Source organism: Schistosoma haematobium, chromosome ZW (assembly GCF_000699445.3).
Source record: "Schistosoma haematobium chromosome ZW, whole genome shotgun sequence".
Classification (NCBI taxonomy): domain Eukaryota; kingdom Metazoa; phylum Platyhelminthes; class Trematoda; order Strigeidida; family Schistosomatidae; genus Schistosoma; species Schistosoma haematobium.
The window spans coordinates 43560852-43830787 of NC_067195.1; the positions used below are offsets into that span (position 1 = coordinate 43560852).

Genomic DNA, 269936 nt, shown 5'->3' on the forward strand with positions numbered 1-269936 from the left:
CTATGTTGACTACTTGTAGTTGGTTTTTTATCTTTTAGTTTACGGCCGGAATGAGGTTTCTTGCTTGACAAGAACGTTTTATTTCATTAACCAGTAGGTAGTGTCATATTCTTTGACGATTTAGTCACCTAATGTCTCTCAGCTTATTTGTCTACAACCGTTCACCTACTGCTGATTGAATAAACTAATAAAATTCTAATCATACAATCCATGATTTTAGTTGATTTCCGGCCGTGAAGAACAATGCATAATCGATTTCCAGACAACATGATACCTTTGTAGCGGTAAATAAATCCCCAGAATGAATAGCTCTGTAAGTTTTCAACATTGGATGCTGACCATATGTTTTAGTGGACTCATCTAGCTGAAGGCGCTCAATCATGCATCCGCACCAGATCACGTGTGGTAACGCTGCGCTCAACATCTACCGCAATCGCTAGCCAGATTAGATCAGAGAATTCCGATATATTGGTAATCGCCAAATACACTCTTCCGATCTCCTCGACTCTGTCTTTTGATTTCTCTTGGTGGGTACGAAATATATTAGGTGTTACTGGTAAAAGCGTTGTCAAACACTGGATACCTGTGCCATCTTCACCTTTGAATAGGTGTTGCTTTTGAAAATCTGTTGTTTTAACAGATGATTGAAATATTAACTTTCAACAAAATTGGATTATTTGGGCTATCTTTGGTGACGTGACCTTGATTTCAAATCTTGTCAGCGTTGCTTAACACCTTTGAAGATTTGTAATCAAATATGAACAGGCATATGACTTCATTCACCTTTCACATCTTATCTAAGTTGATGTTTATCCAAAATAATAGAAATCTGATGGTTACTGCTTAAAGATGACGCAAGTATTTTGGATCTGTTTTTAATTTTCAGTCAGTCAACTGCAACATAGGACCAGGCACACATATATATCGATGCTACTAAAATCATTATCCTACTACTGTAGTGTCTCCGAATTTCGCGTGGTGCTGTTAAATTGTAGAAATGTAACTCTGTTATAACAATCAAATTGACATTCATTTTTCAAGAAAACCGCTAATACTTGGTTTCTTTCATCTCATTTGAGTTGCAGTCAAGATATTATTAGGCATCAAATTTTCAAATATACTTGACAGCATTTGGAGTAGTTCATTACCTATTCTATGTGCCACTAAAAAAGCGTGAATACTGTCGATTACCTTCATCTCTACGACTGAAATCCCAAATACAAGAACTTTTAGAATATTTTTACAGTTTTAACAAGTACTTTCTTTCGAACCATCTAGTGTGGTATTCCAACGTATTTCAAATCATCAATCACTGATGCTCAAGATAACTACTGGTTGGTGGTGTTTCGTACGTAATTGGATGCACCGTACCACGTTTAGCATTTTGCAGAGAAAATGAGTTCATTTTGTATAAATAAAGTATATGTCTTGTTGCTAACACATTAACCCTGAACATAATTCAAACATGGCTACATCCGATTTAGGAATGATTGACTAGTTGACTACAAGGTGGGTAGCTCCCAAACCTTGGCAATTAAATTTCTGTATTTTCTACCATTCTTTCGACAAGCAATACATAAAAACTTTATAAGTAGCTTTCAGCGTTTTGAAACAACAGTTTTGGTAAACTTTAAAGCACCACTTTTCTTCATACCTGGTGGATTGATAAATAGATATCTTTAACGAACAGTGAATCTGGATTCTTAGCTCTACTTTCAACGAAATATGAATATTATTTTAATCCGGAAGTCATAATCAAATAACTGGGAAACAAAAAACTTTAAACCCAAATGGCTAAGTTTCATTAGCATATTTAGAACCCACCAAATATTTTTCTGCATAACATTATTCATAATAATAAATTTAATAACAAACCTTATTCCACTAAGACAAGAAGCAACAAGTCAGGATTTCGAACTTACATCAATAATGTTTTCCAAAGAATCACTTGTCGACAGACTCTAGTCTGCCGTTCAAAAAGTGATTTTAAGACCTTAAATATTTTCTTCTGAGTAGTTGCTACGTTTAACTCTTATTCATTCGGTAAAAACGAGAAATCTTTTTTAGGTTTGTTATACGTTTTGTTCAGATCACGTTCATTACTTTGTTATTTGTGGGTGAAGAAGTGGGGAACTTAACTAGGTTCTAGTAACTGGAACTGAAAGAAAGCTAAAAGTGCATGAATTAAGATTGTTACATATTGCTGATGTATAACTACTGAATGGAATAACGCCAAATGCAGTAAACTCACTAACAGAAACGGATAAGCCAGAAGAATTTTAACACACAGTCACTTGAATTTTGATAACATAAATTTAACTATATATGTTCAGATGCTTTATAAATCGCTCTGACATCATACAGTCCATAGTGTTGTAGGTCACCAACGTAGACGATCTATGTCGAATGTTTGGGTACCTACCCGAGTCACACCTCACGGTTATTAACTAACGTGGATCACCTTTTTGTCGTATTCAGGTACTATGAATGCTTTGACAACCGTACAAAAAAATGATGTTATTACAGAAATATTTTAGTAAGATTTGGTACAGGGAACATAGTGTGACCACTGATGCACAAACCAGTCCATAGCGTGCAATTAACTGATGCGTGTTGGTTTTCTTTGACCTTGATGAGGGCTGGTGAACTGTTCGACATTCAGTGGCCCGGCTGACGGATGATTTGTCTAAGACCCTGTGATATCTCACTGGCCCTACAATGTCGTTTGAAAACCTAAAAGATGTATGGTTAGATCAACATTAGTTCGTATTAACAATCTTTGCTACACCACATCCACACATTTTCATATTGCCTGAAGTATCCCGATAATAAACATTGTAGTAATGTAATAATACCAAACTATCGTCATCTAAAATCATTTGACTGAAATCTTTGAATCATACTTACACCATAACTATGGCACATTTTTAGACTTTGTAGAAACTGAAGATAATCCACTCTGCCCATTAGTAATCGGCATTTAGGAGTAAGACTTTCAGTAACGGTTATCTAATCTACACTGGTTCGTTTTCATCCACATGGTTAGTCACAGAAATATATCCGACTGTATTCTATTCCACTTTGTATAGCAATAGGTTGCACTGTTTTATCTGAGTACTTGGATGGCTCTATGGTTTATTTACGTAATGTGCTACATTAAGCAAGTTTTTGAAGTATTCCGATAGTAAGAAAAATAACGGAGGCACCAACATGTGTGAACATGATTTACTTGAAATGGTTACTTTCTAGAGATTGTTTTTGAGGTATACTCGACTTTCTTACTGTTCTGTACGAACACATCATTGGAGCTAATGACAATCTGAGTACTGCCTAAACTTTATTTGACTCTTTAGAATTGGATTGTGTGTTACCCAGCTTACAGGCTCAAGAATAAGAAATACATATACTATGCAAGGAGCGTTTGCCATTGTAAATTACTGTAGGACATATAAACCAGGTTTTTCCTTATTTAAGAATATCGTACTCTGTGAATTAACTATAACAAAATTGAAGCTATAGCCGACTTCCAAGACAATATTTTAAAGTTTTGGTTTGCATCAGAATAACGAACACAGTTTAATCAATTTTCGTGACTACGAGCATGGGTTATCTTCTGTAAAAATTATTCTAGACCAAACTAGGGGTGTGAAATTTGAAAATGTATAAAACTTAGTTAACCACATTCGTTTGCGATAGTAGGTTACAACTTCCGAAGTAGTAAAAAACTGATTAAGCAACTTATGAAATATCTTCTATGACATTAATTAGTGTTCTACGTCGCACTTAAAAGTAGATTGTTTTGAGTGATGGTAATTATCCAACAGACTCCTTTATTTTAGATTTCCAGGAGTAAAAATTGCAAACTAATGATTATCATAAATATGAAAATGAATCAAAATAAAATATTATGGAACGGATCTGAGACAAATGAATCACTGAATCTTATGATTGCTCTTATGTTTTTTTTAAGTAGTGGATAGCCTTTATATTGTTATTCTTTGGTTTGTTTAGAACAGTATTCCCAATCACAGTCTTCAAAGAATAGTGATTCAATTTATTGCATGCACATTTGTTTTCTTTTGAACATAATCTACAAACAGAGTTAAAGTTACCCTTCAAAGACAATTAAGAATATAAATCAACTTGAAACTTACTGTACATTAAAATGACTATTTGACTTGCATTTTGTATTCTATTTCATTTGTTGAAATAAATTTAGGTTGTAGAAAATGTGATATATTTTACTTAATCAATAAATTTCTTGTTGTTATTGAGTCAGTAATAAGTAAATTAGTGATAAACTAGATTACGTGATTGAATTCGTATGCAGACACATGCCATTTTACCAGAATTTGTTACTAAATGTATACATCATGGTCCATAAACTAAATAAACGAACACCTCATAACGAAATTAGTATCTCGTGACATTCATTTGTACATTTTAATATGGATACTACATGAAGCATTAATAATCCTTTCTGAAAACCATTTAAGAACTCGATAAAAGTCAGTAAAATAAATTCAGAAACAACAGATGAATAAGTAATGTTTATTTACTATCAAAGTAAAATAATTATTTAGGGAAATGATGTAACAATAATATATGAATATGTCAAACATAACTGGAATTTCGTAATAAAGAAGTACTTTTGTCACTCTTTCAAAACACCTAATCGCCATTGAATAGTAATTTTAGGCGAAACATATAATACCAAATCTGCATTGTGTTTGCCTCAAAATAATTTCTTGGAATTAATATCCTTGGAGACGCACAGCTGATGGATAATATGTTCTTTCAGGTATACACCCAAATTGATTCAAATGAATAGTTTCTGTTTTTAATTCGATTTCTTTTTCAAGTGCCATTTGTGTATCATGTAGATCTTTAAGCTTGTTCTCCACTGTTGAATATTGATGTAGTAATTCGTCTAAAGATTGACCTAATACATTAACTTCTTCAACTAAGCTACAAAAAGGTAGTCGGAAAAGTAAAGAATAGAGAAAAATTAATAAACGAAGTTCAAAAGTCACTTCATCCAAAAAATATTCCTTTAATTTCATTTAGTTGAGAAATTAGAATGATACTTAAACGTAATTACACATTTACACGTCGTTTTTCCAGTTTATTTCAATAATCTTCTTTTGTTGATAATGGATTTCATGAGACAGATAGTTTAATCACTAAATTTTCATAATCTTTCTTGTAATAAAAGTGAAAATTTTAGAATAGTTATATTTTTGTCGAATCACTCCGATCTAGAGAACACATTTTTAATTAATTGTCCTGAAAGGTTTGCCTATTTTATCGAGTTAATCTCTAACCAACGGACTGACTAACTTGGCCACACGAGTTGTCTCCCTGTATTTAAATCGACTTTTCTGTTGAATGTAGAGTGATCTGAATACCATGCTATTATAAATGTTTCAGAGCTTGTGGAATATGATTAAAACAGATTTTAAACATTCAAGTCTTTTTCGATGATAAATCATCTAGTTTAACAAAAAATCAACGTTTCGTATATGTAACTGAAGATTATGCTTAGTTGCTCCATTGTACTTCCTATTGAAGTTGTCTAAATTTATTATACGGAACCCTTCACATTTGTTTAAGTTGTTATTACATCGTTCAGTTTTCTGAAGACGGGACAAAGCAAAGTTTCATAAAAATTATTATCTATAAGTGTTTTGAAGCTCTTCTCATGATCTAATAAACATTTAAAACACATTGTAACGTTTCCAAGGGTGATTAACTGAATTTACAGTACCTACAGGATTGAAATCCAGATCTCCCAACAGTCGGCAGCATTACCAATAAGCTATACGAATAGCATGTAAAACTTTTGTTGTTGATCGTGTTTTGTTAATTGTCAGGCAGAAAACCTAGTTAAAATTGTTCATATAAATTTCTGCAACTGTCAAACATGGTGCGTTTTAGTGTGAATTCACTTGGACTAGTAACCACATTCCAACTTGTTAAGTATATTTGACCAGTAGTTATTAGTTACAAATAAAATCATATCTGCATATAAATGTTTATCAACGTCAATATAGTCTCCTGTCAGGTTTCATACTATAAAAGAAGGATGAACAACGACTATAGGTTAGTCAGCAGTTGCCAACGGTTTCGGAGTCATATATCAGTCAGTCAGTAACAACGTAGAACTACGTATGTACGTACATTAGTTCGAGTTGCAATGCCACATTAGCACAGAGATGCAGTTGTCGACTCAAATTCCGTAGTGGTAGAGGTAGTAAGAGTATAAGCAGTAATCGGAAACATTGGGGCTTGAAGATGTTATTTAAGGAGTATAATACAGTGAAATAAATTTGGAAAGAGAAAAAAGGGGCATGAAGAATTCAGAAGATTAGAATTTGGGAGAACACAAAGAGTGGATGCACCTGCGCCATCGCAAACGATTTTGAGCCATGTCGTTCAGGGTCTCTAACCATCGGTTGCTATCATCTCGCGGTCCCCAACCAGGTAGTCTACACCTACCAACATGGTTCGGCTCACTTGTCAGTGACTTCATGGATTTGTGCCATATTTTGATCTGGCCACCCCTAGCTTTCTTCCAACCTACTCCTATACCACTGAACATAGCACGTCGAGGTAGTCGGTCGTTGGGCATACGTAACACGTGTCCCAGCCATCTCAACTGATGAAGTTTCGCTACTTCATCAATTGATTTGCCATCCTTACCTAGTACCCGTTTCCTAACAACTGCGTTATTTACTCGATGGTCCCAGGATATACGAGCAATATTTCGAAGACACCTATGATCAAATACTAGTAACCTACGAATATCCTCTACTCTTACCGGCCATGTTTCACTGCCATAAAGTAGGACGGGACGAACTGCTGCGCAGTAAACACGTCCCTTGGTTGATAGACGGATATCTCGCCTACGCCATAAGTGGCGCAAGTTGGCAAAGCTGGTCGAGCCTTCTGTATCCGTGCTGAGATATCGTCACATACCAGACCTCAAGGGCTGATGAGACTTCCATGATAAGTGAAGCGGTCGACACTCTCAACTACTTCACTCCCTATCATTAGTTTAGGTGTCAATGCTACCCAATCCTAAAGCAACATTTCGCATTTCGAGGGGAGAATCGCATCCCGAACATGCTTGCATTGTTGCTTAGAGTGGTCAGAAGACTCTGAATTTCGTCAGCGTCTTCACCAAATAGAACTATGTCATCGGCATATTCTAAGTCAACAAGTGCACCTCCCGGTAGAAGTTCAACTCCTGGAAATCTAGACGAGGAGAGTGTTATCTCTAAAAGCACGTCAACGACAAAGTTAAACAAGAATGGAGAGTGGACAGCCCTGACGAACGCCACTTGAGGTAATCAATTCTGATGACAGTTCACTATAAGCTCTCACTCGACCAGTTGTGTTCGAGTAGAGAGCCTTTACAAGGCTAATGTACTTCTTTGGTACTCCTTTCAATGACGAACACTTCCATAGAACCTCACGATCAACAGAGTCGAATGCCACCTTAAGGTCGAGAAATACTACGATTGTGGGGCGTCTGAATGTGTGTTTGTGTTCTAGAACCTGACGTAGTGTGAATATTTGATCTGATTGTTTCGCTAACAGTCGGGTTCCTAATACCGGTTTCCTTAACGAGTCTGAACAATTGTCTGCTATTACCTATTGCCGCTGCCTTTCCCATCTCTCTTGCTTTCGCTACCCATCACTGTTCATGATCACTTCGTAGACTTTTTATCAGCATGCGCTTAAGTTGACTCCGCTCTTCATCATGTTCAAAGCCAAATGGGATGGTTTTTCGAGCATCTATCAGTGCGGTAGATGCTGCTGAGAACCAGTGATGCTCCATAACCTTCTGGTTTACCGTACTAGCAGATATCACTGCTGTTTCCACAGCTTTTCAGATGTCATTCCATGCTGCCTCGGGGTGGGCATCACATACATGGCTGCCTAACTGTTTTCCCAGTTGTTCCTGAAATATGCTCTTAGCTTGACTATCACTGGGTAGGACCCTAAGAGGTTTCCTTGCAGCGTCTTTCCTACGTCTAGTAAGACACAGACAGATACGCGCTCGCACTAGAGCATGATCTGAATCCAAGCATGTGCTCTAGAATGAGCGACAGTCTTCTATCGAGCCCCTTCATCCGTGGCTGATAGCGATGTGATCTATTTGAGTCCAACTTTGGGACGAATTAGGGGGTCGCCATGATAAAGGATATTTTTGCTTATGCTTAAAGTTAGTATTTGCAAGAAACAGGCGGTTATTTGAGCATAGCTGCAACAGACGGTAGCTATTATCTGTTCTTTGAGCCACGACACCATAAGATCCACCTAGGTGTCTTTCCCTATCGCTTAGTTTACCTACTTGAGCATTAAAGTCACTTGCCACTATTACTACATCAGAGCGCCTAGCTTTTCGGAGAAGGTCGGAGAGCTTTCTGTAAAATTCTTCATTTACATTATACAAGCTGCGGTCAGTCGGGGAGTAGGGAGAGGCGACGACGAATGTCCCTATCTTCCCGAGTCTTTACTGTTCCGTTTAGTCGGACAGCGCACAAACGACTGTCTACTGGGGTCCATTCTAAGAGAGCTCATATGATCACATTGTAAAATCATTTTTGGACTTTAGATGGTCAACAGTTATCTGATCAAATTTGGAATGTAGGATTCAAGGAGTAAGCCTTTATTTTAAATGTAAAGCAGATCTGCTAGTAAAGGCAGTTTCACTGCTAATAGTTTCAAGATAGAGATACATACAGCGAACTTTAGTATAATAGAAACAATGGTTTATATGTATGTGTAAGTCTTTAAATATAATCAAGTAATCAAATTCTTAAAATAGAAGAGTGAAACTGTTATTCCAAACACCAAGGTTCCCACCTTTTAAGCAAGTTAAATGATATGATAGTCGGTCAGCTACAACGTAGGACCAGGCATATACATACATCGGTCCAAGTTGCCGTACCTCATTAGCACAACAAGATGAACACTAAATTCATAGAAGTACTTACTTCAATGGTAGTAATGTATAAAAGAAAGATTGTGTATAAGGATATAATACAGAAAGAAATAATTAGTTAGTAGAAAGAAAGATATCTCACAATTTAAGGGAAGACATTGATTGTATACACCGACGCCATTGTGATCGATTCTGGGCCATGTCATACAGTCTCCAACCATTGGCCACGATAGTCGCGCGAACCCCAACCAAGTAGTCTGTGTCTACCAACATGACTCAGACCAGAAGTTAGTGACTTTAAGGACTAATGCCATGTTTTCGTTTGACCACTCCTAACTTTCTTCAAACCGTCTCTAACACTAGTCAGTATTGCGCGCTGTCGTAATCGGTGTTCATTCATACGTAACACGTGGCTCAGTCGATGAAGATTCACATTCTCATCAACTGATTTGCCATAATTCCTTAATACCCTGCGTCTAACCTCACTATTACTTACCCGATGATCCCAGTAGATGCGAGTAGTATTTCTAAGACATCTATGATCAAATACTGGTAGCTTACGAATGTCTTCTACTCTTAGTGGCCACGTTTCGCAGCCGTAAAGTAGAATAGAATGAACTGCTGCACAATATTATATTAGAGGAATAATCAATGCAATTTGTTCTCAGTCAACAAAGTTAAAAAAGTAATTTTGAATGCATGTAAGAACAAATTATTATATTCTAAAAATTTCACTATTCTTTTGAAACTTTTGATCAGAATAATAGGTTGTTTTAATCTAGACATACCTTACAGATGCTGGATCCTTGCATAGTTCCATATTAGGTCTAAATGTACGTAGATGCAATCTTGTTTGTGCATTCATCAAAGGATCATCTTTAGCTCGGATAGCCTCTTTTAATTCATTCAAATTATGCTCCAACATTGAAATTTTATGTAATACCTACCAAAATTAGTACAAAATATTTTGGAAGAAATAAAGTTGCTGATGAATATACAGTCAATCATTCAAAAGGAAGGTTTCTTTTTAAATAATACTCGTAAATGTATAGACCATCTGTAAATATCTAAGCTTATATTGGATGACTTTTGTATCAAATGAGTTTTGGAATGTAATGAATAGTTACTAAAATAAACCTGAACATCATCCAATATATGTGGATTTTGTACATGCTCATGTTGTTCGTTCATGGACACAAGTTCAGTTCGGTGATAATTTTACTAACACGGTAAAATAAACTAAGGAACTGTTAAGAACCAATACTTAGTGAAGAATGCTTAGGTTATATATTCAAAATCTAATCATTGAAGTTTGGATTGTGTTGCAAGGCCAAGATGCTTTGATCATTGAATCAGAATCAAACGGTTCATATTTCCATCATTAATCGATTTGCGAAATAGTCTAACGATTATCTAACACCACCAAAGATGACTGTTACACTCCTGATATGGCTGACCTTTAAAAATGAGTGTTTCAAACTCAATTCTGTTTAGGAATTATTCGGTTACTAATCCATGGATTTCAAGTAAATTCTAATGGTTCTGATAAGCAATTGTGACTAATGGCTCCAAATTATATGGATATTTAGACAATAATAATAAATGCCATTGGACAATAGTCATGTTAGACAGAAAGTATTTGGAAATACGAGCCACTGGATTCCAACTGATTAAATTTTGAGGCAAGCAAGAAACGCTGTTACTAAAGGTCCTTAGCGTCATATCAGTGTACTGTTAAGAAACTTCCAACTATAATGTGAGAATTGTCTACTGCGTCTTGAATTCTAATAGTCCTTTAGTTTATGTTGTTATGTGATGTAAACTATCCCTAAACTTGATTGCTTGGTTAATAAAGACTAGGAACCAGAAATGGTATTCTTATGATAAGTTGAGTGTTACACATTAGAGCTGATACATTGCTCCAAGTGGGTCTTGTTAAATAAAGTGGATGGACAAAATTTCAAAATATAGATCATATGATTAGATGAACACCAGATATTTTGTTTCAATGCACTGCTGTTTTCCTAACAATGTTAGCAATAGAAGATTTATAAATCCATAATTCAAACAGTCAACGATTCGATTCCTGCTTAATAAAATTCTGTACTTGTATTGTGAGTATAGATCAATCTAGCGAATGACTAGTTTTTTTCATTACAACAAACGAACAACAAAGCGGATACACTGATTCGCACCTTTGGACAATTAAATTTAATTAGCAAGAAACCTAATTTCGATTGAATAATAAAGTAACTCTTTTGAGCTAATAAAACCGTTGACTGACAATAAATACAGTGCAACATTTCCGTCAACGTATCAGTTACAATACTCATTTAACTTGGATGTGACATCATAATCAAGAAAAATTACTGCAAAATATTAAACATATAGGTAATCAGTGAAAACTGATCAAGATTAGCATTTTAGAAAAGAGACCTACATTTTTCAAGTTTTCCTCCAAAGTTGCTTTAGCTGCCATTAGTTGATTTAAGTTATCTTGGAAAGCAGCATTAACACGATCAAACTGTTGTCTCATGTCACGTGACGTATCAACAATTAAATTAGATATCAAGGAACGCAAATCAATACTAGCTAGACGTTCTGATTCTGCACGTGTAATCACTTCATTTGCATCCTTTGCCCAACTTTCAACAGTCGACATATTTTCCTGAAATAACGAAACATGTGACTCTAGAAGAATCATTTGGTAACCTTTGCAATTAATCTAAATATTTATACGCTGATGAAATAGATTTACAGAAGTTCATTCATGTATATGTCTCCGCAAAGTTATTTTTAACTTACCTGATATAATGCAACTCCAGCATAAAACTGTTTATTTGTTGAACAATTTTTCAAATTTCCCGCTTTAGAATCAATTTCTTCAGCTTCTTTCTTATCACTCCAATTGAGTTCTAATGCTTCTTTGACTGTACGATTCTGACTAGAAGCATGTGCATGAAAATGAAATTACAAAAACCCTCGTTAACTTAGAGTTTTGTACAGAACTATCCGAGTTATTCATAATTATGTAATAACCAGTCAATTTTCTTTCTGAAAATGTAAATCAGTTGAGCTTTTACATGAATTCAAAACAAACTTAAGTTAACATATATTAATTTGTATTGAGTGAATTATATGACAACAACTTAGAGTTCTTTTAGGTAACTGAATTTTAAGATGTATCTGTTTTGCACATTACTTAACTAACAGTTTCCCAACCAATACATTTTTAATATGTTTACTTCACTGTTACTGCTCATAGTTTATTTTACAAGAATAACTCACTAATACTAAGGCTTTTAAATCAACAAATTTATCATTGGCAAGTCTTCAGCATAGATACTAGGTGGAAATTTCAAACAAAATTCACATTAAGAACAAAAATATGCTTAAATCGAATTCTTGATAACTGAACCAAAAATTTCCACCTCGCGAAATTTATTTTTCGATTGATTTAAAACACAAATGGGTTAAAATTTTAGGGATAATTATGCCCAATTATTTAAGTAACGTGGTAATGTTTTACTTATATGCATTTGTGTTGCTTCACTTTTTATGTCTATAAACTGGATTACTTAATAGAGCGATTTTAAAAGAATGGTTTCAACTTATCACGAAATTGATTACTATTCACCTCATGATAGGATAGATAAACGGCCGGATTGTCTTTACAATCCTTTATTATCAGATGGAAAGCGATGCAACTACATTAAAATGTATGTATATGACGCAGTTTGTAAATATTCTACAATACTTCATGTAGCGTAAGTATTATGCAATTAAAAATTCCTGAAGTCCAAAACTATTTGGAAGGATTAAGAATGGAGATAACTATGTAATCATTATTGTAAAAAATTCATCTGGTATTCTGTTTAAATTTTCAAAAAAGTAACTAGTTGGAACATCTGACGATTTATTTCGAAAATTCCTTAGATCTAACGGCAAATATAACAATCAAGACAGGTAAATAACTTTCCAAAATATAAAACTTAACAGGCATTCACAGTTGTTACTAATATTATTAGTTCAAACACACCATGAATTTAAGGATTTCGGCAAAGCACAGTGTCTATATTTTCATACAACTTTAGCAAGACATTTTGGATATGAATAGTTAGTTTAGGAGTTTCACACTCGTCTAAGTTTAAATAAATTGTTTGATAAGCTTCTTGCTTGTTTGTATTTTGTGTAAATTGTTGGCAAGAGATTCGAGACAGGATCCTTAGACTTTGTCGTATCAAGAAGTTTGGAGAAAATTGTTAATCAACGTAAGTAAAACGACAGACAAATGATAGTTTAGTTGATTATCAGAATTTAAAACCACAGTGTGGACAAAAAAAGTGCTATTAGATCTGTGTTTCGGATCGATACCTCATCAAATTGTAAGATCTAATTCTAATCTGATTAAATCCATCACTTGATTGTCAGCCGGTCTGTAGTCTGAAGTCGATGCATTAAGTTTTGTAATTTTGTATTTCAGCAGGAAGCAACATACATGGTCGGAAATTATCGCTGCGATTCAATTTGTGTCATAAGATATTTAAGATAATTCAAATAAAAAGAAACGATGTGACTTTCACTCGACCCAAAATGAAATCTCTTACAATTAAAACTTAAATGCGTAATTTTTACGACATCGGGCTTACCAAATCTGTTTATCAGCTTGTTCAACAGCATTTTTAATCAATTTTTGGATGTTTTGTATGAGTTCCACTTCCTTCAAGGCATCCCATAGTTTTGTTACGCCAAACAGTTTATAGAAGAGACGGAAACATTCAGCCGCGGCATCGTCGTTCAACAAAAAACACAAAACAGTTCAACGAGGCTATACGGAACAGTAAAAATTACCTACATCTGATAGATAATATAACTTAAATGAGACGTTAAAAGCCACAAAAGAAATTATTAGGGAAATAGTAATTCATCGAACGAAACTAAACGGCGCGGGCTTGAGTTATATATGAACTATCACCAGTTACCCAAGGCATCCCGAATACATCCGATGGATTACGTGAAATAACGGAATTGAACAAACTGAACAGTAACTTTGTACCAAGTATGCGTAACTGTGAAAAACCGGATGTGTAGTAGCGATGGACTCTTATTAGACCTCATATATGATTTAAACGTTATACTCTACAACTCCAAATAATATATATAAAGACATCTCCTATTACAATTTCATGGCTACAAAACGTCTGAGTATTTTTCAAAACCATAGATAGCCTAAATCTTGTACTGTGTAATAAACGAACAAGTGATGTTTAAAAGTTTGGTTTTCATATCCTACAACTTAAGATGGTACATTTTACTTTAAAGTTGATCTCGTAAAGACTAATCAATAAAATGCCAGCACCCACGAACGGACGTTATTTTTAAATAGAATAGCGACTATTCAAAAAGAAGTGAACAGCTGGAAGCCTTTCACAAATAAACAAATGGTTTCAAAGATTAGTCAAAAATAGTGTAAAAGTCAAGATTTGGAGTTTGTGTATGTGACTATCCACAAAAATACGGGTGAAAACTGTTTTAAATGATTTTGCTAGATGCACAATTCACTACAAGGGAAGATAAGGGTATCAACCTTGGTCCCTTTAAAAAGAGCCTCTACTTACTTTCGAATCAATATCACTGAATGATTCTGTTAAACACGCTTTTCTAGGCACATTCCACCAAAAAATCATGCATTGTTTATGTTTTCTGAAGAACCGACGAAGAAGTATGCAAGGCTGCGCACATAGAAGTCACGTAACATGCCAATTTTAAAAAGCATTGTTCATTATCTATGTAATAAAACTTCAAATTTTTGAAAAGAACTCTTTTGAGTGTTACAAAACACTTAAAAAGATGTTTACGTTTGTCGGGCGGTATTTTGCACGAATGGATAAGTAATTTACAATTTTGACAAGAAATGTGGAGAAGCTTACAATATATAACTCCGATTCGACAGGGTCAGCAACTTTATCTATCCCTCTCCTACGTTCTCGTGTATTCAGGTTCTCAGTTGCTATTTGCAGCGGAAGATCCGTTTCCAAGAGAACGTTCTGCAGCCTATCTTTTTCTTTGATCAAAAATGTGGTTTCCTGGATGATGTCATTTATTTCTCTTTCTAGTTCCTGCTTCCAAAAAATGGTATCATGAAGTCTTTCTTTCAGCCGCTTCGTCGAATCAGCCTGTAGCTTCCTCGTTATGGCATCAGTGCTTTTGATAATCTGAACATAAACTAAAAAATATAAAAGAGTAATTTACCGATTTAGTCAAGTCATTCACATGCTCTGTTTGTTCGCAGTCACTAGTTGCTCGAATATACTTTTCGTTTTGATATGAGATCCATTCCTCTGGTGTGCATTTCAACGACCTGAATCCAATGGTTGACGTGTTACTGTATATTTTTCCTGTTTGTTGGGGTAAATTATTTTGAACCACTACATCCCCCATCTTCACACTTTAAAAAAGGTCTCTTTGCTCTACTATGACAACAGTCGTCCAGTGTGTACTGATAGAATTAAACAAAAATACGATATTCCATAATAAGAATCCAAACACGAGATATCGTTGAGGCATTTTGAATAAATTTGTGTCTTTTGGTTTTGTAGCAGAAAAAAATTCTACAAGTCATTGATATTAATGTTAACTTCATTAGTTTTATTGAACTACTGAAATCAGTATCACCATCAAAGACTTACAGGACTTCATTTCGTGATGTTCAGAGGTCTTAAATTTCTGTGCTCCTATGTTGATGACTTCCTCATCGCAAGTTTGGACAAAGAACCCCATCTAGAACTTGTTTTCTTGTAGATTAAAAGACATTGCTGTAAACAGTCAGAAATAACCTAACCTACTCCCTCGACTTTCTCGACCATACCGTTGACATCCAAAACATTCGCCTCCTAAAAGTAAATTGTTGAGCGCTCTATATTATCCAGTGTCGACGACAAACAAGCGACTGCGCAGATTCAGCGAACTGGTATGTTTCTATCAAAGCCTAAAACAACGTGCTTCAGATTAATTTTGAGATTTCTAAGACGCTCGAATGACTGCTGTGTAGGATTATCATGGTATCGGCTCTCAAACACACAACTCTTAAAACCGGACATACGATGGGCGACACTGACATTCAACACATAAGACTTAAAGAAGGCCGGGAACGATGGTCGTGGGAACACCTAATCAGTACTGTATGGCTTGGCCGTATAAGCGTGATCACTCTGTGTATCTCGTTCATTATTCTTTCTCTATTCCATCCTCAGCCAAAACGTGTTCTTCAGAAGTCCAGAACAGCATATTCCCAGCTGTCAGAATGGGACAAGTCATTAAATACAGTAACGTGACTTTCATGTGTAGTCTTATAAAAATTCGGTCACATGGTGGCAAACCGACAATTTTGAGATTGTCTATCAATTTAATTACAAAGATAAGCGCGCGAAATACCTATTACGACATCAATACTACACGAACTTATTTCTTTTTATCTCACTTTCCATGTCCTTAAGATAACTGTTAGTATCTTCAACTTTCACCGTGCATCCCGTGACTTCCTGAAGCATAAAAGCGACGACCGTATGATGCTGGACGTAATAAGGTATCAGAATTGTGTTTACTAAGGTTAGGTCCCTTGAATCTAAGCTTCTGTTTGGCTATTTTCAAAAGTCACCACCACTTCACTAGGAAGGGAGTGAGCTGTAACGTTAAAGAGATATCCAAAACAAACAGTTCTATGTCTTCGTATTTGACGCTAAACTCATTCGTACTACTGGATACACCTTAGTCCAAGGCGTTCGGCTATCAGTCTGCTCCAGATCACGATCAAGTACGCCATGTTAAACATCTCTAACAACAATCAGTCAGTTTGAGACATATACTGATCGTCATATCGACTGTCTTTCAAATATGTCAATGAACTCTTCTTTTCTGGATTTTCTCTTTGATTTTGATGTTTCCCGACGAGAATAGTGAATGGTAACTGCTGGAATCCATTTATAGATTATTCTTATACATATATTTTTATTGTTAATTAACTAGACTATGCATATTTCTGTTCCACGTATTATAAGCTTTATTTTGACAGGTAGACTATAATTATACGGTTTACCGTTCTTGAGTTATGGCCCGTCTATTGATTGCCGTCCCCCAAATCCACAGTCACTTTTGGATAAATCTTTTACGAATGCTATTTTCTATTTTATAGTTGATGTGGATACTCAGTTTCGATAAATCAGAATTTCTTTTTTAAAATACCAACGACATCACTATGAGTGGCTTTTCCGCAACATTCTTAATTAACTAAACCACAACTTCTTACCGATATCTGCTGGTCATGTCGCGTGTTTCTAGCATTGGAGAAGTGTATAAGGTTGGCGTCAGTGTATGAAGTTGGCGAATCACACCCTATGAAGACATATGTACCATTTCGTAAAGATTGTATTGTCAAACATGCTGGTTGATCGGGTGCTAGTTATATTTGGACTCTGGAAATACTTTTTATGTATCAGAACGCTGATATAGAAATTTTTACAAGGACAAAAAAATATTTGATGTCTGTCAAAGCATAATTGTTGTACAATATATGATTGTGATAATCAGAAGTAATCAGATCAATGCACTGACTAAGAACTACCAGAATATTTGATTGACAACAGACAGGAGTAGATGAGCACAATTAAAAGTAATATATTTGAAATACAAATAGACCGCGGAGTCAAGTCAAAATAAACCATACGAAGTCTAGGGCAAGGTAAAAACGGTAATCCCTTTCAAACCTGTCCGCCGTTTCGTTTCAACGACCTTGAACGCGCTGACTGGAAGCGGGCATTCCGTATTTCAATCGCCGTGTGTGTGTTGGGTCCTATGAGTATTAAATGTTTCCATATATAAGTCATCTTTTGATGCACAATAAACACTAAATAACTGCTAAGAGCATTAACTGAGTATTTTCTGTTTTGTAGTGCACACTTTAGCTCTGTTATTCCTTCGAAACTTGATCTGTGGTCCTAAGTGCTGTAGTGAAAGTCAACAGCTATATATAATTTGTTGATAAGGTTCAGAAAACAACGTAAGAAAGATAAAATAACGTAAAAGGTTATAGATGCGCATAGTTTTTGTGAGTTAAGACGAAATGTCAACTGAAGGGTAAGTCCTAAATATTTGTTGTTCTTCCTTCAGTTAATTTTTTTCAAGGAATAACCTTTTTTAATAACTATTGTATGTTGTCTCTAGTGCTTCATGCTCAAGTGAAATTTCAGTGAACGTAAGCGACGCGTTCCAACGTATTATGCTGAATAAGAGATTCAGAAGCTGGATTGAATTAGATAATGCGCTAAAGGATTTCCATAAAGTATGATGGGATAAATCTATGTTTTCTCAGATGACCCATACACACTATGTTCACGCAGAAAGTAGATTGTTGAAGGATGTGAGATATAAATACTTGTTCGTAGTGTTTCGTTGCACGTTTGGTCGTAAACGTAAATCAGAAGGTCCGGAAAAAGGTACACCAATGGTTGGTTACATAAAATTTCTTTTAGACAAATGATAAAATACTAAAAACCTACTTGACTCGACTGGTAACCTCAGAAACGGTCGGAAGGTAATTTTTTAATGTATTTATTCACTAGATTTAATCAATATTACAGAATAATAAACCGCAGAGACAGAGTGATAGGCCAGTACCTATCACGTTTCTGGATGCCACGTAAAACAATGTGGGCGCGTGCCTTTTACGGCAGTGTATTAACTTTGGGTAACAACACGAATAATCGTGTTGAGTCATTAAATAGGCAGATAAAAAGATATGTACGCAAAAGCGACAGCTTGCACAAATGCATGTACAAGGCTTTTAAGTGGAGTTCAATGACATTCTCTAGAAAAAGCATTGAAGACCAAATAATCAGTGGACGAACATACAATTATGATGCTCCACAGCGTCTTATACCCTTGCTGAATATGTTGACCCCATTCGCAAGATCCAAAGTGTTATACGAACTTAAAAAAATGCGTTTCGTTAACTTAGAATATGAAAGCGGCGAGTGGTTGTTTATGCTTGACCGCGGACAACATTACGAAGTAGATGTAAGTATTTGTGAATGCAATTGTAGCACGTTTAATATGTGTCGATATCCGTGCCGCCATCTCCTGCTGACATATATTAAAAGACGAAATCTAACAGGTAAGCTATTTAAATTATAAAATATAAACTGCATAGTTCATCAACTTCTTAGGTGTTGCTGCAGATGGAAATTAGACAATACGCACAATTTACAAAACAACACAGGAATTTCATTACGGAGACGGAGTAAAGAATATATACAACTTCAACGGCTCCAAAGAATGTGCAAACAACAAATTGTTGAGAAATATGGTGAACGCTTCGCGAATCAGGTGGAGAGAAAAGTCTACAATTTTTACTTAAGAATTATAAACAGCTAGACAGCAGGTTTACGACTAACAGTTCTTTGTGGCTTTATTTTATACCACTATTTATACAACTTGTAAACTTATCTTTCCACTTTAGTAGTCATGAAAAATCAATAAACTTTTTCTCATTTTTTATTTTCGTCTTCTTCATACTTTCATGGGGAGGTTTACCAATCGCTTTAACGAATAATTGTGTGTGAAAATTAAGAATTTGTACTACTGTATTAGTTACGAACTGTCGTTAGAACTTAGCGTTATATCGTTGTTCATTGTGAGGAATCAACGAGTCAAATAAAACAATAATGCGACTTCCACGTAAAACCTTACAGATTAAACAACCGCCTTACATATTTTCCGTTGTCAGATTACGTCCATTATCAAGTTAGTATTAGTATGGAACTAGACAATTTCATGCAGCTAGTTCCTTGATAAGATGGATTACGTAATCCTTAGACCACCCTTCCACTCACACTTCTTTGCTAAATTATGTTAACTCTTCAGATTGTCTTCACTTATCTTATTAGTTCTTAATTCACTGATTTATTCATTACATCTAGAATTATCACACAATTTATCTTATATGCTTCTGAGCTTCACTCGACTATTACACCACCCATCCTTTATGTTCCCTTAAGTCTAACACCAAATGACCTTTGACCTGTTCAAGCATATACATATGTATAGTTATTATTGATAACCTAGGTCATTCCAATTCTTTGCTTTCTATTATCTTTCATACTATTTCCTCCCTCAATCTTAAATTATAATGCATATTCAGTTGTATGCAACTTGTGAGAAACCACGAAATGTAATGCAGTCACATGATTCTGCGTCAATATTTGTTTTGGCTTTATTTAGACCATAATTATACAAACTTACAGGATTTATAATGTAAGACACTGCGTATGGTTGTTATATTTATATTTAAATAATTCATTAGATGAATGAGCATAGCAGTAGGCAATATAAAACAGTTATCGTAAACTTGTAAACCGGTTTTCCACACGATCTTCCGTAATCCTAAATTCCATAAGCTTCATACTATTCTGAAAAACAACAAATCCGTTTTGAGACAAACAATTAAAGTTTGTTCTCAGTATCATATTCAATAAGTTATTCAAATAGCAAGTAACAGACTGTGCCTATAAGTCTTTTATTAACAAGTAGTGACATTCATTCATAACTTCCTAAGTAACACAACTGTATTACCGAAACGGAGTGAAGAGTATATAATAACTCATTTGTGAACCCTATAACAGACACGTCACAAATCAGTATTAACTAAAAAACATGGTTGTGTCATCATTCTCACAAGAAACACCGATCGTTTTATTCATGAAGATTTTGTTCCTACTTGATGTGGTGTTATACACTATTACTGCAGACGTTCAGAAAGCCGCTGGACAACACTATAAACGTCAATTGTTACTCACATATTTTTTTTCTCAGATACGTTACATAATTATGTCACTTCAGTACAAAACAATGGTACCTCTGATGGATATAACTTTTTATGGCTAAATACAAACAAGTTATATAATATTCACAATTAGGTTAACGCTTGATTGCTTCTACTTACATTTTATAAACAACTACCGACATCCATGCTCACCGTCACCACAATCAAGGTGAACCATATGTAAAAGATTTTACGGTTCATTTTCATGAAAACTCAATCTGTGATGTATTTTTTGACTAGAAACACGGTGAACTTTACTTGCTTGAGTTTGTATTGTTACAAATAACTATATTAAGCTAACTTCAGATTTACTTACGTGGTGAGCAAGAAATACGTCAAACTGCCAATAAATTGGAATAAAAACTATGTTACAAGCACTAGCAATACAGAAATTGATGTGTCATGCAAAAAAGCCTGTTAATAGCTGATAAATAACGACACAAAAAATCCACGACAATATGTAACGTGTGCGCGAAAATCCGTGGCTTATCCGCCAGTCCGTGCCGAAGTCTAGGTACCCCTTATTTCAAAATTCGAGCATCCAAATTCAGACGTACGTGTACTTTGAATGGTAGAGTTAAACAAATGGTTGAATTAGTTTTTAATAACTGTCCATCATTAGTTTGACGAATCAATCACTATACAGAAACCAAGTCTCCAGAACACTGTACCCTGATTTTACGCACACACCTAACACGATGTTGCTTAAAAATGGAATAGTATATATGTTCTTTTTTAAATGTAAACAGTATAGATATTAATTAAATATTTAGTGAGAATTTGGAAAAGTTTCCTAGATAGTGTATATGTTTATTTTGACCCAGCTCAGTTCATTAACCGAAAGGAAATAAAAGTCCAATACTCCACATTATATCGAGATTCATATGCTTTGACAGAGGCTTGGTGAGATAAATCCGGGTTTATCCGCTGATAATTAATATTTGTAAACTGCTCAATCAAAGACTTTTGACTTGTTTTACAAAATGCAAGTTGAAGTGTTATATAGCTTAAATTGACTGATGGTGACCACAATCACCTCTCCTTTGCATTATTTCTTTTAAAATATACACACAATGTAGATCCAGAACAACACATACAAGCGAACAATATTCAGAGGATCTAATTGAAAACAATACTGTTCGCCAATGTATGTTGTTCTGAAATTATTTCTTTTGTATATTCGCATGAGTGTATGTGGAAATTCCACCCCTATGCACTATATGCATCATAATTGCCACACTTACTTACTTAAGCCTGTTACTCCCAATGGAGCATATGCCGCTGACAAGCATTCTCCAACCCACTCTGTCCTGGGCCTTCTTTTCTAGTTCCACCCAATTCTTGTTCATTTTTTTCATCTCTTTCCATTTCTCGGCGTAATGTGTTCTTTGGTCTTCCTCTTTTCCTTTGACCTTGAGGATTCCATGTGAGGGCTTGTCTTGCGACGTAGTTGGGTGCTTTCCTCAATGTGTGTCCTATCCACTTCCAGCGTTTCTTCCTAATTTCTTCCTCCACTGGGATCTGGTTTGTTCTCTCCCACAGTACGTTGTTGCTAATAGTGTCCGGCCAATGGATCTGAAGTATTTTGCGTAGACAACTGTTAATAAACACCTGTATTTTCTGGATGATGGCTTTTGTAGTTTTCCAGGTTTCTGCCCCATACAGTAGAACTGTCTTGGCATTTGTATTGAAAATCCTGACCTTGGTGTTGGTTGACAGTTGCTTTGAGTTCCAGATGTTCCTCAGTTGTATATATCCTGCTCCTGCTTTGTTGATCCGCGCTTTCACATCTGCATCAGATCCACCGTGTTCATCAATGATGCTTCCCAAATATGTAAAGGTTCCTACAACTTCCAAATCTTCTCCGTCAATTGTGATTGGATTGGTGCATGCTGTGTTGTATCGGAGAATCTTGCTTTTCCCTTTGTGTATATTGAGACCTACTGCTGCTGAGGCTGCTGCCACACTGTTTGTCTTCTCCTGCATTTGTTGTTGCATTTGGGATAGAAGGGCCAGATCATCTGCGAAGTCTGGATCGTCTATTTGCATCCTAGATGTCCATTGTATCCCGTGTTTCCCTTCAGATGTTGACGCCTTCATGATACAGTCAATCACCAGGAGGAAGAGAAAGAGAAAGGGTGAGAGTGAGCAACCTTGCCTGACACCGGTCTTTATCTTAGACGAGTCTGTCAATTGTTCTCCATGCACAATTTTGCAGTTTGATCCACCATAGAAATTCTGTATGATATTGACTATCTTCTGAGGCACGCCGTAGTATCGAAGAAGCTTCCATAGTGTTGTTCTGTCCACGCTATCAAATGCTTTTTTGTAGTCAATGAAGTATCATAACTGCCATACTTACCCAAAATGTAAATTTAATACCTGAAGTTCATTTGTACTATGTATCATGTTAACGTATTAGGACGGACACTAAGTCATTTATTTTCTGAAAAACAGTAATATCACCTCTATTTTATAATATTCTACATACTATATGTATTTATCGGGAGCGTCAAGTAGTATTTTATTATTTCCCAACTTCATAACTATATGCTAATTTATAGATCTGATGCTCCAAGAAATTGACTGCATACTGAGCTAGATAAACTCGTAGAAATCCAGCGTGTTTTCTTACTTACACGTGCATCTATGCAGAAGGAGCAACAAAATCAACTCCGAATATAAATCTTCTAGTGATCATGGCAGTCATAAGCTCTGAAAAAGAAGGAGAGTGGACCAGGAAATCAGCGTACAAACCCCGTAGAAAATAGTATTGCTAAGAATACGCTACCCAGCATAAACAAATTAAACTATACAAACCTTTCCCTGAGAGTTGAACGATTTTGATTAAGAAGAATTATGACGCCTCATGGTGAAAGCCGATATTCTTAGGAAGTTACGAGGCCCATGCTCCTCCCAGCAACCAGAGCAACAATTAATATAGGTACATGGAATGTTCGGACCATGTGCGACACCAGAATGAACAATCAAATAGCTACGGAAATCAAGAGATACAACTTGATGGTTCTCTGGATCAGTGAAACGCATTGGACCCAAACTGAACAGAAAAGATCTTCATAAACTGAAATATTTTTTACAAAAATATGAAGATAAAGGCTAAACAGATGACATAAAAAGTTTTTTTCTGTTTGAGCAATTTCGGTTTTGAACTTTTTACCTTTAATTTTGCTATACTGTTTTCTTAGCGATTATAAAAATATGCGGTACTAATTTTACTAATAATAATGGCATCAACCTATACAGTACTTTACAATCTTCAAGTACACCCAGATTATGTTCACATTTAAAGCACAATGGAATTAAAGAATTAGGTAGTATATATATTTCCTTGCTCTCACATGTCTATGACATGCGTTTTCAAGTCATTAAACAATCGCAAGGTTGTGTACTTATTTATTTATCTGAGCACATAAATATTGGTACAAAGGGGCACCAGATACATATGCGCCACACTAAAATGGATGTGAGTTGCCTGAATTTTAATTGCAGCACGAACAGTATTTCCAGTCATTATTGTCATTTCATTTTATTTGTGTGTGGGCTATGATACTGCTCGGGTGCCCAGACTGGAGCAGGTAGTTTCTTTGGAGGATCACACCCGGAGCGTTTGACCTAAAGGTCTGACCCACAAGACAGTGGAGCAAGGTACGGAGATGCAGTCCCATGGTAACTGGTGACCAACAATTGGTTCATACGCCATTTGTTTCCTTAGGATCCTGGAGCTCATGTGCACCATTGGTTTGGAATCAGGGTTTTCCAACTCCCCAGGGTGGATCCTTCATATCCATCAGCCCGGTTTAAACGCTGAACATTCACTTTTGTCCTCTCGATTTCGTAAACAACACCCCCGCCGCAAGAAGGCAGTGAGTAGTTCTCTGACAGTGGCTGTATACGCGTGACCGTGTGAGAGCATTTAGTGAAGGAAAGCTGACTCTCCCCACCCTCGACCGTACCAGGGCATTTGGGGCCGGTTGTGTATTTAATCTACAGCACTGACTTTTGTGAAAGGCTAGTAATACTAATCATTTGTCTAAACTAAAGTAAGTATCGCAGAATCTGAACTTGCAACCTAGTAGATGAAAGTCAAATGCTTTAATCAATAGGCGACCAACTCATTAAGCGAACTAATCTCATACAATGCAAATCAGTTTTTGCTTTAAATAATCACCTGAATTAAATACCAATTCGTTGGAATATATGTTCACAACTTTGTGACTAAGAGCATTCAAAAATTGGAAGGATTATCCTTTCTATTAGAGACTATTAATAATACACGTACCGTAAAAATGCCTTTTATTATACGGATAATTTCGACTATTCGTTTCACTAAGAAATTAAATATGCTGCCGCATATATATACAACATTTTTCGGAAAATATATAAGGCACATATTAATCAACCATAATAATAACAAATGATAACTAGTACATTTAAGAAAATGTAAGATGATGGGTCAACTCCGCCTGTAGTACTTCTAGGGTTACTGTCGGTGCCAAGCTCGAGTAAAGAAGGGTTGATAATGTGGTCAGTAACCTCTATCATAAAGACAACAAACTTGCTAAAAACGCTAACCAGAATAAACAAATTAAACTATTCAAACTTTTCCCTGAGAGTTGAACGATTTTGATTAAGAAGAATTATGACGCCTCATGGTGAAAGCCGATATTCTTAGGAAGTTACGAGGCCCATGCTCCTCCCAGCAACCAGAGCAACAATTAATATAGGTACATGGAATGTTCGGACCATGTGCGACACCAGAATGAACAATCAAATAGTTACGGAAATCAAGAGATACAACTTGATGGTTCTCTGGATCAGTGAAACGCATTGGACCCAAACTGAACAGAAAAGATTAACTTGCAGAGAGATGCTGCTGTACTCTGGTCACGAAGAAAAAATGCTCCGCACAATCAGAGAGTTGCTCTGACGCTGTCCAAAGAAGCACGCAAAGCACTTGTAGGATGGGTGTCTCTCATGGACCCACGATCATCAAAGCACCCTTCAAAACAAACAAGTAAGGAATCACACAGAATGTTATGCACCCACCAATGAGAGCAACTACGACAATAAAATCAGTTCTATGAGAGGCTACAATCGATCATAGAGAAGTGATCAGGAAAGGACCTGACCATCATGATGGGAGACTGGAACGGCAAATTTGGGATGGACAACACCGAATATGAAGATATCACGAGACCATATGGACTGGGAGAGAGAGACGAGAATTGTGACCGATTTTTGCAAATTTATGTGCATTCACACTACAGAGAACCAGACCGATCATAAATGCTTAAATGAAAGATTCAGAAGGACAATGGAAGACGTGAGGACCGGGAGACGAGCTAACATAGCTTCACATCACCACCTGATTGTGGCTAAGACGAAACTGAAGCTAAAAAAAACACTGGGTAACTGAGGAAACATCATTATAAATGTTCGATACAGCCCTACTTCATGATATTAACAAACTCAACCAATTCAAGATAACTCTCAACAACAGGTTCCAAGTCTAACGAGATCTACTCACAGAAGAATAAACTATTATACAAGACGTTCGGAAAGGGATCAAAGAAGCACTATCTTCAACGTGTCAGGAAGTGCTGGGTGGCAACAAGCATCATCATAAGGAACAGATCTCTATCGAAACCCTGTATAAGATTCAATAAAGAAAGAACAAGAAGATAGCGATTAACAACAGTCGAACAAGAATAGATAAAGTCAGGGCACACGCCAAATGCACAAAAACAAACAAGCAAGTGAAGAGGAGCATTTGAGCTGACAAGCAGAAATACGTAGAAGACCTAGCAACGACAGTGGAAAAAGCTGCAAGAGAAGGAAATATGAAACAACTATGTGACACAACAAAGAGACTAGCAGGGAAATACAGTAAACGAGAAATACCGGTCGAGGATAAACAAGGCAAGACAATCACGGAGATTCAAGAACAGAGGAACAGATGGGTAGAGAACTTTGAGGAACTCTTGAATAGACCAGCTTCATTAAATCCACCCGATATCGAAGCAACACACACAGACCTTCCTATAGATGTCACTCTACCAACGATCGAGGAAGTCAGAATGGCCATCAGACAAATCAACAATGGGAAAGCAGTGGCACCTGACAACATACCACCTGAAGCACTGAAGTACGCCTGAGAAAATTGTCAGCATCATCCGGAATTCTTACTATGGACTACACTTCAAAACCATACATGGAGGCAAGTTAATAAATGCATTCCAAGTGAAGACCAGTGTCAGACAAGGTCTGATGCATATATAGAGGCAAGAATTGGCAAAGTAAGGGCAGCACTCCTACAGTTGAAGAACATATGGAACTCAAAACAAATGTCAGCCAACACTAAAGTCAGAATCTCCCATACGAACGTCGAGACAGTTCTAGTGCACGGAGCCGAAGCTTCGAGAACTACCGCAACCCTCATTAAGAAAGTACAAGTATATTTAAACAATTACCTACGCAAGATACGCAATGTCGACCGGTCGGATACTATCGGCATCAGCCTACTGTGGGAAAGAACAAACCAACTTCCAGTTGAGGAGGAAATTAGGAATATTTGATGGAGGTAGATGAGACATTCATTGTGAACATCATCAAACTGCATCACGACGTAATCGCTAACTTGGAAGCCCGACGGGATATGGTAAAGAGGAAAACCAAGGAACACATTGAGTCGGGAATTGGAGGCGGATATCAAAAGAGTGAAACGCAATTTGAAAGGATTTCCCAGGATAGAGTTAGTTGGAGAACCCTAGTGGGCGGCCTACATTCCTCCATGAGGGGTTATATGCATAAGGAAGTAAGCAGCAACATCATCACCGGGCAACTATATTTAGATTTTTTCGCGTTACTGACTAATTTGCAGGTTATCAAAAATATCACTCCTGGCTTTCAGATATTTGAAGTTGAAGTTTTTATATATTTATTTTGGTATAAATCCCATCTAGCCAAAATTTCGTACTTTCTGTTGTAGTAGAATACTGTTAACGTTAGTAGGGTAATTAGGAACCTACGTTATCTGTGTGTAATCTGTTTGGACAATATATGTGCAATTCACTAAACACACGTGATTCGTATTATTTTTAGGACTAAGGTTACGTTTTCTTTATCCTAGTCTTTATGCACCAAATAACTTTTTTCATTCGTCCTATAAACATTTACTGGCCGATTTTTAACGACAAAAGTGTTAACACCAATCACTCATTGCTGATATTCTATTATAGACAGAAATCAGTCTTCCATTCCATTTACTCATTATTTATCTGTCGAATAGGCAGAAGAAAGAGATCTTTATTAAAAGTTGTTCTAACATACAAAAAAAACTACCAACTGTCTCCAAAGTAGAATTTCACATATTTCTATGAAATACTTTCAGCTGTAAATCTTTTCCCAAAATTAAGCTAAGTCATCTCTGTTAGAACATAATGAAACTAATTTGAATAAATCTCCTGACGTCATTTATATACATAGCAGAGTAAATATTACGGTCTTATTCTTAAAATTTATAAATCGGTAACGACCTATTGACAGCTAAGCATAATGTGTTAATAAATACAATTTATGCTTCCGATCAAGTGAAATAAATCTGTTACTGAAATAGGTTCTCTAATTGTTTAAGTATCCGTGTTCGCTAACAAATGTTCAATCTAATATAACGTTTTTTTGTTGTTGTACAGTTATTGGGGTGTTGTTTTAGGTGGTTACAATGCCAGATTCAAATTCCAGTTTGGTTTATGAGGTCAACTAGGTTTAACATGAGAAAAACATATACTTATTTAAGACATTCGATGATAAGATCCTGATATTATGACATAAATTAATTAAACAAAACCTAACTATTGGATTACTACAACATAATGACACAACAAAAACAAGCAAACTGAAAAAACTAAAGGTTCGGATTTTAGAACATTTACAAGATGATTCTTATGTAAAACTGATAAGCACTGCATGGTTCATCACCTTTTAGATAATAATTGTTAAAAAGAACCAATTAGAAACATTAAAACAAAAAATAACAATAGATGTAAAATAAAAAAACTTGTATTTGTTTTACGAAGATTTTACATCATTCATATCAACTTTTAACAAACTGGGCATATGATTTATTTAATTACTGAGTTTCTGTGTACAGTCAAAAAATGAAGGAACTGTTCAATGTGTAGTGACAATTTTGTTATTTTTACCATTACCAGTTTTTGCTAAAGAGAAAACTACTAGAACTAATAAAACTGTGATTAGTTTTATTGTGATTACAACCAGCTTTGTTATTTAATAATTTTAAAAAAAAGATGAATGTAAAGCAAGACTGCCACTATTACTATTCTAACCATATATATATATATATATATATATATATATATATATATGTATATATATATATAGTTTATTTGTAAACCACTTAATTTATTCATAGCAATGGAACAAAGTAGTATTAAACAATGAGTAATATATTAGATTAATATTTCCAGTATACTAATAAATAGTACGTTTGTTTTAGTCATTTATCTTAACAATTAACAATAATTCAACGGCATTTGAATTATTTGGTTACGTTTATTAATGTGTGATTGTAGCAAAGAGAGTTATAAAGACAGAACTCAATGTTCAAAAGTTGTTGACTAAAGCTGAATGTTTTCCTACCTATTATTCTTTTTCACATCTTATACTTTATGCAAATAAATTTATAAATTAGTGAGTCGGATAAAAAGTTGTGGAGAAGTTACAAGTGTATCGTTTATCACTTTGTAAGATACTGATACTTATAGTAATATTTCCTACACTTAACATGAAACCTTCTTAAGTTGTACATCATGCTGACTACCGGTATGTGTTTTTCCAGGTCCTGACCAGTTATCTGATGTTCTTGATTCTTGTTCTGCTGAACCAGTTTGAATTTTTGCGTGTCCAAGGCGAGGAACTACATTTGGTGATGCACTTGCTAATATTGGAGCTGGACCAATACGCCATTCTTCTGTAACTGGTTCTCTGTCAAATGAATCAATTTGTTCGCTTAAATGAGAAGAATGTAAAATATGTTGACGTTGAGGATATTCCGAATCATCAGGACCAAAATAAGGAATATGCGTCCGGTCACGTTGAGGCTGAACCATTACATCATGGCTTGTGTCAATGTTATCCAGAGTATTCTGTTCTACAAGACGCGAATCGGAGTAGACTTTGGGAAACTCTATAGTTTCTAAAAAATAAGGAACAAAATATAGTTTGTATAGTGATGAAAATAATGGTCCCAATTAGATAAATAGATTAGAATATGTAACCCTGGAAATATAACTTGAACTGCCAAAAGGCATTCCTAGCATACTTTATAAACTACAATCCGATTCGGATACTGTGTTTATTCTTAAACTCTTGATCGGCCCAGTTGAGTGCATGGAGAAGATACAGACTATATAGGAATTTGTGTTGCACATGACCAAACAAACCACCTCCAACTCATACTTTGTTACAGGTAGGTAGATTGATCATGACATGACCATGTATGTAATAACTTTGTTTGGGTGCATTATCCACTTACTCATAATAGTTAAGCTAGGTCTAGATATAACATGAAATACAACTGTGAGACAACCGGGAACATGACTTGTTTAATCTGTTTATCCCAAAAATGACCAGCTTACTATTTGCAAAGTATTATCTTGTAAACTGAATAACTTATTGTATTGAAATTAAGTTATTCTGTTTCACTGGAAGTAACTTCACTGATTTATCTTCGAAACATAGGTATTATATTTGTAAAATCTCAGCAATTCTTCCTACTTAATGTATTACATTACCTTGGCACTTAAATACTGTGAAAATATTCATTCATATTTAGACGAAGGTTCTTACATACTAATTGTTAAGTTCATTAAAACTACTAAAATGGTTGTATTAGTCAGAATATATTATTATCTTTGTTTGTATTCGCGTTAATTAGAAGAAATTTCAACAAAAAAAAACTATAGCATATATACAAAACATCTCTGAGGATCGCTTTGTCGATTATAGTTTTAAAAAAGATTTTGAGGTATAGTGCCTGTTATTTAAACATAATCTGACTGAATAATTAACATACTCTAAGTATAAAATAAAATACCTTGAAGATTCAGAATTTGCAATATGCACTGAAACACCTAGAAGTAATCAGGATGAGATTAGGCATCGTCAATAATTAGATTCTAGGATCCGTTTTTGTTCTGTACAAAATATTCATTGATAGATTTTCTATGTTCACAACTGTATTCATAATGAGGACCGGATCGAACACCTTTATACAAACTTTAGGCATATAAAGTCTCCTGTTTCCCACAAATTAAACTTTAGGTTTAAACTCTGAGTAACACTAACATGTATTTAACTAGCACTCAAATAACAGAAGTGGTAATTATCCATAAATACATAAAAACAAACTTTAATTAAAGATAAATTTGAAAGTAATTTCCAACAGGATAGTAAATCGATCAGAAAACTAGGAATAAACTGAAACGTGTTCAAATCTTATTTGAATTTTCCATTACATCAAACTCGGAAAGTTTAGATTTCCCTCAAGTAAAACACCAAGCAACCAATGGTTGGTATCATGCCAGATATATTGCCGTGAGCGACACTGAGGATTTTCAAGATAACATGAAATGGTTATTCCGTGCTTCATAGTTCTCAATGTTTTTCGAAAACATTCCAGTTTATGATAATAAGTAACTCATAAACCAATAAAAGAAATTAACCACTTTATCTAAGTGGAATTAAAAACAATAAGCACGTACGACCATTATAATCCTGTGTTCGCGTATATGACATAGATGGTGTGGCTTTCTTTTCACTATCACCCACCACTGGAGTATGCTTAGACTCTGTTAACATTCCTCGAGATGACAGTGACTGATTTAATGACTGTAAAACATCTTTATCTATGTGGTTTTCATTCATTACAGGCACTGAAACTGGAGCTGGTAAACAAGGTGCATACGCTAATGAAGCTGAAAATGATTGTTTCTGTTCACCTTCACCACTGGACAAACAATTGAGTGACGGTGGTGGTGGTAGTCGCATTGCATCCTCAGCTGCTTGACTACGTACACTAGAACACGCCATTGAAAAGCGGAAATCTCGAGCGATTTCTTCATGTAAACTATGCTGTTTAACATTGAAAGAATGTAAGAACACATGCAGAATAAATAAACACAGAACAAAGTGAATATTAAAAATTAGACCAAAAATAGAATAATTTAGTGAGAGAAATGATTGTGTTAAAATTATCAGCACACAGCCGTAGAGCACTGTTGGCAGCAGTGCTTTCATGACTTAGTATGACTACAATGAATTGCAGCTACTAAAGCGATGAAGACTAATATGATGAGGAAAGATTAAACCTTAAAGTCATATATTATTCTACTGACCAATGAGTGACCACAGAAACTGATATCCTCCAATAGTTTATTATATGTTATCACTTTCTTTGTCTTAATATTTTATGTGTGAGCACGTTATTTTATTAGAGTATAAAAACGTCTTTTGGCTAACGATCTGGTCCTTGTATATCAGTTCACGGGAATGATGCATATATATAACTCATTTTCAATGAACTAGAAATAATACCTGGCTGTCTCGAAATGATCATAAACTGAAGATGAATTCGACGAAAAATAAATAGAGAAAGCCTATATAAACTTGATACTGTTGCGTTTAAAATAGCTCCTGTGGATTACGGCCTATGCATTCAACTTTGTACATAGATAAATTGCATGTAGAAAGGCATCAAATATTAACCAGAAGACAAAACGATCAAATACATTTTTAACAACCAACCTTTTTGGTAGCTACACGACGATATGCATTACATACAAATTCCAATAACCCAACTAGCAATGAAACGACCATACCGATAAGTAACATAACAAAACAGCCACCGACTTTTTCAACACCTAATGAATTTGCATCAGAACTTTTTGTTGGAGATGTATCACATGGTTTTTCAATATCATGTTTTCTCCACCAATAAAACTTCAATTGTTCTAATACTTGTGATTTTTGTAATTTTAATATAGTTTCAGAGATGGGATCTCTGTATTTCGATCCTGTTAAATTGAAAAGGAAAAACAAAAACGTAGAAGACTGATAAAGAGAATCACCATGTAACATATAAAAAAACACAAAGAATAATTAGACGACATATTATCAATAATAAGTGAAGGTAGACTACCAGTTTTTATACAGATATATTTATATATATTAAAGAGGAAAAATGTTTTTGTAATATCTTAGTGAACGAATTTGAAGTGATTCCAACATTTCGCCTGGCAATCCGGTCAAGCATCAAAATTGTCGAATATAAATAGTTAAATGGTTCTCTGGTGCACCGTATACTAACATTCCTTGAAAAGCTTGAACCAGATTGTCAAACGAAACGCTGAATTTACCACAAATTCATTCGCTGAGATTTTACAAATACATTCTTCCTCTTTAATGTCTCACATCGACGCGACGCCCAAATACTGTGGAACTATTCGATCAAATTTAGACCAAAGGTCTCATATATATATTGAATCGACTGAAAAATTCACAGGTATAACTCAATCAAGAATGTGACCTTCATATTGTCAATAACTTTATATTTTTTTATTAGGGATTGAATGATAAATAAACCAACTGACGAGTACAGCAGAGAATATGTAAATACACAGCGATAATTAATCATAAAGACATGCAATAACAGTACATTTGAATTGGACTAATCCTGAGTTGTTTTTTTTTTATTACGAGATATACAACAACAGTGTCAAAAGGAATTTCTTTATTTTGATGTAACTTTCATACTGGACCTAATGATAAACTACGTTTATTGTGATAAATAGATATATTCTTTAAATATTCAGATTAACCGACTAAACTAATAAAATAATTTACCCGTAGTAAATGAAACAAAGTAGTCAACTGTGAATGTAATAAAAGGTATATTTAGGTGCAAATTTGTATGGGGAAAACGGTGTGAAAATTTTACATTGGTCACTGAAGTAAACGAGAAGAACATATCATTCATCCTTGAATAGTTTCAGATTTAAAATATATTGATATTATGATTTATTCAGTGATATTACATCAGTTCCACTTCGATGGATATCAAACTTCAATATTATGATATTTTAGTGAAATACGTAACCAAAATAATGGTGATTCTCACGTAAGACACTACCAAAAAGCGAGACATTGTAGGTAAACAAATGCCAAGTATAATATCTTTGAATCAATAAACCATATTCTAATGATAACCTGGTTACTTAATAAGCACAAATTTGTTACTTAAATAATCAATTTATAGAGACTCCTCTAATCCACGAGAAAATATTCATTTGATGAGTTGATACCACTGGTAAAAGCCTTTGCGTACTTAATACTAAGTGGCAGTCACTTAAGAATGAATTGAGTGTACTATTCGTACTGTTCAGCTAATTATCAACAGTGTATATCTACAAGATTAAAGTGCATTTGATACTACTAGTTATTTTTAATCCATTATTTTTAAAGTCATTCCAATGAATCTTTTTGAACAAGTTGTATGAATTTTAAGAATACTGATTTAAGTCACGTAACAATTCACAGATCAAACTAACTTTACCTTAATGAGTAAAAAATCTACAAGTCAGTTATCTGTTTTGTCGTTGAAATTACAACTACCCATAGTATTATTAAAAACTTTGAATAATGTATGAATAACCGTAGGGAACTTTTTAATAAATTATGTTTTCATGAAAAAATGTAGACGTTGTCAAAAAAAAATAATGTATACGTTCATATATAATGACTGTCTGGATCTTCCCATTGATGTTTAGGACTGAAATCGATCAGTCTCTTAAGACATACGTGCGGATTTCCTTGAGTCTGCCAGAGAGTCACAAGCATTTTAAGCAGAGATGGATGGTGGCTAGCAGTGGAATTCAGGACGCACCAAATAAGATTAATCATACACAGTCCTAAACATGAATGGAAAGATCCAACCAATCTGCATATGTGAGTTAAAATTCACCGTAATGCATAAGCATGTGGCTATCCAGACTCAGTAGCTAAATGGATAGCGCGATGGCGCTTGAAAAGAACAGTAATGGGTTCGAGTCCTTTAGTGAATACCAACTCCGAGATGCAGGTAGATCTAGGTGACAAGTCCCAAAAAGAACGGAATGAGTGTTCTGAATTCCATTACTAGCCATTATCGGTCTCTGTTTAACATTAATTTATGTAGTTTGCACTAGTATTCACCTGTTGAGCACTATTCTGATTATGACCCATTTAGGTAGCTAGAAATAAAAAAAATTACATTCTTCCTTGAAACTTGGTGAATCATAATGAAAGTAATCTGATCTTTTAATTGTTAATATGTATGGAATAATTTACTAATAATTTGGTTAAAATACGTTCGTTATTTTATTATACTGTGTGAGTTCTGTCAAATAATATATAACGTAATATGAATTTTAATTTAAAATCTCGATGCTCGATTTATTATACTGTACAGAATGATTTAGTTAAGTTATATTTCGGGATCAAACCTTTCTCAACACTGATATTGGTTTATTGAAATAGGTTTTTCATTTAATATTATAGATTTGGACGTAGATACTCAACTTTATAAACGATGACAGAAAAATCATATAATCTTCTCACCTTCTGGTAAACCAATACCATAACCTTTGGAATCTAGGAGTCCACCAACCTGCATTAATTCACAGTCACGTTGAGTATAATATTCATTCATTGTTGATTCAAGTAAGAAAGCGTATTCTTCTCGTTTGACACGTTTGATTGCCTCCACTGTATTATTCATTAATAAACCTTTCTGTGAACTCATAAATTGCCACATACGTTTATAAGTGGAAAAATTTGACTCCTATCAATTGAAATACATGAAATACTTCATAAATAGAGAAAGATAATTTGTACATTAAAAAGAAAACAGTCTACTCACAGTTTATAAAAAATGGAAATAGGTGAAGCAGTTTGTACAGTTCATGGAATATGCTCATAATGATTCATCGCCACTTTCACGACAAATCTCATCAACCGATGAAACACAGAAATAAGAATGAAATTTTAATCTTCTTACTGTAAAAATGAATTAAATATTTTCAAATTTTGTTACAACCCATTTTATACGTTAAACAACTAAATTACTCTCAAATATTCAGCCAGTATATAGTAATTTTTGAATAAGTTTATATGCTCTTAAAGTAGAGATTAGCAAATTTTCATAAAGCCAAAATTAAACTTTTAGGTTTGTAGCTTTCGCTCCTTTTTACAACTGGTGTTTTTATAACCCTAGACATACTTTATTTACATAAACTACGGAATCGTGATTGTTAGCTTATTTTTATGAATATACAGTTATTTTTCTATGAAATTCTGCTTTTGGGTGATATATTAGATTTTGATGATAGATAGTTGTCAAGTGCTTACTACATGCATCAAAGAGCCGATTTAGTCCCTCAGAATGCTAAACGAAAACAAAAAATACATTTTTAAGGTCATGAATGAGTTATGTTATTAAATTTATTCTTAAAATATAATCTTATTCGGAAATTCTCTTGAGATTTGTCCTTAAAAAGTGACTTTTCCGAACAATACAGTGATGTAATGGAGAAGATATGAAGCTCAAGTAAATGCTTTTGAATTTAATGAATTCTCTCAGATAGTTTACTTGAGGAGTTTTGACTGTCGTTCTGAACAACATCAATTCTTAGTTCATGTAAAAGTGAGCTTCATAATTGTTACACGAGCGTTAAACCAGTTCATTTTAGTAGGCATTTTAATTTACGTTATCTCTATTCACCCTTGAATATAATGTTACCAAGAACGAGAATGAAAGTTAAATATGACTATAGGATATATAATATTAAATATCAGGATGCATGTTTTGCACACTAGTTCACTGGATAGATACCTTAATTTTACTTCTATTTGCACACTAATAGGTTTCAAATTAAAAAAACACGTATCCTACATTTTAATTATATGAAGTAGATCATATTTGTAACAACGTTTCCAGGACTTATCTTGTTTTCTGAAATGAAAAAACATTATTTTACATTTGTATATGCTATCAACATTCAATTATACAAATTTATCTCCACAAAATATGCAATCTTGAAATTTTCTATTCAGTTGACTTTACTAGAGAAAATAATAATAATAATAATAATAATAATAATACCGTCGACAAACCTCAAAAAACGCTGTTGTTGAACCACCTTGTATTGAACCATATTTAATTTTTGTCTGTTTCGCTAAATCTTCAGCATTTTCAATTGGAGCAACCATACGTGCAACTGTTAGAAAAGCAGCTAAATTAGCTGTATATGATGAGATGACAATAAGTGTAAAAAACCACCAAAAGCCAGCAATAATACGAGTAGATGTAGCATGAGGTAAAATATCTGAGCCTTTAAATTTATAAAAAGAAGAAAATGGGGAATTTTCAAATCATCTCAATAATTTGGTAACTTTGTAAAACAGAACGTGGTTTTCATACATTATTTTCAAGTCATTTCTTCTTCACATATTAATGCTCGATGGCTGAATGAAGAATCCCAATATTTAAGTAAATCAATCACACGAAAGTGTGAGGGGAGGTCATTTTTCACGGATAACGATATTGAGGTAAATGGAGAGGGGTTTGAACCTTCAATCCCGTGCATAAGATTTTAGTCCTTTAATCACTAAGTTATTAATTGGTGATAATCAACACATATACTGCAAATTATAATGTGACTTAAATGACCTTGGTCCTATTCGAGCATTATCCATAGTCATACATGTAATTGCTTATGAAACCAAGCCGTTATAAAATCAGTCAACTAACGTTAAATATGGTTTCAGCAGGAAAGTAACACTAAATAAAAGTTGAATAAGAATGACAGTGCTGGTTACTTCATAAAATGCAAATACGCTAGTAAAAATGTCTCTGGAATATACTCCATTCAGAATCTTGTAAAAGCACAGCGACTAACTGTTTATTTGGCTTAAATGATTGACTATTATGTCGACGTACTACATAAAAATTAGCTTCAAATGTTGACATTTCCCTCCAGCACTTTATATAAAAAAAGTCATATTTCCATCAAAACAATAACAAAAAATCCTGTGTACATTACAAACTTTCCCACTTTGAGGGATTGATCAGGTGAGTCATATATATATATATATATATATATATATATATATATATATATATAATTCAAAAATTCTTCACAGAAACCTCATATATATATCCATAGTAGTTGTCAAATTAATTGAATCAATAAACGCTTTTATAAACTAGGATGATTACTATCTATAAACGTTGATCTTTTCCCGTTGTTTACACTCAATAATTTACTTTACATTAATGTCTATTGACGATAATATTATCTATCTTATGACTATAGGCAAAATTATGTCATTTACCCATGGTGCACCTAATCTAGAATTATAATAGTGGGATTATTTTTAGAAAGTTATAGCGGCTCATTTTATTATTTATGCTAGTTATGATAAAAGTGTAAACTAACTACGGAAATAGTGTTATTGCTCTTTAGGTTAGGGTATTTGATAGACAATAAATAGTCTGAAGGTCACTATCTTTCACAGTTACAACATAGTGAAACTGTCTTTATTGGGATGATATCAAAAATATGTATTTAAGGAAAACCATGGTGAAAGTATAAATTTGGATTGAGGAGTGTGGGGGAAAAGTCACTTACGTTGATAATGATACTACAAATATATCCACAAATCGAACCACTTTACCGAAGATTTATGTATTGTATAATACAAATCGTTTACTTAATCATGTCTTTATTGATTATGATGGTACTTAATATAAAAATGAATGAAAAGATGATTCAATATGAATCAAATTTACTGAAATTTCGAGGAAGGATATACTTCTTAGATTTCAGCTGTCCGACAACTGATTAGTACGGAAATGGATATAAATAGTACGACTGCTTGAAAATTACAAGTGATTTATAAATGTTTACCGGCATCTACTAGCAAAACTCATGATTTCTCAATGTTTTTTCTTTGTATTGTGATTGAAAACCGTCGTATTAAAAGTTTATTTAAGGGTATGTATGAATGAATACAAGGACTGAAAAGCTCGAGTTAAATAAAGAATGAATGCACCCACACCACAACGAGCTGTTCTGAGATATGTCACCCAACATTCCGAACTAATGAGTATGGTTATCATGCCGATCCTAAACAGGCAGTGTATGTTCAATTAATCAGTTAGCTACTCAAATAATAAGAATTAATTCAATTAATTAGTTTTAGGGTTCTTTTTACGTGTAAATACTGATGAAAACAACTATCTAAATAAATTGAAGTAGATATAACTAGGTTGGAACTTTGGACTCTGTGCTGAAAAATATGAATCTTCACACATGCTCAACTTTTAATCAAAACTGGTTCTCAAAGAGAGTAAAATATTTGACACGACACTATGTATCCCTTTTTCAACAGTTCGTCTCTCATTTCTTATTGATCGATTCAGAAAACAGTCAATGTTATTGCGGAAAGCTGTAACCATTAGAAGTGTAAATGAGAAATCAAATTGGTTGGATGATTATTAATGAAAAAATAGAACTGAAAAAGTTTTTTGAGTAAGTACTATTCATATACATATTATTTATTCTTCTTATAAATATCTACTTAACTAAGTTATATTAGAGTTTTATTCAATGTTTCTTTGAAAATAATGTAGAATTATTCATATATTCACAGGAAAGTGAAAATCGAATCGCATTTTACAAATTAAAACAAAAATGGCATTTTTATCATGGAATACATTAACAATATCACTAACCTTTTTGCATTAATGAACCAAATGTAAACCAAAGACTATTGGATACGTTGAAATTATTTTCGACAACATCAGAATCCACAATACACGGATGTTTTACTTTCCATTCATATGGACTAAATCTGGCCACAACAAATAACACTAAACTAACCATGATAAGTGCAGCTAAAATATAACCCCATACCTAGTTCAAATTATTAAATACAATGCAAAATTAAGATTGTATTCACTAGAACAGTCTTGTTTTATATGTAAAGATAAATAGATGTTTGAATATCAACGATTCATTTCCAACAGTACGAAATCGGTCCTCTTCAGGTACATAGATTAGATAGAAAACTATTGATAATCATCAGTATGGTGATTTGGAGACTGTAGCATTTTCATAGTTGAATTCACGAGTCAATCTAAGCTACATCATCATTGTAGACTTGGAAGCACTGGATGGCTATTGAATAGCTGCTTCATTATAGTTTGAGACTATCTAACAAGACTATCTGGCAATTTAAGCTAAAGATTTTAGATTTGTTAATAGGCACCATGATCACAATTATTGAATCACATAATTTTGGGAATTTGAAATAAACTACAACCATTTATAAAATGACATCATTGAATACTTATCTTTATTTATGTGACACGTGAAAGTCAACAGACGGTATTGTATTGTGTTATATAAATTTGACATTAAAAATAGCTTATAAGTCCCAAAACCTTATAGAATATCCTTCTTTAAATGGTTCAGACTATTTAAATGTTCTTTATTTTCCAGCAGTAATTTACCTATGACAAAACTTATTTTCTTAGTAATGTAATGATTCTTCTATAACTTACATAAACAGCTAATATGTATTACTTCCAAACATATCGAGAATAAGTTTAACTAAATGATCAATTAGTCGTAAAAGAACACATTTGAATTATATAAGGCAAAAAGCAAATCTTTAAACCTGGTATTTTTTTAAAAAGACTTTCAGCTAAAACTTACTGGTGGCGACAAGGGTGTTAAGAAAGAAAATAAATGTGACTCTTTATCTTCGGGACGTTTATAAATAATACTAATTCCCAAGTACATAAATGGTGTTGTAAAATCAATAACACGTTCACGGTCATATGTAATTGTAAATGATCCAACAGCTAAATCTGCACGCTAAACGAAAACATTAATGATTACAAATAATGTAGTTATGACAATACGGTAAAAAAACAAAACAATTTTACATAAATTACCTGGTTAATTGATGAAAATATATATGATATTAAGTAATTCAAGACTATCCACAGGAAGTCCTCAACTTAATTTTATGCCATTTAGCTCTAAACAATACTTGTAAATTTTACGAAGCAAATATTTAATAAGGTATTCGTTAAACCGCTTCTCTCACTGGAATAGTCAAAGACGTTATCACTAAATATTTTGGAATGCGTTCAACAATAAGTACAGTGATGTTGAAACACTAAACTCAGTGCTCATTATATATCATGACCTTTTGAATTTCACTGGAATTAAGAATCAGAAAACAAGTTATTGGTTTCTACCAAGTAACTAAGTTTTGTATGATATACTTGAAGTCATAGCTAACATTTTATAGAGTGTCATATTTCACAAGTAGCAACAAAAACGCGAACCACAAAGTTCGGTAACTCCCAATTGGACTGTTAGGTGGAGTATGTAATACTCCTCTAAAGGTGTTTATAAGTACTCTGACGAATAAAAATGACCAACGGATTGTTTTGATGAACATATAAATTGGGTTGTTTGGTGCTATCAAACATAACGTGCGAAATAATGAGATTGTCAATTGGTTTAAAATTAAATTATTATTAAACAACACTGATTTCGAGATGGACAGAAAGTTTTAGTCCAAGAATATATCCTTTTTAATCTTTAATAAGTAGTTATGAGGTGTAAGTTGTCAAATCGATATGTTTCATACCTGACCTTCAACTCAGATTAAAGCAAGACAAACTTGAAAAATTAAATGTTCACTGACCATCTAATAATGAGATGACTATTTCAAAGTTTAAATACATGCACAATATGTATTCATATGCATATTTATTAAAGTCTTACACGAGTTCGTAACTCTTGTACCATTCCATCCCATGTTTCTACTCCATCTACAATTTTCATATTGCCATATGTTGAATCTGGTACTAAATTAATTGTATAGGTGAATTGTAAATCTTCACTGATGTAATTTAATAAACTGATACAAAATCCTTCCCAGTCCTTAGGATCTGTTGATTTCGGCTGGCCAGGTAGTGTTTTGCCTTTGTACATCATATAAGGTTTTTCCTATTATAATAAAACAAATTCATATCGATCAGTAACAACAACAGAATTGAGTAGTGAAACAATGAAAATAGGTTACACTAAATGAAAATTATCTTTAATCTACTTTTTAATATACAAGTAAAACTATCGAAATTTTTATGAAAAGACATTTGGTTTTGTGACAAAGTAGAACTAGCTGGAGAGCAACTGAAAATCTAGGATGCCTGGTCAGCTATTCGGTCCTGGTTTCGGACGGGTTAAGAGAGAACAAATAAGCCTGAATGAAATCAAGCCGAGAATCCTCTGATCTGTTAATCAGTATGATACTTTTAATCTTGTTGGTCTGTAAACAGGATTCAGCTTACTACATGTTCATTCATTTTACTGGTTTTTGAGTGCATATTCGTTTGTTGTAAATATTCGAGACTAAATTGATTAGTGGTTTTTGGCTTAGATATCCCTTACGCGAACAGTACACTATTGCTCATTTGACAAGTTTATCATGTATATCAATAATAGCTAACTGTGAAGTTAAAAGCCTGATGTTCATCAAATTTGTGTTTCAACAATTGGAGCACCAATACTTGGATTCAAATACATTCGTCGATGCAATTCAAAAAAATATATATGCTGTAGATTCAATTACTAACCATCATTTAAAATATATTATTATGACTACGGAAAAACTAGCTGATCAGGTGATAAACAACTGTTTTCATAAAAAATATAAATTTTAAAAATAAACTTACTTCTTGAGTAGTTATTCGTAAAACCTTTCCTTTCAATTCTGATTGATATTCTTGTTTAGTCAGGCTGAAATTTTTCGTAACCACCAATCCCTTGTCCATGTTCCAATAGCCGTACTGTTTAGCATACAAAATAAATTGAATAAGTGCATAACAGACATTATACATAATACAGAGAATCACTGAAAACTGTGGTTAGTTTAAAGATACGTTTGCTTACATCATATAAATAAAAGCATGCTGCACAATGTGAAACAAGAACTGCGAATTGATAATTTCACTTTTTCTAACCAAGTTTTTGAGATTACTTAGTGAAACTTGACAGTTTTACAAGTTACACTAAACGTTGTTATGTTTATCAGTAGTGTTTTTGATGTTTACAGATCATATTGTATTATAAACTTACCAGATTGTTTTAAATTTACGTTTACGCACTACTAACTGAAGCCTATTACTTTCATTTTTAAACGCAAGCATACATCCTGTTTAATTACTGAGTCTCTCCAGCGAATTCCCACACTTTCATCAAACTTAGTATTACTACAACGACAACAGCAACAACACATCTTCAGACTAAACACAAACATATCCATAGTTCGACGTTGTTAAAACTTCTAAACATGATTTGAATTTCATACTTATCACATTCATCTCAACAAGCATGATGTTAGTAGTAAGGGTTTAACGACTCAATTTAAGACTTGGGGTTTTGGAGCAAAAGTTATCGTTTTTTCTAAAATAAACCGAAAGACCACTTTATCTTTAAGTAGGGACATACAAACCTTCACATTCTCTGTATTATATTAATTTTATACAACCATATTCCGTATAGAAAAGTCTTCAAGTTATGATATTAAAAACAATCATTCTCATTTCCAAGGAGCATGAGCTTATTTGCCGTTTGGGGTGAAGCATCGTAATATTTTATTCATTTTGAAATCGAATACTTATAAAGTACATGTATAATGTGTTCATTAACTTTATTTCTTTTGAAGATTTCACTTTAAAAAATCGAGAGTATTTGAAATAAATCCGAATTGTTCCAAAATCAGTTCTGTATATGTGTGTAGATCCACACAGCTGATATGATTCAAACTAGTAAAAGACAGATGTTGATTGTCTCTTGATTTACGAAAATTCTTAAACTTATATCAGTTCGCATATATACGACACATCCCTATTCAACATAAGCCTTGACTATAGGAAAACTAAACAATCAAATATCAATGAGGTTCGCATACTGCAACAATGAAATTATGAATTCTAATTACTATTGCTATTAAGTCCATACATGAAATTACAAAATCACGCCTCATTTGCTTCATTTCACATGATCATTAAAACACTTTATATAGTCAAACTAGACAAAAATTTATGAACTTATCATTCAATTCTATAATTCGTTTCAAAAAGCTTATATCCTAAGACATATGAAGCTGATCATATTAACTTGTCACCATAAAAATATTAAAACAATCATATTTCATTATTTTCAAATGGCCTCAGAACCACAGTAAGTCACGCACATTTAAAAATAAAACACATATTAGTAATATGGATATCGATAATATCTTTCTGTTCACTAATACTACTTACTTCCTTACGCATGTTACCTCTCGTGGAGGAGCATACGCCGCCCACCGGCATTCTCACTAATACTATGCTTATTTTCTATTAGGATAACTGCAAACAAATAAGCTGATTGATGAATCTGTCAAAGTTAGTTAAAGATTATAAACGCCAATCAAACAGGATTATATATAAATGGGAGTGTTTGCTTTTTGTAGGAATATTCGCACTGACGTTTTAAAGAGATTAAAGCATAAATTTTACTTATCTTAACATTTATGTTTATGTCAGGTTACGTGAATAATCAACAATTTACTGCTTAGAAAATCACACTGATTTTTGTTGTTATTCTTTTCCGTAAGTTACACATAATTTTATCGACTAATTCCTGATACAGTAATTTCTTTATATAGTCAACAATTTTTATCGCCGACGTCGTACATAAACTTAAACAGCAGAAATTTCTTTTAAGCATTGTCATGTAAAGTGTTTTCTGGTGTATAATTAAACATTACCATTAAAATCATCAAGGACATTCGCATTATCTACAAATCAGGTATTAAAGCGACTTATTGATATTTCCATATTTCCTGTCTTATATATGTAGTGGAAAATAATCTACACTGTAATACTTATTTCACACATCGAATTCACTAGCAATTATGAATAGGCAGTAAAAGAATTGATTCCCATACCTCTTGAAAACCATTTCGACTTAATTCCAAAATAATCAAATGAGCATTAGAACGCCATCCATGTCCATCGAATTGAAATGGTCCAGTAAGGCCACGAAAACTAGTTGGATGAACCTTGATTGATTTTATATTAGAGAAATGAGACAAAGAGCATTAATCAAATAGTATTTTTATTAAGTGTTTAAGATGAATATTTGCTGAGACTTTAAAAATCAGTAAACACAATTAGTTTTAAAGGGGTTTTTACATGAAATTAATCTAATCCAGTCTACATTTAGTGACACAAGTAATTAGTAATCTTACGATCAATAAAAACTGAACTCTGTTACAAATATACATTAGAAATAGATGAATTTCTGGAGTAATTTCTAGTACGCAGTTATACGTAATGTAAAAGGGAGAAATAATATTGTCTAGGATATAAAATATTTGTTTAACAAAAAACGTTATCGACCAAACTTTGTATATTTTATCACTAATTCATCTGGAACAAATGAACTATTTTGCAGTCAACAGACAGTGATGTAAAATTTGCCATACAATTATTCATTTACTGATTACTGAATCATCAACATCACGACTCCACACAACCATAGAATATTTACGCATTTTTGGTGGTTTGATCAAGATCAATAAAAAAATCCGAATAATTAGGCGTTTCAAATACGGTAGATCCTAGATATTTTAGAAAAACAGTGAAACTAGTTTGACTTCTAGCCTGAAACCAAAGTAGGAATGAGCCCGGAAGTTTTGAATGGAGCTAAACATGACTGAATTTCTTAAACAAACAATAACCTTGCGATTAACATTATTTGAGACATGCTATGATCACTAGTAATTTAGATAATATTTTAATCTTTAAAATTTTCTAGAAAATATTTGCTGAAAGGGTTTCACATAGTGGCCTAATTCTGTTAACATTTCAATTAATTTTGCGCTCGTTATAGTGCATCAAATAAACCTTGGTAGTTTATATGAGACGCGGCTATTTTAAGTACAGAGTAAACTAACAAATAAATGGTTTCATGTGGTTGTTTAACAATATAATCCAGGATCAGGGTTTAATCCTATGGAAGATTCATCAGGTGAATGTATCTGGATCCTAATATTATTCTTAACATTGGCAATCAACTCAAAATTCAGTCCTAACAATCAAAAACGCAACAACACATATCCTTACTAATAATGATATAAACGAACAAATGGTTTCTTCCAATTGATAATTTTGGTCATTTAAAATATGGTAGTTTGAACTGACATTTATATCAGTACCGGTTGATGACTGACAGTATCTTGTAGTTTGAAGTCTGAATTTACCCATATGTCAGTAGTTTTTATAACCTTGATTATTTCGTGGTGTCTTTTTTCTATAATCAAACGACTACGCATCCTCATTATTTGACTTTAAGGCTGCAACAAATTGATCTCTACGAGACAACCATGAAACGCAATAGCAGTATAAAAAAAACATGGTATTCTCGTAACTGACACAAAGCTATAGTATGCAGTATGATGAAAACTAAGAACTATTTGACCTAGATTTTGAGTCAACAAAAGCAAAATAAACCCACATAAAAGCGTATCATATATCAAAGACTTTTAAAATTCATTAATCATTTTTGTTAAATGTACATCTATGCTGAGGAACAGCAAGCAATGTTTTCAATCCACTTGTATAATTGATTTTTCCCTACGTCAAAACTTGTTGATTCAATTAAACTGATCAACAATGTGTTTCGATATTCTTGAGGCAACTAAACAATGTAACATTATATCCCATGGGATAGTTATGTCCTCAACTATAAGAAAACAGACTAATCATAATTAGTAATCTCTAGAGTGTTGTTTTCCCTCTTTCATTTGTTATTAAAAACTATTTGACCGAAAAAATCATAGTTGCATATTTGTAAGAATATATGTGTGTTATTCTTTAAAGTCTTCTATTCATCGCATTCATAAAAATAGGTCTTTTTATGCTATACATTTTTATTACCAAGTTTTCACAGAATTAACATAAATATCGCTTTTAAAAGAGTAATACTTCAGTGATCATTCGAATTCCTACTTTTCAATTGTTCAGATTTAATGGCCGAATTCTTTCATTAGGTTAGTTATGAACTACATGATAGAGAAAACTGTATTACAGAATTGTGGGTCACTGTTTTATTAACTTTCTATATAGTTTTTTTTAAATATAGTATGCACACTATGAAGGATGAAGGCTCTGAGTTTAATTACAGATAGAATCGTTATGTTTTGTTGTAGATTTTACTTAAAGGATAAACCATAACACAACACTTCTTAGTCTCTGTTGATCTTCAATTATTGTTAATTCATGATAAAATCTGACATCACACTGAATGACGTGCTCGAACCTGTATTTCTAATTAACGGATTACAAGTTACTGTTTTCTCAACAACAAAAAGGCTCGTGAAATTAATGTACAGTATTAAAGTATGGTAATAAAGTTCTTTAATAGTATTTATGTTACTATTATTTAAATAAACGCAAAAGGAGTATTGATCATGAAACACCTACGTACAGCTTTTATATCATTGATCAATGTTAATCCTGGATTCCACACTCGATTAACGGAACATGAGAGACCAGCTGGTGGTAGAATATTTGTTGACCGGGAGGATGACAAAACACCCATTGCTAATAAACTTAAACCATCATACAAAAGTGCAGAATGTGTCTATAAAGACAATAGTTAAGAATCTTTTTAGTTATATTGTTATTATACCTAAAAATATAATATTATGAGATATTAATGACAAGAACAAATTCCCTTATTTACAATCTTTAAAAACCTGTCATAAAGCCCCAAGATGTTTAGGTAACGTTTCGATCAACAATTCAATTATGAAAATACATTTGGAGTTTAAACTCATTAAATTTTAACTTACCTCTATATGCAAAGAAACTTCATAGACATCAAATAAGCTGTGGTAATATAAATTACATTCTCTTGATAAAGATGAAGCAATTGTACCTTTTACCTTAGTGTGTAGTGTTTGACCATCCACAGGATAGTAATTGATGTTCAGTACCATTTCATATTTGATTGTCACTTTATTCATCATGTTTGTACTTGAATAAGGTCGACTAGATCACCTATCTTGTTATAATAAATGAATAAGCTTTTTAATCCTAACGAAAATCAAGTGTTATGAAACACACATTTATATGATTTCCATAATTTTCGTCTAAAATTTATTATTAAACTAGTTGTTTTTAAGGATTTTTCATCATTTTCGTGTGCGTGTCAACGTTTCAAAGGAAGTTTACGATTCTTTAAAAAAATATGGATGTTAGTCATTCAACATGATAGTTGTTTAACATCACTAAAACCTGTAACACTAATTGACTGACTACTTCACAAAAGTTGAAATTTACAAACTTTTTAAATGGATGCATATTTCTCTAGTAGTTATCCAAATGTAATAGGACTAAGTACTTAGGAAAATAGATCATATGAGATATATGAATTTAAAATGTTTGGTTTATTTTATTCACTAGGCTTACAGAACTTTTAAAAAAAAAACTTAGAATGACAGCTTATGAGTCAGTGTGAACTTCCATTTGTGTATTTTTAGAAATGTCAATTTAACGACCACACTTCACGTCTACATGCTATCGACTTGATTGTACGAAGTGTGTGACATTTAACCATACAATTCAAGGAATCCATACCAACAAATTAGGAACAAATTCAATCTTGATGTTATTCGTGAACCAAGTTTATCCATGTTTCTACGCAGACATATAGTAGTACGGTCTTTATTAAAATCCTGAAGAATGAATTATGACCGTATGGATTTCTTATTGTGTTGCTGATATTCTCGACCGTATTTGATCTGTCGTTGTTCTAAAAATATAGGCTCCATGAGGGAATTCAACGATACTGATAGTAATTACAGGTTGATTATATATTGGACAACAGCAGTTATTGATATCCAGGACACGCGTTACAAGTTATTTAGTATCTGTTGACCGGATGTACCGGGATTCCGGTGTTGACGCTCACATCGAGTCTCGAACCCAGGACTTCATATACTGAGTCTCCACTTCCTGGATGACACTTCTAGCATCTATCGAAAATATCATTAGCAAATTGTGACAACTTTTGTATCGATTTATGCACATTGCTCTCAATCTCACGTAAAACATTAAACAAAGTTTATACCCAAATCACCTATAATTAACGCGACTAAACCCAAAATATTTTTCTTACAAAATACGAATAAACTGATACTTTGAAAGGATTCAATCGGTTGTCTTTGCTAAAAAGAAAAATCAAAATAAAATGATCACTCCTATAATCTATAACTTCGCTTAGTTCATATTTGAATTACGTGTACGACAATAATTTTCTCATTGCGAAACCTACAATTTTCATCCAAGGAAAAATATGAAACGAAACGAAAAATATTATATGTACTCCACAGTGTTTTGATTTCTAATCTAGTTTACTTAATACTCAATGTAACCCATTAAGTGTATGTTTAACGCAAACTTCTGGATTTTCAAAACATAATAAAAAGTAAACAGCTTATGAGTTAGAATAATTTGATGAATTAAAACAAACACATTATAACTTACAGGACTTATACGTCGTGATGTTGAACTACGTGTAAAACGTTTATCTTGTAAAGCGGTTACACGTATATCATCAATTAAAGCAGCAACACCGTAACCAGAATCTTCATTCATAGGATGCAAAATAGTGAATGTTGTAATATTAGCTCCTTGAACGGATTCAAAAGCCTTTGGATCAACCAGTTGAACATCCTTAAGAAAAAATAAAATACGAACTTGGTAGACCTTTGAAATTGATAATAATCGAAATATTTATAAAGAGTAAGCTTGAAATGTCTTCTATCTTTATGATAACGACTTTGCTAGTTGTAAATATAAATAACTATATATCAGAATTTTTTTTTTGAATTTTGATCTATGTCTTTCAGTGACGTAATCGAAATTGTTATGGCCAAGCTATTATAACAATCTTACATTTTTTGTATAGTGAACACAATGTTTGTTAAACATAACTATCATTACATAATTAATAATAAGTTAATTTATTTTCCCATAAATAATCATATTCTATTTGACAAGAATTAAGAGCCTATCAGTGAACATTGTGACATGATATTGGATTTTTCATCGGTAGTACGTGTAAAAATAGTTATCCACTACACTGGAAATTCAGCTGAATTTAATGAAGGTTCGGTTCAGCAAAACTTTGGTCTATAGATGTTTACACATGTTTATGAGGACAGTAAAATACCATATCAGTCTCAGCGTCAATGAGATAGAAAAAGAAAATGAAATTCTTACCCAATCAGTAAATACATAACTGTAATATTGTGACGTCATATTGTATGCATTTGCCTTTAAAAGGAATAATTGGTAAAAAATTGGTTCAATTAACAAATTCAGAAAATGGAAACAAATTAAATTTTCTTGACAATATGACATCAACTGAAAAATCATTGAAAATCACGGAGTAATAAACATATATTGAATTCTAATTCTGTAGTCTTTAACAGTGAATGACTACAACTTGTTCAGAATCTAGCTCCAGTTCTGAGTTGTATAAAGATCAAGAAACTAATGTATCGTTAAGTTGGAAATTTATGGTCACCAGATTAAGCTTGAAATTTCGGAAAAACGTTTTTGAATTCCTAAGAAGCTACTAATTTTATAATTATACTACAACAATGCTACTCCAGAGACACAAACTGGTCAAAATGGGTTGTGTTTGTAATAAGATATAGAGTGTCTTCAGTTAATTCTGTCAAAGAAATGAAAAAGTACCACTCAAGTCCGTCAGCTCCCCCAATTTTATAACTGACATCAGTTAATAATGAAATTTATTTTTATAGTATAAACAGGCTTTCTACAATCAGATAAACATAAAATCCCCTTGCCTAAAATTCCTGTTTACATTAAAACAGAAGAACTTAAATAAAGTGATACTTTTTGGAAAAAATTTCGAACTATACAAGTTAAATGATTTGAAAAATATCATGATAAAAGAAACATTAACTGAAATCTTAAGAATATGCTTGTGTAATTTCAAACTTTCCAGACTTCAATTTCATGAACTTAGACAATCTTTGAATAACAAGAAACACTGGACCAGTATTTCTTCCTATCAGGAAACAGTTAAGTAGCGTATATTTACGATAACATTAAAAATTAAACCCACGACCTTTAGTCCTCTCAAATTATTGAGTTAGCACCTAACAGTTTATATTGCTCACTTCGGTCAACCAGAGAATACAGTTCGTTATTTACCTCAGTGAGTAGACTTTTGTGAGATAACCTCTTGACTAGATTTATAAGGGTTAGGCTGAGTAGAAAGTTCAAGCTCTGCCACTATTACTATGATTATTTTATACCGGAATATCACCTCTAAAATCCTTCATATTGGTAACAACTTTTCGTCGTTAACTGAAAACATAAAGTGATAGAAATCACGTCAATCTATTATACTCCCAATCAAAATATAAATAGATACCACACCTTTCCACAAATGATCATTTCATCTACCGACTTTATTTAACTGCACACTTAAATAGTAACTCACGTTAGTTTGTGGTAAACGTTAATTTTTATAGAATCGGTTTGTTTTAAAAAATTAAATGAGAACAACATGAATTGTAGATAACACAATTAAATAATTTTATGTCAATAAACTTTTCGTGTGATAAAAATTACTTGAATGAATAGTATACATAGAATCCAAGATACAAATTATCCTTTAGAGAACAGTAATTAGTATGAAAGACAAAATCATTGCTTTTGAATTTACTAATATCCTTGAAGAGAAAAGTGAATGGAATATGGAAATAAAATTTTGGAAGTGGAAGAGTGATGTTATGGATTATGTAATACTTCTAAAATGTGACTTACCAAGTAAAGCCCTTGATAAGATGCAAGATATAAGAGATCATAAAAAAAGTAAACCGATGAACACTTGGAACTGAGGTGATCCAAAGCAAAGCATAATTGACGACTGACTTTATGGAACTTTAAATTCTGTTTAGATCTTCTTATAACAGTAGATTTAACCAAGCGTAATAAATTCGAACTCCTTTGTTTATTACTAATCTTGAAAGACATTAAAATGCTAATATCAAACCTACTGGAACTTAAATGACGAGTACTTTCAATGCTGAAAAAAGTACTGTTCTTTTAGCCTCAACTTTTGTGGAATATACGCAAAGAAACGGACACCAACATTTCTCTGTGTTCCTACAGAATACGTACTTTGGCACCAACATATATATTGGTAGATACAAATGGAGGTAGCAAGTGACTTGGAATAAGAAATTTGTTTGGTATTGAGAAATTAGCTTAGGGGCTGGTGTTATATCCTAGTGAAGATTAAATTACGGGTAACTTCCGAAGACTATTAATGGACTAATATTCTGTAAATATTCTTACTTTATAACTATTCAATAATTAGATTATGTATATTTATATTCCTATTATTATAAGCTTCATTTTGATCCATAATTTATTATTATACGATTTACTGTCCCTAAATTATGCTCAGTTTATTAACTACTATCTCACACGTTTACAGCCACGTTTTGGCTTTATTGTGTAAAAATGTTATTTCCCATTTTAATGGTTTGCTGCTGTCTGTTTGTTTGATATATAAACCCAGTATGTTTGAAATATATGATTCGCATAGTGGAAGCTGGTATTCGTGTTTTGGACTCAATTGGACGGGTAGACGAGCATAGGACCAATAAGGACGCTAGGCTGCTCATACCAGTCAAACGTCAGTGGTTCGGCACCGTGCTAAGATTGTATAAGTCGTATTTCGATTGGCGGTTAAATTACATGATAAAAAGTCGGACATAAAGACACAGCAGCCGGATAAGTTCTTCTTAATGTGGTCTTTAATCTAAAATCAACTTTTCCAGCTACTTCATCATCCTTGACACTAAATCTTAGAAAGACAAACTTTTTATCAGCCTTTAAATACTCCACTTCCTTTATACTAGTCTTCGACACGTAGCTACGAATTTTCGCAGACGACTATTACCAAGTTAGCAACGTGTGGATGTAATTAATTCCTTCTAAATCTTATCATCTGAACTATTGGATAGAAGTCATTGACGTCAATACTGAAAAGGATCTCTTAAATGTCTAGTAATAGTTCGGAAATAGAGAAAATAATTTCACTAGACAATATAACGACAATCGTTCAAACATAAAGGAGGACAGAAATGTATAGTGGAACTTAGTGGGTTCTAATCGCAGTTAGAAAGTGGTAGAGAATAAATTTTTTCACATGATTTACTCAGCTGTTAGTTCAAAAGTGACTCTTTTTGAATAAATCTTAATCTCCTTATTTTCATGATTTTGCAAATTTCAATAGTGGACACAACTTCCTGTTTGGTGAATACAAAAAGTGTGACTTATGAAGTCGGACGTGACATATTATAACGAGCTCTATTTGTGTGATATCAACTATTAAGTTGAGCTTTTAGTGTTTGGTTAATTTCATCAGCCTTGAACAGTCTGATCAATGAAGCTTCTTTCCTCAATTTTCTTTACTGTGAAATTTATACAAAATTCATCAATATATTTGTTTACATACAACTAAGGATAGTTATTTTCTCGAATATATTTCTCTATCGTTCCACATCCAAATTCAAACTTCCTAGTGAAGTTAGTTTCCTATCTATATGTCCGAGTTTGAATCTCAAATATAACAGAAGTTTTAAAATTTCTAATTAGTTAAACTTGTTTGTTGGTGTTTTATTGACAAAAAGAGAGACCAAATACTATCAGTTCATTGTATTACCTTCAAATCATGTCGTTTTTTGTGTTGTTGAGATGCAGAATAATATTATTTCATTAGTAAATTATAATTATATTTAAGAAAGCAAAATGAAATTTAACAGTCACTTACAAGTGCTAAAAATTCTTGAATCTCCCAAAACGGTATATCCACAATAAAACGAAAATGTGTTTGAGTAATTTTAAACTGTTTAATTACATATTTTTGGTTATCATTAGATACATCCCATTTACGAAGCATCAATGGTTGATCGAATGTTCTCAATAGATAATCGAATTTCAATAAACCTAAAAGCACATTATTAAAGCATAATTACTTTGAAAGAATCAGTGAAACGATGTAATAACGTTATACCTATATCTTTCATGGACTATAATTTGAAATTCGGAATCGCTGTATTTTGATCCAGTGTTTACACGGTAATGTACTCACCATAAGACAGATCTGAATGCAAATTAGCATGGGATTGAGGGTGATATAAGTCTGGAATGCTTTGTGATTTTTGTGATGAAATGTTTGTAGAATTTTCTGAATCTGACAATTTACATCATAAACCAACTTTGGTAAAACTGTAAATGAAAACCAGAAAGCACGAGACATCTGTTTCTTCCTATCATAAAAATCCTTGTCAAAAAATGAACCTTGAACGCCATCAAAGATTTGATACCCAATGATTTAGCAGCTAATATCAGTCAATGATAAGGTCATCTTAAAATTATCGAGATTGCCATGGAATATTTCAACCAGTGAGGTAGTAGATGTAATGACATTTAAAAATACTGTCAAAGGTCACTATGAGCTAATTCCAATAATGAATTTGTTGTTCATCCTAGTACGTCATGGACATGTTCTTAAATTGTTTTCAAAGAATAATAGATGATAGATCATTGAGAAAAACTTCTAACCAATAAACTGTTTGACTTTCATTACGTCTTTTGAACGAATATCCTGGTATTCAGAAGAAACTGTTTTTTATGGACCGATCGTGTTGGTCGATTTCTTATTACCATTAAGGAATATTGACATATAGATTTGACAGAAAATTAACCTAACTCATGATATTTCAAAAATGTCGAGAACTTTAACACAGAAATTAATGCACTTAAAGTATGAACCCAGAGTAATAGGACCTTAAGTGAAACATGATTTTTGATTTACATGTATACGAACTGCACTATGCACCACATAACTAACTGTAGTCAATTAAGGCTGAAAAAATAAATTCTTTTTAGTTTTAGAAATATTTCAAACCGTAGAATGACACAGTTGGAAGCAGACTGATGATACTGTATTCAAAGTTTGCTTCGATACTGAGCAATTATTAAGTGTTGTTCTTGAAGAGGAATTTAGCCGACTACATGTTTATAATGAATAAAGCTCTCAAAGTTAATAAGCACACTTACTTTCTTCTCTAGAATAAATCACAGCAACTGTATCCCAATATTCCGCCTTCTGTACATAATCATATAAAGCTTGCCCAAATGCTAAATAATGTGGATGTACATTTAATGCATAACCGCGAGACGTTTGATGGTAACCCCAGTCAATTTGTAGGTGTGGTATACCGAACTGATTGCATAGAGCTTGTACAGCCGACGATGCGTGCGGTGTAGATGGCCCATAAATTGCGATAACTTGACGTTCAATTAACTGACAGGCTGTAATGTATTTGAAAAGAAGAGCCAAAATTATTACTTAAAGTTTGAATGTCCAAATAACTATATCAGTGAGTGAAGTTACTTTTCTATAATCTTTCTCATACAGTCGATTAAAACAGTGAATTAAACTTAAATCAAATGTTCTTGAATGGTAATAGCAGAGACATTAACGGCTATGTTAGTGGACTATAAGCATCTACTTGTAATTTATTAGTGACCTCATTTTCAAGCTTATTTCTCAATATTTGAGGCTTTTCATCTGGTTCACTAACACTGGCACTGTTACTACAACTAATAATAAGAATAATAATAATACCACTAACCAGTCTTCAACTATTTCAAGAGTACGGTTGACCTAAAGTTAAATCCTTGTATTAATAAAATTTAATATGAAAAGAGAAAAATTATAAATGAAATCAACAGCTGAAAATCTTGTTTATTTTTAGTAAAAGTAGAAAAAAAATCCCTTTGTAACTATATATCATGTTCTTAAAAAGAAAAACTGTAAAGATGAAATTCAAAGAAATTATCCTAATTTTCTAGCTTTATTATTCAAGTTTAAAGCAAAGAATTAACCTTTTGCCATTCAAAAAACCTAGTCACCATTACAAGAGTGAAGAATACAAGAAATCGCAATTACGAAGTTTCCTTTCTGAAATCAGGAAATAAGCAACTAGATACTTATGTATGAACATCTCATCTCCTCTTCTGTATAAAACAGCTATTTATGTCTACGAGTTGAAAAAATCTCAAAACATTTTTATAAGACAGAAAAGACTAAAATAATACGTACTTAAGTCTTTTTTCCGTACTAGTTATATCCATACATGTTGACAATAACTTAAACTTTACAGATAGCTGAGAGAATCTATTACATTCATAAAGGAGGTTGCTAAAGTCAAACGACTGCTAAAAAAAGAGATCAGTCACATTGCTAATAACTTAAATATATTTCCTCTCCTCCTTCCCTATTATTACTTTACTGATGTAACAGATTTGCATTGAAGTCCGATCATAAATAATTAATGATCAAGTACATTATAACATAAAAGATACTTTGGCTCAGTTAAAATTATTTTATATTTCTCCACAAAATACATAAATTAGGAATTTCCTTAGGAATGTTATGTGATTACTACTTCGGTGGAGCAAAATATTCAAGGTAAAGTGAAAAATATTCGACTATTTTGCTGTATATTTTGACTCCTCGTTTGACTAGATCACAGTATTTTTACTCTTTCCTGTAAACATATCTGTTAATTGAGAGTTAAACTCGCGTCTAACAATCCAAATTCCTACAATATCCTTAGTGGTGTATTGATAGTATGAGTCGTCCCTTCTCATCCCAACTCTAAACCATTTAGCAGTCATCGATGAGTAAACAAAGAGCTCACTATTCAAAATCTCTGCTGTTTTCAAGGTATAACTTATTCTATATCGATCGATGATTAAAACAATCTTAAATGACAGTTATACTTTACGATCTATACGGGACTTCATTTACGCCAGCACTTATCGACCATGTAGTTTGTGAATAGTCAATAAATATCAGTGTGATTTATATTAATAAACGTTGTGGTCAATCGACCAATAATAACAATTATTGTCCTAACATTCCGAGTTATTACTACTGGCAAAAAGTAGACATGAATCTATAGATACACTTAAAGATGAATTTTCTCATATCCGACGACAAAAATGGATAAAAACATTACCAGGCAATAATAAATGTTTTTATCAGAATGAGGATTTGTGAAGATTGTAGTAATTTTAATAGTTGAATTCATGAGTCGATCTAAGTTAGACCACCATTAGAAACCTGGAAGTACTGGACGGCCGTTTCATCCTCAGTAGTGCCCATCCACAATCCTGCATGAGGGACTCGAACTGTTGGTGAGTCACATGTACGACGAGACGGCCGTCCAGTGCTTCCAGGTTTTTACTGGCGGCCTAGCTTAGATAGATTCATGAATTAAATTATTAAAACTCATAGAGATCTACAAAATTTCAATTAGCAACTTACATAAAAAATTCTCATTTATGTTCGGTACACTTTTCAAGCTTGTGGTATATATTTTGCATTATTCCAGAAACCGTGTTTGTAAACTACAGTTTGTAAGATAAGTAAATTGTATGCTTAGCCTATATGAGATTGACATCACTTTACAACTCATTCTAAACAGTATAAATGATCACTATAAACAAATGATGGTTGGACATGAAGTTGAATGTGTCACAAAACTGTTCATTCGATCAGTTGCTAATCCACTGATCTATTTAAACGCAGTTTAGTATCATTCTAACATTTTAAAAATTATGAGTAATCTTAGTAAAATACCAAAGTATGGATACTTAACAAAGATAAAAAAATACTTTCAAACTGATCATATAACTGCTAATCTCATGGTTTGTGACAATTAATCGGTGTGTATCTAATAACCGAAATGAATAACAGGATACAGCAATATATATTTCTAATTCTATCTTTGATATAGATATAGAAACATGTTAAAGTATAATCATGAATAACTAGCTAATGTATGGTAGTCCATCAAAGATTACATTTGAAACAAAAATTATATATATATATATATATATATATATATATATATATATATATATATATATATATATATATAGCAGATTATAAAACCTTTTCGCGTTGCTTCGAAACTGTCATCTCCATCAATTGTTTCTATTATTGGTATTAATTGAAACCGGTGATTCGTTGAATCGTGCTGCTGTAATAGTTTGTTTGCTGCTTGTATACTTTTCTTGAAACATATTTCTTGAGCTACATCATCTTTTTTAATCAAAGCACCTATGAATAAAGAAAAATAAGATAGGAGAATAGAAAACAGAAGGGTTAATGTTTTTCTTTTGTATTCAGATTGATGAAAAAGAAAATTGATACTCATAATAAAGTCGGTGGTTCTAATTACTTAAAGCTTGCTGAGTGACCCAATAAACCTAGGCCTGTGAATACATACTGCTGAGGAGTTCAATAATAAGCCAAAATAATTGTTCAGTGCTCCTTTGATTTCAATGGTACCCCAAGTTTGACCAATCAATAGCAAATACCTCCTACGGACTAAATCATCCTAATAAAATCATTTTATTTAAAAGATATTTTTAAGTCAGTAGTTCTACATCAAAATCACTTATCGTCTCAATATATAAGAGAGGGTTAAAATCATCTTGTGACAACCATAGAAGAATTAGTTTAACTAATATAGTATCTAAAATACTAGCCTCAATAAGTATCGGACGCCTAACTGAGACTCGTGAACTGCAAACACGAGAGAATCAAGCTGGCTTCAGACCTGGTCGTGGCTGCATCGACCACATATTCACCATTCGTCAGGTTCTAGAACACAGGCATACTTATAGGCGTCCGACAGTGGTGGTCTTTCTTGACTTAAAAGCAGCATTCGACTCTACAGAACGAGAGGTTCTGTGGCAGTGTCTGTCATTGAAAGGCATACCTCAGAAGTACATAAACCTTGTAAAGGCTCTTTACTCGAACACTACTAGTCGAGTCAGAGCTTATGGCGAACTGTCATCTGCTTTTGCAACCTCAAGTGGTGTCTGTCAAGGCTGTCCACTTTACCCATTTTTGTTCAACTTCATCATAGACATATTGATGGGAATCAGGTTCTCGTAGAATGAATTTTCGGGAATCGATCTCCTTCCAGGATGTCCACTTATCGACTTAGAATACGCAGATGATATAGTCCTGTTTGGTGAAGACGCTGACAAAATGCAGAGTATTTTGATAGCACTGAGCAACAATGCCTGGATGTTTGGCATGCGTTCCTCTCCCTCCAGATACAAGTTGTTGCTTCAGGACTGGCCTCGTCAACACCTGAACTAAGCATAGGGAGTGAAGTAGTCGAACGCGTCGATAACTTCACATATCTTGGGATTCTGATCAGCCCTAATGGGTTGGTGTCTGACGAAATCTCAACACGAATTCGAAAAGCTAGTTTGGCTTTTGCCAATTTACGTCATCTATGGCGAAGGTGATATATCCGTCTATCAATTAAAGGACGAGTATACTGAGCGGCAGTCCGTTCTGTTTTAATTTACGGCAGCGAAACATGGCCATTAATAGTAGAAGATACTCGTAAGCTACTAGTATATGACCACAGATAACTTAGAAATATCGCTGGCGTCTTCTGGGATCATCGGGTAAGTAATTGTGAGGTTAGACGCAGGGTATTGGGGGATGATGGTAAATCAGTTGATGAGGTTGTGAATCTTCATCGACTGAGATGGTTGGGCCACGTGTTACATATGAATGAACACCAACTACCACGACGTGCAACGCTATCCGGTATTGGAAATGGTTGGAAGAAAGTTAGGGGCGGCCAAACCAAAACGTGGCATCAGTGCTTGAAGTCACTAACTTCTAGTCTGAGCCATGTTGGTAGATGCAGACTACTTGGTTGGGGTCCGCGCGACTATCGTAACCAATGGTTGGAGACTTGGTGACATGGCTCAGAATCGATCACAATGGCGTCGGTGTATACACTCCCTGTCTTCCCTTAAACTAAGAGGTTAAAATCACTTCATATCTTTCTTTCTACGAACTAATTCTTTCTTCCTGTACTATGTCCTTATATGCAATCTTTCTTTTATAAATTACCACCTCTGAATTAACTACTTTTATGAATCCGGTGTTCATCTTGTTGTGTTAATAAGGTATGGCAACTTGGACCGATGCATATATGTGCCTCGTCCTTCAGGTAAGACAAAATATTTTACAATAAAGAACAACTCTAAAATATATTTATGTTAAGTATTGGCTCAGTGCTGACTTTTCATGTAAGTTCTGAATTTCATTGTTCCAGACACTACAATAACTGATACTGAATTCTAGTTAAATCATATTTACTTCTAAAATTATAATTATTTAACTATATTGAATGACCACAAAATATCAGTCCTATACCACTGTACATTTACATATTGGATAAAAACTACAGTCATATTTGATAATGTTAAAATTAACTTCATTAGATGACACACGAAAATGTAACAACCTGCCTAGTTTATTGAAATTCGAACCTTATTTAATTATACATTTAGTTTACCACAATTTTAACTCTGATAAAAACAAAGTCAACAAATAATTTCACATCCTTTTTTGTTCATTTTACTGTTCATGTTAAAATATGGATTCGTGTTAAATTTCTATACCTTAGATTCAGATCTGATTATTTCTGAAACATACACGAAAACCGCATCTTCGTGCAGACAATTAAATTAACTTAATTGGAAATTGTTTCTCGTTAAATAAATTATTTATTTATAGAACATAGCTACAAGTGTTTGACAAACCCATCATTGTAAACTATAAAATATCATTTAATTCAGTGGCTTGTTGATATTCCATTCAGTTTGAAGACAGCGGTTGCCAATTGGTTAAGTACCGAAAGTAAGTAAGGAAAACCTTTCTCCTCATTTTAAATTGTTTAACAGGCTATACAGCATATGACCATATATTTGGTTCAGCTTCGGGCTGATTTCTCTATCTCTGGTGAAAGCTAACATAGAATTTTTCTTTAAATTCTGAAAAAAATAAGTCAATTCAGATGCTTGTGCATACTGATAACAATGGCAGAAATCCCAGTCTTTTTCTACCACTTTAAATTTGATCAAGAAAAAAATTAGTAATTTGACGCAAATACTATTCAAAGTTGATTACAATGGTTAGTTGTTCATTTTGAAAAATGGAATTAGCTAAATGTTAAATAAACCTAGAGTTTATTAATGTACATTTGTATATGGATTGTTGAGGCCATCTCTAAATAGAGGCTAAAGATATCTAGTGTATTTAGATGACTTAAAATGGACATCTACAAAATATATCAAAGAAAAACAATGATTAGTAAGATTGCTGGTATTTTGTTTTTTCATTTTACCGGTAATCCACCAACACCCACGCTTTTTATTTTCCATCAGCCGTTTGTTACGATTGATTTTCGATACGGCATAAGAGTTAAACATAATGACTAGGCTCTGATTACATTAGGTGATGAATAACTGACCAAAACTCCTACCTAAATGTTCTCTAAAAACACTTTGTGTTATGTATTTAACATTTAAGTGTGTTATTTTATTGGCATGATATAAGTTTTTGTGTATTCAAAAACAGTTTTTTCTCACCTTAAACCTACCCTGGTAATATTGACTTAATATCCAGAGTGATTAGGTTTCAAATTATGTTCACATTATTATTATTACTCTTATTATTATCCTTGTCTCCTCTTGCCCCATTTCGAGTCTAGTTGACCTTTTATTTTTTTATATATAAATGTTCTTAACAAGTATATTTGTGATCAGATTGTTCGAAATATATTGCGCTAATATATCACATAGTTCCGATAATCTTCGTCTTCTTATTACATTATCGAAATAAGTTTTTGTGTTAAATTTATATTTTAAGTCAAATTCTCAATTAGATCATTTGAATGATCCACAACCTAATAAATCTTTAGATGGTCTACCAAATACTAAAACAGGTCATTGTCTGTATCCTATGTTCTATATCGTTGTCTAATACATGCAGTTTATTAAATTTTAAACGAAATTGTTCATAACAATTATGAAAAATAAAATAAATCGTAAATAAAACTTTCTATGACCTTGTAAATAACCCAGAAAGAAAATTATTCCCATCTAATTGAATGAGTATCTGTAGACCAATTCCACGAATATTAAGATTGGGAAACTGATAATAGATCATAGTCTTTGTAAAACCTTTGTAACCATTTAAACTTTGTCATTATTCTCATGAGATATTTTTATATGTACATATTGTTTATCCATTGACTATAAAAAGATAACTTAATAAACACCATGGTCACTTATAGAGTCGTTGGAAATTGACTTTATAATATAGTTTAATCGTTTTTGTAAATTATTTGTCATCTTATATCTGTTTATTTGGAGGCTTTAAATGAGTTTGTTTGTTTGTTTTGTTAATAATTATCGCTTGATCATAACTCACATAAATGTATACTGATTAACATACAGTGCGTATAAAAGCTACAATATATTTGGAAATTTACGAATTCAGTATGTGACTAAACTTTAATCTATAATTTCAGATATCAAACAGAAGAAAATTTCCAGAAAGGAGTCATGTCGTCTCTTAGGTGTAACTGAAAAAGATTACTGATGGCACTTTTTAACTGATTTAAATGAAATGATCAATCTAGAGTATCTAACTGTTAGTTTCGATGTTAGAGAGTAGTTAGTAGCTTACAAGCGGCCAACGATATTGCATAGTTTATTGATACTATACTGTGCTTTAGACTGGTCATCTTGATATTTTTTTCAACTTACATAGGTTATCTAAGACAAAAAAGAGAAACAGTCATACTCATAAGAGAACTTTATGCCTTAACCTTGTTAGCCGACTTAAATCTGAAACCATATTTAGTTATCCACCCTATCTACCTATAACTCTACAATTTCGACTTAAACATTTCTCACCCTACACCTCCACAAGCACGCTATACTACATCAATATTGAAATAGTTCCATACATATAACTTCTATATAGGTTAATAAATAATATACTGGAACTTAAATGAAGCAACATATATTGAACACCTTATTACCATCCCTTTTTCAAGTTGCATTTCAGTGATATTAAGCAACAAATTTATGGAATTTTTGAAATAACCAATTAAACCAGAACAATGTGCATACTATATTTCTGTTAGCTGCAGTCTTAATTCCATCAATGCTGAGTGTATTCTTTACAATAGACACGACATTTCATAGTTAACCGACTAGTTATCAAGAATAATTTTGAGTGCCGAGGGCATTATTCCCATCACAGAGCTATCAATGTACATTTAATCTTAATTTCATTTCAACTGTCACAAGAAAAATGAACAGTTATGTTATCATGTTAAAGTATTCATTGAATTATGACAAATAAATCTGTAAACATTCATTAAACCTTTGAAACACAGAAAATAAACAATAATATATTGTTCAAAACAAAACGTAAACAATAATAACAATAATAATAACCATGATCGCTTACCTATTATCAGCTGAGTAGATTCATAAGTTTGTGAATAAATACAAGATAATTGAATGAAAATGATTGAAGTTGTATAAAATATCATGTGTGTATCCAAGTATCCTACATATATGAATGTATATATTATTTATGTGCGGGTGTATAGGGATTAGAGTGAACAGCTTTTAAAACAAAATCAACTTTTCGCTTGAATAACCGATTAATGAATCAATAAATCTGAAAAACAAATAAAATAAATTGTTCTAGATTATGTACATCTGAAATTATCAGAAATAATTTCAGAAATAATAAACTTTATTAACTGGTTATTATTTAAAAGGGTTCTTTCGAAGATTCATTTAATTTTTGTAAATTGTACTTGTCACAGAATGATCTTAGTTGGAGTATTGTTGAAGACGAAGCTGAACTGAACAGGTGATTTACTTCAATGTAAAACGCCTCAGAATTTTACACTTATGACTGTATTGTGCTTATTCACATATATTCAGAGAAATTGTGTTGAAGTGAGCTGAGTTCTGATAATTTTAATTGGAGTTAAATGGAACCTTATTGGAAAAAAAAACAAGCAGTGTTACATAGCTAAATTGTTTTATTCTGGAAGTGATCAAAAACGAAGAGAGGCGGCAGTTGAAGTTGACTGAGAATAGCTACTAGAATTTTGCAAAATAAACACGAAGTTGATATTCAATTTAATCTGACTTTTGTAAATGGTAGTTTCGGATAAATGTAAATTTAACTGAATGTAGCTAATTACTAGATAAAATTAAAATTAGATATATTGTTCAAACTTTAAGAAGTATCCAGGATGATTTGATTATGTAAAGCACTAGAACCCATTATGCATATTCCTTATTTATAACTTGTCAAGTGGATGTGAATATATTCAATGTTTATATTCACACAGAGACTAGAACTCAGTACCTATCATTCCAAATCTCAACAAGTTCTCCACTAAGATACTTAGTCCAAATAGTTATATGTAAGAGCTTGAATCTTATCCGTTGTTGGCATTAAGGACTACAATAGTTGGTAAAAAAAAAAGGAAATGAAAACTATATTTGAAAATGTGCATCTTGGATGGAAATGAAACTTCATAGTGTACATATTTCTTATCAATTGAAGACGACAGACATACTCATGAGAACAATCGTATAAATACAAAATGAAGTTTTTTCGAAGAATGTTTCCTTACTTGTCATTCATACATAAAGTTACTGAAATTCCATAAAATGATTTAATTTTTTCTTTCGACTGAAAAATTTGTTGCAGAGTTTTTTTGCGTTAATTCTTTATTTCAAGAACTCAAAGCAAACCGACCAAACCAATTTTTCAAAAATACACGAAAATCCTTATGCTTATTCATTATTTATTTATTTGAACACATAAATATTGGTACAAGAGGGCACTAAATATATATGAGCCAAACAAAACAATCAGAATTCGAAGAGAAAAAAGAAAAAAAAGGTAAGGAGCGTATAAAAAAAGAACAATAACGAACAGATTAGTGTAAGGCAGTGTAATAATAATAATAATAATAATAATAATAATAATAATAATAATGAGGGAAACGGAAAGGTACAACCAGAAACAATCCTTTCAGTTAGGGAAGATACAACCACTTTTTATGAAGAAAGTAAAAGAAGGTTACAGCAGGATCGCCACTGGCTTCTATTCTGAGCCATATCTGATAACGTCTCTAGCCACTGTGTTGTACCATCTCTCTGATCCCAGCTAGGGAGTCGTGAAGGACCAACACAAGTCAGCCCTTTGCAACTTTCTTTCATACCACGACACCATGTCATACACTGACCACCTCTCCGCTTTTTCCAACCAGTCCCAGAGTCGGCAAATAATGCACGACGTGGAATTCTCCGGGACAACATTCGTAGAACATGTCCAAGCCACTGAAGTCGTTGTTTCAAGATGGTGACACCAATTGCATTATTATCTCTGTGCCCGAACACACGATGCAGAACCTCTGCATTACTAACATGGTGTTGCCACTAGATGTCAGCAATCCTTCGGAGACAACGATGATCGAACACAGAGAGTCGTCTAACATCCTCAACTCAAAGAGGCCAGGTTTCACAAGTATAGAGCAAAACCGCTCTCACCGACGCGTTGTAGATCCGACCTTTTACGGCCAGACTGACATCACGAAGGCGCCAAAGATGGCCCAGATTGGCATAAACCGCTCTGGCTTTCACTATACGTGCATTGACCTCATCACTCACGCCACCACCAGCACTTATGCAGCTACCTAGATACACGGACTTCTCGACTACTTCTATCTGCTCATCATCCAGGGTGAGTACAGGATTAGGATCCTGCCAGTCTTGTAGAAGTACTTTGTACTTCGAAGGTGCAAAGCACATACCATACTTACGGACACTGATTAAGTGCGGATTGCATGGCTTGGGCATTGTCGCACAGTAAGACAATATCATCCGCATACCCAAGGTCGAGAAGTCTTTCTCCAGGCAACAGATACACACTGCCATTACTTACATCCATCAAAGCTGTTTCCAGAATGTCATCGATGGCAAAGTTGAAGAGGAATGGTGAGATTGGGCAACCCTCCCTAACCCCACTTCTCGAATGGAACAATGGAGAGAGGTGGTTGTATGCTCTCACTCTGCCTGAGGTGCTTAAAAGGAGCTAATGGAATTTTTGCTATTGTCTTAATGTAGATAAATATTGGTGTGATGATGGGCAGAATAGTACAAATAATGATTATTACCGAACTTCAAATAATCTTCGTACGGAAGAGAAATTGCTAGAAAGAAATCCTAAATAGTGAGGAACTCAACTCTCAAGTAATAAGTTATCGCTATGCACGATGAAAAAATAGCATAAATGTGCCTAAAGAAGTGTTATTTATTGAGCGAGGTTTATTAGCATATTCAGAGATCGATTTTCACCTCCAAAGATATCTGAATGGTTTAAAAGTTTGATATATTAACACTGTATCTTTTTGTCTGTTTTAAGGTTTCATTTTCACTTTATCTCTGCGAAACTCAGATTTGTGATGAGATCAATTAAGGAACTCTAACCTAGCAAGTGGAAATCGGTTCTCAATATGCAGTAATTCTAAGCCTCAGAAATAGTATTCTGGAAACTCATGTAACTCTGGACACAACATTATACGCAGCCCCCAAATTATTATAAAAAGTCTCGAATTACTATTCGTAAAAATCGTTAACTGGATTTATGGTGTAACGTGTTAAGTGGCAAATAAACGGTGCATTCGTGCTTTCAATAAAGGCAGTTGGTTAAAACTACACAATATATCGATAGAGTTCGGATACAAAATGTATCCATAAGGTAAACAGATATGTTAAAAGGGAATTGAAATCTATTGGCTAAACATCCATCCATTATCAAAGCAAATAAAACTTTGTAGGAGATGACATTAGGTGTTTGGCTATCTTGATCATTAATATTCCTCCTACTACTTCCTTCTTTGGGTCTGTCTGTGTGTTAAACTAGCGTTTACCTTCAGGAAATAACAAGTGTATCACAATTGATTGATCACTGGGTGGTGATCAATCTCATGCTTGTCTAGTCCCTATTAGTGCAGATAGAATGCTATCGATCATGTTGCAATGTGGCCACCAGTCTAGGTGACTCGACACTGCGGGCACTATGTATTGAGATTAGATGGTGGTTGGAGGTAGTCAACTACCTCCAACCACCATCTAATCTCAATAACAAGTGTATACTATGGCGTTCAAACGCTATGCACCTAATATTAGGTCTGATATTCACTTCATTCGTTAACTGTTATTGACAGAATCTTATTCGCTTCTTCCTAACGGTGACCAAATATAGTTAGTGACAAATTACTAAATTAATTATCAGTTGCATTATCTGAATCCTTTATCAAAGATGAATTATATGCCATTATTTATTTAGTGTGCTATCAAAGTGTCTATTGAAACTAATTTAGTTTCGTGAAAAATTCAAAACAAATACTCTACAAGTCGGCAGATAGTTTACGAGAATAGAATGTATTGTGAACTGTGCATGTTAAGTTTAACTGTGACTCAGATAACATGACCGCCTTGTGTTTTAAATAATTCTGCTATGACTAGAAAAAAATTACCAAAGCATTATTTTTCGAAAACAATTGATGCACAATTAGGTATATGATCGTAGTCATAGTTATATATTCCCGGCTTCAAGGATAGATGTATTTATTTTATTAATGTTCCATAAGAACATTTGGCTCATAGCTCATTGAGATGGCAGATGAATATAATAATTCACATACTAGTCTAGTAACCACTTTTACCGCTCCAAACATTTTTATTAGTTTTTGTATCACTAATAACAATAAATAGATTTTCATACGATTTTCCCGATTGGAAAACTTGAATAACGAAAAAACAACCTAGAGACAATAATATTATTTAAGAAGGAAGCGGTGTACCTACCTTATATCATAATAACAGAAAATTTCTTATCACCAAAGTTTAGTAAAAACATAGTAGTAAATATGAAATAAGAGATTTTTATATGGCTGAATATTTATATTTTTAATAGTTGAATTATTGCGTCGATTTATGCTAGACCACCATTGAAGACCTGAAAGCACTGGACGGCCGTTTCGTCCTAGTATGGGACACCTCAGCAGTGCGCACCCACAATACCGTATGCGGGACTCGAACTCAATACCACTGCTTTCAGGTTTTTGATGGTGGTCTAGCATAGATAGACTCATGAATTCGACCACTAAAAATTACAGCGATCTCCACAAACCCCCATTCTAAGAATATTTATGTATCAAATAATGTGAATATTCTGGAAATTTTTTTCAAAAACCGAATGTGGATAAGTTATCGAAAGAATTTAAATGCTAAAGTTTATGGAATAACAATAAAATAGATTGATTATAGGATTAAAATATATAATGGTTAGGTGGAACCCAAAAAAAGTCTAGGAAAATGAGCTTATGGTTGAGAACACAAAATGCAACTTTACTCAACCAAATGTTGGAAGCTGAATTCATCAGAATGTTTTAAGATCGATAACAGAATCCTTTAAAGCACAGATATCTAGTTTTGGTCTTTTGATACCAATGTCCCCAGTTAAAACAAACAAGTCCGATGTGGGTTGCTTATTAGTAATTTTGAATAATTTTTAGATGTCAATGTCATCTCCATTATCAAGTAGATGTCGGGTGATCGCAGTTGTGAAAACATATTTACCTCTTAGTCCCAACTTCTGAATAATGTTTTTGGAGATACAAACATTGACTTACTTTTCAGTTCTTCCAAAGTATGGCCTTTGGGATGTACATGTAAACTGGTAAACACAACTGAAGGTTACGTTAGATGATTATCTGATTACTTTCCAATGTCTCAGCCATCAATTTGTCAGATAAAGCGAGACCCGTTTAGCGGCTAGATATGTCCATTTTAACACAACCTTTGATCTAGAATCGGTCTTCCAGGGCATTTTATCACCTTCAAAACAAAATAGTGTATCGTATTTTTCCTCTACATACAATGCTATTAACACATACCGTATCATATCTCAATTATTCTAATGAACATTACTGTGCTTAAATTAGTGATAAGAATGTAAATACATTGAATAATAAGATCTTGAGCATTACTGACAATTAAATTGTTAATTTTGAGAAGTATACTTGCCCTAGTCTGTATATGTATAATTTTTGTTAAACTCATTATCTCCTAAGCACAAAGTACAGTTTCTTTTTTTCATTTTGAACAGTAATGTATAATTCCACATTCAGAAATTAAGCTTTTCTTATTAAACATAAAGTCTAACATGTACATTAATAAACAGTATTTTTATTCCACAAAAAATCGGCCAACATTATCATTATCATTCGTAAAGATTATTATTAACTTATGATTACATTAGGTGATTTCACAGTTAGATGTTTAAAACAGCCAACGATTAACAGAAAAATAATAAACACTTTTTACGAAACGCATCACTTCATTATGATAATAATGACAATAATGGTATCAACACTTCAAGCATATCATTTTAACCAAGATCAATCTTAGTGCATACATGCAGTATATAGTAATTAGTTTTAATGATAATAATAATTATTCTTATTCTTAATAATAGTTAAACCACTCCATATTTAAATATGAATTCTTGTTTTCAGTATTTTCCTGCATACCTTACGTAAGGGTTAATGAATTTACCCTTCAAACCATCAAAACGTAGATGGAATTCATTTAGAAGCTGCCGATCAGTGACTGAATTATCGAAAGCTATAAGCATTTAGCTACGATTACACTTTTACAATTATTAAATAATCATAGACTGGTTTGCTTACACACTTTAGGTGTGATTAACATAAGGCAGCTAAAACTGAACAATGTAAAGTGGTGATTAAGCTTACAGTCAAATGATTGATAGTCAAGTTATTCACCCATCTAGTCTTTGCTGTACAAATAACTGTCTTTCAGAACAAAACTAATATCAAACATAGAAAATCTAGTCGGAAGACGAGAGTTCTTTTAGAAGTAAAAAGGTTTTTACTTAAGAGCATAAAGCTTAAAACACATTCATGAATCTGCTTACGTTAGCAAGTATAATTTGCATCTTACAGATCGGGGTGAGCATAACAATACAAGAAATATATTGAAATTAGAAGTTAAATGATGACTTTAGCAAGCGAGAAATAACTACTTCCTATTTATCTTTGTTCAATAATCACTACTAAGGTAATATTCACAATCTAAAAATCTAAACAAATTGTACTCAACTCTGAATTAAAAGACTCTGATTTTAAGTCACTTGAAATATCATTAACATTAACAGAGGAAAGATTGTATTTGAAACAGAAACATTTAGTATTTACTGATGTCACATTGTCATACAAGTGCTAGTTTTGTTACGAAAACTTACTTATCCACAAGGGTGTCAGTTGTAGTAGTTTGATGTTATGCAATCGAAAACATCGCTAAGAGCCTCAAAACCTACGTTTTGTGGCACTCTTACTCGTAGGATGAAATGCCTGATAGCATGGGCCTCGAAAACGTACGCATTTTGTACGCTTGGTTACGCCAGACAAAATTCAGTGAATGTTGTATACAAACGAAAAGAAATCATACTATTTAATGCTCTGATTACAACCCTTAAAACTATTGCTCATCGACTTGTAACAGTCTCTAAGAAAGAAGCATTTTATAAAACTTTAATTCATTTCTTCCACGAGATTTTTTTATTTTGATGATTTATGAACTTAAGTTACTAGTAATTATCTAGTAGCATAACTGAAATGTCGAAGTTATCAAATTCGAAATCAGTTTATAATAAGGAGTGATATAAACTCAAGAACCTATGAAAATGGAAGAGCAGTTAACAGCTTTTCCGTTCTAACTGGGGACTTCTCCGTAATAACCATCTGTAACTACGTATGCGACGAGACCCTAGACTTTCACATTCATATTGAGGCTAACAATTAGTGAGTACACGATTTGTATCAAGATTAGTAGTTTATGAAGTGTTCAAATTCCACTAAACAGAATCTAATATTCAGTAATTTTTTAAACTAAGTACAATCACACTTTTGAAAATGAAATAATTTCAATAAAAATCTGGTGAATAAAGATGTAGCATTTCAATGTCAAAAGTAGAAACTGACGAAATAAAAATAAGCATACAAACATTAAACGTCTATCACTACCCTCTATAACATCTGTATTAAGTGGAAAAGCATTGGATAAAGAAAGGAATCTTGTTTTAATTGTAAAGAACACAAGAAAATCTAAATGCTGAATAAATTATAATAAGTCTCATAAGAGAAGGAGTTCTCAAAACTAAATGATCTCCATTTTACCTCACCATTGAGCTCTGAAAGCTGAAATCTCAATTAAAAATAGAGCTTAGTTCTTTAGAAAATCAGAGTTCATCTCTGAAATTACATACTTTTTTTTATGGCTAACAACTAGTAGAGAAGATGATGTCAAAGGTTTCACTTCACTGCCATTAATAATCTAGTAAAAACAAATACATTCCATAATGACATCTATTCGACTGTTTAAAATATTATTGTAGTTTAGAAAGACGAAAACGTAGCTGGTAGACAAGTTCAGAAGAACAACTAACTATCTTTAGCATTAATAATATGAAGCAAACTGTGAAAACTATTATTTCCTCATTAAAAGTTAGAGTTATTTCCAACTCCTTTTAAAGAAAAGCAAGAAAATCTATCATTTGAAGTGGAAATTCTGACTGAGATAGTAAGTTCGAACACCTTATCAGGATATATCAAAAAACAGTTATAATCGATAATCATAAGAAAAAACAGACTGACACTATGCCACCAACTTTTAATCAATGTTTTAATGTGTATACTTTACTGTAATTAGTAAGATATAATCAAATAGACTGGTACAATAACCAGTACAGATTGTGCAGCATAAAAATATGACTGTTACTCCCTTCTCATTAAATTACCTTGCGTTAAGACAACACAACATGAGCAGATAACAAATGGTTTGTCACTTGTAATCAAATGATAACTATCATTGAAAAGTGATAGGATGATTTACATTTATTAGTCCAGAAACAAAATAAAATATCTGATAAAATTATTCAAACCTATTTAGTAAAACGAATCAAAATCTAAAGAAGAGAAACTGCTAACTCAACTGACATCCAAGTGTTATTCGGCATAAGTGAAGTCCATTACCTCTAGCGTAACAGTCCAAGCTAACAGATTTCGCTACTAATCAAGTTTAAATTAATTGTTATGAAGAAATATGAAGTCGTTCTTCACTAGGTACTGGCACCAGTTTTAAGGAAGTTAATAACCAATGAGTATTGAATAGTTATACTGACTCACACTGATATCCTTCAGTGGTGTATACCTGGGTCCCAACAGGAGATCGCTTAAAGTATATTTAAGTCTTATGATGAATATAATACTACCAGACCATTGAGTCGGCATTCAACAGTTCACAATTTCAAAACCTTCCGGATGGTATTATATGATGGAAATCACTTTCAACTGATAGAAAATCTTCATAAAAAATATATGAGTGTAAAACACTCTTCTTTAAATGTATAGAGATTTATTCAATGCCAGAAATGTTTTCATTTACCAACTAATTCTTTCTTCCTGTACTATATCCTTATATGCAATCTTTCTTTTAGATATTATCACCAGTGAATTAACTACTTTATGAATCCGGTGTTCATCTTGCTGTGCTAATGAGGTATGGCAACTTGGACCGATGTGCCTGGTCCTACGTTCTAGCTGACTGACTGAATCAGGTTTATGGAAGTGTCCCAAACAATAATACATGAAGTGAATGGAACACTGCCTCTGACACCCTGATTAGGCAAAATAAAGTCTGAAATCGAACAGCGTCAATTGGAACTTTGTAAACTAATCCTTCCTTTTACAATTTATAGACCAGATACTAACATATAAATAAACCTCTTTTATAAGATACTGAGGTTTACATATAAGATAAAATTACGAACAGAGTTACGGTATGCAGAAAACAGGAATATCTGCCTGCATTCCAAGTTATAACGCTTAGTGGAGCGAGGATCTTCGTAAAAAACAGATCAGAGGTCGTAATCGACTACCAGTTCACTATAAGCATCTATTATTATTCTTTCAACAATGACATAAATTCAGACTACCTATGAATCTGTTATCAACCTCTATCATAACCTGCTACTACATTTAGTAAAGTCCTGCATTACGTTTTAGACGTCGGAAGACATGATATCTAATCAAGACACTAGTGTTGTTGAATTGAACCAGATCCCTAATTCCCTTTAAACCTAAGTCGTTAGTATTTCTAGTTAGTATGATCCCACTTAAAATCGTTTACTTCATAAAAGGTTATTATACAAATATGATGGAAATTTTTCTGTGTACTTACATTTTTCCTTCGCCATAGGAAATTTGTGATTTAAGCTTGAATCATCAAATCCCAAAAAGTCTAATTATCGATATGTAGAAGTTGTGCCTTTTTTATTTGTATAGTAATTCTATTAATATTCATAAGTTTTACTCTGTCAAAGCAAGAAAATCAAACAGTCGAAACAATTTGCCATATTGTTCATGAACAGTATTATCCATTTCCTGATCGATTATAGGGTGATCGAATTTCGTCCGAAGTCAAATATTACGTCAATCCACCAATCAGATCATGATCGTGGGATAGACTGAACCACCAATATCTCTGCCATGTGTTATCCTGTTTGGTTAGGATTAGTAGAATGGCATAGATTCACCCTGGGGGTGGGGGTTTTCGTCTATTTGTTTTAGGAAAATTCATTTGTACGTATGCGAACAACCTTGTGCATAAAGAAGTTTTTGCATACACGTGATCGAAATTAGCCTGTGTTAGTTAAATAAGCTTGGATAGATGAATAATAGCATGATGACAAATAAAAGTTAAGTCCACATATGAATGGCATGACGTACATATGAATCTAAACAACTCAGCTAAAATCAAGAATACAAAAAATAGCAAACAAGTTAGCTTCATCAAACTAGGGAAAAAGAAAAGAGGATTAGAGAAGGACATACACAAAACTAAATTTTCGCTTCTCTAAATGAAATCAGTGAGATTTTGATACAAAAACAATACAAAGCTAGCTGACAAGGATCTCAAAGATTAAATCTGTTTAAATAAGTATCAGGAAATCGCTATAAAAAAATTTTATAAGCAAGAGTTAAGTAATTAACAGAATTATAAAATTAAAACCGATTTAATTAATTAAAGGGGGGATTGTGGCGATTGTTGGATTAGTAGTGGGAAAGACTGAACAACTGCTCTTTTCTCAACATTTAGAGCACCCGCAACCCTACTAGGTGTTATACCAAGTAAAAGCTTATTCTATTGGAGTGCGAACGACATATGAAATTGATTTTTTTTTTCAGTTGTGTTTGACGTGTATCCACATCTTGAGAAAGATTATATATGTTTAATTGTATAATGTTGTAAATATATGTTCATGAAGTAATTGATTGAATTCTTATTGTTAAATACAACTTAGTTCAGTTTATACAAATATGACTGTTAATCTAACTGCAAAACGATCATACAAAACGCAGTGTATTCTTTTATCATTTTAATTTATTTTAGGAGTCGAATAAGTCTTTATGACCAGTCTTTGCTTTTACACTTCTTCTGCGGTTGTTAGTAGTGGCCAGGAAATTCAATCGAGAGTTCATTCAGCAGACTTATCACTAGTGTCCAAACCAAGGACCTTTAATCTTGTGGCATGTATATAACCTTCAGGCCCCTGACTTGATATTCAATACTTTCTTCTTCTAGCTATAATATATTTGTATCAGAAGGGGTTTTGTAGAAATTATAGTAATTTCAATAGTTGAGATCATGAGTCAATTGAAGCTAGATCACCATACAAAACCTGGAAGCACTAGACGGCCGTTTTGTCCTATTGTGGGACTCCTCAGCAGTGCGCGTTCACGACCCTGCCCTCGGGGTTCGAACCTAGGATCTATCATCCTCGCGCGCGAGCGCTTAACCAACTAGACCACTGAGCTGGCATCCGACGGTGTTATTGTCTAACTTCAACTAATCCACGAAATTGAGCGGCACATCCACCATTGTCATCAATGAGTTACTATTCCACAACAGACCCGGCTGAACTCCACTGTTCACTGGTCCTAGGTTCGATGGATGCGCACTGCTGAGGAGTCCCACAATAGGACGGAACGGCCGTCCAGTGCTTCCAGGTTTTGCATGGTGGTCTAGCTTTAATTGACTCATGATCTCAACTATTGATATTATTATTATATATTTGCAATACTGAGCTGCAATCATCGATTGAGATTGGTGACATTTATCTCAACCCGATTCGTATAGTAGAGATTGTCGGCCTGCTGAATCACAGACTGACTTTCTATTTTTTAATGGCTGTCTAACTATCATTTAAGCATAATATAAAAGTACTAATGTTAGTAGGTTTGAATCTACTCAGCCTGTTCAATACATACATTAACTGAGATCATAAAACATGATCTTAGAAATTCATGGTACATGAGTTTTATATTCTTCAGAAAACTTTGTTTATAAGGCAGTACACACTGTTTGAAACATCCTTGAAAATCGTTCGGATGTCTCACCTTTGTTCTCAATTTCAATTAAGCTAGTAGAATCGTGTATACAGGTTGTGGATCACGCATGATCGATATCTGCATCAACAAGAGTGGTCAACACTCACCTACTTCTTTATGGTTTTCAAAGCCCTATGTAAGAAGCTTGAAAAGAGCTGTTTTCTTCATTACTTTATTTGCATAAGCATCCCTCAAAATTTTGTGAATTTCTCGAGAGTTTTTCCAAGTTTCATCAGAATTCAGTGTAGAACATTTCTCTTATTTACTGTACAAACCATATATATTCAGTTCCTTCACTCAGAGCTCTCTGTTTTTATATGCCCTCACACGTATTGACATGTGGCCTGGCCATTTGAAGGCTACTGCACTAAGTACCAATAAGAATTTTCAAGTTCTACTCATTTTACATTTCATCAACTGGATATTTCTTACTAAAAATTCTGATCGAATTATATAACATTTATCCAGTCATGCGTGACATGCAGAACCTTAAAAACACTACATATAAGTACAAAAACTTGAATTCTACCCTTTTTAGTAAATTTTTTCTCGAACCTAATTGTTATAATTTCATATAAGCAAGATCACAAGAATGTTGCAAGCAGACAACCCTAAAAACAGTTGTTCAGTAGTTCTTATGTTTTCCACCTGCTATAATAGGATAAAGGTCAATGTATCTGAAGAAATTCTTAATACATAATAAGTCACACCGACCTGACAATAGTTAGTAGAGTAGATTGGTTGGGGGTAATCTACAGGAATATCCAAACCTCAGTTTTATGTCTGTCAAAACTTACTAAGAAATGTCACACATCGTTTTGGATTGTAGTTTGGATGGTTATTGATCATTTTCTTAAACCTCATCTTAATTACTTAACAGCTAGATCGTTTTCTTAGCTGAATTTAGCTCATATTCGTGATTGTGGTATGAAAAACGCTGGAATGTTTGTTGATAGACTAGTTAAAAACGGAGATCAGTTGTATTTACATGAAATCGACCTATGATTATTATTTCATATTTTAAACATGCATAAGAGTATTTATTAATTAAAGTGAATATTTACTCCGGGAAAGTAAGTGAAATAAATTGAAACTCTTTATCCGAATATAGACAGAAACAATTATAGTCGAAAATTGTTAGGTAAATTATTGATTAAGAGTTCCCTTGAAATCATGAACTTATCAAAGTTAGACAATCATTGAAAACCTGGAAGCAACGGATGGCTTTTTGGTCCTATTATTGGACTACTCAGCAATGCGCATTTACATTCATAAATGGCGGACTCGAACCCACTGGTTTCGCGCGCGAACGCTTAACTACCAGACCACTGAGCCGGGATCCAACCTCAATCAATCCAAAACATTGCGCAACTACCTTCTATTGTGTCATGGTAGGTAACTACCTCACACCTGACTTACGTTAGCGCACTATTGAGGAGTCCCGTATTAGTATGAAGTGGCTGTCCAGTGCTTCCAGGTTTTCAGTAGTGGCTTAATTTAAATCTGTTCATGATTTCAACGAAATTCGACAATCTACCCAAACCTATACTGAAAAATAACTCAGTTCTGTCACATTTGAATAAATGTCTCATTATTTTAATCGCTGAAAAATTCCCACTATATTAAAACATAATTGTATGAACAAAGAATATTCTTTCCAATAATTTCTCATCAGGTTCTACAATTATAAATCCAAATTAATAATCCATAAAATTGGCCAGATTTAAGGCATCCTTTGGAAATTGTAATATGTGAATTAAGAATTGTTGTTTGTTATCAAATCAGATCGTCAATGTTGGGGCTGATTAATATGAAGTTATTAACTTGAATCAGTTTATAAGTGAAGTGAAATTGTGCGATGAATGATCAGAATAAATATGGTCAACATAGGGTGAGAGAGAAAATAATGGAATAAAAATCGGTAATTACGGAATAATTAGGTCAGATATGGTAGATTTAGGGGTGGATATTGAATAAATTCTTCAGAAAGGTTATCAAGTGTAACGATGATAATAATAACAATGATAAAGATGATAATTACAGTGGTAAAGATAATAATAATAATAATAATAATAATAATAATAATAACAATAATAATATAAAGATGGATAGTGGCTAGTAGTGGAATCCAGGACGCACGTTTCGTCCTATTTGGGACTCGTCATCTGGGTGTACCTGCATCTCAGAGTTGATGTTCACTCTGGGACTCGAACTCAGTACCGTCCGCTCCAAACGCCATCGCGTTATCCACTTAGCTACTGAGTCCTGATAGCCACTTGCTTGTGCAATGGGTTGAAGTTTAATTCACTTGATATTGTTTTACTTGAATCTTCCCATTGATGTTTTTGGACTGAAATTGATCAGTACGGTACTGAGTTCGAGTCCCAGAGTGAACATCAACTCTGAGATGCAGGTACATCCGGCTGACGAGTCCCAAACAGGACGAAACGCGCGTCCTGGATTCCACTGCTAGCCACTATCCATCTTTGCTTATAACGCTTGTAAATTAAGGCAATATCGAGGCATACGCACAGTATGCACATATGCCAATAAGAGACTGATCAATTTCAGTCCAAAAACATCAATGGGAAGATTCAAGTAAAACAATATCAAGTGAATAATAATATAAGTTTGGGACATAAAATGAGTACTGATCAAATTACGTCACCATATTATAAAATTGATTACTAACTAGTTGGCCCCAAAGTTGGCCAGGGTAAAAGGAGTAGCTGAACATATTTCTTTTGGATGCAAGGCTCTGGCTTTTTGATCCGAATAACAATTGCTTCAGCCGTCTGTAGGATTCGTAGTCTAACGGAATTAGGTAGACTGCTGTTAACACAATAGATTATTGCAAAATATTGCTCCATGTTGGCTGTATGTCCTGTCTGAACTAGATAGTCTAAAATGGAGCTGTTAACCGTTTTGACCACAACTTTGCTTAACCACACGGGGAGGTGCTCACGAGCCCGAATGTACAAATTCCCAGAACATCTGCCAATATAACTTGCTCCACAGGAGCAGTTGTATTGATAGGTACAGAAACAGGTGGCTAGTCCAGGTAAATTATCTTTCAACCTCGGAGTGATTATCGGTCGTGTGGAGAACATTAGTTGTAGTTTACCTGCATTAAAAGTCCTTTGAATTGATTTGCTTAAATTAAGTCTTAGCATTTCACTCGGTGTATCGCCTCTGAATTGTAAGCGTATATACAGAGGCTTTTTATTTACAGTTGGGCACTCTCTATGCTGTCTTTTATTGGCTATGTTTTTATTTATAAATTTCTCGGGATATCCATTTTCCTTCAGGGTTGTATATAATGCTTTTGTTTCGTCTTCGATCGTATCCACAGAGCATATAGTCTTGATTCTATGATGCAGTGTCTTAATAAGGTTCCTTTTGTATTGTAGAGGAACAAAACAAAGAAAGCTTGTATACTGACCCGTCCAGGTAATTTTCCTGTTTATGTTTCTTTTTAGCGACCCGTCCTTCCTCCTTGTAAGTAGAACATCTAGAAAGGCTATTTTACCCCCATTTTCTTTCTCTCATGTGAATTTTATGGACGGGTGAACTGTATTGAAACGCCCGAGTGTTTCTAGGAAGTCCGTCTGGTTGTTACAAAGAATAAATGTATCATCCATATATCGGCAGTAAAATGAAAACTTATCGATCTCTTGTGCTAGTGGGCCGTTTTCTAGTTTAGAGAGGAAAATGTCTGACAATATGGGAACCCAGTGGTGAACCCATCGCGACACCATCTATTTGTCTGTAGATTTCACCATTGAATTTGAAACATACATTCATAGTATATTTTATTTCAGACATACTGGGTTTATATACCAAACAAACAGACGGCAGCGCAGCATAAAATAGGAAATAACATTTTTACACAATAAAGCCGAAAAGTGACTGTCAACGTGGGAGACAGTAGTTAATAAACTGAGCATAATTTAGAGACACTAAATCGTACAATAATAATAATATATAGGTCAAAATAAAGCTTATAACAAGGGGAATATAGATATACATTATCTAGTTACTAAATATTTATACCATAAGAATATATAAATAATGTTAGTCCATTAATAGGTTTCAGGCGTTACTCGTAATGTAATCTTCAATAGGATATAACAATGATTTATCCGGATTAGTTTGTAGTGACTTACTTTTAGCACGAGAACACGATTGGTTTAATAAAAACAATTATTATTATAACCAACTGTACCAGTGCTTGTTTTAATGTGCTTTTGTTTAACTGTGCTAATTACATCCATTTTGTGCTTCCATTACCTTCCATCATTGTTCCGCGGTTTTTGGTACTGTTCGCACGTACTCCGTTCTCCTGCTTTCGCTTGTACCATTTCTTGGCACGATCTTGGTATTCATTCGATACCACGAGATCGCCAATTGAATAAACTTGATTCCAATCCGCCTTCTGATTTATTTGGCACGTGTTTCTTGGTAGCGCTGCTTATAGTCGACGGGGACTCGACGCCACGCTACAAGTTTAACAACAGAATAAACTATCTGTTAAATTTATTCACACCACTTAGTAAGATGAATCAAAACGTTTCAACACATTCCTTTATTTATTAGTTAAAGGAAAGCATGGAATGTTCTATGAATTTATCTTTGGATATGTTGCGGGAACATTTTTCAAAGCGACTGAATTACCCTATTTTTTAAAAATGATATTAACAAACATTTCATTGTTTCAGTGAATTACTAAGTCAGATAACGTGCATGCCAATTTGGTAAATGCTGATAAATAGTGATCACTCGGTTTTGTAGCTCACCTATGAATCGTTTAGTTTTAACAATTTTGATAGATAACAACATCACTTAGTATAGTTGGAGATAATATGGACATTCTAGAATATTTCATAAAAATACTGCAATAAGTGTAAATCCCCAGCAATTAGAACTTGATTTAGGACATGTATATTGAATTTATTTGTATTCCAGGGTTAATGATCACACTGAGACTCGAACATAGAATATATATCGCTTCAAACATCAACGAGTTATACACTTAGCTAGTGAGTTTGGGTAGCCACTAACTTGTATAATGTGTGATATTTTATTCATCCAAATGAACTGAAAACTTGTAATCAAAGACACAATCCATGCAGTCCGCTTAGTGTGCATATATCCCGATAGAGATTAATTAATTACAGTCAATAATATCAACAAAGGAAACATTCAAACCGGTACATATATTATGTAGTGAAATGTGAAAAGAACATATTCGTTATTCATCTTCGAAAGTTTCTACTTTTTAAGAAATACTCCATACCTTATAACTGGGTTTAGTGTTTCAGGCATTTATTTATAACTTTAGAAGAAATTGTCTCACCTTCATTAAGCATGATGAAATGAAAGGCATGAAACCCTGACTTGATACGACCATACCATATAAATTTACAATACATATTCACGTGTGAAAGATAAACAATAATGATTTGTTACGGTCATTGGACATATGATTATATATATAATTATTTATACTTTATTGAACATTCATAATGAGTTTAAAAGCAATCATGTGTTGAAGATACACTCAACCAAATAGCATGCGATTACGTAAACGTTTTATTCATGAAATAAAAATGAAGAGTTTTGTAGTTGGGATTTATTGACTAATTTTGTCGACTTAAAAAACAGTTTATTTGAATGAATAGACTTTAAAATAAATGAAAACCAATAGTTAATGGTCACTTTATTTTCTACATATTTAATATTAAAATTATTTGTCTGCCGTAGTTGTGTAAGTTGATTTCCAGATGACTTCAAAATTTTACAGAATGGAACTAGTGATATTTATTAGCAAAGGACTATCTGCAGCTTACTTCTATGTTTTGATTTACATGAATAAAGTTTTAAAATGTTATTGTGAACAAGCAATAGTATCCAGTGAGCTACAACTTTGACAAGACGTAGATAAGAATTCAAGTTTTTAGTACACTGAATGGTATTGTATTGCACTATTATTTAAAATTAAAACACATAAAATAAAATATTTAGTTATACAGCAATTCTATTAGACAGTCATCACATGTAACACACATTGATTATCTCTCTGTGTCTATTAATGTATCTTTGGTCTACGTGCGATTCTTTAAAATCTTTTGGAATATTTAGAATCCTGATTTTCACTCTCTTATCTGGAATTCCGAATTATCTAGAGAAACATCATCAATAAGAGAATCATCAGAATCAAAACTTGAACTATTTGACGTTCAGAATTATCTATAAGATCGACATCAGTTGAAAAATGATCAGAATTAAGATTAGAGTCATCTGCTTCATTATTATTCATTTAATTCACACATCTAATCATTTAAACAATGAACGTTTGTCATCTCACTACTCATTCTCTGAATAATAATTCCCGTAGATGGTCGATATTCATTTCCTCAGTAAATTGTAGTGATGCGATTCTGTTTAGCATATAAGTATACAAGGTTTGAAGAGTATCAGGGCCTTGGTAAATACTTTGCTTTATTATAGTAAGGAATTGTCGATGGGTTTCTCTATTCCTTCAAATTACTTGAATTCACTAATGTAATAGCACACTTTAAGATCGGAACAAAATTTCCGGGGAGACCATCAAACTTGAAAATAGGTGACAGCATTCAGTATCGGATTTAGGAATACTCTTGCTCATTCTTATATTGTCGTATAAAAGCAAAAATCAAGCTTCCAATTCAGCTCTAGGACTTTATCTATTCTAGTGGAGATGAATTTGTAGTGAATATGAACATTTCAGATGGTGATGATGGTTTAATTAAAGTTTCGCTGCAAAATTTCTCCTAGATTATCCCTTAATCGTTGTTACAATACGCTTGTAGTGACCTACTTTTACCAAGAGAACGCGATTGGTTTGATGGAAACAATTATTATTATAACCAACTGTACCAGTGATTGTTTTACTGTGCTCATTTGTTTAACTGTACTGAAGACATCCATTACTCCTCCTTTATTCTTCCGTTGACTGTGGCCTTGTACGCTCACACGTTTGCCCATTGATTCCGCTTGTATTTCCTTTGGCACGATCTCAGTATACTTTCAGTACTACGAGATCGCCAACGAATAAACCATGTTACAACCTTCATCTGCCATCTGATTTTCTGGTACGCGCTCTTCTTGTAGTGGTGTTCATAGTCACCCGCGTCTCGACTCCACGCTACAACTGGTGAGCCAAATCTTGGAACATGTCCCAACCTCTGATCAAATCTTCCAAAGAAGTCAATTTCGGTGAGTCTATCGTTTATCTATCCACGTTTGTCGTATATTTTCATGTTATCATTTTTCAATATATAATATACTCAACATGACCGATAGCGATAAGAATAGTATTAATGTAATGGACTCAGACGTACAGGTTATCTATTTTCGACCTGTATCTTTCATTCCCCACGACCCAGAGGTTTGGTTTGCCGCATTAGAGTCTCAATTCGAGACCCGCCGCATCACGAGCCAAAGGCAAAAATATGCCTACGCTCTCGAATCACTACCCGGGGATCATATAGTGGCTGTCCGTGAGGTTGTCCTCAACCCCAATGTACCTAATGTTTATGATCGTCTCAAAGAGGCGATTCTCAGACATTTCCTCCCATCGAGGGAGGAACGATTGAGGACATTATTAGCACGCGTGATGCTAAGCCGAGCCACCACCTCACGCGTCTGCGATCTCTTGCAGGATCCACGGCAGCCGACTCCGAAGTTGTTAAAGACCTGTGGCTCGAGTCATTACCAGCACACATCCAACCTACAGTTACGGCCCTGCTCAAGGACGAACCGCTTAACCAGGTAGCCCTCATAACAGATAAAATTCTAGCGAGGACTAATAACCGAGACAACTATATAGTTGCCTCAACGGCACGTTCGAACGTAGACATGGACGCCAGTCACTCCTCGGCTCAAGGTGATAGGGGCGGGTGTGTTCACACACGTCTTAGTTTTCGAGATTATTGTAACGTACCCGAACCCTACGTCCCCCGAGCCCGTTCACGCTCCTGAAAAGCCGTCACCACTCGCCCAACGAGGGCATCTTCCAAGCCACGCCAAAAGGCGACTTCGGAAGCGAGTGGAGGTTGGTGTTGGTTCCACTGATCCTTCGGGTCTGTTGCCCGCCGTTGTCGAGCCCCATGCTCATACAAGGCGGGAAACTCCAAGGCCGGTGAGTAAAAGCCGCCGTGCTCGCCGGCCCTTCACCCCAGGTTGGCCGTCTGTTCTATGTGCACGATTATTGCACAAACGCTAGGTACCTAGTGGACACTGGGGCCTAAGTTTCTGTTGTACCCCTTGGTAACAGCAAGTTACAAGCTACAATGTTTCGACTACGCGCTGCGAATGGCTCAGCCATTCCTACCTACGGTACACGACAACTCGCGGTCAACCTGGGCAATCGACGACGGTATCTGTGGACGTTCGTCATTACCGATGTTCCCACAGCCATACTAGGTATTGATTTCCTACAGCACTACGAATTGGTAGTCGATTCACGTAGACTGCAGCTAATCGATACTTCGTCGAACAGCAAATTCATGGGTTGCAAAGCTCACACAAACGCGTACCAAATCCTAGGCATTTATTATTCACGTGACGATAAATTCCACGCTTCATTCGAGAAATTCCCCGGATTAACTAAACAACTCGAGGAGATTTCAGCGGTGACCAATCATATGGGACACCACATAGTCACCCGCGGACCCCCAGTTAAGCCAAGACCACGCCGACTGGCACCGGACAAATTAGCTTTCGCTAAACGTGAGTTTGACAATTTACTAGCTACTGGTATTATTCGTCCTTCTCACAGTCCATGGGTCTCTCCTCTCCACATGGTGCGCAAAAAAGATGGGGTTAGTTGGAGACCATGCGGCGACTACTGAGCTCTAAACATAGTTACGCGCTTTGATAGATACCCCATCCCCCACATACACGACATCACGGCATCGCTCAAGGGCACGACTATCTTTTCTAAGATCGATCTGGTACGAGCATATCATCAAATCCCAGTCGCTCTTGAAGATATCGAAAAAACTGCTATCACGACTCCTTTCGGTTTGTTTGAGTTCCTACGAATGCCATTTGGATTACGGAATGCTGCTCAAACTTTTCAAAGGTTTATCGATAGCATTGTACGAGACCTAGATTTTGTTCACGTCTATATTGATGACCTGCTAATCGCATCATCAAACGTAGATGAACATTAACAACATCTTACGCTATTATTCCAACGCCTTTCGGATAATGGAATAGCAGTTAACCCAGAAAAATGCGAGTTGGGTAAACGAGAAATAATATTTCTGGGTCACGTTATCAAGCAAGAGGGTATTCTACTTTGCGAGGACAAAGTGCAGACAATAAAGGAGTACAACGTGCCGTCCTCACTCAAGGAACTGGAGGCATTTCTTGGTTTGGTTATCTTCTACCGACGTTTTATCCCACACGCGGCAGAACGGTTACGACCATCAACCGACTTACTTCGCGGTAATCCACACAAGTTAGAATTGAACGATGCCGCACGTACTGCATTTTCAGAGATCAAAACGGCTCTGGCTCAAGTTACATTCCTCGCTCATCTTGACCCATCAGCCACGCTTAGTATAGCGGTTGATGCATCCGATGTTGCTATAGGAGCAGTCATGCAACGAAACATCTCCGGTAGTTGGCAACCCCTCGAGTTTTTCTCACGACGCCTTACTCCCACGGAGACGAGATATAGTGCTTTTGTTCGAGAGCTGCTAGCAGCCTACTGTGCCATCAAACATTTCCGACACGCAGTAGAAGGACGTCAATTCATCTTATTTACCGACCATAAGCCCTTAATGTATACTTTGCATACCAAGTCTGACCACTACTCACCACGAGAGTGCAGACATTTGGACTATATCTCCCAGTTCACGACAGACCTTCGTCACATCAAAGGCAAGTCGAACTGTGTTGCCGATGCTCTATCACGAATCCAAACGAATGCAGTTACTCTGCCGGTGCTCGATCTTCCTGCTATGGCCTCTGCCCAAGCAAACGATCCCAGTTGTACAAAATCACCACGCTCTACGTCCCTTCAGTATCAGGAAGTACCTCTAGCCACGACTTCTGGCACCATCCTACGCGATACTTCTACCGGTCTTCCTCGACCCATCGTACCCTCTGCTTATCACCGTCTCGTATTCGATGCCCTGCATGGATTCTCTCATCCAGGTATCGCCGCTACATTACGCCTTACCGCTGCACGATACGTCTGGCCGTCCATGAATAAAGATGTCCGTATGTGGGTAAAGCGATGCTTACAATGTCAACGATCAAAAGTGCACGGGCACGTAGCTGCCCCCATTGGCACGTTCACTACGCCTAATGCTTGCTTCGATCACGTTCATATAGAGATTGTGGGACCACTGCCACCATCGCACGGGTGTGGTCACATACTCACGTGCATCGACCGTTTTACAAGATGGCCCGAAGCTATACCCATCACGTCTATCACGGCGGAGACAGTTGCTCACTGCTTCGTAGAACGATGGATAGCTCTATACGGTTGTCCCGCGACTGTCACGACTGACCGAGGACAACAATTCGAGTCCGCATTATTCTCCTCACCTACTCGGCTGCTTGGTACGGAACGCATACGCACTACCGCCTACCAACCAGCTTCAAATGGTTTAGTTGGAAGGTTTCACCGTCAACTTAAAAGTGCTCTTCGAGCACACGAAAATGACAACTGGTACGAAACCTTACCGCTCGTTATCTTAGGCATCAGAACGAGTTTGAAGGCAGATATCCAATGTTCCGCCGCTGAACTTGTGTACGGCACGACACTGCGTCTGCCCGGGGAATTCATCACACTACGGAGCAGACCTAATTTCGGTAAATCAGACTGTCTGCATTTATGCGAACGCTATCTCCGGTATCAACTCGAATACAACATCGACAGGTCGCTCTCCCTCGAAAGTTATCTACCTGTTCACATGTTTTCATACGAGTAGATTCGGTACGCAAACCTTTGCAACAACCTTACGAAGGCCCTTTTCGCGTGATCGCTCGTCACGAAAAGACCTTCAGGGTTGATCGACATGGCCGCGTCGAGATCGTCAGCATTGATCGTCTCAAACCAGCACACGTCGATGACAGTGCGCTACCCGATAATTTGAGACCCAATGCTAGACCTATTAAACATACTAGCGGGATTCTTACGCCTACTTCAGGTCCTACGGTAGATACATCAGAGGTTTCATTCTCACGTCCCAGTCAACAGCACGCGTCATCTGCACCGTCTACGGACGAGACGACAGTCTCACGTCCAGATCAGCAGACCACGCCGCCCCTGACTTCGGATGAGGTTGCAGGCTCACGCGACGCAAACGAGACTGCTGTCTCACGTTTCGGTCGCCGAGTACGGTTACCCGTACGCTTCCGCGAATAGTCGCACAGTCAACAACCGATACGGTGTAGGATTATTCCTATACTACACGCATGCTACACTCTTCTCTTTTTTGATTTGCTTTTTGTTTCCTGAGCCCACGCCTTCGACCATCTCCGTTTGGTTCCGTCGACTTCAGTCAACTTTGGCGAAAGCTGGATTGGCCACCCACGCTCTTGTCAACGCACTCAGTCGATATATTGGTTTCGAATGCTTGGCATACGCTTGGTCTCGAGCTTGTTCGTTACGGTCGCTTCTGGTCTTTTGGCTCAACGTGATTTCGTCTTACGTCTGCAGCTTTTATGGTCCGCATTCCCTACGAACGCAATCTTCAGATTCAGGATACAAACCACCCTGGTGTGGCATGCCAACTCAAGCAACAAATACAGCACATCGCTCCTGGTACCGTTCTCCGAAAAAGACCTTCGTTGGCAACTCGACGATCAACGATCGCTTTCCTGTTTTGCCAATACTTCCGTCCTACAGTCGCTCGTCAGCCGATCAGTCTCACGATTTAAACCGCTACTTATCGAAAGTGTAAACCCTTTCTAGCGGGGGGCTCCTGTAGTGACTCACGTTTATCACGAGGACACGATTGGTTTAATGAAAACAATTATTATTATAACCAACTGTACCAGTGCTTGTTTTAATGTGCTTTTGTTTAACTGTGTTAATTATAGCCATTTTGTGTTTCCATTACCTTCCATCCTTGTTCCGCGGTTTTTGGTACTGTTCGCACGTACTCCGTTCTCCTGCTTTCGCTTGTACCATTTCTTGGCACGATCTCGGTATCCGTTCGATACCACGAGATCGCCAGCAAATATTTCTCGACTTGGCCCATTAACTGCCTTCTGATATTTGGCTTCCGGGTGATCTTTTGGAGTCGTTTGGCACGTGTTTCTTGGTAGCGGTGTTCATAGTCAATTTCGACTCGACTCCACGCCACAGATGTACAAATATCGAATAATTGGTGGACAGTGGTGGCAGCAGTTACACTAATCGTAGGTTTTTAATTAATATTATCATAAAAAAATAACAATGGTATGAAATTCTCTGAGCTAGTAGGAAACGTCTGCATTAAGTGTGGGTATTGCTCATGGAGGTAGTACATGACAAAAAATCCATTTTCCTTTCCAAACCAGTTGGTTGCAAACCATATTCCCTCAATTTTTTACTGGTGAACGACCTGGGACGCCTATAGACGTTTTAGATATGTCCAGTCTTCTCATATTTACGGCAACTTGAGTGATGAAACCAACATGAGCTGCAGAGGTGCAATTCACTGCATCCTTATTAGATCACCTCATATTCCTCTTGTAGCGCAACGAGAATAATTCCAGGTGATGGAGTCTGGTAGCATAAGATTTATGTTTTAGACCTATCAGCCACTTAGTTGCCCGTCTCCTTACTTGACTTAAGTGGCTTATATTTCTTCTCCAGAGAGGATAGCAGCAACATTGTGGACTTCGAGGTGGGTGTGTATATTTTAGACAGTATTAGGAGCAACTTTCAGGTGATTCTTCCAAGTCTTCTCCCAATAAAGTGAAGAGTTTTGCTTACCTCGGCTGCATCACACCTGTAATGCTTAAGCTTATGGTCTTAGTCGGTCTTTCAGATGTCCCATGCCATGAGGAGATTGGATGCACATGAAATGCCCTACCTGAACCTGTTTTAGGCTTTATGGAAGATGTTTTTATCCATGTATTCTCCAGTTTGTTCGTTGACAAGTCGTTTCATTATCTCCAAAAGCATCGGCAGTAGTGTGACTAATCTATATGAGACTGGATCCTTTCTATCGCTTTCTTTAAAGCTTGAGGAAAGAGCGGTTTGTTACCATTTTAGTGCGTGCTTGAACCGACCTTACTGGCGTGGTAATGTCTTTCATGCGCTGTTTCAGTATAATAAGTCAGATGCTCTCACTTCCTGGTGGCTGTCCTGAAAACAAGGATTTTAATCTCTTCAATGCTAACCCGAGAGTTAGTTGGATATCTTAAAGACCCTCAACTAGAACCAGAGTTGAGAAGTATTTTGCACTTACAGACTCTTGGTCTATGAATTCGGCATCAAAGAACTCTGCCATCTCTAAGTTAGTAAGGTCTTTTCCAGTTGAGCACCTAAGAGCACGAATTTCCTAGCTCGTAAACTTTCTCCTAGTCATGAATCTGTTGTGATATTTAGCTTCAGCTTGCATTTTGACTGCTAGTGTCAAGTAACAGCTATGGTAAGAGTCCATCAGGCGAACTTTCCACTTCTGCCAGGGTCTCCGTTTGACCTGTAGCCAGCGTTGTTTCTATCGCTTTGCCTGAGGTAAATGGTGTGACTAAGGTATGTAACATTTGTGGACATGTTAAACATAACTGTACCACGGTCGCTACTTCTTGTTAGTGTGTTGACGTGGAAATCCTTAACTCGAAGCTGATAAATTGTCAGTAAATAATGCATGTTCGAGTGTTTCCCGTCTTTATCCCATCTCCTGGTGCCATTCACGTGTTCAGTCTGCTCCTAACTTCTAATGGCTATGACAAGGCACTTATGGAACTGTAGTTGTATTGGCCCTAACCACACAATCTTCAAAGCTGAACACGAGATAACTGGGAAAATGTATATCCAACAATTAACATGAAGAAAAGGCCAACAATGGTGAACGCTGGAGTATTCATTCAACAAATCGGATGGCATAACTCAGCCTCGCAGACGTGGTCATTCTGTATAACTTTTATTTATCCACTCTAAATATGTTATTCTGCCTTTAGCCTAAATGTGTTCTTCAGGAGCACTAAGTATCGTAGTGCTAATTCTCACGATACGATGAGTCAATGTAGACAACAATGCATTTTCCACGTAAGATCTTATAGATTAGGTAGTTATGTGATGACATATCTACAACTTTAGGTCTATTATTAGAGTGGTACTAATAACGAACTTAGATCATTATTTTACGGAATCACACTGTAGGGGTTGTCACTACCGTGCTGAGATTTAGTGACAGTGTTGAAATTTTCAGCTAATAATGTTTTATCAAACCCCAGGTTTGGTTGCTTTGGTATCGCCAGTATTATCTCACCCTTATGGGTGATAGAACCTGTATGGAGCAGGTATTAATCGTTCTCATTAAAGCAACATCAACATGATTGTTTAGCCGGTTAAATTGGTAATAAGTGATGTTTTGACCTTAGAGTGACTGTTAATATGTGTTGCGACTCCACCTATTGTTTTCTGTACCCTATCGTATCCAAAAAGCTTTGTAACTTCATGAGTGATAGTCATGTTTCGGTTAGGACTATGATCTTCGGACCTTATTAAAAGCACATGTTTCTGATTTCCCCCGGTTTACCTCCTAGCCCTCTTATGTTGTTATTGAGGCGATTTATTGCTTGTCTCACCATCTGATGCTCCTTCACGGAAGCATTTGTCTTCTAGTTCTCCAACAAACTATCGTTTGGTGTGTATTAGCCAGTTTCGTGCGGATTGGCCTCTTGAGGTTATTGCATGTATAGCGTGTCTCACTAGCGTGACCGTGGTCTCTGTGTTCGGCACCGTGGTGATAGTGGTCAGCCAAATCAACGTGTTTTATTATGTTTACTGACATTGTCCTATAGAGCCAAGTATGTTTCCACAACATTCGATGTGACTGGAGAGGTCATTTTCTGAGTTGCATCACACGTGAACGGCCCCAGTTAGGCCTTCTTAGTTTCGGAACCTTACAGTCATCAGGTGCGGAGGCGTAATGGCTGTGAAATGTAGCGGATGAGGTTGCCTGGGAATGCTAATTATCGCGGAAGCGTGAAGGCCTGTAGTACGTGGTAGTTAACGCCACTGTTGCATAGAGCGTTTGTGAAATTCATCCCTATTACCACCTACTAGCTCAGGCTAACGTCTGATGTAATTGTCACTCATTTTAAAGTTTTCGAGCGCTGTAGCCGTTTTCCTTCTCAGCTCTCACCTGTTGCCCCTTACTACTAATGAGTACTTGGATATTGACAACAGCTGGCAACCTGTTTGATGTATGAGCTCAGGTTGTAGCTCTTATGCCGATGTTATTGGTTAAGCCTGTGCTTTAAGGTATGGATATACTGGCGTGAACTGATCCAGTTGATTCTACTGGCGTATTTTACTTCCCTTTTTTTATATCCGTTGTTACTGCCGTATTACAGCGACAGTGAACTCAACAACTGCAGAAATTACATTCAAATCCTGAGTTACTGTTTTTGGTGAGCAACTAGCATGTGATACAATTGTCGTTTTCCTACTATTTCCCCCAGTAGGCTGCGTCACGGGCAGTTCAGAACACTCTTTACTGCTATTTAACTTCTGCTTACCATTCTTATTATAAGCAGAACCCTCGATATTAGTCTGATCTTACCTCCTTAGTCGGATACTAAATTTTACTGTTTAGGTCAAATGATCCACACTGTACATATCACTTTAAAGTTGTTTGTTCGGTATCTTATCGGGCTTTCCTAAAATTTTGTTTCTCAAAACAGAGACTTTAAAATTATGATGAACTCTTGAACAAGTTCGACAACATGCAATAGAATATTAGGCAACATAAGGGAATTCTTTAGTCAAAATCACATAATAAAAGCTCAGACGAGAAAGACTGAAGAACATAAAGTGTGGTCAAAAGAGATCTTAATAAAAGTTAAAATACACGACAGGGAGAAGGAACAAGTAAATGACAGTACTATCAAACAAAATTCTGTGGAGGGATTTTCAGCGTTCTCTTTCCGTTACATTGGCCCCCAAAATCCCTCCAGCTACGCAAAGACACCTTAGAATACATTCCTGTCATGGCTCTCCTTACTAACTCCTCTATATCAATGGGAAGTACAGGACTTACAACAGTACGCCTGTACATCCATAAACCTAACCTACAGTCCGTTCCTTTTTGGCCCCCTCCATAAATCAAAGCAGCCTCCTTATATGTTCTCTTATCACTATGACTAGTAACTTACTATCAAGCAAAACGTTGTCCGGAGGTTTGCACTTGAGTATATTCCACGAGTAGACAAAGTAACTGCAACCTGTCTCAGTCAGGATCTTCATCATTAAGTCGATAAGATCTCTACCACCAAGGCCCAGGCGCAAAATAACATAATACAACGCATAAATCCGAACTGTGTGGGTCACACCTTCACCTGAGTCCAACACTTTAACAGTTGTACGATCAGATGCATATTGTAACAACACTGCTTGAATAGTAACATACATAGCTGCAGTATAAAACGTCCCAAACATGATCTGTGTCATCTCACGGTTTGCTTTCGAGTTCGATGAAGCTTCTATCAACAACACAGGATGTTCCTCTCGATCCACTCGCAATTCGTTGTAAAATGTATGGTATCATATCTTCTCTATATCACTCCACTTAGTCACAATACCACGTTCAGTTTGGTACTTCAGTGTCAGGATACCAAGTTTTGGTTGAGCATTGTCTCCCGCACAACTGTCCTTTTGATCCATTCCCACCATCACTTCTTGATGTCTAGGTCTTCCACCAACGGAGGGGATACGGCTCTGTGAGCATCATCTCCGGAGAAGCCAGCTTTACACCTACCAGACCCATTGCCGGTAACAGGGACAGCAATGTCTTCCTCAGCCACTCCTCTAGGTGGAGGAACAATTTTATAACATTCATGAAGGTAAGCGTCCCGCTCTACTATGCTACTTACGTTTGAATCATTCAGAGATTATGATTTGTCAGGGGAATAATCGTAAGAAAAAATAATTGTTATGCCCCACAGGGACATCAGTTTGAGAAATATGATTTTCAATCCTTTCCCCATGTTTGTTGTGGCCTGCTGGTCCAAAAAGAGCTCATCCTGGCAGTGTTCTGACAGCATAAGGTCCCTTTCTTTCACCTAACCTTTGGTCCAGTACCCAATGCACTTCAGGCACGTCACAACCGATAAGCAATATAACTTCTCTACCCACTAATTCTGTCCAAGGTAAATCCATAAGATGGGACCATTTCTTAGCACTGTCCTTCACAGGTATTCTTAGTCTGTGCACCGGAAAATCATCTGCTACAACAGTCTGTTCAATACATATACATTCGTTTCCGTTTAATGAGTAGGCTTCAAAAGCTTTGGTCGTCGACCTGACCAACGTATCTTCGTTTACTGTTTTGGTGTTAATCGACGTACTCTCTGACGATAAACCTGAAAGTTGTGTGGTACTTGACTTGATTGCAGTTGCATCTGAGCCATTGTCTGGAAAGGCATATCCGCAAACTTCCTCATCCCCAGCTCTAAGGCGTACAGGGATTGAACCAAGAAACACATCTTTTATAGACTCTGTGTACTCACAATGACTTTCTTTCAACCACTCACTCAAACCACCCTGAACTTGAATGTGTTTATGCAGCAGCATGTGGTACCGATCCCGGCAACCTTCGACAGAGCATACAACACGATCTTTGCAATCCACCGATCTGTGGCCCCTTCTAAGACAACAAAAACACAAATAATTTTCTCTTGCTTTCGCCCACTTATCGTTGACTGCTAATGTGGAGAACTGAGAACATTTATCAATCCTATGATTTTCTCTGCATATAACACAAGGTAACTTGCTAACAATTTTACCGAACGACAACCATTGTGTAGAACAGGCTACCTTGCTTACAACCCGTTCACTAGCTGTTGCAATCTGCCCGAATCTGCTCAGTAGAATTTCTACTCTAGATGGTACAAATTCTGTTAACTCGACAAAAGTAGGCTTTCTTCCATTTGCTGTTTTCTTTCCGACTGTTTCAGCCCATTTCATCTGTAACGCCGTGAGCAACCTCTTTACTAGGCTTCTATAGTTCTTACAGAGTTGATATCCGCCTAATAATCCATTTGTTCTAAGGCTACAGAACAATTTTCCATCTTTATTGCTAACCTAGACAGACTTTCTCCATCATTGTGCTTTATATTGGAACCTTCAGTCAAATTGTTTAGCAAATCCCGGCTTACACACGTTTCAGTGTATTAAATCCTCTACGATAACCCGATGGCGGTGGAAGCATTATGCATTCTTCTATGGCCTCTCGAGCTTTTCCTGTACAATAATGTAACGAAAATAAGAGCCGTTGACCATCATCTTTAACCTTGGATACCACATATAACTCGAACTGTCGGGTAAATTTCCAGTACTTTGCTGGTCGCCCATCAAAACTACTTAGTTCTACCCTTAGAAGCTCAAGACCCACACTAAGGGATGACATGGTCACTTCCCACTTTTTCGGATAGTCTAAAAGTTTTGACTTTTCTGGGGACTCGATCCTAAGGTCATGCGAACGGCTTACGAAACTGTGAACATATCCTTGTCCTCTGTCATCACAATTGGAGGTAGAAGATACTCTACTACATACGTTCTCTTTCAACCTTATGGACCCGAACTCTCTCTGAAGGCACAGTAGTCGTTTCCTCTGTCTCTCTTTCAATTCTCTAATTTCTAATAATTGCATTTCCCTCAACTGTCTTTCTTTTAACTCTGCTACGGTGGTACTAGAGCAAATTTTGCTATGTTTAGTTAATAAACTAACATTAGAGCCATGACATGAAAATGCATCTGAAGGGAATTGCCGTACATCTGAAGGTACACCCGATTGCATTTCTTCGTGGCCTAACAATGGATTTTCGTTTATCTTATTGCGCTTGCCAGGCATTTTCAGCGTTCTCTTTCCGTTACACTACTTAATAGGCTAAAAGTAAAATGTAGGGCAATATAGATAAGCAGTTCGCGAGATGAATGTTTAGGAGGTGAAAACCAATAGAAATAAGCGAAAATATACTACGCCATAAAAGAATCTGGAAGATACTTAAAATTGCAATGTCACCTTCTACCGTCCTAGAAAGCAACTTCACGTGGGTCCGGTAAATTTCCCACAAGCTCTATGATAACAAGTAAATGAATATCAGTTTAAACAAACAGGAAGAAAGGAGTTAATTGAGACAGTTAGAACTACTACGCAATTGTACGACCTTGGTATCATTATGGTTGCCAGATTTGTTATTGGTGTCGTCTACTAGCAAGAGAAGACACAGATCGTACGCTTGAAAGTGTCTGAACATTTCAGTCTGGTAAAGAAAATTAGATATCTCCGTTTATTGGTGAGGAGTCAACGAGATCATGCCGGACGAATTATTAGTTTTTAATGTGTTCACTTAACTGAATAAACCTAAACTGTTTCTATCAAAAACAAATTCGAGGTTTCTTAAGTGTGATAAATCTACTTACATTCGATAACATATCAAGTTGTATCATTGTAGTGTCAGGAGAGTCACTATTAGTACCTTCCTATGTAAAGCAGAATGATTTGATTATCTGAGGGACCAAAAACGACTTTTCATCAGTTACCTGTTCAGTTTACAATGATTTATACTCAGAATTAGGTCACAGGGCTTCATACGTTGTATCTTACGAAATTATACTTAGAAGACTACATCTGAATTTGTGGTATAAAATCTTTTATCGTTTGATTCGGAGACAAAACGTATTTGTTAAAGTATGCTATTTCACATGTTTCAAACGATGTCATGAAAATTTTCTGTCACAAATCCTCTTAGTTTGTATAACGAAAGTAAGATACATTTTCCACTATATGTAAGACTGTTCGACGAAATTCAGGCTCCTCTACCAAAAGAAATATTGAAAGGAACCCAAACATTATTTACATAAGTCATGCTGCGAAATTATGGCCTTTTATTTTCATTCTGTTAGACGACAATGGTATAATTCCGTCTGTGCGCAGTTCTGAAAAATTGAAAAGTCTACGTTTAAGTATCAATCTATTGGTCACCGTGAATTATTTCAAGTGTTTGGACTTATTGACTTACCGATAGGTATTTCCAGAAGTAATACGAAGAATATTGATCAATTTAGATACCCGGGCGAACCTATAGTGATAATTCCAGACAGAAAAAAATTCTGATCGGCAAATCTATCAGCTTCACCCTCTGTGTTATCACAGACGTGGTGACTGCTTGACAACTCATGCATAAGATTAGGAAGTTCCAAAGTTCCAAGGGATTATTTCAAATGTAATAGGAGCAATACACGAGGAATAAGATGTCACAGTAATCCTGTTTTTTTGATTCAGGTTTCCGGATTGCACTACGACCATATCATTGTCAAAAAACAACTCACTGCAGAGATTATAAAAATGCTTTCATCAACTTACTGATGATCTTCATCCTGGTATACGGAGACCTTGCAACGTCGTAAAGTGAGTGGTGGACCAAACGGATCGAAAATCGAAGGGTTCACTACAGAGATTCGGTGAAAGGATGTACAAATAGATGGCACAAAATGGAAGAGTTCATGACACTGGTTATAAAAAAGTATAAGAACTGATCGAAATTAGGTTATTTAGGCAGGGTAGCATACAATTATATTTTTCGCATAAACTCTTGCTGGAGCGCGTTGCAAAGCATACACTTGTAAAAAGATTGTGATTTACTATAGTTAACCGGTTAATATGTTGTTGGCATTACCCCGTTAAATTAGGTTGTTCATATGAGTTTCAGTATTTTAGATGCCTTTACTGAAAAACAAAACAACTCACAGTCGTCAATATATTTAAAGACTTTCAAAGGTATGATACGGGAGGATGAAAATCACGGAAGTGAGAAAGTCACGTTGTGGCAATCAGAATTCTTCCAAACGAAAATGGCATTTTATTGAATAGGAGGTGGTTTCGTTTTTCAAAAAGTGGATATGTATTCATATATACAAACTTCTGATTATGAATGTGAACCATTTAAACCCAACAAACTTCTCTATACGCTTTTAATCTTCCCATTAAGTCGCTATTTGGAGTCCTGAGTATCGAAGTTTGCTTATCAGCATCAGTTTCGGACACCGAGTGTCATAAATTCGAAGTTCATCAATTTCAAAGCCTTAAAATCATAGTCAACAGAGGAAAGTTATTCTACACCTTGCGTGAATGAAACTTAAAATAATGTACATCTAATCAATAAGAAACTGGAAGAATCGTAAATTAACAATACCATCTATCTCCATCTAATATATTGACGCTGTAACTTTCGTTGATAGATTGGACGCGTAGTGCAGTGCTTCAAGATAAAACAGCTGCTCGATATATATATATATATATATTCTACGATCACAATTAGCAAAAGTTCTCATAAGTATAGTTACTCCACACCCTAAATTTTAAGTACCAATGTGGTGTTGAAAATAGTGAAACTTATGAGCAAAATGACAAAATGTGTGCTGTATACACTATTTTCATGATATCTGTGATCCATGGTTGATGATAAGTGTGACTGAATCCCTAGCTTCTTTCATGTTTATGACCCGTTAGTGTGCAAATTTCTCAATAATTATTCACACTTTATGGCGCTGATATATGACCTTTGTCACGTGGGTCATTTCTCTGTTAGTTTTTCCATGGTAAGAGGTTGCATATTCTCGGAAGTTTAATTTTAGCCCGTTGCCATGAGAAACGTTCCAGATTTCTCATACTCCTGTAAAGTTTCGAAATAACTAATTGATGTTTGAACTCTAAGTCCTAATTATAGTTGTTTGAGAAACTAGATAAGTTCACGTTCAGATAGGGTGCTCCTCAGTTTGACTACTGACAGATATCTGTTCACCTTGAACAACCAGATCAGCACTACAACCCACTTTTTACACAATCGTCAAGAGGAATAATGAAGACAAATTTCACATGTTTTGTGTTACAAGATAGCTATAAGGGCAAGTTGGTACAAACAATTTGTGAGTTTTAACAAAAATTATAGTGCTCTGTATGTATATTGTCTGTAATAGAGGTTTAAGAGCTACTTGGTGACTATGAATGCCAACACTAATTAGATTTCACAACCAAACCTTGTCTTTATCTACTGGCTTATTAATGGTATTTCCTACTCTTTGGTATCCACCCCTTCATACTCTATGATATCATCCCACAATCTACGCAATAAGGAAAATATTCTGGCGATTCCAAGAACCCACACAAACTTACGTCAGAATTTTTTCCTTATTCGCTACTCAACGATGTGGAACAGACTGCCAGTGAACCTCCGTTGCAGTGAAACTACAACCCGGTTCAGAAGTCTTCTTGATGGTTTTCTTTCCGAAAGTGGATTGTGTCACCTATTTAACATCACTGTGCTTAATAATAATTTATATAAACAAGGTTTGTCATCCATCTAATTGGCTGAAATTCAAAATGTAACCTTTGAAGCTTTTCACGTCTACTTTATTTCTATTCATCCTAATATATGAAGTCTGCTTATGTTCGTACCTATAATTAGTACTGTTATTAATATAATCATTGGTCCCCCGACACAATAGGTAATCTTTTCATCTCTTCTTATCTTTCTAACCATATATTTTTCCTAAACATCCAAAGTCTATAACTAAAAACAAAAAATTATCCTATGTTACACTCACATAAATTAACTTCTTAAATTCATCTTTACCGTATATACATAACACAGAAATTTGTATATGATTATCCTTTGCAGTTAATTGTGACTTTCATAGCATCATTCTTCATTATTATTGCACAAACAAAAGGCGCGCTATCTAAAAAGGACAGTGGTATTGTTTCTCGTTGAATTAGTAAATTGTTTTGATCGTAAATTACGTATCAAAACTACGATTTACACTTTAATTGAATCTAATACAGTTAAAGTGATATTCTGTTGAGTTTTTTTGGCTTTTGTGTATTTATTACGTTCGAAGCATTCTTGGTCTGTGTCAAAGTACTTTCGTTAAGGTTTGAAATCTTGCTAAAGTTTTTCTTGTGATAGCCTTTTATTCGTTGACTGACATTTGTGTTCATACTGTGATCATATTGTGTATTACATTTCGATCAGACTAAAATGGTTGGTAGTACTCACAAATGTGGACAACCAAACTGTTTGTTCCCTGTGGAAGAGGGAATGCAGTGTGACGAATGCCATAAGTGGTTCCACAAAATGTGCACCCGCTTAAGTCCCACCGCATACAAAAGATGCTCGAAGCCTAACTCACATTGGCTTTACATGTTTTGCTGTGCCAACAAGGCATTACTAATACAGGAGGCTATGAGCCTGTTGGCTTTGGCCTGTAAAAAGAAGGATGGCATATGCGCCGACAACACGGGCACTGACAGCGACGAATGTGTCAGTGTAGTACCTGCTGTTACGCGACGCCTCAAACAACCGACTCTGACTGACGTAAAAGTGGAATCTTCGTTGACATTAACAGGGGGAGTAGTACCACCTGGTACTGACATTGTTAATAATGCACCTTTAATGGGAACCGAAGATCTGGATAAAATAGTCATCGTTCCAAATAGTCCCAGTGTTATGAGGGATGAAAAATGGACTACGGTACGTAGGAAACGAAACGAAAAGAAAAAAGCTGTAAGCAGTACACAGGTAGTTAGTAACTCACTGGTGGACCCAAATTGTGAGCCACAAATTGCACTACCAAAATCTGAAGGTAAGAGTGAAACCCATCCTGGCGTGACTGAGAAGAAAAATCTAATAACATCGAATATTATTGTGAGCAAATTGCGGGAGTCAAACGACCCTGATCCGAAAATTAGACACGCGCATGACTTAGAAAAGCTAGGAGAATACATTCGTAGTATTTTACCAGATAACTCCAAAGGAGTTCAGGTCAAAAAATTGGTAAGAATAGGCAAGAGGACCGAGGACAATGTTGAACCCCGTCCATGCAGACTCCTTAAGGTAATCCTAGGATCGGAGAAGCAACGGGATCTCTTGTTAAGTAGCGCTCGTTGTCACGACAATTCCGACATCCGAGTTAGACCTGACATGTCTTTCGAAGATAGAATAAAAAGGAAAAAAGCACTAGCTGAACTTGAAACCCGTCGGCAAAACGGCGAGGAAAATCTCCGACTAGTGGGTTTTCGGATAGTCAGGTCTTGGAAGCGAATGCTACCAAGGCCTGTGTGGATAGGCTGTTCTACTTAGGAGTTTTATATGCCAACGCTCGTAGTTTACGAAATAGGTTCTATGAACTAGAAGCACTAGTAGACAGGTTAAAGCCACTCATAGTAGCAGTGACAGAAACTTGGTCAGTCCATGACTTAGACATTACTCCAGAATTATCCGGATACCATTGCATCAGGAGTGATAGACATAGATGTAGAAAAGGAGGCGGCGTCCTGTTATATATAGCCAATGGCATAAATATCCGCTCCTCTGCTAGCGAATCCCATGATAGCGGCACTTGTGAAGTCATTAGCTGTAAGTTGGCAATAGGATGTAGTACATTTATGCTAGGTGTCATCTATCGGAGCCCAATCTGCTTAGCTGATGACTTTGTTTTAGAGCACATTCATCTTTGAAGTGATAATACCAGGTGCTTGATAATAGGAGACTTTAACGCACCTGATATTAGTTGGACTGATATGACCACAGAAGGATCTATAAACTCCTTTGATAGTAGGTTACTGATAACAATAATGGAGCATGCACTAATGCAGCATGTATCCCAACCCACACGTTTTGGTGTTAACCAGGGTTCTTCTCTGCTGGATTTGGTAATCACTCATGAGACTGAGGATATTGTCGACTTAAATATTCTTCCACCGTTAGTAAACAGCGATCACGCTGTTTTGTCATTCGCGTTTAGAACTAGGGACATGTTATACGATCAGGTTACACCGCGCCCAAATGTATGGAAAGCTAACATATCAGCCATTCAGGAATGCGCTGCTAAGACAGATTGGTTAGTAGATACTAGCATATCAGTTGAAGAAGGATGGTCTGTATTTAAAGGTAAATTTAGACTAGTTACGTCCCCGTTCATACCATACCTGGTACCGCGAAGACCGAATAATAGTCCACCATGGATAACTAAAACGGTCAGGAAACTCCTTAGAAAAAGGAAGAATCACTGGAATATGTTCATCTCTACTGGCTTAGAACAATACAGATCTAGTTATTGTAAGATTAGGAATGTCTGTAAAGCGTTAATAAGCAAGACTAGACAACCATACGAAAAACAATTGGTTAGGGATTCTAGATATAGTCCGAAACGGTTATTCTCGTATATAAAAAGGTGAACTAAGAGAAGCGATGGAATTCCATCACTTTTGATACGAGACAATCCGTTAATCTTAGCAGAGAATGATGCCGAAAAAGCTGAAGCTTTATCGGAATATTTTAGTAAAGTGTTTTCTATCGGTAATGAGGAACGACCAATGATTCATTGTGACCGTGACGGCTCGCTGATGGATCCTGTAGTCATTGAGAAAGACACTGTTTTAAGGCTACTTCAGCATCTCAAACCTGATAAGTCCAGTGGTCCCGATGATATTCATCCTAGGATTATGAAAGCCATATCAGATGAAATTGCTGAACCATTAGCGATACTATTCGACATGTCTCTGAGACAGTCCAGACTTCCTAGAGACTGGAAAGACGCCATAATAAGTCCGGTGTATAAGGCCGGGAGTAAGGATTTAGTTAGTAACTATAGACCCGTTAGCTTAACTAGTGCAGCTGTGAAACTGATGGAGAACATCATTCGGATAGCTGCCATAAACTATGTTGAAGGGCAAAATCTTTTCTCCAGGGCACAACATGGTTTTCGGAAAGGCCTATCTTGCTTGACAAATCTTCTCATTGCACGAGAAGAGTAGGCTGCGGCAAAGGATCGGAATGCTCCTGTGGATGTAATTTTCATAGATCTAAGTAAAGCCTTTGATAAGGTTTCCCACTCTGGTCTTAGATTCAAACTGAAACGTTTTGGAATCCATTACACAGTCGTCGATTGGATAAGTAACTTTCTCCATGACAGGAGACAAAGGGTAAGGGTTAATGGGGCTCTCTCCTCGTGGGTACCTGTAAAAAGTGGGGTTCCCCAAGGCACAATCCTAGGTCCTCTTCTCTTTTTACTTTATGTAAATGAATTGCCAACTGTAGCAAAATCATCCGTTCTACTCTTCGCTGATGACATAAAGATTTGGAGACCCATACATAGTATGTCGGATAGAATAGTATTACAGGACGATCTTAGATCATTGGTGGCATGGTTAGACAGGTGGTCACTAGAAGTAAATCCTAATAAGAGTGTAGTGATGCAAATAAATAACTCTGATGAATCGTATGACTATACACTACGTGGATTCGTGCTACCCAAAGCAAGAAACTATAAAGACTTAGGAGTTATATTAAGCAATGATCTCAAAACGACTAGTCACTGTAAGGCTGCTGCTGCAAAAGGCTATAGGGTATTATGGTAAATTCGTAGGTCTTTTCAGTATTTAGATGATGGAATGTTTGGATTACTATACCCGATTTATGTGCGACCACATTTAGAATATGGGATTCAAGCAGAGTCCTTGCTTTAAGTATGAAGGAGTCCAACGACGAGGTACTAAGATGGTAAAAGGTCTATCTGGCCTATCTTATGAAGACAGGCTGAGACACCCTAACTTATTTCCGTTATCTTACCGTAGAATACGGGGTGATCTAATATTGGCTTATCGCATATTGAACTATGACATTGGTACTAACATGTATTATCTTTTAATTCCATCTAGGACTGATCATTTAAGAGGACATTCGAAGAAAGTTCGAAAACCGAGATCAAATCGTTTACATCTAGATTTTCGTTTCTCGCACCGAGTAGTGAATTACTGGAATTCTCTACCGGAACACGTAATATTAGCACCGTCTGTTAATATATTCAAAACGAGATTGGACCTCCACAGTAATGCAAATTGCAAGGATTAATATAGGTCGACAGACCTCCTATCCTTATTACTGAAGACTGACTGAAGACAAATGTGTATACTAATATCCGGTTTCCCTCTGCATACTATTACATAAATCTACGTGTAGTTATCCGAGTGTACTCAAGGAATTTTTTCATCTTATTATTTTTAAATTTTTGGTTTACTTTAGAGGTCAATATTCATTACACAATTACTATTATTACCATAGTCTAAGCCCTTCACAAGGTGTTCATTCATTTTCTTTCTCTTTTTTCCATCTAAATAAATATTATTCTGAGGTTTGCGAAGTTTGTAATTAAGACAATAATTTGTGTTACACTTAGATTAACTTTCCAAACTCGTTTTATCTTCACTATGTATATATGACCCATACATATTGATATTTCATTATCCTTTTCGCTTAATTGAGGCTTTCATATTATTATTATTAGAAGCTTTATTCAACATTATATTTTTGGTACAACATAGAATTCTCAGCATAAAGTATTTCAACAAGTTTTCTTTTCTTATACCTTGATCGATTGTGACGATAAATTTTGAATGACCAGTTAGATGTTAGGAGTTCGGTAATCCACATTTGATTAATGTTCATTCGTTTCAATGCATATAGCCGGCCACCATGATGTCGCTGATTGCACCTTTTTGTATCCCGTATAGCGAAAGGTTGTAAACTTTTCATAAACGCGCCTGAATAGATTGTGTGCACAATAGACATAATGATGTGCTAAAACAAACAATAAAACAGATAACTTGATGAAATATCTAGATCGGAGGAACAGGTAGCCCAGATATTCAAGCAGGCCGCCTTCACCGTTCAGTTATGTATAGCATCACTCCAAACGATGACTGCACAAACACTTATTCTAGCATCATATCTTACTACAATAACAAGTTATTTTTTTCTTAATCGTTTTCTATTTTATTGTTGTTACTAATTTGACGATACACACATAGTCGTTTATTCTCGTTTTGTGTTCATAAACACGCCTATTAAACTATTTGCGTATTTCACGTCTCCTTTATTTCTATTCCCTTATTTTCTTCCTTTCCTTCTTTAAACTCAATTCAATGCTCTTCTCAATTACACAGAACCTGGCTTATTTTCACTCTATTATTATTACTCTTTTTTTCAAATATGGCAAATATAATGCTTACACTATTGAAACTTGTGCATTATTTCATTTTTGAAGAAACCCGAAATGGTTTCTTCCCGACATTTATGTACCCATATGATGTTGGTGATTAATAATAATGACTTGTTACAGGTATTAGTATGTAAGCAAACGAGAGGCCAGAATCAATGGATGATAACCAGTTTCATTACATAAATTCCCATCCTAGGTCACTTATAATACAATAGACAGACAGCGGTTGAGGCGGTTGGAATATCGACGTTCATAGTGTAAATAAATATTCCCAGGAGCTAAAACAGAAATAAGGGACAAACAGTGGCACGGGAATATGTCTATTCAACAATTACAGCAAACTCATTCACTGATACAGCAATACTACCACGATATTATTCCCAACTGTCTAACTAACGGTAACATGATCAAATGTCTGCCATACTTTCGTTCGATATTTTTGCTGACTTTGAAATCCAACCACGAACTGTAAGTCTCAGACACGATACAACCATGAATGAACCATAATATGGAGGCTCCTGGACTAGATAATGGAATATCAGAATGATCAAAAAGGATCAAGGGTGTCAACATCTCAGCTCCTCTGGTAGAGATAAATGAACGTATACTAAAACTCATGTAAGTGAATTGTCGAGTTAAATTACGCATATATATACAATATAATCACCAGCCTTACAATCAAACATGCTTGAGTCACATATTGTCACACAATAGTTTGAACCAGACCATGATGTATACATATATGTCTGCGATTTGTTTTAAAAGTTAATAGTAGCTACGATCTATCGGAAATGGGTCACTACATAATGCACTACCCTCACGTAAGACCTCGATCTCATACCGTCTTTGAACGCTCATACTTTCGTAATTATTAAATGATTGATAGATCCAGAAATTTTTATCAAATTTTGTTAACTGGTTAAGAGTTGACCAAAAACTTCTAAGTAAATATCACAACATTAAAACCCGAGTATTCGTTCACCTACTTATTTTGTATAGGGATCACACTTCATATTATTTTAAACTGCATGTTGAAGAGCTCCGTGTTTTTGAAAGGGTGACCTCACGTTCCATTGTGTTCTGTACCACTACTTAAATAAAGACTTATTCACTAGTAGTCCGGTTTCTCCTCTCAACAGAACGAAGAGTACCTACCGACTCGAAAGATTTACAGGTCATATACTGATACTGCAACGAATACCATTAATTATTCTCCAGATACAAGGGACCACAATTTTAAAATTCACAATTTGCTTTTACAGCAACAGGCTAATGAAGCAAACCAACTCTTCCTAACACACGATACCTTGGACTGCTATAGATTAGTCCCGGAGTCCGAAAGCATTCAAAAGACATTCCGTTAATGGAAATGGGCTCCAAAACGTCACAGTCACGAATGCTGAGCGACTACAAGTGCCAATGCCATGTTTGCCAGCTCACATTTGTCACATACTGTGATCTGAAGGCAGAATACTATTGAGCTAACGTTCAGGGAAAATGCAAATTATGAAAGAGATCTAAAATGTTTTAATATATTAACACATCAATCATCTGTATTTCGGCTTGCCAAGTACTGTTAACTCTCAAGTGAGTGGAGGACAAACATCGACCACAGTTGCTTGAGTGTGATTTCCATAGGTTATATGAATGACAAAAAAAGCTTTAAAGATCAGGTGCTTGTTAGTTAACGGAAATATTAACGCGAGACAACACTGTACAGGGCTTGGTTGCCTTCTAAAGAAATAACGTCATGATTTAAATGTTACAATATAATCTCGAATTTTCACAACATCAGACAGCCTTATCGAGAATATTCTGTCAAGATGATGTAGTCCCAGTTTCCTTAGGAAATAACATACGGTTAGGACAAATAACCACACATATTATTAAAGTGGTTATCTCAGGCCAGAGCAGCAGATGAACAGTCCAAAAAGACCAGTTACATTCGCTACTTTTAATATAGATGTTGTCTGTTATTTCATTTCCTCACAGGTTATTTTCTTTCCACTATAACAACCACTTCTATAAAGGAAGTATACCAAATTTATACGTAAATCTATATGGTATTAAGACGCAACAGTTTGGTCTCATATTAAGGGATAACTTAATGTCTGTAAAAATCTATCGGATGTATTTCACGCATAAAGAGACAGTGAGAAATCCCCTGATAATGTTGAAAAGGTTAGTTCAAGCATTTTCAAATCAGTTATCCACCAAAATACTAAAATAACATAAGTTATCCGTTAAGTAAACAAATTGGAGATATTGGAAGCTATCCAGAGATTATTGCTCAATAACTTGTCTCATTATAGTAAAGGTCGTGAAAATTTTCGCGAATTTTCACAATATCAAATAACTTCGTCCATGGAATAATTCAAGTTTAATATTTTGTTTTACGATTGTTTAAAGTGTGAAGATTGTATATCGAATAATGGTAAAAGACACTCATATGGAACGAAACGCTACCGTCAAGCAACTAGCGTTGTAAAGAAAATATGGAATACTGAAGCTGAAGAGTTTGTATCTTGTCCGTTAAGTTAAAATATGGATATTCCAGCTGATGACCACTTAGTTGGGTTGGGATTTGATGTAAATCTTCGTATAAAACTTAATATTTTTAAAAGGTGGATGCGTCGGTTGTAAATAAGAAGAGAAAATTCAAATCGTCAAAAGCTAAACAGTATAGGTTATCTCATGACATCAAAGTTTCAGCAATAAACAAGCAGAGCAAAATACCTCGGCCCATCTATTCATTTGGGAGCAAATCCTGTCAAATTAGTGACCTGATTTTACATAACTTGTCCGGGCTAGGATACAAAACCCCAACACCCATACAATCCCAAAGCATTCCGATTATGATGCAGGTTGGTCTGTTGATGTTACTTAATCTTTTCACCCATTTTCAGCTTCATTCTTGCCATAGCTATAAACCATCATATTTACATGCATTACACTCGAGTATTTCATGTTTTTGTTAGAAAATTCGTACTAAAACTTTATCGGTACCTTTAGTGGATAATGCGACCTAGTGTAACATTACATCGCACTGCTGGATCCCAGTTCGCATATGAGTGAAGAACTGGTTCCCACTTTTTCTGTGTATTGTAATTTAAAATAAAAGTCGCTACAACTCAGTACTTTCGGTAAAATCTTATCGCTTTCTCACGTAAGCTGACTTTGTTCTGCCAATGCTTTTTACCGCTATCAAAAAGGTGGCTCGATAAAGAATATGTTTGGATGACATTAACTAGTATATGGCTGACCAGATTAAATTGACTTAGCATTTTCAAGCAACGGAAATACGAATTACGGCCGTTAAGTTTAACAAAGTATTGTTTACGTGAACTTGACAAACCAATAACATTTACTTATGTATCAACCATTCAGATCATTAACTCGTGTAAGTTCTTGTTTTAGAATCGTTTTTAAATCGTTAGTATGTTAAGTCAGCATTTCTCAGTGCGTTGGTAGATTATTTTCCCATGATTTTTAAAGATGTAACATATAAATCAGATATAGTAATTTATAACCTAATTATTAATTCATCATAAATTCTGCTACCAAACCTCAGGTTGGGACATCATTATTGAAAAGTGTTGTAGGCAAAGCTGGCGTAAAAAAAGCACATATGAGAGCATATCATCCTGGTAGTTAGTATTTCCCTGGTAATTTTTTCTCAATCAAATTTGATGTAGGCAGAATCGTTATTGTCTACCATCTTTAGTGTGAGTAAAACAGTAAGATGACGATCTAGTGGTGTACTATCGCAATCAGTTAGATAATATTTTCACCTCAAGAGTCTATAGTTTCAAAGTCACCAGACATTTGGCTCTTTTAATCCTTTCCTCTATTATAAATTGACCGGTTTTCAAGATCATTGTGATAAACCTTCACTGTGTTCCCTATTGTGCTTTTGTAGCACCGTAACCTACTTGCATGTGCACCAACGGGTTCCGGGAAAACAGCAGCTTATCTTCTCCCAGTGCTCACTCAGTTGCTACGTACAAATTCCTCTGGAAATTCCGAGCCCATTGACAATATAACTGAGAAGACATCATCGAAACATAAGATATTCCCATTTGCTGTGATCTTGGCTCCAACTCAGGAACTAATGCATCAAATTCGTTCCGAGGCTATTAGGCTATTTTCTGGAATCCAAGCAGACTGTTATATAGCTGCGTTGCACAAAAAGCATTATCTTGTTCGTTGCAGAAAGAAGGCAAAGAACGTTTCTGAAAATGATGTTTTAACAACGAAATCAAGAAAAGTTCGTGAATTAAAATTACACTCAAGCACTAAAATCCTCATTTCTACCCCTAGTCGATTAAGTACTCTATTGTCTCTTCCATCAGAACACTGTCCCATTGATTTATCCAGGTTTGTTTGCTGTCGTTAGCTTTCATAAACTATTTTACGTGAAACAAATTTCCTTACCTGTTTCTCCATTCACCGGATTTTATACTCAGTAGACTAACCATAGCCTACATTAAAGTAGATTCCTATATGTCTTGTTTCTAGAATTTTATGCTAACCAGCTTAATTTTGTTCGAATATATTGGGTTTTCATTTGCTTTATCGAAAACAGTGTGTGATCAAGGAGAAAATTACCAGTAGCGTGGAAAGTTTTATGCGATAAATTGGTTTAATGACCTAATCTACGCCTGATAGAGAAGCAGAGGCCACCCACCAACACTCTTTGACAAACTCTGTACTAGGAAATCCTTTCCAGTTGCCATTCATTCTTTTGACGTCCGCCTCCGATTCCCGACGCAATGTGTTCCTTAGTTTTCTTCCTTACCATTTCCTGTCAGGATTCCAAGTTAGGGTTTGCCTCGTGATGCAGTTGGATGATATCCACAATAAATGTCCCATCTACCTCCATCGAGTTCTTCTAATCCCCTCCTCAACTGGAAGTTGGTTTGTTCTCTCCCACAGTAGGCTGTTGCTGATAGTATGCAACCAACGGACATTGAGTATCTTGCGTAGGTAATTGTTTAAATATACTTGTACTCTTTTAATGACGGTTGTGGTAGTTCTCGAAGCTTCGGCTCCGTACACTAGAACTGTCTCGAAGTTCGTATAGGAGATCCTGACCTTAGTGTTGGCTGACATTTGTTTTGAGTTCCATATGTTCTTCAACTGTAGGAGTGCTGCCCTTACGTCTGGATTAGATCCTCTTTTTTCGTCGATGATGCTGATCACGTACGTGGAAATTCCCACATCTTCCAGAGCTTCTCGATCAAGTGTGATTGGATTGGTGTTCTCTGTGTTGTATTTGGAGATCTTGGTTTATCCCTTATGCATGTTGAGGCTTACTGCTGCAGAGGCTGCTGCTACACCAGTTGTCTTCACCTGCATCTGTTGGTGCATATGGGATAGAAGAGCTAGGTCATCTGAAAAATCCAAATCTAGCTGCATACAAACTGTCCATTGTATTCCGTGCTCCCCTTGAGATGTGGAAGTTTTCATAGTCCAATCGATCACCATAAGAAAAAAAGGGCGAGATTAATCGACCTTGTCTGACACTGGTCTTTACTTGGAATGCATTCATTAGCTTGCCTCCATGCATGGTTTTGCAGTGTCGTCCGTAGTACGAATTCCGGATGATGTTGACGATCTGTTCAGGCGTACCATACTGTTGAAGGATGTTAAATAACGTTCCCGTATCCACACTGAAACGCCTCATAGTCAAGGAAGTTGGTGTATAATGACGAATTTCACTCAATTGATCGTTCAACAATGATCCGTAGTGTTACGATTTGGTCTGCGTACGAAGGACCCTTAAGGATCCCGGACTGTTGATCTTGAAGCTGGGCATCTACTGAACCTCTCGTCCAGTTTCGCAACACTGTTGTAAACGTTTCCTGGTACTGAGAGTAGTGTGATTCCTCTTTAGTCCTCAAATTTGCTTAGATCTCCTTTTGTTATCTTGACGAGATATCCTTCTTTCTAGTCTGTCGGTGCGAATTGTTCGTCGTGTCAAATCTTCCTAAATCGGACGTGGAGTATGATTGCATTCACTTCTGTGTGTGACTTCAGTACTTCAGGTGGTATGTTGTCAGGTGCCACTGCTTTCCCATTGTTGATTTGTCTGATGGCCGTTCTAACTTTCTCGACCGTTGGTGGTGTGACATCTATAAGATAGTCTGTAGGTGCTGCTATCCTTAGCTGGCTGAGTTTATTAGTATCCCAAAGGAAGGTTATATCAAACTTTTTAATGCTGTTTCCCTAGTTGTCCAGTGATTCTCTAGCTTAAGTCTTGGAAGCAACCAGGTGGTTTCTGAAGCTGTCATCTCCGCTATTTGTTATCATGTCTTCCATTGACCTGAATTTTCTAATGATGTAAATATGGTCAATCTTGTTCTCTGTAGTGCAATACGGTGAGACTCATTTAGTTTTGTGTATGCGTTTGTGGGGGAATATTGTGCCTCCTATTCTCGTTCCTTCCTTCCAGTCCATGTCTTCCCATGATATCTTCATTCCAGTGTTGTCCATTCCGACGTTGACGTTTAGATCTCCCATCAGGATGGTAAGGTCCTTTCCTGGGCACTTCTTCACGATCAACTACAGCCTCTCATAAAACTGCCTTAGCCATTCTATATTTATGCTACTTGGATTTAGTACTCTCTTTTAATAATTTATCTATCATCACCATGTTTGTATCACTGATTTGGGAGTTAAGTTAATAAATCAATTCACACTGGATGTATGTATTGACATAGACAAACGAGAATGGCGTCATTGAGGTTTAAAGCTCTAGTGGTCATCACTGGTCTCTGCTGACGATCTATTTTTTACTAAAAAAATTTCGAAATAAGCAAAATAGGCATCTGTGTCTATTCTTACGTATGATGATGTCAATTTGTGTATAGATGATCCGAGGAATAGTTTTTCTGCAAACACTTTAATACCTTTATTTTAACAAAGTAGTATGTATATACAAACAAGTCTTGAAAGTAAACCTAAAAGTTATTGGAATTATCAATGGTCTCAGAATACCAACCAATGCTTTTTGTAAATCAGCCACTTTATTCATATCTCGCAACTGCACTTAAAATATATTATTTGTTATTTTACACAATTTAGATTGTCTTGGCTTGTAGTAGATGAATGCGATAAAATGCTAGAAGTCAATTTTAACGATATATCTTTTTCTAACACTGAACATGGTAACAAGGCAAAATACCGACCTCGAGGATTTCATAATCAAGTTGCGCCTATTTTTGAATCTATTCAGAAAGTAAACCTCACTGGACAATCAACTAAGAGACCCACAGTCGCTTTATTTTCGGCTACTGTTCCTGATGAAGTCGTTTCATGGGCACGAAATCAGCTACCTGTCCTCTTAAAATTGGACGGTCCGGAATATGAGTTAATTCAGTTACGAGTAGGTATCCGGTAAGTAAGGGATTATCAGTAACAGTCCTGAAAAACTTGTTTATCCTACTTTATGTTTGGGTAGTAGTGTTGCGCTGTTTAATATCCTCAGTTCTGTAGTCAAAACATGTATTTGTGTATTTTTACTCTTAGGGTAAATGTGAATTTCTAGTTAGGTAACTATGTACTTTATACGAACTAATTCTTTCTTCATGTACTATACCCTTATATGCAATCTTTTTTTATATATTACCACCATTGAATTAACTACTTCTATGAATCCAGTGTTCATCTTGTTGTGCTAGTTAGGTATGTCAACTTGGACCGATGCACATATGTGCCTGGTCCTACGTTGTAGCTAACTGACTGACTGAACTATGTACTAAAGTTCGGTATTCTTAAGGTTCTACTGACGTCAGACTCTTCTTAGTACGTTATTGTCTACTAATTTGTTCGCCAGATAACTTTTCGCCTAATGGTTGGAAATTTTTATGCATGCACATAGTTGTTCAGAAGCAAAGCATCTACTTATTGCAAACTTATTCAGATTTTTTTAATTCCATAAATAGTTGTAGAAGGGGAGTGTCACGAAAGTTTAAATTTGCTATGAAAGTTGTCATAGCATTCAGTCACTGTGATGTGACTACAGTTTACTTGTTAGTTAACAAATAAGCAGTAAAGTGTGGAAGACAGTTGCAAAGTAATCTCAATTAATTTTTTATTATTGCAAAAATAATGGTCTAATGAATATGCTTTCTTGAAAATAATCAAGCCAACGATAGAAGTTCGACCTATCTTTTGATTAATCGAATCTTTGAATTTTAAACATTTCATATTTTGTAATACAATTAAAGGAAACATAAGCGTAAACTCTTGGCTGAATGACTGTTGGTTCTCATGCAGCAGTTTATTAGTTCTAGTTGTAGTATGACAAAATGTATTACAGTAATAAGTTAAATATATTGTATTCCTGGGTTCAATAGTTAACGGACACTTATTAAGTAGTTGAATGCTTTTATTTTTCTAAAAATATAACTTGAGAGAAAATGACTGCACTCTCAAACGGGATTGGCTGTTGTCATCACTTAAGCTTACTTCTTTTTAACCTTACTTTCGTCGTTTCTAAGTTTGCAAATTTTATGTACTTTTTTCTAACCACTTGTATAGAAATGCTGCTGTTTCTACTGTCAAACAAGAGTTACGTTATTGTGCTACAGAACAGGGAAAACTGTTAGAGATGCGTTATCTACTGGCTAATGGACTAGCTTATCCATGTTTAATTTTTATGCAGTCTCGAGATAGAGCCAATGAAATTCTTAAGGAAATCCTTTTGTCTGATGCAGATATTCTTGCGAATGTTATTTCAAGTGACAAAACAGAAGCACAAGTATGTGTACATTTTTAGGGAGAGATTTTTATGTTAAAGTTTATTTTCCTGCTTGGTGATGACTATAGTAGCAGTGTAGTGTGTGCTATTTGTGCTGACAGATATAAGTAGTATGTAGCCGCAATAGGAAATGGAATGCCTGGCAGCAGCATATTGAAATAACGAGAACAGGAGGAAATCGACGAGCAATCGAAATAACAACAGAATTAGAGGAATAGCGGAGTATGTAAAGGACAATGCAAAGAAGCTGTGCGAATGACGTATTTAATGTATGATTTTCATATTTTACAAAGACGCTGTGTGATTTTACATTAAATAGTTTTCGTTCACTACAGTAGTAGTCACAAAATATTCATTACAATGTGGAATTATTAAAAAGATCCTTTTTGAAAGTTCATGCCCTATAGTTTGGTTTATTCATGGTTTTATTTGGTTATACAGTTTCTATTTGTTATATAAGAACTTAAAGTATCATGTGATAGTTAGACCTAATGTCTTATCTAGCCACCTTGAAAAAGTACAACTGAACACTTAGAAGCAAATATAACTAAATGCCACTCAGTCATATATTTATAGACGAGTTACTTAGTAATTGGGGGAATTTAATTTTCTGTAGACTTTATATTTGTTTATTCACAGTTGATTTTAGTTTGTGACGAACAGTTTATCACTTCTGCATATATTCTATTTGGTTTCTTGCTTTATCACTGATCCTTATTAACATGTTTAGGTATCCTTTGAATAAAAGTAATGTAAAATACTGTTCGCCGTCAACTCAACCACTCACCCAAGAAGAAGGTTAAGTCATAGTAAGGAAATATGTATAGCATTAAGTAGAGACAAACACTGTCACAATATCTCTGTGTATAAATGATAAATGACTTTGGACAAGTTAAATGTGAAGAATCACTATAATATGTCCTATTAACTTAATCTGGTATACATTTACGTACTCAACTTTGAGTCGCATATTTTTACAAGGCGCGTTGACACTACTTGACTATCCAGACCAAAATATATCGAAGGAGCGGCGTCGAACTTGCGAACTAACGATTGGAAGTCCAGTGCCTTGACAATTTAGCAACTTCCATGACGGAAAATTAGCACGACAAATTGCATATTCATGGTATAAAAGTTATAGTTCTATCAAATGTTATTCAAAACGTGAGCCAATGGAATGGTTATCATTTGTTAATTTTTGGCTACTTAATAGATTCGATAAAGCTTTTCTTTTTTTTAAAGCGTGCCAGTGTGATTCGCGCTTTCCGTGAGGGACAGCTTCATGTTCTCATTTGTACGGATCTATTGGGTCGTGGAATAGACTTTAAAGTATGTTTTTGAAATTAAACTGATTGATTTACGTTTTTTATATGAACTCTATCAGAAAGACTAATCATATATAATCTTTTTTACCTTTATGTCATTTTGACCCTCGATTAATGGTAGTATAATCGCCTTATATTTGATTACAGTAAAGAGTTCTCACCATCATGTGTTAAATGTGTACTAGAAGAAACTGCATGTGCTCGATATATCCCCTCGAAGCATCATTAGCATGTAACGATGCAGAACATTTCTACTTGGGGATTAGTTGAGGTTTATTAATTGCACGGCATTTCAAGGGACCGCTTATGTTTATGACAATAAATATACAAAGTATGAACGGATAGAACGTATGCTGGTCTAACGTGAAGCTTCCTAAGTTGTGTCTTTGAATGTCCCCAGTCTATGAATTCACTTCTTTGAGAATCTTGTTAATGAGTCCACATTTCGATGATCCGCTTTTGGATAATGGTTAGTTATAAGCCATTCCGAACTCTATATCGTTCAAACCTACCTTATATTCTTAAATAAACAACCGCTGATAAGACGCGCGACATACTTTCTACTTGAATCAATGGAGGAAAACGTTTTAGGGCGAACACGTTGAAATTCATAGACGTCAGCATTTTGCTCCAAATTATTATTACCATCAGGATGGACCACTGTATTGTTTTTTTACACGGCTTTTGTGTTTAATACTTGCATTAACGTTACTCTCAATACATTTTATTTTCACTCACTCAACGTCAAACATAATGGCAACACTTGAGATCCATTAGAATCAAATGTTGATTGCTCATTATATGTTGTCCATTTATTTAAGTTGTTCGGCTTTATATTTTGACATCAATTATTCCTGTTCTTAATTGGTAGTCAATACTATAGAGAAGCACTCTTGAAAGGATGAATCTACAATGTACATAAATGAAAGTTTACTACTCAGTTGTGTTAATTATGATGTGTGCTTCGAGTACCAACACCTATAGTTTCACTGTTCTCATATCTTTAATTGTCTAAATATTTACAGAATTTTTAAATATATTTTATGGTTACTAGGGTGTCAGTATGGTAGTCAATTACGATGTTCCTCCGCTAAAACAAGAATATATACATCGCGTCGGTCGAACTGGCCGAGCTGGTCACCATGGACGGGCTATTACCTTGTGGACTGATTCTGATCTCCCGCATATGGATGGGATATTATCTGTGATGAAAAGAAGTGGTTCTGAAGTCGATGAAGAACTCGAAAGACTTGTGAATGAATGGAAGAAACGGCGGATAAATCTTATGTGTAAGCAATCAAGGGCTGATAGGAAACAACTTCTAGACAGTTCGATTAGTCGTCGGCGTGGTGAAAGACGCCTTGCTTATAAGGTGCTTAAAGACTGCAACAAAGAAAAGAATGCAGAAAATGTTGATATTCACGATAAGTAAGTGTACTCAGTTTTTTCGTTCCTTCAGTTTTACCTAATACACTGTCAAATAAAAAAAGCACTGGATTCTCTTTTAAACAGTTGAACGAAACTAGATAGAACAACATATGTAAGCGAACAATATTGTTTTCGATTAGATCCTCATCAAGCTTTACTCCAATATACAATAATATTTATATGCAAGTACGGAATTGTTAAATATTATTATTAAATATTACTGTATATTAGAGTAAAGCCTGATGAGGATCTTATCGAAAACATTATTATTCGCTGATATATGTTCTAAAACTAGATAGCTCAAATTAATCCATAGTAGATGGCTATAATTTACAAAAGAACACTTTTGGTCTTCTGTACAGAAATCTTTCGCGAATTGGTGGTTTTTATGTCAGACTCAATGACATTTAAATAAGTCACAAACTTGGACCTATACGTTTTGTATTTCACTTAAAGTACTTACCAATTGTGAGCCTCGAACCGTTATACAAATAGATGACGTAATTAGTCACCCTCACTAAACCCGTATGGTGTAACGGAGGGTACTGACCACCTGGTTTCCGGAAATTTGTTAACTGTTACGTGGTTATACATTTTTAATAATCATTGCAATAAGTATTTCGATTATGATGGAATATCCTTATTGTCCACCTCTTGCGATGTCTGTGTAGTATTAGTTTATCCAATAAATACGGTCAAATATTTTGTATCATTGTGTCATTAATAATAATAATATGTTTCTCTTTATATATATATATATATATATATATATATATTTTTGTTTCAGGAGCTCGTGGTTTAGGCCATGGAATCCTTACAGAGGTCGTATAAGTGAAGTACCCGGTGCGCTGAGCAAAAAACGCAAGATTGAATAGTATATTTGTAATATGAAATTAATTTCCTTAATCATCCTATTCAAAGATAAATTTTCCATAAACTACATTATTTTCATGCATGAGAAGATGAGAGAACATGACAAAGTTTAAAAATTTGTCGATGAGTTATGGGAGAAAACAAGGGAGTTACGTAGTACAAATAAATAGTTTATAAAGACTTGGTAACATGCCTTACAAAATTATAACTAATTTTTGTGAATAGGATCTATCTGAATGAAAGGATGAAATAAGTTTGAAGTAATCTACTTCACAATGTAATCACAGATCGAATTAAAGGCTTTCCAAAACGTAATTCTTCAGAAAGTATACGTTCCATTTCTTCTTTGTAAGTGTAGCTTGGGGGAACCCAACAATATTTCTTTCGTTTTTTGTGAGGTGTAGATTTGTTCTTTACATGTTCATCAGTTGTTGATTCGTTATCTACAGATGCACTTGTATTTTGAATTTCATTGATTTGGGTATCTTCATCCTCGTTACTATGTTCACAACCAGTAGAGGTTCCAATAATAGTATTACTAACACCATTTAAAAAGCGGCAAAAATCGATTCGTAGATAAGGTGGATTACTGTTGTGGTTTTCTGTTGCAGTCCCGTCAGAACCTCCAGTTTCTGCATCTCTATTTAAAAAGCAAAGGTTAGAATTATTCATAAGTTAAGTCAACTAAGCACATGGATTTTTGCCAACTGTTCATTTTACCCATAAAAATATTTCAGTGAATAAGATCAACCTTGAAGAATAGTGTATATTTACCAGGAAGTTGTTGTATTTGTATTTCCAGTGTAGATTCTCAGTTTGATGGTAGGTTGTAACTTATCTTAAGCTAATTCAGATAAGCTGAAAATTAAATGAGTGGTGTGTGAGTCCGAAAACGGCATTACTTTATTCCGTGGAGGTTCAAAAGACTCAATGAATCTTATTCATAAAATGTATGAGTACGGTAACAAAAACCAGCGGGTATATCGCACTGAAATTTGCTATATCGCATTATAGGTACCAAGACAAAGGGATCAGATTATCAGATGATGGACAGACATTCGAACGACTAGGTTAATACTTTAATGTCTTATTCAAGTACATGAAAATGAGTGAAACACGAAACTAAATGGGCGTTGTGTTTTGATGCAAGGTAAGGTGTGAAAATGACTAGTTGCATTTAATGTCGAGGGGTCAAAACATGCTTCCTACTCACTATGATCTATTCTCATAACGATTACCTAAGATAATTCAAATAGAATAGTTCAGCATTAGCGATTTGACTTTTAAAGTTCCCTGTAAGTTGTTTATTTATCTATTACTTACTTACTGGAGCCTGGTAGAGTAGCAGAGGCCACCCACCAACATTCCTTGACAAACTCTGTCCTAGGAAATCCTTCCCAGTTGCTATTCTTTTTTTTATATCCGCCTTTAATTCCCGACGCAATATATCCCTTGGTTTTCGTCTTTACATTTTCCCGTCAGGACTGAGTATCTTGCGTAGGTAATTGTTTAAATATACTTGTACTCTTTTAATGACGGTTGTGGTAGTTCTCGAAGCTTCGGCTCCGTACACTAGAACTGTCTCGAAGTTCGTATGGGAGATCCTGACCTTAGTGTTGGCTGACATTTGTTTTGAGTTCCATATGTTCTTCAACTGTAGGAGTGCTGCCCTTACGTCTGGATTAGATCCTCTTTTTTCGTCGATGATGCTGATCACGTACGTGGAAATTTCCACATCTTCCAGAGCTTCTCGATCAAGTGTGATTGGATTGGTGTTCTCTGTGTTGTATTTGGAGATCTTGGTTTATCCCTTATGCATGTTGAGGCTTACTGCTGCAGAGGCTGCTGCTACACCAGTTGTCTTCACCTGCATCTGTTGGTGTATATGGGATAGAAGAGCTGGGTCATCTGCGAACTCTGTTGAAAAATTTCCTGGTACTGATAGTAGTGTGATTCCTCTGTAATTCCAGTAACCCTAGAAGAACTACAGGCGGAGTTCTATATATCTTCGGCTGAGCAAATGTTTTATTAAAAATAGCTGCTGAACGAAAGCAGCTTTTAGTTAGTTTATCTCATTAAACTACAGGATATATTTACTAAAAACTAGTCATAACCGTGGATGATTATTTAAGAAAGTACTACTCACTTACAAAGCTTCATCTCCAGTTGTATCATTTTGCACATCATTTGAATTTGTTCTGTTTGAGTTGGTATCTTCAGTAGGTGAATTTTGATTTGAAACTTGTGATCTGTCGTGGCCTATCTCAGCGTGATTTATCAAATAGTGCCTGTACATTCCCAAAAGGAAGTGTAAAGAAAAGCATGTAAGCATTATTCAAATTTACTACAAGTGGTTCATATAAATAAACACATGCACGATATATCATTTACAAAACTAAATTTTCATTCAACAAGAAAATATTGTTAAATAATAATTCATGCTAACCTTGGTAGTGTCAATGAATTTCATCCAACTTTTATTGTTTCAAATGCTCCACTAGTATTCCTATTTCGGATTTCACTACCTATTGAATTTGGGATTTTTTTGATTATCAGTATAATCGATTTAAATTTGAACCGAAAATCGGTTACAAATCCAGTTAAAACGTGACACCAAGCACGCTATGCTGTAGTGTATAGTCGTGTACAAACATGTGAAATTGATGACTCAGTACATATATTTTTGAGGGTTAATAAAAATAAATGACCATTTATGTTTTGTTAGATAAGTTTAAATTTGAACTGCATCCTTTCGATATATATAAACTTTTGATATCCATCGTGCATTACAATAATCTCAGTAACTATTCTGAATCTAATATGGGAGAACGACGCTAACAGTACAATAATGAACAGCGGTTCCGAAATACTGACGTATGGTAACTTGCTACCCTTGATTTATTTTGAATCGAACTAGTGAATGAGTGACTGTTCTATCATGAGGTCTACTTCTTGCGTGTAACGTATTCAAAATAATAAACCGTAATTATTCAGGGAGTTTTTTCGAAAGAAAAATCAAATGTTTTGTAGATTTATCACAATACACTTAAATCTGATCGTACACCCAATAAATACGAAACTCGGCATTTCCAAAACATCATACACTTAAAAACCACATGTTTAGGTTAGACGAACAATAAGATAAAGATTCAAACAGTAAGATATTTCTTGTTTAGAAACAGATAAATTCAGTTTTATAGATCATAATTCTGTTTCTTTAGTGAGCTAAAAATAATCCCAAGAAAGTAAAACACTCGAAGTTACTGAAAAAATAGGTAGTTCTACGTCGTTAATAAAATTTATAAACCATATTTTTAATAATGAACGTCGGATTTGAGTTTATTCATTGAAGGACGAGGTGCCAAATTTGGATACAATTATTGTAATTTTCTTTCTATATTTCTACAGCGAAAAACTTCTGTTATATTTGTTCTTGATACACACACCCATCCCCTCAACTGGGGTATGGTCAACTAACCGTAGCTGCTATGTTAATGTAGTAGTTGGGTCCACTTAGTCAAATATCATGGGAGCTACATATATCTTAAATATACTAACCATCAAACAAAGAAGAGCGGATGGGACGAAAGCGACAAATGTAATTCTTGATGACAAGCTAATATTGCTAGCTGAAGCGGGATATATCTGCTAAAAGCCATACAATGTCGATAAGCACAATCCTCAATCATACAACTTTACTGTTAAATGGATGAAAATACGTCATCCACGAATACTATGGTATCCAGTCAGTTCCAAAGAAACTTTGCTTTAGGGGGTAGGAAAACAATTTTGGATCAATAAAAGCCATCCACTTAGCAAATTCGGTTTTTAGCTTTTAGAAAAAAAGTCATACGTTAGCAATATATGAAGCAAGCAAAATAGCTGTAAACATTTTTGTTTAAAAGTACATAGGATATAATGAGTTAGACGAGAGAAATCAAACTATGTCAAAAAAGTTCTTATAGGACACAAAATTTGTATCAATCTCCTTATATATTATTCTTTCTCTCTCAGGGAAACGCAAAATGCTTATAATAAAATTCGATTCATTTTAAACATTCCACCTCTTGTCAAATTTAGTATTGCTATAAAAAGATAGTGCGTAAGGACAAATGCAACACATACAGATAGGCTAAACGTCTATGATTGCCATGCATATAACCAAATATGCATTTAGAAAAAAGAGTAAAATATCATGCAAATAATAAAGAAAATTGTATTAATTAACAGAGGTTTATAAAAATTAATTTTCAATAAATATGTACGCGTATATACAGAAATTCGAATCACAAACGTATGTTACACGATATTTTATGACATTCATGTTATGCTAGTAGGTAACCAGATTCTACTGGAGAGTTTTGTCGGTTCTATCAATAGGATGAATCGACAGCGTGTTAGTCTGGTAGTCTTCAATAGTAATTGACAAGAAACCCTATACGACCTAGGGATCGTAAGTGTTGTTATAAACTGGTAAAGAAGAAAACCTCAATAGTTGAAATCATGAGTCACTTGAAGCTAGATCACCATGGAAAACCTGGAAACACTGGACGGCCGTTTCGTCCTAGTATGGGACTCCTCGAGATTCGAAGCCAGGACCTACCAGTTTCACGCGCGAGTGCTTAACCCCTTCCGATAAAGAGGAAGACGCTAAAAAATGTTATACTTTCTCGAAAATTAGAACCTATTGCTGTCTAATCTGTAGACAAAATGTTTGATCTAAATAATGTCATTGACTATTTGTCAATGATTGATATCATGTTCTCTTGACTTAGTATTAAGATTTTTAACACCATATACTTCTTAACTCTAAATTACTCTAGTGAGATTAAGTTATTGCACACAGAATATTTAAATGTATTGAAAATAGCTTATTTACAGCTTCAAGAAATCCTCTTGGGATTGTTTCATTAGATGATTTAAACTGTAATTGATTATACTTACTGTAAACAGAAATCTTATGTATCATAAAAGGGATGGATTATATAAAAACATAAATATATGAATTGGTAATATGAGTAAGGAAATATGGCGCAGGATTAACAATGAAACCATAATATTAACTAATGTAGTAGTCAATCCATGAAATATTAATGATAAGAACCATAACTAATATTTAACAGTATCTCCAAGAGGAAATGCAATGTTATGATCAGATTTAAAACAAACAAACACTATGAAGTGATGGCTTCACCCTCGCGTAAAAAACTTTCAGACCATTTTAAAGCATGTATGTACGCATGAAGTGACCTCCTTAATCGAGATGGGATTAAGAAATACTAGTGAAAACTTTTCTTAGAAAAGACAAAAAAATACCATGATATATAAACCCAACACTAATTCTTCAAGGTACTAATGTTATCTAGTTTGCAAGTAAGTAATGTATTTGGTACTCGATACGATCATCTGTTGAGAAACAATATACACTTATCATTTTTTTCACTTACATATTCTGTAAAAAGTGATTGAATATTACGTTAAATGATAGATGATATTCGAATATAAAAGACTGTTTGTATTGGGATTAGAATTATTCTGACAGTGTATTACCCTCTCTTTGAACATGGTGTTAAGATGGAAAATGAATCACAATCAGCATTACGTTCTTTTTATACGGAATAGATGGAATGTGCCCATTATTGGAATCCAGGACGGACGTTTTATCCTATTTGGGACTCGTCAGTTAGATGTGCCAGTAACCCAAATTTGATGTTCACTCCGGGACTCAAACCCGTTGCACAAGTGAGTGGTTATCTGGACTCAATAGTTAAGTGGATAACGCGGTGGTGTATAAACCAAGATGTACTGGAATCAAGACCCGGAATGAGCATGAACTTTAGGATGCAGATAAATCCAGCTGACAAGTCCTAAATAGGACGGAATGCGCGCCTTAATTCCAATGTTAACCACATCCCATCTATTCTATATCAACTTGTGTCATAATAGGTATGTCGAGGCAATCCCTACATGTCAAGTTTCAAACAAAAATATCAACAGTGGGATCGTTCAAATCATTTCAAATTAACTTCTTCATCTGAAAAAATCGATAACCCATACGAAAAATACGCTCTTCAATTTAAGTTTAGGTAGAAGGATATTCAACTTACGTTTAAATTGGTTTGAATATCATACGGTTGTCCACAAAATATAGAATAACAGTCAATCATACTTTCCAAGGTAAAATGTATACACTAGTATGTAAATATTTGTTCTCAATATCTTTCTTTGAACGGAGTAAGCACATGAATGTCACCTCAACCTGTAACTAGCAGATCTTACTAATCGAAATGATCGATATTATTCAGGTATGAGTGAACAACTAGAAACGAAATTAAATTATACAACTGCAGTTATAAAGCATTTTGGTTAGCTCGATGAGGATGGCATAAATACATAAATTAGTCATAAACTATTTGTCGTACAATCTACCGCCAAATCCATGTACTATGAGTTCTGACCACTAACCAGATCTTAATTCTACTGCAAATAATGCGCTTTGCAAGTCAAGTTTATGAAGCATTTGAATCACATCTCGTTTTTGCTATTCAATCAGAACAGAAGATTGAATATTACTGGCCTACAAATGCACTGAAAACGCCTGAAATTATTACAATCAACATTTCTAGTTTAAGATTATAGCATCAGCATAAAACAGATTGCTACCTATCAAAGTGAATAGATATTTATTTTGAGCAAAAAATGTTTCCATGCCTTAAGAAATACGAATAACAAACCCACAAAAATCGAGCCATTGAGCAGTCTTGTGAACCTGGAATTCTAGGTTGTAACACGCTTTCACCACTTTCCCTACTTGTTCCATCAAGTTCTTCTATGTCAGCATTGTTCATCAAAGTATCAGAATCTTCATTTGTATCACAGCTTGTATTTGCTTCATCATCCCCTTCTTCTTCTACTTCTTCCATATGGCCAAGTATGGGTGGACCATTATGACGAAACTCGATGACATTTCGAAGAAGGCTGCGTATTATGCGAGCAGCTTGTTGTTCCAATGATATCACGTTTGCTTTAGGAGCTATAGTTATGAAACGATGTGTATATTTATTAAACGTTTATTTAAATTTACGAAACAAGTAAACCAGTAACATGCGACAACAAATTTCTTTAAATATATTGAACGTGCATAACTAGTCAACGAGATAACCGTGAAATCTATTTTTAAAAAATTATATGAATTTAACACGCCAATTGATGATGAGCTATATGCTAAATAAAAATACTTATGACTTCAAGACAGTATCTGTTAAAAATTACAAATATTTGGAAAAGACCTATTACGAACAACGTATACACAAGCTCCTCCGTGTTTCAGAACCTAGAAAACAAGCAACTGAAATCAGAACCTAGTACTTCCACACTAATCACTTACTTTACTTACACCGTTTAGCCCTCGTGAAGGAGAATAAGCCACAACTTCCAGAGCTTCTCGATCAAGTGTGATTGGATTGGTGTTCTCTGTGTTGTATTTGGAGATCTTGGTTTATCCCTTATGCATGTTGAGGCTTACTGCTGCAGAGGCTGCTGCTACACCAGTTGTCTTCACCTGCATCTGTTGGTGCATATGGGATAGAAGAGCTAGGTCATCTGAAAAATCCAAATCTAGCTGCATACAAACTGTCCATTGTATTCCGTGCTCCCCTTGAGATGTGGAAGTTTTCATAGTCCAATCGATCACCATAAGAAAAAAAGGGCGAGATTAATCGACCTTGTCTGACACTGGTCTTTACTTGGAATGCATTCATTAGCTTGCCTCCATGCATGGTTTTGCAGTGTCGTCCGTAGTACGAATTCCGGATGATGTTGACGATCTGTTCAGGCGTACCATACTGTTGAAGGATGTTAAATAACGTTCCCGTATCCACACTGAAACGCCTCATAGTCAAGGAAGTTGGTGTATAATGACGAATTTCACTCAATTGATCGTTCAACAATGATCCGTAGTGTTACGATTTGGTCTGCGTACGAAGGACCCTTAAGGATCCCGGACTGTTGATCTTGAAGCTGGGCATCTACTGAACCTCTCGTCCAGTTTCGCAACACTGTTGTAAACGTTTCCTGGTACTGAGAGTAGTGTGATTCCTCTTTAGTCCTCAAATTTGCTTAGATCTCCTTTTGTTATCTTGACGAGATATCCTTCTTTCTAGTCTGTCGGTGCGAATTGTTCGTCGTGTCAAATCTTCCTAAATCGGACGTGGAGTATGATTGCATTCACTTCTGTGTGTGACTTCAGTGCTTCAGGTGGTATGTTGTGGTTTGTTTGTTAATCTTCATCGACTGAGATGGTTGGGTCACGTGTTACGTATGCCCGAACACCAATTAGCACGACGTGCAATGCTAACCGGTGTTGGAGATGGTTGGAAGAAGGTTGGGGGCGGCCAAACCAAAACGTGGCACCAGTGCTTGAAGTCACTGACTCCTAGTTTGAGCCATGTTGGTAGATGCAGACTACTTGGTTGGGGTCCGCGTGACTATCGTAACCAATGGTTGGAGACTCTTGGTGACATGGCTCAGAATCGGTCACAATGGCGTCGGTGTATACTCTCTGTCTTCTCTTAAACTAAGAGATTAAAATCGCTTCATATCTTTCTTTCTACGAACTAATTCTTTCTTTCTGTACTATATCCTTATTACCTGCTTCGGTTTGGGCACCCGGGCAGTATCACAGCCCTCACACATATCAAATAAGATTTGTGTGGCGCATATGTATTTGGTGCCTTCTTGTACCAATATCTATGTGTTAAAATAAATAAATAATATCCTTATTGCAATCTTTCTTTTATATATTACCACCTCTGAATTAACCGCTTATATGAATCCGGTGTCCATCTTGTAGTTAATGAGGTATGGCAACTTGGACCGATACATATATGTGCCTGGTCCTACGTTGTGGCTGACTGACTGGTATGTTGTCAGGTGCCACTGCTTTCCCATTGTTGATTTGTCTGATGGCCATTCTGACTTCCTCGATCGTTGGTAGAGTGACATCTATAGGAAGGTCTGTGTGTGTTGCTTCGATATTGGGTGGATTTAATGAAGCTGGTCTATTCAAGAGTTCCTCAAAGTTGTCTACCCATCTGTTCCTCTGTTCTTGAATCTCCGTGATTGTCTTGCCTTGTTTATCCTCGACCGGTATTTCTGGTTTACTGTATTTCCCTGCTAGTCTCTTTGTTGTGTCACATAGTTGTTTCATATTTCCTTCTCTTGCAGCTTTTTCCACTGTCGTTGCTAGGTCTTCTACGTATTTCTGCTTGTCAGCTCAAATGCTCCTCTTCACTTGCTTGTTTGTTTTTGTGCATTTGGCGTGTGCCCTGACTTTATCTATTCTTGTTCGACTGTTGTTAATCGCTATCTTCTTGTTCTTTCTTTATTGAATCTTATACAGGGTTTCGATAGAGATCTGTTCCTTATGATGATGCTTGTTGCCACCCAGCACTTCCTGACACGTTGAAGATAGTGCTTCTTTGATCCCTTTCCGAACGTCTTGTATAATAGTTTATTCTTCTGTGAGTAGATCTCGTTAGACTTGGAACCTGTTGTTGAGAGTTATCTTGAATTGGTTGAGTTTGTTAATATCATGAAGTAAGGCTGTATTAGACCTGCACACTACGGTTACTATAATCGATTGGAACTCGAATAGTTAAGCTTATTTTCCTGAGATATATTTGAATATTTTAAGGTCGCTGACTGAAGGCCGCCAGTGATTCTTCAAGTCTCATTAGCTGCATATTCATTGTTTTCAATGAGAACGATTTCTCGATTCGACAAACACGTGAAAATACGAATTCCAATATTTCGTAGCGTCATCATAGCCGTTTGACCTATGTTTAGAAAGGGTTTACCAAATGAGTGGTTCATTTAGTTTGACCAGTTGTAAACAAATATCTATATTTTACCTAAAATAGTGTGAATTTCTAATAGGAAACTATGCAGAAGTTATTCGATATCTTTGTAAAAGCCTAATCATGATAACGTGTAATTAGAAGTTGTGCGATAGGTTTGCTTTACATGAAACAACTACTGAATCACAATGTAGGTCTATAGCTACTACACTACTCTAGAAGAAGAAATGCTATGGTTATTAATAAGTGAAGCGGTGGTTTCACGGTTGGAACTATGAGATATGGATTCAAACCTTTTACCAGCTACAACGATTTAGTCACACAGGATAATCGTTCTACATGCAACAGAATATGTGACTGTTTCAAAAATATATTATTCAAGAACCTTGGCTTTTATACGGAACAACAAAATCCATAGTCTTAAATGTCAACATGTCTGAACACCAGAGCTAATTATTTGTGGTTTACAGCTTTTAGTGTTTTTACATAGGTAACCCCATAGATTTTCACAGACAGACAACAAAAAAAAACTATACAACTTGTGGTCTTTTAAGTTTAGTGTCACAAATAAATTCAAGTGAGAACATCTTTGAGAACCTAGATGTGCTAAACAGCTATTTTATCCTCAACTTTTCCCGTTCAGCTGTCCAACACTTCCAGGTTTTCAATGGTTGTCGAACTTAGATCGGTTCATGAGTTCAATTTATTTACCTTGAATACTGTTATACCAGTTTTCGAACCAGTGTGAGCTTAGTAACCGCAATCCTTTAAGATGACTCGACACAAAGACGAAAAGCAAAATCTGATTGATATATGAAGCTCAACCGTTTATAGATTTGAACTACAGCTACTAATACGATTATTCGAACAATGTTCTATAAATTTTAGCTTCGGTAATCAAGAAAACATGACTCGCCGCGTAATAAATAATCCGTAACCAAATACAAAAAACGTGTAGTTTGTTGCTCAGTTACATTAGTTAGTTTAATTATTCGCGTTATTGACAAAAATCTGTTGATCAACAATTGTGCATCATACCTACATAAAATCTGACTAATTTCTGTATCGTTAGAATATGACTCCAAAACAACAAGAAACGTATCTAAAAAGGCTGAATTTCACAGACTATCTGAAAATACTTACGCGATTCGACTTGTTTCTCTGAACCTATTCTCGATGGAAGAAGAGTTGCAAAGCTAACTGACATCAATTCTGATGCAGTTATTTTATTTTCCTCTATCCGTTTGATCTTCATAAACTGAAATGTTTTTTACAAAAATATGAAGATAAAGGCTAAACAGATGACATAAAAAGTTTTTTTCCGTTTGAGCAATTTCGGTTTTGAACTTTTTACCTTTATTTTTGTTATACTGTTTTCTTAGCGATTATAAAAATATGCGGTACTAATTTTACTAATAATAATGGCATCAACCTATACAGTAATCAATCCTTGGAACCTGTTACCCGAAGCAGTAGCGTCCGCACCCTAAATTGACTCATTCAAGAGAAGACTAGACACAGGAGCATACTGGAAGGGGAATAATATAGACTGTAGGTCTTCTGTCCTTACTACACAAATCTGAATGTGATATCATACTGGACACATTAGATATGATTGAATGAATTTCATGGTGGTTTTCAGACACCAAAAGACTATGTGAATAAGCGAATACCTTAAAATTATGACTCATGCATTCGACCACGTGCGGCTAAAATACAGAATGCCCGCCGTTAATTTGGTCGTTCAAGGTCGCAGAGACGAGCTATGTCTAGCTTGGAAATGACGCACTTTACCACTGTGTGCTTTACTTCATTTGTTCGTCTATGTGCCATAGTCTATGCTTAGAATTCTTTTTCAAGGTACAATACTTCATGTTATTCAGATTACCAAAATGTAATTCTCGACTTGGATAATATTTGCCCTCAACCTAGATCTATATATACGGTGGAGTGTATCAAAGTGATAACTGAATAAACCTAATGAGATGGAGTATTTATTCCCTGTATCGATGCAGTGTTCATATTCGGACGCACCTAGCTCCATAATTTTTCATGAGACCCAAAAGTATCCTGAAAGGTAATTTAAATTCTTATAAATACAATATACTTGCCGAACTTTACATTTTCTTAACAACGATGAGGGTTATTTCGGACAGCATTTTTGTGCGTGAATCACAAAACGTGCAGTTTATTATTAATGAAAGTATGTGAATATTTCTACTCAAACGTAATCCTTTAAAATTTATCATTAATCTTCACTTCGGTGGTAACGGTAAGTTCGGTATGTACACTGAATTTAGGCGAAAATTAGACCAATCGGCGGATATTTAGGCAAGAAGTGGGCAATTTATAGACAAAGCAACAAAAAGGGGAAAAACCGCTTTATTTCCCCGGACAGGCGAAAAAGGCGACATTTTGGCGCGTTTTCCCCTTTATTTCTTCTTTGTTCGCCTTTATTTCCCTTTATTGGTTGCTTGGGTAATATCTCATGTGAATAGTTTGGCCAACTAAGGTTAGCATTAATTTACCCAAGTTACATCTCTTGTAATAGCATAAAACATAAATTGTAGGTCTCACTTTCAGAATTACCTGCCATAAACTGTAGTTAGCATGATATCTGATTTTTACCACCGTTTGTAGTGTCATCATTATGCAAACGGCCTCTGTAGTCTACTTCTATGGGATATGGTGAATATAGTGGTATTGTTGCCAGAATCTTTTGATGTCAGGGAGCTAATCAAGGAGTTATTGTATTCTTTATATTTTTGTTATTTCTACTTGAACACATAAATATTGGTACAAAGGGGCACCAGATACATATGCGCCACACTAAAATGGATGTGAGTTGCCTGAATTTTAATTGCAGCACGAACAGTATTTCCAGTCATTATTGTTATTTCATTTTATTTGTGTGTGGGCTATGATACTGCTCGGGTGCCCAGACTGGAGCAGGTAGTTTCTTTGGAGGATCACACCCGGAGCGTTTGACCTAAAGGTCTGATCCACAAGACAGTGGAGCAAGGTACGGAGATGCAGTCCCATGGTAACTGGTGACCAACAATTGGTTCATACGCCATTTGTTTCCTTAGGATCCTGGAGCTCATGTGCACCATTGGTTTGGAATCAGGGTTTTCCAACTCCCCAGGGTGGATCCTTCATATCCATCAGCCCGGTTTAAACGCTGAACATTCACTTTTGTCCTCTCGATTTCGTAAACAACACCCCCGCCGCAAGAAGGCAGTGAGTAGTTCTCTGACAGTGGCTGTATACGCGTGACCGTGTGAGAGCATTTAGTGAAGGAAAGCTGACTCTCCCCACCCTCGACCGTACCAGGGCATTTGGGGCCGGTTGTGTATTTAATCTACAGCACTGACTTTTGTGAAAGGCTAGTAATACTAATCATTTGTCTAAACTAAAGTAAGTATCGCAGAATCTGAACTTGCAACCTAGTAGATGAAAGTCAAATGCTTTAATCAATAGGCGACCAACTCATTAAGCGAACTAATCTCATACAATGCAAATCAGTTTTTGCTTTAAATAATCACCTGAATTAAATACCAATTCGTTGGAATATATGTTCACAACTTTGTGACTAAGAGCATTCAAAAATTGGAAGGATTATCCTTTCTATTAGAGACTATTAATAATACACGTACCGTAAAAATGCCTTTTATTATACGGATAATTTCGACTATTCGTTTCACTAAGAAATTAAATATGCTGCCGCATATATATACAACATTTTTCGGAAAATATATAAGGCACATATTAATCAACCATAATAATAACAAATGATAACTAGTACATTTAAGAAAATGTAAGATGATGGGTCAACTCCGCCTGTAGTACTTCTAGGGTTACTGTCGGTGCCAAGCTCGAGTAAAGAAGGGTTGATAATGTGGTCAGTAACCTCTATCATAAAGACAACAAACTTGCTAAAAACGCTAACCAGAATAAACAAATTAAACTATTCAAACTTTTCCCTGAGAGTTGAACGATTTTGATTAAGAAGAATTATGACGCCTCATGGTGAAAGCCGATATTCTTAGGAAGTTACGAGGCCCATGCTCCTCCCAGCAACCAGAGCAACAATTAATATAGGTACATGGAATGTTCGGACCATGTGCGACACCAGAATGAACAATCAAATAGTTACGGAAATCAAGAGATACAACTTGATGGTTCTCTGGATCAGTGAAACGCATTGGACCCAAACTGAACAGAAAAGATTAACTTGCAGAGAGATGCTGCTGTACTCTGGTCACGAAGAAAAAATGCTCCGCACAATCAGAGAGTTGCTCTGACGCTGTCCAAAGAAGCACGCAAAGCACTTGTAGGATGGGTGTCTCTCATGGACCCACGATCATCAAAGCACCCTTCAAAACAAACAAGTAAGGAATCACACAGAATGTTATGCACCCACCAATGAGAGCAACTACGACAATAAAATCAGTTCTATGAGAGGCTACAATCGATCATAGAGAAGTGATCAGGAAAGGACCTGACCATCACGATGGGAGACTGGAACGGCAAATTTGGGATGGACAACACCGAATATGAAGATATCACGAGACCATATGGACTGGGAGAGAGAGACGAGAATTGTGACCGATTTTTGCAAATTTATGTGCATTCACACTACAGAGAACCAGACCGATCATAAATGCTTAAATGAAAGATTCAGAAGGACAATGGAAGACGTGAGGACCGGGAGACGAGCTAACATAGCTTCACATCACCACCTGATTGTGGCTAAGACGAAACTGAAGCTAAAAAAACACTGGGTAACTGAGGAAACATCATTATAAATGTTCGATACAGCCCTACTTCATGATATTAACAAACTCAACCAATTCAAGATAACTCTCAACAACAGGTTCCAAGTCTAACGAGATCTACTCACAGAAGAATAAACTATTATACAAGACGTTCGGAAAGGGATCAAAGAAGCACTATCTTCAACGTGTCAGGAAGTGCTGGGTGGCAACAAGCATCATCATAAGGAACAGATCTCTATCGAAACCCTGTATAAGATTCAATAAAGAAAGAACAAGAAGATAGCGATTAACAACAGTCGAACAAGAATAGATAAAGTCAGGGCACACGCCAAATGCACAAAAACAAACAAGCAAGTGAAGAGGAGCATTTGAGCTGACAAGCAGAAATACGTAGAAGACCTAGCAACGACAGTGGAAAAAGCTGCAAGAGAAGGAAATATGAAACAACTATGTGACACAACAAAGAGACTAGCAGGGAAATACAGTAAACCAGAAATACCGGTCGAGGATAAACAAGGCAAGACAATCACGGAGATTCAAGAACAGAGGAACAGATGGGTAGACAACTTTGAGGAACTCTTGAATAGACCAGCTTCATTAAATCCACCCAATATCGAAGCAACACACACAGACCTTCCTATAGATGTCACTCTACCAACGATCGAGGAAGTCAGAATGGCCATCAGACAAATCAACAATGGGAAAGCAGTGGCACCTGACAACATACCACCTGAAGCACTGAAGTACGCCTGAGAAAATCGTCAGCATCATCCGGAATTCTTACTATGGACTACACTTCAAAACCATACATGGAGGCAAGTTAATAAATGCATTCCAAGTGAAGACCAGTGTCAGACAAGGTCTGATGCATATATAGAGGCAAGAATTGGCAAAGTAAGGGCAGCACTCCTACAGTTGAAGAACATATGGAACTCAAAACAAATGTCAGCCAACACTAAAGTCAGAATCTCCCATAAGAACGTCGAGACAGTTCTAGTGTACGGAGCCGAAGCTTCGAGAACTACCGCAACCCTCATTAAGAAAGTACAAGTATATTTAAACAACTACCTACGCAAGATACGCAATGTCGACCGGTCGGATACTATCGGCATCAGCCTACTGTGGGAAAGAACAAACCAACTTCCAGTTGAGGAGGAAATTAGGAATATTTGATGGAGGTAGATGAGACATTCATTGTGGACATCATCAAACTGCATCACGACGTAATCGCTAACTTGGAAGCCCGACGGCATATGGTAAAGAGGAAAACCAAGGAAAACATTGTGTCGGGAATCGGAGGCGGACATCAAAAGAATGAATGGCAACCGGAAAGGATTTCCCAGGATAGATTTAGTTGGAGAACTCTGGTGTGCAGCCTAAGTTCCTCCACGAGTGTTAACTTCCTTATGCCCGTTACCCCTTCTGGAGGAGCATAGGCCGCCCACCAGTACTTTACACCCAGCCCCGTCCTCGACAATCCTTTTCAGCTGCTATTTGTCCTTTTCATGTCTTCTTCCATTTCCCGACGTAGTGTATTCTTTGGCCTTCCTCTTTTCCGTTTCATTTCGGGCTAAGAGGGTTAACAGGCGTAAGTGGTTAAGTATGTTGATTATGGGTCGGTACTCGCTCGTTCTACGAAGCACACGGTTGTCAGAAAACTGTTTAGCTAGTGTACTTATCCTATTACAGAGACTAACGACAAACCAATTTAATTAAATTTAGTCTTTTTTGTATTGAGCGAAATAATTAGCCTTTATCTTTCGAAAAAGAATGTCAAAAATGAAATGAAAATAAATTTCGTATTCATCCTGTAGGCAGTCCGCGTAATAAAGAAACATCAGAATAAATCAAGTGGATTTTAAAGAAGCATGATGTGAGTTTATTTCTGCACTAGTGATACCGTAAGGAAGACGTTGGCTAAAGTTAAGGACAGCCCACGAAAAGAGTAAAAGGAAGTTGTCTATGAAACTAAACGTCATAAGTGTAATGGAGTATATGTAAGAGAAACTTCAGGCCACTGAATGTGAGCTTGAACAATGTTTGAAATATATTTCGTAGTCCGCGATAGATAAGGAAGCTCAAGAATTTTTTCTGAAATAATTACCCACCCTCTCGACAGATGTTGATTAACAATTAATTAAATTTATTATTCACCCTGATTATATTACCTTTAGCTTGATTACAACAATAAATGAACGCTTAATTATCCAGCCAAATATGGTGATTTAAATTTATTTCCAATCATTTTTGGTGTTCAGCATGACAACTGACTATATGTCTTTCTATTCTACAGACATTTTGACGATTTAAATGCTCATATGTACCGTTAACTTGATGATGGATAAAACAGTTATGATTTCCTTTGTTACAGACAAAGGCTTCACCTAATCACTAAATTTTAATTAACGATAACATGCAAGTACACACACATCCATTTATCATATTATGAACACTTTCCACATCTTAAGATTCTCATTGTTATTACTCTAAAAAAAATCAACATTTGTAAACGATTGAATAAGTGTTTGATGTAAATGTTTTTAAACCTTAAATATTCCTCAATAATTTTGATTTTGATTATTACTCTGAAGAAATACAGACAAACTCGCTGGGCGAAAAGTTGAAACTATTTGAATTTTAATCGGTTAGGTTATTTCAAATACAGTTTGTGCATATAATATCTTCTATATAGCAGACATCAAATTTCTGTCAAACTATTCGTCTAAAATTTGACCAATATTTGTACAAAAGGTTCTAGTCCTTAGTAGTAAAACCACATATCACAACAATCTAGACTTCCTTGAATGTGTGTTGAAAAATGAGTCAGTCAGTCAGTCAGTCAGTAACAACGTAGAACTTCGTACGTACGTACATCAGTTCGAGTTGCCACGCCACATTAGCACAGAGATGCAGTTGTCGATTCAAATCCCATAGTGGTAGACGTAATAAGAGTATAAGCAGTAATCGGGAAGATTAGGGTTTGGAGATGTAATTTAAAGAGTATAATCCAGTGAAATAAATTTGGAAAGAGGAAAAAAAGGGACATGAAGAATTCAGAAGATTAGAATTTGGGAGAACACAAAGAGTGGATGCACCTGCGCCATCGCAAACGATTTTGAGCCATGTCAATCAGGGTCTCTAACCATCGGTTGCTATCATCTCGCGGTCCCCAACCAGGTAGTCTACACCTACCAACATGACTCAGTCCACTTGTCAGTGACTTCATGGACTTGTGCCATGTTTTGGTTTGGCCGCCCCTAGCTTTCTTCCAACCTACTCCTATACCACTGAACATCGCACGTCGAGGCAGTCGGTCGTTGGGCATACGTAACACATGACCCAGCCATCTCAACTGATGAACTTTCACTACTTCATCAATTGATTTGCCATCCTTACCTAGTACCCGTTTCCTAACAACTGCGTTACTTACTCGATGGTCCCATGATATACGAGCAATGTTTCGAAGACACCTATGATCAAATACTAGTAGCCTACGGATATCCTCTACTCTTACCGGCCATGTTTCACTGCCATAAAGTAGGACGGAACGAACTGCTGCGCAGTAAACACGTCCTTTGGTTGATAGACGGATATTTCGCCTACGCCATAAATGACGCAAGTTGGCAAAAGCTAGTCGAGCCTTCTGTATCCGTGCTGAGATATCGTCACATACCAGACCTCAAGGGCTGATGAGACTTCCATGATAAGTGAAGCGGTCGACACACTCAACTACTTCACTCCCTATCACTAGTTCGGGTGTCGATGTAACCCAATTCTGAAGCAATATTTTGCATTTCGAGGGAGAGAATCGCATCCCGAACATGCTTGCACTGTTGCTTAGAGTGGTCAGAAGACTCTGCATTTTGCCAGCGTCTTCACCAAATAAAACTATGTCATCTGCATATTCCAAGTCAACAAGTGAATCTCCTGGTAGAAGTTCAACCCTGGAAATTTAGATGAGGAGAGTGTTATCTCTAAAAGTACGTCGACCACAAAGTTGAACAAGAATGGGGAGAGTGGACAGCCCTGACGAACACCACTTGAGGTAATCAATTCTGATGACAGTTCGCCATAAGCTCTCACTCGACCAGTTGTGTTCGAGTAGAGAGCCTTTATAAGGTTAATGTACTTCTTTGGTACTCCTTTCAGTGACAAACACTGCCATAAAACCTCACGATCAACAGAGTCGAATGCCGCCTTAAGGTCGAGAAATACTACCATTGTGGGGCGTCTGAATGTGTGTCTGTGTTCTAGAACCTGACGTAGTGTGAATATCTGGTCTATACAACCACGTCCAGGTCGAAAACCAGCCTGATTTTCTCTAGTCTGCTCTTCACGAGCTTTAGTTAGGCGTCGAAGTATTATTGAAGCTAATATTTTAGACACTATATTAGTCAAACTGATTCGTCTGTGATTGTCACAAGAGGACTTTTGTCCTTTCTTATAGACTGGCACAATCAGTGATTGAGACCAGTCAGATGGGATTACGTCCAGTTCCCAAATTCTACCTAAGACCTCGGTTAATCTCATTGCTAATACTGGACCACCATCCTTAAAAATCTCAGGAGTAAACCTGTCAGGGCCTGCTGCTCTCCCTCGTTTCAGATTTCCTATGGCTTTTTCAACTTCGTAAAGAGACGGAGGACCTACATTAACTTGCCATTCAGGTTGACTAGAGATCGTGGGAAACCGAAGTGTGGCTGAAGGCCAGTTGAACTGATCCCTAAAGTGTTCTGCCCATCGATCCAATCTCCTGGATTGAGAATGAATAATATGTCCATCATTCTCTGAGATTGTTTCGCTAACGGTCGGGTTCCTAATTCCGGTTTCCTTAACGAGTCTGAACAATTGTCTGCTATTACCTATTGCCGCTGCCTTTTCCATCTCTCTTGCTTTCGCCACCCACCACTGTTCGCGATCATTGCGTAGGCTTCTTGTCAGCTTGCGCTTAAGCTGACTCCGCTCTTCATTATGTTCAGAACCAGGTGGAATGAGTTTCCGAGCATCTATCAGTGAGATAGATGCTGCTGAGATCCAGTGTTGCTCCCTAACCTTCTGGTTTACCTTACTAGCAGATATCACTGCTGTTTCCACAGCTTTTCGGATATCATTCCATGCTGCCTCGGGGTGGGCATCACATACATGGCTGCCTAACTGTTTTCCTAGTTGTTCCTGAAATATACTCTTAGCTTGACTATCATTAAACAGGACCCTAAGAGGTTTCCTTGCAGCGTCTTTCCTACGTCCAGTAAGACGCAGGAAAATACGCGCTCGCACTAGAGCATGATATGAATCTAGGCATGTGCTCCAGAATGAGCGACAGTCTTCTATCGAGCCCCTCCATCGGTGGCTGATAGCGATGTGATCTATTTGGGTCCAACGTTGGGACGAATTAGGGGGTCTCCATGTTAAAAGATGTTTTTCCTTATGCTTAAAGTTAGTATTTGCAAGGAACAGGCGGTTATCTGAGCATAGCTGCAACAGACGGTAGCTATTATCTGTTCTTTGAGCCACGACACCATAAGATCCACCTAGGTGTCTTTCCCTATCGCTTAGTTTACCTACTTGAGCATTAAAGTCACCGGCCACTATTACTACATCCGAGCGCTTAGCTTTTCGGAGAAGGTCCGAAAGCTTTCTGTAAAACTCATCTTTTACATCATCTGAGCTGCAGTCAGTGGGAGAATAGGCAGAGACGACGAAGAGGCAACGACGAGTGTCCCTATCTTTCCGGATTCTTACTGTTCCGTTCAGTCGGACAGCGCACAAACGACTGTCTACTGGGATCCACTCTAAGAGAGCTAGTTCTGCCCTAGGACTCAATGCTATACCTACGCCGGCGAGGCCACGGGAAGCAGAATCAGGGCTTCCAGATACACGAAGCGTAAATCGAGTCGGTTCTTTATTTTGGTATGGTGAGGTCAAATGAATGACGCTACTTGGATCCTGTATGCGCGTTTCGGAGACGCAGCACACATCGATGGCGCGAGATTCTAAAGTTTTAGCTAAGGAAGCCTGCTGTCCTATTTGGCAAAGTGTTCGCACGTTAAAAGCTCCTACGTGTAGTTTAGAGCGTGGTTTCAGGAGACCAGGAATGGCGTTCCACGTACTCGAATCGTTTGCCCTAGCGGTGCGAGGTGATAAAGAGACGTGGGGAGGGTTAGTCGGGGAGATAAGAGAGGTATTAGAAGGTGTAGGAAAGATTTGAATGTGACCACCTTGGTCTCTTGTGCTGTCACGGGTATGAGGGCTGATATCACTTCCCGGCTGCCCACACAATGGAAGGGTATTTCTTGAGGAACCTGAAAAGGAAATTGGATTAGTGTTGGTCTTGACGACCTGGGAGCGTGACCGCAGAGCCCAAGGGACAACTGCTTGAGGCCGGTCGCGCACGGCCTTTTTGTGGAAGGTTTTTGACGTGTTAGCTCCGTTCTTCAAAGGGCCTTACCGCCGGAGACGGAAATCCGTGAGGTAAGGTGAGGTGTGACATTTTTAGGGTCGACCTTTTCTAACCCCACCCCTCCTTGTGGAAGGCAGCATCGCTGCAGATGCTGGTTGTCTGAAGGAAACACCTTACTGCTGTCACACCCCTCTACAGTCAGCAGTACGACTTCGCCCTCAGACCTTGAGTTGCTGCTTTTAGTCTTACCGTTCACCAATCGACCTGCCTGGCATGGTAGAACCTGCAGGAACATATGTTCCAGCCAATATAGCTCGGTTGGGTCATCACGATAGGCAAGCCCGACCACCGCGTCAAGGTAGCAGCTTCGATCGGGGTGAGAGATGTATGGCTAAAGGGTTCATCAATTTTTAGCATCGTTAGTTGACCCCGTTCGATGACAATGATAAAATGTAGCTCTGTAATAAACTTTGTATATAAACTTTAACTAAATCACGTTAGCGATAACAGTAAAATAAGTCGAATACGAATGTATTTGGGATGCGTACATGTCGTGCAGATAGATAGAGAGCGGCGAAACATTGCCAGAAAAATCACTAAAATCAGTTTATGTCTCAGCTAATATAGTTCAAAAAGACAAAGAGTAATATAAATGAGCGAACATAAACAAAAACACGTAGGAAACGTACATGGATAGAAGATCCGAGTTAGTTATATGGGAATGCATATAATATAACCTAAAATAATTACACACGTAAAAGTTGGATAAACTCACACAACTTTTTGTATCAGTCTGTAATCTCAACTCAATATATGACATTAAATTCGATTAATTGGTCTTTATGCTCCGAGTGTATATGGGGTTACTACAGAGGATATGACCGAATACGAAAGTATTTTTGAGCAAGTGGAACGATTAGACAATCTACCATTACTCTCTAAAATGATCAAAAAACTTCAAATAGCATGACTGTGAAAATGAAGACTGGACTCGGTGAGCATGTAGACATTTTAGAAGTTCTTGAGTTATTTACACACAACTATCGCCTGAACAAAAATTTAAAGATTATTTCTTACTTTATCTCGATAAGGAACGACTAGAATACCACCGACTTTGAGCAATCGTAGTATGGATTGTAAGTGAAGACGGCTAGTAACGGCAGCTCCCACATATATCCGATCATATACTGGCCAGCGTGGTATGTTTGTATCTGAGGAAGTTAAACAAAGAGGACAATAGTAAAGCTGAACATAGATGAAAATGTACAGGTCTTTTTTAATTTTAAATGGGCTTACAAAATATGTAATGGAGTGATGGCTAAGTGATTAGTGCATTTGATGTTTAGCCACTAGACTATGCTTTAAAACTGGCTCTACCTAATTTATTTGAACAACCAGATAGTGCTATTAGCTTTTTTATATAGTGTAGCTGAAAGCTGATTACATGACCATGTACTTGCTTGTGGAACTACATTTTATAAAAATTTTTAATAAGATAATGATCCGCCGGCAGTGACTATAAACACCTACCTGTTTGATCACATAATGGATGACTACTATCTGGGTGTATCCAAGGTGGCGATCCAACAATAAACTCTTCTTCCCACTTGATAGGATCAGATTCGCTTTCGTTGTCATTATTATTATTATTATTATCATTATTATTAGTATCCAGATCACCATTTTGATAGGTATTTTCGCTTACCCCATGATCATTCCCCTCTACTTCCATTGTAGCGTCCGATGAATGATTTTGGTTTCCTTCTGAAGTCCATATATCTTCAGGATTAATAACACTGTTATCTAAATGAGTATCTAGATTATTTTGAATCATTTCAGAAGGTTGTTGGAAATTATTCAGTCTTTCAACCATAATCGGCTGTTGGACTGAGGGAACGACTAAATCTAAAATATTCCCATGTAGGAATACCGGAGGACAAAAAGATCGTTCGAAAGGTGCATCACATTCAGACAAAAATGTCACCAAGTGTTCACGTGAAAAATTAACGTTGAAATCATTCACCTCAATACCATGATTAACGCCATTGTATCCTACAAAAAAGTGTAAATTTTCATTTAAAATCTGATTTGGATACAAAACACAAATTTGTAAACTAAGACATAACTAACATAATACAAGGTCACAAGATAAGCCAATAATAAAAATGATAACAATAAACGTTTTAACTAATTAAATAGATCAAATCAGAAATTTTTTAATTGGAATCCAACAAATTTTAAAAGTATAGGTATCATTACCAAGGTCTGACTTGGTAATTTCAAATAAATTGAGCATCGGGTAGATTGTTATAATATTATTCACATTTCACACTATTATCGTACATACAAATTAAGCCCTATTCTTTCTGAGAATAATCTATCCTTTATCACCACAAATGTCACATTTTCTCATCCCTGACTGTGCACACATACACAAATTCATATACATGTTACTTATGAATCAACTTGGCCGGGATGACATGACATTGACTGGATCAGACCTGTTTTTGATTGATCGCACCTAATATTCTTGATTTGGTTATTTATTCTCTGAAGAAGTGGCTTACACTGAGTCATGAGACGTCAAAAAATCTAATTTTTCTACTCATTGGGATATTACAAATACATTATTTTTATTTATCGAATAAAAATAGTTCCACGCAAAAACGGCAAAGTAAGGTAATCATTTCGGTTTTTACAAGTCAGTGATACAACGTAAAGGGAATAATGTGAGTAAAATTAAAAATATAGTTGGTGATAAGAACAATATAATCATAGAAAGATGAGGAAAATACAAAACGTAGAAATTGAAGTAAAACTAAGATAATCACGTCCAGTTCTCCATAATTCTATCTAAATTAAATCTGTTGTGTGAATATTAGTGAAATTACGAAAACTCCGTAGTTAGGCAATTAGGGTTCGAAACTGTAATGCATATTTTGAAAGTTAAATATCTAAACTATTCACATGATGGATCAGGAAAGTCGGTTAAAACTGAGTGAGTTAATAAACAAGACTCAAAAGGTACCACAGAGAAATTGTTTTAAAAAGAACTTACTTTACAAAATAATTGTAGATAGATTTAGTCGTTAATCTCGTGCTTGACAGCATAAAGATTATTGATCGACAAAAGATTACAGAAAACTACTTAGTATTCTAATCTTAAAACTTTAGTTTCCACGTTGCGAGTGTATTCGAAAGACTCAATAGTAAACCGAATATTGTCACAAACGTTTAAATTCTGTAAACGGAATACCTAGTTAGAATATAGACTATAACTAGTCGTTATTTTACTGAAAGTGCAGACAAATGACTTAAATGAAACGTGTTTTTATGTTTTGGAGAATTGTTGTAACTAATTTCTTCAAATAATTATGACTACAGATATAAATCCATTTACGTGCTGTGATTAGCATATCTACAACAGCAGTCATCATTTCTCAAACCAGGCTGGTTAGGTGCGCAAATTTATTGGCACGAGTTAATCTTGATGACCATCAAAAAATGGTGGTTTACTCATCTCAAAGTACAGGGGAAGAGAATCAGTCAGTAGTTCATCAACCATAGACACAGCGTCTTATGTAAAGTAGTTCGATCAGACATCTTATGATGTTAAGTAAGCCAACTGAACAATATACATATTAACTAAGTAAACTCTTAAATGAAAAATTACGATAGTACAAAGAAAAGATGTACGTATAGTGATCTCATCTTCCTCATCAGTTTTTTAAACACAGACGACAAGTTCAACATAGTTTCCGATCACCAATTCTGGGAGACATTTATGTTTTTAATGAACTGATAAGATGAACTTTGCCTACATTAGACAACCCAATATTTCTAAATAAAGTTGCTGCGTTATTGTTGAATAACTCGTTATTTATATTTGATATTTAAGGCTATAAAATCTAGCATAACACAGCATTAAAAATAGGCTGTACTACACAAAGTCTGAATAGAATGGTGAGGAAAAAGTATATATGAAACGAAAAAATAAACAAAATATTTAATAAAAACAGTATATGACGGAAGAGGGTTCAGATACAATACAAACGAGACAGTTTATAACCTTTCCAGGAACTTCGTTATAAATTTATGAGGCATGTCAGGGAAAATTACGACCCGACTGCCATTGGTTCCTCTTCCGAGCCTTGTATGATAATGTTTCAAGTCAGTCAGTTGTGTCATCTACCCGACCCTCACTAGGGGTTACTTTGATGCTTTTTACCTGTAACCAATATATTTTAATAACTTCTTCGTTAGATGAAGCCTTAAATGGATGAGGATGGAGCCTATGTACGCACTGTTTTTCAAAATCATCCACCTGAGCTACAAATCTTCACCATCTCAAATGAATTTATCTTACCACTCATTAAATACGGAAAATCCTGAAAAACGTAAACTTTTTCAGTGACAAAACCTAGACAGATATCCATGTACGTCTAAATAAGTGGATGGGTACACTTGAAGAGGAAACCAGGTAGACAGTTTGTAGAACAAACGAGGCTGGTATTTATCAAAATATCATCAAACAAGAGGTTATTTCCATATCCCAAATCATTCCTATGAGTAATATTCCACGATATTGGTTTGTTTATTGAGGTTAAATCTAAAGAATTGTTTTATTGGTGACCAATATCCCCATCTACACATATTTCTAATTGGTTACACACGAATTTGTGTAGATTCTACACTTTCCAATCTATGGGAAAACCTTCTACAGGCACCCGTTGCTTGTAAGGTATTGTGCTACTACCTTGACGTGGTGGTCGGGCTTGCCCATCGTGATGAACCAATCGAGTTATACTTGCTGGAACAATCGTTCCTCGAGGTCCTATCACGCCAGAAAGGTCGGTTGAAGAGCGGAAAACCCAAGGTCCGAGGGTAAAGTCGTATTGCTGACTGTACAGAGGTGTGACGGCAGTAAGATGTTTCCTTCAGACAGCCAGCATAACAGCGATGCTGCCTTCCCACAAGAAAGGGTGGGGTTAGAATAGGTCGACCCTAAAAATGTACATCTCGCCTTATCCCGCGGATATCCGTCTTCGGTTGTACGGTCCGAACAAGTACGGAGCTAACACGAAAAATGTCATGTGTGACCGACCTCAAGCAGTTGTCCCTTGTGCACTGCAGTCACGCTCTCAAGTCACTAAGACTACCCCCAACCCGATTTCTACTTCATGTACCTCCAGAAGAACCCTCCCACAGTGTGAGCAGCCGGGAAGTGGTAACCGCCCTCATACCTCTAACAGCACTCAAGACTGACCAGTAGTCAACACACTATATAAAAAAGAAGTTAGGAGGGCATGAATAATGGCATCATGCTGTACATTCATAGCAAACAAGAGCTTTAGGCTAGTCACTAAGATCCAGTAAAATTCTATAAGGATAGCGAACAGGCACACATCAATATTAAAGTCTGACAAAACATATAAACACTTTGAATCTCACATTCAGATTTCATGTAGAGTAAAAATAACGGTGATGACACATACACACGTAGTAAACTGCTAGTTCTATTCAACCTGCCTGAATACCTATATACGTTAATTTCTATAAACTCATTTAGAGGTTGAAAAAGCTCAATTTTTTATCTTAAAAAACCTACCTAGTAACAAGCCAATGACTGTACTAAGGTATCCTGTTCCACTACCAACATTTAAAAAGCAATTTCCTGGTTGGATATCGAGGTTTTTGAGAGCTACAATGTAGATGCTGGGTGCTGAAAGATGGAGAGAACCAGACCTCCACGCCATATCCATGTATGCTCGTGGGCTTTTTTCGCTGAAGTAACCCCCTCTGTCGACTAGACGTAGAGCACGCTCAGTCTCTGGGTTTAATGTGAGACCGTTTTGCACCAGTTCGTCAATGAGTGATTGATTATCTCGACCACGACTAACATGCCCACCCATCTTTAATGATAATAATAAACATCGGCAATACTTCAGTCCCAAAAGGTAATCTTTCTTCTGGTTAGTTAAGAGTCTGGAAAAACAATACGACATATTAGCTGTTTCACTGGAATGTTGAATGCTGGCGAGAATGTCACAACGAAATCAAAGTACAATTTCAACTAATCGCTGTATAGATGCACAACTACGAAAGCTGTTCTTATTTATTCGTTGTTCATAACATTTCCGCCCCAGTAAACAATACGCATTTGAAAATACGGCTAAAACGCACTCTTTTATCGACAGATCTTACATTTCTCTACTTCCTATGAATCACTGTACAGTGCTGTGTATCCGAAGGCCCAAGTTTCATCTATTTATTTATCAGGTAGTTAACTATTTAAATCCACCTAATAGATCATGGCTAGTCTTATAATTACAGATAATGCAAATATTTTTCCAAGCCATTACTAGTACATAGAAAAGTGGTCATTTATTTCCACCTACAGTGTTTATCCTTACATCTTTAGTAGGATAAAAACCTTATTTTCCGGTCTTGCAGATAATCTGTGAGCCTTCTCTTAATAACAGTCTCTCAAGTAACACTTCCGTAAGCCGGTTAGTAAAATTTTCAAAATTCACATGGCTTATGCACAGTCACCCTTAATATCACTCGGTACTGTTAAATTGCACTGATTTTGCTGATCTGTTTATATTAGAAGTAAGGTTTAGCAGATTCAAGTCCTATCTTCTAATATGCCTTAAGTAGAAGCCCAGTATTCAATCACCCTATGTTCATATTCAACCAAAATTACTAACTACGGGGCTTGAAATAAAGCCTCAAATCGACTGCGTTTGGCCCAATGTACACCATTAGTTGAACTAGTAGCTAACCAGAGATTAAAAAAGGCAGTAGTGTTATAATGCTAGGAGTGAATCCACAATATATTACATTGTAAAACGGCTGTACATCACAATTACAAAGACATCTCGATGAAGTGACAAGATAGGAACAATATCGCTTGATTGTTTTCAGTTGGATACCGATTACTATTAATGATGGCTTATCTAATCAATTGGATAAAATTAGATGAAACGATGTAAGTAAACTTCATTTCCATACCAATCAATTAGTCCGCTGCAAGCACGCTGCACAGAAACATATCATCTTAACTTAAACAAATAAGAACTTTAATCGTAGTATTCAACAAACGATGCAGTACAGATGTCCTTTCCAAGTTATTTTTTGACACTAAACCCAAAATCCTAGAAAATATTTGTGCATCAACTGCGTGAAAACGCCAACAAGGTAATAGACTTTGAATCTAGTAGAACAAGAAACATAACTGCTTATGTACTTTATTTCTAATCATATTCACACAATACATCAACCTAATTGTACAATATTTGGTCAGCAGCCCCGAGCTCCCAATTTTGGGGAAACTTTGGGGAAGCCGCTATAATAAACTTTGGGTAAATTTTACCAAAACCACAAAATTTCCCTTTAGCCCTTGTGAGAGTCATTTGACTTTGGATTTCCCCAAAATACCCCCAAATTTCCCCAAACTTGGGAGATTGAAGCTGATATGAAAAAATCTGTATAAGGATGAACAATGCGTAGCAACGAGAACATAAAGCTAAATATGAACGTAAACTCTTATATTTACTTGCACTGACAAACAAAATAATTACCATAAAATTACGACTGTTGATTTGCGCGCAAGGTCACGATGAAAGAAACCAACAATTTTTAGTTTCAGTCTACAGTAGTAAGGATAAGATGTCAATCGATCCATATTATTGCTTGTAATTTGTATTACCGTGGAGATATACACTCTCTTTGATTATATCAACGAAAATGACTGTGTTCCAAAACGGCAGTGATTTAGTACTGGTTGTAACCATCTTTGCTTTTGTGTACTTGTTGCATCAAAAAGCATTCTTGATGTAGTTTAATTTCAAGCACTTCGGTCAAGGTTTGAAATTTCGCTAAACTTTGTGTTATGGTACCTTCTTTCTCATTAACCTGGACACGTGTGATCAAAATGTGTTTAAACCTTAATCTGATTACGATGGTTGGTGGTACTTATTAATGTGAACTGCCAAAGTATCTATTCCCTGTGGAAGAAGAAACGCGATTTGATGAGTGTAAAGGGTGGTTCCATAAGATGTGCACCCATTTAAGTCCCACCGCACACATAAGACGCTCGAAGCCTAATGTAGAGGTAAATAAATCCCCAAAATAAATAGATCAGTTAGTTTTCGACGTTGGATGCTGACCATACGTTTTAGTGGACTCATCTAGCTGAAGGCGCTCGGTCATGCATCCGCACCAGATCACGTGTGGTAACGCTATGCTCAACACCTACCGCAATCGCTAGCCAGATTAGATCAGAGAATTCCGATATATTGGTAATCGCCAAATACACTCTTCCGATCTCCTCGACTCTGTCTTTTGATTTCTCTTGGTGGGTACGCCATATATTAGGTGTTGCTGGTAAAAGCGTTGTTAAACACTGAATAACTGTGCTATCTTCATTGGTGAGACCGACGTGATCTGGTACACTTAATTGCAACTGTGAGTCTGTTCCTTTTTGGGATTTTTATATATCATTGCCTTATTTTTTAATTTTTATACATTGCGATATTTCTTTTTCCCCCGTGTCTCAGCATATTTATATTTTTCCCTCGCATTCTCGTACTTAATATTTCCCTATGACCGAACAGACTCCTAAGGTATTTAATATTAACACCATGTCCCCACCCTCGTTCCAGTTCATGCCCTTCTGGCCCGACAATATCGAAGCCTGGCGTTGCTACGCAGAAGTTGACTTCCATGAGCACGGCGTGATCGACACACGTGCACAATTCCTCGCAGTAGTCAAGGCACTACCGCGCGAATTCAACAGGTACGTAACACCTAGTATGTTTACTTGTGATGTTTCTGAACCTTACGAAACCTTAAAACGTTCGATTCTTAAACGAGGAGACCTAACCGATCGACAAAGGTTAGATCAACTCTTTAATAACATAGACCTGCAGCACGGTTCTGCGACGGACATGTTGCAAGGGATGAGAGAAGTGATTGGCCTAAGAACTTTCGACGAAGGCCTATTCAAACAACTTTTCTTGTCTAAGCTTCCCCAACAGGTGCAAGCGGTTCTGGTCTCGTTTCGGAACAACGCCTTAGACGAACTGGCTGCATCTGTCGATTGTATCTTAGAAATCACGAAATCTTCTACTACCGAGGTATTTTCAGTCAAAGAAAAGCCTCAAACGACTCAGAACGACATAACCGAGTTATGTCATACACTCACGCGTTATCTTAGTCTTCGTACCGACCGTAAGAGATCGCGCACCCCACGTAGAAGCATTTCACGTAAGCAATCGGTCTCTAGACCGCGAGAGACGGATAATCCCGACTGGTGCTGGTATCATAACCAGTATGGAAAGTCTTCCAGAAATTGCAGAAAACCCTGCAATTTTCCCAACACGAAACCGACTGACTCGAAAGACAACTGGGGAAACTTCCAAGCCCGCTCGCATTAACGGCAACCGTAGCCGGCGAACATAGTCATCTGTTATACGTCACAGATGTCACAACGAGAGTTCGCTACCTCGTCGACACTGGCGCAGGAGTTAGCGTTCTCCCAGCGAATACCAACGACCGGCTTCACGAATCGGCTCTAAACTTACAGGCGGCAAACTGAAAACCTATCGCTACGTATGGCAAAAGGTACGTTTACCTTAACGTGGGTTTACGCAAACCCATTCACTGGATCTTCGTTGTTGCAGATGTTTCTATGCCAATCATTGGTATGGACCTTCTACAACACCATAATCTAATCATCGGTACGCGCAAACGGAGGCTAGTAGACGGAAACACTAATTTATTTTCTGGCTGCAGATTATCCCCAGTCACAGTTAAGCAAACGATAGACCCACTTTGTCAACCGCTACTCGATAAGTATCCTGGGATATATCAAACGCAACCAGCAACGTTACACATCACATCACGACTACAGGACCACCTGTAATCTCTAAAGCACGATGACTAGCCCCCGAAAAGCTAACGAATTCGACCACATGATAGACTTAGGAATCATACGACCGTCAAATAGCCCATATGCATCTCCGTTGCACATGGTCCCTAAAAAGGACAGCAACGACTAGCGTCCAACTGGTGACTATCGACGGTTGAATGCGAAAACCATTCCCGATCGTTACCCGTTGCCTCACATTCACGATTTGACAGCTACCTTGAAAGGTACAACTGTCTTTTCCAAAGTCAACTTGGTTAAATCGTATAAACAAATCCCTATGGCTACTGACGACATACCGAAAACAGCTATCATAACTCCCTTCGGACTCTATGAATTTTTGCGAACGCCTTTCGGTCTAAGAAACGCTGCTCAAACATTCCAAAGATTCATAGACGACGTTTTTCGAGGTCTCAACTTCGTACATGCGTATGTTGACGACTGCCTAATCGCAAGTCCGGACAGAAAATCACATCTTAAGCATCTAGATCTTGTTTTCGAAGGACTACAAAACCATAGCATTACTGTAAACGTTCAGAGATGCCAAATCGGGACCGACTCATTAGACTTTCTAGGACATACTATCGATGCTCAAGACATTCGGCCCCTTAGAACCAAAGTGGCGGCCATTCTGGATTACCCAGAACCGACCACCGTCAAGCAACTACGAACGATTAACGGCCTGGTAAGTTTCTATAGACGATTCATACCTAAATGCGCTTTACTCATGAAACCGCTAACCGACCAACTTCGTGGAAATGCGAAATCCATTAACTTGGACGACACCGCACGAAAAGCATTCTCCACAATTAAGGAACTCATCGCGAAAGCAACAATGCTTGCGCATCAGAACACTCAAGCACCTATTAGCATCGCAGTAGACGCATCCGACTCAGCGATCGGAGGAGTCTTACAACAATGGGTTAACCACTCCTGGCAACTAATGGCATTTTTCTCTAGATGGTTGCTAGACACCGAATCGAGGTACAGCACATTCGGTAGGGAACTCCTAGCTATGTATTGTGCTGTACGACATTTTCCACACTACATCGAACGTCATGAATTCACTCTTTTCACTGACCATAAACCGCTCACTTTCTCGTTAAGCTCTCCTTCTGACAAGTACTCTCCCCGTGAGTCTCGACAACTGGACTACATTTCGCAGTTTACTTCAGACATTCAACACATTTCTGGAGCAAACAATGTAGTCGCAGACGCGTTGTCTCGAATAACTTCCTTGAACACTTTCCAAGGAATCAACCTTCTTAAACTCGCCCAACTTCAAAAAGAAGACAGTGATCTTCAGCACGAGTTATCGTCTGCAACCCTCAAACTACGCATCAAACAGATGGGAACAGGTAAGGAAACCTTACTGTGTGACACATCTACAGGTAGGGATTGCCCAGTAGTGCCGAAACATTATCGACGCAATGTCTTCAATACATTGCACAAACCTTCTCATCCTGGTGTTTGTGCAACCATAAAGCTTATAGCAGAATAGTTTTGCTGGCCTGGTATGAATAGAGACGTGAGGGAGTGGGCACGCTCCTGTGTAAGCTGCCAAAAATCTAAGGTTATCAGACACAATAAATGTCCCTTAGGCTCATTTAAAACTCCCGATGCTCGTTTCGACCATGTTCGTTTGGACTTGGTAGGACCTTTACCAGATTCAAATGGATACTCTTATCTTTTAACCTGCGTAGACCGTTTCACTCGATGGCCAGAAGCAGTACCTATCAAGGACATCACTGCTGAAACAGTGGCCCGCACCTTCGTCGAACGATGGGTAGCAAACTTTGGCTGCCTTTCAACCATCACTACAGATCGCGGACGGCAGTTTGAATCTGAACTTTTCCGTCGTCTGACCACACTTTTAGGAATCACTCGATTCCGAACGACCGCCTACCACCCACAAGCAAACGGGTTGGTAGAACGTTTTCACCGACAACTAAAAGCTTCACTATCAGCTGCAAACGTTTCACAGTGGACCGACGCTCTTCCACTCGTCTTACTAGGTATCCGCATTGCAGTCAAGGATGACATTGGATACACTGCGGCCCAACTCGTTTATGGAACGACATTTCGACTTCCAGGAGAATTCGTGGATCCTTCGTCCTCCTCAATGAACATGGATCTAACCTCCTACACGAACAGGCTTACAAACGCAATGCGTTCAGTTAAACCTGCTTCCACTCGACCACAATCAACCGATGTTTTCGTTCAACCTGACTTACGATATGGTACACACGTTTTCGTTCGTCGAGACTCATATCGACGACCATTCGAATCAGCATACGAAGGACCTTTCAAAGTTCTTCAACGTGAATCTAAGTACTATATAGTCGATAAGAACGGAACAAACGATAGCATCAGCATCGATCGCTTAAAAGCAGCGTATTTAGAAGGAAATCCTATTCACGTCGACTTTCCTTCGGTACAATCGCACAACACGACTCCTACACTCATAATTCCTCAACCGACAACCAACACTAGCGATGATACTCCCAATGTATCTGAAAATATACTTAAGACGACGAGTTCTGAAAGAAGAGTAAAATTTCCAGAACACTTAAACGACTACTGTACGTAAGGCACCACTCGACAATTTATATTATCTCGATCTTTCTTTTTACGATATATAATATTTTTTTAGAGAACAATCTTAATATGCTCATATATTTATATTTTTATTTCAAAAATTTTTTTACGCTATTACGTGTGCTTGAGTTTATTTTCCTTTTTTTCGCTGACATTGTGTTTTTACGAACATACGAGTGTATTTCGACATGCACTTACATTTTCTTTTTTCTTTTCCAGAACGACTGGAAAAGAACGATAAAGTTTACGAGGAGCCGAACTTTTCACTGTACTTTTTCTTTTTTTATTATGTTGTACCTCGGTCCCATATAGTAAGGAAAGACGACCAGACGCTACTAAACCTAGCAAGCTATCAGAAGAGTGTTTACCAACAACAAAACTCGTTGGGTTTAAACTTCTGGCTGGCCACGTCTTAGGGTCATCACTATCCCACTAGAGGGGGGAGTGATCCGTAGCGGTAAATAAATCCCCAGAATAAATAGATCAGTAAGTTTTCGACATTGGATGCTGACCATACGTTTTAGTGGACTCATCTAGCTGAAGGCGCTCGGTCATGCATCCGCACCAGATCACGTGTGGTAACGCTATGCTCAACACCTACCGCAATCGCTAGCCAGATTAGATCAGAGAATTCCGATATATTGGTAATCGCCAAATACACTCTTCCGATCTCCTCGACTCTGTCTTTTGATTTCTCTTGGTGGGTACGCCATATATTAGGTGTTGCTGGTAAAAGCGTTGTTAAACACTGAATAACTGTGCCATCTTCTCTAACATTGGCTTTGTATAATTTTTTGTATTAATAAGACGCTACTGATTCAGGAGGCTATCAGCCTCTTAGCTTTGTCTTGTAAAAAGAAAGATAGTGGTTATGCTGGTAGCACGAGTTCTGACAGTGGAGAATGTGTCAGTATGGTACGTGCTGTTACTGGACACATTAAACACTCCATTGTGATTGGCGAAAAATTGAAATCTCAGTTGAAACTAACGAGGAGTGAAGCGCCACTTGATATTGACATGGGTACCATGCTTCTTCAGTAGAAATTGAAAACTTGGATAAAATCGTCATCGTTCTTAATAGTTCCGGTGTGACCGTCCTGAGTGGTGAAAAATGGATGACAGCATGCAGAAAAAGAAGTAAAAATAAAAAATCAATGAGCAGCACCCACTTGGTTGGCATGTCATTGGTGAACTTCAATTCTGAGTCACAAGTACACCACCAAAGTTTGATAGTAAGACCTAACTCCACCCTGCCGTGGTTGAGAAATATTTAATGTCATCAAATATTATTGTGGGTAATTTGCTCGGGTCGGACAATCCTGATTCCCAAATTGGACACGTGCATGAATTCGAAAAACTCGAAGAATTTATCTGTAGCATCTTACCAGATAAATCTAAAGGAGTGCAGTCCAAAAAATCGATAAGAATGGGTAACTATACCGACGACAGTGTTGAACCCTGACCATATAGACTTCTTAGGATCGGAGAAGCAACCTGATCTAGTCACGACACTGCCGACACTCGAGTAAGACCTGATATTTTCCTAGAAGATAGAATAAAAAGTAAGTAGGCACTGGCTGAACTAGAAACCCGCAGACAAAATGGTGGGGAAAATGTTCACTTAATGGTTTTTCGAATAGTTAGGTCTTGGAAGTGAATGCTGCAAAGGCCTGTGTGGATGGGCCGTTCTCCTAGGAGTTTTATGTGCTCGTAGCCCAAGAAATAAATTCTATGAACTGGGGGCATCAGTGGACAAATTAAGGCCACTCACTGTGACGGAAACTTAGTTAGTCCACGACTTTGACATTACTCTAAAATTATCCGGATACCACTACCTAAGAAGTGATAGACAGAGATGTAGGAAAGGAGGAGGCGTCCTTTTATACATAGTCGATAATATAAATATCCGCTCCTCTGTTTGTGAATCCCATGATGATGGAACTTGTGAGGTCATTAGCTGTGAGCTCACTATCGAGTGTTGTACATTTATACTCGGTGCCACCCATCGCAGCCCAATCCGCTTAGCTGATGACTTTATTTTAGAGCACATTCAGCCATGGAGTGAGAGTACCAAATGCTTGATATTATGAGACTTTATTGCATTGATATTAGTTGGACTGAGATGACCACCGTAGGATCTATAATTTCTTTTGATAGCAGTCTCCTGATAACGGCAATAGAGCGTGCTCTAGTACAGCATGTACCCAAACATGTTTTGGTGCAAACCAAGGTTCTTCTTTGTTAGACTTGGTAGTCGTTCATGCGACTGAGGATAATGCGAACCTAAATATTCTTCCTCCGTTACCGAATAGCGATTACGCTGTTTTGTCATTCACGTTTAGGGCTAGTGACATGATATACGATCAGGTTAAGCCTCGCCCACGTGCATGGAGAGCTGACCTATCAGTCATTCAGGAGTACGCTGCTAAGACAAATTGATCAGTAGATACTAGCTCATCAGTAGAAAGAGTATGGTCTGGATTTCAAGATCAGCTTTGTTCAGTTACGTCCTCGTTTATATCATGCTTAGTACCATGTAGTTCTAATAACTGCCAACCATGGGCGACTGAACAAGTCGAGAAACTTCTTAGACGTAGGAAAATGCAATGGAATATGTTGAACTCCCCTCTGGCTTACAATAGCACGAATCCAGTTATTGTATGACTAGGAATACTTGTAAAGCGTCAATAAATGAGACTATACAGTCGTATGAAAAACAATTGGTCAGGGATTGTAAAAATAATTCGGAGCGGTTTTTCTCGTATATAAAAAGCCAAACTCAGAGAAGCGATAGAAATCCATCACAAGATATCTACGAAAACATTCATGAAGTAGCACTGTCACCCCTCTTATTTGTATTTTAGTGTCGAACTAATGCATATCACATCGTGATGACTTCAGCATCATTTTACTCGCTGTCGGGTAGCAAAAGGAAATACTTTCAGAACACTTCCTGAGTGAAACTCTCTTAACATAGTAAATACTCCATCCAGCTTTCAAGTGTTAAATTGCACTCTTCCTTCTAGTGAGTTTTAACCTTAGATTGCCAGCGTGAACGACGGTGCTTTCTATTCGAGATGTGTCTTGCACATATTCAACCGCTTTATCCAATGTAGAAATGCGTTACACTGCAGAATCCAGGTTGTCTTTCTCCTCAGAAGACAGTTCACTATTCAATAGATAGACTGCTTGAAAGCCTACGGGACACATGCAATTTTCAGTTGTGTTGACAGAACCTACTGCATACACACTTTCATGTTAAATGACACAAAACTTTGGCTGACAACTAAGATAATTAAACCTGCCTAGTTACACATGAGTTAACCTTTTCACGGTTTTGTAACAAGGTCGACGTTTCGGGGAACATGCTTCGAACGCCCGCACTAATTTTCTTTACTCCGTAGATGAGTGTTATGCGTATAGGTTATCTACCTCTACGATATTTAGGATTCGTTTGCTTGTCGAAGCTCATCAAGCCATGTTCGAATTTCTCGCAGGTGTGGAGCATTTGACAGAGCAGCCGCTGTTGAAAAAGAAACCGTGCTTAGACTTCTTGATTACAAAACACCAGTACACAATGCAATGCGTCGTTTAGTTTAAAAAGGTAATTAACAGACGATAAGTGAAGTGATTGTTCAGTGAATTTGTCTTTCCTGGACTTCCAGCTGCATATATAATAGGAAATCGATGCAGCCTGCCAGCACGCGAGTCACTTCGTGCGAGCAAACTGGAAAATTCCCACTCAAAGTAGTACTAACAAAAGAGAGGTCGCTTTACCAAGAAGTAAATTTTTTTATGTCCATTCTATCTGCTAAACACATATCGTTATTCTATATGTCGAAAATCAAATACGATCAGACTACAAAAAGAAAGAGATGTTTCAGTAGAATAGGAACTGTATTTCTATTAGAAAGGAATATATTAACTTATGCTAGTCAAAGACGAACCATCAGGCAACGAATTCAGATGGCAGCCACCAAATATAACTTTAAGCAAAAACCGTGGAAGTAACGTGACTCGTTAAGAGAACCAAAGTAGTAGTTAAAACATATATTGGCTATCTTTTATCAACATAACAAATAGAACACGCGATGAACAAAAGTATTGAGAGAAGCACTTTTAAATGTTGGGTGGAACAACGGATTAGTTTTATTTATTGGGCATACGGGTTACAGAATTGAAAATATGTGACTGATTTACAACCGTTATATTGAATAGCGACAATTTCACTGTGTTTTGGATGTATTTATTCCACTCGACGTTTGAGCTTGCTTGTTTATGTCTTTGACCTCGTATATCTCAGTCTCACTCTGCTATTGTCTTGGTATTTTGGAAGTCTTTGTCCTCGAAACCTGAAATTTGAAGATTCGTTTTGTAATTGTCATAATTATTACTAAAACGACACATTTAGGTTGATTACTTTTAGGTCGCGAGTAAACTTTGTATCTGAATCGAAATTTGGTTTTATTATTATTTGGGGTCGTAAGCTGCAAGTGAACCAATCGACCGTGCTTCAGTAACTGGAGTGAGCAAAATTCGAACGTAGAAATACGCAAAATGATTTTCGCGAGCATACAAATACGAACTCTAAAAGATGTTATGCCTCTCAATATAGTGCTCATTTACAATACTTTAGTTGTGCAGTTTCAGATTAAACAGCCCAAGACATGGAAATCAGTTATTCCGACTGAAGATGATAGACAGAGAAGGTGTAAAATTTAGCTGGAACGGTATATGCGATTAATTCCTCGTTCACCCTACGCGAAAAAGTACATCGACTAATGAGAAACCGAAGTGACCAAGGAATGAGAAAAATATAATTATACCCAACCTAGAACCCTGATGTGGAATAAATGGAATTAATGAGCGGAATTTAAATGTCAGAAAAGAATAAAAAATACTACATATATCAAACAAAGGCTTACAATTCACATAATACATGAATATTGGTACTCATGAAAAAAACGTCAACACAATCCAGTACATATCTTGTGAAAATCCAATATTAAAAATAATAATATATTTCTGCATGTGCAGATACACGCCATTTTTACAGGCATAATCTATAAACTACAACATTTGTTGGTGCACAACATCCTTCCCAACTTATTAAGTTTATAGTTAGAACAACACATATAAGCGAACAATTGTTTTCAATTAGATCGTCATCAGGCTTTACTCTAATATACATGAATATTTATACGAAAATTTTTAAACCAATCAAGGCAATATGAGTCAATAATCACAATGAAATAGAATAAGTCACTACACATAATAGGTAAAAGTACAAGTTGATAGTACGAAAACAGGTGAACAGATAGTGGTAAGAATAATAAACTACAATAACAAAGCTCTTATCAATAGTTAATCGTTGGAAATAGAAGGTCAAATAAACATGGGTAAATAGACTAGGAATAGTAATCACAAAACAGTTTCACACCCATCCGTTACAAGAGAAATTTGGTCAGATGTCTCACGAGCAGAGCAAAAAGGATCTTTACAGTAGACACTCTAAGTCAGGAGCTTGAATTTCTCAACAACTCACTGACCGAGATCGGCTACCCCAGCGCGTTCATTGAGAAATACATGCAGGATATAATAAAGAAGTCGGAGATTTCGACTGTTCGTAAGAAACCTTTATACATGAAAGTGCAATTCAACGGGGATGTGGCTAGTGACACTCTGAAATATAGGTTAACCAAAGTAATCACCAAGACATTCTACGCAGCCAATCTTGCGTTGACCTTCTCTTGTCGACCAGCGATGTCTACTCAAACGAAGGATAAGTTACCTGAGTTGGCCTCTTCCATGTGCATTTACAAATTCAGCTGCTCCTGTGGAGATAGCTATATAGGGCGTACTACCAGGCAACTTAACCAACGAATGAGTGAACATCTACCAACTTGGTACATAAAGGGTCAGAGAAAAACTATTCGCAGTTCTATACTAGCACATCTTATTGATAGCGGTCATGCAGTAGATAAATTGAAATCATTTCGAGTTATCTATCGTATACCTCCATCATTTCCCGACGGAGTCCGTTCCCGTCTCCTATATATAGCTGAAGCCATTGGAATTCGTATATATAACCCCAATCTATGTGTACAGAAGAAATACGTGACTCCCCTATCCCTTCCATGGCCAGTTATAACTTAACTAACAATTTTTATTTTAAATTTTATTATTATCATTATTTATTTATTTTATTCTATCTGTGTTATTGTTAACCTTATTTCCACATCCATTATTTGTTTGTCATTATCCGCCTCTTTGTATTCTTCACTATCTAATTATTTACACACATCTTATTACGTAATGATTTTTAATGTTTTGTGATTACTATTCCTAGTCTATTTACCCATGTTTATTTGACCTTCTATTTCCAACGATTAACTATTGATAAGAGCTTTGTTATTGTAGTTTATTATTCTTACCACTATCTGTTCACCTGTTTTCGTACTATCAACTTGTACTTTTACCTATTATGTGTAGTGACTTATTCTATTTCATTGTGATTATTGACTCATATTGCCTTGATTGGTTTAAAAATTTTCGTATAAATATTCATGTATATTAGAGTAAAGCCTGATGACGATCTAATTGAAAACAATTGTTCGCTTATATGTGTTGTTCTAATTTTCACAATGGGAAGTTTATAGTTGTTATAAAGTAGACTCGTGGAGCGCTTGCTGTAAACCATGACCCTGAGGAGACGTGTACGTCAAGTTTGTTTCAGACGTCAGAAGTTTCATAGCTGTGCCCTCAGAGCAAGATTCTGAGGAAGAAAAAAAGAGAAACAGAAGAGTAGCAAGGCACTTGGATATGAACGTCAAACGTTGCTTAACATTGTGTAGTAGAACAGGCAGAGGTATAATAAATTAGATTAAATTCACATTATCTCTTGTTAGAGTGAAATGAAGTCAGAGGCTCCATATAAGAGAATGTAGTAATAAAGAACTATGAGTTGTGATGTTTGACATGTCGTAGTAAGCTCACATGAAGGAAGGGAAGTCAAGGTTGGTACAAGGAAAGCGGTTTATCAGAAGGGAGTGTGCATATAGAGGGTGAAGCGTTAAGAATACTAATGACTATATCTTTTGTTGTCTAACTTTTTCTTTCTCTTCTTTTTTTGTCCATCTAATACCAGCCACACAATCCTAGCGTAAAAGTCCGAGTTAGCATGTTATAGGTTGTCTTAGTAGAATAGCTAATCCGGCATAAAATTGGAAACATGAGTCTGAGTGGTGAGCGTGGGAAGACAATCTATATCACAGATTGATTGGCTTGTTCTCAATATGAAACACAGCGTTCGCTCAAGTCTTAGTTTTTTCAAAGAAATGACGTCAACGTCTTCCTAAATATTCGCCAACTCTACTTAAGATCCCCGCTTGCTCTCTGGGAGCGCTACAAACCGCCTGCAGATAATCCTACAATGTTTGGCCAGGTTAGATTTTTTCCTGAATTCACCAGAACTTTCGTCGTATTCGTTTTTTCTTCACAGCAAAGGGCTAATGTGTTTGTAATTTTTACTGACACTATGAAAAATGCAGCCATTTTTGCCATAGTGAGATTAATACTTGGTAAATTTGAACTTTTGGAACTATCCGACTAAAAGCCATTGTCCATATTTTTGTCATACAATTAGTAAATTGCAATTTTTAATTTCTCCTACTTGTAATATTTTTCGTGATAAATAAACTGTTGCCGTGCGTTGTACCTTTCTTGAGTAGCCGTTAAACTGTTACTGACTTATAGCTCAGTTCTCTCATTTCTGACGTAGTTAAACCGATACCGTAACCTCGTAGTTATTTCGATGCGTAGTCAGATCTTTCTCATGAGAAAAACTGTTTAAGTGGAATCTTCCTTCTGTGTTGCGTCCCTGGTTACCGAGCTAGCTTGAGAAAACAGCATTTTGGATCAGCAGTCTACAACGGTTCTTCCCTGTTGTTATCTCACTATCATCGTGTCATTAATTAGTCGACCATAGGTACCAAACAAACATTTTGGACAAATTGTCAATACTCTTACTCAAGCCTAAAGTCAGCATTTCTTAAAACTCTATTAAAACATTCGCAGATATTGCACTAAAATGAGATGTTTTTACGTCACCAGTACTGATGCCAACTATAACTACTGCGCTAAGAGAAGGAATTACGACACGAACTATGATAGACAGCGGTTGTCGGTTGGAATTTTAGGCAGTGATAAATCATCTTAGGCTGAAAGTTTGATTCTTCCAAGGTGTTTCATATGAACCCGATGAATCGGTAAACGCCAGAACCGAAAAATCCAGGCTTAAGGTTTTCAAAGCTTCTCAGAACACTTCGGACTGATTTTAATACATGTCAAAACTGTACGAAGCTTTATATTGTGAAATCGGCCTTTTTGACTGTCTTGTTATCTCCAATCACTATAGTTATAACCGGTTTGAAAGTTTCGCCTGCATCCAGCCTGAAGATACTCTTGGTGTTGGCAGAACAAGTAGATATTTGTGCAATATCCGGAAACCTTTCGTTCATATTAAAGATAAATTTACTTAGGAATGTCATCTGAAGCTCTCAACTTGAGCCACTTTGTTTTTACATCCGGTGTGCAACAAGATCACAGAGGTATATACAGATAGTTTTACATATTTAAAATGAAGTTCCAGATGAAAACGTACGCTTATAAACAGTACTGACAAACCGAACAGACCGGATATTCTAAACCGAAGTTATACGCAATTATCAGTTCAAATGGTGAGTACTTACACAGTATAACTAATCACGCAGTATCACTTTCGATTTTTGGTACTGCAGGTTGAATTAATACAAAGTAGTATGGTACAGCCTCATCTGGTCACGATTGTGATGATAGACTGGCATGAAGGTGCAACAGTCATCATGATATCCTCTTACTTCATCATCCCATCGAAGCATGATAAAGACGTTTGACCATGTGTCTGTGATAGACAGAAGTGATTGAATTTCGAGTGTCGACTCGTAAGACACAGAACTGTCCAATTCGCACTCTATCCATGATCCAAGTGGAAGAGAATTCTGAGAGTAAGGTCGAGACTAATGTTCTAGGAATTCGGAATGATGTACAAAGACTTATTTACTCTGAAGAGGTAACTTAAATCAAACAACGGAACGTCAGAAATATAATTTTCTACTCATTGAGATTTCACAGAAAACATACTTATTATTAAAAAATCAGTATTGTATTAAAACATCTCAGTGCTACAACTGGAAGATATAACCGTATTCACGGACGGCTATTATCCCCTTCATCGCTCTGACTTTAGTAACAGTTATTTTTTGCCAGTGAGAAACATTACATGTTCTATTACAACGTTGGGCGATAACGATCAAAAGAGAACAGGCTCCTACTTCTCCTTCTCCTCTGACGACCATCTTCTAAGGTATGAAATAGTAGCCATTTGTCAGCTATCATGCTGATGATTGTGTACCATCCTGAATGACTTGGCGAAATACTTTTCGGAATAAAAGGTTATACTAAACATAGACTAACTAACATACGTTATAACTCTCAATTTGTAGTTTCAGCGGTTTGTTAACGATTTTTTTCTCTGAGGCTTTTGTTTCGCGTCGGATGTAAATTTTGCACCAACGAACATTTATTTGTTTATCAATTTCTGATCGCCGTGTCTTTCCAAACACAAATATTATGTGGAGATACTCTACAGAGCTAGAAGATAAAATCTGGAAATGATTTTAAAGTATGAAAAGTTTGTGCTGCATAAACCGTTTAATCTTTTCACTCATATCAACCGGAGCACTCCTAAAACCGGAGGCTTAGCTAGGAGTACTGAACATTTCCCCCCAACTTTCTGGAAATGTCAATAATATGAAGAAATAGTCTATGGAATTGGGTTTCATTATTTATGCAACATTGTATTATGAAACCAATACCATCTACAATGAAACGAATATAGTGATAGTTTTTGAATGAACAGCTACATAGAAACGAGAGATCCAGTGTTCACACTGGAAAAGAAATATTATGCACCTCGAGTGACTTTTTACGACGTTTTAGTGTTTAAAGACATCGAGAAACTACTTGTATGTGACAGCTTTGACACACGCAACCGACGTTAGGCACTTCATATACAAAAGTTCCGCCATGTACTGATCTCCACGACGTTGTTGAGACGAGGCAGAACATGGAGCATATTTGAATTGAAACCATCTTTCCGCCCCCTCATTCATGTTAGTTATACTTTTCCATTCTCACGACCGTCAGTATATTATACCGCAATTGTGCCCTCATTGACATTTTTTGTGCTAGCAGATTGTTCTTACATACATTTGTTCAAACAGTTTACCACAAAATACCCCCTGTCAAGGCACAAACCAACCGACAGTCGGATGCTATAAGTCTGGCTTATGGTTTGTCGATCCAAACTAAGATGAACAATAGAGCCAAAAAGGAACGAGAAGCGACGTGATGTAAATCTTCACGCTGGTTTCGTCGCTAAATTAGGGTTTTGGAGGCGTTAGGTCTAAGCTTGTTATTAGTTGCAAGGGATGTGTAGAGAGGCATACTCACTCGTTGTCTTATGTGTATACATGACCGAGCGCCTCCATCTAGGTCATGTCCAATAAAACTAATGAGGTCAGCATCAATATAGAAGACTTACAGAACTATTTATTTCGGTGATTCGTTTATCGCTAGAGTTTAATATCTAGTATTTTCAAAAATCTCGTCTAATTAGTATGTAAGTGGTGCACATAAGTGATCTATGTGTTAGTATTAGACGTTACTGTAAAAGTTTCCATTACGAGCGGGTATCAGCTATAAAGCCAAAATGCTGCGGATATCAAAGAGCGAACACCCAGGAGCGCTCCACTAACGACTGTCAGAATGACTACAATTAGTGAGATCCAGAAGCTAGAATACCACACATTGGACATTACCAATCCTTGGAGCAGTGCCGAAGACACAAGGAGAGCGCAAAGAAACCAATCAGTTTATACTCTATCGTGACTGGCTGCAAGCCCCCCGGAGACAGTACAAGGGGCAGCTACACATGCAATTCCAGAACTCAGGGGTTTACAATGTAAAGGATGGCTTGAAAAGCTAGACCTCTTTACTATATCCTACCGCAGGTTAAGTGGTGATCTGGTTTTGATCCATAGAATACTAAGAAATGGTTTTGGACCTCTCTCTTCCTTCCCACTAGATAGGGCTATCACTGAGGATATAGCAGGTGAGTAAAAAAGCCAAGAACGAACAAAATATCCGTGGCAAACAGATTTCCACACCGAGTAATCAATCCTTGGAACCTGTTACTCGAAGCAGTAGCGTCCGCACCCTAAATTGACTCATTCAAGAGAAGACTAGACACAGGAGCATACTGGAAGGGGAATAATATAGACTGTAGGTCTTCTGTCCTTACTACACAAATCTGAATGTGATATCATACTGGACACATTAGATATGATTGAATGAATTTCATGGTGGTTTTCAGACACCAAAAGACTATGTGAATAAGCGAATACCTTAAAATTATGACTCATGCATTCGACCACGTGCGGCTAAAATACAGAATGCCCGCCGTTAATTTGCTCGTTCAAGGTCGCAGAGACGAGCTATGTCTAGCTTGGAAATGACGCACTTTACCACTGTGTGCTTTACTTCATTTGTTCGTCTATGTGCCATAGTCTATGCTTAGAATTCTTTTTCAAGGTACAATACTTCATGTTATTCAGATTACCAAAATGTAATTCTCGACTTGGATAATATTTGCCCTCAACCTAGATCTATATATACGGTGGAGTGTATCAAAGTGATAACTGAATAAACCTAATGAGATGGAGTATTTATTCCCTGTATCGATGCAGTGTTCATATTCGGACGCACCTAGCTCCATAATTTTTCATGAGACCCAAAAGTATCCTGAAAGGTAATTTAAATTCTTATAAATACAATATACTTGCCGAACTTTACATTTTCTTAACAACGATGAGGGTTATTTCGGACAGCATTTTTGTGCGTGAATCACAAAACGTGCAGTTTATTATTAATGAAAGTATGTGAATATTTCTACTCAAACGTAATCCTTTAAAATTTATCATTAATCTTCACTTCGGTGGTAACGGTAAGTTCGGTATGTACACTGAATTTAGGCGAAAATTAGACCAATCGGCGGATATTTAGGCAAGAAGTGGGCAATTTATAGACAAAGCAACAAAAAGGGGAAAAACCGCTTTATTTCCCCGGACAGGCGAAAAAGGCGACATTTTGGCGCGTTTTCCCTTTATTTCTTCTTTGTTCGCCTTTATTTCCCTTTATTGGTTGCTTGGGTAATATCTCATGTGAATAGTTTGGCCAACTAAGGTTAGCATTAATTTACCCAAGTTACATCTCTTGTAATAGCATAAAACATAAATTGTAGGTCTCACTTTCAGAATTACCTGCCATAAACTGTAGTTAGCATGATATCTGATTTTTACCACCGTTTGTAGTGTCATCATTATGCAAACGGCCTCTGTAGTCTACTTCTATGGGATATGGTGAATATAGTGGTATTGTTGCCAGAATCTTTTGATGTCAGGGAGCTAATCAAGGAGTTATTGTATTCTTTATATTTTTGTTATTTCTACTTGAACACATAAATATTGGTACAAAGGGGCACCAGATACATATGCGCCACACTAAAATGGATGTGAGTTGCCTGAATTTTAATTGCAGCACGAACAGTATTTCCAGTCATTATTGTTATTTCATTTTATTTGTGTGTGGGCTATGATACTGCTCGGGTGCCCAGACTGGAGCAGGTAGTTTCTTTGGAGGATCACACCCGGAGCGTTTGACCTAAAGGTCTGATCCACAAGACAGTGGAGCAAGGTACGGAGATGCAGTCCCATGGTAACTGGTGACCAACAATTGGTTCATACGCCATTTGTTTCCTTAGGATCCTGGAGCTCATGTGCACCATTGGTTTGGAATCAGGGTTTTCCAACTCCCCAGGGTGGATCCTTCATATCCATCAGCCCGGTTTAAACGCTGAACATTCACTTTTGTCCTCTCGATTTCGTAAACAACACCCCCGCCGCAAGAAGGCAGTGAGTAGTTCTCTGACAGTGGCTGTATACGCGTGACCGTGTGAGAGCATTTAGTGAAGGAAAGCTGACTCTCCCCACCCTCGACCGTACCAGGGCATTTGGGGCCGGTTGTGTATTTAATCTACAGCACTGACTTTTGTGAAAGGCTAGTAATACTAATCATTTGTCTAAACTAAAGTAAGTATCGCAGAATCTGAACTTGCAACCTAGTAGATGAAAGTCAAATGCTTTAATCAATAGGCGACCAACTCATTAAGCGAACTAATCTCATACAATGCAAATCAGTTTTTGCTTTAAATAATCACCTGAATTAAATACCAATTCGTTGGAATATATGTTCACAACTTTGTGACTAAGAGCATTCAAAAATTGGAAGGATTATCCTTTCTATTAGAGACTATTAATAATACACGTACCGTAAAAATGCCTTTTATTATACGGATAATTTCGACTATTCGTTTCACTAAGAAATTAAATATGCTACCGCATATTACTTACTTACGCCTGTTACTCTTTATGGAGGAGCATAGGCCGACCACCCGCCCTCTGCATCCAACCCTGTCGTGGGCAATCCCTTCCAGCTGTTATTCATTCTCTTCATATTTGCTTCTATTTCCCGATGTAATGTGTGCTTTGGCCTTCCTCTTCTCCTCTTCTCTTCAAGATTCCGAGTTAGGGCTTTTCTCGTGATGCAGCTTGGTGATTTCTGTAATGTATGTTCTTTCCATTTCCGTCGTCTTTTCCTAATTTCCTCCTCAGCTGGAAGCTGTTGGCTGTTGCTGATGGTATCCGGCCAATGGAGTTCCATATGTTCTTTAATTGTAGGAATGCTTTCTTTGCTTTGTCAATCCTCGTCTTTACGTCTGCATCTGATCCTCCTTGCTCATCGATGATACTTCCCAGGTACGTGGATTCCAAATCTTTCAGAGTTTCGCCATCAAGTTTGATTTGGCTAGTGTTCTTCGTGTTGTATTTGAGGACCTTGCTTTTTCCTTTGTGTTTGTTGATGCCTACTGCTTCTGAGGCTGCTACTACACTGCTTGTCTTGACCTGCATTTGTTGATGTGTATGGGATAGTCCAAATCGTCTAGTTGCATTCAACCTGTCCATTGTATTCCGTGCTCTCCTCAGATGTCGAGGTCTTCATAATCTAATCGACCACCAGAAGAAAGAGGAAGCGGGAGAGTAGACAGCCTTGTGGGACTCTGGTCCTTACTTGGAATGCGTCTATCAGCTGTCCTCCATGCACGACTTTGCACTGTAGTCCGTCGTATGAGTTCCTGATAATGTTGAAAATCTTCTCAGGTACTCGATAGTGTCGAAGTTTCCATAATGTTCTATCCACACTGTCAAACGTCTTTTCGTAATCATTGGAGTTGATGTATAGTGACGAGTTCCACTCAATTGATTGCTCTACGATGTTCCGTAGTGTCGCGATTCGGTCTGTGTACGACCGACCCTTACTGAATCCAGCCTGTTGATCTCAAAGTTGGGCTTATACTGCGTCTTTCATCCGGTCCAGCAGCACTCTGTTAAAGACTCCCTGGTACTGACGGTAGTGTTATACCTCTGTAGTTTTCACATTTGCTCAGATCTCCTTTCTTTGGAATCTTGATGCCTTCCTTGTCTTTGACCGGTCTCTTTGGTTTACTGTACTTCTCTGCTAGTTTCTTCGTTGTATCATATAGTAGTTTCACATTTCCTTCTCGCAGATTTTTCTGCCATCGTTGCTAGTTCTTCCACGTATCTCTGCTTGTTGGCTTTAATGCTCTTCACGTGCTTGTTTGCTTCTGTGTACTCAGCTTGTGCTTGGACTTTCTCTGCTCGTGTTCGGCTGTTGTTAATTGCTGTCTTTTTGTTTTTCCTTTCCTTGATCCTGTTCAGTGTTTCTATAGAGATCCATTCCTTATGATGATGCTTCATTAGGCCCAGAACCTCCTGACACGTTGAAGTTAATGCTTCTTTGATACCTTTCCACTTGTCCTCCATAGTAGTTTTTTATTCCTTCAGTAGATTCTGTAAGGCTTGAAACCTGTTGTTGAGAGATATCTTGAATTCGTTGAGTTTGTTAGTATCTCGAAGGAAGTCTGTATTGAACCTTTATAGTGCTGTTTGTCAAGTTGTCCAGTGCTTCTTTAGCTTCAGTTTTAGATTGGCCACGATTATGTGGTGATCTGAAGCTATATCAGCTCATCTCCTGGTCCTTACATCTTTCATTGTCCTTCGGAACTTTTTATTGATGCAATTATGATCTTTCTGGTTCTCTGTAGTGTGGTGAGATCCATGTAACTTTGTGTATACGTTTGTATGGGAATATTATGCCGTCGATGACCAATTTGTTGAATGCACATAAATTTGCAAATCTTTCCCCATTTTCGTTTCTCTTCCCTCCCAGTCCATGTCGTTCCATGATATCTTCATATCCAGTGTTGTTTACTCCGACTTTGGCGTTTAGACCTCCCATCAGAATGGTGAGTTTTTTCTTGGGCACTTCGCTATGATTGATTGCAACTTATCGTATAATTGATCTTTATCGTCGTCGTTGCTTTCATTGATGGATGCATAACACTGGACAGCATTCATTGTAATTCCCTCCTTTGTTTTGAATGATGCTTAGATGATTCTGGATCCGTGAGTTTAAATGGTTTAAATTATTTCTTCTGGTTAGCGTGTTTTTAGCGAGTTGGTTTGTGTGAATCTCCTAGGTCTCAACTTTTGGCCACCGTATTCAAACTATTGGAACTCGCAATAAGATGCTTCAATTTCGGCGACTACACTAAAAAGCCCAGGAAAAACCAAAATGGATAGGCATATATCAAGCTAGCTCAAAGAACTACATATTATAAGGGGAACGCAAGAATAATGAAATGTTCGAAATTTAGAGGACAGTGAGTAAAGACATTATTACTACTGTCATAGGTTAAAGTCTATGTCACCAAATTTGTGTTCATTGCTTCAGAGTATCGGTACCACGTAATTTACTTAATAGCCTGATGTTCAGTGCCGAATAGATTTAAGTCTTTGCAGTGTTCCCACACAACAGGCTACTTAAACAGTAAACTACTCAAGTATTTAATATGTCGAAGTCGAGTGGCAATTATTTTTGTTTTTAGAAATGTACACTTTATTTGATTTTAATATTTATCAATAGCTTTGATTTATGGTTAAATATAATGTTTGTTTATTTGTGTTTCAGTGTATCATCACTCATCACAACGCTCTTGCTCAACATTGCAAATGAGGCTGTAACGCGGCAGTTACGCACAGTTTTTATCCGAAAAGAGGCTATTTTAAAATATGATTTCGTTCACGTTCATGGTTGCAGTAAACTCGTTACATCTAATTGGGATAATGTCCATTTCGTGTGAGTTTGTGAATTCGTTATCTCGACTGAGCAAAATTGACTGTGTTAAAAACTAAATCCTCTACAACTTTGAGAAGTTTAAGGTTGTTAGCACGAGTAGGAAATACAATGCACTTAAATCTTCTCCAAGAAATCATTTTGTTTTCATTAACAGCTATATATTGCTCGGCTGTGCAAAACATCGTCCCTAGTGTTATTTTCATTAGTTAAGTCTGATATCTGTCTGTTATGATATCACAGGACTGCATGAGAGAGCAATATGACGCGCCAATAATCTTTTGTACCGAACAAATACCAGTGAGTACAAGTTCAATTTCTACCAGAGTTATGGTTCGGTGTTTAAATCATGAGACTCTCACCCAGTTAGTCACAGGTTCAAACTGTACCTTTTCTGTTCAGACAGTCATGTAGTATCACTAGCACTTACACATAAGGTTAAACTCGAAACTAATATAAATCCTTGTGACATATTCTAGTGGCACTATCAGAAAGTTTTTTATTTGAATTAATAAATAATATCATACTATTTCGTTCTTGTGTCTAATGAAGACATTTAATCACCTACAGATACCTACCTTCTGAAGATGCATTAATACATTGGTTTTCACATGTTCATATGGGAAGAGGATTTGCTGACGTTATTATTGTTGAAGGACTGGATCAGTTCGTGGAAAATGTAAGAAAAGTCATCCCAGAATAAATTTTGTTGCTTCTGTTGTGATTATATTCACTGCTAGATCGATTTTTCTGTACGTCTACAGGAACAAAGTTGGTTATGACTATTTTAATGTCATACGCGGGTCAAATCGCTTGTCTTCACTGGATAATATTTAGTTGAGTTTGTGTGTATGATAAGATCTAACGTGTTCACGGGTCCATATGTTTAGTTTTTAAACTTGATCAGTTATTCTTCTATAAGTGTGATCGAATATCAAGAACTTGAGTTCGTCTTTCGTTTTGTCTTTATTGTCGGTAAATGAAACATTATTATTATTAGTCATTATAATGCAGAGAAAAAACAGCACAACTAGGCACTAAAAATGGACTAAACAAAATCAAATCTAAAAAACAAATATACTACATACTGGCGTGGTCAAATTTGATGTTATGTATTTACAAAAGACATCTTAATATTTATGAAGAAAGCGTCGGTGAGGCCATCTCTCGTTTTAGCTCTGAACCACATTTGATAACATTCTCATCCAATAAGTTGGACGATTCTTAAGATCTCACTCAAGATTTTATGAATAATCAGAACAGAATCAGCGAATAATAACCCATAATTGCTTTCCGAAGCGCAGATCTTGTAGATATGTTAAATTAAAAGGTATTTTAAAGAAGAGTTATGTAAAACTATTTGTTAAGATAATATCGAACTTCCCAATTCAAATAAATATGGGGAAAAATCAGGCGAAGTTCCAAGCGCATTTCATAAAAATTGCATCAGTAGAGGAAATGATAAGAATATTTTTCCGAAGGTATCTGTTACAAGATTTAGTGAATATTGTCGGTTTTTAGCTTCCTATAAGTCTGTTTTATTTTTGTCTAGTCGAAAATCTGTTTTTATAAGATCACCAGTTAAAATCAAATGAAGAACCACTGGAAATCAAAAGAAACTCAAATATTTCGTCACAGTGATCCTCTATTGGTAGGAACCTATCATGTTATATGAGGTTAAACCCTTCATACCGCAATCATAATTGCTTGAAATTGGTGAGTGACGATAATCGAATAGCATTCCGAGAGTTTTTGTGGCCTATTCTGGAGTTGGATACCATTCAAGCTGGTTGTCTTGTCTGCGTGGTAAGATTATTATTTGTTACGTTCCACACAGCGACTAATTCAACCTAATACTTGTCGTGATGTTATCATAACAGATATCAACCTACATAATGGCTTATAAAATATTCTTATTGCCACTTATCTGCGATAAATACGGTCTTTAAATTTGTCAGTTTCCAACAAGTCTAATAACATAATCTGCTAATTGATTAAAGTTAAGGATTGTGATCATCCTTAATCCATGTGTATTTCTTAACGTCGATCATTCATTAGTTTTAGATTGCTTACTGCTAGAGACTGAACATGTCCGACACTCTTTGTTTTCAATGGTTCTGTTCTCATTTTTAGTTCAGCGTAGAATTAATTAATCCTTCACGGGTTACTTGATTGACTAAAAATTAATACTTTTAACAGTACTTCTTTATTCTGTGAACACGATGATAATTGCTTAACTTACCATTAAGGCATAATAATATTTGTTTAAATCTACTCTCTTTTAGGATAATGACGCATCATATATCATTAGATTAACTAATCTACTAGAAGATACTCGACAATTTATCCATAGTTTTACGAAAGAGACTGAGCACGGTCATAACTGTAAACTAATAGTGTCTTCCAGTCTAAAGAGTTCTCATACATCCAAAAAACCTGATCTTGCACAATATCGCGATACGCTTCCAGCACATGCTATGATTAGAACGTTTTTTTTGCAGGGAGGAAGTAAGCATCTATATCTTATTATTTTTCCTAATAATTTTCGTGGAATCAAGTTGTAGTCAATTAAATTTAATGTAGAAAACTTATATCTAAGTCTGGTGATTGTTAGTTGTTTGGCTCGGTTTTTTTTCAGCAAATGATCTTGACTTAAGTTACCGAATTATTGAGTATATTCATTTTGAAAAAACAAACAAAATATTTTCATTCGGTAACGAAGCAAACCGAATAGTCTAGTGATTCCTTGAAGTCCACTTGTAGGTTAAACAAGAGGTCATCTCTTGATGAGTTAGCTTGGAATATATGGTAAATTGATCTACGCTTATTTTTTGGCTTTATACATATTTTGTTGGCTTTTATAATTGTTCACTAGTTGTGTCCAATCTGACCAATAACAGTTGAATTACGTTGATAGAGTCGTAAACCACAAGAAAGTAACTAGTATACAGTTTTCCATTCACAGGTTAATTGTTTATAGGTACGTATTTGTATTTATCGCACCCCATTTTACTGGCAATTAAGTAAATTTTAGAATGTTTAGCTGAAAAAATCAGTACTCAAAAAACTTATTTCGTTGTATTCCTTTAGATGGGAGTGATTTATTTGACTTGTACTCAGTTGAGGATAATTGGAAGTTGAATTTAAGAAGACAATATGATGAAGTTTTCTGGACAACAAACCAATAAATTTTCAATGGATAGACAGAAACTTCCTTGGTTGTAAATAATCATTTTTCTATTTTTAAATAGAAAGTCGTTTTTACTGACTAGCTGTTTTGAGTTACTTATTTGGCACATGAAATCTAGTTTCTGATGAATAAATCAAGATTTAATTGCTCAAAAATAAGTGTTGGCGAGAAACTTGTCAGTTAAATAACTTCTTAAGTTATTCAGTGTTACTATAGTGTACCGTGGAGATTATGCGAAATGGTTGATAGTTCGTTTTCTGATTAGTGTAGTGTTACATATGTTTTTTTCCCTATATTTCCTTCGTCTTCACTATCCCGTCACTGTAACCTCAGTCTATGATTCTTTAGTCTGTAACTGGTCAGTATCAAGAGCCGTATCATTTAGTCGCTGATAACTGAATTTCGTTTAGCCAGTTTACAATGTTATGATCAAAGTTTTATTCAGTGTTACAGTCTATTTAATTTAATCTTAGATGGATATAAGTTATCGGGCAGTAGCTCCATATTTTGTGCTTGTCAGTACACATGCACGGATGTTAAATGCATTTATTTACCCTCAGAAATTTCACTATCTAATTAACCAGACACCTGATTGGATGCCGGCTCAGTAATCTAAGGGTTATGTGTTCGTCGCAAAACTAAGGGTCTTGAGTTCGATCGCTTTTGGAGTCGTGACTGTGCGCTGATGAAGAGCTCCATACTAGGACGAAACGACTCATCAGAACTTCCTGGTTTCCAGTTGTTGACTAAGTAAGATCAGTCCTTGATGTAAATTACGAAGACACGTAATCGTTAAATCAACAATACTGGATGGAGATCTGAGTTTCCTTGAAGTTATTGACACATCTTTCGATTACCTTCAATTGTCACTTGTCAATCCATTCTGCTATTCTCATGATAATCTAATTTCGAAACAGTTACAATCAAATATGTCTTGTCAAGGTTGTATGTCAAAATGAATCCCAACATGATTACTTTACATTGGGTAGCTGGATAATCTATCCAAAACTTACTACTATATATACTCTCTGGGTTATCTTTCCACTAAACACACATGAACTTATCAGTGGTCGGTTAATAGGACTTCCTACATTGGGTCTTTTTCCTTTATCTGGTTAAAGTTAATTAAATGTAAGAAGTTTGTGTTTGTAACCTGGTTGAAACATCAAATTGATGGAACATCCATAGGTAGCACCCTGGGCCCAATTCTGGGTGATATATTTATAGGGAACCTTAAACAGATGAAGCGTAAGCGCACAACCGAAGGAAGTACATTGTATTGTAAACATTAATGAAACATTTCATGTCTACAACAATCGGAAGCATTCCGTGTACCTACTCAATCTATCTAACAAAACATACAACCATAGGTTTTACTATGGAACATGAAGTGGAAGGTAAATTCCATTTCTTGGATGTTGGAATCAAGCGAACTTCAGATGACATACTACGAAGACACATGCACCTCAAAAGTACATGGATTAGAGTTTATCTAAATTACAACAGCTTCTATCCAATAGGTTACAACAATTGGATTGTATGAACCGTTTCTGACTGCGCTCGTAAAACTTGCTCAAAGGAAAACCTGGAAGAAAAACTTACCTTCATTACAACCCGCCTGCGTGAAAATGCATATCCAGCAAAATTCATCGAGAAGTATGCAAAAACCAACGGACGTATCAAATAAGATACAGTAGGAAAGAAAACCTGTTTTTCATATCTGCGTTTCAAAGGAAATTAAATTACTGAAATGATGAAACTTAGGATAGATGCTGCGATGAACGTTGCTTATCCATCGGCAGGACCGACGAAGTTATATGAAATGAACTGCCCACTCAAATATACAAAGATTGACAGGTCCACTTTTCTCAGTACTTCTAACTGAATTTAACAGTATACATGTACTTCTCAAAGTGCATGCATCGGAAGAACAAAGAAAAGAGTATAGGTTCACATTTCCTATCACGTTTCAGGGAATTTGAGACTGATAGTCACTATGTCTTCATATTGTGCAATAGCTCGGCATTTGATTGATACTGAGCACACCACTGACAGTACACAATCCTCTATAATTATCAGTGGACAAAAAGCACCGCGTCTCCGGTTTACTGAAGCAGCAACAATAAAGAAACTCGAACCTTGGTAAATTACTATTGTCATTATTATTATCAGTACTTTAATAGTGCTTATTTTATTATGTGGTCTTGGCCAAACTAATTCTTATTTTATGTACACCAAAATCATCATTTTATTCATCGATTTTTTATTCACTTAATTCTCAAAAATTATGTAAACTCTTCAAATTCTGGTTAATTGCTACGTAACCACATTTTCTATAAGATTTGAAAGAAATTGATAAAAATATTCAAGTTAAACTTCCTTTTAATTTGAAAGTATACAACATCCGTTAGAATCTACAGAATTGACGCATACTAAAACTCGTTAATTTCAGTATAAAGTCAATTGTGTAGTTGGTCGAGTGTATTCCCTGCTGAAGTTTATCGTAGCTTAATGTTTTTCTCGCTAACAACCCTGTTGATTGTTTTCGTCAAAATGTATCCCTTAAAACTTTGTGAAAAATCAGTAATTCCAATATTGGAGACATGTAGCATTTATTTTCGTCATCTGTGTGGTAATAAGAGGTTGGTTGGAATTCTAAAAATACTTATTTCATTATTTATAGTCTAAGTAACATTTGTAAATTTTTCATAATGTTGAAGCCACTCAACTTTCAGTCGCTGAGTCAGATGTTCGAACTGCTCTCTATCTACATAGGTTTGGACAATTGGAAAGTAAATACACTACCTCTCACAAAACCAGTGATGTACGAAGCTGAGTATATGAATCTTATCCATAACATTAATTGGGAACTAAGCAGGTACTCTTTTTCAGGCGATTCTGACTGATAGTTTGTTGGTGCTCGTTATCTATAAAAGATTTTTTAAGAAATTGCTCGTCAAACATATTACCTACCACAGATTTGAAGTCTACATTACTGTAGTACATCTGTTTGCTTTTCTGAAGCTATGAAATATAGCACTTATTGGTAAACGTGCAAGAAACTGATGTTAAGAGTTTGATAATATTAACGGTTACATTCGGCGATCGTAACCACACAGATAGTTTAGGTCCAGGATCGCTAGTAAATTAATGATTCTAAACGTCGAACACTTTGCTTGAACAAAATAAGAAAACATAACATGCGTATGTAAATGTATAACGTGTCGTGGAACTTGTGGTCTGATTGTGTTTCTTTCGATATTCTTTCAATATAAAGGTTGGTTTAAAAATTCACTGATGTCAGCTAGATTACTATTGAAAGTCCAGTACTGAAAAGCTGTTCCATCGTAGAATCTATTACATCAGCAATGCTTATTCAGGGTTAAATCCAGGATTTCCAGTTCTCACAGTTTGTAAGATATTACTCAGTCGCTTAATACAGGGGTCAGCTTTTGCAACCTCAGCATCTAGCAACGGAACACAGTCATCACCGAATATCATCGATGTGCACACAACTTCCTTTAAATTTATTAGACTTTAGGGAGGGAGATTACCGTCCTAAGCTTTGTCAAACTCGTTTCAAAACAAGCCTATAACGAGGTGGATTACTATTGAATAAGGCTTCGATAAAAATAAATTTTATCAAGTATATTTTAAATCGCAGTCTAAGATCAGCTAAAAATCAATAAAGACCTGAATATGAAACAAAACAGCAAATATATGGTCCTATATACTTTCAATGGCGATTCGTAATGAGAATGATTTGAAAGTGGTAAGTAACTTCATGTTTTCCAGTACACAAAACAATACAAATTATTTTTAGACGCAAAATCTATTTACCATAAACCCTATTCGATAATTAGACTAAAAGAAACAGTACAGAACAGAAGGCAGTTTGTATTATAATGAAAGACGTTTTTTTTGTTTCTAACTCTTGTTTTTTGTTTTTTTTTACAGTTTATAGAAATATAGAAATATTGCATAAGCTGAATGCAATGTGAAGAATAAACCTGTCTGTTATTTGTACATACATTTATTCATACAGAAACACAATAGTGATTTGTGTAGTTTGTTTAAAAATGAAGTGCGAATCAAAAGATTTTAAAATATAAGATACATATCATTTTCAATTAATTAGTTATTTCCATTTTCAATCTAATAAATAGTATGCTTTTTTTTCATCTGTAAACAAAATGAAATAGAATGAAATCATAAGGAAACTTATAAATTAATCACTTTATCTGAACTTTGGTAATGTTAAATAATAGAATTGATTAAAATAAAGTCAGAGCGCAAAATAAGAAACATGGAAGATAAACATAGAAGCAAAACAAAACTTAAGAATATTCATATATAATCTATTATTGAATATTATACAAGGAAGGAAATGGTTTATTTCTTACTATTTAACTTTCTTGAAAGAAGCAAATTAAAATAATTGTTGTATCATGATGATGATGATGGTGATTAATAACTTGTGCTTTCAGAAATGTTTCCCAGATAGTTTTTACAAGAAATAGATCGATTAGTTGTATCTGTATTAAAAAAATGTTTTGATATGTAGCCAAGTTTTATGTGTATAGTAATTTTAGGAAAAGTATTATAAATTGACTTAGTAAATTGAACGTATATCTGCTAATTTTTATTATTATATAGTTAGGATATTTCTTTGTTAAGCAATCATCTCCCGTTGATTAGGCAATACTGGTTGTGCTGTTACTGATCTTTCAGTTAATAAGCCATATTCTGAATAAGAAGTTTCTTTATCATCAATTGTATTCCTATTTAAGTATGTTTCAGTTGAATTATCAATTTCAACTAAATGAACTTGACCTTGTGTTTCGTAAGTATAAGTTGACATCGGATCATTTAAATCATATTTAGATGAGTCGAACTCTTCACCCCAACCAACATTTTCGTATACACTAAACGATTGCGAAGTAGAGTATCCTCGTGTCTGTAATAAATTTATAGAAATACGAAGATGTAAATCATTGTTCAAAGTCATTAAGATAATTAAAATGTTTTTGTTATAAGGAATGTATATACTTTTGAATTTGAATGAAATTTATTACCACTGGACATGTACTTTGATCTATAAATCTTGTTTTGACATTTCTAATTATATTATCCTATGGATCTGTGCAATTCGTTCATTTAAACGCTAGATTTGCAACATTCGGGTGACAGAGTTAAAGTTAATTTTATCAAATCAAATTCAATAAGCTAGGGAGCATTCGAATTTTTATACAGTCGATAAACCAGACTGAATGAATTCTATAACTTGTAAACGCTCATAATTATTGTATGTGCACTACAACAAACATGAAATCTAGTGTTACTGGTTTACATTTGTATAAATCCTCGCTAGATTAAACAAAATAACGTAGTGTAATAATTTAATAAATGAAGTGGTTTGAGTAAAAGACTATAGTTTTGGAGTAATAAACTCTACATGTATTGATATTTTTGACCACTTAAATACAGTTGTCACTGCATTTATGTTTGAATAGAGTTTGTGTCGAAAATCGATAAAAAGAAGTTATGTGAAAATTTCAGTTTCTTTGGGATATTCAGTTTACAATGGCTTATTGATATTTCTTACATTGTACAAGGTCTATACTAGCTGAAAAATATCAATGTTTAGATATGAGTTCAGCAGTGTTTATTGATTAACTGGGACTACTCAAGAGTGAACTCATTTCATTTTAAAATATTTTCTGTATTCTATGATCATAATAACAGTCTGATAAAAAAGTGTTTGCAATACATGAATGAATTTCATAAGAATTGACGAGGTTAACTATAAAAATCAGATTTATCCCTTGCAATACAGAAAATTACTACAAATAAGGAATGACTAGTACACTTCATTTATTTATTATTTTTCAAAGAGAGTTAAACTAAGTAGGTACTCAGTCGCGACTTGTGGAGATAAATCATATTCATAATTAAACAGTTATCCACCAGAGAGAATAAGTGATGTCCACACTACATCTCAACTTGACTGGAGTTGGTAATTTGGACAACTTGATCCTAATATGTTCATTACATTCTTTGTGAAGCCTGAAGTTTCTAGGTTCAAACTCAGGCTGAGTATTATGTGGGTACTGCTAATAAATCGGATATTAAGACAAAATTACTCTATACTTTGTAGAACGTACTTAGCTAATACCAGTCTTTAATGAAAACAAGCTGTGTTATAAGTCATATTTCCTTTTACCTTAAAAAACAGCAAATCAGTGCTCAACAGAACGATTGTATAAGTGCAAGAGTGGGGGGGGGTGTAAACTTTATCTTCACCACTCTTTGGAGAGAGAGAGTGAAACATACTAGAAACTATCAGTTCGTAAAAACACAGCTTTGTAAATTATATTAAGAACATGCTTCATCGAATAAATAATATCATTTGTACAACACTCAAAAAATAGGAAACCATAACCATTGTGAAGGAATATTTAAATTCTTCACATCAAGAAATGCAATAGTGGATAAGTTGAGCAATTAAAAGGAAGTTACGAAATGATTGGAAACTAATAAGCTTCGATTAAAGTTAACTTTTCCCAGTTCTAAAAACTGTATAGAAAGATTCATTTTACTACTCAAAAATCTATTAATAAGTGCACTTGGTATAGTTCAACAGTGGATCAGTAAGAAACTTTCGGCGAATATCTCTTTTATCCACGGTATTCGATGATGAATATAGGCATATTTAGATAGGAATTTACGTGGTGTTGCATATGCATTTTTTTCAATAAACACACTGATTAATTTGAATTAATCTAATTCAACTTTCCAAGCGGTAAAATATAAAGAGTGGATATTTGAAAAACCTTCCGAAAATTGCAAACTATAAGGGTCCATTATCTTCATAATCTATTTACTATTGTACGTGTAGTTTCCTTTCTTTGATTTGCTATACATGTTATTCCGTTAATACGTGGTTAAATAATTGTTTGTGAGAACTAGTTAAGTTTGGAAATAGTTATGGCCACCAAATGGTGTCCATTAGAAAGTCTAGAACATCCCAGGAGTTGGAGTTAACAACTCATAGAAAAATTGAATACTGGTTCTTCTGTTCTTACAGTCATCAAGCTATATCTGAAATCATTGGGTTGTTATTTAATTTAACATACCTCGGACTTCATCAGAGTTAAACTGATCATTCCAACTCATCCCACTGAGCAATAGTCGTAAGCTCACTATTAACTAGCTTTTCAATCAGTTCCTGAGTTTTTAGTAGGAAGTCGTGATTGTTGGGATTTACCAATATAAACTATTGAAACCGTTATCACCAAGTGCATTGTATCGTATGCCTTATAGCTTGTTGAAAATGCGTACCGGTGCATTCATTTCAGTGGCCAATATATATATGTTCACCGCGAGAACTGAAGTAACTGGACCCTTTTGTATGCATATTCTACGACATTAAATAATTAACCAATAATCTCTTTCTCCATATATATATATATATATATATATATATATATAGTGGTATAGTATGGGGTGCTTGGAAACAATATTTTTAGTGCAGCAGTACAAAACAAATTTACCAAACAACAAAAACCGCACAACACTTTCCCACAAGACATAAAAACCCTTACTTTCGTTTAAAATATTTTGAGTACCCTGGGATAAAACGTCCAAAACATTAAAAATGTACTGAATAACAAGTGAAAAACAATAGTTTTTTTAAACTGCCATCAAACAGGTTAAAACCTACTGATCTCTGGATAGGAGTTTACCGTTTTTGTGAAATAGTTTCATTGATGATGCATATGTAAGTCAGTTTGTGTTATTATTGTTGCGGTAACAAAGTGAAATCTATTCCTTAAATTCAACTAAATACTTTTCTTAACGCAGCAATGAAAGGAAAAACAAACAAGTATTCGGATAAATCATAAAAAGGCCACAAATAAACTGCATGAAAGTGCTCACTTCTTGTTTATGATAAAGTATATAATTACATTTTATTGCCAGGTGTATGCTTAGCTATATGCAATTTAAATAGCAATTAAATATAAGCTTGTTTCTATGGTTATTAAAGCGAATAAAAGAGGTAATATAACGAAGGTTTCATGGAATGTTTTATATGGGAACTATACTTCAAAAGATATTGATGACAAAACATTAAATTAGATAGCATTGACAATATTAACAATGACAGTGAAAGACAAGTAGAGTTTCTTGCTCGGTCAATGGTTGCTAATTAGGATGATACGGCTGTCCGGTACTTCCTTACTTACTTACTTACGCCTGCTACTCCCAATGGAGCATAGGCCGCTGACCAGCATTCTCCAACCCACTCTATCCTGGGCCTTCTTTTCTAGTTCCTTCCAATTCTTGTTCATTTTTCTCATGTCTATCTCCATTTCTCGGCGTAATGTGTTCTTTGGCCTTCCTCTTTTCCTTTGACCTTGAGGATTCCATGTGAGGGCTTGTCTTGTGACGCAGTTGGGTGCTTTCCTCAATGTGTGTCCTATCCACTTCCAGCGCTTCTTCCTGATTTCTTCCTCCACTGGGATCTGGTTTGTTCTCTCCCACAGTACGTTGTTGCTAATAGTGTCCGGCCAATGGATCTGAAGTATTTTGCGTAGACAATTGTTAATAAACACCTGTATTTTCTGGATGATGGCTTTTGTAGTTCTCCAGGTTTCTGCCCCATACAGTAGAACTGTCTTGACATTTGTATTGAAAATCCTGACCTTGGTGTTGGTTGACAGTTGCTTTGAGTTCCAGATGTTCCTCAGTTGTAAATATGCTGCTCTTGCTTTGCCGATTCGCGCCTTCACATCTGCATCAGATCCACCCTGTTCATCAATGATGCTGCCCAAATACGTAAAGGTTTTTACATCTTCCAAATCTTCTCCGTCAATTGTGATTGGATTGGTGCATGCTGTGTTGTATCGGAGAACCCTGCTTTTCCCTTTGTGTATATTGAGACCTATTGCTGCTGAGGCTGCTGCCACACTGTTTGTCTTCTCCTGCATCTGTTGTTGCGTTTGGGATAGAAGGGCCAGATCGTCTGCGAAGTCTAGATCATCCAACTGCATCTTAGATGTCCATTGTATCCCGCGCTTTCCTTCAGACGTTGACGTCTTCATGATCCAGTCGATCACCAGGAGAAAGAGAAAGGGTGAGAGTAAGCAACCTTGCCTAACACCGGTCTTCACTTTGAACGACTTTGTCAACTGTCCTCCATGCACGATTTTGCAGTGTAATCCATCATATGAGTTCTGTATGATATTGACTATCTTCTGAGGCACGCCGTAGTGTCGAAGAAGTTTCCATAGTGTTGTTCTGTCCACGCTATCAAATGCCTTTTCGTAGTCAATGAAGTTGATGTAGAGTGATAAATTCCATTCAATTGATTGTTCCACAATGATCCGTAGAGTTGTGATTTGGTCTGTACACGATCTATCCTTACGGAATCCTGCCTGTTGGTCACGAAGTTGGGCGTCTACGCAGTCCTTCATCCTGTTTAACAATACCCTGTTGAAGACTTTTCCCGGTATTGAGAGAAGAGTGATGCCCCTGTAGTTATCACACTTGCTGAGATCGCCTTTCTTCGGTATTTTGATCAGAAGTCTTTCTTTCCAGTCTGCTGGTACTTGTCCCGCATCCCAAATCCTGCTGAAGAGAATGTGGAGTATCCTTGCAGTTGCCGCTACGTCTGCTTTCAGTGCCTCTGCTGGGATGTTGTCCGGTCCTGCTGCTTTGCCACTCTTGATTTGTCTGATGGCCATGCTGATTTCTTCAATTGTTGGTGGGCCAACATTGATTGGGAGGTCCGTGGGTGCTGCTTCGATGTTGGGTGGGTTCAGTGGAGCTGGTCGATTCAAGAGTTCATTGAAGTGTTCTACCCACCTGTTTTGTTGCTCTTCAATGTTGATGATTACCTCGCCTTCCTTGCTTTTCACTGGTCGTTCTGGTTTGCGGCGATTTCCAGAGAGTTTCTTTATCGTGTCATACAATTGTCTCATGTTTCCTTCTCTTGCAGCCTTTTCCGCCGTCGTTGCTAAATCTTCCACATATTTACGTTTGTCGATTCTTATGCCCATCTTCACTTGTTTGTTTACTTCTGTGTATTCAGCTTGTGCCTTGGCTTTTTCTGCTCTTGTTCGACTGGTATTGATCGCTGCCTTCTTGTTCCTCCTTTCTAGAATCTTATCCAGTGTATCAACAGTGATCCATTCCTTGTGGTGGTGCTTCTTGTGACCCAGGACCTCATGACATGTTGAAGTGACTGCCTCTTTGATCCCCTTCCAGTTCCTCTCCACAGTAGTTCCTTCTCCATTGAGTAGATCATGAAAGGCCTGGAACTTATTGCTGAGGACTATCTTGAATTCGTTGAGTTTGTTAGTATCCTGAAGAAAGGCCGTATTGAACTTTTGTGATACTGTCTGCCCCGTTGTCCAGTGCTTCTTGAGTTTCAATTTCATCTTGGCGACCAGTAAGTGATGATCTGATGCTGTATCAGCTCCTCTCTTGGTTCTCACGTCCTCTATAGTCCTCCTGAACGTTTTGTTGATGCAAATATGGTCGATTTGGTTTTGCGTGGTGTGATCCGGTGAAGTCCATGTGGTTTTGTGTATGCGTTTATGTGGGAATATGGTGCCGCCTATGACCAGCTAATTGAAGGCACATAGATTTGCAAATCTCTCACCATTTTCGTTTCTTTCTCCCAGTCCGTGTCGTCCCATGATGTCTTCATATCCAGTGTTGTCCGTTCCAACCTTGGCGTTGAAATCTCCCATCAGAATGGTCAGGTCCTTTGTTGGGCACTTCTCGATGATTGACTGCAGCCTATTGTAGAATTGATCTTTAGCGTCTTCATTGTAGTCGTTGGTAGGCGCATAGCATTGGATGATGTTCATTGAAATGCCCTCTTTCTTTGTTTTAAACGAGGCTTTGATGATCCTTGGTCCATGAGATTCCCATCCTATAAGTGCATTTTGCGCTTGTTTGGACAGCATCAATGCAACTCCTTGTGTATGTGGTGCATTTTCTTCTTCATGGCCGGAGTATAACAGGAACTCTCCTGTAGTTAGTCGTTGTTGTCCAACTTGTGTCCAATGTGTTTCACTGATCCCAAGTACCTCTAGGTTGTATCTTCTCATTTCTGCAGCAATCTGGAAGGCTCTTCCGGTGTCCCACATTGTACGAACATTCTATGTACCTAAATAAATGGTCGCTCTGGTTGTCAGAAGGGGCATCGGCCTCGTAACTTCCGAAGGGATTCGGCTTTCATCATGAGGCGTCATAATTCTTCTAAATGAAGATCTCCTGACTCCCAGGGCAGAGTTTAAAAGGTTCGAATGATTTTTTCTGGTTATTGTTTTCTTAGCGAGTTAGTTTTCTACGGGATGGGGACGCTAACCCCATGCCCAACCCTCCTCCTTTATCCGGGCTTGGGACCGGCAGTAGCCCCCGGAGGGACTCCAGGCGGAGTTCGGTACTTCCTGGTTCTCAATAATTAACCAACAAAAGTTTTTTTGTGATGAAGCTTTATTTGCATCAAGGGAAGAATCTGGTTATTTCCATATTTTACACTTTAACACTCTACCATGTTCTTGGAAAATTGATAGCTCAGAAAACAAATAATATATGTCGTTAAACCTATTAAGAAATTAGTTATGTAGGAATAGAGATGACCGTTCGCTGCCCGGGTAGCCCAGTAACAACGTTTTTGACTGTTACGTTGTGTAACGCTAGTTAGAATGTCCCATGTAAGCATAAGTTTCATCAAGAGTATCGGTAAGTCTTTCTGAGATGATTGCCGAACGGAACAAAATTTCCACTTTGAGTTTCCCTTTGACTATATTTAACTACTTAACATTTCACCATAGTGTGTGAAATGTGTCTCGTACTTGTGACCAAGTTACAACTTGGTCGATAGAATTCGATCGGCAATAAAAGACTAAACAAACAAGACACTGGTCACTACTCAGTAACTCTTAATATACTAACTCAGTCCTTTATTTCCCTCAATTATTTCAAGTCTTCTATTTACCTTCAACCTTTAAAGTTGTATCAATCGTATGATCTGTCAGTCATTCGTAAAATAACTAAATAGACTCAAATATATTTAAATATTTAATAAATTTGGGTATTATTTATTGATTCTGGTTAGCGTTTCCTAGCAAAGCTATTTTCTACGGGGTGAAGTTGCTGACCCTATGCCCAACCCCCCTCCTTTGTGTGGGCTTGCGACTGGCAGTAACCCTAGAGGAGCTACAGGCGGAAATCACCAAACTACATCACGAGGCAAGCCCTAACTTAGAATCCTAAAAGGAACAGGAAAAGAAAAAGACCAAGGAACACACTGCGTCGAGAATTGGAATCAGATATCAATAAGATGGATAACAAGTTGAAACGACTGGAAAGGATTGCCTAGGACGGAGTTGATTAAAAAATGCTGGTGGGCAACCGATGTTCCTCTTCGAGGGGTAACAGGCATATGTAAGTTAGTAAGTAATTGTTCACTGAGTGTATGTTGGGTATTAAATGCAGACATTAAGCGGGATTATACGGTATCTAACTATTTTATTCTCACTTAAGGTGAATATTCATTTCAAATTAACTGAGTGTTTTATTTTACTAGTTAAATATCCAATTTAGTGATAAAACAATCAGTTTAAAGTTATACTTGAATAATATTAATTTATCAAAACTTGAGTTGTTGGATGATCTCATGGATAATTTGTTTCAGTCTTCATCTTAGAAATAATGAGATAATTCGTAGATCTTCAATATTCAATTACATATTTACCTGTCCTGGTGCTAGATTAACAAAACTAGCATATGGTGTAACATTGTTCACATCAGTTTCGTTGTTTGGATTATTACTATCATTATTATTCCTATTCATCATTGCACGACTACTTTCGCAAACCATATTATTTCGATTAATTCGATTAGACAAACATGTTCTCGGTGGCAATCGTTCAGATTGGTAATTTTCTTTTTCTCTGTAAAGTAATTAAATAAAGGATTTATGTATTTTTGTTACCAGATTATTATGTTGTTGACTCTGCTTTCTTGTTGGATATACGATGCAAGTAAATAAAGCAATCCGAGTTGTGGTTGAATTCAAGCCCGTAGGTTATTGAGTTTTTGCACTAACAACAGAGTCACGGAACTCACCTTTTAAGCATACCTCAATTAAAAGTATACAATAGTTGAAATCATGAGTCAATTGAAGCTAGACCACTATAGAAAACCTGGAAGTACTGAACGGCCGTTTCGTCCTAGTATGGGACTCGTCAGCAGTGCGCATCCACTCATGATTTCAACTACTGAAATTACTAGAAAATTTCCACGAAACTTCTTCTGATAAAAGTATAAAACTAATGGAACTTAACTTAATGGAAAGTGGAGTCTAATGGTACTGTTTCGACCAAAGTAAAGTCACATTATACATAGATTTAGTTTAGTTACTTCACTGAGGTTTCAAGAACAACCTTACAATTGACAATTTCTGCTTAAAAACCATGGGATAAAATATTTCTTAGTCTAGTAAATGAAGCATAATAATGCTATTGATAATGGTAATATTAATAATAAGTTTACTAAAAGACGGAAATAGGATTTTATACCGCTAATCAGCCGGGTAGAAAACAATGTCGTTACTCGCAGTCCTATATTGGTTTTTTAAAAATTAAAATACTTTTCTAATTAATTACTTATAAAGAGACAATGTTTCATATTCACCGATTGTAATGTCAAATTTTTTATTTACTTAACTCTAATGAACGATGTTTGACCGAATTACATGGAATCTGTGTACATTTTAGGTTTTCAGTAGATGAATAGTAGCATTAGGATACTTTTTGTCACATATGTCCTCCTGGAAGCAATATTTCCGTCAATTAACCCTTCAGGGGTCAACCTCTCACAAGGAGGTTTGGTTATTGACTTGGAACGCACAGATGACATAATCCCATTTAGTGAAGACGCTGACAAAATTCAGTCTTTTGATTTTCTTGAGTAACAGTGATGCCATGGCTGATATTGCATTTCTTTCTCTCCAAATGCGTAATGTTACATCAGGACATTAACATCGGAATTATTGGTAGAAATTGAATTGATCGAGTGCGTTGAACACCTCATTTATCCTTAAAGTTTCGTAATTTCGGGTAGGTTAGTGTCTAAAGAAATTTTGACATGGATTGGAAAATCTCACGGTTTTTGTCAAAATAAGTCGCTTGTGACGTAGGTAAGAAGTCCATCAGTCAATTAAAAGGCATGCATACTGCGCTGCAGTTCATTCTATATTATTTTCGTGCCCTTAAAACATAGATTTTGAAAACAGGCTGCATATTTTTGATCATAGATTTCTTTAAAGTATTAGTTGAACATTGTGGAATGATAGTCAGATGATACTATGAAATTGTATTTGATTTGTAGATATTCCAAACATTATGGTTTAGAGAAGCAACTCCGTATTTGAATTCATACTTGATTTAGTGAATAATTATTAAAGATGTAGGAAATAACGGGTGTTTCTGATTTTGTTTCGAATGTCTCGGTTTATCGATACTTATTCAATTATAACTCGATTGAATATTGTCACTAATAAATCTTCCATTTATCTACGCATAAATATTTTGGAATTATAATTATAGCTAATGAGCTTTGCAGATATATTATTTGGAAAGATCTGCTGCTGAATACGTTGATTATAACTTGTCGTTATACAGTTTTAGCGTAGGCGTTGACTTTTGGTTCAGTGAGTGACTCATTGGCTCGTTGTAATTCATATTTACGCCCACGCTAATATTTCTTTACGAAAAATATTAGAACTTTAGTCAGAATTATTTTATGGACTTCGGCTGCTGCTTATTTGTACTATATCCATTGTTAATCAACAGATCACAACTACTTTACCTAAGTGATTTCATGGGTTGCATTTAGTCTTTCATTAAAAAGTATGTTCACAACAATGTCTTTATAAAATTATTTAGGTCTTCACTTAGTAGGCAAAACCCATTACCTCAGTAAACAGTAATGTAACTGAGATTATGTGATAGTTTGGGAAAATCTTTAAGTAAAATCCAAATTATTACTGTATTAATTTAAATTGAATAGCTTAATTTTAAAATAGATATTTTTCGAATTACTAAAATCAGTGTCCACATTACAAAATATGGATTTACGGTGACTATATAACGGTGACTATTTTCCATTTCCAACGCCATTATCTTGTTAACAATCACATCGTGTGATTATTTTTTCTGCATTAACACTATATAACCAGCTTAAATATCTCAAACAAGTTACTTCTGTAAAACTGACGTTTTGTTACTGCCCTTTAAAAGATGAAAATGGATTCGTTTATGTACCCGTCTATTTCTTTTGAACACAGGTCTATCAGTCTTTAAAAATTCAGGTTATTGACTCATGACGAGTTTCCCAATGAAAAAACTGACAGCTGATAGTAGATGACTTACTAAGATTACAAGTGTTTACTCAGTGATGAATAGATTTTCATATTGCGAGAAAAGTATCGGATAAAAATAATAAACCAGTGGATGGTTCTGAGAAATTAAATTTGGATAGCCATTGTTTGCTTTATTGTTTTTGTGCTCATCAATATTAAAATCACTAAAAACGTTCTAAACACGGTTCAAAAAGGCTAATGTAATCGCTGAGTTCTGGTATGGATAGTGGAAGGGTAGATAAGCTTCCGAAAGAAGATATGACTAATAACTGTAATCCAAGGTATAATCACTGATTAAAATAACTCAGTCATTGATAAACTTATTCACTGGCAATCCTTTTTAAAACTTTGAATATAAATATATATTCGACCCATATCTTTCGTTTCTTTTCATTCTTTTTCTTTCTAGATTTCTGTCGATTTAAGGATCTGTATTCTAGTTAATTAGCTTTCTTCATTTTGTTTTTTTCTCGCTTGGCTGATGTGAATAGTAATGGCCAAGATAAAATACGAATTTCTGTAAGATCCTATGTTGTTTATATACATCTCTTGGGTGAATTTAAAGTTATTTCTTGTGTATACATTCTTCAGACAACCAAAAAGAAGAATAACTCTTAGATTATTTGAAATGACTATTTTTCAGGGACTTTTTTATCAATTATTATGAAGGATGAATATAGAACTTCAGGTAGAAACAGTTTGTGCTGATGATGTCGGTCAGAAGTATGATGAAGGTTCCACAACCAAACCATCCAGCTCAGAGAACAAAACCCTGTCAAAATCATCCACCTGAGCTACAAATCTCCACTATATATAACATGATAACAAAGAAAAGTTTGAGTTTATCTGAACAGACAAGAGTGCTTTTTTATCAACTGTCAATTTAGAACACTTTGTTTATTAGTTGACGATAACTGAATTGGAGAAACTCTACAATGAACAATAACTGCATCACAACAAACATTTACTCATTTTCCTTTTAATTAAATAAGGAAATAAACCAGAAATAAATCCTTGGGCGTGACGCTTAACTAAGAACATAACTGTGTGTGGAATTTATTAGTCAAAGACCATTTAATCAATAAAATTTGTAATCAGCCAGTCCTGCATAAAATGGTAAATTGAAACAGTTAATAAATTCATAGGAAAATTTTCTAATATTTTTTTATTTTTGATTACAATAAAAATTAACTAGATATAGTAATTCCGGTCGTATTGATGACTTAAAATATGTCAAAAAGTAATCGTGAGTTTGTTTAAACTCATATTCAGATATGATTTCAATTAAGCGAATAGTAGCTGTTATTGTACAGTACCGAGACAACTTGATTATTTCAATCTAATAAGAACTAACGATGAGTGAATTTCGCATTAGAAGGTGGATTGTTAGAATTTATCTTGTCGATTTCAATAGGTTGAAATCCTCGCTTTAGCTTGTTTAAGATTTAAAAAACACCGACATCTGGTTATTTAAACAATCAATTAAAAACCATCTTTATAAAAAACATTTTCTCGAAGTATCACTACTTCATTAAATATTCTGATTTTTTTATATTGTTTACTGCCTTTTTGTTACTGAACAATGTAGCAACTGGGATAATTCTTTTACAAGACTTTTAATGTTTAATTTTCATCTACAAGTCAGTAAAATTTAGTAGGTAAACACCTCACTCTTTACGCTTTTCGAATATTTCAATGTAATCGAAAAATTCCTGTTGTTTAGTGTTAGACTAATTTTTTCTAATTTAATTAGTTGTCTTTCAGTAATGAGTAGTATCATGCTATTCAACTAAAAAACGTTGGCAGAGTATTAAAGATTTTCGATTAAGATTTCAGTGCTTTTCTTTGAGCTTCATACTTACTATCGAAAACAGATTTATTATTTTGTTGTATTAACATTTTATGATTAGGAATAATAAGTCTGAGAAAAATATATTTGATCTTTAGACGCTGGATTATTCAGTAAATGTAATGGATTACCGCTTCTATACCTTTAAATACTTAGGATAAAATTTATACAAGAATTGAATTGGTACAGTGTTATGGATGCTGAGGAATAATGTGCCAATCATTATCATGTTAAGTCTAATGATGTCCTTGGACGTTAAATGAACATTTCCTATTGGCCGTTATTTATTTCACTCGTTAAGTATTGTACAGATGTTGTTTTCTATTTTTATGGTACGATGTGGTTTGTTTGTTTGGTATATAAATAGAGTATGTCTGAAATATAATGATTCATAACTCAGAGGCTGTGACTTGCGTTCTAGACCCAACTGGCTGGGCTAGACAGGGAGGCGGGACCAGTCGGGACTCTAGGTCGTTCTTACGTGTCACCGGATCGATCGATATAACGCTGCTCCATCTAAACCGCAGTCAACACGTTACAACATACAGATTACTTTGGAGAAGTTTTATAAGTACACCATGCCATTCTCCAGAAAAAAGGTGCATATGACCAAAATTTCCTTCGTTTTATCGTCTTGAATTGACTAGATACTGCTGAAAATCTTTGCTATTTCAGTCAAAGAGTAGAGATATATCTGAAATATACCTATTTATTTCGAACTTAACATGTTGAAAAATGGAATTTATGAAAATTCAGCCTAACAAGTTGAATTCTGCTAATATCTATTTCTCTGAAGTTTAGACACAGGTCGAATACCAATGATAAAGTATGCCAACCTTAGCAATTTCAACATGTTTACTTACGAACTTTTCATATCATTCATCCTAAAGAACGTTTATCTGACTTTCCTTTATTCTCCCTTACCTATTGCTACTTTGATTATAGATGATTAGGTCAGGTTAGCGTAAATTTATATAAAAGTAATTTAAACCTTCACTCTACTTTTACCCCCAATAAATATGAAATGCCAAATCTAAAATTGCATACAAGGTTGATTATTTTTAGATTTACAGCAGAATTAAGAGTTTGTTTTCAGTATTTATGAAGACGATTATTACTTTAGGAAGATATATATATATATATATATATATATATATATATACATTTATCAGTTTCATAAAGCGCAGGATACAAATTGCCATGGGTATGCAGATAATTTTCATTGCAACATGCAATAATCTTTTATTATTTTTTATCAAATGTTTATCAGTAAGTGAACTTTTATCACATCAGACTAATAAAATATTTTCTCAGAATTCGGACTTACCTTCGTTTTTTTCGTGCGCTGAAATAAAAAGAATATTGAAATTAAAAGGTATTTAGCATTTCATTAGGCCTTATATGTAAATGCATTTAAATAGTGTGATAATAAAAATAATGGTCACTTTAAATCTTCTGGTTATCTATTTTTCAGCTATTCAAATATTGTGACGGATCTTCTTATTTTCAATACTGCTTTTATCATTCAGTAATGCCCATTCAAAACATTATTTATTCATCTGATTTTATAAAGCGTTTGCACTCTACCACCATGGTGTTTTATTATATGCAGTATGTGAACATATGACAGTTGTTTTTATTCTTTTACTCTTCCATAAAATGTGGAGTAAACACATTAAAATAAGTACACATTAACGGATACATAAAAGCTTCATAATGATATTTTTTAAAACATATATTATGCAATATAAAATGAATCTTGATTAGAATCAATCTAGACTGTTAGCAACCAGAATACTAGTAAATTCCATCTCTTATTTTTAATTGAAATTTAGTTTTCGCGAAGTCTACTGGAATCAAATTCTGGTATTTTGATTTGAGAAGCTTTTTGATTTAATTCGAAAATAAAAGTCTAAATAAGTAATATTCAGGAAATTACTTACATCAGACATGATTACCAATTTTATGAATGAGTAAAAAAAATAAATATACATAGTCATCTAGTCGAACTTGACAGAAGTATCTACACTAACTATGATATTATGGATTTTAGTCAGTCGAGTAAAAGATGCTTTTTTTTCTATTTTTAGGACTTATCAACACTTGGAATATCAAAGGCAGTCGTTTTAAGAGTCTATATGTTACCATATATTATAGTCAGTACACTTTAAATATATAAGTGAGGTAAAAACTGAAACAAAATACGCCAAAAATTATATCTCGTTTGTTTCTACTGTTAAGTTCTCACATGCTATAATGCTACGTGACAAAAATGACAACGTATGGTTGCAGATTATACATATGGTGGTATCAACAACTTATTACTTCAGGAACACTGTCATTTTCTCACATTATCAATTTGATATTAATAAAAAGATATTTCTGTACTTGAAACATTATTCAAATAATGTATTAAAAATCAGTATAACTAGCTGAATAACGATTTCAACTCCACTCTTCATAACAGTTTACAATTCCTGAGTATACATCTCATTGTTATTTACACAGAATTCGCGTACAAACGAGACTGAAATAGAGTCATTTTAGTTCCATTTTAGATCGAGGAAAAATAACTTGAAGCATAGACGAAAAACTAGGTTCTTCATTTCATTTGACATGGAGTTTCATGAGGCAGATAAATTTGAAAGTAAATTATTTATTTATTTATTATTTATTTATTATTATTAGCTTTATTCAATATTATATTTTTGGTACAATATAGAATTCTCAACACAAAGTATTTCAACAAGTTTCCGTTTCTTTCTTCTTGGTCTGTCCTGGCGATAAATATTGAGTGATCGCCAGTTAGATGTTAGCCGTTTAGTAAATGAACATCTGAATAAGGTATATTCTTTTCTCTGCATATTGCCAGCGACCACATTATCTCTTATTGGGCTTTTTGTAACTTTGACAACGAAAGGTTGTACACTTTTCAGAAATGCATCAGGATAGGTTATGCGATTAATATGCATAATGATATATTAAAACAAACAAAAATAGATAACTTGTTGAAATGTCTAAATGGCAGGACCAGGTAGCCCAGATGCTCAAGCAGGCTGCAATCAAATTGTTAATTATTTTTTTACTCCATACTTAACTATAAAACTTTCGTAAGTTGTATGAAAATACCATTGTGTTATGATTATGAATAGTTTACTTTTTACGTCGGTGTAACTTTTTCAAGTTAAATGCTCTATTAAATACATAGAACGTTTTCGCACTTAAATAAAAGAGATACTTTAGTTTACTTTCATTACTTAACAATACTGGAAATCAACATTCTGTATAATTTTATAGGAAAATAACTTTGTATTGACTGAAAGAATAATTTTTTGTGGAGACTAATTTTGATTTTATTGACCTGGAACACTGAGATCAAAAATATATTTTACCAGCAGATATTATCGCCTTGAGGTAAAATTTGGAATTATTATCATTCCATTGATCGCCAATGGTCCTTCTTATATTATAAGTCAATCTTTCACTAAATATATTAATTCATTCATTATATATTAATTCATGTTTTACGTGTTCATACTTCTTCCCACCAATTTTGAACTGAAATGATCTTTTTGGTAGTCCAAAAAAACCATAATGGAGTCAGAAATTATTAATCTCTGTGCAATAACTAACTTCCTGAACCACTGGAAAATAAAAAAAGATTGCCTTTCATGTAACCGATATACTTTTTACAACAGCTAGAAGCTGGTATAGGGTATATTATGAACAGATTCTATTAGTTTAGACGTATTGAGCCGTCAGTTTATTGCATAACAATGCTGCTACACAGATAATTGTAACAGTCCACAATGTCAAATTCACATTATGACATGAATACACTCACACCATGAAGATAAAAGGTTTTATTTCAATGTAATATCTATAAAGTTTCTACACATACCATCCAGATTAATAACTGATAGCACGCAATCTAATTAGACGATAGAGTAGTCCTAAATTCTAGTTTATGTCATTTAACTACTAAAAATCAGATAGGATATAAAAAAATTTAAAATCGACTAAATAAATTTTGTTTTCCAGATCAAAGGACATTATTTTAGCAAAAAAAAATAGTCAGAATTAAGTAGATGTTATATGGAGCCAGAAGTTTATACTATTTAACTTAATCAAAATTCTAATAGATGCATAAATTAAATTCAAAATGTCTTTAGAAAAACCAACTCAAACAAATTTTACACTGATTGTATGATTGAAATTGTACATTTTCAATGTTTAATAATTTGATAGACAAAATTCTATAATAATGTATGATTCACTGAATATTTTATATTCAGCAAAATTCTCAATGTTCAATATTGAATTTTTCAATTTTCCATAAGAAAAACTTTGTTTTTATGAAGACTTCATATAGTTTGGCGGTTAATTTTAATCATTTAGAAAAATCAATAAAATATATTGAATTATTACCAATGGAAAATGGGTTGTATTTTATTAATAATTTAAGTTGATTGATGGAACTGATTATAATAAATAGTATTTATGGTTTATTGGTGAAACAATATGCGCTTGGAAATTTTTTGATCGATATATTCCAAAAACTATTATAGATACTTTCTGAAATTTCACTTGTACTACCCAATATTTTAGTTTAAACTTAAAATTAATGTTCAAGTATGAAGGTAGTAGTCAGTAATTTAAAAATTCCCACAGAGTATCCGAGAACAAAGAAAATTATAATCTGGAGCCAACGATCGTCTACGTAAAACGTTTACATCAGGCACAATAGTTATAAATCCAAAATTATCATATTTTTATGTCAAATAAAATATTAAAGTTGAATTAATCCATGTTATAAATAGAAAATGGAGAATTCTATGCCATTCGAGTCTTAACTAATACAAATTACTAACAAAATGAAATAACATCATTGATAGTATTGAAAAAAGGTCATGAATAAAAGTCAAGAGAAAATATATGCCTTAATTAAGGTGATGAGTTCTAATCAATAAATTAAAGTTTTATGCAAAACAAGTTAATACAAAATGGGAATACTCGTCAGTATAGGGTTTTGCTTCCAGGTTTTCAATGGTGGTCTAACTTGGATCGGTTCATGATTTCAAGAAATACTTGTTTCGTATTTGTTATGGTAGTAACAAAAGTAATAATATTGGGAATAATTAATAACAAGATTGGTCTATAGAATAAGAAGTATGAGAGTAGAATTAGAGATAAAACAAAAATGTCTTGGAAGGTTGTATTAATTATAATGACGGGGGAAGATACATAATGAATGAAAGAACCCCAATGTGGGCTGAGATTAACAGAGATGTTGCACATAACTTTTCAGTATACACAATTCCTGTTTCTTTGAAGTGATACAAATTGTTTCACCTAAATAAAGTAAGAGTAAGTAATCTTGTGCCTTTTGGTAGATTGCTAAGAACGTGTTGTACATTTGAGAGGGGATCTTCAGTTTTAATGTAATGTGCGCAGTCAGTGGTAAAGTTTAAGGATTTTAAAAGACTTTATAGCGCTTTTCCCTAAACATGGAGGTATGTGTTCATGAGCGCATAAGGGTAAAGACCTTTGAGTACGACTAACATATTTAGTCCTACAAGAACAGTTAAAGTGATAAGTAGAAATTGATGAACCCATCATTGGCGTCTTATTATTTATCTTCTTCATTAATGTAGAACTTGTCGAGAAAGTTCCTTGTATTTTAGCGCCGTTAATAGTCGTTTTAATAGATTTATTCATTCGAAGTGTTAAAATCTCAGTTGCTGTATCAACTCTGAATTAAAGTCTTAAGTATAGAGTTTTATTTTTCAACCGTCGGTTAACCGCTTTTCGCAGATAATTAGTGCATCACCTGAGAAGTGGCAGTAGTATGACAGTTTATATTTCAAACAAATTTGTTCCCAAATGGTAATCACTAAGCTATTCACATACTTAATTCATGAAAGAAGTATTTCAATTAACGGATTCGTTGTAATAGATCAATTTCGTAACTTTTTATTTCTTTTTAATTTTAGGCATTTGATGTTAATGGACCACAGTCTCGAGAACTAAATGTTTTTGTTGTTAACTTTTTAATGATTATTATGAATGATATTTTCGTGTGTTTGCAAATCATTCCAAGTAATGAATACCAGAATGTATAACATTTAGATTCATAGGTTTATACCAGTTGACGTTAATCTCATTTATACAAAGGAGAATTAATTCTTTAAGCTGTTAGATACAGTTTCTTATGACAACCATGAAAGATCGTTTAAAATACAATAGAGAGTTATCTAATTCTGATGGCTTCGAACAAATAAAATAATGTTTTTGTATTCTATAAATATTCTATTACAAATCAACTATTTTTACGAAATTTGATGAGATATCAGTAGTAGCAAAATATTTAACCAAGTTACTATAAGTAAATCATATTGTAAACGGTATTCAAAGAGATACTTATTTACAAATAAAAGTGTGCTTTGCAAGTCTTATGTATATACTGTGTAATTTTTAAATCTACATTTTAATAAAACCATATATCGAGTACACTTCTCATTACGTAGTGTTAAGTAGGTCTTATGAAAGAATGTTTATATTATTGACAGCTATAATTTTTCAACAATACATTCAGTTAAAAATTACACTGAAGGGGTATTTTATTTAATTAATGCTTATCAATTGTTACATCACGAGGGTACATAATAAATAAATTATTTTGAGTAACTCAGGTTTATTTCACATATTTTATCGTAAAAAGAAATGTGTGATTTGGAAACAAAACAAAACTTAATTTCGATTAATATAATTCAGTGCAAATTCATCATGTCCACATTGAACACATGATAAATAAAGCTTTGCATAATGTGCACAAGTTTCCTCTGTTCTATTTTATAGCTATGAGACATAGTCTTATTATTACTATTATTATTAATGGCTTTATGAGTAGAGGGTATTTGTGGGTTCTGACATTTGATCATAGATGTTTTCGGAGCATAGCTTGGATAGATAGAGACCCCCGAGAAAGTAATTTTGATGTTAGACTCAGTGTTAGAAAAAGTTAGCACACTGACTGAAGAAAAAGTGGATCTCCACCGAATGAAATGGTTTAAAAATATGTTACTTATCTCCAGCCACTATCTTCCTCAACGAGTGATGATGGCTGATGTCGACGTATGTTGAAATTAAGCTACAGGTGGTCAAACCAAGAAGTGGAATGATTGATAATGAGAGTGAATCATGCTTGTTGGTGTAGACTTTATAGTTGAGGTCTAGGCGATAATCGTAACCGATGACTGAAATCTCTGAATAACACGACTCATGATCAATCGTCATGAAGCAGATGCGTTCATATTTTGTTTTCCATTAGATCTCAAGTTTATGAATAATTTATACTTTAAGTTGCGAATTTATTCTCTCTACTCGAATTATGTTATCTATCCTTGATCTTTACCACTGATGATGATACTGCTACTACTTCTACAACTTTGAGATGCCATGATACTTTTATCTTACTATAGTGGTGTGTTATGTCAACCATGATAGTTTTACAGTTACCGTATTGGTTGTTATCTAAAATGAGACTTTTCCGGAGTATTCTTTTCTTGGTACAAACGATACAATATATGGAGAGTCAACATATGAATGAATCAATATTTTCAGTAAAAATAATGCGAGTTCTATTAACCGTATGTTAGATCTTGTGCTACAATAATAATATTATTAATAATAAGCATATATCCATAAATTGATTTTTATGGTAGGAAACTGGATGAATTATCTATTAAGAATGAAATAGTTGTATTATTGTCTCTAGAAAAACTTATGGCTATGGTGTAGCAAACATTTTAAGAAAATTTGTGATTTACTTCAAAGAACAATCATTAATCAACTTGAATACTAATCTAGTATAACTCAAGTAACATGATTTTTGTAAAAAAGGTGACCACAGTAAAACAAATAAAGTTTGACGTCTAAAGTTTAGGTTACTGTGATTTGTCAATATTCTTATCTTGTTTTATCACTCACTGAAATCCCATTTGTGAAGGTCTGTTATCATCAGACTGTGAATTTGCCCTTTTCAATTGTTAAGACAACTTGTAAATAACACTGTGATTTAATTTATATATAAACTTATCGTATAGATTAATTATTTGTATACAAAAGTATATACTAAGTGGCTTTTTATAATCCACGTCTTATTTGTTTTTTTTAGACTACGTGAACTAACCCCACTGAAAGCTTACCTATTTGGTTTCACATTCTAAGTAAAAATTCATCATGAAATCATATACGAAATCCTATGCAACAAGAAGAGAAGAGAAAATCTTGTTTAAATAGTTCGTTCAGTTTTACTCAAACACGGAACACTAAATACCATTCCTTTATTTATTACCAATTTACTTTAGGGTCGAATAAGCCTTTAACGAATAAAATTTAGTTATAGTAATGGAACATTTGTGTAGAAAATTATGTAAGTAAACAATTTCTACCCGCATATGGAATACCTTGAAATCCTCGATAAACTTTGTAGCAGTATGCATCAGGTTGAAACATGTATTAATGTTCCATAGAGCTGTAATCTTTACAAATATGTTTATGTATTTATCTGAACATAATAAATAAACATTCTAATCACGTTTATTATTTTTTGTAAACAAATAACTGTACATTTTTAACCAAATTGGACAATATTAAAATGCTTCTTATTCATATAATTAGTAGTATGTTGTAAACATTATGGAATTCACTTAGATGCAACCTAGTCAACTAGAACAAAAGCCAATTAACCGACAAAATTGTTTCTTGTTAGTTATATAACCATATATATTTCATATTAAGTTGCACTGTTATATGAGTGTAAAACAGTAAACTATGTTTTAAATAACCATTTGTAAGAAAAAACATCTCTTTCAACAATGTTTCTTTGAAATACTATTTTGGTATTATATATTTTTATTACAGGTATTTGATTCAGTCCATATTTGTACACAATAATAATAATAATAAATTTTTTTTCAAATTCGGCCAGAGTCAGTTCATACTTTCAAAAGATAACGATAATTGACTGGTAATTTCACAGTAGGTAACCAGAACTAATGGTACTTTTATTCAAAAAAAATATTGCTAGTCATCAAAGATATCAGTGTTGAGAACTAGTGTTGTTGTAGAGGGAAGCTGGGAAAATACATATTTAGGAAAACCCGGTAGTTAATAAGTTAGACAATGTTGTACAGCATAAAAAACCAAATAAATATAACCGAAATCAGATGTTTTCTAATTCGTTTGAATCAGTAATAATACGTAGTCAGGTCTATTTTTTAGTAGATCTTTTACTAATAATCAGCGCGCATCACTGTTTGCTTAGTAATCATATAGTTTCACAGGACGACATTTTTGAAGTAGAAAGGATAAAATGTATGGTCTATATTGGACTATATAAAGTGATCGATTCTGACGTCTATGTTTTTTTAAAGTTTACAATGTAATATTGATAGCATGCAACGACAAATTTGTTCTTTATACTGATGACGATGGGTATTATCAAGTGTGTAAGCTGTAGCAAATATAACTCAAGAATACTTAGTTATAACCCCAGAGTGAAATATGTTGTCATATGTTAATCTTGGGTAATGAAAACATGTTTAAAAAACATACTGCAGTCGAATGATTGAAGAAATATTCATTTTTAATCACCAAAACCAATTTACAAATTGTGTACATCTGTTTTATAAAAAAACTGTAATCATCAATACATAGTTGATTCGTGTATTCAAATTGATTGGTTCATGTTTATTTGATGATGTAGTATTTAATCGTCAAATTTATTTAGTAGTCTAATTAGTAGTAGTATTCAAGACGCCTACAAACTATTTACACGGCATACCATATTCATGCTGACAAAAATCTGGTATATTACATTTCATGAAGGCTTTAATTTAATCTGAATAAACCTAATCAATATTGGTTCTAACTTATTTTTGTGGTGATATTATTTCTTCATCATCGTACTTATTATGATTATTATTCTTTTTATAAATTCATCTATGTATTGTCTCTTGTGATTTCCATGTATAATACTGTTGATTGTGTAATGCGATGGAATTTCACATTTACGTGGGTTGGTGTAACGTTTTTTGTAGTTATATATATATAATTTGGCACAGGTATATTGTCTGTGAATCACTTTATATGTAATTTCATGCACAACAGTCATAGTGCTTATAAAAATGATTAGAAAACAGGAAATTTCAACAAAGTATCAACCATGATATGAAAATAGTTTAGCAGTCAAGGATCAAAGGTGAAGTGAATAATATTCAACCGAAAAGGATTACTTGTTATTACTTAAACGAGCAAACATAACAGTGTGTAACCTTAGATAAAAGTTCACCAGTTCAAGTTGTTCCAATTTTTCAAAATACGTTTCACCAAAAAATGAATCAGTACTAAAACAATAACAAAAATATATTGATTATGCAAATAAACATGAATGGACATAATATATAAACACAAATGAGAGGATGATTAACTTTTGATCATACCTTCGACTATTATTAACTCAAATATATTTTAGTTACCTAACCCAAATCGTTCGGAGTAATAGTCACTGACGTCGGGGACTTGAGATCATATACTTATTGAGAAATTTCGATGACCTAGTTTCGGTGTTCAAAGTTTGCCAAATGAATCAACGTGTAGCTGATCTATATATCAGTATCTTTGAGATTGTAGTACCCTGTTTATAATAAATTATGATCATTTAAATAAAATAATAACGTAAAGTGTGAATAGAACAGAACTGAATCTATTTTTTAAATGGACGTCCAATCGAAAACGAAGACTTTTCAAATACGACAAGCTTAGATAAAGGTATATCTTTAGGAAGTTACGACATGAATTGGCAAAACTATAATTTACGGACGAATAAATAAGGTTTAGGATAACTGGTTTCGGAATTTGGTACGAAATTCATTAACCCATTTGTCTAAATAGCGTTTTGGCGTTTTGGATGATGTCAATTGGTGATGCAAACCAAAGTATAATTCCTAATCCTAACCATCAATTGTAAATCATAATCCTTATTCTTCACACTCCTTTATGACCCTCATTTAGCCTAAGTAAGTAGGAAGACACTCTGAAGATCACTTAAGCGTCACTCAAAGGTCGTCCATATATTGTAGTCTCACCTATGAATTTTTATGCTGATATTGAAACATGCGGAAATTAATGTGAAACAGTAAGCTGCTTCTATTCAAGCGGTAAGAAACAAATTATACAACTTAGATTATGTACCACTAACGGTGTGGGTATTAAAGTTATTCCACAGGACTAAATCAAGAATTTCTGAGTATATGTAGCAGCGCGGTGTGTGCTACTTATGTCGACATAAGTAGTATATGACGCTAGTCAGGAATACAATGTCTGGCAGCAGAAAGTTGAAAAGATCGAGGAGGAATGAACCGTAACAAAAAGCTATTAGTATGGAAATGCAGGAACACTGAAGTTTGAGACAATTAGTGAACATTTCGTAAATGAAGTATTTACCGTATTGTTCTCAGACTTTACTAAGACGTTCGGTAATTTTGTGTTCAGATACATATGATTGTTCCCACTTGTGTTCTCGTTCACTGCAGCGCATTGATTATATCAGTAAAATTATGCAAAACATCAAAGTTATGGCATAAAGAAATGCTGCTCTAAAGTAAAATAAATATTGTGTGTTATTCAAATAGGTTCCGTTTTACATTAAAAGTCAATGCAGACCTATTAATGGTCCAAAATTATGTTATTATAAGCATGTAGTACTTTTGAAACAGTTCTATAGACTACAAAAACGAAAACTTGTTTGTGGTCATTCTCTTTATCCAAATTCGACTCACTCTTTTCTGCATATTTTGAAATACATTCAATGATTGTACTTTTTACTCCACTGTTAGAAATCGTAAGATTCTTGAGAGAGATGTGAAAAATGTATTTCTTAGACTTACAGGAAGTTTATTGCTTATGACATCAATTACAACAGAAATATTTTATTATTATTTAATATAAGATTGGAATTCAATTGAATCGAAGTGTTTAAATAATAATGTTTTGCATTTTGTGTCCTATTCGCTTATGCCTATTCATATCCTGATGTCTGTATATAAAATGTTAATTTCACACGAATATTTCAGACAAACATCTGGTCAGGAATTATTTTCACCATTTAATTTTCTAACTAATTTCTTTTGATTTTTAGTAAGAAAAATGTTCATCAATAATGACCGTTTAAGTGTTATGTCGGAATTCAACATTTGTTAAGAAATTGTTTAGATTTATTGAATATTATTTTTCAACATACTGCAATCGGTCAGGTTGTTTGTAATCGTTTATCCAAAATATTTAATTAAATTCAAATTCAGTATAGTAAATATTTATATTTAAAAAAGTAAATAAAAATTATGTATTTTAATTTCAATGTTAATAGCGTAGGCAATTTTACATTATCATTTCACATTTCTGGATCAGCTTTTATAAATCATGCATTATTACTATTCAAGATATTTGCCCTATGGTTATTAGATAATGTAGGTAGTTGTCTTCAAGAAAACTACAGAAAACTGGTTAGTTGTTTCGTCTGGGTTTGGGATTTTACGTTTGTATACAATCACAACGTCCTTAGGAATTAAAGATAGGAGCTTCAGGTTTCATGATGAACCTTTAACTTTAATATGGCTGAGTTCAGCCAATTCGCAATATAGGATGATGATCACATCATTCTGTCTATGACATCTGTCTAATTTTCGGCATGTCTGAACTCTACATGCATTGATTTCTTTCTAAAAAAAAATGTCCAGAATATATATTGGAGCTAGTCTTTAAACTTTAATATTTGTGTAGATTAATTTACCAAATAATGGATGATGGGAGCGGTTTCGGGCTAAACAAGAGACATCGTAGAGGGCAATTTCAGTAATTTAGTTAATTTTTAATAAAAGAAATATTGCTGTACTGCATTGAACACAGGATAAGTCTGCCAGTTTCGATTGGTATTTACTTTTACTGAATTTGTCACACATTCTCTTTTAAATGTACTATTTCCAACATAATTCTAGACTGCAAAAAATATTTCAATTAATTTTGACTAAGTAAATTATATGTTTTGTTTCAGTTTGATTAAATTACAGAAAACCATTTCACTGATTCATTTATTACAATATAATAGAATTGCACGAATTTTCAAATGAAGAACAAATGTCGATCTGATTTTTTCCATTACATTTAAGTGATTTCATGGAATACATAAGCTTTGTTTACACAATTTTGTATAAACATATTCTATTAGTGTTCTGTATAAAGATGGATACTTATATTTTAATAATCTCTTTTTAAACATGTGTGAATTAATATTGTTCATAGGTGAATTGTATAACAGTTCAAAGCTCAATAACATTTCATAAAATCCCTGTCACATGCTGATTTTTATCTGACTCAATAAATTTAATATTCATATATATCCTAAATACAACTTGTGATGTTGTGAAAAAACATTCTTAATTCATTCCAGTGTTGAAATACACTTGAAAAGTCATCTCAAACGATGTAGCAACTTATCATCATGACAGTGTTTTGTTATTTTAATTGTTGTATTTTCATTCCTGCTATTTTAACTCAATAACTTGATATTAGTTTTATCTTTTTAATAATGACGGCTACACATCTCACTGTATAGTCAATAATAATCAACAAATTAATTTAAAAGTAACAAAAATTACATTCTGAGTATGATTTCTGTCCCAAACTAATATCAACTAAAATATCATTGTAGACAGGGAAAAACCATATCCTGGCACGGATACAAGGTTTCTGTTGCTGAGTTGCATTCCAAAAATAAATTAATAAATGTTTAGTATTTTTTGGATTTCAATGAATTTCATTTAGAATCACTGCCAAATTTCACATTTATTTTGTCATATAGGTGCAAATTTAATATGCTATTTGAATTGGTTAAAAGAACTTAATCAGCGTCCAACACCTAATATTTCATGTAAATATTGGTGTCATGAATGCATGAATTTAAGTCGACCTAATTTTACGTTCGTATAAATACAAAGCACAGGTTTTTCAGTACCCCAACGTTAGAGTTGATTGATATATTCCTTTACTATTTAATGAGGTGGACTGTTAATACATAAGTATTAATTGATTGTATTTTGTTCCTTATAAGCATTTCCATAAAACGCTTCAGTTCATGGTCTTAAACTGATTTTAAAAGCAAGAACTCACAGAACCATCTTAACAGTTGAAAATGATTGTTCAGTCAATTAGTAAATGCAAAATCCTCATACAAATAGATATAACAATCACAGACAAACTTACCAACAATACCAAATTAAAATAACCGCGAATAAGATTATTAAAAGTGTAACAAATAGTCCAACGACTAAACCGATTGTAGCAGAATAGAATCCTTCAATGAAAAAAAAGGGAATAAAGAATAAATGGAGTTAAAATTGATCAACATGTAATATTTATTAAAGAATAAGTTTATAAATCGATTAATTGAACATAATTCGGTTTAATTAAGCCTGAAAATGTATTAAAAACCCTGATGGCCTGTAATGACTGACTAATATATGAACGGTTTAGTGTTGGTTATTTTAAAGTAATTCATTTGAACCACTAAATTTGGTTAAACTTCCACTGACAAGCCAATTATCAGTCTATAAGAAACCAATTAATGCGTTAGCTAGGTTCAAAGCTATGGATGTTAACATTGAGATGAATTCTTGATACATATACTGATTTTATTCATTCAAAATACGATATTGAGTTATTAAGTTTGATGATCACAGTTTAGGCATGATATCCCTAACTTCATATTTATTTGATCTTGAATAACATAAGACCTGGAATAAATTTCCATCAGACAATATCGCTCTGACTCACAGTAACACAGTGAACAAAGTTCAGTTTTATCATAGTGAACTCTATTGAAATACATTCTATTTAAATGAATTGTTGAGATAGGTCTCCAGGTACAAAATAGACTACTAAACTCACGTCATTTTTTCAAAACATTTAAAAGGTTACGAACAAATATAATGCCATTGGTGTGTATAGAGCTGAAGGCCTCTTAATTATATTGAATTTAATACCCTAATATCCTTAGATTTCAAACGATCCTGTAGTTCTTACTAAGGAAAATCAGGCAATTGAAGGTAGTCAGCAGTTAACCTTTGACTGCGGTTTTCTGCTAGCTGATACTCATGAATAAAAGGTGTCTGTTAACTTCAGAGAGCTGATCCGTCCTGATGGATTCGAGTCTGCCTTACGCAGCTTCACAATTCTTGACATTACCATTATTTTATTCAAGCCTCTACTGATCTCTCGTAGGACTGCGATATTTGCAATTAATTGATCAATATCAGATGGGTTTTTTGTGGAGATTGTAGTAATTTCAATGGTTAAGACCATGAGTCAGTTGAAGCTAGACCACCATGGAAAACCTGGAAGCACTGGACGGCCGTTTCGTCCTATTGTGGGAGTCCTCAGCAGTGCGCATCCACGACCTCGCCCCCTGCGAGATTCGAACCCAGGACCTACTGGTTTCGCTCCCGAGCACTTAACCACTAGACCACTGAGCCGGCATCCAACGGTGTTAGTGGTGAGAAGTAGTGACCAGTTGAGTTCAACCAAGTCTGTTGTGAGGTAGTAACTCACTGAAGACAATGGTGAATGTGTCGCTCAATTTCGTGGATTAGTTGAAGTTAGACATTAACACCGTTGGATGCCGGCTCAGTGGTCTAGTGGTTAAGTGCTCGGGAGCGAAACCAGTAGGTCCTGGGTTCGAATCTCGCAGGGGGCGAGGTCGTGGATGCGCACTGCTGAGGACTCCCACAATAGGACGAAACGGCCGTCCAGTGCTTCCAGGTTTTCCATGGTGGTCTAGCTTCAACTGACTCATGGTCTTAACCATTGAAATTAATTGATCATTCAGTAGTGGTCAGTCCCATATTCCTTTTATGCTTTGCTGTGCATAGAATTCTTTCAGTAAAGTCACTATATGGCAAGTAGTCTGGTGTTAGTCAACTACAAAAAGTAATTTTAGATTAGAAAAATTTCTGTCAGTCACCTAAATTGCTTCTAGTTTTCACACATATCTCATCTAACGACTGTGCATTATTGTGTATCCTTTTGAATAACACTCACTTCTATAGTTATAACTTAAATTAGAAATGTTCTTGTATAAGAGAGTTATTAATTAATTTCAGCATCGATCTAACACAGTACTTTGTTTGTAATAAAAACACCCGCGTTTGGTTGGCGTGTATAACTATCTACTGAATTTTTTTAATTTTGAGGTATGTCATTAGGTTGATAGATTTGAGACTGACTTGTAGTTAGACTTACTTTTAAAATCAATTAATTTATACAGCTTATTAAAAAGCTAAAATATAGCAGTATTAGAAAGAAAGGATTTCAAATGAATATTTGTTTCAAATAACTTTCTATCCAAACTCTTTTGCTATCATAAACATAACACTAGAAATGTTAGTATCAGGCACCGAAAAAAGTTTTGATCAAGTTAGACTGTTTATAATATTGGTCAAGTAAAATAATATAGTATGATAGTAGATGTTATCTTTTCAATATGACTGAAATGAATGAAATAGTTAATAACTGGCAAATCAACAAGATCTTCTGGGTAAGCGATATTAATGAGTGACTAAAATGAGAAGTGAAAAATTTCTTTTTTATCCATAGGATACACATTGAGTTTAAATGATATTCACCATTAAATTTAATAATATATTTGGTCCCACTTTTATATGACACTAACCTAAAATCAATATGACCAACACTTTTTCACACTTAGTTCTCTAACTAAATGTTAATGAATACGTTAGACTAGGTTTTTTTTATTTTGACTGCTAATACACTGAATTGCTTGTGTTGACTGGAATCCCGAAATTGGATAAGGGAGAAAAGTTGGGCGTAAGATGAGCAACTAACCTTGTGACAAAAAACCTAACTACAAAATGGTGGAGGAGATTTGCAGCTCAGATGAATGACTTTGATGGAGTTTTGTTCTATGAGCTGGATAGTTTGGTCGTGGAGCTTTCATCGTTTTTCTGAACGACATCATCAGCACGAACTTCAGGTATAAGCACTTTGTGCTGATGATGTCGTTCAGAAGAACGATGAAAGCTCCACGGCCAAACCATCCACCTCAAAGAACAAAACTCTGTCTAGCTACGAAATCCCTATCAGAGAAATCAAGTGGGTTAAAATTGTAAAGGATAGTATTATTTGCAGCAAATCTTTCTGTATATTCCTGTGATAGTTTGGTAACGGCCGAAATAATTCAGTGATGAGATCTCAGACTGTATTTGAAGCGGGTTAAAATCTAACTGTAATCATCACTTCCTTGAAGATGTCAGGCTTACCTTCCTGATCGCTGCTAGCTTGCATGAAACCTAGGTCAAATTTTTGTTTTGAGGGTTTTGAGTAAAACCATATTTCACTTTATACTGTTATCAACGTCAGGACAAATTATCTAGCATAAATTTTCGTAAAAGTATTTTAAGAAGTGAATACATTTAAACTATTGATTTTTTCATTTGTGTGTACTATAATATTGAAAAGCGCATATCTTTCATGATATATTTGTTTATTGTTACAGAAACTCATCAGATAAAAATAATTCTAACGAGCGGCATAATTTTAACAATGGTTGCTATATTATATATAAGTATATGGTACCGTTGTTATACGTTTCTGTTTGTTCATGTTTACCAAAGTGATTACGTTTCGCATATTTTTATAAAAATCAATATTACACAAGGGATGGTACGTGTAAATGTCATCACCTTGGTAACCTTTAAAAATGAAGAAGTACTTATAACTAGCGTTAAAATAACACCAAAGAAACATTGTTAAACTGAGCAGAGATATTCATTTTAATGAAAGTTAGTTATGTAAACTTCTGGTGTTATACATTTACTGGTAATAAAATGTCAACTAGTGAAACTGATATGAAAATTCAATAAACTAAAATTTCAATCTTGATACTTATAAATGTATGAAGATAATACCCTTTTGAGCTTGATTCGAAATGACTTCTTATTAAAATACAAATATCTACATCTATTAATTTTATATTACTTTATGTTATTTAAACAAAAATATAACTTGGGTTACAAAATCAGAAGGCTTATAGTTTAATCTACAGTGTGTTGATCGGTTTGTATTACTTAGTAGTCGTAAACCAATACGAATCAGACATCAAATTCTTTGTGGCTTATTAAGAATCTCTATAAAATAACTACTCGTAACTGATTTTATCTTACTTATTAAAATCATTAAAAAATAGGAAAATTCCTCCCCTATTTGTTAAAAGATTCTCAGTTTAAATATAATTTTTAAAAAAACCGCATAAATGTCCACGTGGTTATTTTAAATTTATTAAATATGATAACTTTATTTATTTTACCATTAATTGTAACTTTCTGATTAAACTTTATAAAAGATATTTGAAACCACTACGTAAATTTAAAAATTAATTATAGTTTGGCTGTTTCTAACAAAGAAATTGTATTTAGTCATATTACACCTATTTATGTACCTTTTAAAAATAATTAAACATTTAATAGCCAATCAACTTTTGTTACATGCATAACAACTAATGAAATCCACAGAACAAGTACAAACAAAAATAGTTTCAGAAGGGGTTTTTGTGGATATTATAGTAATTTAAATAGTTGACATCATGAGTCAATTTGAGCTATACCTCCATGGTAAACCTGGTAGCACTGGCAGGCCGTTTCGTCCTATTGTGGGACCGATAGGGCATGGAACTGAATCTCGTGAGGCGGGATCGTGGATGTGCACCACTGAGGAGTCACACACTAGGACGAAACGTCAAATTAGCTTTCTGAACCCATGTCCAGATCTCAGGCAACAAACCTCCAGAACTTATAGCCTCTCCAAGGTACGTGAGACGGTTGATATCTCCAGCTACTTTTAAAGGAAAAACTTCTTGAGCTACATAAAAGTACTTTTATCTACTAATTTACGTTGATTCCCCAAGAAAAGATGTTTGACAAATTTGAGTACTGCTTGGTCACATTTAAATTATGCTAAGTAATCCCTTTGTTTCTTACTATTTTTCTTACCACAAATAGCTGACCAACACAGACGCTTAGGTAACAAGATATCAAATGACAACAGGGTTTAGAAATTATAAAACTAATCGAATTCAACAATTCTTAATGGTTATGTGATGACAATTGACGTACGTCACATAGAAAAAAGTCAGAAACTATTAATATCATTTTGAATAGTTCTTCTGTTTAACCTACTTTTAGAACAGAAAAGTTTATAATGGAAGTTTTATTTGCTACTCTATAACCCTTTAAAATATATATATGTATAAATCTTGTTATATACAAAGAAAAATGTTGAATATTATTTATTCTTATATATATATATATATATATATATATATATATGGAACAAAATAGTACAGTAGGTCATTATATTTCAAATTAATATCTAAATAAAGTTTTATTTTACAATGAATGGATTTATACTTTTTCTAATAAAACTGGATATAAGTAAAGCAGTTCGACCTCATTGTCGATACTTATTAAAATTAACAGGGAAAACATAGAACAGAAGATATAGATTGAAATTTTTAGACCAACCTCAATGATAAATAATAAATAATAACACCGGTTGATAATTCCTGATATTCGATACTAATTTCTTTGGAATTAATGTATTTGATTATTCACAATTTTAACAGTTTAACTGTCATCGGCAAATGTAATTCTCTTTGTAAATTATCCAGTTTCGACCAGTACTACTTTATAGACGTGAGTAAAATATCCTTTTCTTTAAACCACTTGTTACAAGTATGTACGTTTATAGGCGGATGAATTAAAATGATAACGTGAAACTTCAAATGTTTCCCGGAAGTTATTTACATTCCCAAAGCATTCCATTGAAAGTGGATTCTCATATTTTAAATTAATTTTAGATCGGAGTTAAAATGATAATTGATTTTAATTTTCTTACTTTTCATGTGCATATTCAGTTATCACCTTGATAAAATTGACTTTTGTATGATCTGACAACAGTTTAACAAAATCAATCCGGAGATTTTCAAGTCTGATTTGTTCGTTTTTCTAGATCCGTTCTAACTTATAGTTAGAATGTCGAGCTTGATAAGCTCTGTTCAAAAGTATGTATTTAAAGTAGCCATTTAATAATTTGGCATAATTATTGAGAATTTTTAAAAATATGAGTCCATAACTTCAGTCGTCGTTGGATACTAAAACTGTCAGATAACCTCATTTTATGTCAAGTAAATTTATTCAACATTTTAGTGAAAAACGTGTCGAAACTTCTCAAGAGCAATATGTTTATGGATCCATAGGCCAGACTGAACCTATCGTCTTCAATTTTTACGACAAACACGTTACATTAAGTTTATTGTGTTGAAATAGAACACTTCTAAATAATTTCTAAAGTGACTTTATTGAAGGTTGAGTAACAAGCCTCGATCGATAAACCAGAATTAAGATATGTAACTTCAACTGAAGTTGTATCATAGTAGCTTTGCGTTTCCAACTGATAAAAACTTTCACTATAAAATGTTTTATTTCAATTTTGTGACTTAGTGGTATCATGCGCATCGTAAGACGTAAAGATAAGACAGCCGTGCAGAAATCTGGTAGATTTTCAGCTGAAACAGAGAAGCTGTTCAGTTCTTCTTATGTTTTTTCCCAATTGTTCTCCTGATTATATTAGTTAATAATGAAAGTTTACTATAATTTTCTGCTTTTTTTTAATAATTATTACTAAAAGTTATCAGCGTTTGACGACCAGCTTAATTGATAACTTACAAAACAATTAATTCACGTTTGGGAATTCATTACTTACGGATTAAATTCAAATATATTTACTGTATAGAATAAATGAAATGAATAATTAGTTTCTATTATTTATTAATTAATTTACTTTCGATTTATTAGCGTAATAATTTGAGACAAAGTTGGTTTAATATTTCATGCTGTGGTTTTTAATGAAATCACTAAAAACGTTTGTTGTCAAGTTATGCAAATAAAATAAAATGTCTAGATTGTTACTTTATTTCTCGTAGATAAATCAAACTTAAATTTGTCAAAATATGTACATTTTAAATAAAGTAATACATCTTCGTTTGGAGTAACCAGTTAACTGAAAACTACTCAAAATGAATTATATTTTCACTTTAATTAGATAAAATTATTTTTATTATAAATAGCGCGATAGAACGAAACGGCCGTCCAGTGCTTTCAAGTTTTCCATTGTGATTTAGCTTCAGCTGACTCATGATCTTAACCACTGAAATTACTTTAATATCCACAAAACCCATCTGATAAAAATTTTAGGGTTGATTTTAAGAAAAGCGACTAAATTACTGGTAGGTTTATTAGATCTAATAAATTAACATATAAATAAATATAGACGAAAACCCGTACAAGATAGTTTAAAAAATCAATGAAGATAAAGAGTAGATATGGATGTGTTATTGTAATCAATAACTAATTTTCAAGTATTGTTTCCACCTAGACAACATGTGTTTCAATCTCATAAATGGGTTAGAACAACACACAATGGCTTCAGTGATTGGCATGATTGTATTACATCTGACCATTGATGATCTTCATTGTAAAATATCATACCTTATGTGTTGTTTGGATTGAAAATGTGTACGATATGTCAGTTGATTTTAGTTCGTAGCTTATCCATTACTCTGTTTTCTATTTGACTTCAGTAGTATTCATCAATAATGTCACAGATTAGAAATCGGATGAACGATTTTATATTGTATCGAACAATGTAACCTGTAGAAACCATTTCATTACAATCGTGTATTCCCAGTAAACCACTTGATGTAACAATATCAATGTTAGATAACCGAAGCCTTGCTAAATAATCATTCAAAATTGAGTGTATATCCAAGTTTATATCCAAGCCTCAGAATGTTAATGAAAATTAATCGATATGTAGGAAGCAAAGTGTATCTGTTAGGAAGTATTAGTAATAAAGTATTATTTACTTTGATGTTTCATCTCGTTTAAATGAATAAAATTTTCTTTTTAGACCTTATCGGAATCATTCAGTCACGTATAATCCTGGAACAAATTTCTTTAAACGTGGTTGAGATAGTGATAAACTTAGAGTGTACAAATGGAACATCTAACATTTTAATGAAAACGTTCTCAATTCTACGTGTATGGTGATTTCAATGAATACTTTAACTAAACAAAGCTTGATTAAAAGGTTTCTCTGAGCGTTAGAAACTTTACAGATTTCAACGTATTTATATTTGTTTATCAGAAGAAATAGTAAATTACTGTTCAAATGAAAGTATTGTGAAAGCTCCATTAATTTTAAATTATAATTAGAAGTAAAATTCTGACATTTATCATGTCACTTCAGAATTGAGACTTTTGAATAAATTGAAAAACTTGTGCAAAATATCTGTTGAACACTACGTGGTATTTAATACATTTTAAAATGATTTTATTTAAAGATTGTTACTGTTAAGGTCTTTCTGGTTCCTAATGTGTATAACTGTTGTGTACTATATAATATATGAAATCTAAAGATTTTCGTGATAGATTGTCAGTACTTGGATAACGCTATAAGGCAAGAAAAACTGAGGTGTTTTATCTAAACTCGGAATACTTTGCGTTATACACACATAACACTACAGTGAATAGAACTAGAAACACTCAGGTATCATTGTAAAACTTTCACCTATATAACAGTCAGTTCATAATCAGTAATAGGGTAAGATAAAGTAGTCATCCATTGATTCGTAATTTACATTACTTACTCAGTAGAACTCACCTCCCTATAAAATTTGCTTTCAGATAGCTCAAAATCGTTATATAACTGCATCGAATCGTCTTGTATGACATAAACATATTCATTCATTATATTTCACGTTAAATAAAGAAACCAATTTCTACAGGACAACTGATCAAATAATCAATAAGTGAATACTTGTTATCTATTATAGGATGCTATGGGGTTTATTGAACTTAAGTTATGTTTCATGGATTGAGTTAAGTTCGAAAAATTCGCTTCAAGGCATGAAGGTCCTAAGTTCGGTCCTTTGTAGGATCATCTGTATGTGGAGGCTCTCTTAATAGGATAAAAAACAGTTATTCATAGCTTTCTGATCTTTAATTGTTCTCTAACCCAAGTAAGTCCATGATGTCAAACAGGTTAGTTAACTCACTGAGTGCTTCATTTGCCTACTAGTTCGGCTACAAGATTTCATCTACATTTGTTTAAACAAGAGTATGAAAACCTGTTATTCAATGTATTGAATCCAGACCGCTGGTGTGAATAATTTCAAAAAGTCATGAAGTATGAATGCCATTTATATACAAGTGTCAATGAGATCTAAGTTTATAAGCTAATATTTTTTATCAAATAATTATCAATATTAAACGTTAAAATAAATCGTAATGAAATGATGCATCACTTGACAGATACAATGTCGTTTTAATTATCATTAAACTTTGATCATAACTAGGAATCTCGTGATAACCATATCAATTGCTTTCATATTGGAATATAGAGATTTCGGTATGTACAGGATAAACATTAACTAATTTCAAGAACTTACCAGCATAGAATTGACAATAATCACCAATGTAATCATCAGTACACCTGAAGAAAGGTGTGAAAAATATTTGTAATTTTAATTTGTTTGTAAACATTAGTTAATGTATAAAACGTATATGAATATGAACTACAAACATTTTCGTGATTATCTATCAATTTATCTAACAAAAATTGGAAAACTCAAAACTAATTGAACAAACGACCATTGGTAATAGTTAACTTTTCATTGTAACATTTACAGTTGAGCATACTGACAACAGAAGACCAAACTGTTACAATAAGCTCAGGAGTTTGAAGTACCCATTGCTTCCTGGTAGCAAAGCTTCGTTTTATCTATTTGAGAACAAGCTTGACTTCATTACTCCTAAAGTATATAGTCATTTGTGAATACAAGCTAAAATAATTTACTTCTGTTGAAGAGCAAAACCTTAGTATCAGGATATTGTAAGCTTAAAATAGAATTATTCTATGAAAAAATATACAACAAAATGACACTTTGGTAATGTAATTTATACTATTCATAACATGAACATCAGCATTTTGGAAACTAAAACAAATGACTTTACTACAAGTGTGGTATGTGCTATTTACGTCGACATAAATGGTATATGACAATAGTCAGGAATAGAATGTCTGGCAGCAGAAGGCTGAGAAGTTCGAGGAGGAAGGAGTGGGAACAGAAGGCACCTGGTATGCAAATGCAGGAACAATGAAGTCTGAAACAACTAATGAACATTTTTCAAATGAAGTAATGGAGTATGGTTTTTTATTTTATCAAATAACTCTGTCTTTGCCTCAAAGTCGAGCAGTTTCCCAGTCCATATATTCTCAAACAATTTTACATTTATATCGATCATAATACAGATAAACTATTGGTGAAAGAAATCTTAAAATTGAAAATAGGATCACAAGACTATATACTTTCTCAAACATTTAGAAAATATTTTATTTAGACAAATCTCTGAATTTACTCATCCCAGACACTCATTTTAAATAGTCATTGTAAGTCATCGGTGAATGTTATGTAAAACGTATTGCACAAATATCACTTCGTTACAGTCAATTAAATATTAGAGTACGTTTAACATGAAAATATTCATGTTTTCAAAAAATCTACTTTACCATGTACGGATGAATAGTTATTTGACTGACACTATCATGCAGTCGGGCTACTTCATTTAATTCCTAATCAAAGAGATTAATATTTAACCTCAGACGAAAATTATATGATTAATATTGTTGAGTTGATTTGTTGTTACCATGGTAGTAATGCAAATTGTGAGTAACGTTATAAATTCACTACCAAAATAACTGAACGATAACAAACAAAAATCAATAGCTTCTTTTTATTTTATTGTATATATACGTATACAATTTTAGATACACAATATATTATTTAAATTATTGCTTATTTATGAATAATCAATAAAACTGACATATTAACGTATGCGGTTACACAAATACCACTCTAGATTAAAGAAAAAATGATGAACTAGTTTTTATTGTTTGGTGTCATGTCAATTGCACCTCATTTATGGATAATGTGATATCTGAAATTGTTGACAGATCATAATTAGTTTAAAGTAGCTATAATTTTACTGTTTGAGTTAAGAAAGCTAATTAATATCGCTTGTTTAGCTTCGATACAATGACTAGTTATAGTAAGTTTTTGCTAGGTCTACAAGTTTACTATACTCACTTCATAACACATTCTGTTCTACTATACTCTTCGTGCATATTTTGAAATAATCGTAACTCATGTTTAGTTTAAAGCTAAGAATTAGCTTAATGTTTGGTATCATTTTTGTTACGGATATAAGACATAATCATAGTTGTCAGCTATTTTATAAATAAGCAGTAAAAGGATATCCTGATTGATATATTGATTAAGATTTTTAAGCAATTAAGAGTAACCTTGAATAACATACGACCACTATATATGCCAATGAGTTCAAACGCTAATTTGATTTAAAGAATCATTAATGAGTAAACGATTCCATAACTTAGTCTGGAGCTATCTACAGTCCTTCAAGCAATTTAACAATTCTCTTATTGCACGGACTGATTTTTTTCCATCGAAAGTCCATAAAAAATAAAGATCCAAATTTTACTAACAATTTTTGACTGAACATTACCTTTCATTCAAAACTCAAGTTTTTAATCCATTATTTCTTGTATGAAAGATGAAAAACTGAACGAAATTTAGCGCTGAAATGTGAACTCTTAAGTACTATGAATTACAATATAATTAAATGGATCTCATTTACTTCACTAATTGTATTCGTTCTTGATAATAATATTCATTAGCAACTTACTATACTTTAGTATTATGGATTTCGTAAGAATTTTAATTTTGTATTCATGATAGAATACATGAGGAAAGTAGGTAAAACATAACACGTTACATAGTTTTTCAATTTTCCTAAGGGTTTTCGAACTAATGCTAGTCGAGGTTAAAAGTAACATTGAAAAATACTGTATAATAAGATAATTTATAGTTCCTGAGTTTTTATTTCGTTGAAAACAGAAAGCTGGTACATAATCCATAAATATCCATGATTTTGAAATACATTAATTTATAAGTCTCATGTTTCAAATATTTATCAAAAAAATGGATAGTTTCAAATTGATCACATCATTTTTATCACGTGACAAATTGTCTTACGTAGTATGTATGTTGCTATATATAAAAGGGTTGATAAGTGTAATTAAATACTAGTCGATTGTGTTTACCTTCTTATAGTGCAATAAAATTATTAGTTATCGACTAATATGAGACTAAGTTTAACAATAAGACATAATTACCTACAATATCTTGGGGATATTTATTTAGTTGAAGACAAAGAATTGTATTTCTTCAAAGAAATAACTAGGAATTTTAAGCGAGATACAACTTAACAAGCTACTTCATTCATGTAGTGCAATTTTTGAAAAAATGTAATAAGCAGATAAAAGATGTTAGCCACTCTGTTATGACCACAAATAGAGTAATCCAAAGTATTGTCTCAACAACTTCGGTCTTTGTAGCTTATATAAATAACATCAGGAACTTTGTTTTTATAGGTAACTCTTTCTAAATTTGGATGGTCTTAAGACAGTGATTTCACTTTTAATAGTTGAATTCATGAATTAATTGAAGTTAGACCATAATGGAAAACCTGGGACCACTGAATGGCCGTTTCGTCCTAGTATGGGACTCTTTAGCGGTGCACATCCACGATCCCACCCCACGAGATACGAACCCAGGACCTATTGGTCTCGTGCACGAATGCTAAACCTCTTGACCACTGAGTCGGCCGGCATCCAACAGTAGTAATGTCTAACTTCATTTTTTCCGCATAATTTAAACTACATGCAAATTGTATCAGTAGAGACCTCAATAAAGTTGCCCAGTGATGGTCGAAATCCAATTCAGAACTTAGAACTGAAAAATACTGAAACGTTTGCTCTCATGACCCATTTCTCAACCAAAACTTCACCATAAATCCTTAGGTCTTATCTAGGTTACATACAGTGGTGGATTTAAGGCCCCGGTGTTCCGACAATCTCTTCATCTCATAACGGGTCTTCAAACAGTTTCAAATACTTCTGAGGTGTATATTTCGTAGCATCTATAACATTGACTCACTTTGATGCAGAAAGTATGTGTCCGACAAATCCTAGAATACGGCACTTTTACTGTGAATAGAGTTTGAATTTAGAATAAACTTTCGTTGAATTCCATACAGCATCGATTTACACTTCACATTATGAGGAATGATTAAGTAAAAAACTACGAACCCAAATGCAATAAGCTTTGACTAAACCCTTGATGGGAACGGTGACTTGAATTCAATCTTTTTCTTGGAAATAATTAATAAACTATTTTTTGCATCCACTGATGCAACACAATATCTATGAATACCTGCTTATGGCATCTATAACTTTTTATCATCAATGGAACTGTCTCACTCTGTCTCCATATATGAGTTATTTTCCTGGTGAGATTTCAAAACTCTGGAATAGATTGAAGTCATTTTTAATTAAATAAAATCACTATCATCATTTATTCATTGCATCGGTGATCACCTTTCCTCAGAAACTGCCATAAATGTTCGTACTATTTCGAATGTATTCCATTCCAACTAATTTTATAAAGGTCGTCTCTAGCTAACTGTTACTGATGGTATGTTGTCAAATAAAGCTCAGAATAGTCGACTGAATATTTCAAACAAAATTCATTCTGGTGAATTAGATTGAGTCTCATGTTATGATGGATTTCATGAATTTAGATCCGACCTTACAGTGAAACACATATAATCACAAAACTTGTATTTCAGAACTGTTTGTATAAGCCTACGTTAGAGGATTCATGTGTTAAAGTTAATTGATTCATGGGTATACTTTTTTGTGGGTTATTTTCTTCCATAACAGAATTCGAATTAATTCTATAGAAAAATTTAAATGTAAATCGAATTTGTTTAATATGATGTTAAACTACGTTTAATAAATTAATATGTAAAAACAGTACCCACCAAAGACAATAGATGATAGCGCATTATTGCAGATCGGTTGAAGTTAGACTTGAACAACATTAGATCTCGGATCAGTGATTTAGAGATTACGCTTTTGCGCGCCAAACCAAAGATCCTGGGTTCAATTCCCGGTTATGGCGCTTTGAATGTGCACTTATGAGGAGTCTTACACTAGGATGAAATAGCCGTCCAGTGCTTCCAGGTTTTCAGTCGTTATCTAACTAATATCATTTCGTGTTCTCAATAAAAATTTGACAATCTCCACGACCCCATACTGATAAAACTCCAAGGTAATCCTGACAACAAATTAATATGAAGTCGTGATTTATTAAACTAATATTGAATGAACACCTTGTGAAACAAAAATTTATTAAATTGAACATAGAACAACCAAATCGAGTGTTATTATTTGTGAAACTTATATTTGAATTAATCTCAGAGATTGAAATTTAAATTATCCGAATCATTTAAATTACAATCTCTGAGATTAATTCAAATATAATTTTCACAAATAATGACTTTTCTATATTCGGCGCCTAATTTTTGTCAAAATAAATCCAGTATTAATTTAACTTAATCGCGCATTACCCAAGTTAATGATTCATGTACACTTATTAGCACAACATTTTGTTGCCAAACATTTAAGCAATATCATACAGTACAGTAAAAAATAAATAGATATGATTACGTAAGAGAAATTAACCTGTTATGAAAGTACAATATTATAAATTTGCAACGCCGTGATTATAACAATTCGCCTTCTTACACTACTCTATAATTTTAAACCATTTTTTCTAATGAAATCAAATGAATATTAAATATTTCATGCTTACTACGAAAAACAGTTGTTTTGTTGGAAAACCCATCTTTTTATAAGCTTGACTAACTACAAACATATAATTTAAAGAAATAACAGTGTAATTCCTTCAGAAATCTAATAAGTTCAAAACATTACTTATACATAATATTTGGGGAGAAGAGAAAATAACAATACACTGATTTAGGTTTTCAAGTCTCAACATATAACATGAACGATGTATTATCTGTTTCCCCAGTGATTGGTTTAAAGTGTCACATGACAGAATTACTCATAAATGCAACAATAAAACAGTCATATATGTTCAAAGTTAAATGCGTTCAAGACATTCCTTGGTTGCATTAAATTCATATGGGTTTATAAATGAAACTAAAACAATTTTTCAGTAACACAATGACTAAACTTGAAACGTCTCCATCAAAAATCAAAAAATGTTTGTAAACAGTAATAGTTTTATTCAATATTTTCATTTAGTCAAACTATAAAGAAACTAATCGTCTATCCTTGTATTTTAATTTCAATTAAGAACTACCTTAATGAACGTTCAACATAACGAATAATAATAATAATACACTGAACTTAATTTATTAAATGGCTTCTACTGAACCAAACAAAAATAATTATTTATATTTGTCCATGACTAAAGTATATATAAATATATAGTTCTATAATGGAATTTTTCAACAACAACAAAATATTGGTTAGGTAAACAAATTGACACATGTATATGTAAACTCCTGTAATGCCATATCGATTTATTGTTCTATTAGGTAAAATTTAAAATCTACCCAAATCGATTAATTCTTTCTTTCTTTTTTTTTTCTAAATTACTGTCTAGACTATGAGTGCATAGCTGTTAAAGTTTATCGATTTTACTGTTGATCTGATATTTTAAAAAATATTTAAAATTTTAAGTTCAGAAATGGGCAAGATAATTGTCATAAAATATATAAGATTCATAATGTTTAGTGTTTTGTTCTTAAACATGTCAAGAAAAGAAAGGAAACAGTTAATATACATACATTCGAATAATAAATGAAAAAAGAAAATTATTTATACCACGAATATTTGAAAAGTAATTCAAATATTGTTTTGTTTTTTTAATGAACATCAAATAATTGTGTTTTTTAATTACGTAATTTCTTTCTTTCTATTAAACAGTTGAATGGTTTATCCGGATTTTTTTCTTCATTACAATGCTAGTGCTTTTCAGTGGATAACTTATAAAATGTGTTCTGAAAGTTTAAGTTTGACATCATGATAAATGGAGTTCACTCACGTTTTCAGTAAGATCAATATCATTGATAAAATTGAATGTTCGCTCCAGTGTGTTATATGTTAAGTGAAGTTTTCAATGTGAATCATTTTATTTCAACTTATAAGGTTATTATAATTACCATGATAATTGACAGAGCTAGAAACAAGTGGTTGCTTAACGAATAAACATTGATAATAAGTAACAATAAAATGAGTAAAGCTCAGTTAATAAAATAAGATTACTAATCTAGAAGACAGTTGAAATAAAATGACGTAATAGTGTAATTAATAAAAAGGAAGCGTTGAACAAATTTTTTTATCTGTTAATGAAAGAATAATTGTCACCAAGGCAAAGAAAGATTAATAACCATTTTCTTTTGAACATATCAATCAGGTTTCTGACGCCTGATAGCAGCAGTTTCAGCAAACTTCCGAAGACTGGAGCTTGTAAGATTATTATTCACCTTGAAAGATTGCAGGGCATTGACATGATTTCCTGTATATAACAGTTGTTTAGTAATTGGACTGTTTACAGTAGCTCCTGTTAGAAGGCTTTTGGGGGAATGTTCAAAGTCTATGATTTCCTCACCTTCCTGTTCGGCCAAGTGAGCTACTTTGGCAGGCACACGCAAATTTACAAGCACAGTTGGCGGTAACATGGAAGCGGTACTTGTTGACCTATGACTGGGTTATTGAACATGTTGTTTTACACAGTACTAATAGTTTGGCTGCTAGGAAAGTTCTGTCTATGGCAGTGTTAAGCTTCCTTCTAATTTTTCTCAAGAAATCACCAACTTTAAAGTTGAGATTCATAAATATTGGTTTTTTATTGACTATAGTTATATTCGTCTTGTTTTATTTATTTTTCACAGTTATCAATAAATTCCTGTGAGTAGCACTTGTATCTTAGGTATTTTTCCACGTTCATCAACTCCCCTTTCAATTTGTCAGTAGTACATATCTTTGCTACTCTATAAAATAGTGTTTTGACAAACGCTTTCTCGTAACTGATTAGACAAAAACTATTACAATTTAGGCAAAGACCATTTCAAGTACTTCTCCGATAAACCAAACATTGGACTGTTCTGTCTTCCCTCTATTGTATGGCAATATTCTGAAGTGAAACGTGTCATTCTTTCCATACCCCATGGTAAACGAAATAAGATAAATTCATGGTATTCTACTTAAAATTTTGTTTTTGCATTCATCAATTTAATGCCTTTTATTCTTTTTGACTAATTATTTCCATAAGTCATTACTTTATATCAGAACTCACAGAAATTCACCATCTGTGGAAATATATCTTTGAATTATTAGGGTGGGTGTTTTTGGAGGTTTATATGGTTTGAACATAATTGTTACGTCATTTCAAATCTGGTATTATTTTATGAGAAAATCTGTGTTTAATTTGAAACAAAATAAGTGTAAAACCAAATCAACACCACTTTTTTTTTATCAAACAAAAACTTCTAATTCAGAACTATTAAGAAATACTACGTACGAGTATTGATCACATTGAATATTAAACCCTCCTCTTATACCAGAAAAACTGTTTTATTAGTAAATTAAAATTTGATAGATTAATCATCCAACAATAAATTGAATATTATGAAGGCATTCAAAAATAACCGTAATTGTTTCCATATTGATGTTTGCTTGTAAAATATCATTTCATCATAAATCCATGAAAATGTTATACCGACATCATCCAACGTTACAAACTTATTCTAAAACATGGTTTAGTTGTTATTCAATGTAACTTGTTCCTAGAGTCGTGATTTGTTTTTATTTAGGCAACAAAAATTCTACTACGCAACTATCAGAATTAATTTCATTAGTTAAATCATTTGAAAAAAAGTTTTAAAAAATCGTGAATTCTTTTCTAAAAGTTCTCAATATTAACAAGATATCATTACGGTAATACATTTGTGTTTATGAATGATAAATGTAAGTAAACTTTAATCCCAGCTTAATACACAGTATTGAGACATTAGCCTTTGTGAAGCAGTTAGTAAGTGTTTTGTTTTATTTTTAGACAACTTTACATTTTGTTCTCAAGAGATCACAGTGACATAAATCGAGGACCAACGAATATTGTAACAGATATATCATTAAGGTTAAATGGGAACAGTCCGCCTTATTCTTATTGGATTTAGTTCATGCTATCAAATATTTGTCTTCCGTTACCACTACATGCAACAACCTTTAATTCCTTATAAATGGTTTCCACGAACAACAGCTTTTAGTCGTGAACTAGTATTCTTTTACAAATCACTTTAGACTAAGATTTACTAGTCAGTTACATTTTTTTAATTTTATGTGGATATCTACTGATAACTTTGAATCGAGACTGGTCTACTAAATAAATTAGCGTTAGATGGTATGACATATAAAACTCCAACTTTATAGCCTGAGCTTATAAAGAATACTTCAAAACGTGAAAACTGCAAGTCCACTTCGGTATAAAATAGTCTGTGCATTATCAACAAGAGTTCGGGAAAGCTGGTCACGGTAATTTTGTATCTTTTAACAGCTTTCCAAACGATGTTAATTGAAAGTACGTTATACAACTTTCAAGCTTTTCAAACTCTTACAAACCATGTAGATACATGCGAATGGTGTTTATCAACAGCTCTAAAACGTTCAGTAATCATCTTTGACTGACTAAATTACTCTTGTAAGTAAGTGACAAAACATTTAAAACTAGTGGTAAAAAATGTCTTTTCAGTTTTGAAATAGAACAGTGTGGTTTTTGAGTTTGCACTTTGCTCAGTAAGAATAATATCAACTTGATTGATAAAGCTCAGCTAGCAGTACTGGCTAGACAAACTTTACATTGGTTAATATTTATCGACCAATCTATGTAAATACCTCAGTCCCACAGACGATAAGCCGATTTCCAAGTAGCTCAGTGTCAACACCTTTCGTCACGACACTGGGTAACCGGGATCAAAATCTCATGAAAAGAAACATTTTTTCAGTATGATAACCTCCAGCTAAGATCTATATCTTGCTGTCACTTGTCAACATCATAGTGATGTCAATTACCGAAATTCGACGAATTATTTGCCTGATACATTACCTGATTGATTAAAGCTAAACGATTGGGTTAAATAATAATATAACTTTCCACAGTAAAATTATTTAAATAAAATCATTTTATGAAAGGCTTTTTCTTACGGAGTAGAATGCTAAAATATATATTCTCAATCAGATCAAGTTATAAAGCTATCTGTTAAATGTTATACTGATAATGTTCTGGAAAGATATAGCAGGCACTTAATAAAAATTGTGTATTAAACAAGGTCTTGCTTTGTTTTACTAATTTGTTTACCGTTGTCGAACAGTCAATTTAGTATTATAATCAATGGGTTGAGCGAATCAAAAGGTAGATAGTAATTGAGTAGTTGTGAATCGATAATTTAGAAAGCTAATCCATTAGTATATTCGGTAAAATTGTTAAAAAAAACAATAAGTGATGTGCAATAAAATGTCATTATGTGATAAAGACAGTCTTACATTAAGACAAGATGAAATGTCTCGGCAGCTCTATATTATTCACTTATCAAAATCCGACAAAATATTTAATAATTATACGATTTTTATTTCAAATACCATTGCGTTATAATACCGCTTTAACTAACTTTATGTTATGTGTGTATCTAGAATCTACTTCTGTAAAAAATATACATTGATGATTTTTAAAACTTCTAAGTTAGAGGGAGTAATTGAACATTGTTAGATGATTTTAAAAGAAACTAGTTTTCCTGTAATTATTTCTGAGTAGTATTTTATGAATTCGCCTACAATTTGTCCTACTAACAATTACTGAACGTTAAACTGTATGCAAATAATTTGATACTATATTTTTCAGTATTTATTTGAACGTTATAGTAAGATGTTGGAGGTGAAATTCTGGCTATTTTAGAAGGAATTCTATGACACCGTTATTGATTTCTGAGTTTTTAAACTGTTACGGCTATTAAGAATTGCAACAATATTATTTTTCTGTATGGAATTCTATTGGACCCCAGACTGATCTAAGTTAGATAACCAATGAGATGTGAAAGCACTGAAGAGATATTTTGTTCTGGTATGGAGCTCCTCATCAATGTGCATCCATCTCCGCGGACCTGAATCGAACCCAGGACCTTCAACCTCAAGCGTCAGTGCCTAGACTCTAAGCCGTTGAGCCAGGAGACAGTGATGTATATGAATTCCAGGTCCTGAGTTTTTGGATGTGCACTGCTGAAGAGTCTCACACTAGAACGAAACGTGTGTCAATTGCTTCTAGGTTTTTAAGTGTTATCCAACTTAGACTGGTTCGTGATTTCAATAAAATCATTTATGTTAATAAATCATAATCTGAAATTGTCTGTACAGTTTTTCTCTGCTTTATAGCCTCGAAAGACTCAGTTTAAAATATTTAAATTGGGACATATTTTGGCTTACATTGTACACATAATTTACTGATAAGTATAAATTAAAATGAATTCTAAACCCAAAACTTTTCATTAACTGCTTTCAAGCATTTAACACTGCTTTATGTAGATCATTGAAAACAGTTTTAGTAGGCCTGTGTATTATATTCACATATAATATAGAAAAGTATTTAATTTTAATTCCAACTCCTAATATCTAATCAAGTCTGTTTCTATTATCTTCAAGTTTACAAATTGGTTGAAAACTGATGGGGTTCGGTAAAATGATCATTTGAACTTATGATTTGAAAGCTCAATGTCATATAGTTTAATCAAACATACATAGCTAGCTGAAGAGTTATTGGAAGTATTCGAGGAAATAATCTCATCTATTTAATAAATAATAATGTTAAAAGCTGTCCTGAACCTCATTTGTATGGAGTTCTATTTTTTGGATTTAATGGAGATATTTGGTAGTAACAAACGAGCTAAGCTGTAAAAAAACCAATGAAACTCAACATTTCACACTAGATTGAAAGGTTATACATAAACGATACTGCCCAGTCTACACAAGCTTGGAATACAAATAATAAAGTAAATTGTTGAGAATGAATCATTTGTATTTAACTACAAACAGGGAAAAAGGATTACAAATAACTGACTTCAGGGTTTCTTAACAATGATGCAATTTTGAGCAAACGTATTATGATTTGAATGCTATTTATACCAATAAATATGGGGGGATCCTAGTAAACGTACATTTTAAAATGCGCCGTAAAATCACAATTTCTTTTTCCATAAACTTTACTCAAATCATGGTTCAGATGTAGCACGAGAGATATTGAGTTTAGAATTTTCCAGAATTTCAACAAGGCTTATAAGTGAGTAGATTTATATCGTACATTTATTGTTGCTATCCTGTTGGAAAACTCTGTAATTTTTAATTGCGAAATGGGAGGAGTTACAAGCTAAATTATTCACCAGAATTTTCGTAAGATGTATGTAAGTCAATAACCTTTGTTATCATTATAAAACGGCATGCTATTGAATTGTGAAAAAAATTCTCAATTAATGATACCAAGTTATTTTCGAACTATGAAACACTAATACTACCACTACACTACTACTACTGAAGATTTAATGAAGAAACAATTTACATACGGTAATCTGTATTAAATATAACTATCACATGTACATTAGAAACAAACATTAAAAACATCATGCTAAGTAATAAATTATTGATGATTGGAATATATGTCACAAAATACTACTTCCATTTAAACTGAAACATATCAAACACAACACTAATCTTTGTTGATATAATGTCAAGAGACCATTTATCTCCGAGATTTTACAGACCCACCATCCAGTTCATCGTTTGAAAGTACTCTTTTAAAGTGTTACACAGGAGTTGTCTTTATGAAAACTATCAATAGACTTACAGAGTAGTAACACATTTGATGTAATCTAAACAGTATTCATTAGAGCAAATCTATAGATTTGGTGAATTTGATAATTTTACTGTTAACGGCATAACAGTACAGTTGCTCTTGGCAACTAACAAGATAGTTTATAGAATATCCTGTAAATATGATGCAATGAACAGACGTTAATCGTCTTGCATTCTGTCTCAAATAGAACTTTACTATTACTAAAAACTCTGTAGTAAATAAAACAGCTAAGTGGACAAAATCACTGAACATTAGCCTGTAAACTGTTGATTAGTCTTGTAACAGCGGCGAGCATCAACTGGTTTACAAACCAATCGTTGACAATTCTAATTTTCCTCTCTCTGTCACGTCTACGTGTATTATCATTAAACTCATTTGATCGAGACTTATATTTTGAAGCACTAGATAGTTAACACAATCTAGTAATGAACTATTAGGTAGTCTTATGTTATCACTCGCTCAAAGTCTATTAAATATTATCATATAGGCTTTCAGTATTAGAAATTATCTTATTTATACGTGAATTATTATCAAACACATCAACTTCTATACTATTAACTATATAATCTGGTCAATTAGTTTAGTAACCTTGTTCAATTTAATTCGGTAGCATCGAAAACTAAAACCCATATTTCACTTTAAATAAAAAACTTCCTGATGTACTGTGCAGTAATTATTCTTGCACATTTTCCGCAAACGTAGCAGTTATTCTACCACTTTTCATTGTTTATTGTTTTCAAACCAATTAGTTTTTTTGACTAATTACCGTAGTTCAGTCAACTTCTCGAGGAAGTTTTAAGATTGAATTGCCGTTTGATCAAAGAGTACAAAAAATCAGTGTTAAAGAGTGGATTTACCTCACTTTAGCATTTATTAATAGTTAAAACCCACATATAAATATGGGATCAGTTATGAGTCTCCACTAGAACACTAAGTGACGAGAACACAGTTATTAAATGCAACGATGATTTTATAAACACATGACTCTACTTGGCATCAATTCTGTTGCCGTTAGGTCTCATTTTATATTTAACTTCTAGAACTAATCAATCAAAATCAAAATAATTATGTTTACATGGGTGTATGTCATTTTTTAAACTAATAAAAATATCATTTATGTTTATTCGAAATTTATTGTAATAGAGGTCTTGTAAAATCGGAATGATCTATATGGATATATGCATATATACTTAGATGATCTGAAAGCACTTTAGTCAGAAAACTTAAATCACACTAGGTTATACCATTAATTATTAATAAACAAAGTCCGCCAAGTAGAAACTAATCTGAAAAAGATAATTGGTTAATATAAATTCTCCTATGAATCCTATTGTAATTTTCACATTTATCAATCATCATATGAGTATAATAACTACTGATTCTCAGTTTGCTTGGATGAAGAAGAAATAAACTTTACATTCTATTAAATAGCTAGTGTATTACTTCAAGATAAAAATATATATATTACAGCTTGCTCATTGTATATTCATTTTCGCATAGTGGAATGAAAGCGTATGAATGATTTATTATAATACAAATTCTTAATTTTTTGGCGATATCTTTTTAGGTACAGGATGAAAAAAAATTGTGATCATCAGAAAAATAATAATTCTACCTAAGATAACATTTTGACCAACTTGTCCCGAGAAACATTTTATAACGATAAAGTAAAGTGACAGATGAAGGCCTACAGTTTAGATTCTTTATATCCTAGACAAACATGTTTAAAATGCAACAAACTAAGTACTATTATAATTGTCCAGAGTTTATACCTTTTGTTATACCTTTTAATCATAAATTGATCATTTTTTTGTTGTAGCTATTTCGACTTAGATATCGGCTTGCGTAAACACTTTTCTTTCTTTAGCATAAATGACTTGATTTAAAATGGCAATCCAAGCATTATGACCAAAATAAATGACGCAATATCATATAAGCCCTCATCCGTCCATAAATTCAAAACTACATACAAATATAAGTTTATAGATTAGTTCTGAGTAGATGACGTAACTCGGGAGTAAATAGAAATATTTCTAACTATTATCATAAATTCAACCAATCCTGTGACTAAAAAATCCTTTGCGTACTAAAAGATCGTTTTCTCGAGAACACACATATGGAAATCATCCAATGTTTAGTAGTTCATAGATGTTATTTAAAAGATATAGTCTTTACTATACTGCCCGGTCATGGGATTCGTAGAGTTTAATTCGCTTTTGGTCAATCTGATAAGTTTCTAGTTGTTTTCTCCAGTTATTCATGTCTAATTTACGTCGACAAAATTACCAGTTCTTTTTTCAATATTCACATGGTGTATGGTAGTGAGTTCACATGATGCTTAGAATTGTAATAGAACATATCTGATATACTTAATAAACTATGAATAATTCACTAAACATGAAACTAATAACAGTTATTGACCTATCAATACATATGTAAACGTATAATTTCTAATCAATATAATCACTTATCCCTTCGATTATAAGTAAATTGTTTTTACTTATTTAACCGTTTTTACATTTAAATCTTATGTTCTAGATATTTTGTAAAAACATTTACTTTATTACTTTCACTGGATTCCCCGCTATCCTTCTAAATTAGCTTCTACTGTCAAGAATCATTTTAACCTACCAGTTTTTCAATGTACTCCTGTGAGTTTCCATACATATATAACATATATAACAGCATAGATGATTGAGAGATGAAAATAATAACCATTATTGATACACACATCATTTTGTCTTTCTAATGAAATCTAGTAAGATAAGAGTTTAAGTAACAAGGAGGTTATTTTTTGTTATTTATTTATTTCACTTTAAAATGCTTTCTGACCAACATAATCCCTATCACTTTGGCCTATTTTTGTCGATTTTTTGCACAGAATTATCCACCTATCCTATATGAATCATTCACTGATATCTATGACCTAATAAACATTTCATCCTTACTGATTTTTGACTTTAAGTCATTAGATTTCGTTGGTGAGTAAAAGTAGACCAGAATTGTTTGTTCAAATCCGAAGTTCGTTTTTCATCAGATTCATAGAGCTGGTTTCAATGTTAGGGAATGATGAGCACTTAATTTACTTCGTTATCCATGGTTACTTTTCTGAAGGTCAAAGTCAGCTCAAACCTAGGAATATTTTCCGTTTTCTGAACGTACTTATTTTTGTCGTAACTTGAAACCAAAATTCACTATTTGTAATGTAAGTGGTCGCAAACACCTAGCAAATTAGTGAAACTTACGAAATTTGATTAATGTTTTTGACCATTCACAGTAAATAAAACTTAAGCCTAAAATTTTGGATCATGAGTTGGTTCTACCTGAAACGTTGTCAAAATATGTATCAACTGGCTAGCTGTCTTATCTTAACGTTGGAACAATAGTTGTTGATCGCTTTCGTAACATAAGCACTATATTTTGTGTTAATTTAATTCACCAAATGCTTTCTCTTTGTCTCCATTATATTTTAAGTAAGTAAAAATTTTATATTTCGAACAAGCCCTTCTAAATTCAGTACTGCTGCAGTCAATGCAATGTAATTATTTTCATAAAAAGTTCTTTAAGGCTACACTGCCATAAAAAATCGAAAGTTTATGAAACTGGACAGTTTTCGTTGATATTTTTCTTGAGTGTCAAGAGAATAAAGGAACATAATCTAATGACACAATCGAACTTTTATGAACCACTGTTTCAGTAAGTCATACTTTCGGTATGCCTAGTGTCTCCCAGTAGTTTCTCAATGATTAGTTCAAGTAAGATGAATTGTCAGTAGATAATATCCCATATACAGAAATGAATTGTTTTGAACATGTTCGCTGTGTATTTGTTATGAAGACAAAGTAAATTAATATTGGAGTGAATTGGATCCATCAATAAACTACTCGTGATACGGATTTTTTAATTTACAATAGTTACCACAAAAATTATTCGAATGATTCAGGGATAAAAGCGTAAAATATTTGACTCGGAGTTCAGTCTGATTAATACTGTTTTCATTCTCACTCATCTGTAAACACTAGATAGACAAATATATCCCGTAATCAATTAAATACTTTGGTTTCTATAAGTCACTGTATAAGTCACATTATGTATTTCAATCCGTTTGCTCATGGTTATCAAAAATGTGATAGGCAAAATAATATCAGTCATAATTTTTTAATAACTGTGGGGAAATAAATTTTTTGCCATGATCAACCACATTTACGTAACTTATTTCTGTCCGAAGAAAATATATGTCCGCTTAATACTCAACTTTCCACATAGAAAGTCACTATTTTCAAACATTCAAGGCTCAAATCAGAGTTTTACTATCAAAACGTGCTGGTAATGTGGTGCTGATTCCATAAAATTATCAACTACTAAACATGTGTCATGTTTCCTATTGTAGATGTCAATGATTTATTTCTATAATGCCAACATAGCTTAACAACACATAAATCTGTAAGTCACCTGGGTTGAATGTACCAAATTAATCAAAATTCTCTGTGATATCAGTTGTTGATATATCATCAACAGATGGCGAATAGTTCATTTAGCAGTAGTATTAAATAGGAATGGTCAAAGGAGTTCGATATTTTCATTCCATGAACTATTTCTCAATCGAGTGTATCACCATTCATCTTACACAGCTAACACTGCCTGAAAATCAAAATGGTGCATACAGGTAAGGATTAAGACTGCAGTCACTAACTACTTTCTTCTCTCGACTCTAAAAGGTGGTAGGTATAAAATTTGATGCTGCACACTACATGATGTTGAACGGAATTTGTCATAATAATTTAGAAATTTAAATAGACCAAAAGTAAAACTTTCTGTGTACATTCACTGTTAAAACTTTTTGGATGGATGTTATTTTAGTTTCTAACTCCGATTAAAAGCCAACCTGTCAAACGGATTAAGAGGACATAGAACATAAAATTAGAGGCAACTACACAAACAAAAACTTGACATTTCCAAAGTAATACAATATTAGCTTAAAAGCAGTATGAGTTCTAAGACGTATCGACATATCGCTTCACAATTTTCCTTGAATTAAATTAGTGGTCAAAATGGATAAGGATGCCAAAATACGTATATACATAATTTAAGCCTAAATTTTTGAACAATAATCCGAAGCTTCATATGAAATAACTTGCTTATGATTTCTGCGTTATGCCGAAATGTTGGCAGGTATAAGCATTTTATTAATCATCTGCGGCGCTTTTTTCATATAAAACTTGGCTGCTTTAAATTATTTCAACTCAGTCACTTATTTGGCTGTAGAGGTTTCAGTCAAACATGTTCGTTACCCTCTTCAAATCGTTTACTAACTATTTGTCAGGTTCACTCTTACAACACATATCAAAGAAGCAGAGAGCTATCCCTTCATTGAAAAAAAAATTTGTCAGATTTCTTGTGATATAAAGCCGAACAAGATGAATGAGTCATCCTAGTTTTGTTGGAATTGCTTTATTGTATATCAGTAGATTGATTCAACATATAGGCCTTGGCTTTATAAATGTAAAGGTGAGATTTTCAGAATAAAACTCATAATATGAACTGCAAACATTATCACTATGGACCGCTAGAAACAACAAGACTGTTTGCAGATTTAGCAAACAAAATGACATAAAATTCATATTACTTTGGACGTTAAAAAGAATTGAGTCATAATATATGTTAGATGTAAGAAGAACTTAAAGTTTGAAGTTATTCTGTTTGCACCCAACGAATTCATTGAGTTTAAAGACTAAAAATAAAATCTTTTCCTCTACATACTCCAAAGACATCAGTTTTAGTCTAATTATACTTCATTTTATATTTTCTTACTGGAAGCGAAAAAATTGAAATATGTGAAGTTTCTTTTATACGGCGATCACATACCAGTGATTTAACCATTTAAAATATACCTTGTAAGAAACAAGTTTAACCAAATATGATTGAAAAACTCTCTCCAGAAACGTTTTTCAGAATTGTGATCTCTGATAATAGTAAAAATTATTTGCACAGACTCGAATATAATGTGGAATAGGATTTTGAAAATTCCATACCAGTGAGTTAAAAAAAATGGTCACAAAACTTTTCAAACAGTTACAAGTAATTAATTAAGACTTACTTGCAGCGTTTAATGCACTTGTCATCGATTTCGGATATATAAAGTGCGCAAACTCCACCATTTAGACATGGCAAACCCTCATCCTTGCACAAAACGGTACCTTTACTATAGAAAGATGATATAGTAAAATTTTCAACTTACTCGTCACAACCTATGTCAGCGAGAAACGTTTCTGAAAAAAATTTCCTACAATAGGTTTTTCAGTAGATTATGTACTCCCAAATACTATACTTACGCATTGAAGGGATGCTTTGATGTTGAAGAACCCATACAACGAATATATTATTTATCCTTATTCACAGTACGTAACCTTGTCTTATACACTTCATTTGAATGTGACCATTAAGTGACAAAAGAGAAAACTTTTATATGCAGTACGTAAATAACGACGACCTAGTAAACAGAATTTCGATAGATTATAACAACATCGATCCATGTTTACGAAATTGGAGACAATTACCCTAAAATGTTTTTGACGCATATATTTTACTACTGTATAAGCGGTTATTCTTCTGAATGCTTTGGATAAATAGAATGAGTTGCCGTTCTGATTTTACGGTATGATTCCAAAATTATCATACTCAACTGACGTCCATATGAAGCTCTATATTTCTGAACTCAGTGAATGTTGTGAGTAAGATGTGCGCAGGTAGTACAAAATCGAGCTTTTCCTAAGGAGAAATTGTAGATGAAACTACCTGCTGATGAACATAGTCGACTATACCTTCATTAAAAATGAGATATTCATAATAGAGAAATTTGTAACATTTAATTTTTAGAGATCATACATCTCTAATTCAGCAAGTGGATTCTGCACGATAATGAGTTACTGAAGGTTCCACTTGTCAACACTATGACCACCATCATCTTGAATCCATAAAAACTTGACTGATTTTTGAAAGCTTGTAGGATGACAAATAATAGACAGGATTAAGTGTGATATAGAGGGTTCGATCAACAATACTATCTAGAAGCATGAAAAACACATTTATGTCAGGACTATGGAGGATTATTTGTGGGCGTAGTAGTTCTCATTCGAATACATGTTTTACAAAAGCTTAGAACTGAATAAAATTATCCCAATGTATTCATTCTAAATTTACATTATTTACAGTGGACAATCATTTGTTAGCGCATCATCACTTTATGACTCAATCATCCTCATTCTTCTGTGTAGTCATTTTTCTGTTGTATATATATATATATAGAATTACCAATAGCCTAAGATATGTCAAAATTAATAATTTACTTAACTCTATCTTTTGAATGCGAAAACAATTCTTAATCGTCACCCGTTGTCTTAAATACACGATTTGACAGCTACCATGAAAAGCACAGCTGTTTTTTTTCGAAAATCGATTTGTTTAGAGCATATAACTAAACTGCCATTGTTGATGACGACATTCCTAAAACCGCAATTGATTTCCACGAGCATTTCTGCATGCCTTTCGTCTTAAGAATTCCTGCACGAATATTCCAAAGGTTAATCGATGACGCCTTTCGAGATCTCAACTTGGTACATGCGTGTGTTGATGACTGCGGAGAGTGAATCTCATCTTCACCATCTGGACCTTGTCTTCGAACGGCTACAAAGGCACGGCAATACTGTAACACACCCAGAAACGGCAAATCGAACCCGACTCTCTCGACTTCGCACAGACTATTGATGCTCTGGGCATCTGATCTCTAAAAAGCGAAGTGTCGGTCATTCCGTATTACACAGAACCGAGCACAATCAAGCAACCACGAACGTTTAACGAATTAGTAAGTTTTCTTTAGACGGTTCATACCAAACTGCGCGTCTCTTATAAAAACTCTAACCGAACAAATGCGAAATCCATCAATTTGGACGATACCGCGAGAAAAGCATTCTATACGATTAAGGAATTTATCGCTAATGCAGCCATGCTTGCACATCAAGACACTAAAGCACCTGTTATCATCGCAGTAGACGCACCTGACTCTGAAATTGGTGGAGTCACGAATCAATGGGTTAATCACACCTGTCAGCCGATTGCATTCTTCTCAAAATCGTTGCTAGACACTGTGTAGATGCATGATACTTTTGATAGGGAACTCCTGGCCATTTATTGTGGTGTACGTTACTTTAAACACTTTGTTGAGAACGAAGAATTCACTCTTTTCATCGGTCACAAACCTCTTAACCCCTCTTTAAGATCATCTTCAGACACATGCTCACCTTGAGAGTCTCGATAACTGGACTATATTTCGCAGTTTACTTCAGACATACAACACATTTGTGGAAAAAACGTAGCTGCAGATGCCTTGTCTCGTATAAAATCGTAAACAGTTACCGAGAAATCAACTGTCCTATGCCCGCATGCCTTCAAAAAGAAGACAATGAGATTCAACATGAGTTATCCTCAACAATCCTAAAAATATGAATTAGACAAATGGAACATATAGTAAAGCTTTACTACGTGACGTAGTATCCTCAATAAGTTGCTCAAACTTTCTCATCCGGTTGTTCAAGCGAACAAGCTTATAACAGCACGAATTTGCTGACCTTGAATGGATGGGCATTCGAATGTGTGGACGAACCCCTGTTCAAGCTGTCAGAAAATCTAGGATGACGTGGTTAATTTCAAAACTCTGGACCCTGTTTCTGGACGCGTCCATCTTGATTTGATGAACTCTCTACCGGAATCAAACAAATGATCATATCTCTCGACATGTGTAAACGTTTCACACAAAGACTAAAAGCAGAGCTCGTCACGAACATTACTGCTAAAACAGTTACTCGCCAACTCTCCAAATGAGTAATGGTGAACTTCGGCTGCCCTCCAATCATTACTACGGGCTGTGCCAAGATGCCACAGATATTCGAAGTCCAACGACGTCTATGTCTTTGACACCTTTATATTTGAAATTCCCCAAACCTAGTCGGGGATAAATGATTGCGATGTTTGGAAATTTACCGATATGTTTGACCTAAGCTGACTAGTAGTGGAAAGGAATACGTAAAAAGGCGTACCCCGTCGTGATCTGGTTCATATACGTTACCAAGGGTACTCAGTTAGGTTGTGTACAATATAGCTAATGCAGTCAGCATCGGTGTTGAGGGCTCACAGAAGCATTTGTATTTAGGTCATCTTACTGACAGTTGAAAGCTTCACTTTCAGTTGCAAACATACTACAAGTACACACGAAGCTTCATGTGTTTCTCTGGACCACACTACAGAGAACTAAATCGACCACAACGACGTTAATAAGATGTTCGAAATATTCAAGGAAGACACAAAATCAAATAAAGTGACTGAAGTGGCTTCATATCACCCCCTGGTGGGGCCAAACTGAATTTGAAGGTAAAAGAAACCCTAAACAACGTGACAAACATAACAGAGAATTTTGACATACAATTCTTTCGAGATACTAACAAACTCGATGAGTTCAAGGCAAGTGTCGACAATAATCTTGAAGATTTCACGGACATTATGTTTGCATGACGTCAGAAACACTATTTCTGAACTGTTGTACCTGTTTTTCCAGAAACCGTAATGATATTAGTATCAACTTTAGTTATTACGGCTCCGTAATACATTCCAACAGTGATCCTGTCAAATTGACAAGAATAACCGAATTGAAAGAAACAAAAGTCGAAATGTCACATCTATCAACTTTGAACACGTTATCGTAACACAGCATCTAAATTAAGTACCCATAACATGACCCCGAAGTACGTCTTACCTCGTACTTTCGATAGAAATTATCCCTAAAATAAAGCTCATTTGAGCAGCTGTTTGAAGAACAGTAGTGATAACCACTTAAATAAACGCAAAATTCTGTTTGTTTTATAGACAGTATGACGTCTGCAGTATGTTTTTTGTACTGTACAGTTCAATTCCAATTCGACGATCGTCCATTTATGCACCAACGTCTTGTTTTCATGATCTTACAGAGCGTGTTTTGGCATAATTACACATCCTAAATGAGAAAAACAGCTCAAGGTAATAAAAGATATGAAAATGTTATGCTACCTATAAATTGACATGCAACGTGTAACTAATGTTTATATATACATAACATATTTATACCAGACAGGTACACACCATTTTTACTGTCATGATCTATAATTCACAGCATTGGTGTAAATATAAGATTATTTACAATATGCATCTGATATTCATTAGTATGTGATGACTTGGCTTAAGTTACCCTCTCCGGAAGAACAGTGAAGATGCCACAGGTATTCGTAGTTTGACAACGCTTTAACCAGTAACACCTTCTAATATGAATCGTACCCATCAAGTGAAATCAAAAGACAGAAGCGAGGAGGTTCGAAGATACATTTGATAGGTCATCAATACATCGAAGATCGTCTGATCCAATCTGGCTAGCAATTGCAGGGGTTGTTGAGAACGGCGTTCTCACTCGTGATCTGGTGCGGACGCATGACCGAGCGCCTTCAGTTAGGTGAGTCCATTAAAACTAATGTGGTCAGCATCCAATGTCGAAAACTTACAGAGCTATCTATTTTGGGGATTTGTTTACCGCTACAGATCACCACCCAGTGGGATACTGATGACCCTAAGACGTGGCCAGACAGAAGTTTAGACCCAACGAGTTTTGTCGTTGGTAAACACTCTTGTGATAGCTTGCTAGGTTTAGCAGCGTCTGGTCGTCTTTCCTTACTATAAGGGACCATTAAAAACAATATAGTTAAAAAAATGTACAATAAAAATTTTGATTCCTCGTAAACCTCATCGTTCTTTTCATCGTCATTTCCAGCTGTCCTAGAAAAGAAAAAATGAGTATGTAAAAACATGTCAAAATAAACTCGTGTGCACTTTAAGACACAAAGTGGGCAAAAATAGAAAAATAGAGTCAAAGCGATTTTTACAAAATGTTTATCTTTTTAAATAATTTTTAATATAAATATTAGCAAAATAGTAAATATATAAATATAAGCATATAAAAATCGATTTTTTATTTTACATATAATGCTATGGAAAATCGAGATGAAGCAAAATGTTAACTGGTGCTTTACGTGCAATAGTCACTTAAATGTTCTGGAAATCTTACCCTTCTTCCAGAACGCGTCGTCTTAAGTTTATTCTCTGATACTATTGAAGTATCATCGGGTGTGTTGCCTGTCGGTTGCGGTATTATGAGTGTAGGAATCGTGTTGTGCGATTGTACCGTAGGAAAGTCGACGTGAATAGGATTTCCTTCTAAATACGCTGCTTTTAAGCGATCGATGCTGATGCTATCGTTTGTTCCGTTCTTATCGACTATATAGTACTTAGATTCACGTTGAAGAACTTTGAAAGGTCCTTCGTATGCTGATTCGAATGGTCGTCGATATGAGTCTCGACGAACGAAAACGTGTGTACCATATCGTAAGTCAGGTTGAACGAAAACATCGGTTGATTGTGGTCGAGTGGAAGCAGGTTTAACTGAACGCATTGCGTTTGTAAGCCTGTTCGTGTAGGAGGTTAGATCCATGTTCGTTGAGGAGGACGAAGGATCCACGAATTCTCCTGGAAGTCGAAATGTCGTTCCATAAACGAGTTGGGCCGCAGTGTATCCAATGTCAGCCTTGACTGCAATGCGGATACCTAGTAAGACGAGTGGAAGAGCGTCGGTCCACTGTGAAACGTTTGCAGCTGATAGTGAAGCTTTTAGTTGTCGGTGAAAACGTTCTACCAACCCGTTTGCTTGTGGGTGGTAGGCAGTTGTTCGGAAGCGAGTGATTCCTAAAAGTTCAGATTCGAACTGACGTCCGCGGTCTGTCATGATGGTTGAAGGGCAGCCAAAGTTTGCTACCCATCGTTCGACGAAGGTGCGGGCCGCTGTTTCAGCAGTGATGTCCTTGATAGGTACTGCTTCTGGCCATCGAGTGAAACGGTCTACGAAGGTTAAGAGGTAAGAGTATCCATTTGAATCTGGTAACGGTCCTACCAAATCCAGATGGACATGGTCGAAATGAGCATCGGGAGTTTTAAACGAGGCTAAGGGAAATTTGTTGTGTCTGATAAACTCAGATTTTGGCAGCTTACACAGGAGCGTGCCCACTCCCTCACGTCTCTATTCATACCAGGCAAGCAAAACCGTTCTGCTATAAGCTTGATGGTTGCACAAACACCTGGATGAGAAAGTTTGTGCAATGTATTGAAGACATTGCGTCGATAACGTTTCGGCACGATTGGGCGATCCCTACCTGTAGATGTGTCACACAGTAAGGTTTCCTTACCTGTTCCCATCTGTTTGGTGCGTAGTTTAAGGGTTGTGGACGATAACTCATGCTGAAGATCACTGTCTTCTTTTTGAAGTTGGGCGAGTTTAAGAAGGTCGATTCCTTGGAAACTGTTCAAGGAAGTTATGCGAGATGAGGCGTCTGCAACTACATTGTTTGCTCCAGAAATATGTTGAATGTCTGAAGTAAACTGCGAAATGTAGTCCAGTTGTCGATACTCACGGGGAGAGTACTTGTCAGAAGGAGAGCTTAACGAGAAGGTGAGCGGTTTATGGTCCGTGAAAAGAGTGAATTCACGGCTTTCGATATATTGTTGGAAATGCCGTACAGCACAATACATAGCTAGGAGTTCCCTACCGAATGTGCTGTACCTCGATTCGGTGTCTAGCAACCTTCTAGAGAAAAATGCCATTAGTTGCTAGGAGTTGTTAACCCATTGTTGTAAGACTCCTCCGATTGCCGAGTCGGATGCGTCTACTGCGATACTAATGGGTGCTCCGGTGTCCTGATGTGCGAGCACTGTTGCTTTCGCGATGAGTTCCTTAATTGTGGAGAATGCTTTTCGTGCGGTGTCGTCCAAGTTAATGGATTTCGCATTTCCATGAAGTTGGTCGGTAAGAGGTTTCATAAGTAATGCGCATTTCGGTATGAATCGTCTATAGAAACTTACCGGGCCGTTAAACGTGCGTAATTGCTTGACGGTGGTCGGTTCTGGGTAATCCAGAATGGCCGCCACTTTGGTTCTAAGAGGTCGAATGCCTTGAGCATCGATAGTGTGTCCTAGGAAGTCTAACGAGTCAGTTCCGATTTGGCATTTCTGAACGTTTACAGTAATGCTATGGTTTTGTAGTCCTTCGAAAACAAGATCCAGATGCTTGAGATGTGATTCTCTGTCCGGACTTGCGATTGGGCAGTCATCAACATGCGCATGTGCGAAGTTGAGACCTCGAAAATCGTCGTCTATAAACCTTTGGAAGGTTTGCACAGCGTTTCTTAGACCGAAAAGCATTCGCGAAAATTCATAGAGTCCGAAGGGAGTTATGATAGCTGTTTTCGGTACGTCGTCAGTGGCCATAGGGATTTGGTTATACTCTTTAACCAAGTCGGTTTTCGAAAAGACAGTTGTACCTTTCAAGGTAGCTGTCAAATCGTGAATGTGAGGCAACGGGTAACGATCGGGAATGGTTTTCGCATTCAATCGCCGATAGTCACCAGTTGGACGCCAATCGTTGCTGTCCTTTTTAGGGACCATGTGCAACGGAGATGCATATGGGCTATTTGACGGCCGTATGATACCTAAGCATATCATGTGGTCGAATTCGTTTTTGGCCAACCTCAGCTTTTCGGGAGCTAGTCGGCGTGCTTTAGAGAATACAAGCGGTCCTGTAGTCGTGATGTGATGTGTAACGTTATTATTATTATTATTATTATTATTATTATTATTATTATTATTCACAAACATCTTATGGGTACATAAGTGTTGTGAAGAAACCATTTCGGGTTTCTACAAAAAATGCAATAATACACAATTTTCAATAATGTTAGCATTATACTTGCCATATTTAAAAAAAAATTAGAGTAATAATAGTAGGATATTAATAATAATAAATCGGGTCTGTGTAATTGAGAAGAATATTGAATTGAGTTTAAAGAAGGAAATGGAGAAAATAAAGGAATAGAAATAAAGGAGACGTGAAATACGCAAATAGTTTAATAGGCGTGTTTATGAACACAAAACAAGAATAAACGACTATGTGTGTATCGTTAAATTAGTAACAAAAAATAATTAAGGAAAAACAACTTATTATTGTAGTAAGATATGACGCTAGAATAAATGTTTGTGCAGTCACATAGCTTGGAGTGATGCTATGAAAGTTACAATTAAATGAAAAGGATAATAAAATATCAATATGTATGAGTAGTCATATATGCATAGTGAAGATAAAACGGGTCTGAGAATTTAATTTAAGTGTAACACAAGTTATTCTCTTAATTACAAACTTCGTAATCTTAAGAATAATATTTATTTAGAGGGAAAGAAGAGAAAGAAAAGAAGTGAACACCTAGTGAAAAGATTCATCCATGATAAGAATAATAATTGTGTAACGAATATCAACCTCAGAAGGAAACCAGAAATTTAAATAAAATAAAATAAAAATCCTTTAAAGCACTCGGATGAATACATTTAGATTTATGTAATAGTATACAGAGTGAAACAGGATATTAGCATAAATATTTGTGCAATAATAATTAAGAATGATGCTATGAAAGTCACAATTAATTTCAAAGGACAGTCAGGAATTAAAGATGTTAGGAAGGATAAGAAGATATAAAAGGAATATCTGATGTGTCGGGGGAACAATAATGATATTAATAACAGTAATAATTATAGATACGAACATAAGCAGACTTCATATATTAAGATAAATAGAAATAAAATAAAATAGACGTGAAAAGTTTCAAAGGTTACACTTTGATTTTCAGTCAATTAGATGGATGACGGACCTTGTTTGTATAAATCATTATTAAATACATTGATATTCAATAGGTGACATAATCCACTTTCGGAAAGAAAATCTTCAAGCAGACTTCTGAACCGGGTTGTAGTTTCACTGCAACGGAGGTTCACTGGCAGTCTGTTCCACATCGTTGAGTAGCGAATAAGGAAAAAATTCTGACGTAAGTTTGTGTGGGCTCTTGGAATCGCTAGAATATTCTCCTTATTGTGTAGATTGTGGGATGATATCATAAGGTATGAAGGAGTGGATACCGAAGAGTAGGAAATACCGTTAATAAGCCGGTAGATAAAGACAAGGTTTAATTTGATACGTCTGATCCAAAGAGGTTCTAAGTTGAGTTGTTGACATCTTTGGTGATAGTCTTTGTTATCAGAATACCCCAGAACAGCTTTGGTGAACTTTCTTTGAACACTTTCAATTTTAATCAGGTCATTATGTCTGCAATTACTGTAAACTAAAATACCATATTCAAGAATGGGTAAAATGCATTTTCTGTATAATAACAATCTCGATTCGATATTATTAAAATTTATGATTATCAATCCGATCAGCTTTCTAGCTTTGGATACTTGAGATATAATGTGCTCAGAAAAGTTCAGACTGTTGCTATATCTTAAACCCAGGTCACGAACAGTGTTGAGAGGTTTGAGTGTATGTGTGTCCAGTCCGTTGCAACATGTCCGTCGCAGAACCGTGTTGCAGGTCGATGTTATTGAAGAGTTGATCTAACCTTTGTCGATCGGTTAGGTCTCCTCGTTTAAGAATCGAACGTTTCAAGATTTCGTAAGGTTCGGAAACATCACTAATAAACATACTAGGTGTTACGTACTTGTTGAATTCGCGCGGTAGTGCCTTGACTACTGCGAGGAATTGTGCACGTGTGTCGATCACGCCGTGCTCATGGAAGTCGGCTTCTGCGTAGCAGAACCAGGCTTCGATGTTGTCGGGCCAGAAAGAGATGAGTTGAAACGAAGGCGGGGACAAAGTCTTAAGCTTGAGTACTTTGGGTGTCTGTTCAGTCATGATGAAATATGAAGTACGATAATGAACGAGGGGAAAATATATATATCCAAGAAAAAAATGACGATGTTTAAAAAAATAAAAAATAAGGCAAGGATATATAAAAATCCCAAAAAGGAACAGACTCACAGTTGTAACTAGGTGTACCAGATCACGTCGGTCTCACCAATGATGATGACACAGGTATTCAGTGTTTGACAACGCTTTTACCAGTAACACCTAATATAATTCGTTCCCACCCAGAGAAATCAAAAGACAGAGTCGAGGAGATCGGGAGAGTGTATTTGGCGATTACCAATATATCGGAATTCTCTGATCTAATCTGGCTAGCGATTGCGGTAGATGTTGAGCACAGCGTTACCACACGTGATCTGGTGCGGATGCATGACCGAGCGCCTTCAGCTAGATGAGTCCACTAAAACATATGGTCAGCATCCAATGTCGAAAACTTAGAGCTATTTATTTTGGGGATTTATTTACCGCTACAAGTTCAACGACTCAAGTGCCCGGAATCTCATACCGAGTCCAACCAAATACCTCCAGGCTTACGTGATCAGCAGAACGCCTATAGACTTAACAGGTTTAAGTTGAGATCAGCCAGTAATAAAATTAACACTCTCAAACTATTCGTGTCTTCACGAACCACTTAACCGAAAGGTAGTACTTCGCTCGTTGAGAGATAGATATTAGATGAATTTCCGGAACTTCTGGTGGTAAATGCTAAACATTGCAGCAGTCACGAAATGACGACCATACCAAATATTTGATTGCATTGAGTTGGAAAGTTATATCAGCCGATCCTTACAACTAATGGATGATATAGCAAAACCAATTAGGTTGGGCCTCATCCAGTCTCATGAATCCAAACTCTATGATTTGGGTAGTCTAAATTACCTTATCATTTACTAATCAACCATCCATTTTTCTACCATGTTTATTACGTTTAAATCACTGAAAACTTTTTACATATATAAAACTAACATAAAAACAAAGTGAACTAATCTAGTTGGACGAACAGAAGTGCCAATTAAAAAAATACATTATCATACATATTTCAAAATAAATTTACTTGTGACAAGCTATTTCATTAACTTCCTTATTAGCGAACATGTTATCTATGTGATGGTAAATAACAGATTGCTGAGATGGAAAACTATTCCCAAAAACCACGAAAGTCCGACATACATTAAGTATTTTAAGAAGTTACTGTGATGATACACAGAAAATTTATTACTTAAGGTCCATTATATATATCCATATCAACGAAGTACTTATCAACTATTTGCTTACTCTGTTCCACCGTCTAATTTTTCTGCATTTAATAGCTACTTGATAATTTCCTACCACAATATGTATGTGTACTTGTTGTTCTACATTGTCAGATGTGACACTTTTAGAGTTCTATTTTGATAGGATGTAAATTACTTCATTTTCTTATGTCGATATCCTTGACCCTTTTTATTCATCAATAAAAGGGTTTTAAACGAAAGTTACTCTACTATGTAGATATTAGAAGTTATAAATCTTAATTACTGGATGCCAGCAGAACGGTGAAAACAGTGTACTATTTTGTAAAACCCTGATCAATAATGTAATTTCTTTTAGTCCTACATCATACATTAAATTTAGTCTGTGGGAAAATGAAACCCTAGTTACTGTGCGAAACCGATATCAATACATTTGTTTGGAAATGTTAACAAAAACAAATCTCCAAACATAACATTTAGAAATGAGGGTATTAGTTCGTAGAAATATCGTCAAATTATGAATATTACCATTTCTGCTGGCATTGATTCGGTCGCTATCAATTAAATGGGACAGGCTCTATCATGAGCCTATTTTTACTGCAGAAATTACGAAATGGCCAGGAAAAACTACTGATTGTTCATTCTAGATGCAGCAATTTTTGATATCGTACGTTACTACTGATTCGACTTCGATTGTGAAATCGTAACACAAAGAGTGGGGTTTTGATCCTAGGTCTGACTCAAAGAGCATGTTTAAAGCTGAAGCTACTGAACAGTCTCAACATAGAGTGAAACGGCTATCCATGATTTCAGAGTACACTAGTTTTACACGAATACAAAGAAAACTATTCACAAGTGTCATTCTCAAGGTATATGTATAGTTAGTTAGCACGAGTATCCTAAAAAAGGAATTCTATCCTACCGAATTGGAGGATAGTGTTATACTAAATCCTAGAAGAAATAATTCCATGTCGTTCAGTGAAAAACTAAATGAGCAACGAGTGGTTGGGCCTACAGAAACTAGCTTTAAGGAACTGTCCATTATACCAAGGAAAAGGAACAATCAAATATGTAAAATATTGCAATAAAAACAAACTATCTCAAAGTGATGTAAGAAAGATTCAACAGTTTAAGACTGCATGCCAAAATATCTCCCCAAAGAAGCAATAAAACCATTATGGGTTATAAACGTCCGAATGTGACCAATTTGGTCTCGCGTTCTGTTACGGGTACTATTTGGTGATGCTGACAAAATGCAGTCTTCCGACCACTCTAAGGAACTATGCAAGCATGTTCGGGATGCGATTCCCCCCTCGAAATGCAAAATGTTGCTTCAGGACTGGGTTGCATCGACACCCGAACTAATGATAGAGAGTGAAGTAGTTGAGCATGTCGATCGCTTCACTTATCTTGAAAGTCTAAACTGCCCTTGTAGTCTGGTGCGTGACGAAATCTCAGCAGATACAGAAAGCTCGACTAGCTTTTGCCAACTTGCGTCATTTTGTGGTACGTGTAGACTACCTGGTTCGGATCCACGAGACTATAGCAACTGATGGTTAGAGACCTTGAATGACATGGCTCAAAATCGTTTGCAATGGCGCAGATGCATCCACTCTTTGTGTTCTCCCAAATTCTAATCTTCTGAATTCTTCATGTCCCCTTTTTTTCTCTTTCCAAATTTATCTCACTGGATTATACTCTTCAAATAACACCTTCAAACCCTAATCTTTCCGATTACTGCCTATACTCTTACCGCCTCTACCACTACGGAATTTCAGTCGACAACTGCATCTCTGTGCTAATGTGGTGTGGCAACTCGGACTGATGTACGTACGTACGAAGTTCTACGTTGTTACTGACTGACTGACTGATAAACGTCCGAACTAAGATACTGGAGTATTCTACAAACGAAATGTTACCACTAGTCATAGAAGTAATGTAAGAGTTACCGACAGTACTTTGAAACATATTAACACCATTAGGCGTCGCCAAAACGACAATAAATATTGGTCTTATGCTTGGAATATCACCTAGCATATTGTTGTGAAGTACATTTTATCATCCATTCTAATTTAATCAATTAACGGAACAAAAGTGATACATTTCATCACTGATGTTTTCAGTTAATACATTCGGAGATACATGTTAACAATCCTGGGGACGCTTTTCAAGTGTCTAGTTTATTCTGTTTAATAAATACATGATTCTTCTGCTAGATATTATTATCCCTCTCCAGTGATTAGAAATAAAGACTTTACCTGCTGTAAGGAAAAATGATTCATATACTGGTCTTTTGTACTTAGCTTTGACACCTTTATTATAAGTAACCGGAGACATGTGGGCCTGCAACCTAAGGCTTGAAAGATCAGGCTTTCAACTACTAAGCAATTGCTTCACATTTTCCCACTATGACCTGAGGTGCCTAACCATGTGAATAATTTGTTATTGTTCCTAACTACTAAGTGTGCCTATATATATCTAAACTACTAATATTGAATAATGCATTCTCTACTTAAGTCAATCCAGTACAAGACCTTTGGTCGACTATAAAATATTTCCCAATGAACAACAGAACTGAATGGCGAAATTTTCTTGTAAGATTATGGTGGAATCTAAGTCATATATTTGTTTTCTTGAGGAAAGATTCTTCCCTCCTTTTATTACACAATCATTGCTTAATCGTCGTATGTTATTGAATATTGCATCGGTCTGTCCCAACTTGGATCACTTGTGGCTCAGTTCCGATGTTCATCTCCAAAACAACGTGCGCGTACATTTAGCAGCGGCCCTCTGTGTACTCTACGACTTTGAAAAATAGCTTATATAAATTACCATCACAAGAATTTACGCACCAATCAAATCAATGTGAAGATCCATATTATACCTACAATTATCTTTCGCACAAAGAATTCTGAATTTACAATTCTGCAGTAGTTGCATAAGTCGTTTGAGTTCGAAGACGAGTGGCACGTAACAATTAGTCATAGATCTCAAAAATTACATTCCTATAACGATCACATAACGTTTTTCAATAGAATATCAATATGGATTCAAATGCTTTGATAATCCTCAATCTAAAAAAAGTTGCAAGATATCTTTCTTTCCTGCCAAAAAATTATCGTAGTATGTGCGCATCTTAATGTGATGTTTTTAAGTTGCTTCGAAGCAAATCATATTTCATCTCCATATTACTTACTATCTAACTAAATAACAGATTTACTTACAGCTAGTCGTTAAGTTACTTATAACCGGCAAACTATAGACAGATTGAATGAAGAGCACTATCTTGTCAAACTTATTAATCACAACCTTGGTTTGTACACATTCGAAAAATACCTCTCATTTAGCAAAAGGATTATACTACTATGAAATGACATTTCGAATTCTTAAGTGATAAATACAAGGAATCATCCATCCTAACTCATAGACAATATGTAAAACTTCAGGTAACAAACTTGATTTTAAAAGTACTAAGAGGGTTTCAAGAAATTTATTTGATATAATCACTTGAAAGTAAATCTACGAGAATTTCTTGTTCACAAAGTCAACTAAAACACTTTTTCATTTTCAGGACCATAACGTTTGACCCAGGCTTCGATAAATTCCTTTTTACGCTTTTCCCGTCTTGCAAAGAAGTCAGGATACTGCTTCTTTTCTAATGGATGCCAAAGGTCATAGTTCTGTCAAAGAGAGATTAGAAATCGACGGTAACTTGGTAAGTGACAAATCCATGAAACCAGATACTTTGTATGTCTATCAAAAAATTTTAGGGCAAATCCGACAAGACACTTGATCTAAGCAAAAAAAGATTTTTAGAAAAACCGTTTAGATGTTGATAACTCCACAACCTGTATCGATAAAATGAAAGGGTAGTCCAATGGGTCAGGTACTCACTCTCCATTATCTGATAGGAGTGAACCCATGCATCCCACTTCAGTTCCCGCAAGCGTGGAATATTTGTGATTTTTACATCTCGATTGGGACTCAAGCTCTACTAGCATAAACCTGATTTCAAGCTTGAATCTTTTATATTTTTTTAAAATCTAGAGAACAAAAAGCAACAATCAACTATAATACATATCCACATGCATGTGGAGCTGTGAACTATAGGTCTACGAATTCGATTTCATAAGGGATTCGGACCCAAATTAACCTACTAAGGTTTACACAATCAGGTAATAACAAGTAATCTACACAAACAAGTGTGGTTTGTATTCAAATATAAATGCGTGCAGTTAAAATTTTAGTACCATGTAGAATTGAGACACGATTATTCTCTAGTTTTGATTGGCTAGAAATGGGCCGAATAGCGTGCTCAAACATAATCCCACGTGGAACACGCCTTAACTCAATCAATCTCCTGCTAACACGGGCCATAAATCAGTGATCTGCACCAGCTAATATGGCTCAGTCTAACCGTCAACAGTGCCATGGATATCACATTTTAGTTGAGCCGCCTGTAACTTTACCCGATCCACTCCTAAGCCGCTTATACGTAAAAACGTCTTGCTTACCTCAGTCGACAGAAATTAGCATTCTTATCAGCCTGTCTTTATCCGGTACCATGTGCTTAATCACAGCACTGCTCATTCTGTTGTTACATATAGTATAGTTAATGTGCCGATGAGGCCTGAGATCAAATCATTGAGGTTTAATTTTATCTTCTATTTACATAGGGGATTTTTTAGCCATACACTACAATAGGGAAAACTGATGAGAAGCTTACTTGAACATTGGCTGACAAAGGAATGTCATGCCTACGCCATATGTGACATGAATAGACAAAAACCAAGTGGTTTTTTCGAATCCGTGTGGAGATTTTTTCAACTAACAACTTATCGTGATGAGAAAAACTCCCAAGACAAATTAATTGGTTAAAGTGCTTAATTACATCACTAACTACGATAACCCAGATCAATCATAGAACATTTTACATTTAGATCATAGATGAATACCAACGGAGCAAGACTCCATTTAGTAAAATCGGAAGTGAAAGGAGTGCGTATTAACAAGGTTCCTTATCCAAAAGGGCAGATTAGTCGTGATAGTTTTGTCACCCATTGAAACCATGGTAGGAGCATAGAAGTCACGCATATCATCCAGAAACCGAAATGATTAACGAGATATATTATTGAATGGCAAATGGAGAGTACTTTAAACTCATCTCTTTTTGTAATTAAGTAGGTCATCTGAAACGATTACTGAAGGCAGAAAAAACGAGGTTCAAAATACTAAACCACGTAGTTGAAGCATCCCAAGTAACAATAATAATATCAGGTGAGAATGGCCGATGAATAAGGCACATTGATGAATGATTAGGTTATAGAACAAAAAAGGCGACCATGTAAAGTAATTTGATCAGTCCATGAAATGTCGGTTAAGCGCTGTGAAAACGTCCTGGGGTGAGATTGTAACGATGAAAAAACCATAAAGTGTGAATCATGTGTGGCACAACTTAGTTTAATAAGGTGGCATTGATTCACCTTCTCAACCTTACTCTAATTCTTAAGAACATATCTATTTTTATGTATTCTTGGAGGTCATTTGAATACATTAGTTGATGGCTCTTGTGCTATTGTTGAGTTGAGAAACAACTATGATTCCAGTACAGCAACCTGCTACACACTTGTCTTGTTTATCTGGATTGGAAATGAAAAGTGCTTTGATAAACATCAATTTCACAAATACGTTTCTGTAAGAATCGATTACTGTTCGGATTGAAAGTGACTCGAAAGAAATCTTTTTAACCTTCCAAAATAACAAACATACGCACGTCATCATAAAAGCAAAAAAATCGTTACATAAATGATGGGGTTAATATTGAAGCCACTTATAAGTGGATAACCACTGGTCACGATTGTATACAGTACATATTTTAGTAACTACTCTTCGTGTGAGCAAAGCTCCCTAAATAGGATAATTTGGTTTGACAACAGTGGCAATTGTGGCTCCGAAAACGAAGGTTAAGCGCTCCTACTACTAAATTGGGAATAAAACAGTATGTTTCTATGGCTAAGCGACTAATTAACCCAGCTCTCACTAGACCAGCTGAATATGAAAATGAGCCAAAAAGCAGATTGACAAGGTGTATACAATACACGCAGGCTAACCCAAAACAGACCGGGAGACTCTGATAACGGGGATCAACAGGAAGACAACTGGGAAAATCTACTGAACCTCTTAAGCTCTAATAAATAATGGCAATTTAACCCATTCATTAGGTACTTGTGTACGAAACATCCTAAATGAGGGTTAATGATATTACTTGTAGGTCTGAGCCGAAGGCAGAGTAGGAGATTCGAACCCGGGAGCTGGAATCTAAAAATGGAGCGCCCTAGCCATTAGGTTATCGCATGTTTTAGGATATAAAGATATAGCAACCAAATGATATATATATATATATATATATATATATATACATATATAGTTTAAGGTCGTATGAAGGAGTCTACATTTACTTAAGTTACTAAATATCTATATTACTGCCTTAACTTTCTAAATAATTTCTTTTCTTTCCTTACAGCCTTTGAGCAACCATGGTTACCGTTGTTGCCATCAACCTAGCTCGTTTTTCCATGATTATCAGGAAGCTGACACACTAAAATGATGCACGGCTTTTGCCGAATCTTAACGGAGATGATGTAATGAACGTTTGGAATATAGAAACAACAAGCTTTTTACGGTAGCTTTGTTTACAGACAGAAACACATCTTGAGTGAAACGGAAGGGCAAGCAGATATTCGAAATTTAAACATTTGCAATAAATTATGTGACAAACAACAATGAAAAATACTCACAAAGTCATTAAAAACAGTTTCCCTTCCGTAAGCAGCACCTCCTGGTGCATCAGGATCTAGGTTTATAAGGAGATAAGAAGTCAGTAATTACATTTGTACGGATAAGGAGCCTCAATCTGTTTTAGTTCAGCCCATCCATCTTCCAGCATTTTCCTGGCCAAAACTGCATCCTTAATGTTTCTGTTTTCTTCAAAACGTGCTCGCATTAAAACAGCATGATAGCGATACTTCAAACTACCAAACAGCAAGTAAAAAGAATCACAAGATTACACGTCACGATTTTTCGCCTTAAGATCGTAAAGCGCTGCTTTGTAAAGCTCACAAACTTTTTGTCCATGTGAAATAAGTCGAGTACGAAGATGCGGAGGTATCGTCGACCAAGACATCCCAGCGACGTACCGCTCGAGTCGTAACACGCGCACAGAGTATGCAATACCATTGCGACGGGATGACATCGAACGCTTTAATCATTCAGTGCCTACGTCGGGTACTTGTGCAAACCAGATGGTTATGTACGCCTACTTTTAGTACTATGGAAGGGTCTGAGTTTTAGCTAGCGTCCATTAAAGGTAGAATAGACACTCGACTGGATAAATCCTTGTGAATTCGACAGTAATTCGAGTAAATATCTATTTACTCCAGAACACTAACGTTGCTGTGATCAGCAGTTATAAGGTTATGGGCAGGAAAACATTTTGGTTTCGGTAAGAAAACTGAATATACAGGAGTAGTGCGAAGACGACATTTCTTGAGAGACCCGTAACAGACCAACTTCACAAAAACGCAAAGTGCATGCAACTGGATGACAATAAGAAGAAATCATTTGTTGTGGTGAAAGAGTCTCAAAATCAGCCATGGCCACACATTATTACACATACACACCCTGTAACGGTAAATAAATCTCCAGAACCAGTAGGTCTGTCAGTCTTCGACATTTGATGCTGATCACTTTAGTCTTAATAGACTCACCTAGCTGAAGGCGCTCGGTCACGCATCCACACCCGATCACTAGTGCGAACGCCATGCTCAACTTGTCCTGCAACCGCTAGCCAGTTTAGATCAGTCACTTCTTGATATATAGATAACCTGTCAAATACATCTTCAAACCTCCTCGATTCTGACTTTTGGTTTCATTGGGTGGGAACGTTTCAGTCATAGAAGGTGTTACTCGTTAAAGCGTTGTCAAACTACAAATACTTGTGGCATCCTCAATCCCTTGGTGTTGCTGTAAATGCATTCAACTTAGCAACTGCATTAGTTTTACATCAATGGGCAAACAGCCTTATCAACCCTTGGGATCTATCACGAGATGGTGGGATACTCCCAATCATGTATTGTCCAATGCGGCACGTCAAACACTTCGTAGAGGGTTTGAACTTCAACCTTTTGACCAGTCATAAAACTCGGATGATTCCTCGCGCTAGGCCAGGTGAATATGAAAATGAGTCAAAAAGCAGATTGATAACGTGTATGCAATGCACACAGGCTGACCCCAAACAGACCGTGGGACTATGACAACGGAGCTCAACAGGAAGACAACTGAGAAAATCTACTGAATTTTAGTGTCATTAATTCGGTCGCTATCAATTAAATGGGACAGGCTCTATCATGAGCCTATTTTTACTGCAGAAATTACGAAATGGCCAGGAAAAACTACTGATTGTTCATTCTAGATGCAGCAATTTTTGATATCGTACGTTACTACTGATTCGACTTCGATTGTGAAATCGTAACACAAAGAGTGGGGTTTTGATCCTAGGTCTGACTCAAAGAGCATGTTTAAAGCTGAAGCTACTGAACAGTCTCAACATAGAGTGAAACGGCTATCCATGATTTCAGAGTACACTAGTTTTACACGAATACAAAGAAAACTATTCACAAGTGTCATTCTCAAGGTATATGTATAGTTAGTTAGCACGAGTATCCTAAAAAAGGAATTCTATCCTACCGAATTGGAGGATAGTGTTATACTAAATCCTAGAAGAAATAATTCCATGTCGTTCACTTTGACAATAAAATAAACATTTTCAAACTTTTTGTGTCTTTTCGTTTTCCTTAACCGAATGGCAATACTTCACTCGCCAAAAGCAAGATATTAGGTGAATTTTGGAAACTCTGTCCGATTTTTAAGATCATCCATCTATATACCAACTATTTGTTTTCCATATCCTGTTGACTATTTTTTGGTTTTGCGCTACGAACGTAATCATCGAAATTGCTTTAGGTGGTAAAAAAATGTAAAAATTTAGTTTATCCATAAGTTCATTCGGTTCGTGTAATAAATGGTTGATGAGGATCAATCCTCTCCAACTTTGGAAACTGAAACAAATGTAAGACTATCACTCAATGATATCATCAGCCAATCAGATGTGACCAGTTAAGAAGAATCCCTAACGCCAATCTGATATAACCTTAAAATTGACTACATATTAGGCCTATAAATTGAATTCCTCTTCTTAAGTGTCGAAATGTGTATATGTGAGTGTGTGTTTATGTATATTATTCGGTAGCTCGACAGACCTCTTCCTCCAGGCTTGTCTTCTCGATCAAATTGTCAGTTGGAAGGTAAGTGCGGGGCATATTTTGTATCCATATCAGATCTCGAAGACGATCCACCATAACATGGTTTTCCGGTTTTTTCCTATTTATAATATAATAGGATAATGTAATGGGATAATATAATGGCTTCTCTGTTGAGGACTCCCTTGTCTGTTTTGTTTTTATGAACTATTGTAGTTTCGAATACTATCGATGCCCTTCTGTTATCCCAGTGATTTACTCGGTACCCAAAAATGACATATGGCACAAACCATAACTGAGTACTCCTTATTTATACTAGATGCACTCCCTTACGAAATAAATGCTGAGATTGGCGCCGTCATTAATCGGTATCCGATTTAAATTCGGTTTAAGTACTTATCTGTGGGCCCTGATGACCCTAAGCACTCCTCGGTTTGTCTTGAAAAAGGGAAGTTTATCGCTTTCTGATGTCTTCAACGCATGTCTTCTTATAGGAAACTAAAATCGTTTTTCTTTCAAAAAAGAGGTGGTTATCTGACATATGTATAGAGGACGAAGAGAGCTAAACTCATTGGGGATTTCCTCAGAGTATCCACTTTCATTTGGCTGACTTGTATGTAAGGCTTCAAACACTTTTGGTTCAACAGTCATCGCATCACGCCGTGTTTATCACAAGATCGCAAAACGATTCTTCACACATTACCGTTTCATCAAGATCTCAATAAACCCTTGGTCACAGTTACTTAATTTCATGATAGAGATTACATACGAGCTGACTATGAAGAATTTCAGAACATAATTAAGCCCTTTGGCGTAACAAACTTGTTGTTACGCGCTGTAAGCGATCACCCAGTTTGAATAGCATTAAACACTACAAACATCAATATTTTCAGTTAAATTACTGCTTTCTCGTGAGTTTTGTTGATATGCCATCAAGTTCACTTCGTTACTTATCGCCTAAATTATATATGTGATAGTACTACACATTTTCGTCCACTATGATAAATCTTGTCTGTCATTATACTTTCCTGAATCCTTACACTTAATTTAGAAACCTTTGCCATATACCATAATACTTTTCAGCACAACATCAGTCTTCAACTCAGAGTCAATAAATTGTAACCGTCTTACAATCTTGTCACATGGTACTTGTAGAAAGTATGTTTTCCAGCAGAATATGAGAAATAATGTCTTGAGTGGAACATAATGTTTTGTTTAACATCCACCCTGACAGAGCCTAACATTACAAAAGGTGAAAGTGAGGGTTTGCTAAACCCCATGCATTAATGTAAGGGGGATTATTTCCATCCGCCCATATGTGTGGAACAGAACATGTTGGTTGTTTCAAGCTGTTTATGGCTGAGGTGACCAGTCAGTTATACTGCAGTTGTTCTACTACGCTTGTGACCACTCAGATTTGCGATTCCGATTTTGTTTTGGCTTCTCCACCTTACTTTGACAACTTATGAAACCCTAATTTAGGCCCTTGATTGAGGAATCGGCGGTTGTTACCTGAAGAAAGAGGAATAACTAATAAAACTAATCGTAACAAACACCAAAGTTGTTATCATTTCTAGACACTACTCTCTCCTAGCAGACTTTCCATTTTAATGAACAGCACCCCTGCTTCTAACTCCAACTTCCCTATCATTCAGACCCATTCCACACATCACAACTTATTGTCTTTATCGTTACATTCCCTTATATATAGACTATTAAACTATAGATTAATTACATCTGGCATGAGTTTTATTTACTGATCTACCATACCTATGTTGGTTCTACTCTAAACAGCTAGCATTGTCAAGGTTTTACATCCAGTTTGCTTGCCGCTCTTTTTCCACATTTTTAAGCTTCACGTTTGTAGCACACAGCTAAGGAACTTATTTTTACTACTGGAACACAAACCTAAGGGTATGTGATTGCCAAGTTAGCAGCCTATATCACGTATCTTTCAGTCTTTTTTATGATAATTGTAAACTTCTTAAAAGGTTACGTCACACAAATACTTATCCAGTAAATCTGCATGGACATTCTGCTGTAAAACGTTCTGACTGTTCGGTATGGCTTTACAATAAGTCTGGTGGGGTTGCATGATATCTGTAAACGCTTATTGTGTACTATTGATCATGCTCATAAAAATGTCATGTGACCAATTTCTTAGAAACATATCGTCGCTGTAGTGATAAATTTGCGAATCACTGGGTTTATTTAATAGCCACATGAATTCAGAATTAAACACTACTGTATTCATCAAAATGCCTCTTAAACCAATAACTCCATGCATCAGCAAAGCTCCAAGGCTAACCTACAAAAAAGTAGGTGTTTCCTAAAAAAAGATTTTGGTGCACTTCAATAAATAAGCTATTTGCTTGATAATGTGAAAACTCAGCTAAAAAAGCGGATCGGAAGTAACTAAAACTACAGCAACTATTCCATACTATACAATATGGTGGCCTATGATGACCAACATGTTATCTGTGAACTACTTAGTAAGTGGTTTTCTAACACCGCAAACATATTTCAGGCCCCAGTCATAAATAATTAATGGCCTAGAAAGAAAAATCTTAGTAGAACTGACTTTGACCTTAGCACTATTGCTGTTAAAGATGCCACAGGTATTCGGAGTATGACAACGCCTGTACACGTAATACCTTTACATCCGAAGTACGTCAACCTGGTCAACTCAGAAGACGGAAACAAAGGGGTTCGAAGATATAGTTGGAAGTCTATCGGTATGTGGAGGAACGTTCAGTCTTAGCCGGCTAATACTTGAATGGGATAAGTAGAATGGCATACCCACTCGTGATCTGGTGCGGATTTGCGGCTGAGCGCTTTCAGCTAGGTGAGTCCATTAGAAGTAATGCGGTTAGCATCAAATGTTGAAAACTTACAGAACTATTGATCTTGGTGACTTGTTTACCGCTACACTGCTGTGGCTAAAGTTTTCAATTCCAACACGAACTTAGGTTATGGCATCTCATCTGTTCCCAATGAAAATGCAGAGCCGAAAATGCTAACAACACTACTCAAAATATTGATCCGATTCTTAGAAGCAGCAGGTATCTGAAAAACGTTGAAGGTGTCTTCTGCAATCAGAAAACATAAATTATTACTAAAAATCTCAACACGGTAAATACCACTCTTATTGTCTCAATAATAATGGAGAAAACAGTGAATGATCAATTAGCTGACATTCTAGTAATTAAAAGCATAATCTGTGATTCTCAGAATGGCTACTTAAGAACTTCACATCTAATAGATTTATTAAGCGAGATTACTCACAACCGTGATTAACGAGAGTAATAATGGAAATATACTACGAAACAAAAAAACCTTTGACTATGTGCCGTACAGTTTACCAAAAAACAACCATAGACTATATAAATCTAACAGAAGTAAAATGACTAGGTGAACCAGTCGAACTTCGGCGCGAATTTCATCCAAATGTTCTGTGAAGTGTTAAGTTAATGTTGTGTGTGTTGTGGCTTTAGGTCTTCCCGCTCTCCAGTGACTGCTGATTACACGTGTTACAACTGGTGATGGAGGTACCCACGAAAAATCGCGATGAGAATTTGGACGAACCCCCTCTGATTCCACTCAGGGCTGCTCCCGGTTCAACAATGCTCCTCCACATTAAGTATGGCAAGCGGAGACCCCTTGATTGCGTGTTCTAAGATAGGGTTAGAGCTAACAATAAATCTGTACCGCGCTTTTCGAACGAGAAGTTTAGTCCTAACGTGATTTGCATTTATCAAACTTTAGCTGTGTTCTTACGCAACAAAATACCATTTCTGACCAAAAGAATATATCCTGAGCTATACGTTCGGTAGATTACTTTTTTTAGTTTCACCCAATTTAATAGTTAACTGTGGTTTTGCCTCAGCTCACTATTCGGTTCCTTTTTCAGTTTTTCACGTAAAGACTAGTTCAGTTTATCTCATCCGTTTTATCCATTTTTGTCCGTTTTCAGTATATTTTTTAAGGTCTTAGGCTTTTGCTAGCATCTACAACACAGTTTACGTCAATACAGTCATGAAACATTCATGCAAACGACCTGGATGCCGTTTTGCTGTTACATCTGGCATGCAGTGCGACAACTGCAAAGGTTGATTCCACGAAGCGTCCACAGATCTCACAGCAACTGCTTACAACAGACTCAGCAAGTCTGATCATAAGTGGGAATGTGTTACGTGCAGCACGGATGTTGTAGTCTTGCTGAGTAATATCATTGTCCTACTGACAAGTCTGCAGAGCAAGTTGTCGGCAAACTTGGGAAAAGACAGTCAAAAAATGGATAGACAAACGAGAGAGCGCATTGAAAACTAGAACAGGGATGTCGACAGGTCTACCAACGACGGAGCATGCGACAGCATTAATGACGACACGCTGAAACTCAGCACCATGATTACGACGACGGTACTCGACTCCCTCAGCAAACTCGGGTCTCACAGCTCAAGGTCCTTGAACGCGGCAGCGGTTACCGGAAACTCTGTAGGTGATTGAACCCATGTCAAAAGAGCCAAAAGGGGCCAAGCGTCACAGTCTAAGTTGAACATCCCAGCTGTTGAACGGAAGTCAACTGGTGATCTGGTCGCACAGTCTACCCCCAAGATTGTCCGTCCGGTCATCAATGAGCCAAGGATTCATAAACGTGCTTCGACTCACAAACAACAAGGTGCTAAACCTGAACGCACCGGAAGACCTGGGACGACAATAACGGTTCGTGGTGACTCTCTCATAGTCATGAACCTTAAGGACAACCCTGATCTTCCTCTCAGTTTGCAGGACAAAAATGATAGGATGCTCTGGAGAGGATTGAACAACAAACTTGGACTTCCAAGAATAGAGCCTTTGACAGTCACACGGCTCACTCGGGGAAAAGAATCAAAGCATCAAAATCACCCGAGGCTACTTCGTGTAACACTTAAAAATTCTACCGACGTAGAGGATGTCTTACTAGAGAGTCATTTACTGAAATCAGATGGGAATGTAAAAATACTGCCTGACATACCGTATTCTGAGCGCAATCTCATCCGGAATATCCTCAAAGAATCTCGCGATCAGTTTTTCCGCGGGAGGAATACAATCGTGCAAGGTATACCGGAAAATACGGACCCTACTCAATCAAAGACTGACATCAGGGAATGGAAATTCATCAAACAGTCCTTGAGGCTCAAAAACATACTGACTCAGCATGTGACGAGACTAGCCAAGAAGGATGATGATTCTAGACCCCGTCTAATGAAGATAACCTTCCTATCTTCACACATAGCGGCTGCAACTCTGGAAGCATTTCGTGCCAACAGACGTCGACTGCCACCTGGAATCCACATGCACCCGGATAGGCCGTACGAAGCTAGGACCAAACACAAAGGCAAGTTGGAGCTGATCATTCCACTTGTGGACTGTCTAGACGATAAAAAAACGCGTAAAGGACAGGGCCTACCACCTCGGCAAACCTCATATAGGTGGGCTACCTGTCCATTCACGTAAGGCTCATACAGACAAACAGGACGAAGCTCACGCGTTCCAAATTGAAAGCATAGACTGCTTATATATGAACGCCGTGAGTCTACCAAACAAATTGGATGAACTACGTGAACTTAGCAATGCTAATAAGGCCCATCTGATAGAAATATCTGAAACCTGGATATCTTCTCAGTTCTCGGACCATGAGTTAGCATTACCTGGGATGTCTTTGTTCCGCAATGACAGAAAATCAGGATTTAGGGGCAAAGTAGCTGTTTATATACGTTCTTGCTTGGAGGTGCATCAAGTTCATAACCTCGAGTTTACCAATCTTGAGGAATCTATATGGTGCTCTGTAAGATTGTCCAGTACTTCGAGGTGTCTTGTTGGATTCATTTACAGGAAGCCAACTGCCGACATCGAGTACGATAGTCGTATGCTGGAAGGACTACCCCGCTCTACTAGTCTCGGCTTCACACACATCCTGATTCTAGGAGACTTTAATCTCCCTAGAGTCAACTTCGCGGAACACACGTATACTGGAGGCGACAACTCAATTGAAGCTCGGTTCTTCAACCTCATCGATGACTTGGGATTGTACGAAAATGTGAGGTCGGCAACTCGTTAAATAAACAGTCAGACACCATCGCGCTTAGACTGTGTATTCACAAATGAAGAATTTCTAGTTGACAACCTCTCAAACCTGGCTCCCCTGGGGAAAAGCGATCATGCCGTCATAGCCTTCAGTTTTGTCAGCAAAACTAAGCTAAGATACCCCACCAATAACTTGCGTTGGAATTTCAAACGGTTGAATGTGCCAGCTCTACACGACTATCTACAACAGGTGACTTGGGATGTTCACCTCAACTCGATGTGGACGGTCATTGGGACTTCTTACTGCACACAATCTTACGTGCTACAAACCATTCAGTTCCTCAAACGGTTCCAGAAAGCTGCAAGCCACTTACAGTAATCAAGAACCGTACCCTTCGCCTGCTAAGCCACAAAAGGCACTGTTGAGCGGAATACAAACGAACTGACAACGAAGGAGAGTACAGGCAATATAAACATATCAGGAACATATGCACGAAAGCTATAAGAGAAGACAGGCTTCAGTACCAGACAAAGCTTATGGACAAATTTGCCTCCAATCCTAAAAGCTTATTTCGTTATGCAGACTCTCTTCGTCAAGCCAAAACTGGAGTTTCCCAACTGATAGGTCTTAACAGCCCGACCAACAACGATGGCGACGCCGCTAACCTTCTGGCTGAACATTACTCACAGACATTCCAGCCGATCGACATTAACTTTACTGATGACAGTTTCGTTTGCAATTCCACAGGACTTTCCGAAGTGAACGCAAGCGCTGGTATGATGTTCCGGAAACTGCAGCACTTAAGATTAGACATTTCTCCTGGCCCGGACATGGTCCATTCCGCTATACTGAGGGAAGCAGCCTCAATCTTGGCAACGCCGCTTAGCTTGATGTCCCCACACTCGCTAAGTCGAGGAAAACTACCGGAAAATTGGAGGCTGGCTCACATCACACCAATTTTCAAAGGAGGTAGACGCAGCGAACCTTCAAGTTACCAACCGGTGGCTCTTCTCTCCATACCCTCAAAAATCATGGAGTCCCTGATATGCGATGGTATAAATGACTATTTACTGTCCTTAAATTTCTCCTCACCCCAACAGCATGGTCTCAGGAAGGGTTACTCTTGTATTACCAACCTGCTGACTGCGGTGGACAGATGGACAAGCATCCTTGATCACAAGGGGAAGGTTAATACCATCTACCTAGATTTCTCAAATGCTTTTGATAAGGTTAACCATACATGTCTTATCAACAAGCTCGAACGATTGGGTATCAGACCACCTCTAATCGATTGGCTTAGTTCATATCTGAAAAATCGACACTTCAAGGTCAGGGTTAATTTCACTTTATCTCAGGCTATGGAATGTCCCAGTGGGGTCCCCCAGGGTTCAGTACTAGGACCTCTTCTCTTCTCGATCTACATAAATGACCTCCCTTAACAGGTAACGTCAGACTCATTACTTTTTGCCGACGACGTGAAACTTTGGAGAGAGATACGCAACCAAGACGATATACAGGCACTTCAGGAGGATCTGACTGGACTTCAAAGTTGGGCAGACGATAATGGACTTACCTTTAACACTTCAAAGTGTAAAGTAGTCCATCTGCGATATGTCGCAGACTACAGTTATAACTTAGGTACCTCCTCTCTAGCAGTATCTCAAGTCGAAAAGGGTTTAGGAGTCCTGGTGCCCTAAGATTTAAAGTCTTACGCTAACTTTGACAAAAATGCCTTCCGAGCAAACCTTGCACTGGTAACATTGAAGCGCATTTTTGGCCAGTTTGACGGAAGAACTTTCCATATAATCTTCAATAGTTTAATTCGTCCCCATTTAGAGTACGGAAACATAGTATTTCCCCCTCACTCCAAAAGGATAAGGACATCCTGGAGCGTATCCAACAGCGAGCCACGAAATCAGTTCGAGGACTCAAATTTAAACCTTACGAAGAGCGCCTCCTTTCACTTAACCTTTACCCATTAGAGTATAGACGTCTTAGAGGTGACTTTCTGATGGCTTATAGTATCCTTAACACTTCTGGACATCCTCTCAAACACCTACTTAAGCTTAGTTCCAACACTAACCTAAGAGGTAACACCCAAAAACTGGAGACACAACATAGAAGAACGGACTGTAGACACAACTTCTACTCCTTAAGAGTTGTCAAATGCTGGAATTCGCTGTCGGCCGAGCTAGTCCAAGCGACTTCCCAGAAGTCCTTTAAGAGGCAACTTGATCTATTCTTAAGGACTAAGGATAGTATCACACTATGATTTATTAATTTCTTTTCCTCTTTTATTGTTAACATACCTAGGTTCCTGCCTGGAGGATTTGGTGATCCCCTGCTACTAGACACGGAAGCCTGTTAAGCGAAAGCTTCTTCTATTCCGTCCACAACCATTTGAATTATTTGAAACAAGAACTCTTTTCGGCATGAATTCCTGGTTTGCCCCACACTGACCTGGAACATGATACTCGGGGTTGACTTCATGTTAAAATATCAGGTCTCTATAGGCATGAATAAGTCGGAAGCTAAAATTGGCGGGGTTGTCGTGCAACTACAACGCCAGAAAATGCCAACCGAAACCGCAGCCCAGAAGGGAATTGCAGAGAGTATACGTCAAGTACAAGATAACCAAATAATAAGCGAAAAGGACCGTCGAGCAACCATTGACGTACTCCAGCGATTTAGCTCTGTTTTCTCGGAGAATATCTCTGGAAATCGGACAACCAGTGTGCAACATTCCATTGTTACAGGTGACCACATGCCATTACCCCAACCACCTTGCAGAGTACCAGTACATTATCAGCCCCACTTAGAATACATGATAAAAGATATTCTAGAAAAAAAGATCATCGTACCATCTTCGTCACCCTGGGCATCGCCTATTGCTTTAATAAAAAAGAAGGACTCCTCCCTACGACTGTGTGTAGACTACCGACGCCTTAATGCTATAACTAGGCGTGATTCTTTTCCGCTTCCACGGATAGACGCTACCTTAGATGCCATGAAAGGTGCTCGCTGGTTCTCGACCCTAGACTTAGCATCAGGGTATTAGCAAGTGGAAGTTCGACCCCAAGATAGAAAAAAACCGCATTTATAGTGCCCAATGGACTGTATGAATTTCAAGTAATGCCTTCTGGTCCAACGAATGCCTCAGCCACCTTCCAACGATTAATGCAGACAGCTCCGCACGGTCTCGTACCGCACCAGTGCTTAATTTACCTTGATGATATTATTGTGCATGGCAGCACGCCAGAACAACATAATGCCAATTTGAAGGCAGTCCTACAACGTATTAGGCAGCATTACCTAAATGTGAAACCATCTAAATGTCGACTACTGCAAAAAGAAGTGCTCTTTTTAGGGCACCGCATTACGGAAGACGGAGTGTCAATAGATAAAGAAAAGACACGTGTGATTGTTAATTGGCCGCAACCAAAATCAACCGAAAACTTTCGTAGCTTCCTGAGACTAGCTTCTTACTGTAGACGCTTTGTACGTGATTTCGCATCATTAGCAGCACCTTTACATCGATTAACCCACAGAGGACGAAAATCTTTATGGAACAGCGAGTGTCAACAGGCGTTCGATGCTTTGAAGGCTTGGTTAACCTCTCCAACTATATTAGTATAATATTTCAATTATTTGAATTGTATTATGAACTAGGAATCCCAGAATTAACGCAATTGAACTAAGAAGTGAGACACAAGCACAAACGAATGTATTGTACTTGGAATTCGAAATCGAGCATTCAACAAGTACAAAGGTATCATTGGTCCATTCAAACACCACATCCGCCACAGCTTAAATTGGAGTCTAGGTGTTTGTAATCAATCGTACGTCTTCTTCTCAAATTCATCCTGAGTCTCTCTGACATTGTATTGGATAAGGATTCTGTATTATCTAGAATATGCTCATTAGCATTAGAATAAACAATCGAAATTGGAACTGACTCACCTGGTTCCTGAAATAGTATTTGATCCATATGTCGACTGTGTGTACTTAAGTCATCGATGTCTAGAATTCGCACCATCGATTTTCCGACATTCTTCAGAACAATACCCGTAGATGGTCGAAGATCATTTCCTCGATAGTATGTAACTTCTGCAGACTCCAAACATCTCATATTCGACCGAAGAATTCTTCCTTTCAATAGCTTCACTGGAGTCTCCTTCGTCACCGAATGTTTGGCATTTCTATATTGCAGTAGAAAGGTATCTACTCCTCTCTCCAGCACATTAAATGTTGAGGGGGCTATAGAATCAATAGCAGTCTTTAATGTCCTAACAAAATTCTCTGCCTGACCATTAGAACATGGATGTCTGGGAGCAGTAAACAGATGTTTGCACCCTATACCGTTCAACCAGGTAGTGACTGCATCTGCAGCAAAATGTGAGCCATTATCAGTTACCAACACCAAGGGAACACCTCGACTAAACACCTTTCTTAATGCTTCTATTGTGAAATCAGAATTTGGTGAAGTTGTGAAAAAAACTTCAGGCCACTTTGAAAAAGAATCAATGACTACTAGTGCGTAGTATTTACCAAGAAATGGTCCACAATAGTCAGCATGAATCCTCTGCCAGGCTTCAGACGATACTGGCCATGGCACCCACTTCGAAGGATGATTTTTCAACTGATGACATTTCTCACAATTGTTTACCGTACGACATATATCTGCATTTATCTCTGGCCACGGGCATGTGAGCCTTGCCAAGGACTTCATTTTCTCAACACCTAAATGACCACTATGAAGATCTTCAAGAACAGATTTATGCAATGAAGGAGGAATGATAACACGATCATTTAAACACAGAATACCATCAGGAGTAGTAGATAGCCCATCCCGCTTTGAAAAATAGATAGGAAATCTACGTTTCAAATTAGCATTCCAACCTTTCCTTATAGCACTGAGTATACATCCAAAATATCTACGAGTTTCTCTAATGTGATCTGAACGTCTCACTGGCAAAGGTTGCACTAACAAGCAATCCGAAGTATTAATAGGTTTATCTTGTAATGACTGTCGAGAAATGTAGTCAGCATGTTGAATCTGTTTGGCACTTCTGTGCTGAACCGTATAGTCATATGCACTCAAAGCAATACTCCATCGCTGAACCATAGCTGCTGAGGAACGTGCTAAGGATTTTTCGGGATGATAAATAAACTTTAAAGCTTCATGATCAGTAACAATAGTGAATTTCTTTCCGAATAAATATTTATGAGGTCTTTTAACAGCCCAAAACACAGCTAATGCTTCTCGCTGAGTCTGTGAATAACCTTGTTCAGTAACAGTAAGTTTGCGTGAAACACAAATAACTGGTCTACCTTCCTGTTCCAAAACTGCACCAATTCCCACAGGTGATGCATCAGTAATAAGCACAGAATGTACATTAGGGGAGTACGTTCGAAGAACAGCATCACTTTGAAGAAACTTCAGCAGACTTCGTAAGCATGACTCTTGTTCCTCACTCCATTTGAATGAATTGGATGTTAAAATATTAAATAAACAATTTGCACGACAAGAAAAATTAGGAATAAAACGGGAATAGTATTGAAGAGCACCCACTAGTGAACGTAATTCTGCAAGATTTTTCGGAGACGGTGCATTAGTCAATGGGGCTAGTCGTTTCATATCTGGTCTAAAACCATTACCATCAACTAGGTATCCAAGGCATTCAAAACTAGATACACAAAATGAACACTTATTTGGATTCACTGTTATATTCATCTCAATTAAACGACGCAATAAAGCGATAAGTCTCTGGTCATGAACTACCTTATTAGAGCCATGAACAATGAGATCATCTTGATAAACTTCAACACCTTCAAGATCACTAACTACTTTATTCATAACTTCCTGAAATATGGCTGCAGAACAACTTAGACCAAACGGAAGGAAATTGTATTTGAACAGACCAAAAGGAGTGTTAATTGTCGTCAAAATAGATGAAGATTCATCTAAAGGAATTTGAAGATAAGCATCTTTTAGGTCAACTTTCGAGAACACTTTAGAACCATGAAGTCAATTTAGAATATCTTCAGCTTCGACCGTCGTGCACGTTTGCTTCAACAAACGGGAATTCAGAGTTAATCTATAGTCACCAGAAATTCTAGGGGTCTTGCCATCCGACTTCAGTGGCGTAACGATAGGAGTACCCCATGCTGAAGACTGAATTGGTCCAATTATGCCTTTTGCACACAAGTCGTTTAATGTCTTACGTACTGCTTCTCGAAGACCATAAGGAATTATTCGTCTTTTAAGAAAGACTGGATCACCCTGTACTTGAAGTTTTATAGGCTGAATTTTCATACCTCCACTGCACTTAGCACACATAGCTATCAAATCTTTAAGTAAAGTATCCGAATTTTCTTTAGAAACTAGGAAGGACAACTCCACCTTAAGCCTTTTCAAATTCTTTAAACCCAAAATTGACAGTCCTGTAGCGGTAAATAAATCCCCAAGATAAATAGCACTAAGTTTTCGACATTGGATGCTGACCATATGTTTTAGTGGACTCACCTAGCTGAAGGCGCTCGGTCAGGCATCCGCACCAGATCACGTGTGGTAACGCCGTGCTCAACATCAACCGCAATCGCTAGCCAGATTAGATCAGAGAATTCCGATATATTGGTCATCGCCAAATATACTCTTCCGATCTCCTCGACTCTGTCTTTTGATTTCTCTTGGTGGGAACGAAATATATTAGGTGTTGCTGGTAGAAGCGTTGTCAAACACTGAATACCTGTGACATCATCAGTCCTGTTTCGCTAACTAAAAATTCACAAGGTATGTATGAAGAATTATCATCTCTTATTAGCAATTCACAACATCCTCGTATGGACAGTCTGTGTTCAGTAATCCCCAATATTGATACTTCAGTGGGTCATACAACAACATTAGGATCTAAAGATTTCATGTTCTTGAATGAAATAATGGACTCTATACTACCTGTGTCCAGAATAAAGTCATGAAATGAACCAAGCGATGTATATAGTCGTTTTTGAATATGAGCATTACCTTTCGAAATAGTAGACAAAGATAAATTATCACTAGAAACATCCGAATTATTGAAATTTAAATTACTAGATTTAGTACAGCTTGAAGCAAAATGGACAGTAGCTTTGCATACTGACTGAATTTGTCCTGCCTTACCACATTTAAAACATTTAGCATTACGAAATACACATGAATTGCGAGAATGAAACTTTCCACATGATAAACATTTACCAAACTTCATCTCACCTTTGTGATTTGCTTTGTAATTCCTCGTTCAAACACCTTTCATATTTACACGAGAATAGGAATCACTGTTAAATGAACGCAAGTTTGATTGACCCTGAGATTGTAGTTCATCATGACGACTAAGCAAAGTATTATAAATCTTCACCGACTGGATATCAAGTTCATTGACTGCTTCGTAGTTAATACATGCAGTTCTAGCATCTTGAAAGGGACAGTTTGGCATTTTTAACAGCTCTCTTTCCAAACTCGGTATGTTAATTCCTGCAATTAATCGATCTCTCAGTTGCACATGTAGTTGATCACCGAAATTACACTTGGCAGCATGTTTCTGTAATTCAAGGATGAATTCCCGAGCCTTTTGGTCATTTTGACGAACCATCTTATGAAACTTCGCCCTTTCACGGCATTCAAAACTGGTGCATTTTACATGACTTAATAATAGCTCTTTAAGAGTTGCATAGGGGAGTGAGATAGGTTTTTCGTGTCTATAGGTAACCCTCGTGCTATTGATAGAAGAAACCAGACAAGTAGTGAATAGGTCTTTATTTCGATCTTAGCGCAGTCACAGTGGAGCGTGGGATTATCTGTTCAGACAAACAAAGGCTCTCAACATTCAATATAAGATAATAGGGAATATAACGCTTATACAAAACAAGGAAGTGAATGAATACTTGAACAATACTGTTTTGGCATATACTTGGTTGTTTGGGGTCAACTCTTAACCAACCAACCTAAGCTGTTACATTAGCTTCCCCCTAGAATCGACTTCCGTAGGAACGTCGGTTCGATTAACCTATCTATCGAAAACACCTTAGTTCTATTTCTCATCCCAAGGGAAAATTATCATCTCCCTCACTGTTTGACTTACAATCAGTGACGACTGACGCTGTCAACGATAGTCCATGGATGTCTCTTCTTTACTAGCTTGTCATCTTATTTTGTAGCATGTGATTTCTTCTACAACTATCGACGACGGTCTGCTGCGTGCTTTCAAGAGAAAGTGTGAGAATGTGGAATAAGAATATCTGAGGAAGTGCCGCGAGCGGGCTACCCAACACCATGTTGGTGAGGTACGATTTTTCCGTGCTCAGACCGGCTATCAGGTGTTTACTCACCTGCCTCTTGAGTCGCCCTCAAGTAAAAAGTAAAGAAGAATCTACTTCAAAGGTAATGGTGAAAATCAAGCAAACCTGAAGAACTGCTCCACTGCCTGCATAAAATAATAAGATACAAAATGGAAATACATAAATGTAATTGATAGTTGTTCGGTTCCATGTAAGTGCTTGGTCTCCAGAACGGATTGGTATTCTGGAAGAGAATAGACATAGTGTAGATATCTTGTGCACGAAAAACCATGAAAACAAAAAAAATACTCTTTTGTAATGCATATATGTAAAAGGGTAAACTTGCTAGAAGTTGGACTCTTTAACAGAATCGATCAAACGCGTGACCTTGAGCCTGTGACAACCGCGTTTTACAACTAGGTGCGTAACCAAGGGTGCATCAGAATACTCCACGAAAAGGAAAGGAATATACGGTTAAGAAGCAAAAAAATTGTGTAGAGTATGCGGATCAAGTACAGTTGTGTCAAATACCCTTTTCTTGTTTGATTTAGGTATGCATGATATATTGAAGCAATATATCGTCAATTCATCTAAGTAACGAATTGGTTTGCACCTCAGAAGTGTGTAAGTCCTATTACTCATTAGTATTATGAGTGATTAATTGGTGTAAGGAAATATTGAAGTCACTTTCTCCGTGGTCTGATGTGGCTTAACGGCTAAGCACGCGGTCTAGCATTCAGGAGGGGAGAGGTTCGAGTGCGTGTGGAGCCTGCGTTTTTGTTCACCAGGCCCACCTTCAATACGATGTTTGTTGCCCGTAAGTCGCGCACATATGAGAGAAAAAATGACAAGAGGACAGATTGATATATCAAAGTGCCATATTGGAAAAGTATAAGTTCTTTGTTTACATGAATATTATCACTATAGAAAAAAACTACAAGTTTAGTAAATTTCCATTTTACGTTATATTTAAACTAACGAATATATATATATCAGTTATTGACATAAAATGTCTTTTTTATAACGCTAATGTTAAGTTCCAGGACTTTGTATGGGCCACTAATAATAATTGGTTTAACGTTAGCATAGTCGTGATATTCATATTGTCAGTTCAATGTTATAATTACTAAACAGTTCCCTTATAAGTTGTTTAAAATTAGGTATGTGGAATCAATGCGGCTGACATAGTAACCTTACAGTAACGCACTGTACTATATCTTCACGGTTATTGATTCTTAAATGTCAGAAATTTAAAAAAAAATTTGAATATTGCCAATAATGATGGGTTATATGATCACACTAAAAAGCATGCTGTAGGAAAACTGGTTAAGTCATTATGTAAGTTTCCTAAACATGAAAAAAAATGATGAGAACTTTAATAAGTACTTGACTATGGTTTAATCCAAAATGTTTTGTCTAGAAAACTACTTATTAATGGTAGTATTAATCGTATCAAGCTACTAAACATATCCTCAACCGAAAACTTTTAGAAGTAGTTCATATGGTATATATGTATAGCCAGTCTACGTGAAAAATGTATATAAATATATAAGAAGTACAGCCAACATAGTTAATTAACCAGAAAAAGAAATTATAAAACTCGCCTGGGTTGCTTTTTGAATTCGTTGTATTTGCCAGTGTTAGTTGTATGAGTTTGATTAAAATCCTCAGCCATCGTTGCGGAATACCTAGCTTATGTGTCCAGTATTTTAAAAAAATATTTAACATAACACGTATATATCAAAGGTAAAAGGTCTGGGGAGTTGTCGGTGAGACGGAATGAGGAAAAAAAATATTTTTAAGTAGATGCAGGGTGTGATTAGCTGCGTGGTTAGATTTTATCCTGCAGCCGAAACTGTCAACATCCTTGACTGACTAATTGGATGTGCCCAGCGAACCGTTTTAGTCATTTGTAAAGATTTATTATCTTTACATTTCGATTCCGTAATGGATTTGTCAGTTAAACGATCTAACAACACGTATGGTGGTTCATGATCTAGATAAGCCGGCTTTAGCCTATCAATACTTACTGTGTCGATGTTTCCATGTTTTTCTATCACGAAATATTTAGATTTTCTTGAGACGACTTTGAAAGGACCTTCAAATGGAGGACTGAGTGGTGCTTTTATTTTGTCACATCTTATCCAGACGTGCATGCAATTGCTTAGGTCTTTAGGTACATATATGGCGCGCGATTGTTCACAAGTATTATTTGGCTTAAGTTTGGACATATAATCCCGCGGTCGATCTAGGTAATTTTCTAAATTAAGTTTTTGACTGTTAGTATTAGGGTTAATAAATTCACCTGGTAGTCTCAGAGTTGTTCCGAAAACCAGTTCCGCAGCTGAACACTGTGCGTCAGTTTTGACAGATGTTCGTATTCCCAACATAACTAACGGTAGGAATTCTGTCCACTGATTGGGGTTTGAGTGAGATATAAGGGCGGTTTTTAGCTGACGGTGAAAACGTTCTACCATCCCATTAGCCTGAGGATGATATGCAGTGCAGCGTATCCTATTGGAGCCTAGAAGTTTAGCCAAGTTATTAAATAGTTCGGATTCGAATTGCGCTCCTCTATCCGTCGTTATTGTTATGGGTGTACCAAAAATGGTTACCCAGTTCTGCATGAAAACTTTGGCTACTGTTTCCGCTGTGATGTCCGCTATCGGGATGGCTATAGGGAATCTGGTAAATCGATCTATGCATGTAAACAGATAATTAAAACCGTTTGAACGTGGTAAAGGACCTACCAAGTCGATATGCACATGGGCAAAACGTGCATCTGGTTGCGAGAAAACACCTATGGGTGAATTTGTGTGACGATTAATCTTTGATTGTTGACATGCTGAACACTCTCTAACCCATTTGTGTACATCCTTCTGTAAATTCGGCCATATATATCTGGCATTGATTAGTTTTGTTGAAGCTTTTGCGCCACGATGAGACAAAGAATGAAAGTTATCATATATCAACTTTCGCATGTTTTTGGGAACGAAAGGTCGCGGCATTGCCTTGGTCGTGTCACAATAAATTAGAATACCATCGATAGGTGATGGGAATTGTTTTAAATTAAGACTTGAATTGTTTGTTTTAAGTAGGTTTTGTAATTCTAGGTCCTTCTCTTGTTCGTGTCTCAACGTTTCGAAGTTTACTGTAGACTGCTGTAGCACGTTCATTTCTAGTCTGGATAAAGCATCTGCCGCCTGATTGTCCTGACCTTTGACATGTCGGATATCGCTTGTGAACTGTGATATATAGTCAAGGTGTCGGACTTCTCGAGGTGAGTATTTATCGGCTCTCGCTTTTAATGCATTCGTTAATGGTTTGTGATCCGTAAAGACTATAAATTCCCTACCTTCTAACATGTGTCGGAAGTGTTTAATGGTCAGGTAGATTGCAAGAAGTTCTCGCCCGAAGGTAGAATACCTTGTTTCGGCTGGAGCGAGTCTTTTCGAGAAGAAAGCAATTGGTTTCCAGGCGTTTTTAACCAGTTGGTTAAGGGTACCGCCTACTGCTTTATCTGAAGCATCCACCATCAAAGCAAGTGGGGAAAGAGAATTCGGATATATCAAGGTAGTTGCTTGAGCCAGTTTATCTTTAAGCTGTTTAATAGCTTCGATGGCGTCAGAAGACAGTTTGAATTCTTTTGGTTTTCCTTTAAGTGAATCTGTCAAAGGTTGCATTAATTGTGCACAACCTGGTATGAATCTGCGATAAAAGTTAATTAGACCTAGAAAACTTCTCAGTTGTGTTAGAGAACTAGGTATGGGGTATTGTTTGATAGTATCCACTTCTTTTTTGATAGGTTTAATCCCTTCTGGGCTTATTGTGTGACCGAGAAATTCTAAAGTTTGAACACCGAAAACACACTTACTTTGATGTATGTTTATTCCATGTTCATCTAGTCTTTTCAACACTGCTTGTACATGCTGTTCGTGTGATTGCGAATCGGGGCTGGCAATTAACAAGTCGTCTATATACCCCTGCGCAAATGGCATATCTCGAAGTAGGTTATCTATGAATCTTTGAAATGTCTGTGCCGCATTTCTCAGGCCGAATGGCATGCGTACAAACTCGAATAAGCCAAAGGGTGTAGTAATAGCTGTCTTGGGAATATCTTCATCAGCCACCGGGATATTGTGATATGCCCTGACTAAATCAATTTTAGTGAATATGTTCATACCCTGTAAACCGTTTGTGAAATCTTGGATATGAGGTATTGGGTACCTATCTGGTACGGTTTGACGGTTTAGGGCTCTGTAATCCCCGCACGGTCGCCAGTCACCTTCATTCTTCTTTGGGACCATATGCAAAGGGGATGCCCATTGACTATCAGAGGGACGGATAATACCCAATTGTAGCATATAATCAAACTCGGCCCTAGCGATTTTGAGCTTATCTGGTGCTAGTCTCCTGGGTTTTGCAAAACCGGTGCACCTTCGGTTTTGATAGTGTGACTTACTTTTAGTTTGTCTTTAGAAGGCTGTGGGTTTGGTTTAGTTAAGTTTGGAAATTCCGCGAGTATATCTTGGAATTTCGCTGTTGTTACTGGGGGAGTTTGAATCAAGTTAAGAGAGCTGATGTGACTTTCTTTGCCTTTTGTGTAATACGAAGTTTCTTTTAGTGTTAATCGCCGTTTCTTGGTGTCAACTAGAAATTCGTATCTCTCTAGAAAGTCCATCCCCAGTATTGCCAGATCTAAGTCGGCTACCGTGAAAACCCAAGGGAATTGCCTCCTGAACCCCAAATCTAGGGTTAAAGTTTTCTGCCCAAATGTCGCGATTTTAGTTTTATTTGCAGCTTGAAGTGTAATTGATGATGTTTCTCGACTAATCTCAGTTTTATTTTGAGGGATGATGCTAAGAGCAGCGCCAGTATCCACCAAGAAATTCAAGCCAGAGTTTCTGTCTCTAACATAAAACAAGCGACTGTTTAGGCGCCCCTCCTCAGTCGTCGCGACCTGGGGAGGGGTTACTCGTTTCCCGCTGCCTTAGGATTATGCTTAGGCCAGGCGCATGGTTGCATGCACTTGGTTGAGTTGACACCAAACTTCCAGTGGTACCAACAAAACTGCCCAGATTGTCTGGACATTTGTGACCTGTTTTGTGACTTGGATCATGGTCGTTGTGGTGACCTGCTCCTGTTTCTATGACCCATTTGCATTCTGGTGACAGCCTCAGTGAGACTCTTAACACTCGCAATGAGTCCTTCTATTACGTGGTCTTTTGCTGATTCTACTTTTTGTGTGTGATTTATTGTGCCTGATCCAGTTGGAGGACCTCTTTCCATTATTCTGTCGGCTATACGCGCTAAATGAGATAATGAGGTTACAGGATCTTGTGCATCCAAACAGTGTTGGACGTAGCATGGGAGAGCTTGTATCCATCCTTGTTTTAGGACTGCTTCACCCACTGTGTTATCACCCACTAAGACTTGGAGGTGACGTAAAAACTGTGACGGCGACCGATCACCTAGTGTTTCACCTTGAAAAAGTCTTTGAATTCTTTGACTATCTGATAATGATAAACGGTTCATTATCGCTCGTCTTAAGATGGTGTATGGTTGTGGTGATGGTGGATCTAAAGTCAAGTCACGGACTTCTTTGGCGACTGAAGGAGGAAGGATAGAACACAAATCTCTATAGCGAATCCCTTCAGATTTGATATTGTGTCTCGTGAAATAATGCTCTAGTTGAGCAAACCACAACTCAGGATCACTACGATCAAATTCTGGAAGTCGGGATTTCGTAGTCATAACAGTGTCTATCTCCACTGGTGACAAATCATCCAGATTATGGGTTTCTATTGAGTCTGACATGAGGTATGTGACAAATATAGCAATAAAGTTAGCACGAAAAAATGGTTTCTATAACACGAATAACTTAAGGTAATTAAAAAAAAGAAAAAAACTATTTATATATCCAACTTAGTTTACGGATAATCAGGTCTACTTTTACGATTGAGTACAAAAAATATAATATTAATAACAAAAATGTGGTTAAATTTGTGTTCAAAAGGGCTCACCAATTTCGTGTCTATAGGTAACCCTCGTGCTATTGATAGAAGAAACCAGACAAGTAGTGAATAGGTCTTTATTTCGATCTTAGCGCAGTCACAGTGGAGCGTGGGATTATCTGTTCAGACAAACAAAGGCTCTCAACATTCAATATAAGATAATAGGGAATATAACGCTTATACAAAACAAGGAAGTGAATGAATACTTGAACAATACTGTTTTGGCATATACTTGG

At 35.5% G+C, this 269936-nt stretch overlaps 8 protein-coding genes across 16 annotated transcripts; 3 read left to right on the top strand and 5 right to left on the bottom strand.

Moving 5' to 3' along the window:
• Positions 1-4549: 4549 nt before the first annotated feature.
• On the bottom strand, positions 4550-16227 carry TEKT4 (Tektin-4). Its single transcript, XM_035731421.2, has 8 exons — positions 15643-16227; positions 15206-15452; positions 14884-15168; positions 13603-13673; positions 11759-11897; positions 11394-11621; positions 9742-9896; positions 4550-4968 (listed from the first exon to the last, which is right to left on the bottom strand). Exons 2-8 carry the CDS (start codon positions 15392-15394, stop codon positions 4755-4757), a joined length of 1281 nt encoding a protein of 426 aa, XP_035587055.1. The 5' UTR covers positions 15395-15452; positions 15643-16227; the 3' UTR covers positions 4550-4754.
• Positions 16228-17752: 1525 nt separating this feature from the next.
• On the top strand, positions 17753-21391 carry ZSWIM3_1 (Zinc finger, SWIM-type containing 3). The gene is made up of 3 exons (XM_051211478.1): positions 17753-18444; positions 18481-19121; positions 19158-21391. The coding sequence occupies exons 2-3, from the start codon at positions 18554-18556 to the stop codon at positions 19379-19381; spliced, it is 792 nt and encodes a 263-aa protein (XP_051071542.1). The 5' UTR covers positions 17753-18444; positions 18481-18553; the 3' UTR covers positions 19382-21391.
• A 2194-nt stretch (positions 21392-23585) lies between these two features.
• On the top strand, positions 23586-27266 carry MS3_00001166 (uncharacterized protein). Its single transcript, XM_051208660.1, has 2 exons — positions 23586-23772; positions 25574-27266. Exon 2 carries the CDS (start codon positions 26690-26692, stop codon positions 27002-27004), a length of 315 nt encoding a protein of 104 aa, XP_051071543.1. The 5' UTR covers positions 23586-23772; positions 25574-26689; the 3' UTR covers positions 27005-27266.
• Positions 27267-29259: 1993 nt separating this feature from the next.
• Positions 29260-73629, bottom strand: GRIK1_3 (Glutamate receptor ionotropic, kainate 1). The gene is made up of 18 exons (XM_051211480.1): positions 73432-73629; positions 63539-63754; positions 58127-58294; positions 55219-55473; positions 53927-54102; positions 50329-50382; positions 49591-49779; positions 47528-47683; positions 44985-45098; positions 42724-42837; positions 41771-41995; positions 40685-40846; positions 39700-39880; positions 37077-37294; positions 35523-35745; positions 32673-32941; positions 31631-32000; positions 29260-30063 (listed from the first exon to the last, which is right to left on the bottom strand). The coding sequence occupies exons 2-18, from the start codon at positions 63621-63623 to the stop codon at positions 29648-29650; spliced, it is 3375 nt and encodes a 1124-aa protein (XP_051071544.1). The 5' UTR covers positions 63624-63754; positions 73432-73629; the 3' UTR covers positions 29260-29647.
• A 32712-nt stretch (positions 73630-106341) lies between these two features.
• Positions 106342-173090, top strand: DDX52 (DEAD (Asp-Glu-Ala-Asp) box polypeptide 52). Of its 3 annotated transcripts, XM_051211481.1 has the most exons (15): positions 106342-106515; positions 106551-106790; positions 107846-108303; positions 111013-111324; positions 112471-112690; positions 113933-114019; positions 115070-115443; positions 116231-117138; positions 117170-128067; positions 128106-128445; positions 128485-128685; positions 166147-166314; positions 166882-166990; positions 167864-169532; positions 172277-173090. In XM_051211481.1, exons 1-8 carry the CDS (start codon positions 106471-106473, stop codon positions 116316-116318), a joined length of 1824 nt encoding a protein of 607 aa, XP_051071545.1. In that variant the 5' UTR covers positions 106342-106470; the 3' UTR covers positions 116319-117138; positions 117170-128067; positions 128106-128445; positions 128485-128685; positions 166147-166314; positions 166882-166990; positions 167864-169532; positions 172277-173090. The 3 variants fall into 3 exon arrangements, with proteins under 3 accessions (XP_051071545.1, XP_051071546.1, XP_051071547.1); XM_051211483.1 differs by lacking the exons at positions 106342-106515; positions 106551-106790; positions 107846-108303; ... (7 more) ...; positions 128485-128685; positions 172277-173090 and adding exons at positions 161442-161605; positions 161644-161983; positions 162023-162222 and having other exon boundaries at positions 168597-168819; positions 169402-169579; XM_051211482.1 differs by lacking the exons at positions 106342-106515; positions 106551-106790; positions 107846-108303; ... (7 more) ...; positions 128485-128685; positions 172277-173090 and having other exon boundaries at positions 161178-166314; positions 167864-168819; positions 169402-169532.
• PCMTD1 (Protein-L-isoaspartate O-methyltransferase domain-containing protein 1) lies at positions 116311-144966 on the bottom strand. 3 transcript variants are annotated; one of them, XM_051211485.1, is made up of 8 exons: positions 144910-144966; positions 142960-143336; positions 138882-139403; positions 138429-138562; positions 127317-127431; positions 123055-123349; positions 118467-118604; positions 116311-116956 (listed from the first exon to the last, which is right to left on the bottom strand). In XM_051211485.1, the coding sequence occupies exons 2-8, from the start codon at positions 143261-143263 to the stop codon at positions 116587-116589; spliced, it is 1878 nt and encodes a 625-aa protein (XP_051071549.1). In that variant the 5' UTR covers positions 143264-143336; positions 144910-144966; the 3' UTR covers positions 116311-116586. The 3 variants fall into 3 exon arrangements, with proteins under 3 accessions (XP_051071549.1, XP_051071550.1, XP_051071548.1); XM_051211486.1 differs by lacking the exon at positions 142960-143336 and having other exon boundaries at positions 144935-144966; XM_051211484.1 differs by lacking the exons at positions 142960-143336; positions 144910-144966 and adding an exon at positions 138132-138391 and having other exon boundaries at positions 138882-139404.
• Positions 173091-173328: 238 nt separating the features above from the next.
• MS3_00003640 (uncharacterized protein) lies at positions 173329-229388 on the bottom strand (the record flags this gene model as incomplete). 4 transcript variants are annotated; one of them, XM_051211489.1, is made up of 8 exons in its annotated part: positions 229222-229388; positions 229128-229172; positions 228987-229091; positions 210431-210474; positions 201115-201205; positions 197298-197491; positions 182274-182472; positions 173329-174458 (listed from the first exon to the last, which is right to left on the bottom strand). In XM_051211489.1, exons 7-8 carry the CDS (start codon positions 182397-182399, stop codon positions 174174-174176), a joined length of 411 nt encoding a protein of 136 aa, XP_051071551.1. In that variant the 5' UTR covers positions 182400-182472; positions 197298-197491; positions 201115-201205; positions 210431-210474; positions 228987-229091; positions 229128-229172; positions 229222-229388. The 4 variants fall into 4 exon arrangements, with proteins under 4 accessions (XP_051071551.1, XP_035587051.1, XP_051071553.1 ...); XM_035731417.2 differs by lacking the exon at positions 197298-197491 and adding an exon at positions 188120-188137 and having other exon boundaries at positions 174174-174458; XM_051211488.1 differs by lacking the exons at positions 173329-174458; positions 182274-182472 and adding an exon at positions 195573-197201 and having other exon boundaries at positions 197334-197491.
• Positions 229389-243464: 14076 nt separating this feature from the next.
• NDUFB9_1 (ndufb9, NADH-ubiquinone oxidoreductase) lies at positions 243465-247241 on the bottom strand (the record flags this gene model as incomplete). 2 transcript variants are annotated; one of them, XM_012945335.3, is made up of 4 exons in its annotated part: positions 243538-243669; positions 246787-246842; positions 246878-247020; positions 247057-247241. In XM_012945335.3, 4 exons carry the CDS (start codon positions 247239-247241, stop codon positions 243538-243540), a joined length of 516 nt encoding a protein of 171 aa, XP_012800789.2. The 2 variants fall into 2 exon arrangements, with proteins under 2 accessions (XP_051071554.1, XP_012800789.2); XM_051211490.1 differs by having other exon boundaries at positions 243465-243669; positions 246787-247020.
• Positions 247242-269936: the final 22695 nt, after the last annotated feature.

Bases quoted from the DNA above. Each gene is read 5' to 3' on its own strand.
- TEKT4 (XM_035731421.2), bottom strand. From the start codon at position 15,394: ATGGGGGATGTAGTGGTTCAAAATAATTTACCCCAACAAACAGGAAAA. The intron at 11,898-13,602 runs GTAAGCCCGATG...ACATGCTTCTAG, and splicing joins CAAGCTGATAAACAGATTTG to TCAGAATCGTACAGTCAAAG. The intron at 4,969-9,741 runs GTATGTCTAGAT...ACCTTTTTGTAG, and splicing joins AAGGATCCAGCATCTGTAAG to CTTAGTTGAAGAAGTTAATG.
- ZSWIM3_1 (XM_051211478.1), top strand. From the start codon at position 18,554: ATGTATTTATTCACTAGATTTAATCAATATTACAGAATAATAAACCGC. The intron at 19,122-19,157 runs GTAAGCTATTTA...TAAACTGCATAG, and splicing joins TAAAAGACGAAATCTAACAG to TTCATCAACTTCTTAGGTGT.
- MS3_00001166 (XM_051208660.1), top strand. From the start codon at position 26,690: ATGAAACAACTATGTGACACAACAAAGAGACTAGCAGGGAAATACAGT.
- GRIK1_3 (XM_051211480.1), bottom strand. From the start codon at position 63,623: ATGATATTTTATACAACTTCAATCATTTTCATTCAATTATCTTGTATT. The intron at 50,383-53,926 runs GTAAGTGACTGT...TTCCTTTTAAAG, and splicing joins TTCAAGAATTTTTAGCACTT to GCAAATGCATACAATATGAC. The intron at 35,746-37,076 runs GTTTGTCGACGG...TTCAATTGATAG, and splicing joins CAACAACAGCGTTTTTTGAG to GAGTCAAATTTTTCCACTTA.
- DDX52 (XM_051211481.1), top strand. From the start codon at position 106,471: ATGGATATTCCAGCTGATGACCACTTAGTTGGGTTGGGATTTGAT. The intron at 106,791-107,845 runs GTTGGTCTGTTG...GTGCTTTTGTAG, and splicing joins GCATTCCGATTATGATGCAG to CACCGTAACCTACTTGCATG. The intron at 115,444-116,230 runs GTAAGTGTACTC...TTTTTGTTTCAG, and splicing joins AATGTTGATATTCACGATAA to GAGCTCGTGGTTTAGGCCAT.
- PCMTD1 (XM_051211485.1), bottom strand. From the start codon at position 143,263: ATGGGTGGGCATGTTAGTCGTGGTCGAGATAATCAATCACTCATTGAC. The intron at 138,563-138,881 runs GTAGGTGTTTAT...TAACTTCCTCAG, and splicing joins TCCATTATGTGATCAAACAG to ATACAAACATACCACGCTGG. The intron at 127,432-138,428 runs GTAAGAAATAAT...AAAACATTTCAG, and splicing joins TCGTTCCTTATCGAGATAAA to TTTATGAAGATCAAACGGAT.